Below are 288,358 nucleotides of genomic sequence, written 5' to 3'. Positions count from 1 at the left end.
AAGAGAAAGGATCTGAGCCCTGCCTAGAGGGATCTGGGGTGAACCGTGAATCAACCGAGAAAAATATTATTCTATGAACATTGTGAGTGACGATCTGAGCCCAGAAGAGGGGCATCCAAAGTAACAATCATTGTATAAAAGGGATCTGAGCCCAGCTGAGGTGGACCCAGGGTGAATAGTGAATCACCTGAATTGACAACTTGTAGGGAGAGAAGAACCTTTCATTTGTTTTGTTGCATCAGGCCCTCTGAATCATGAGACTTTGATAGGCAAAGAGACTTGGGCACAGAAGGCCATTATGCTAGTGATTTAATTGTAGCCTCATCCCAAAGAAGCCAGAGATTGTGCTACGCTCAAGTAAACCACCTTGTCCCGTGCTGAAAACCTGGGGAAGGCGGCCAATAGCCTGAACATCCTGACTTATAATTGTTGTGAACACTTCTTTCTTTTTCATAACCACTACCCCTGTACTATTTGTATTTAGAGGTAAGGATTGGCAATAGTTTTTTTTTTAGTATAGGCCATTTTATTTTGACAAGACACCATTAGGACTGCTTTATTATTATTTTATGGTCATAGCTTGCTCCCATATGTAGATTTAGGATTATATAGGAGTTTATCATACCCTTGTTGAAGTTCAATAAACACCCTTGAACTGTGGTCACTTCTGTCTGTCTTACTGTTGATGCCATGCCTGCCTTACACATGCTGCTTATGGTCATGACTCACTGTTGATTTTGCTTGGAATGCCTACATTACTTGCTGCATCTGTAACTGTGTCCATTTGGGTTTGTCAATGACTTTGTCTCACTAATCAATTGTGTCCTGTTAAGTGTGTTTTTTTTTATAAGGGGGGCATTGTCCCCATATTTGCTGCATGTATGACACATGTGGATCCTGACACCACTGCTTTTGCACTCACAGCAACAAGAATACATTTGTGCTTGTCATGAACACTCTCACACAATTGTGCAACCCTATTTCATTGGGTTTATGGGGATTGGTGGAAATTATACTTTTGGAGTTCATGAATGCCTTGCTGGTCATAATTGATAGTTGGAAAGTTGCTGAATTTATCTCTGGCAACACATATTTTGGGTGATATTTTCCTGGACATTAGTGGATGTTTTTGTGATGCAGGAGTTTAAACTCCATGATTAACATCGTGGTGGTATACTCCCACTTACGTGTCTTTCATTTGGCCACGCTTTGTGCATGTTGCTTTCTGTCTAATGGATGCACACAATTTTACCCTGCCAGGGGCACAGTCTCAGAATGTTTTTGTGGGCAAGGAAGATTGGCCCATAGTCATCATTGAAAAGAACCTGTGATGTGGATTGTGTGCACTCCACAGGGGCAGGGTTTTACATAAAGTAGGATTTCACCAGCTGGGTATGTGCAGCCTCTCCACATGCCCTTTGGCCAGCCATGTGCAAGGGTCATAGAGAACATAGATCGTCCTACCACTAGTGTTTATTATCTTTGCCTTTATTTCTAGGTGTGTAGGCTTCTTAATGATTTCATTAATATTTTTTTTTGATTGTCAAGCAAATATTATTCTGCCCTCTCTCGTCCACAATGGAAATGTGGATGCATTTGCCAATTTAGTCTTGCAAACAATACACAACATCAATATTCCTACAGAACACCTTTTTTTTTAGCATTTATTATTTTGCCAATCAGATCAATTTTAAATTATTTTCACTTTTTTCAAAATATTCAAACAGTCAAATGTAAAAGACAGGTGAGTTAAAAAAAAAACAAATATATATACACGTGTGGTGCTTTCAAAGCTTCAAGTGTACGTGGCTGTCATTTGCATTTATAAGACGATGTTGTGAAATACAAAGATCTAAAAGATACGTAGATAAAAACCACATGAAAACGGTACATAAGACCATCAATCCTGCATTACTGGAGGTTGACTCCTTATCCAAGTTCTGGAGTTCCTATCCAGAACTGTTCATTATATGTTCTTTGTCTTGACCTTATAAGTATCAATAGCCGGGCTAACAAATAATCAACTCTTGGGTCTACGTCAGGAAGTTTATCTCAGTATTTGTTTGGAGGACCATTGGGCACAAGTGTCCTTTGTCCTCTGACGTTTCGGCTTTGGAAATGATGAGCCTTCGTCTAGGCCAGTGATTGTGTCTCTAGAGTGGGAACATATAAATACAATGTATTACTGGAGGATATATTTTCAACTAAACTAAAAACTGTGTTTCCGGTGGAAGACAGAAGATATGTCTGGAGTGTGGAGGAGCTCTTTATTTCATAATCCCTCCTCCTGGGGCCTTCTGTTGCGCCGACTCCAAGAGTCTTAGTGGAAATCCAGAAGAGTTGTGCACTTAATCTTATTTGCAATACATGAGAGCTATAGCATGTCATTGTTATTTTTCAAAACTGGGGTTGGGATTCTTCAGACATTATTGTGCCTGAACCGATTCTACATAAAGTAGGGGATACCTTGGTTTGCGTGGTTCATCTGGATGTTTGCATTCGTCTTTTCCAAGCTGGGGTCAGGGCTGAGTCAAGTCCAGCGTTGCAGTCAGCTTGGTGCTGCAGGAGATCTAGAAAGTAAAAAAGTTGCGTTCAAGAGACTAATGGAACAATGTATTACATGAAGCTCTGATTTGAAAGTCTCGTAGCGCATCTCTGGTGATGCACGGAGGGGGCCTGAGGCATGTGTCCATACGTGACAAAAAGGCTGATTAGATCACAGCAGGAATTTCAGCTGTCTTTCTGGCCGTCGGAAGCAGTCCTGTATCGGAACTCAGAACGTTGCAATCCTTCCACCATGTCTGCAGACTGTAGCTGTGTTAGTGCTACTTTGCGCATGTGTCTAGGAACAATGCGGCAGAGCTGCAATTGATATGCATGCGTAGTGCAAGATGTGTCTCATTTCCATGGTGACCGATTCACAGCATATCTGTCGTTTAGTCCTGATCGACCCTATGTAAAGATGCAGTCGGTAGGGGCTTAGATTTGTATAGATATATTGTGTGCACAGAATATTTAATATAGCTCTTCTGTGTATTTAGGCATTGGAAGGGTGGTTAGGGTATGTGCCAGCTGTGTCCCAAAATGTACACACAATCTGTGCTGCTCTGTATTTTGTGTGAGGCACCTTAATGAGACGGTACTGGGCTGACCCCAACTGGTTGGTGAAAGTGCATATGGAGATCTGGGGTAGAGTGTGGCAGAGATTGAGGGAGGCAGGCGGCCTGGTTCTCTGGAACATCCCTATGGGCTACTCTGGGGTGAGGGTTTGGGGGGTAAGAGAATTACTTGTTTCTCTCATGGACTGTCTTTAAGGGACAGGTTCTCTATGGGAGTATCTGTACACCTATCATTTTAGGTGGTATCTGAAGGCTGTCTTGTAGGCCCATGTTTGGAGCTAATGCATGTGAGTGGGTGGAAGCACATGTACTATGATGGTAAGCATGTGTGTGTTCAAACGGCTAATCCTGTAGCTTGTCCTTCATTCAAGCCCCTCTCTATGGATGTGAGCCTGAACATCCACCAGGATTCTTAGTGGTTTAATGCATTTGTCTCATTCATGGTGTTTGTTATCTTATCGATAACCCACCACAGCATATCATCCGGTCCATGTTGTTGTTCATTGTAATTAGAGACTAATTAAGCATTCTGACTCTTACAGTGGATCCTTGACCGATGTTCCCCAATCCTTGTGCCCACTTTTCTCTTGGTTTGGCCTACATAGCATAACCTACATGGGCACTCTATAATGTAGAACACAGACATTTTACAATTCAAAAAATGGTTCAGTTGCCAATCTTTCCCATCCACCATGCAGGATTTCATCTTCTTGGTAGGTGTGCACACTGTGCAAGACTCACATGGATAATGGCCCCTGAGATCTCGTAGTTTCCACAGGCCTGGTCTGGTTGATCCTTTGCTCAAAATAGCATGGGTTAGGAACTCCTCAGGTTTTTTGGAGCATTTCAGTGCCATTCTAGGGACTAGTTCATTCAGGAGGCTTAATTGTACTAGGGGCCAGAATCTTTTGATCATTCCTTTAATCATAGTGGTGTCTGGTGAGAATGTTGTGACACATGTTATGTTAGTATTTTCTGTTCCTCGAGCTCTTTGATGGAGCAGGGATTCCTGTGGTGTGTATAGGGTTCTTTTACTAGTATTCTTGAGCAGTTTCTTGGGATAGCCCTGGGCTAGTAATCTGTCCTGTAGGCCAGCTGCATGTTGTCTGTACTGCCACTATTGGAACAATTTCTTCATACTCTTAAAAATTGTCTAAAGGGTAGATTGTAGTTCTTTGGTTGACTACTTCTATAATGCAGGAGAGTACTGCGGTCAGTTGTTTTTTTGTAGCGAGTGCAGGACAGCTTTTCTTCCTTAAATTGGATTGCTAGATTTAGGAAATCTATGGCTGTGTCACTTCTATTCATTGTGTATTTGATTTCCTGGGTTTGATTGTTAATCTAGGTGAAGAAATCCTCCCGGGCTCCTGTGTTGCCTTTCCAAATAAAGATAATATCATCAATGTACTTTTGCCATTTGCTGATCTTATCCATAAATGGGTTGGTGTTGTTGAGGACGTAGGTATGTTCATATTCAGCCATGTAAATGACTGCCAAGTTTGGAGTGAAAGCTGCCCCCATTGCCGTCCGGCAGATTTATAGAAACAAGGTATCATTGAAGGTGAAGAAATTCTTAAGTCAATGCTAGTTCCAGTAATTCTACAATCAGAACTCTGGGTCATATGGTGGGTTAGATGGTTTCGGATACACTCAAGGCTGAGTTTTGTGGAATGCTTGTATACAGGCTCTTAATAGCCATCATTACTAGAAGTTTGTCACTCTTCCTAAAAGGTGTATTTTCAAAGCAGGTTATTGATGACATATTATCTTGTAAATACATTGGTGTTTTTTGGCTTAGTGGTTTTAAAAAGAAATCCACTAACTGACATATGGGCTCTAGAATGGACCCACACCTCGACACTATGGGCCTTCATGGTGGGTTAGTTGCATCTTTCTGTATCTTTGGCATGGCGTAAAAAGCTGGAATTTTGCCCTCTGAGGTGTTTAAAAATGTCTCATCTTTTGCTGTAATCCAGTTGCGTTCCAAGGCGTAGCTCGTGATTTCTTGGATTTTTGTTTTGATCTGTGATGTGGGGTCGTTCTTTAATCTCTTGCAGTTATCCACATCATTGAAGAGGTTACCCACCATATCTTTGTATTGCTCGACATTCTGCATCACCATTCCCCCTCCTTTATCTGGCGTCTTAATTAGTATGTCCTTGTTTTCGGAAAGTTTTTTCAAGATACAGCGTATCTTCTTGGTGAGGTTGTGGTGAAGATTTTGAGGCTCATCCTGTAGTCTCTTGATTTCTTTCTTAATACATTTTTCAAATGTTGCAATAGACGGTGGGACTTCATTTTCACTCTGAGAAAAGTTGAACTTGGTGCTTAGACCTGTGTCCTCTTCTTGATCACAGTACTGGTTGTCCTTGAAATGGGCTTTTAAACGGATGGTTCTGAAGAAGTTGACTAATTCTTGGTCTAGTTTGAACCAATTATTTGGATCCATAGGGAAATAAGACAATGCCTTTGTAAAAATGGATGTTTCTTCTTTCGTAAGGGAAAAGCCAGAGAGATTGAATATTGGGATCTTGTTATTTTCAATCAGCATTGACTGCATTGTCTCCCTCGTTGTTGTCTCCAGGGGGGTAGCAGAGGTTTTGCATGGGCTGTGGTGGTGGGCCCCAGTAAACGCCCCCGGGGCCCCCACTTCCTAAAAAATGCACCTGAGGTGGCGGGGGGTATGGACCCTGATATTGGTGAGGCCGAACGTTATTATATTGATCTTCTGGAGTGGAAACCAAACTCGAAGTATCTGTAAACGATGTTCTCCTTGTTCTATTGGTGCCTGTTGTCCTTTCTTTATCCTTATTCTCCTTGTAGAAGTTTTCTAACTTGGCATTTTATACATCCTTTGCAAGTTTTTTGTGTTTCTTTTCTAAAGTTGTTGACATATATTGATCCAAAACTAAGTTTATTTTGTTCAATTTACCATGAGCATTTTCTAGGTTTCACTCATTCAGAAATGTCGCCTCCTCACTGTCAAGTTGTTCCTTGATTTGTATGTGTATCCGCTGTGCAGTGGTGATGGTTAGGACCATTAAGTCCCTACTGCATTTGGTCGCCATTTCGCTAAATCCAGTCATATATTCTTTATCTTCTAAAAACAGGGCTGATTCATTGTGCACTGTTAATCCAAAGGGTGTAAGGTTTGCTTTCAAATACTCTTGTAAGAAATGCCCATGGACCTCGGTCCTAAAGCATTTCTTCTTTACTGCATAGTCATGCCTGTGGGTGTGGGCGGTGGCCCACCTGCATGTCCACTGGGACACCATACCATATGGCAACATTGTGGAGGACAGATGTTGCCGCAATAATCCTGCACACAACTGGTGGTGCATATAACAACACACTACCAGAGTGGTCAAAGGAGCGGAAACATGACTTAAGCACTCAGAATGTGCGCTCCACTATGCCCCTAGTTTCTACATGGGCAGTGTTGTACCTTCCCTCAGATGGTGTGGTGGGATTCCATATGGGCATCATCATGAATGTGCTCAACATGCAGGCACTGTCCCCTGTAAATGTAATACACAAAAGAATCACAGACAACCTCCTTCTCCCATATTTCACCAATTTGTAGGCCCAAAACAGTGACAGAAAGTTGACATGTATCAACAGGCATAGATAAGACTCAAACCCTTCTAAATCTTGCACAAAAATTTCCAAATGTATTTATTTCACCAGGCAGTTTTCTTATTGAAAGATTTAATGTTAAAAAACTTGAATTACAACATAATTTTCACATATACCAAAAACAGTTGTACATCATTTTTCATGGGTTAGTTTACAAAAGAGAAAATAGCATCTCTATTATGCCATCAAATTATAAATTCTACAACAACAGTATTCTTTCAGCAGTTTGCCTTAGTTGTTGAACTCTTTGTAACAGAGCAATTTGAAAAACTTAGAGACAGTAAGGCACGTTGACAATGTGATAATTCATTCAATGGGACTTTCCTATATCAATAGTCTCTTCCTATTTTTCACATGTTTTTGATGCTTCTATATTAGGCACCTTTGCCATTGTTCTATCTTGTACTCCTCTCTCTTCACTGTTTTTCCTCATCTAGTAAAGTACTGAGTGTCCATTACTTCCACAAGACTTTTGTTTGGCTGGATGTTTGTCAAGGTTAAATGTCGATGCACTGCGTTTCGGCATATAGAAATGGGAAAAACCCCATCCTTGATAGGTTTTCCTAACAGTTTAAGAGGCCTTCGTCAGGACAGGTGATGGTTACTTTAGTGGAGTTTTAATCTTCTAACCCCTCATTTGAAACATTCTTGTTTAGTTGACACATACAGGGACAGTTTTCTTATTTCAGAGCCGCTTTGTCAGGCCAATGTCTTGATCATTGTAGAGTGCCAAAATCTGTCTGGGCACTTCAGGTAGACAGCGCTTCTTCTTGCCTGTCATTGTCCGTCTCAGTATGAGGTCTGGTCACGGCTCCGGGAGGCTATGGGTGTATACTGTTCATCACAGAAAGTGACACCAAATGCTGGATGTAAATCCCTGTAAATGTATACATGGTTGTCATTATCATGTATTGTCAGTGTCTATTGGTAAGTGTGCAATGTGCATGCATGTGCGTGTCCATTCATATTCACCAATGTGCCATGCGTTCCTAAACTTGCCATCTACCAGGTACCGATGTAGTTGTGACATCAGGAATATATAACATTTGTGTGTGCTTCCTGGATAGTTTGCATACACTTCAGTTATGATGCCCTTGGCATCGCACACAACCTGAACATTGTTTGAGTGCCAATGTTTGTGGTTGCAGTATATGTGCTCTGTCAATCTGGGGGGATGTAGCGCAACATGGGTGAAATCTATTTCACCAAGCCCTCGTGGGAAGCGTGCCACAGCATAGAAGTCCTGTATTACTATCTGCCTTTCTGCCAGTGTTCTTGGCATATGGATGTGGTGGCCCACAGAAGGGTGTGCTGTTATGCACACCAGCACCTGGTGTAGGCAGAGTGACTGTGTTGCCTGGGAGATGCCTCCTACTATGGCAGTGGTCTGCTGGAAGGATCCAGTTGCCATGAAATGTAAGGCAGTGAGTACTCTTTGTAGGAGGCTAAGGGCCTGGGAGCACATGGTGGGTGATGTTAGCCAATCTTCCATCTCCCTGACCAGGTCTAGGATAATATGGGGGGAACATGTACCTGCCATAGAACTTGCCACCTGGCATCCCGAAGAGGGTGGTACATGGGTTCAAGATCCGGGCCCTGGCCATTCTCCTCCTCCTGCGTTGTCCCCGCAGGATCACTCCAGCAAATGCTGGATTCATTGTCACTGAATCTCTTTCCTTTGGTGTGTATTGTGTGCTTTATAGATGCGCGTTGATGTTTACGCCTGCTATCAGGTGGCGGGGGTGTACCGGGATTTGTGTGAACTTTTTCGCGACCCGACATTTAGAGTACGAATGCATGAATACATATTTATTTGCGCTGGTATGGGCGTGCAATTGTTTGACCATGGCCCGTCCCTCAACACACCCACATTTTCACATGTTAATCCTCATTCTGCCTGTTCCGCTCCCCTGTTTTTCTCACTGCGTAGGCTCAGCCCATACTCTGCTTGGAGTCTTGCGCAAGGCATTCCTCCACTCGCAGTGATGTGTGGGGCCAGCGCAAAATCCACGCAAGTCCAGGAAAAGTATTGCATATTCCATTCCATGAATCGACATTGGAGGATGTGCGGGCAGTTGAGCACGCAAGTACCCTATTTTCCATGCAACTAATTCCATGAATCAGGCCCATTGGGTGTAACCGACAATATCTCAGGCCCACTGGTATTGCGTATGGAGCATTTAATATTTACTCTAGAGGAAGTAAGGTATTATGCCCTTGCTAACACAGAGGTAAATCCCTCGGTCTGGATAGGGTGCCTGTGGATATATTCACGTATGAGTTGAGCTGTTTGATATCCTACCTGCTATTTTTATTTAATCTGTTCTGTAGAGTCCATAGGGTTCCCCCCACCTGATGAAAGGCAGAGACTGCTTTTGACGAGACTGTGAATTTTGGAATCTAAGCAACGCCTGCAGTGCGGCATTTGGAGGCCACGGCAACCCCGGAAGTATGCCTATTTCAACGCAGCGGCAGAACCCTTGTGGCGTTAAGTCCGCTTGGTGTAAAGGGCGCAACTTCACTGTTAGGCTGTTGGGCTGTATATGTATATTTATTACCATGGAGTGAGGCAGTGCCCATAGGTGATTTTATCGCCTGAACTTGATTGGACCATTACAAGAAGACTAAAGTTACTCGCCGGTCAGTGGGGGGGGGGGGGGAGACGGACTAAGACAGCTCCCCAAGCCATCAGGCATTCCCAGGACGGCAAGTTTATTATACATTGACGTGTTTTCTTCTTAGGGTCCATAACTCCATTTGTTTTTATTAATATTTCTATAAGGACCCTACAAGGGGCCTGGGAGGTTCACCTCTCCCCGGTTGGATACCATTGTTATTATTGATAGTGTAATTTGTTGGGGTCTTATTTAGAAGTGATGATCTTGTACTTTTTTTTAATTATTACTATTTTAAATCTTGCATTCGCCTGTCTTTTATATGTGAATCCAGGGTTTTTGTTTTTCCTATATGCGTACTATTCATTCAGCAGAGTTTTAAAGAGTTTATATACTTAATGGTATAACTACGCTATCCAGGAAGGCAACCATATTTATTCCCTGCTATACATTCTTGTTTCATGGGATCATTTGGCAGCTTGACGTAGGCTACCTTTTGTTGGTATTTTCTCCTTACCCTTTTTCCCTTCTATTGATTTTGCTTTGTTTTTTGGAGGCCTCAATTGCTCAAATATGCCGGCTCTAAGAAGTGGCTTTGGCTCCTCTGAGGAGCATGCAACTAAGGGGCTGGACATACAGCTTGCCACATCATCTGGGTTGTGGGTTGGGAGAAGGAGGATCCTGTGGAAGGGGAGTGGTGCTCCTCTCTGTCACCCAAGGTCCAAAACCTGGTAGAGTGTGGGATTTTGTTACAAAAGGACCTTCTAAGAAGAATGAGGCTGAGCCTATGCTCCCTAATGATATAGTTACAACTATATCGGAGTCTAATGATGGGCTCAATCATCTGGAAAAATGGTGTTCTTTGACTAAAGAGGCTCATTTAGGAAATACTAGTCTTTCTACTATCAGGTACGAACTAGCAGATGCAGAGTGTTTACAGGAATGTGTACCTGGCATCAACAGGGTGGTACGCTTTCATGTATCCACACCACTAGAGGAGGCTAATTTAAAAATGAAGGAGAAATATCTACCATTGTTTGACTCCTTTAGTGGTGTGGATGCTGATGGCATTAATGGAGTGCAGGAAAGGCCTTAATTGCCCAGCATTCCTCAACTGTGTTTGTATTTGGAACTACCAACAGTGATGTAAGGCCAATCTCTGAGATGTTTGACTTACCTAATGTTGGAGGTTCGGTGAGCCATGTGAAAGATGGCTCCACCCTGTGTCAGCAAAGACTTAAGGGCAGAGGCAATAACCAGGGTAGGGAGGACAGGGATGATTCATTTTTTACAAATAGCTGATGCAACAGGGGTTCTACTAAAAGAAATTATTGATTTGGAGATGCGAACAAGATTTTCGGAATCTAATCGGAAGGGTTTAAGGAGCCTTTTGGAGGGGGCTGCCTTTTCAGAAATCCCTAGGATCATAAAAACAAAATTGGTATAGATCTCTCAGGTGCACGGTGTACAGAAACTATAGAGCAACCACGTATTGAGAAAAACTTTGACCAAGAGAAAGTTTACTCACCCATTAACTTAAAAGAGGGTGGTACAAAAACAGAGATTTGGGATGGACCAGAAGCTTGTATTAACAGTGTGGACATGGCCCCATAGAGCGAGCCTGAGGTGCAGGTAATCCCACCCCTAACTCCCAGCAGAACGGAGAAACAACCTATAGTTAATTGGGAGTTAGTGATTTTACTTTTCCCCTCCTGTCTAACTTACATATTACTTTGAATCTGGCTCTAAGAACCCTGGGTGAGACACAGGAAACTTTAGGAGGTGTTTTGGCGGGGCAACAATCTGCCTTTAATGAACTAACTCTACGACTTGCTTTTCTGGAGGGTTTAGTGTTGGGCAAAACTAAGAATGATCTAAATTTGAAAGAGGCTGACAGGTTGAGGGTTGAACAAATCATCAGGTTGTGCACTATGGATGCCAAACGCACCACATTACTAGAACATGTTTTTCAGGGGAACGGCCATCTTCCTCTTAGAGGGGGGAAAGAGATGGAGAAACCCTATGTCCCTGTCATAATGTTGGGGAGAATTTCCATGAGGGGGGGAAGTCAAATGCTCTGGATAGTCCGGCACCTTTGTTGGATGTGATGGTACAAATGGAGGAGGTCAGTCACGAGCAAGTAATTGAATAACCGAAGAGAGGGTTAATCACGAGTATTAGTAGTGAAGAAACAGGGGAAGTACATCAGACCCTGTTGGTAAAGGGGACTAAGTACAAAGAAAAATCTAAACATATTAGAAAAACAGTGGAATTACCACACAAGGACATTTCCGATTCACAGGACTTGCAAAACCAGGGGTAGGGATCACTTAATCTATCTAATTACAATATTAATGAAGTTCCCCAGTCTCCCATCCGTGGGAGGAAAAAAGGGAAAAGAGGGGCAAGGATGCTTAGGAAAACTAAAAACATGCCAGGGACCAAAATTAAGGGGAGGAACTCTAATCTTAGAGCAATTAGAAACATATTACTTCAAAAAGAACAACCTAAATTGCTCAGCACATGTAATAACCCTCCTAGAGGCGATATGGCCCATTCTGGGGAGTTGTCTAAGGGGGGGGGGTCTGCGGTAGGGATGGAAGCAGACAATTAAATAGAGATGCAAAATATATATGATAGTGATAAAAACCAATTTAGGGTAGACCCTGTGCATGATCGCCCTCAGACAAAACAAACGAAGATGACGGCCTTTGGAAAAATAGTCAGCACACAGCATTCTAGGGTTTCTACTGGCTTGCAGCATTTGGGGGCTTCCTCTATGGTTGACTCACAGTTTTTAGCTTGAGTGAAGCACCCCTGGTAGGTTTACAGACTATTGGGGCACAGTCCACTGTTAATAAAGAAAGTGGGCTGGTCACTAATAATATGACTAGTGGAGTAGCGTTCTCAGGCTTAACGACCCCAATGGGTGGCAACATATTCGTGGTACCTATAGCTAAGCCTGAGGAATTAATAGTCCTTGATAGGAAAAAGGAATTGTTGGTTCCCGAAAAGCCTGTTTCTATGATTGATACATTTTAAATCAGTGGCTGGATAAATAATAATAAGACAGATCAAGTGTCCAATCTTAATAGAACAAATCTGTTAAATATTTTTAAGAAGATACCTCTACTCCGATCTATAACCACTCTTGATATTGATGTAATTTCTCTGCCAGTTCACAACAATCTCTGAATGGTATGTAATTTCCATTCGGAGATGGCGGCATATTTGGTAAGAGCTCAAGAAAAAAATCTCTAGTCGTTGGGATTTAATCTGCTGACACTGTCTAGTGCTACGGAGGCTGACATCTTCCTTGCAAATAAGGAACCCACGACTATTCCAGTAGGGCAAACGGTATATTCTGACTCGAACAGTCTACTAATTCTATACCAGTTCTGTCTTTGATTTCTAATTTGTTAAACAATGGACAGGGCTGGTCTTGGCTACAGCCAGCCCTCAAGACGCTGGAGACACTAAGACAGGGTACAGGATGTGCATGACATGACTAACATTGATGTTATTTCATGGAATACTTGTGGGAGTGCAAAATTGAATACATTTCTACGGAAGTATGCCATTAACACACTCCCCCGCATATATTCATTCCAGGAAACCATGATTGTCAATCACTTTAGTATAGAGGGTTTCCACACATTCTCACATCGTGCCTTAAAAGGTTTGGCTGGACAACTGAGTGGAGGCTTGACTATAGCCGTAAACTGTAATTTGGGGTTTAATTGCAAAGTGGTCTGTAACAGGGACTGGCTCCAGGGCATTACATTGGATATACAGAATGTGCCAGAGCCAATTTTGCTGTTAAACCTTTATTGGAATCCTATCAAAGTGCCATTTGAGAATGTGGAGGAGAACCTCACTGAGATCCTGGGGGAATGGTGTGAGAAGGGTCTTGGGAAATGTATTGTGCTGGGAGGTGATTTTAACTCTTTATGTGCTTGATGGCACCCAGTGGAATGATAGGGGGACTATTCCTAAGATTCTCTAACCCAATCTTAGCCGGGGCATGCAGTGGGATATTTTTCTTACGGGATGGGATCTGGGGATGTTGGACCACCCTTGTAATTCGGAATTACCCAAGCATACGTGGAAGAGGGGCGCCTACAGCTCCACAATTGATTTCTTCTTCGTGGCTAATGGATGGAAACAAGTGTATGGGAACCTAGGTCATGTAGATACTGACCTAGGGGATCACACCCCACTGGCCTTCATTCTGACTTTGGCCCACCTGCGTATTCAAGTCAGGACAGGTCATATGGGTCTTTCAGTGGTGAAACAAGGGAGATCGGGTTTATTGTAATACTAATACCGTTAGGAGATTTAATACTCTTCTTACTTAACAGAAGCTGTCCAATCTGATTTGGGGGATAGTTCCCATTTACGAAGGGGGAATCCGTACAACAACATAATACTGACCTGTGCCTATAAGATTAGCAAAGTGGGATGTAACTCGTTCAATAAATCTGAGAGTTTTAGATGGGATACTAGAATTTATAACTCTAAAATCAATACATGTAGGGACTTGGGGGCTCTTAAAAAAACAGTCCTTATTGATAGGGAACTTTTTGTTTCTAAAGAGAAAGATCATTCTGAGACATAAAAAATTGGTTAAATCACTTAGGATGTATCATTATCTGAATTCCCACCAGAACATGATGGAAAGTCTCTGTTAGGGTATGGATGGCAAATTCTGGTCCACTATCAATAGGACTTTAGACCTTTCTAAAGGCAGATTAGACTGTTGAATCCAAGCTGATGCTTGGATCACTTATTATACAAACAAACTTGCACTGCCCTCTAAATTTGTAACTAGGCCATGCACTGATTTGGGATCTCCTGTTGTTTGAGGTTGTACATGGGATCATAAGGACACTATATGGGCTATACACAAACTTAAGCCATACAAAGCCTCCGGCCCAGATAGCATTCCGCATTTTGTTATTAAAGCCTCCCCGGAGCTGTGGGCTAACCTCCTAAAACCAGTATTTAATTACATATTCGAGACCCACACTGTCCCAGCTTCCTGGGTTCAATCCGTTATTGTGCCCATATATAAAAAAAGGTGATATCTTAATTCCTAGTAACTATAGACCTATAGCACTCATTGATGTGACTAGTATGGTTTTTGCCATCCTGCTCTTAAGAGATCTTAATAATATGGTCAGGCATAATTTGCTTCTTAGCTAATTTCAAGTTGGTTTCAGGGAAGAGCTGGGAACTTGAATGTGACGGTATTGGCACATTTAAGAGATTCGGTACACCAGTCCAATATAGGAGATGTGTTTATTGCATCATTGGACCTCCCAAATGCATTTGATGGAGTAATAAGATCGAGATTGTGGTCCACGATGCTAGCTATGAAGATCCGGCATAAGATTGTCCAGCTCCTCGCCCGACTCCAAACAGGAGTTTGTATAAGGAAATTGCTACATATGTAGAGGTCAAGCAAGGCTGCTCACTGGCACCAATTCTCTTCAACCTGTTCATGTGCGATGTGGAGTGAGTGTGCCAGGGACATTCCATCGTACCGGCCAGGTGGGGAGGATGGCGGTCGAGTGGATGGCTTTTGCAGACGACTTTATTCTTTTGGATCGTACCCCTTGTGGCTTTAGGAGGAGAATGTATCTTTTTTACCTCTACGCTGTTGCTAACAATCTCTTGCCCAACGCATCTAAATCTCAGATGTTGGTCTTTTCTAAAAGAAGAAAGATTCAGACTTATAAGTGGATCATGGGTGATGAATCAGTGGATCAGGCCAAGGCCCTCACCTATTTGGGGTACAATCTTACAAATAGAGTTAGTGTGAAATTATGGAAACAGCATCTTGAGGAGAAAGCCTGCAAAATAAATCCCAAATGAAATTTTTGAGAGCAAAGGTTTGCAGATTCTCTCTGATTCTCATAAGGCGTTACTATCTTGCCAAATGTGAGCCCACTTTACTCTACTGCCTGGACCTATGCACCCATCATATGAGTCTTACTCTTAACAACATCCAAGGAAAGTTGTGGAAAAGTTACTAGGTTTATCTATGGCAGTGCCCAATGCAGTTATCCGCCATGAGCTCTGCCTTATATCACTTAAAGCTAAGTATCTTTGGAAACAACTTTCCTTGTTTAGAAAAATAAGCGACCCTCCGAAAAACACTCTGTATGAAACACTAGGAGAGGTTGTGAGCTCTGATTCAGTTTTATCAATGGGAAAGTTTTGCGCCAAAATCTTACTTTACCTTGCCTTAACTATAGAAGACCTTATTCAACATTTGGGTATAGTGAAGAGGTTTCTCTTCAGAGCTGATTGGGTGGAAACTGTGGACTGTGTTAATTCTTACTCCAACTATATCGAATATGACAATGTTGGCCATGCTTGGGAAGGTTTGCCTCTTTATCTTCAGAGGTTTCCTTGTGATAGGGGAAGAACAAGTTATATGCATTTTAGGCTCAATCAGGTACAGACTCTCGAGAGGACAAAGCCCTGTGGTAATAAAGATGTGCCGTGGACCAGTCTTTTTGATTTTCTGTGTCATTTTGTGGCGATAACAACTACCAAGAGACACTGAAGCATTTAGTGCTTATTTGTCAATACTTTGAGCCTACGCGTGTCTTGTTTTTCTAAGATAGGTTTGATAAAGATTCGGAGCTGTCAGTGAACCTTTTTTGGAGTAGATGTGTGTGGGGGCTAAATATTTAATTAATTGTTGCATTAAATGCGTTTCTGCAAGGTGTAACTTAAGAACTGGAAAAAAATAATTTGGTCATTTAATGCGATTAATGGAAGTTCGGAGTTTTACTTCAATGAACTCTGGTTAGCGTGATATAAGATTTGTTTATCGTTTCTTATATTCTGTGATGAACTTAATGTGACAGGCTAATGTTGATGTAATTGTTTTTATTTCTAAAATCTGAATGGATTATTGTTCGTATTGTGGATCTTAAGGGTTATATATATTTATATGATGTTCTTTTGTTCTACATGTTTTGTAAGGTTTTTTGTAATCTAAACATGCAACAATAAAAAAAAAAATAGGCAGAGATTGTCCTGATATTCAAGAAAAGAGATAGGGCTGACCCAGGCGTTCTTGATGCCACAGGGTAGTCATTTGGCAAAGTGTTTTGGGGTACTTGGAGCAAAGGGAAGATGAGACAAATAGTATTAGTATTGCCCAGGCGGACTTCAGGAGGAATATGGTCAATACGGAACAGACATTCAGACTTAACACTCTGATTGAAAAATATGTTCTTTTGAGGCTATAAATCTTGTATATTTTGTTTATTGTAAAAATGGTATTTAATTGCATCCTACGGATTGAAATCTGGAAATCCCTAATTATACCTGAGTCCTTGTTGAACGCTATACAGTTGCTTTACACTGGAAATCATGCCATGGTTAGAGCATGTATGGATGGAACATGTACTAAGCATTTTTTGTTTGAGAAGGGGGTTAGGCAAGGTTGTGTCCTGGAACCTACCACCTCTTCTCAATCTTTTGTAATGATGTAGTGGACTTTTTGCTAACTCAAGATTTTAGTGCCCCTAAATTAGTGAGTGATAAGGTCTGCATCCTGATGTATGCAGGTGATGCTGTATTGATCTCCTGCCCCTCTAGTGGTTTAAAGAAACATTTTGAATGGTTTCTGACCTTCTGTATTAGGAAGGGGCTAATGGTAAATACTGTCAAAACAAAGTTGATGTGTTGTGGGAGGAAGCTGTGAGAATCCACTAAACTGACCATGTAATGAAAGGAATTGAGATAGTGGACGTCAAGATATTTGACTATCTTGGATTTGTATAGCTTGCAGTGGCAAATGGGATCAAAAGGTTGACAAATCTCACCACTCCCTAGTTCACAAAGTTACTGCGATTGACAATTTTACTAGGGATATCTGAAGAGGGTGGGGCTGCCAGCTATGGTGCAGAGTTGTGGGACCACAGCAAATCTGGTAGCCTGTTCATAGCTAAAAATACATTTCTGAAAAGGCTCCTTTTGCTTTTGAAGAGTACCCCCTAAACACACTGATCCATCTGGAACTAGATTTCAGATGTTTTCATGACATTGGGCCTCATTCCGAGCATGGTGGTAGTCATGGCGCTATTTGCGCCATAACTACCCCTCATACCGGTACCGACTCCGACTTGGTTCAATGGGGACTAACCGGTGTAGTCCGACCTTTGCGGGACCGGTAAATCCCCATTGAAAAAGCCATTCCCCATTCCCATTTGAGCTCCCATAGGGCTCAATGGAAATGGGGAAGGCACTAATAATGGTACCGCAAATTGCGGTACCGTTATTAGCTTCAAGGTCCCTTAACGGGTCCCGTCCATAACGCCTGGTCAGACCAGGCGTCAAAGGAGGGACCCGCTAAGGGACCTCATAGTAGGGCGGTAAGGGATTATTGACACCGGTCTCCTTACCCCGTTATTGTTGTGGGCTTAAATCTGGAAGACGGACAAGTTAGTTTGCTATTTTGAGGCTCTTAGAGATCTAATGAACTGTGAAGGAGCGTCTTCACTGCCTTGGCTCACTTACATTGGATCTTCACTATATTCTTTGAATTTCTTTGATATATGGTGTGAACCATGGAATGTTCAGGGAAATACCCAATATCTTATCAAAAGAGGGCACTGGGACCAAGTCCCATCTTCACATTTGACTGATTGTCTAAAGGTAGTATTGGACTGGCGTTCCCTTCTGCATAAACCCCTCTGGGATCACAAGAACTATTTAGCTGACATAAAGCAACCGCTTGCATGCTCTCTCTATATGAAGCTGAAAAGTAGTATGCTCCTGCAAGCGCCCTTAACAGACGTTTGGTACAAAAAGGGAACAATTTGGTGCCCATTTTGCCCCGATATAATTGAATCTGTTCGGAACTCTGTGTTTATTTGTCTAGGTTGCTCACTAATAAGGGAGGGAATCTCAGGACATGCCTGAAAAATCATGGCTTCCATTTTTTACATACTGCAGATGCTCTGTGCAGGGACTCCTCTAGCCCCAATGTAATATACGCTGTTTCAAACTATCTAATGAGATCCTGCTATGCAGAATATATAATTTTAAAAAAATATATATATACAGTATGGTTATCCCTATTGGATGTTTTTATTATGTATGTTTGTTGATGAATTTGTATCTGATGTTTGTATTCTTTTATTATTGTATTTTCTATGTGTGTAATTGGTTTAATGGTGGGATAAAGCTTGATTGAGTGACAATTGTATTATTGGTAAGAATGTGAACACATCTCCAGAGTGGAGAGATTAGCTTCCACTGGGGTTTGTGCTGGGAACAGTAATTTCAGAGGAAGCTGCAGGACAAAAGGGAATACTTGAAAGGGGATAATTACTATATGACACATTTGATGTGGGACAGATTGCAGAAGAGGTGAAGTCTAAGAGACCCCAGAGCCAGACAGCTACAGGAAGAATACTTTGCCCATCTTATTCTCACTTTACATCACTTCCTTCTTAACACACCTGAGATCCTGCAAATCAAGGAATCTGGGCATGACACTGCAAAGGAGGTACAAACTGTAACAGGGACACTGTTTGGCATATAACAGAAGGCTTTAAAAAAGAAGAATTTGCTGATAGGATACAACTATACATGGGATGAATCCCCAGATTAGATGAACTTTCTTCAGTTATAATCTTCACAAAGCAGGCTCTTGACAGAGCTCTTTTTGAAAGTAGGGCTGCTCACAGTTATATGCATAGGGTTACTACATACTTTCTAGAAGAGCTTGCAGGTCTCTCTCTAACCATTTTTGGGTGACAACAAAATTCAGTGCTGGAAACATTTCTCAAATAATATAGAAGAATGCTGCTCGCAGGGAACCTCTTTCCAGGACGGGAAGTTTTGTTTCTGGACTTGGAAATACAGGACAAGTCTCATTTTCTTTAACCGGGCTGTTAAAAGCACAGAAAGTATGCTGCATGCCCAATTGTGCTGAATTTGGCAATGTTGGTTGTAGAATCCAACATGATTTGAGGCACATTGAGCCGATAAAACAAACATTGAACAACGATGGAGCTTCCGAAGCAAATACCCCATAACCTGTGATTTGAACCACACATCACTGAAACAATCTTCCTGGAGAATCCAGAAAAACTGTCAAGTAGAAGACAATTGCCATATATCCTGTACGTTCGATGTTGAATCATCACATCAAACCATCAAGACCGAATTGCCTGCCTTTGTGCTTTCGAGCCACTCATCAAAGTGAATGGTGCAACCTCTATCTTAAAGTCTCATGTGCAACTGGACACCATTAAGCTCTTCAATCTGCTTGTGAACAGTTCTATACGTCCCGGTGCTTGAACACTGTTGGCTCGTATGCTTTGAGCCATGGCTTACCCCACTGAAAAAGCACAAATAAATTTGGCTCAGCACTCTCGAATGCTACAAAAGAAAAGGGTAGGGGTTTCAATGCATCAGAAGCCCCTACAAATACTTTTCTTATCTATGAGCCCCTGACCTATATTAGGTCTTGAGACAGTAAGAACATAGTTCCCTAGTTTAAAATACATTTCTAACGAACAATTGTTGCACATCTTTTTTTTCCTGCATTTTTATAGGTTTTTACTCCGTCCTAGCATTTATACCCAAAATCATCAGCATATATACGTTTGTCTGCATTGATTTGTCTGTTTGCTTTAACAGGGTGGGAATGTTTCGTGTTTTTGACCAACTTTCTCAGTTCAAGTAAAATGTCTTTATTTTATGAACACCCTCTGTGGGCTCTCATTGTACTTCAGTATCATTGTGTTATTGTTGTTTGGATGTTTCTGTACTGATTTATAGATCCCCAGAGATAATATCTTGACGGTCCATGCTATCTTAAATAATATTCATTTCATTCGATGACTGGATCACTACTTTAGTAGATCTGTGAGGAGCCTAATGTATAGAAGTATCTGCTCCTTTTTACTATTCTCCCTTTGTGACAGGAATAGCAGTGGGAGGAATTCAGTACCAACTGCACCTACGGTGTTACCCACATTGATCATTTACAAATGATTGTATGGTAAATCTGGCCGAATCTGGGCAGTACCATTGGATTGTTTGTAAACAATCAGTTTGGGTAATCATTACCAAACATGGGAAGCAGGGGTTACAGGGGTGTCCCCGCTCCCCATGTTTGGTGGCGGTCACCTTTCAGGGTAGTGTGGGTGTCCCTCACTTCCGGGTGGTTTGGAGACGGGGGACAGAAAGAAAAAAAGTAAAAAGAAAGGTGGACCCTGCAGCGTTGGATCCGACCTGTGTATGAGTGACAGATCCGACGCCGCAGGGTTAGAAGATGAGCGGATGGTGAAAATGTAACTAGAGGGTAATTGGGGGGGTGTATGGGAGTGGGTGTTTTTTTATTTTTGCCAGATTTGGCCACAACAAAATTGGCTTTGCGGTCAAATTGAACACAGTCAATTCGGCTGCAAACAATTATGCCATGGCCAAACCGTATACATCTGCACGTACAGCTTAGTTAACCGAAATAAAAATAAAATGTACAGGCACTGTTATGAACGCTTGTCTAACCATTTTTTTAAAAGGGCATTCTTGCAAGTCTTGAAAAATAAACAAGAAGAGGGTTATTCATAGAAATATTGTCGGGAGGCCTGTATCATGTACTGGTGTGCTAGTCGGTGAGCTGGCTAGTAAGGTTAGAGAGTTTCAAGGGATAATGTTCATCAACTTCCCTATATTATAGTAGTGGTTGTCCATGAAAAAAAAAATCACATTGTTGAATGGATGACACAGTTGGAAGTCTCTTATTTTATATCTTTCATTTCATTTGACGCCGATAAGCTAGGACTGTTTATCTTTGAGTACGTTCACATTAAGGAGGCTGCATTCTGGTTGCAGCATGCTGCAGAGTACTATCATGGCAGCTTCCTTAGGAGTGAGTTTTCAGCAGAGTCTAAACAGGCCTTTTTTACGATTTCTGTGAGAATAGAAATAAGTAATATTTATGTTCTAATGTGTTTGGGCAAAATCAGGCATGGAGTCTGATTTCAAATATTGTCCCAAGTTCCACGTACTGGGGATTCATTGAGCATTTTGTGATTCGACATTGGAAGACTGTAATACGGGACAAATATTCCAAAATTTGAGATACCAACACAGAGCCTCTCAAGCATTGTCTTTGTGAATAATCAATAGATGGGTAGCAGACCACAACATCCAGACAGCTGGCTGAGTCCACTGAAGAATGTGTGATCTCCCAGTAAAGTAGATACATTTTGGGAGAGGTTCCACCTGCAGAAAGATGTACAGATAAAAAGGGGAAAGGCAGAGGAGTCAACCCTAAATCTCACAAAGAGTCCCAATATCATGAATAACTGATAAATCCAAGGAAGGTTCAGCAGACCCTAAGAGAGATTCAGAAAGAGATGGTTGTCCCAACACTGGGCTGGCACCTTCCTTACAAAGATAAAGCATTCTGGGTTTGTCAGGAAATATCACACAAAAAGGGGATATAGCCTGCAAAGTTTCACACAAAGGAGAGGTAAGTGGTTTGCAAGCCCTGTTTGAAGAAATTTAGTAGAATTCAGGAAGAATTCTCTATGTAGGGCCAGTGGAATACCTACTGGAGATGCTGAGAGTGTGATGCTTATATGACCACTTCTAACAAGTGGATCCTGCTCTATGTGTTGCCTACTCCTGAAGTGGAGGCAGTAGCTTGAAAACCTCAGGCCCAAAATCACAGCCGATTTCAGGGGTCAGACCCTAAGACTGAGAGTCATGTGCTCCACCAAACCAAGAGGTTTAGGAAGCAGGGAAAAGCTGCATCAATATTTCACCAGCCCAGTACCCTCTGCATCTTCTTTTCCTGTGGGTAGGACACAGTGTCCTTTAGACTGCTTACTACTGATGGAGGGGACACATTGCAAAACCAGATGTTCCTAGTTCCTGTGAGGAAAGACCCTGTGAGCTGGCTGAGCTACAGGACGATATAGGCACACACTACACAGATTCCTTTAGTTCATACTTCACATGTGGTGCCCTCAATTGACTGTGTCCTCCTTGCATATATGGAACCCACAACTATTCCAGTTGGGCAAACAGTATATTCTGACTCGAACAGTCTACTAATTCTATACCAATTCTGTCTTTGATTTCTAATTTGTTAAACAATGGACAAGACTGGTCTTGGCTACAGCCAGCCCTCAAGACGCTGGAGACACTAAGACAGGGTACAGGATGTGCATGACATGACTAACATTGACGTTATTTCATGGAATACTTGTGGGAGTGCAAATTTGAAAACATTTCTATGGAAGTATGCCATTAACACACTCCCCCGCATATATTTATTCCAGGAAACCATGATTGTCAATCACTTTTGCATAGAGGGTTTCCACACATTCTCACATCCTGCCTTAAAAGGTTTGGCTGGACAACTGAGTGGGGGCTTGACTATAGCCGTAAACTGTAAATTGGGGTTTAATTGCAAAGTGGTCTGTAGCAGGGACTGGCTCCAGGTCATCACATTGGATATAGAGAATGTGCCAGAGCCAATTTTGCTGTTAAACCTTTATTGGAATCCTATCAAAGTGCCGTTTGAGAATTTGGAGGAGAGCCTCAGTGAGATCCTGGGGGAATGGTGTGAGAAGGGTCTTGGGAAACGTATTGTGCTGGGAGGTGCTTTTAAATCTTTATGTGCTGAGGGCACCCAATGGAATGATAGGGGGGCTATTCCTAAGATTCTCTAACCCAATCTTAGCCGGGGGATGCAGTGGGGTATTTTTCTTAAGGGATGAGATCTGGGGATGTTGGACCACCCTTGTAATTCGGAATTACCCAAGCATACATGGACGAGGGGCTCCTACAGCTCCACGATTGATTTCTTCTTCGTGGTTAATGGATGGAAACAAGTGTATGGGAACATAGCTCATATAGACACTGACCTTGGGGATCACACCCCACTGGCCTTCATTCTGACTTTGGCCCACCTGCGTATTCAAGTCAGGCCAGGTCATATGGGTCTTTCAGTGGTGAAACAAGGGAGATTGGTTTATTGCAATACTAATACCATTAGGAGATTAAATACTCTTCTTACAGATTACTTAACAAATGCTGTCCAATCTGATTTGGGGGATAGTTCCCATTTACGAAGGGGAAATCCATACAACAACATTATAATGACCTGTGCCTATAAGATTAGCAAAGTGGGATGTAACTCGTTCAATAAATCTGAGAGTTTTAGATGGGATACTAGAATTTATAACTCTAAAATCAATAAATGTAGGGACTTGGGGGCTCTTAAAAAACAGTCCTTATTGATAAGAACATTTTTGATTCTAAAGAGAAAGATCATGCTCAGACATAAAAATTTGGTTAAATCACTTAGGATGGATCATTATCTGAATTCCCACCAGAACATGATGGAAAGTCTCTGTTAGGGTATGGATGACAAATTCTGGTGCACTGTCAATAGGACTTTAGACCTTTCTAAGGGCAGATTAGACTGTCCAATCCAAGCTGATGATTGGAATACTTATTATACAAACACATTTGCACTGCCCTCTAAATTTGTAACAGGGCCAGGCACTGATTTGGGATCTCCTGTTGTTGGAGGTTGTACATGGCATCATAAGGACACTATATGGGCTATACACAAACTTAAGCCATACAAAGCCTCCATTCCAGATAGCATTAAGGCCTGCCCGGAGCTGTGGGCTAACCTCCTGAAACCAGTATTTAATTACATCTTCAAGACCCACACTGTCCAGGCTTCCTGGGTTCCTTCCATTATTGTGCCCATATATAAAAGGGTGATATCTTAATTCCTAGTAACTATAGACCTATAGCGCTCATTGATGTGGCTAGTATGGTTTTTGCCATCCTGCTCTTAAGAGATCTTAATAATGTGGTCAGGCATAATTTGCTTCTTAGCTAATTTCAAGTTGGTTTCAGGGAAGAGCTGGGAACCAACTTTAATGTGACGGTTTTGGCACATTTAAGAGATTCGGTACACCAGTTAATATAGGAGATGTGTTTATAGCATCATTGGACCTCTCAAATGCATTTGATGGAGTAATAAGATTGAGATTGTGGTCTAAGATGCTACCTATAAAGATCTGGCGTAGGATTGTCCAGCTCCTCGCCCGACTCCATACTAATACAGCCATTAGGGTCCGTTTGACCAAGGAGGGAAGTTTGTCTCAGGAAATTGCTACATATGTAGAGGTCAAGCAAGGCTGCTCACTGGCACCAATTCTCTTCAACCTGTTCGTGTGCGATGTGGAGGGAGTGTGGCAGGGACATTCCATCACACCGGCCAGGTTGGGGAGGGTGGCGGTCGAGTGGATGGCTTTTGCAGACGACTTTATTCTTTTGGATCGTACCCCTTGTGGCCTTAGGAGGAAAATATATCTTTTCTACCTCTACGCTGTTGCTAACAATCTCTTGCCCAATGCATCTAAATCTCAGATATTGGTCTTTTCTAAAAGAAGAAAGATTCAGACTTATAAGTGAATTATGGGTGATGAATCAGTGGATCAGGTCCATGCCCTTACCTATTTGGGGTTCAATCTTACACATAGGGTTAGTGTTAAATTATGGAAACAGAGTCTTGAGGAGAAAGCCTGCAAAATAAATCCCAAATGAAATTTTTGAGAGCACAGGTTTGCAGATTCTCTCTGATTCCCATAAGGCGATACTATCTTGCCAAATGTGAGCCCACTTTACTCTACGGCCTGGACCTATGCACCCATCATATGAGTCTTACTCTTAACATCATCGAAGGAAAGTTGTGGAAAGAGTTACTGGGTTTATCTATGGCAGTGCCCAATGCAGTTATCCGCCATGAGCTCTGCCTTGTATCACTTAAAGCTAGGTATCTTTGGAAACATCTTTCCTTGTTTAGGAAAATAAGCGACCCTACGAAAAACACTCTGCAAGAACACTAGGAGAGGTTGTGAGCTCTGATTCAGTTTTATCCATGGAAATGTTTTGCGCCAAAATGAAGTTAATCTTACTTTACCTTGCCTTAACTATAGAAGACCTTATTCAACATCCGGGTATAGTGAAGAGGTTTCTCTTCAGAGCTGATTGGGTGGAAACTGTGGACTGTGTTAATTCTCACTCCAACTATATAGAATATGACAATGTTGGCTATGCTTGGGAAGGTTTGCCTCTTTATCTTCAGAGGTTTCCTTGTGATAGGGGAAGAACAAGTTATAAACGTTTTAGGCTCAATCAGGTACAGACTCTCGAGAGGACAAGGCACTGGGGTAATAAAGATGTGCCGTGGACCAGTCTTTTTGATTTTCGGTGTCATTTTGTGGAGATAACAACTACCAAGAGACACTGAAGCATTTAGTGCTTATTTGTCAATACTTTGCGCCTACGCGTGTCTTGTTTTTCAAAGATAGGTTTGATAAAGATTCAGAGCTGTCAGTGAACCTTTTTTGGAGTAGATGTGTGTAGGGGCTAAATATTTAATTAATTGTGGCATTAAATGCGTTTCTGCAAGGTGTAACCAAAGAACTGGAAAAAATTAATTTGGTCATTTCATGCGATTAATGGAAGTTTGGAGCTTTACTTCAATGAACTCTGGTTAGCGTGATATAAGATTTGTTCATCGTTTCTTATATTCTGTGATGAACTTAATGTGACAGGCTAATGTTGATTTAATTGTTTTTAATTCTAAAATCTGAATGGATTATTGTTCGTATTGTGGATCTTAAGGGTTATATATATTTATATGATGTTCTTTTGTTCTACATGTTTTGTAAGGTTTTTTTGTAAACTAAACATGCAGCAATAAAAAAAAGGCAGAGATTGTCCTGATATTCAAGAAAAGAGATAGGGCTGACCCAGGCGTTCTTGATGCCACAAGGTAGTCGTTTGGCAAAGAGTTTTGGGGTGCTTGGAGCAATGGGAAGATGAGACAAATAGTATTAGAATTGCGCAGACAGACTTTAGGAGGAATATGGTGAATACGGAACAGACATTCAGACTTAACACTCTGATTGAAAAATATGTTTCTTTGAGGCTATACATCTTGTATATTTTGTTTATTGTAAAAATGGTATTTAATTGCATCCTACGGATTGAAATCTGGAAATCCCTAATGATACCTGAGTCCTTGTTGAACGCTATGCTGTTGCTTTACACTGGAAATCCTGCCATGGTTAGAGCATGTATGGATGGAACATGTACTAAGCATTTTTTGGTTGAGAAGGGGGTTAGGCAAGGTTGTGTCCTGGACCCTACCACCCCTTCTCAATCTTTTTTAATGATGTAGTGGACCTTTTGCTAACTCAAGATTTTAGTGCCCCTAAGTTAGTGAGTGATAAGGTCTGCATCCTGATGTATGCAGGTGATGCTGTATTGATCTCCTGCCCCTCTAGTGGTTTAAAGAAACATTTTAAATGGTTTCTGAACTTCTGTATTAGGAAGGGGCTAATGGTAAATACTGTCAAAACAAAGTTGATGTGTTGTGGGAGGAAGCTGTGAGAATCCACTAAACTAACCATGTAATGAAAGGAATTGAGATAGTGGACGTCAAGATATTTGACTATCTTGGATTCGTATAGCTTGCAGTGGGAAATGGGAACAAAATGTTGAGAAATCTCACCTCTCCCTAGTTCACAAAGTTACTGCGATTGACAATTTTACTAGGGAATTTGGGAACAAAGTTGTGTATCCAGCTCTTGAGTGTATATATCTAAAGTGGGCGGGGCTGCCAGTTATGGTGCAGAGTTGTGGGGCCACAGCAAATCTGGTAGCCTGTTCATAGCTAAAAATACATTGATCCATCTGGAACTAGATTTCAGATGTTTTCATGACATTGGGCCTCATTCCGAGTATGGTGGTAGTCATGGCGCTATTTGCACCATAACTACCTCCCATACCGGTACCGACTCCGACTTGGTTCAATGGGGACTTACCGGTGTAGTCCGACCTTTGCGGGACCGGTAAGTCCCCATTGAAAAAGCCATTCCCCATTCCCATTTGAGCCCCCATATGGCTCAATTGGAATGGGGAAGGTGCTAATAATGGTACCGCAAATTGCGGTACCTTTATTAGCTTCAAGGTCCCTTAACGGGTCCCGTCCACCAGGTGTTAAAGGAGGGACCCCCTAAGGGTCCTCATAGTAGGGCAGTGAGGGATTATTGGCACCGGTCTCCTTCACCCGTTATTGTTGTGGGCTTAAATCTGGAAGACGGACAAGTTAGTTTGCTATTGTGAGGCTCTTAGGGATCTAATAAACTGTGAAGGAGCGTCTTCACTGTCTTGGCTCATTTACATTGGATCTTCATTATATTCTTTTAATTTCTGTGATATATGGTGTCAACCATGGAATGTTCAGGGAAATACCCAATATCTTATCAAAAGAGCGCACTGGGACCAAGTCCCCTCTTCACATTTGACTGATTGTCTAAAGTTAGTATTGGGCTGGCGTTTCTTGCTGCATAAACCCCTTTGGGATCACAAGAACTATTTAGCTGACATAAAGCAACCGCTTGCATGATCTCTCTATATGAAGCTGAAATGTAGTATGCTCCTGCAAGCTCCCTTAACAGACGTTTGGTACAGAAAGGGAACAATTTGGTGCCCATTTTGCCCCGATGTAATTGAATCTGTTCGGAATTCCGTGTTTATTTGACTAGGTTACTCACTAATAAGGGAGGGAATCTCAGGACCTGCTTGAAAAATCATGGCTTCCATTTTTTACATACTGCAGATGCGCTGTGCAGGGACTCCTCTAGCCCCAACGTAGTATACGCTGTTTCAAACTATCTAATGAGATCCTGCTATGCTGAATATATCATTTAAAAAATATATACAGTATGGTTATCCCTATTGGATGTTTTTAATATGTATGTTTGTTGATGAATTTGTATCTGATTATTGTATTCTTTTAATATTGTAATTTCTATGTGTGTAATTGCTTTAATGGTGGAATAAAGCTTGATTGATTGACAATTGTATTATTGGTAAGAATGTAAACACATCTCCAGAGTGGAGAGATTAGCTTCCACTGGGGTTTGTGCTGGGAACAGTAATTTCAGAGGAAGCTGCAGGACAAAAGGGAATACTTGAAAGGGGATAATTACTATAATACACATTTGATGTGGGACAGACTGCAGAAGAGGTGAAGTCTAAGAGACCCCAGAGCCAGAAAGCTACAGGAAGAATACTTTGCCCATCTTATTCTCACTTTACATCACTTCCTTCTTAACACACCTGAGATCCTGCAAATCAAGTAATCTGGGCATGACACTGCAAAGGAGGTACAAACTGTAACAGGGACACTGTTTGGCATATAACAGAAGGCTTTAAAAAAGAAAAAATTCGCTGTTAGGATATAACTATACATGGGATGAATCCCCTGATTAGATGAACTTTCTTCAGTTATAGTCTTCACAAAGCAGGCTCCTGACAGAGCTCTTTTTGGAAGTAGGGCTGCTCAAAGTTATATGCATAGGGTTAATACATACTTTCCAGGAGAGCTTGCAGGTCTCTCTCTAACCATTTTTGGGTGACAACAAAATTCAGTGCTGAAAACATTTCTCAAATAATATAGAAGAATGCTGCTCCCAGGGAACCTCTTTCCAGGACGGGAAGTTTTTTTTCTGGACTTTGAAATACAGGACAAGTCTCATTTTCTTTAAGCTGGCTGTACAAAGCACAGAAAGTATGCTGCATGCCCAATTGTGCTGAATTTGGCAATGTTGGTTATAGAATCCAACAGGATTTGAGGCACATTGAGCCGATAAAACAAACATTGAACAATGATGGAGCTTCTGAAGCAAATACCCCATCACCTGTGATTTGAACCACACATCACTGAAACAATCTTCCTGGAGAATCCAGAAAAACTGTCAAGTAGAAGACACTTGCCACAGATCCTGTACGTTCGATGTTGAATCATCACACCAAACCATCAAGACCGAATTGCCTGCCTTTGTGCTTTCGAGCCACTCATCAAAGTGAATGGTGCAACCTCTATCTTAAGGTCTCATGTGCAACTGGACACCATCGATCTCTTCAATCTGCTTGTGAACAGTGCTATACGTCCCGGTGCTTGAACACTGTTGCCTCGTATGCTTTGAGCCATGGCTTGCCCCACTGAAAAAGCACAAAGAAATTTGGCTCAGTACTCTTGAATGCTACAAAAGAAAAGGTAGGGGTTTTAATGGATCAGAAGCCCCTACAAATACTATACGCACTGACCTATATTAGATCTTGAGACAGTAAGAACATAGTTCCCTAGTTTAAAATACATTTCTAACGAACAATTGTTGCAAATCTTTTTTTTCCTGCATTTTTATAGGTTTTTACTCTGTCGTACCATTTATACCCAAAATCATCAGCATATATACGTTTGTCTGCATTGATTTGTCTGTTTGCTTTAACAGGGTGGGAATGTTTCGTGTTTTTGACCAACTTTCTCAGTTTAAGTAAAATGTCTTTATTCTATGAACACCCTCTGTGGGCTCTCATTGTACTTCAGTATCATTGTGTTATTGTTGTTTGGATGTTTCTGTACTGATTTATAGATCCCCAGAGATAATATCTTGACGGTCCATGCTATCTTAAATAATATTCATTTCATTCCATGACTGGATCACTACTTTAGTAGATCTGTGAGGAGCCTAATGTATAGAAGTATCTGCTCCTTTTTACTATTCTCCCTTTGTGATAGGAATAACAGTGGGAGGAATTCAGTACCAGACTGCACCTACGGTGTTACCCTCATTGATCATTTACAAATGATCGTATGGTAAATCTGGCCGAATCTGGGCAGTACCATTGGATTGTTTGTAAACAATCAGTTTGGGTAATCACTACCAAACATGGGAAGCAGGGGCTACAGGGGTGTCCCCGCTCCCCATGTTTGGTGGCGGTCACCTTTTCAGGGTAGTGTGGGTGTCTCTCACTTCCGGGTGGTTTGGAGACGGGGGACAGAAAGAAAAAAAGAAAAAAGAAAGGTGGACCCTGCAGCGTTGGATCCGACCTGTGTATGAGTGACAGATCCGACGCCGCAGGGTTAGAAGATGAGCGGATGGTGAAAATGTAACTAGGGGGTAATTGGGGGGGTGTATGGGAGTGGGTGTTTTTTTATTTTTGCCAGATTTGGCCACAACAAAATTGGCTTTGCGGTCGAATTGAACACGGTCAATTCGGCTGCAAACAATTATGCCATGGCCAAACCGTATACATCTGCACGTACAGCTTAGTTAACCGAAATAAAAATAAAATGTACAGGCACTGTTATGAACGCTTGTCTAACCATTTTTTTAAAAGGGCATTCTTGCAAGTCTTGAAAAATGAACAAGAAGATGGTTTTTCATAGAAATATTGTCAGGAGGCCTGTATCATGTACTCGTGTGCTAGTCGGTGAGTTGGCTAGTAAGGTGAGAGAGTTTAAAGGGATAATGTTCATCAACTTCCCTATATTATAGTAGTGGTTGTCCATGAAAAAAAAATCAGATTGTTGAATGGATGACACAGTTGGAAGTCCCTTATTTTATATCTTTCATTTCATTTGACCCCGATAAGCTAGGAATGTTTATCTTTGAGTATGTTCACATTAAGGAGGATGCATTCTGGTTGCCGCATGCTGCAGAGCACTATCATGGCAGCTTCCTTAGGAGTGAGTTTTCAGCAGAGACTAAACAGGCCTTTTTTACGATTTCTGTGAGAATAGAAATAAGTAATATTTATGTTCTAATGTGTTTGGGCAAAATCAGGCATGGAGTCTGATTTCAAATATTGTCCCAAGTTCAGTGGTTGAAGTGGGCGGGAACGGTCGGGAGCGGTGCTCCTCTGCTTCTTTTAATTACGTTTTACCGTTCCTATACTTTTATGTTAAAAGGAAACCGTTCCGGAATGGTTTCTTTTTAAAATAAAAGTATAGAAACAAGTTGAAACTTGCACTTTCAGTGCACTGCACTGAACGTTCCCCTAAACAGCAGGCGCATGTGTTTTCGGGTTTGTATTGTGTGTGGGAGGGGGCATAGGGATGGGGTTTGGGGGGATTGGTTCAGGACAGTAGGGAACATAGTTCCACTACTTCTTTCCATACACTTCGACCACTGCCCAAGTTCCATGTACTGGGGATTCATTGAGCATTTTGTGATTCGACATTGGAAGACTGGAATACTGGACAAATATTCCAATATTTGAGATACCAACACAGAGCCTCTCAGGGATTCTCTTTGAGAAGAATCAATAGATGGGTAGCAGACAACATCCAGACAGCTGGCTGAGTCCACTGAAGAATGTGTGATCTCCCAGTAAAGTAGATACATTTTGGGAGAGGTTTCACCTGCAGAAAGATGTACAGATAAAAAGGGGAAAGGCAGAGGAGTCAACCCTAAATCTCACAAAGAGTCCCAATATCATGAATAACTGATAAATCCAAGGAAGGTTCAGCAGACCCTAAGAGAGATTCAGAAAGAGATGGTTGTCCCCAACACTGGGCTGGCACCTTCCTTAAAAAGATAAAGCATTCTGGGTTTGTCAGGAAATATCACACAAAAAGGGGATATAGCCTGCAAAGTTTCACACAAAGGAGAGTTAAGTGGTTCGCAAGCCCTGTTTGAAGAAATTTAGTAGAATTCAGGAAGAATTCTCTATGTAGGGCCAGTGGAATACCTACTGGAGATGCTGAGAGTATGATGCTTATATGACCACTTCTAACAAGTGCATCCTGCTCTATGTGTTGCCTACTCCTGAAGTGGAGGCAGTGGCTTGAAAACCTCATGCCCAAAATCACAGCCGATTTCAGGGGTCAGACCCTAAGACTGAGAGTCATGTGCTCCACCAAACCAAGAGGTTTAGGAAGCAGGGAAAACCTGCATCAATATTTCACCAGCCCAGTACCCTCTGAATCTTCTATTCCTGTGAGTAGGGCACAGTGTCCTTTAGATTGCTTACTACTGATGGAGGGGACACAATGCAAAACCAGATGTTCCTAGTTCCTGTGAGGAAGGACCCTGTGAGCTGGCTGAGCTACAGGACGATATAGGCACACACTACAGAGATTCCTTTAGTTCATACTTCAAATGTGGTGCACTTAATTGACTGTGTCCTCCTTTTGGGAACATTGAAAAACATCTTGAGCCTGCAGTTAGCTTGCAAGGAACAGTTTCACCTGAATTCCCTACTCGTCAGTTAGTGGAATCAGTGGCTTCGCAGTTTCCTACTCTTACAGGTAAGGAGCTTGATCTTGCCCTAGCACCCCAAACTTTGGCACTGGGGGTACTGTCTGTTGCAATTGAGCTGTAGTCAACAGGAGGTACAGATTACTCTGACTTGCCTCAGGACTTTGGAGAACAACCTGTCCTGATGGATATGTGAACACAGAATATCCAAAGGCAGGTGGGCATCTCTGACCTGGATGAGGTGAGACCAGCAGAGATGAAACTATGCTTGCTGGGCAAATAACTCTTCCCTCAGAACTCCTAGAGGCTTCTATCTTAAAGGGTCCATATGGTAACTAAGCTAGGCCCATCCCAGGGGTCTCTGTGGACAAATCCTGTGCAGTATCCAGCTGGGCCATGTTGCACATGGGTAGAGGAGCTGCCCCATTAATTTCTCTGAAGCAACAGAGTATTACTCTTAAACTGGTCCCCACAATGTTCAACCTATGGGTGACAGAGAATACACTGAATGAGCCCTGTAATGCATGGACCAGCCTCAGAGAAGACTCTTATGGGTGCAGTTGGTCTGCCCACCCCTGATCAGGCCAACTGTCACTGCTTGGCTTCTCTTCTTAGAATCAAGACTGTTATACAGGATGAGTCTTGCTAAAGACACACATCAAGAAGGAATGTCCCGGCTTCAAGTGTTGCCTAGCTGGCTGAGTTGCAAGCTATCCCAGCAGGGCTTCTTTGGCCATATGGAAGTACCAATCCCATGGGAGAACCCTCTAATCTGGAGGAGGTGATCAAAGACGAAGGGCACTTAAGACTGTTGACTAGGGACCCTTTATCCCAGAACACCTGGAGGTTTGCCTCAACCCACCCCTATGGTCACCAATTTATAGACACCCAAGGAATATCCCCAGAACAAACATGGATGCTTCGTGTGGGGGTGTACAAGAGTGTCCATCTCAGACTCAGGGAGACTAGCTGTGGATCCATATAAGCCACTACAACCCTGGTTGGCGACACCATGACGTGTTGAGAGTCAGCCCAGTGATCCAATAATGTAGATCTGGAGGGAGACCTTTGAGATTGAAGTGGTTAGACTCAAGGTGTAGGTCTTAGGCCTTAGGGCTATGGAAACCCAGAAGCTGATATCTCCAAGAGGCGTGTAGTGCCTTACATGGTTCATACATGTAACACTATAGGAAATGGACATGACTCAGTAGGTAAACAGGCCAGGAATTCCTTGCCCCTAACATAGTAGATGGTCTCACAAACCCATTGGGAAGACTCAGAACATGGGCACTGATCTCTCAGAGGAGAGGATGATCAGCGACTGATGAGGGATCTCTGGTGGAGACCCTCCTCCCTCTTTAAGGAACTCATGGTGGCAAAAGTAAAGACAGTCACAAGGGATTACAGTTCAAGGGTGTTTATTAAACTGTATAATGGGTGAGATAAACACCTATTCTAAACTTAAATCTAAGATGGGAGCGAGCAACGACCATCCTATATTAATAAGGCAGTCCTAGTTGCGTCTTATCAAATAAAAAGGGCCTATACTAAAACAAACTATTGCCAATCCTTACAGCTAAGTTAGAAAATAGTGTGGGATAATGCTCACCAGAAAAAAAGTGTTCACAAAATGATAAGTCAGGATGGTATGGCTGGCTTGGCTCTCCCTCCGTGGGCTTGGATCCTTCTTAACAAACAAACAAAAATTCCTTCGTACAACGTGGGCCTCTCTCTGTCAGGTTCACTACGGCCTTTTATACTGAATATCAATAATACCACGATGCATGATTTACTTCTCTTAGATTTTCCCTTGGCAGCCCTCTGTTGGGTTCACATAGCCATCCTTAACACTGTTCATGAATTTCTAGCACAGTGCATGTTTTGCTTCATCTCATCAGAAAGTGTTGTTTCCCTTCTCCTAGCTTTCTCTTGGCAATGCATCAGAGACTTTCGATTGTACGAGGGATTTGACATGACCCTTGTAGGACCACTCTAACACCTCACATTGCCCTTTCCTAGGTCGTTCTGGCACTTGCAGTTTCAACACACAAATAAACTGACCACTCTGCAGCTGGCCCTTCTCAGGGCTTTCCCAAAAGTTCATACACACACAAGATCTTTGTTCACAGGTTTCATGTGTGTATATAATGTTGCCAATTGCAACATTAGCTCAACCTAGTTCGGTTTGCTATCAGCTTTCTCCAACTCACCGGCTGTGCTGAACCCGTTGGCTTGTCTTGCTTCTGGAGTCAAGGAAGGTACCATGGTAGCCAGCGTGCCTCCCCGCCTTTGCTATCAAAGCGGGAGGCCCCCATGCACCATTGACATCTTTTACTCCCCACGTCAGCTGTAAATCCCGGTGTTATTTTTCCTTTTTCTGAGGCTTTGCGGGTCTGGGTTGAAAAGGGGAATGGCACTTCCCTCTTTGTTGTTCTATCACCTTTCGCTGCCTTTCGTCTCTGTTTGAACTGCCGTTGTGGAATAGCTTCTTCCTTGTGAGGTTTGCCTTGCTCATAGTGTGCTCTCGTGCTATGCCTTTTATTCCTATGGGGAAGGTAAAGGCGGGTCAGGTGTGTGTGTGTGGTTATTGTCAATTGCCCGACTCTGCCTGACCATTCTGTTGGGACATTTCAGGTAAAGGGCTCTGGTGTTAGTCTGTTGTCTGTCACAGTGTAAGAAAGTGTTTGTGTCAGAAAAGGGATGGGTAGTGCTTCTGAATATCCTACAGGATACGATGGGGAGAATGTGTTATACGGAAAGGGGTACTGTGTTTTACCATTCAGTGTCCCACTTCCACTCCCGAAGACCCCCCATCCAGTTGATCCTCCACCACTGGTCCACCCTCAGGAACTGGACCCAATAGCGATGGCCGTGTCCTGGTCTCCTAGATGACAGCTCTCTGGGGACTAGCAGGTGAGCCACCATCAGGCTTCTCACACCTCCCACAAAGAGCTAATGTTCTTTACCCTGGTGGTGGAACTAAACACATGGATTGTTTTGATAGCCCGGAAAAAAATCCTGTAGTTGCTACTTAAGGAAATCTATGACAAAGAAAGAAACACAAGTTGAAAAATTAACATGTGTGCTGCAGCATGCACACAGCATCTGAAAAATCACACATGCAAGTAGTTGTGCAATGTTTGAAGCCCATTTATAATGAGTGTATGTCTCCAAAGAATTCATAATGCAAAGAAAAAGAAGCATTTCCAGTTCTCAGAAATCATCCAACAAACTTTTATTAAAATGGAGAACTGTCTAATGTGAGAAGAAATGCTCAGCATGTCAGAGGAGAAAAACAAAAAACGAATGTGGTCCTTGCATTGTGTATATTTCCTTTTACAGATGTAAGAATCGGTATTATGAAAATACAGAGATATTGAAGATGTGTTTGGACAGAATGTTGATAAGCAAATACAATGTTATAACATTGTTCTGTTTTAAAGTGACAATTTCAACATGGAGAATAAAAGGACTTTTAAATGCAATTATTTTTAATGAAACAGCAGATTTGGGGCCTAGATCCTAAAATGGGCTTTAATCACCCAACCAGCATCAAGGACATGAGGCTCGCTTTCCCATGAAAGAGGAATGAGCACTTGCTTTTGAAGCTGAACCAAAACTCAGTACAACTTTGCATGGAATCAATTCTCAGGAATCCAGACCAAAAAAAACACCCCATGTACAACTTCCATCTGTTTCAAAGCTAGGGATAATATTCTTGAAAACACACTGAATTCATCCAGAACAGTGGTCCCTTCTCGGCTAATTTGACACTTCAAACAGCCAGGCGTCTCCTGAAAGAAAGTCTTCACACGGTCAAAGACTGAAAGTCTTCCTTAAATGATATGAATGGTGTGGCGAACCAGAAGTAGGAGGTGGACTCAGGAATGTCATATTCAGGCTCTGTTATTTAACTAAAAGTAAAATTCCTCTCTGTCCATACTGCTACTGTGAGACTTCACTGCCTATGAACTAAAACTAAGGTTGCCGTCTACTGTCAAAATAGGCAAAGATAGTCCTCAGTCCTAAACCTATCCAATATCTGTCCCAGCCACTTTAACAAAACAAAACACAAATAGGCCAGAACTATGGCCTCTCAATTCGGGCTTTATCCATCCAATGTTGTTGGGATCACTCCCAGGGCAGTGTTCACGGTTTACCATAAAAATGTTCTTGACCATTCACCAAAACAAATGCCTTAGTTCTTTCTTTAGGCTCCTCATAAAAAGACGCACCTTTTTGTATAAACCAAATGTCTTTTGTCCTTAGAGGGGAAAGAGGATTCAATTCCTCCCTGTCCACTTATTTGACCCTTTTCTTTCCTCCCCTATGTTGGAGACTTAATGTCTCTTGTCCCTCAAAGGGAGGGAAGATTCCCTCCCTCCATTTACACTGATTTGGTCCTGTTATTTCCTCCCCTATGGCGGAGTCTTGACCAGGCTCATTGACCCCCCTTCTCTTTGTAAATTGTACAAGGTTCCTTGTTTCCTCAGGGCTCTCCAGATCCCTCTGGCAGTTTGTCTGTGTTTGTTTTGTGCAATTGTTGGCCCCTGCCAATATTTATAACTTGGGCTTCTCAGGCACCTGTAACCTTCCTCATTAGGTCTTTTCTTCACAATGAGTGCCTCTCACCTCCCTTCTCCATCTTCCCTGGGCAACCCTGGTACCTTCCTGATTGATGGGTATGCTGCAGCTCGATGGTGTTGCCACATAGATGTTATTGTTTGTGTATCTCTTTGTTGTTTTTGCAGTTTCTGCTTCTGGGATTCTTCCTATCTCAGCAGCTTTGTTGGCCCTTGTACTCTGAAGGGAGGATTCATTTCTCCATTTCTTTCTGGTCTCGGAATTTGTTTCAAGGCCCCCGGCTCACCACAGATTCAACTTGGTTACGCCACCAGGTGAGACACTTCTTCCATCCCTGTCTCCTTCACAGTAGTAGCACAATGCTTAGTGGTGGCTATTCAGCATCTCTCTCAATCTGCTCTGCTCTTCCACACCACTGCTGTCTCTGGAATTTGTTGTGGCTCTTCCCCTCTAGGACGTATGCTCGACAGTGGTTCACCTCTGTGTAGGACTCTATCTATTTTCGAGCTTCCACTTCTCTTTATTCCCATCTCCGTATTTCAGCCCTGAACTAACAGTATGGGACTCAAGATGTGTTGTTACTGCACAGATTAACTTGTGCTGCCATACATTTGCAAATAAGAAAAAAATGCAACATTGAAATTACACTGGATTCACTTTATCACTTATAACACATTTCGTTATTGGTATGATGGCCCCAGAAAGTCCCAAACAGACCCAGAGAAACTGGAGAAGTAGAAAAAGTGCAAAACTCAGCTTTATTATCATCCAAATAAAGAAGGGACAGCATAAAATCATTCAAATCTTGTGTCTCTTGAAATACCAATTAAAAACAACAGCTTGAATACTACAGATGTGTCCTCAGTGATGTCATAACATAATCTCAGTTTACAAAAACCTACAGGTACTGGGGATAGTTTAGTGAGCATGGCTATGTATGGCTTCTATAGGGGCTAAATAGTTTGATTGGGTTACACATGTCTGATGGCTCCACCTGGAACCACTCATATTGATAATGTTTAAACTACATCATCTTCACGATAAGGAGTTTGATGGCATACTACTTGATGGGTGGTATGTCTCTAAGGATTTGCATAGGTTGGCACATTTCTTACCAACCATGGGCTTTTGGCAGGTCATCAGGATATGAGGCAGCCATAGAGTAAGAGGAGAGAGGCCCATGGAACATTCTACCTCCAATTAAAAGTTACCATCCCACATTCTCAGGCCTTCAGACTGGGCAGTCCCTTTGTGCTAGGCCTTGTGTGGTCTCTTGTGTCTACGTGCTTGTGTTGGGTTTACTGCAGGTGTATTATCTATCTTAGCTTCTAATGAATAATCACTGTTCTCCAATTATGTGTCTTGTTCTACGAGACTGTGTATGAAATGGAATAACCAAATATTTAGTGAGATTTTATCAATGTGTGTGTCGTATTCTCTATTACCACTGTGACACTCTTGAGTTACTCTTCATGGAGTCTTTTGGAATACTCTTGTGCTGCACCTGGCTAACAAAGACTGGTTGTATTCTTATAAAACCTTCATTATTCTGGGTGAATCCTGCTTGTGTCTTCGTTCTGCCGTGCCTATCCTCGCTATTGAATTCCAACCTTGGCACTAATTGCCAACTATCGCCTGAGCTATGCACAGATTTGTATTACTGTGGATTCTTCATTTTGAGCTTTCCTACTATGATAGGATATGATATAGAATGTGTAATGTGCCTATACACAACTGTTACAGGCGCGATGAGGCAAGGAAGGGGCAACAGAGGAAGGACAGACACAACAATCTTACTTGGCCAAGTGACCGTTGAGATTGCGCAAGTGCAGGGGTGGGGGGAAGTTCCAGGGGAAAAGGAAGGGGGCAGTGCTGTACCTGGGATCAACATAATAAAAAGAAGTGTGGCCAGAAGGTGGCAGGTGCAAGGGTAAGTGCAGACAACAGGTGTCCAAAAGTGCAGGTAGGGGGACTGTAGGGTTACAGATACAGCCTCAAGTACAAGGGTTTCTGGGAGGCAGTGCATGTGTGCAACTTGGCAGGCTGGGACCTGGGCCTGAAATCGTAAGGTAGGCAGGTGACCAGTGCAGTATCAGACAGGAAATTAACAGGTGAGAGGAAGAGAGAAGGCAGAAGCAAAGAGGAAGGTCTTGAGGTGCTTCCGGAACCAGAAATGGTTCTCCTGAATTTTCAGAGAGGCAGGGGGGGTGTTCCAGAGGGAGACCGCAGCCGAAGAAAGAGATCTACCACCAAGTTGTTGCTTGGAGAAGCGACTGACCCTGAGGGCGTTGGCGGTGTGGGAGGGAAGAGCTCGAGTAGGAAGATATTTACAAAGAGAGTTGGAGGTATTGAGGACCCAGGCCCCAGAAGGAATTGTGGACATTTCAGAGGGTTTTGAACTTAATCCTTGCAGACACAGAGAGCCAATGCAGAGATTTCAGTGCTGGAGAGATACGATCCATGGGGTTGAGGCAATGACAAGATTTGCAGTCCTGTTCTGGATGAGTTGCAGAGGGCAGAGAGTAGAAGAAGGCAGATTTAGAAAGAGACTGTTGCAGTAGTCCAGTTTAGAGAGAACCAGAGCTCTAGCGACAGTGAATTCTAGGAGAAGGAGAGGAAGGGAAGAATACCTCTGAGGAGGTGTAGTTAGTTGTTTGACTTCTTAGAGATGTCAGAGATGCAAGAAGAAAGGAGAGTGTGGAGTCAACGATAACAGCAAGGTTATTATCCTCACAGGTGGGAGCAGGTAGAGGGCCAAAGGAGGCCGGCCAGAAAAATTGACAAGAAAGGAGGTTGCAGGTGTGACGATGAGAAGAATCTTCATCTTGCTGGCATTAAGGCAGAGATTGTTGGTTGCACACCCCTCCTGGATACCCGGCACACACTCAGAAATAATAGAAAGAGAAGAGATGGCAGAGGGGACCTGGAAACGAGCTAAGTGTCATCTACATAGCACTGAAAGTTGGAGCAAAGAGTGGCAATGCGGTCAGTGAGAGGTGCCAGGTACTGGTTGAATAGCCAGGGAGAGAGGTTAGCACCCTGAGGAACACCACAGGTAGAGGGTGAGATATAGGAAAGGAAGGACCCAAGTTGGACCTGGGAATGTCGATCAGCGAAGAACAAGATCAGCCAGGCCAGGGCCTTATTGGTGATACCCAGGTTATCATGGAGAAGATTGACCTGGATGGCATGGTTAACCGTGTCAAAGGCAGAAGAGAGATTGAGTATGATGAGGACAGAGGGGAGATTAGAATCAAGAATAGAGAGCAGATCTTCATGGATGTTCAGAAGAGCAGTTTCCGTGCTCCTGGCTGCTTTGAAGCCAGACTGATGGTCATGTAGACAACCAACAGATTCAGTGTGAAGATTAGGCTGAGGGATGGCCAGCTTTTCCAGGAGCTTGTGCAGAAAAGGAGTGATGGAGATCGGGTGCTAGTTATCCGAGCAGGAGGGGTCGGCTGAGGGTTTCTTGAGAAGAGGGTGCACAAGAGAGTGCTTCAGGGGGGAAGGGACCTACCTTAGAGACCCCCAGCTCATTTTGATGGACTTTAGTAATTTTAATTTCTAACCTGGAGAGAGTAAGACCCTTTCCCCACTCTCTCATGTATTTTTCTGAGATTTGGACTCTGTGTTTCTTTTGACTTTGAAATCTGACAAACTCCATAGGCATCATCTTTATATTGTGACACACAGCACCTTAAGTGCAGTGACACAGGGAAGTCTCTTAAATTTCCCAAAGGTTTAAATACCTCCTCTTGGTGAAACTACTGCTTCCACGAGCAGTGACATGAAATTGACTTTACTTACATGCTGTAACTTTCTAGACCCAGCACACACTATCTCACCATAGGGTGCTGGAGGGGTTACTTAGTATCCCCTGTGTCTAGTTTATCATGTAACATTGTTTTGTTACCCGTATCTACAATTAAAGGCTGGTGGCAGTGGTTCACTTTTTCCAACCATTTTGTGTTTTTACTGCGGGCTGCAATTGCAGCTACAGTAAGTCACCCATGAGTGCCCATTTTGTCAAAATGGCCCTGGTCTTCTTTTTTCACCATTTCTTGTTTGAGAGTTCCTTCTTAAGATTTACTCTACGCACCAAACCAGGTTTGGCCCCTTTGTTTGTTTTGTCTTTGGAGGGATTAACTGGTGAATCTCGCCTCTGGTTCCAGCATGTCTGGCAGGGGCAGGAAGTGAGGGATGTGCCCGAAACTCCCTGTGCTTAATTCCCTTGGTTACAGGAATGCACCCAAAGGTGATCGGATGGTTGGCTGTCCTCGGAGGACAGCCACCCTGCTGTGTGATTCACAGCTAGGCTGCGAATGAATGGGAGAGACCTGCATAAAAGGCAATGATTTTTTCTTGGAAGGCAAATTTGACCATGGATCAAGGACTCCAAAGAAGAACTTGGAAGAGATACTTGCTGCAACTCCTGGATCATTGGTCTGCCTGTGAAGCCCTTCTCCATTGCTGAAGCTCTGAATTCGCCTCGACTAGAGAAGCCCCGCAACTGACGACTTCTCCCCTTTGGTTGGTGGGATCAATGAACCCCAAAGTGAACTTGTCTGGACATTCTCCTGGAGCTGGCTTACTTCCATTGCTGATGCAGGGACCAAAGTGCCAGGGAGAGGAACACCAGATCGAGTGCATTGCTTTTAAGTCAGACCCGAGCTCCAGGAAGATCCTCCAGACTTGCATGAAGCAGGACTGATCAAGCCTGAGCAACCTCAACAGAGTGCTGGATCCCAGTTGTGAGGAAAGTCCATTAAGGTATCCGAGAACCACAGTGGTGCTGTTTGCGAGAGACGCAAGGAGCTAAAACTGCAAAGTGCCGCTAATCTGAAGTTTGCCCATTGCTGCCGCCGACCTTCCATTCATAGTGCAGGAGTCCCCAGACATCCTCCCTCTTGTCTACATGACTGAGACCAAGGAGCACAGGATCTGCAGACCTAAGAGGAACAGAAGCCGGCTGGAAGCAGTTCTTCTTCTAACCAAAGTGACTGTAAAACTAAGAGGACTTACCTCTTGTCGTGTAGCCTTGCTTGTTCTCAGTTGAGATTTGTCTTGGTTGCCATGGCAGAGTTGCTTGCAGCTTTGCCCCTCACAAGCCTCCCAGCGTGTGGCCCTACAGTGATTTCATTTTCTACAAACATTTCTAAACCATTGTACAAGACTTTTGTTCAACTAACATTGGCTGTTCTGGCTCACTGAAAGACTCTTCTTACCTCTGACTTTGTTATTTACCTTTCCCCCAGGAAAGGGTCAATTGAATTTGCATTGAAATGTTTTAAAAGTATTTACCTGCTTAAGAATATTTCTTAACCATTGTTTCCTCCCTCTAAAACCTTTCCTTTTGATCTCCCACTCAGTATTGTTCTTAATGTGCCAGTGATAAATCAATGTCCACAGTATCCTAGTTATTTAAGTAACCTGATGATGTAGGGAGTGTCTGTGTGCCATCACCAATGGGTATCAACTGATTTAGTGAAATTGAGAGTGTTTATTTATTGAAGAATATTTAGTGTCATATGATTGCTCCCTTCTAAAGAAGGCTTATTCAACTGACTGCCAAATAAATGAATAATTGTATAATCAAGAAACCTTGAGTGTAAGTGGTTATTTGAATACTTGTCACTGGGAATCTCTGTGTAACAACCTTACTGCTCACATTGACGCCTCTTGAGATAAGCCTGGCCACACTACCAACCTGTGTAGTACAGACTTATACCAAAGGTTGGTTTACCTATTGCCAGGGGGAGAGGGCTGGTGCAGTCACCCACAGGGTACTGCATACAATCTTCTATAACACCTCATCACGGGAGAACAGAGGAAAGGAATAGAAAAGGGGAGGAGAGGTGGCCACAGTGGGGCTTGAGGTAGAGGAATGAGTAGAGGAGGAGGAGAGGAGGAGAGGGTAGACAGGATGTCCTGGGTTTTAGAGATTAAATGAGAAGCCCAGGCCATGCAGTGGGCCTGCGAGGGGACTGGAGAGGTAGAGACTGCAGCAGGATTGGCCAGCTCCTTCCAGATTTTAAAGAGTTCAGTCGAGTTGTTAGATGCTGCAGAGATGCTGGCATGGATGTGGGCTTTCTTCTTAGTGCAGACAGAGAGCCAGTATCGACTTTGGAGCAGGCAGCAGGCCAGTTTCTCTGAGGATGCTCAAGAAGCTAGCCATTTGGGTTTAGCCACCCTGCACTTGTGTTTAAGAGTGCTGAGGTTGGAGTCATACCAGAAGTTGCACTTGGCTTTGGGCTTCAAGCGGATCTACATGACAGGGGCAAGACCATCAAGAGTATCAGAGATAGAAGCATGGAAAGGGCTGTGTCAGGATGTGAGTCAGCCCAAGGAAGATTTGAGGCATTTGTTTATTGCCTCCTGAAGCTTTGACGAATTTGTTTATTTAAAAGCATGCTGTGGCTTCCATTTTTAAGAAGATGTCTGACTAACTACACTTTGTCTTTATGTTAGTGAGATATATTTGCGTATTGTTCATGTTGTATTTAGCTTATACATTGGTTATGTTAGAGTTCTTCATGCCTGTGGATACTACGTTAATATTCCTCATGTATAAATGCACATATTACCTGTAGTACGTGGTCTTTGTGTGCAGTGCATATGTGCTTTGTGTCTAATGCATGCACTTGTTACTGCTACAATGTTAGTTGAACTGCTTTTGCCATCTTCAGCTTAAATTGTCTCTATGTCCTGTTGTACCGGCCCTGGATAAGGTTGGTACAGTTGCCTCAGTGAGTAAAGTTTCTCACCAGTGCAGTATTGGCCTTGGGAAGAGGCAGAAGCAATAGATGACATATTCAACTGCCTCCCAACATCATAATATTTTTATTACGTAAATAAGATGAATATGGATGGTTTTGCACAGGAACGGAGCAAGTTAGCAATAAATATATCCTAGCATCCATGCCAGCGAGCCTGTTACTTTGAGATGGAAAAATAAATTTTATGTAAAAGTATCAGAGCAAGAAAGACAGAAATATGTAGCACACTCATGCCATATTGTGACAAGATGAAGCAAGGATCATTTAAATCATCAGAGTAACAACAACATGATCATCTGATTAGGGACATGATTACACATGTGGAATATGCTGCTTCAGAAAGTTACTGTTGTTTACTATCAAAATCTCCAAGATAACATCACATTAAATTGGAGGGACAGGCTACTTCCATCAGACTGCCCCTTAATTAATTTGCCCAATTACCATGGATGGGGTTGGTTCAGTGTGATGTCACTTTTGGAACACTGTCCAATGATAATTCATTGACCAATTAGATTAGATAAATGATACACATCTTTAAGGGGGGTGCTTTGTGCTCTATAAGAGTTCAAGCCCATATATTCTGGCTGGGGCACTCACTGACTCACTCAATCACTGATGGAGAGGAAGGAGAGAAAAAAAGACCTTCCCGTTTGGCTCCATTTTATGGATTACTAGCAAATCACTTTGAGAGAGGCCTGCTTGGAGTTAAAGACCCAACCCTTCTTCAGTGGAAGATACATCAGACACGTCTGAATACAAAAAGAGGGAGACCAGGATGTGCTGGGACACTGGCCCAATCTTGCTGACTAATGCTCACTTGTTCCTAGCAGGGTCGAATTGACCAGTCCTTGAAAGGGTGCCCACCGGTCTGTGAGTCAGTCAAAAGAAATTCAGATGTAATTTTAATTTAAAGGGGAAATACTCTTCAGGGTAGTAATACTAGATTAAACCTTGGCCCCTGTCATTTGTAATTACTATGGGGTGGTGGTATATAAATTGACTGTCCATCATGGGAAATAACTCTATATTTCAGAACAGTATGAGCTTCTAGAATTATATATTTGATTAAATGGAATTTATGTTGTGTGTACTGGGAGATACCTAGACTCCTTTTCTGTGCAATGTAAAAACACAGAACAAACAACAGCTCATTCTGTTCATACCTAAAGAAAACAAAGTAATTGTCGTAATGTCCTGGTTACATCACCAAACAGAGTAGTTACTGATGCTGATCAATTATTTAAGGAAAAGTGTTAAAGGTGATTAACTGCCATGTATTTTCCTGTCTGTAAGTTGCCCACTGAAAATGACAAATGAAATCTTTCACAGGTTCATCAAGTGGGGGAATGTTTATTGGCAATGAATAAAACATAGAGAGATTTCCATCAACAGGGATATTTTTCATTACATTTTGTTTTCTATAAAATTATAATTCAATCTGGATGCCTCATTCACTGGTCAGTGCAATGGGCGTTGCATGCTCAAGGTAATTCATGTGTACACATGGTGATGCATGTGTTTTAAAAGTTCACTTTCTTATTAATGGCATTTTGACCATTGATGTTGGAAATTCATAGATGCATCATTTCTGTATGCTTAAATTGATTGAATTTATTTTAATTTCATTAATAAATAGATCTTCGGTCCAACTGTGTGTGTTCCCTATCGAAAAAAGGGGAGGGGAGCTGTTGGGAATCAATATGAATTAATTAGGGTTCCAACATTCATAAAAAGAACTGTGTGTGCCAGGTTTGGGTGGGTAGGAAACTCCAATGAATCGGATGTCCTAAAATCCCTTAATCAGTACAGTGGTAGACCAGGAAGATGGGTACTTAAGTGTTGAACCTCTATTCTAAATATATGCCTAGATGGGTAAAGAGAAGAATTGCATCACTTCACTTCACCTTCTTCAATATGGATGGCCATGTGAACCCCTAATTGGAATGACCCAAGAAATGTAAACATGGACTTGGAAAGAGTGGTTACCCCACCCCTGAGTGAATCTGATGGGCAGGTTCTGAGAGAGAACTAACCCCCAAGTGCCAAAGGATGAAACGTTCACACCTATTATAGGGGAAAACAGATCGGGCCCTATAGATTTCCAGTCTGCTGTATCCCATGGACTCAAAGTAACCCAACAAGCGGGTGCTCACCTTGAACAAACTTCAGCTTGAGAGTTGGCAGTGCTTTATCACAGGATGGTTGGACCATATTCACCTGGTTTGTATGGAATTGTTGTTTATATCTGTTTCCAAATGTATACTGTCAAATATCATATAATAATTATGAGGCCTAAAATGAATAAAATGAGAAAGGTCTTCCTGGCAAAAGCAATAAAAAATAAGATGTACGAACATTGGCACGCATTAGGGATTCATGCCTCTTGCTTGCCGTCACATTTAAAAGGGGCACCTGTCAGATTAAGGAGTGCGGTCAAATATTGGAAAATGACCGTTTCAAAGCCAGACTTAATAATACCAATGTACAGTGACATACATTCTTTCCATTGTGAAAACTCCAGAAAGGGTTTCAGAAGTGTATTTCCACCATTAACCAGTTTGAAAAACTATTGTGGAGTACACACGACGTCTTGGTAAAAGAAAGCCCTGTCATGTGTAAAATCCTAAATCCAAATTATCAAGCACATGATAATATTGATTTTGTATGCAGCTTTAAGCAAAGAAAAACATAATTTTTAATCTGAACATACTGAATTTCCAGTGCTGCCGTTGCAGCACTATAGCTAAATTGAGCATTTAGATACATAGGAAACCCAAAAAATGAATTGCTAATAACTTTTGACTTGCATGATGGTTTGTCTGAAAATGTGCAAACGGTTTGTCATGCAAACCCTCCGTTCCCCACCCTCCAGACTGGACTCTTTAGGAAAGATCTGTAAAACAATAAAAGAAAGTTATAAAGAAAGTAGAAACATGCTGTTTCACCCTAGTCTCCATTGATTTAGCCATAGAGAAAAAGTTGAGGTTTTGCTCCAGTGCACTGCCGGACATAATTGGATGAGGTACAAAACACCTTGGGCGTGAAGTGTTGAATCAATTGTGTGTGTGTCTTGGGTCATTCCATCCAGTAGTTGTTAAAATATTGGTCTGAGAAGGAGGGGCCCCCTTCTCTCAAAATTATAGCTACATCTCCCATAGTGCATTTCAGCAGAGTAATTTTCCAGAAATTTAAAAAGCTGGCATTTTTTTTTACTCGATGCAAGAGATCATTTCTGAATAATTACCGAATATTTGAAAACAAAATGTTACAAAATACCTTTTGGAGGAGGAAAAAGGATGAAGTGGCATAAGGCTAGAGGTGGGGAGAGGGGGGGGAAAGAGGACGGCATGTGAAATGTGGGAGTTAGTGGGGGAGCTGGGGATCAAGTTCAGAGCGCGAATGTTTTCGTATATTAGTGGGAATTTTTGCATATTCTGGGTTATAATTTTAATCTTTCTTGCTTATTCAGGGTTATGGTAAGAAGCAGGGAATATCCACAAATATGTTTATATAATCACAGTTTTTGGAAAAATGTGATGAATACAAAAGGTTGAATTTTACATCTACAGTAAGGTGTTCGGTTGCCAATTATTTATTTATTTATTTATTTATTCTGCGCCATAGCCCACAGGCATCAGGGCGCCAAACAGAACAACATAAAGGTTTACGGTCCAGGGTTAATTCATTCCAACAAATAGATTTTCAGTTTTTTTCTGAACGCAGTATAGTTTACTTCTGCACGCATAGATACTGGCAGTTTATTCCAGTTGCTGGCTGCATTACTAGGGAAGGATCTTTCTGATCCTCTGGCTCTTTTTGCATGAGGTATAGTCAGAAGATGTGTGGCACTGGATCGCAAAAGTCTCTTGGGAGAATATTTCCTCAATGTTTGTTTCAGATATTGTGGGGCATCTCCATACAGACACTTATGCGTATGAGGCAGTGTCTTGAATAAGATTCTTTTCCCGACTGGTAACCAGTGAAGCTCCCTGCGGTGATGTGAAACATGGACTATCTTAGTTTTGTTGTAGATTATTCTTAATGCATCATTTTGAGTTATCTGTAACTTTTGGATGTCCCCCTTGCTTGATCCAGCCATAAGGGCATTGCAGTAGTCTAGTTGGGGCATAATAATGGCCGTGACTAAAGTTTCACAGTTATCTGCTTTAGTACTCTGAGATGATACTGTGCATTTTTTGGCACGTTGTTATCATGTGCATCCATGTTAAGTGAAGCCACACAAACTGTCCATAAGATTTTACCTTCTCAACTACCTTGATGTCACAGGTGTCAATCCTAAAGCTAGTACATGATTGATCCAGTTTTTTTCTGTTTTATAACTATTTAAACATATCCAGTTTTCAGTCATCCATTACTGGACAGTGTAGTGGATGTGTTTTAGCGTGGAAGTGTCCTTAGAGTGGGGCAAGATATCAAGGAGTGCAACATGGCCCTGGCCAGTGACCCCAAAAGACTTGTATATAGGCCATGAGCGCAGGCCGTGGCCACCTAGTGGGTCCAAAAGAAACATGTTGGTGGAACATGTACAGTGTACACAGCCGAAGGGCGTGGCCACTGGCCATGGCTAGTGCCCAGGTTGTGTATTATAATATACAGTGGGCACAGCAAAATGCTGTACTCACTGGCCACAGCCAAAAGACCTGGCTAGAGGGCCCAAAAGACATGTCTAGTGGCCACGGCCGTTGGCCATGGCCACCTAGTGGATCCAAAAGAAACATATCCAGGCAACATGTTCAGTGGACACGGTCAAAGGCCATGGCCACTGGCTATAGCCAGAGGCCATGACCTGTGTCCCAGTAGTGTTTACAAACATACAGTGGGCACGGTCGAAGGCTGTTCTCACTGACCGGGACCGAAGGACAAGGACACCTCCTGGGTCCAAAAGAAACATATTGTGGGAACATATACAGTGGCCATGGGCGAAGGCCATGATCACTGGCCATGAGTGAAGGCCTGACTAGTGGTGACAAAAAACACGTATAGTGGCCACTGCCAAAGGTCATGGCCACATAGTTGGTCCAAAAGAAATATATTGGGGAAACATGTACATTGGACATCCTAGTGGCCTGAAATAAATGATACTAAAACAAACCCCTTGACATTTGCTGAATAAAAAACGTATTTAAGGTGCAATTAAGTTACACAGATATATTGCAACAAAACCCTTGAAATTCAGTGGATGTGGAAAGTCATGACCTGCTTAACTTGGCGCATTACCGGTGCAAAGCCCATGAACACATATATATCATAAGAGAAGGGATTCCCAACAACATACAAAATAGGGAACATGGCATTAAATAGATGGATGACAGCCAAATTTACTAGGTAGCTCTGAATGTTTTGTATGAGTCAACATGTTACCGGGACTAAATAATCACACTATTGTATTTAGTGCATTGGTGCAAAAGGCTCCAGTAATTCTGAGGAAGCCCATGTGGGTGAAACGTGTCAGGTAATCTTTCATATCCTTGGTGTTAGTCTTAGCAGTGCACGGTGGTGGCACGATTTATGGTTGCTTAGCTTACCATAACCAGCAAATTTCAGAGGTTTTTTGGTTTTACTTGTAACCATAACATCCCTTTATCAAGTTTTTTCATTGAATTTCACAAGTCTTTATTAGTGCAACTTAACCATAATGTCCTTTAACAAAGTTTTTCATTGAATTTCGTAGGTTTTTATGAGTGCAACTTAACCATAATGTCCCTTCGACAAAGTTTTTTCAATGAATTTAATGGGTTTTTATCAGTGCATGCTATTTTCCTACAACTTACTAATATCATACTTACCCCAATTTAGCAACACTTCTGTCCATTTACAATGTTTCACCTTAAAATTCTGCCATTTCCCTACTTCTAGCATCATTTTCAACACTTCTATACACTTTTGCAACTTTTTCAACTGATTTTGCATCCGTAGATGTCCACGAAAATCTGACGTCAACGAGGACATTCAGGACAGTGCCACGTGACCATGCACTCGCACGCACCATGATGACGTGTCTATGAAGGCGTCCGCACTTCGCCATGGGTTCCATGCTTCGAAGACTGTTTGGAACTGCATTTTTCGTGCGATCTAGAAACTTTCAAGCTCAAAATGTACCCTTGCACAGCTCCTACACCTATACTTACTCATTATCCATTAACAATCTAGTGCAAAGCACATACATGGAAGAATATTAGAAAAACTGCTATTTCTCTTAAAGATTACATCAGCTATTGCCCTCCCTCCTCCCAAGATGGCCACTATGGAAAGAGAAGACGGGGCTCCGTACAGAGCCCCTCTTTGCTTTCCATGGCGGCCTGCAGAACCCTTAGACCATATTACCACGAGCATTTTTTTTTTCCTTTTCAAACCTATCCTACTTTCGAATAACTTTATCACACAGCCAGTCCCAGGTAGACATAGCCACTTTAACACCGTTTTTCATCCATCGCGGTCATGGCCAGTAGCTAGATTGTCGGCGTCATGACCTTATGCCATGACTCAGACTATCTGGCTACTTCCCACGGCTACAGGCTATACCTAAGTCACCAAAGGTTTATGACTATTTTTTGTACCTACATTATGACACTGGTCAAAAAATGAAACACGGGCACATTTGCAAAACCATGCTTTAATGTCCTTGCCAATGCTCTTTACAGAAGTTTGCTCGAAATCCGCCCATGTTTTATTTTTTCGAAAGTGTCAAAATGTATGTACATACAATAGTCATATAATTTAGCCCTCACTTGACAAAATCCATTCAGTCTTTACACAAACAATGAAAGTTGGGTCTATAATCTTTCTCAAAACTTTTGTCCACATTTGTCAAATGGCAACAAAGTTATAAACTGTCTAAAAATCTTGAGACCACCCCTCTATTTTCGCACCCTCTTGTGAAAATCCCACCAAACCTTAGAAAACCATTTATATCTAGATCCAAAATCGTTTTGCCAGATGTTAGGCAGATTCATCAAATGACAGCACATTTATATGCCTTTACAATATTTTGGGACCCCCCCTCTAATTTTGCCCCCTCTTGACAGAATCCCACAAAACCTTGCAAAACCATTCAGGATTAGGTCTAGAATACAATTGCAAAATGACCTGCAGTTTCATTGAGTGGTGCTAAAGTTTTAAGCCATCCAAAAAGTGCTTTTCCACAACCCTGTAATGCAGAAATAGGTACAGATGTCCTAGGACATCTGAAGTGTCCGCAGACTGTCGGGAGTGAAACAACCCATTTTTTTGGCTTCGTATGGCCATATCCCATCCTCATCCCCCCCCACCTCCCCAGAGATTGTTTGTTGAGTTTGACAAGTGCAATGTTGCTTTTATTTTTATTTTTCGCCGCACTGTCCTTGGACCCCCAAAAAGTCTGCGCATCCAACATGGCGGGTGTTTCGCTGATATCGACGCATTTCACGTTTTTCTCACCACCCAATCAGCAGCTGTGTCCCGATGTCCACAGACTACGCAAAAGTCTGCCCATTTTTCTGGGCCAATCAGAGGCCAGTCTGCGGACTGAATAGGGAAGTGAGTCTGGGGACCAGACATAGATATCATATAATTTGGTTGCCTTATGTTTTGGTCGTTTTAAAATAAACTATTGGACGGATTTACACCAAATTAACAAAAGCGTGCTTTCGGGACCAAGCCGCCGCTCCTGATGCAAATTTGGTGAAAATCCGTCCAGCGGTTCAGGCTGTAGGTGTGAGCAAAGTTTTTTTCCCATTATGTCTATGGAAAAAAAAATGTTAGGACCCCCCTATAACTTTGTCCCCCCCTTGACCAAACCTCACCAATCTTTGCAAAGAAATTCAGAATGGGTCATATACTTTTTTTGCAAGGTTTGGTGAGGATTCACCCAGAGAGATTGAAGTTATAAGCCGCCCAAAAAGTGCTGTTCGTATGGGTTTAGCAACTTAACCATAACTACTGGCCCGCTACCGCAGGCACTACTAAAAAACCAATGAAATTCAATGGAAAAACATTGCTACAGGGACGTTATGGTTACAGGCAAAACTGAAAACCGATGAGGGGGGGTTCGGTTTTACCTGTAACCATAACGTCCCTTTAGCAGCGTTTTTCCATTGAATTTCATAGTTTTTTTTAGTAGTGCAACTTAACCATAATGTCCCTTTAACAATGTTATTGTTGGTTTATTTCAAAGGTTTTTAGTAGGGCAGTGGAACCAGAAAGTTCATTCAGTATACATTTTGCAGTGAAGGTGGTAGGTTTATAGAAGTGCAACTTAAACATAACATCCCTTTAACAATGTTTTTTGTTGGCTTATTTCATAGATTTTAGTAGGCCAGTGGATCCAGAAAGTACCTACAGTATAGATTTTTTAGTGAAGGTGATAGGTTTTTAGTAGCGCAACTTAACCATAACGTCCCATTAACAATGTTTTTTTGTGGTTCATTTCATAGGTGTTTAGTAGGACAGTGTATCCAGAAAGTTCCTATAGCATCGTTTTTTCAGTGAATGGGATATGTTTTTAATAGTGCAACGTAACCATAACGTCCCATTAGCAGTATTTTTTGTTAGTGATTCTGATAGGTTTTATGTAGGGCACTGTAACTAGAACATTGCTTTACCATAGTGTTTTCTGTGAAGGTGAAATGATTGTGGTAGAGCAACTAAACATTAACGTGCCATTAACAACATTTGTGCATGAAATCCTTGGCTGGCCTCTTGACGAACTTGTTGAAAGGGCAAATTTGCATGTGTATGTATCCATTTGTGCTACCCCTTCCCTTTGCTAATAGGGTCTGTGTATCTTAGAGATTGAAGGTGTACATGTTAAATGTTGGGAAGTGTTTGAGTGGTTTTTCTTTTTCTGTTAACAATGCATGGGCAGTCTGTGGTGCACAGTACTCTATCAGATGGCTGCAGGGGAGTAATATGGTGGTTTCCTAGGGAGACTGCTCCTGGCTGGCGCATGTGTGATCACAATGCAAGTTTCCCTAGAACTCCAGTACTGGCCGCATCTTCCAATGCATGTTTCAGTAGTTGTGGGAGCACACGTCTGCCTGTTAAACATCTATTCACATGCATAGGGCATCCTCTGTGTGCTGGTAACACCGCCCCTTTCGCCAGGCCTATGAATTCATACGGTAGGCTACAGCATTTCAAGCAGTCATGGCGACAATACTGTTTCAAGTTTAGGGAATCAAGATCTAACATCAGTATCTATATGAACTCCTGCATAATTTAATACATCAGTTGTCAAAAGAAAAAGCTGTTTCTTCCTTGGTTACATCTATACAGCCTCTCTAAATTACTATAGGACTTTATTGAGGGAGGAATTCGGGGAGGTGAGAATAAGCACACAAGATAGGAGACACGTGATCTCACTTTAAGCAGATGACATGTTGCTGTATTGGAGTTACCCAGAAGAGAATGTGCAATATGTCCTAGAGGTGCTAGCACGGTACGCCTTAGTGTCGGGCATATCAGTGAATCCCCAGAAATCTAGTCTGTTCCCCCTGAGAGGAAACAAAGGGAAGTCCATACACAGTCTACCAGTGCTGCCTATCAAATGGGAACTAGTTACGTTCAGATACCTGGGAGTAGACATATATCACAATCCCAAAGAGGAACATAAGCACAACACTGAGAAAGGTATGGAGAGGATAGAGAAGAACATAACATTCTGTGGGAGGTTGCCATTAACCATGATGGGGCTGCCAGCACTATTGAATATGGTGGTGCTGCCAAGACTTTTGCATTATTTCAAAAAGGTTTTTTGGTCTCTTGCATGGAGTATGCCAGAGTTTCATTTGGCATAAGGGTAGAATAAGAGTGGCGTTGTGGAAGCCCCAGAACCCATATGAATGCGGAGGTGTCAAATTACCCAACTTTGAGGTGTACTTCATGGCCAGTCAGCTGCAATATGTGGGCATATGGCTGTCAGACGAACCAACTACTCAACTGAGGCTGATGAAGACAGCATATAGGCTGTTTTTCGTGAAAGAAGTGATCTGGTTATCTGATTCACACAATACTAGTGGGCACCTCCTGCTTCGACTGGGATGTAACATACGGCGTAGGGCAAGGCAGCTGATGGGTTCCTCTGCACCGTATTCCCCACAGGTGCCGCTGGCGGCACTGGCGGGGACAGATGAACAGACCAGAAAGAACGTACGGAAGAGTTGGGAACCCATAGGAGTGGCCACATTGGGAGATGTGCTTAAAGATGGGAAACCCCAGAGTTTTGAAGAACTAGTAGTAGATAACGGGGTACATAGAGGGCAGTATATCACACACATCAGATTCCTGAAAGGTTTGAGATTGAGATGGCCAGATCCTGACACACACATGCAGCTAGATAAGGTGATCAAATCCTTTTATGATGTGAGAGAAGGGGGACATGAAGTCTCACATATTTATGAGTTGTTAATGTCCGCAGTGGGAGGAGAAATAGACCAGATCAGGACGAAGTGGGAGGTGACCTGGGGGCACCACTATCAGACAGGGAATTCAGACAGGGAATGGGACAGTGTGAAAATATATCATAAAAGGGTATTGAGGAATGCAAGATTTCAGCAGATTAAACTGTAGGTTACTCATGGGGAAAACCTGACTCCATACAAAATAGCCAGGTTTAATCAAACAGAAGACCAGGCTTGTCCGAAATGTGGGGCAAGAAATGCTAATTTGGTGCTTATGTTTTGGGCATGTGTGGAAATCAGGAAATTCTGGAGGGATGTGGCACAGCTGCTGGCGGAAGCTGGTATCATTTTGGATGTAGACTCTCCAAAAGCATGTCTGCTTGGGTGCTTCTCGAGACCCAGGCGGGCTAAACATATAAATAAGCTGAAGGATTTAGCGTATATCCTGGCGAAGCGGAGAATAGCAATGGGTTGGAAAGCATTGGCAAGACCAGTAGCAAGAGCATGGTGGGGAGATCTGCTGAAATGGGACAATGCAGTAAAGGTGGCGTGGTGGGAAGCGTCCAGAAGAGAGAAGGAATTGGGAGTACGAGGAGTTGATATATGGAAACAACGGTTTATAGAGATTACATCGAAAAAAATGTATCGTCAAACCAAACCATCGAAAAAAAAGCATCTAATACCAAAGCATCGACAGGCCATCTCTTAAATGTAACAGTGACTTTCCATCTAAACTGGTCCATCGAAAATATAAATGGACTGGTTTCAATGGAAATGCACTTTTACATGTAAAAGATAGCATTTCAATGCTATTTTCTGTAACTTTTAAACGTTACATGGAACTGTCCGGTGCTGAAATTTCGGCACTGGTCAGCTCCTTGTAATGTTTAATTTTTTTTTGTATATTGGGGGTTCACCCATCTCCAGCAACCCCCATGACCACCCCCAAAACCCTAACGCTAACCCTGATATAAGCCTTAATCTAACCCTAGCCACGACCCTAACCCATAACCCTAAAGTAACCCTTCAACTAACCCTAGCCCCAACCCTAACCCCTAACCCTAATGTAACCCTTAATCTAACCCTAGCCCAACCCTAACCCCTAACCCTAATGTAACCCTTAATCTAACCCTAGCCAAACCCTAACCCGAAACCTACTTTAACCCTTAATCTAACCCTAGCCCCAACCCCAAACCTATCCCTAACCCTACTGTAACCCTTAATCTAACCCTAGCCCCAACCCTAACCCCTAACCCAAACCCAAACCCTAGCTCTAACAATGACCCTACCCCTAACCCTAATGTAACCCTTAATCTAACCCTAGCCACAACCCCAACCCTAACCCTAATCCTACTGTAACCCTTAATCTAACACTAGCCCCAACCCGAACCCCTAACGCTAACACAAACCGTAGCCCTCACCCTAACCCAAACCCTAGCCCTAACCCTAACACTAACCCAAACACTAACCCAAACACTAACCATTTCGATACTACCATCGAATTATAAGCAACTAAATGGTCATTCGATGGAATGGCATTTTGTTGCTTCTAAGTCGATGCTACGGTGTTTCAGGCTAGTGTGTTTGATGGATTGACCGGATACCGGAAACAAATTATAGCGGATTTAGCCGCCTCTGTACATGATACTCAAGACAGGGGGTGACCACCGTCAGTGCACCTGTTGCCACAAATGAAGTGGCTCTGACATAAAGGTGACCATGTCTGGAAGTGTTGGGTAGGCCCCAGGGGTGAGGGGGACCTATGTGGGGAGTTGTAGAGGGGAGTTGTTATTTACTGACATGTATCCATCTGAGATGATTAAAGTGTACATTGTGATGTTTGTGTGTTTAAAATAAATAAAACATTTTTTTTAAAAGTCCTATACAGTGCAGAGCATTTTCAGGGCTGGAACTACGCATCTGTTAAGCAGGAGCTAAACGCCACTCTTGGATATCGGGCATCGCCCAGTAGGAAGGTCTATCCCTGGGTAACCAAAACAAGTGGTACATCTCACTTCAAAGTGAGATGTTCACTATGGGCCCGATTCATGGAATTTTTTTCATGGTTCAAAGTGACTTTGCACTGCTGAAAAGTGACTTTGCACTGTCAACATGAACACTGATTCATGGAACTGTGCAAATTGTATTTCTGCCGTGCAAATTCATTGCAAAGGAGTTTTTGCAGTACGCCGGGACTCATGGGGGTGCAGGCAGTAACAGGTATGCTGGGCCTGTGGGAACTGAGGGGTGGGTACTGGGGAGAGATGGGAGTGCTATGGAGAACAATGTGTGTGCATTCCAAGGTATGCTTGCGATGTGTGAAGCATTAAGAGCAGTGCAGTGCATGACCCTTGGAAGCTGGCCGGTGAGTAGTGCAAAGAGGAGGGTCTGTGAGTGATTGGAAGCACAGATTCTGTGACTGCCCAGGGTAGGTTATTATAGGGCGAGTACGGTGGGAGGTCAGAGGGGATGAGTGATTGGGAAAGGGGAAACTTACTCGGAGTGTAAAGTGGGAGAGTATGGTCTAGAAGTGTGTTCAAATCCACGCTTTTGCCTCTGGGGGTGCCGGAACCACTAAACCTACCATCGCAATCGTTACATTTTAAACGTGTAATTGGTCCTAGGGGAAATGCTTCACATTATACATATGTCTATTTAACATTTTAAAAGTTTAATTGGCCCAAAGGGAACTACTTTACATAATACATATGTCTATTTGCAAATCTGACGTCTAGTGACCCAGCACTTTCTTCAGTGAGTGTGCGATAGTACTACATCAGCTGCCGCCCACTAGCTCTTCTATCTCACTCAATCAATTCACCTGGAAGACTCACCTGACATCCTCCTGTATATCGTTCAGTGGCTTCTGATGTAACCCTTACTCATACTTTTCATTCACAAAAAGAACACCTCTAAAGATTGATTGACCATGCAGGCTTAGGTGCAAAGATCATAACAGAGCTGTAAATAGGATTCCATCCATGTCGCAATACTATGAAATGTGCCCATACCACACCATGCTTCTCTACCCTGTCACGGATCTCACAGGTATGCTACATATTCGGCAATGTCCTTAAAAGAGAAATTCAATTACTGATATTGCACATCATTCAGAAGAAGGCCCCCTGCACATTGCTGTAATTGTTCTCACCCATACAGAGAAGTTGTACTTGGGGAATGGGCATGTGCCTTTGGGAAACCAGGGTCGCAGTCTTGCAATTTAATAAAGATAATTCAAACCAGACAGAGTGAGGGCTACATTTACCAGTCACTTCCTAAACAAGGCAGGTATCTTTTTATGATGGATGTGTTATTGTGGAAATGCCATTGGCCGGAAAGATATTTTTTGTAATGTTCTGATCTGTCATAGTACTATAACTGATTCTAGGTGTTAATAGTCTACTAGAAATCAATCCATACAATGTAACAGAACAGCATTGAAAGCGCAACATGCTCACTGTGCCAATGTGTTGGAACCATTGAACATCTTTGGTGCAAAACGAATATCCTGTTACATAAACTCTACTCTAGACTATGCAAACAAACCAACCCGCACCATTGTTACTGTCTTGCTTATGAGTGCCTACAATGTCTTATCTTGGAAAAGGCAAAGCCAATCCCCTCCATCGAGGGGATCTTGAGCAATGCACAGCACTTGGGAGGATAGCTCAGCGGCAACGTGCTCGCCTTGGAAGCGACACGGAGCAACAAAGGTTTGATCCCCGGGTCCGCGCTTAGAAACCTCTGGGTATTAAGCGCGTTATAAATAACCTATCATATCATATTACTGGTTCAGCAAGACTAAAAACAACAGAGCTCCTTCAGGTCTGTGTTGTCTGCATCGCACAAGGCAATAGTGATACTGCACCTCTGAGATCTACCAGACAGAGAGTAAAGGAAGAACAACCTCACTTCTCTAGTGGTTCTTGGACCATCAAAAGCATATAAATTCTTTGACATGAGACATCCGCCTCCCACAATTACACATCTGTGGATCAAACATTTTCTGGCAAATAATACTAATTCAGAAGCCCCATTTGCAATCAGTCTGAACACCCTACACAACTACCAGCCCATTGGATGCAATCCAGGATTTACCCCTTCAAGCTATTCAGTTGAAAAATGGAATGCATACTCCGCCATATGTGCACTTTATCTCCTGGCCTTGACCTCTTTCCTCAATAAGGATTCTTTCCTGTGCCCCACCACTGCACCAAACTCAAACAAAACTCTGTGATTGCTTTCTCTGTAACTTGATTAACAACCCCACATGAACACATATTGGTATGTTTTCTACTTTCTAGGGTATCCAAAAGTGCAGAATGCAGGCACTAACCGCCATTAGTACACAGGGGAGTTGTGCCAGCCAACCTAGAGGCAAGTTATGCAGGCTTGCACCTATGGTAGAAGCCCATGTTCCTTTGAAGCCTCCTGTGCCACCCCCAGTGTACCACAATTTGTATTGCTGGACTCTGAGTCGGATTCCCACTCGATGGCTCTATCCCCCTCTCATGGTGAGCACCTCTCTCCTTAGCAGCCTTGCCCTTTTCACCTATTTGCCATCTCCAATCCGCTCCGGGTCCTCATATCCCACTACTCCCTTGTGTGATGACTGCAAGTAACAAACACAAGGGCGTACTCCGCTTTCAACTTTGTGTGGTGACCATCTTTGTTTTTTTGTTTCAAGGGAAATTAGGCTTTGGCTCTCATTGTATGCCAACACACAACATAGCTTGAGCAAGCAGGCCATTACTGGATAAACCCACCCTGTTCCTGGATGCTTAATGCGGTTTATAGTCATAATACCGAACGTATAAATCTCGAAAAAAAAATCTCGAAAAAAAAGGCCGAAAAAAAAAATATCGAATTTTTTTTATGACGTTTTTTTTTCAAAATGGGGGGGTTCCCCCCAACCACCCTTTTTTCTATTTTTTTTTATTTTAACCCTTTTTTTTACTTACCTGACCCAAAAATAAATATATATATAAAAAAAAAAAATCGATATTTTTTTTTTCGGCCTTTTTTTTCGAGATTTTTGTTATTCGAGATTTTTTTTCGGCCTTTTGACCGACCACCGCTTAATGCTATATTAGAGCACGTTCTCTTCCCTTTAGGCAATCATAAATTGTAGAATGCATGCTCAAACCACCACCAATACAAGCCATGTGCACAGGATACATTCTAAGCTTTTATTTAGTGCGTGTCCACATTAGATACTGTCAGAGGAATCCAAAGGTGAGGTTGCTCTTTTATGCCACAGCACAACTTTTAAGAGCATTAGATAGATCCCTTACCATCTAGTTCTATTGTGTGGTAGGTACTTTCACCCTCGTTAGAGCCCCTTGCTTTTTGCTTTGGTCCACAACTTCAATGGCTGTCAGCTATTACACAACAGAGAGTCCTCTGGTTCCAGCGTTAAAAGTTCCATAGAAACCTGCATTCCTTTTTTCTACTTTGTTAATTTCACTCTTTGCGCTTTTTGGCCGATTTAACATGTTTGGAATGGATGCTCTAACTGCCTGCAGTGCGTCAATGCACGTTTCCGTTTGTGATGTGCACAATCTAGGCACTGGGAAAGGAGACATGGGCAAGATTTATCTCAGGAAGCCCGAGTGGAGGTTTTTACTTTTTCACCTGCGCAAGCTCTAACAGTGTTTTAGCCCTTACCATCAAGCTCTACTATGTGCTAGGTGACCGTCACCCTCATAAGAAACCCTTTCCTTCACCTCGGGGCAACTGACTTGGGTGGCAAGCACTTACTACACAACAGAACCCTCTGGGGTGGGCTCTAATGCTTGATCATGTGCATTTCTAAAGCCTGCCTTGCCCTTTCCTGCACTTTAGAAAAAGTTCAACATAATTAGTAACCCGGCGAGAGGCAATCTGAATGCAACAAGCATTCTGATTGGCTCTCGCCAGGTCCCTACCTGGCCGGGAATCCCTCCGTCGGGATTCCACGGCCTTTGTCCCCAGCGGGGCGGGGGGTGGCAACCCCTCAGCCAGTGAGGAGGCTCGAAGTGGGGCCATCCCTGCTCTGAGCCTCCCCGCGGCTGAGAGGCTGCCTTCGCCCCCCGCCGGGGACTCGGGTCTTTTTTTTAGATTTTTTTAAATTCCCTTCCCTCCCTCCCACCCGCCTCCTCCCAACTTACCTTCTTGGCCCTGCGTCCCCGGTGGGGGACGAGGGGAGCCTCCAGCCGTGTGGAGACTCGGAGCGTGGCCATCCCGTAATGCCCCCGACACTCGGGTTCTATTGCTTAAATAATTTTAGAATATAATGTTGTCTTCAGATAAATGTTTTGCAGGAGTTGGGCAATTAATCTGATTAACGCACACCTTCCATACTTGATTTGTTTGTTGCCGAAATGCTGTGACTGCAGAACATACAGTGTTATGTTCAGCTAGACTGCATCACTGATTCAAATGATCATTTAGAATAATTTTCCAGACATTTCTTTCAGAAAGAAGAGGCCATTATTGTATTTATGCAATTGTAAAGCATGACGATTGGCCATAATTTCACTACGTCTGTGTTCCCACTTTGCTTTGGGTAAACATATTGGCTTATATTTAATATACTATTTTGACTCCAGTTAAACGCCGCGGCATAGAGGAGAAAACATCTCTCTTTCCTGCACGCAACGTGAACTAATACGGAGCCGCACGCTACTCTACGTTTTAAAGACGTTAACACGCGCACATGGAAATCATTCAAACACCAGAGGACAGAATAAGGAATCCGTGAGCACATGAGCATCTGTCTTTTTGACGGTTTGGCTGATTAAGAAATCGGCTGTTAGATTTTAACTAAGCTGAAACATGTGCGAGGGGGGAGTTTTCTGGGGGCTGGAATTTGTATATGACATTGCCAAAGATTGCATTTCGGCAAAACAGTTGGCCTTAATCTTCCTGGGAACCAATTTATGAGGGCTGCCGCCTTGCAAAATAATCTGTGCATAAATCGTTAAGTAGACCCGGGGACCTTGTGATTGGGTAAAAATACAGATCAATGCGCCACGGCCGTATATGATATGGGATACATTACTCCCTCGCCTGCGTTATAAGGGTAAGGCAAGTCACAAGGAGTTTCGTGATCAAATCAAAGAACAGGGTCAGAATCATCTTTCGCTTTCAATGCAAGAGATTCCGAATTTTTGATACATTAATGATGAATCTGTTAAGCAAAAGAAAAAAAGAAACTACTGTGCCAGTTTTACTGCGTTGCAAAAACATTTTAAGCAGTTTAATACAATGTATTAAAAAAAAAAAAACAATATTGGAATAGCCCATAGGGCGATAGGAAGAATTACCCCAGATTCAACTCTGCATCCTAGTGAGGGACAATTTGATTTATGTTGTGATATGATATGGCATTTATAACGCACCTAAACACAAGTGTTTCAGGGCGCATCAAACGTAATGTAACTTCTGAAGCGCAGCATTCACCCAAAGGCATCTTGGTGCAACTCATGGAGCAAGAGAAAGAGGACAACCTAAAAACGGTGAGTATTCATTGCTTGGCGAAAGCGAAGATGGTTGGAAATAGCATTGCAGCGAACAGGGAAGTGAATTCCACGGGATGGCTGCTGTGACAGAAAAAGAGCATCCACCAACATGTTTTTAATCTAGGGATAGGTACATGCAGAGCACTTGCAGGGCGTAGGGCTCGTCCAGGAACATATGAACGAGATTTCGCCTGGAAGTACTCGGCCCCTTGTCCATAGAAGGCGCGATGAACAAGGCGTAATGCCTTAAACTGAATACATTGGGCTACTGAAAGCCAAGGAAGCTTCTGTAGCATGGGTGCGATGTGGGCACAATGAGGAGTGGAAGTGGTCACACGGGCAGCTGAGGTTTGAAGGACTTGTAGCCGTCACAGACGGTAGCCCGACTCTGACAGAAACAGAGAGTTGCAATAATCAATCGATGAAACAACCAATGCTAAGAATACCTGGACACAAAACTGCAGATGAATAAGTAGAAGGACCTTCAATATGTTCAACATGTTTTATCAAGAAAGTCAATATCTCCTTACATAACACTCAAAGAGTCTGTCAGGAAAGTTAGCCCTTTCTTATGCTATATTACAAGTATGTATAAAGTGCATGTTCGCCCGAAGGCATCTTGGCGCTAAACCAGAACAGACATTCTGAGAGATTGATATCAAAATTGAATACAGAAACGTTTCTTAGTGAAGGTGGCAAGTTGTTCCTCAACTTAGCAGCAGCGCTTGAAAAGTCACATCCACCAACCTGGACAGCTGAAATCATGGAACTACAATCAATTGAGCATCTTGGCAGGGAAGAGAGCACTTTGGGACAAAGGAAGTAAATTGCACAGGTAAATATTCCAGCCCTTGTCTGTACAAGGCCCGGCGGACAATGCACTAAGATTTGAACTCAACCATTTTAGCAACTGGGAGCCAGGTGAGACTATAGTACCGGGGAGATGTGAGCAACATTAGGAGACCCAGTAGCCACCCGTGCTGCTAAATCGTGAAGTAGTTGCAGCCGGCGTATGAGAAAAAGAGGCTGGTCCAGGAAGAGAGCATTGCAGTAGTCAATATGATTTAGCACCAAAGATGCAACCACCCACATCTGCAGTCGAGTTGGAAGGTAAACAAGGAATCTTCGGAGAACCCTCAGTTGGTAAAGCCCAGTCTTACAGAAATGGCTTACCTGTGCTTCCATGGATAGAGGCATAGGAATCTGAATGCCCAGGTTTTTGACTACTGCAACTGGCACAGGAGGAGCCCGCAGTGCAGGTGGCAAAAAGAAGAAGTCAACAGGGAAGAAACAGATGGAATAAAAATGGGGCCAACCACCTGGAACCAGGGACGTAATTTCACCAAAATGCCAGCCATTGCGGAAATTACATGACACGACCCTTGACTCATGATGACATCACAGGAAGTGATGACATTTGACCCCACCCCGAAGTGACATCATGGGAAGCGATGGAACACAACCTTTGACCCCTTGACAAAACAGGAAGTGGAATCACATAGCATTGTTTCTAAGTAAACTACAAAAAATATGGTTACTTCATCACTGTAAAGTGATATACATTTCATAAAAGAATGGATCACCATATTTATCGTTAATATCAATGCGTAAAGGCCCACATTACCAATTTACTGTGAATTCAAGCAGACGTTCAAGCCCAAACAATAATGATGTGTTGTTATATAGCAATTACGCTTAAGCGCTTCATATAGGACAAATATGCATACAATATCACCCAACCTGTGTTGGTACTCATTTATCAACCTCAACAGTATGAAAGGCTGAGTTGACCATGCCGGGATTTGAACCTCCAACCTGCATAACAAACACATATTGCAGTAGCAAGCCCTCAACCAGCAGAGCTATCTTACTGGCTATAGCTATTAGAAAACCATCCACTCCAGAAACAAATAGCCACATGCTGCTGGCCACAGCCCAGAAGCCGCAATGAAAAACATGATTTTTTTTTTTTAGGGGTAGCAAGGGAGACCTCAGGGGTCGCAGCTGAGACTGTTGCCGATCCCGAAATGATGACCCTGCCCAGACATCCTTGTTTTCTCCTCTGAGCTTAAGCCAATTGTCACACATCCAACAACCCACTGCCCCAAGCATTCTCACAAACACAACAACACCTCAGCGCTTTGCCACTTGCATTTGGGAGGATGTTTTTTTATTAGTGCAAGGTATATTTTATTTCCAGTAACAGCCTTTTAAAATACTTTTTCAGTTTTTTGATAAGTGACAACATGCAGATCGATTCTTGCTGCCTTGGCTGAACTCCAGAAGCGCAACAAAATAAATATACTATCATAAACACTTACTTATGAATTATTAACTTCAACGTATCACAGAAAGGTGTTTTAGACGAAAGGAATCTGAAAAGCTAATCAAAGCTTTAATAAAGGGCTATTGTGGAAGCTGGGGGCCTGTGTTGTCACAGTAAAGCACCAGGCATTGTAACATAACAATACAACTGTTGTAAGGTACTACAATTAAAGTAGTGATGTCACTACTATAAAGTAACAAGGACATTATTTACAGGGTTTTTTACAGATAGCATGCCCTGCTATGTTATATAAAGATATAACATGCCAGAAAGCATGTCAGTGCCATACTAAGCACAAGGTTGTAGAACGCTCAGGTGACTTAAATATTCCTAAAATGTCCTGGATGTATTTATGATTTGGAGTGCAACCATTTAAGAGTTAACCTTTTGAGTGACCTTAATATAAGTATGTCTGTTCTAAGATTGGCTTGTTTTGTCCTTTAGGTGTATATCTACATCTCCACTTGTTTCCAGAGTGCATTAATCTCTTGCCTTAATTGTACGTTATAAACCACCTCATTCCATCCCTTCCTTTGAAGAACAACTTCTTGATGTACTTAATAGTATCTCTAAAACAAATTCACCAGTTGTTGTCATGGGTAACTTTAACCTTTGGGCTGAAGACCCATTGGATGCATCCGCCATCTCCCTTTTATCAGCTGATCTCTTTTATAAACCAGGTCCTTCCTGGAGAATGAAATATTTATGTCTGGGAAATGAATGTCTGGTACAAGTGGAAGCCACATCCAGGAATTACTCAAGAGGGTGAAATTCAGAGTCAGGTAGTAAGAGAGTCAGAAATGTTACTACCAGCTTTATAAATAAACATACTTGTGCCATGGCAACCTTAATTCTTAGGAGTCATAAGTGGCCCAGCTCTCAAATGCAAAGGAACTAACATTTGATGTTACCATATGCTCTATTAAAGGTGAGGAACTGGAGATGTCAATTCATGTTTTGTAAATAGGAAAACAGACGTCTATTTGAATTTTACATTTGGAATCACAATATTGCTTGTACATTTTGATGAAAATGTCCTGGAGATTTTAATTAAACAAAAAATGGGCAGGGTGAAAAGCTCTATCAACTGAATGTAAAACTATATTTTTTCAGATCATGCTAATTATGTACATTAGGAGAATGTGGATATTTTTGTGCATATACGGTGCCCGCAAATTATTCAAATATCGTAGCATCCATTCCGACATGCCTATTCTAAGATTCAAAACTATTTTTTGTTTAAAAGTATCAGTGTGTAAAAGCCAAAATGTGTAACACATACATCGCACATTGTGCCGAGATCAGACAAACATCATTTGATTTGCCTGAACGAGAATAATCTGGTGAACTGATTAGTAACATGATTAGATGTGCAGAATATGTTTTAGAATGTTACAATTGTGTAATGTAGAAACGCCAAGATGACATCACATGAAATGAGAAGGAAACTGAGTTTGGAAGTTACTCCCATCAGACTACCTTTTTCATTAATATGCCTAATGAGCATGGAGGAGATGCTTTAGTGTGATTTCACTTGTGGAACACTGTCCAATCACATACAGTGACCAATTAGATTAGGGAAAGTATACACACCTCTGAAGGCTGTGGTTCCTGATAGAAAGTTGAAGGGAACATATTGCTTTCCTTTGGACCCATTTTTTCATTACTAGCGCCCTCATTAGGCCCCTGGTGTTAAGGGGTTAATGGCGCTGTAAAAGGCTGTGGCGCTGTTAACCCCTTAACGCCTTACTACGAGGTCCCTTTGCGGCTCCCGACCTGAACGGCTGGTCTGGACCAGCCATTAAAGTAGGGACCCACAAAGGGACCTTGATAGCATTTATGGTACCGCAGTTGTGGTACCGTAATTGCCGCCTTCCCCATTCCCATTGAGCCCTATGGGGCAAAAATGGGAATGGGGAAGGGCCATGAAGAAAGGGGGAATTACCGCCCCGCCAACCTTGGAATGGGGTGGTAATTTCCCCTTTCTCCATGGCGGACTCCGGCATGGACCATGGTGCTAATAGCACCATGGTTTGAAAGAAGGGAACCAGACTGCAGAGGGGGGCTGATCCCATCTTGCAGACTGAAGCCCATCTGTTCTTAGAAGAGAAAAGTTCAGCCAGTCCAGTCCAGTAAGTATAATGTTAAGGGGAAATAATCCCGAGGAGAGTGATGCTCTTAAGTGGAATAGATTAAATCCCAGACCATTTTATTTTGTTTATTTCTTTCTTTTACAAAGTGGACATACATCCTGGAGGCATTGAGGTGCTGTTGCAGTTTACAAGTCTAGCAGAAAAACATTTGTAATACAGTTGTGATATTATTTGTAAGTAGTGAAAGTACTGACAGGTGAGGAAGATGTACTGGCCAAACCTGCTGAGGAATGAATAAATATTTCAGAAGTGTATGTTATTCTGGAATTATAGATTCGATAGAATAGGTCCTACGGAGTGTATACTGGAAGATCCCCTCCCTCCTCTGCATAATGATTACACACAGAAAAAGTATTCTGGGAGTCAAAAAGATTTCTCACTGTGCGCACACATATGCAAACAAGCTAACTGTATGTATGTATGTTCTTATTACATCAACAGGCAGAGTGCTGTTACTGGTGCTGATCCATTTGAGCCAAATGGGAAAGGCTTAATAACTGTTACCCATTTTCCATCTTTAACATTCCCATTGGAAATTACAAATATACAGTGTTACAGGGTCATGCAATAGAAACACCACTGAAGGAAATCAAGCCAATATATATTTTCATTCTGTGAGTGATTTAAACGCAGGATTGATTATTTGCAATGAATAAGAAGTAGAGACATTGATATACAGATGGATGTTCTGATTTAAATTGGTTTCCTATGAAAAGATAATTTCATCCGGAGCTCTCCTAGACTGTCCAATGCATGGTGGATGTGCACTCAGGATAAATCAAATAGGCATATGTTGAAGTGTGAGTTACAAAAGTCTATATTCCTGTTCATGTAGCGTAGGAGATTGAGGCGACTAGTGTATTGATCACCATTGGAATTTAATAGATGCATATTTCGCTGATATTTAAATCATTTTTTTTTAAATGTCTGTGTTATTAATAAACAGATCTTCTGTGCAATTCTGTGTCTTCCTTGAGTCGAAAGGGGAGGGAAGCTGTAGGGAATCAATATTTTGAAATTAGGTGTCCCAAGCACTTTATTTAATACATAAAATTGTACTTGCTTGATTTGGGGTGGGTCTTAGATATTAAGTGTAGAGTATTTACACCTATGGGTGTTTCCTATCATTTATGTTGATGCACTAAGATGGCTTCTAAAGTTATTGATGTTTCTACCTATATTTGTTCCTGAATGATATACACATAGGCATTGTACAATATTTAAAACAGTATGAAATATTGATAGTTCCATTTATAAAACATTTCCTTTCATAAAATATCATCCCACCTACATTGGCAAGATGTGTTTTGGGATTATGAAAGCTGAGAGTGTTGGCACTGTTAAGGTCAGTGCCCCTACTTCCAGAAGTTCTATGGCTTCCAAGACGGTTTGGTCTGGCACCATGTTAGAAGATATTCACAAATCAGGTTGTTAGGCAAGATTATATGTAGTAACCCTGTGGGAAACTACTGCAGCCTTGTCCATTTGGCAATAGGTAAGCCAACCTTTAGTTTAAGTCTCTACTACACAAGTTGCTAGAGTGACTGAGCAGCCAGGCTTATCTCAAGAGGGGTCAATGTGAGCTGTAGGATTGCAACATAGAGTTTCACAGTGACAAGTATCCAAATAACACTTACAATCAAGCGTTATTGATTAAATAATTATTTATTAATTTAACAGTCAGTTTTAAAATAACCCTTCTTTAGAAGGGAGCAATTGGTAACAGATTTTCATACACCCTGAAGTGACTTCAATAGCTAGGACACTGTGTACATTTATATATCATTGTTTACACTTAAATGGTAATACTGACGTTGTAGCAAAAAGGAAAAGGTTAACGAAGGAAACAAGGGTTAACAAGTTTCTCAAACAGGTAAGCACTTTTGAACCCCTCAATGCAATGTAGATTAAACCTTTCACAGCTATACAATTAAGGTATGTATGATTTTTTCGAGGGATAGTTAAAACACAAAGTCAGAGGTTAGAAGAATCCTCAGGGAGCCAGGACAGCCAATGTCAATTTTGCAAAGTCTAGGGGAGCTGAGGCCCTTTTTGAAGGTTGGTAAAAGTCTTGCACAATGTTAAAAGAGAGTTTGTTGCGAACGCATATCACTGTTGGGCCACAAGCTGGGAGGGTTGTGATCGGCAAAACTGCAAGCAACTCTGCAGAGGGGCAGACAATGCAAGTCTCACCTGAGAGCAAGCAAGCTACACAAGATGTATGTACCCCTTAGTTCACAGTAACTTAGGTCTGAAGAAATGGTTGCAGCTAGCTTCTTTTCCTGTTGTAGTTTCTGTAGATCCTGTTATTCCTGGCTCTCAGTCCTGGGGACAAGAGGAGGACATCTGGAGACTCCTGCACTACGATTCGAAGGTTAGCAGCAGCAATGGGCAAGGTTCAGATCAGCAGCACTTTGCGGTTTAAGCTTCTCATGAATAGCACCACCCCAGTTCTTGGACACCCTGTGGACTTTCCTTGCTTCTGGGGTCCAGCACTCTGTTGAGGTGGCTCAGGGTTGGTTAGCCCTGTTTCGAGGGAGCCCGGAGGATCTTCCTGGAGCTTGGGTCTGGTTTAAAAATGATACACTCGATTCTGGTGTTCCTGTCCCATGGCACTCGGTTCCTGCAGCAGCAATGAAAATACAGCCAGCAGAGAGAGGGGTTTCGGTCGAGTTCGTCCTGGGGTTCATTGGTCCCACCAACCCAAGGGGAGAAGTCATCCCTTGCAGGGCTCCGCTAGTCGAGGCGAATTTGTAGCTTCAGCACTGCAGCAGGGCTTCACTGGGAACACCAATGGTCCAGGAGTTTCAGCAAGCTTCTATTCCAAGTTCTTCTTCGGATTCCTTCATCCAGTGGTCGACTCTGCCTTCCTTGCAAAATACCTCACCCTTTATGCAGGTCTCTCCCATTCATTTGCAGCCTAGCTGTCACTCACACAGCAGGGTGGCTGTCTTCCAAGGACAGCCAGCCAGCCAATCACCTTTAGGTGCATTCCTGTAACGAAGGAAGCTAAGCACAGGGAGTTTCAGGCACCTCCCTTGCTTCCTGCCCTGTCAGACATGCTGGAATCAGTGAATCCCACCAAAGACAAAAAGAAACAAAGGGACCAAACCTGAGTAAATCTCAAGAAGAACCTTTAGAACAAGAAATGATGAAAAAAGAAGACTGGGGCCCTATTGACAAAATGGGTACCCATGAGTGCTATACTGCAGCTGCGAGCGCAGCACGCAGTAAAAACACACAATGGTAGGAAAATGTAAACCACTACCACCAGCCATTAATTGTAGAAAGGTAAAAATAACATTTTTGCATGAGAAAGTAGACAAAGGGGATTCTAAGTAACTCCTCCAGCACTCTATGGAATTTGTCACCCGCTATTATTCTAGTTTGACATCGCTAATCCAGGTTCCCTCCCGGAAACCTATAAAATATGGTCAGTTTGTGTAAGCTTGCATATAGATCTTCGATAGATTAGTCCGATAATTGGATAGCCATATCTAGTGGCTCCTCCTAGGTCCACCTCTACTGCACTCATCTGCAAGGTTGCATGGTTGCTACAAAACCATTGGCTCATGAAACAAATTATCCCCCTGAGAAAAATGAATTTGGATTGGGCAGAACGTGTCATCCAAGCCCTGGGACCTTAGACAGTTATCATACTGAATGCAACTCTTCTAGGTAATGAGAAAGAACATGGAGGTGCAAAGCATTCCCTAATATTGCAATTCTCTGTTCACCCAAGCCTGTGAGAGTGCAGTCTGTTAATGAAACCTGGGCAACACTTGTATCTTCATCTCTCTGGTTCTCTTGCAACGGTCTTCTGTGTCTGGGTCACGTGTGTCGAGATGATGAAATGAAGCCCTCTCATCTGTAATTATGAAGATTTTAGCCTGAATTTCTGCTGGTGGCTCACTATCTCTGTACCCGGAAATTTCCTGCTCCCCCTTCGTCCTTGGCTGGGTGTCCTGTTTCTGCTCGCCTCAAGCAGCAGCGATCATGTGAGCTTTCCTGAGCAGTCTGAATCGGTCTCTCCTTTCTTGTTTGTTTCAGAGACCTAACCTTCTATGGTATACCTCATTGTTTCTCCATGTTAGTAGCAGTTAAGCATGGGCAAGCTAGATATATGAATTCTGTGCATCTTGCAGTTTCGACTTTGATATGATATGATAGGTTATTTATAACGCGCTTAATACCCAGAGGTTTCTAAGCGCGGACCCAGGGATCAAACCTGTTTTGTTCTGTGTCGTCTTGCTTCCAAAGCGAGTATGTTGCCCCTGAGGAATCCTCCCGGCAAAAAGATATGAATATAGAGGTACGTATGTGTTTGTCACCTGCCTAAGTGGGTCATAGGTACTTGCTTTGTGCCTATATACAATAAACTAGTGTAGGTTTGTGTAGCTTCATGAATTAATTAATATGTACTCCATGTATAAAACGTAGCTATGTCGAGATGTCAGTGATGACATCATTGACTTCTGATTTCCTAGTCATTCGACCTGATCGATTGATGTCAATTCCATGTTGTCCAACTCATCAATTGGGTATGGTCTGAATAGTTGTCTAAGAGAGTACCGTTTTTCACATCTGCGATACATTGATGATTGTGATGATGGGCCTAAGAGTGATGCACATCTGTTGTTTCTCTGTCTTCATGTCTAGAGTTGTGCAGAGGGCATGAGGGTCAGTTTTTCCCCCAAATCTACAATCCCCCCCGCTGGTCAAAGAATCAACCACACTACTTACACAACATTCTCTGTTCATCTGCAGTTTTGGGAGCCACACCTTGATTATTCCTCTGAAATGTCCATAGTACTTCGCATGGTCATCCAGCCTTCAGGTGATATAAATGCAATCTCTGTCAGGGGTGCACCAAACCCACTTCCCCCAATAGTTGCGTGTGTTCTAATGTAAAGATACTTGAACATTGTTCCTGTCGGGAACAGAGGGCACTGTGACAGTTGTGTTTTTAATGCATTGTGTGCTTTTGTCTCCTTATCTTCTTCTGTCTCCATGTCAATCAACATTTTCATCCCTAAACTTTTCTTAGTTGTTTTTCTACACTGCGCTATTATGATCCTGATGACACAAAGTGTTAGCAACACTATTACTAATGCTGCTGTCAGTACCTTCAGTCTGTTCTCCATTCATGTTGGCATCCATGAGAATATGTATGACAGCCAACCTTCTTCCTTTCCAAAATTCTTCACTTGTGCCTCCATCTTCATATGAACTTCAGAAAGCCTGCTGATGGCATCCATCAACGTCTCATTATCTTTGTCATTGGCAGGTTTCAATGTACAGCAGGAAGAACCAATCTTGGCACACAAGCCTCCTTCCCTGGCTGTGAGAAGATCTAGAATATATCTGTTCTGAAGGTCCACCAGGTTTACTGCTCTCTCAGCTCTCCCTTGACGGTGTGAACCCTTTGACAGTCAAGTTTATTGTCTTCATCAGCTCTCAATGGGTAATCTGGAACCAATTGGCATTTGTGTTTGTCTGAACTGCTGGAACAATGTATGCAAAGACCATCTCAGTTCTGCTGAACAGCCTTTGTTCTGGTGGTATCACATCCAATGCCTTTTCCATGTTTTATGAAGCACAGTTAACTCTCTTTATTCTTGTCAGCTCTGCAGACCTCTTCTTTTTTTGCTGTTATCTATCTTAGGGAACCCTTCCATTTGTATGTCCTTCTGAGGCACTACTAGTGCTTTGTTTTTGACCCATGTGAGCAATCTGGTGCTTGCTTCCCATTCCTTAAGGCACTTGTCATTACCCAGCTGTACTATTTCCACTACAGCCATTAGGAGAGCATGTGCTTTGCTCCCAACAACTACTCCCCTTTCTGTCCTTCTGAGGTGTATACTTGTCCATACACCAGCATCTACGGTATTTCCTAACATCCTGGCATTCCACCTATCTCTAGGTTCCCTGTTTTGGGACAATGTAACTAATTTTGTATCACTGTCTGCACTTTTCCTTTGCATGGTCCTTCTGTAATATATTCTATACTTGTATCTGTGTTCCAGTAATCGTCTAACATTTCTTGAGTCTTTATATAGTTATCTTTGTACAGGAATGTTTTCTTGGGCATCCACCTTATTGCTGCTTGTTTCCCTTTGAATCAATCTCTTGTGATGCAAAGTGATACATGCATGAGGGATTGTGCTCTTGCTGTTGGAATTTCAGTTGGCACAAGCGTTCTGGGAGCGCACATGGCATAGGGTATGAGAGAGCAGACATAACAGCTCTCCTTGGTTGTTTGTTTCCCCACCTTCGCCATGTGGCTATACCACATGTTATTCAATATATGGACCAAATTAGTTTGATATGAATTTAGCCGATTGAAATCTGCCTCTGTGCTGCGCCTAACTCTTTTTACTGTATTAGCAGTGTTTGTTGCCTGCCTAGATATTGCTTCAATAACAACATGGACTGGGAACTTGTCAGCATGGATCCAAGCTTGTACATGTGCAAAAAACAATAATAGCTATCTGTGAGTTGATGCTAAAAAGCCTCATAAATGCATTGTTATCTAATTAATTTGTGTTAATTTAGGCTCTACGTCTGTAATTTTGAGTGAGTGCTGCATAGAACAATCTCTCACACACTAAACGTATTCTTGGGTTTCCCAGTAAAGAAAAATTGGTCTGAATCCACAGTAGGGTTGCGATATGCTCAGAGGTCTCATTCACGAAACGAGGTCCATTGTCAGACCGCAGGACCTCACACAGCCTCCATCGTGGAAACAACTCTCTAACGAGGAATTTTGCAGCCCTTAGGGCATTGGGGTGTGAACAGGGACCAGCTTTGATCCGTCAGGAAAATGAGCACTCATGTATCATGTAGCGGTAGCCCTGGCACACGTGAATCATATCAACGTGGTCTATATGGAGTTGTTGGAAGGGACCAGTAGGGCATGGCATGGCTCTTCTCACTACACATAATGTATGCCCTGCAGCACATTCTTTACAAGTCACACACTTTTCTATAAATGTGGCTTCATGCTCCGCCATATTAGGACATAACCATTCTTCCTCCATATGTGCAGCAAGTACCTCTTTCCCCATGTGAGTAGTGTAATGCAATTGCGTGAGCCCAATCTGCAATAATGCTATTGGGAGGACTAGTTTTCCTGTGATTTCTTGTTACCACAAGGTGTAGGAGGGGGAAATTGACCACCCTCCTTCTCATCCACAACTGTTTCTCCTCTGCAGGATCCCTCCCCTGAAATACCATTTTTTGCATAGCTGGCAATGTGCTGTAGCCTTCTTTTAAAATCAAGTTGCACACATGAATACATGCGTTTGATGGGGTATCAAAGTCTGTTATTTCTGAAATATATGCTGTGTGCTTTGTGTCTGCTTCTGCTGCTTCGTTGATCTGGGAGACTGTGTCCTCCCCCCTTGTGTGGGCTTTAAATTTCACAACCGCTATGGCTGCTGGGAGTTGAAGAACCTCTAGGAGTCTGAGCAATATGGGCGCGTGCTGTACTGGTGTACCGTCAGCACGTCGGAAGCCCCTCTTCAGCCATCATGACAGTCCAGAGTTTACTGTAGATGTCACGTACGTCAAGTCAGAATACACTGTAATCCCCTGACCCTTGCGTGCTTCTAATACTATGATGAGTGCTACTAATTCTGCTGCCTGCGCTGAAAAATGTGAATTCAATTTCGCGCTTACTATCGTATCTGCTGTGCGATCTGCTTTTAATGTCACCACTGCAGTTCCTGTATGTCTATCCCTGTTGTCTTGTCCATTGTCAATGACCCTTCAATTGAAAGCATTTCTCCCCCTCAAGAGGATTCTCCCCCTCCTTGGGAATGTCATCATATTGTTCCATGTATGGAGTACAGTTGTGTACATAGTCTCCGTCCTCCTCTGATTCTGCTACAAATGTTGCTGTGTCTATTGTCCTGCACCTTACTGTCTTGATTGCTGGATTTGAGATAATTACCTCATATCCACAGTCCCGTTGTGTAGTCACAGTACTCTTGGGCCTTTTGAGAATAACAAAGTGGGCGTGTTAAATGTTAAGTGTGGTACTACACCCAAAAGTAATACTCGCTAACTTTTCTGCCATGAATTCAGTAGCAGTCACAGCTTGCTCACAAGGGTAATGTCATCACAGGGTCTAAACCTCCACTATAGTAAGCCTAGGGCTTGTGTCCTTTGGTAGTGTTCTGTGTGAGTACTACAGTCCTCACCACTCTGTTGGTGGGTGAGAACAGGAAAAATGTGTCACGGTAGTCTGGAATCCCTAACACTGGAGCTCTGCATATTGCTTTCTTCTTCAGCTTTTCAAATACATCAGTCATTTTGTGTATCCACAAGAACTTGCCATTCCTTTTATTTCGCTTCCTTGAGTCTGCTTAACAAAGGTCTTGTGTTGTGCGATAATCAAACACGCACGCTCTGCAATAATTACAGAGGCCTAGAAATGGCTGCATCTCCCTCACTGTCTTTGTCCTCTGCGTCCTGCGGATTGCCTCCGCCTTTTCTAGAGTCACCCTTCGCCCGTCCTGTGATATCAATAGTCCTATTTATAGCCCTTCCTTTTGGCAATATTGTACTTTTGCCTTGTCCAACTTGTATCCCTTTTCTGCTAATACTGTAAGTAAATACACTGAGTCAATTCTACACTGCTTTTCTGTCTTGCTGCAAATCAAAATGTTGTCTACGTATTGTATGATAATGCTCTCTAGCTGTATGTTGCCTAGATCAATTGAAGCACCCTATTGAAAAGAAACTGTGATTTACAATACCCTTGTGGTAATCTGGGTGTTTCCACTTCCTTTTTCCATATAGAAATGTCTTGTGATTCTTCATGAAGTGGTATATAAAAAAGGCATTCTACAAGTCTGTCACGTGAAGCGCATTGCTTCCATTGGGACGCTGAACAGAATTGCCACTGGATTTGGAACTAATGCACTTTCTGCCTCTGCTATCTGCTTCAGGGGGTGCAAGTCCTGGATAAAATGCCAAGACCCCTGTTGCCTTTTTCACGGGTTACACAGCTGTGTTTCACTGCGAATCTGAAGGTACCAATATTCATTGCTTCACCAATTCAGCAAGAGTCTCATAAATGCCCTCATCTGCTTCCCTTGATATGGGATGCTGTCTTGCCCTTGGTAGAATGGCTCCTGGTTGAGCTTTATCTTTACTGCCCCAATCCCTTTTAACAATCCCACATCTTAGGGATTAATGATCCATAAGACACTGGGTAGCCACCATAGGTCTTCTTCGAGAAATGGTGGAGGTTGCTTTCGCAACACTGTGATTCTCTGTAATACTTCCCTATAATGTATTCACAATCAATTTGTAATACTCATGTCAAATATCACATCATTGTCTGACCTATCATCTTGGAATAAATCCTTATCTGTCATGTCAGTCGGTCTGTATCCTTCTCCTACTGCAATCACCGTCCTCCACGATATTCCTGCGTCATCTGTCCCATGCAATGTTATCATCTCATTTTTCTCACTATGGCTGCCTCAAATTCTATTGGGATAACCTTTCCTTCCTTCTCATCTAAGGGAATCTCTGGTCTAAATAAGAACTCATTTGGTATTCATAGCAGCCTCTCCTGTATCCCTGGAAGCCATGTGATTAACAATTCCCCCCCTAGGAGAGGAAGGATGGCTCAGGGGCAACACGTTTGTCTTGGAAACAAGATAATGCACTGCAACACAGGTTTGACATCCCAATCCCACACTTAGAAACCACTTGTTGGTATTACACGTGTTATAAATGAATCATTCTTCATGTAATGAATTCCTGGTAACGAGCACACTATCACCTTGTCAGTGAATGAAATGTCCATGTTTAATCTGCTCATCATGTCACTTCCCATTATATTTACTGGTGTCTGTTGGGAATATAATAGTGGCATGGTCATTTCATGCTCTCCTACCGAAAATGATAAATCGTTATTAAAAAGGAACCAAATCCCACACCCCAGAAAATCCCTCTGCATTCATGGCAATGCTGACATTGGATATCTCCCCTCGCTGATACAGGATCTTGTCGCCCCCGGATACACGGCAAAGGAAATGTCTTGTCACCTATGGTCACAACTATACGTGGTTCCTCAGCCACATTAGGTGTAACAGATAGAATCGAACACATCGGGTCTGTTTATGGACTGTCCTATTTGGATATAGTGACGTCCCCATCCCCGTAAATGGATTGCTACCTATGACAGTTGCCTCTCACAGCCTTTGCACAGGAGTCTGCATCTGCATTGTGGAGTCTACATGTTCTGTTGGATTGGTGCTTGTTGCACTGGTCGTGATTGTTGCACGGACCTCTGAGTCTGTAATGCATGCGTCATGGGCTGATATTGTTGTGTTTGCATGTCCTCGGTATGCATCTGTTGTGCGTAAGCCTGTGCTTGCATGTCTTGTGTGTGCATCTGTTGTGGCGCACATGTCTGCATGGACATGTGGCCTTCAGTGCATTGTCTATTCTGCTCAGTCTAGTACATGAGTTGTTGATTCCTGTCCACTCATCCTGCAAAACCTCCACCTGCCAGATGTGGCCTGTTCTGCATGTGCTGTGTAACTACTCTTGTCCTGCTTGTTAACACCACCCCTTCCATAGTATATATATTTTTTTTAAATTCAATTTTTATTGATTTTTGGAAAACAACAGCATAGGTACGCAAATTACAAGATTTGGGCAATTGCCCTCAACAAATCAAACTATAAGCCATTATTCCCTGCATTTGTTCCCCCCACACAGTCCTTCCCACCCACCCCACACAGTCTCTCGAGCGCTGCTGTCTACTTATAGAAATGATGCAGCATAGGGCAGCGTGAATCCGGGTTTTCTCCGCCAGTGGTCAACCGGCTTTCCAGGTTCCAAGGCCATTTGTTCCATGTCGGGGCTTGTTTTTGGGCCAGGCCAAGGACGCTTGAGGGTCTCAGGACGTGGCCTATGCATTGCCAAACACCTCTTGAAATTGCAGCCAGTCTGTCTCTATTTGGGTACTTGAACCATGTAAAGCCGCAGTGAGTCTTTCCATTAGGAATATGTCTTTGGCAATCATCACCCATTCTTTCTTCGAGGGGAGGGCGGGCCTCTTCCACGTTCTAGCGCGGGCCGCTCTGGCTGCCAACAGTAGGGAGTGCGAGAAGTCCGGTAATTTTTCCCAGTGGTCATCCTTATGCTGCAGGCCAAACAGTATCAATATCGGGTCCAGCGGGAGCACACCTTCTCCCGCCTCTTTCAGCCAGCTAAGGACTTCGGCCCAGTAAGTTTGGACCTTCCCGCATGTCCACCACATGTGCCAATAGTTTGCCCTTTCCCCACACCCGTGCCAGCAAAGGGGGATTATGTCTGGGAACATCCTAGAAAGTGTGATCGGGTCATACTGCCATCTGTGCAGGAGTTTGACAGCATGGGTTTTGTATTGGCAGGAGATCGAGGTCTTAAATGATCTACTACAGAGTCGCCCCAAGAGACCGTCTCCGATCCTACAACCCAAGTCTCTTTCCCATTTCCCCCTGAGGCTTTTGGTGGTTCCCTCCCAGGGGGTTAAAAGGGCAGAGTAAAGGAGTGAGATGAGGCCTCTCATTTCTACATGGGTATCTAAGATTTTTTCAACTGGGGTGAGTTTTCTTTGTAATTTGGGCTTTAGTTTTGGTTTCATTAGGATTCCCTTGAGTCTCAGGTAGAGGAGTGGGGAGAGCCTACCTATTCCCAAGGATTCTTCAAGCTCCTGGATGCTTATAAAGGACTCCTCCCTGACCAACTGACCAACTCTGCATAGGCCCGCGTCAAACCAGGGCTGATAGTGTTCATGGCCTGGGATTTCCGCTAAAACTGGTGTGGACCAGTTGTGACTCATGGGGGAGGGCCAAGTGGTCACCTTCTCACCGTGTCCCTTACCCTCCAACGCCTTCTACATTGTTACTAGTATTGGGTGATCCCTGATTCTCCTTGGCAGCTTTTTCATTGGGACCCATAACCACTCACCCACTGCGACCGGGCTCAGGAGGGAGTTTTCGAGAAAGACCCATTGTTTGTTGGGGTCCTCTCTGAGGTGGGGGGCCAGGGTTCTGAGCTGCGGTGCTCTGTGGTAAGTTCGTAAGTCTGGGAGGCCGACCCCCCCTCTATCCTTGGGGAGGGTGAGTGTTTCGTAACCTATTCTGGGTCTCTGGCCTTGCCATATGAATCTCGTTATACGTTTTTTGGCTTCTTTAAGAAGTGCGTCTGGGGCTTCCAAAGGGAGCATCTGGAAAACGTACAGGACCCTGGGGAGAAGGTTAATCTTTACAGCGTTTATCCTTCCCTTCCACGAGATTTGCCCCTTATCCCATGTCTCCATATCTTTAAATAAGTTGTCAAACAGCGGGGGGTAATTTGCCTGGCTTAGATCTTCGTGGGGCCGGACGATGTTGATCCCCAGGTATTTAATCCCTTCGGTGCGAATTTGGAACCCCAGGGGGGACAGCTCCGTGAGGTCGCTGCCTGCATCTGGGGCAAAGGGGAAGATCATTGACTTCCCTATGTTCATCCTGAAGCCTGAGAATTGGCCGAACAGTTCAATTACCCGAACGGCCGCCGGGACCGAGCTAGTAGGTTCCCTCAGGTGGAGCAGTATGTCATCTGCATAGAGGCCGAGCTTGAAGGTCCGACCTCCAACAGCAATACCGCAGACCATCGGGGCACATCTGATGTACTCCCCGAGTATTTCCATGGTCATGGCAAACAGAATTGGGGAGAGGGGGCAGCCCTGCCTCGTCCCCCTTTGAAGGCTGCATTTTCGTGAAAGGCGACCATTCACCGTGACTCTAGCCGGGGGGTCTGTGTATAAGGCCTTAATGGCTCACCTGATTCCCTCGCTCACGCCCAGTTTGACAAGGACTCCATGTAGAAACTCCCATTCCACCCTGTCGAACGCCTTTTCGGCGTTGATGGCCACCAAGACAGGGTTGTCTCCCTTCGGGGCCGCTTCCCTCATCAGATGCAGGGTCTTTCGGAGGGTGTCCGCCCCCTGTCTCCCCTGTATGAAGCCCACCTGGTCAGAGTGGATGAGATCCTGGTGAACAGTTTAGCATCCACATTCAGGAGGGAGATTGGTCTATATGACCGGCAGTCTGTTGGATCTTTGCCCTCCTTCGGGATCACTGTCATCAGTGTTTTGCCAAAAGACGGAGGCGCCCTCCCGGTCCATGATATTTGTGAATAGGCCCGCCAGAAACCCCGTTAGTAGGCCTCCAAAGGCCTTATAGAAGCCTGTGGCAAATCTGTCCTCCCCGGGGGCCCTGCTCGTTATTGGGGCGTCTAAAGCTGATGCCTCTGGGGGGTCCATCACAGGTAATGTTACTCCTCCGAGGTATGCTCCCAGTGCCTCCGCCTCCACTTCTCCTTCCCTCCCGTAGAGAGTCTCATAGAACCCTGCGAATTCCTCCACTATTCCCTCGGGATCCGTTTTTGTCCCCTCATCCCTGCATGAGATCCTTGACACCCATCTATCTCTCTGTTGGCCCCGGAGTTTGGCCGCAAGCATGGCGTCGGCCTTATCCTCTTTCTCATAATACCTTTGGCGCAGGTGTTGGAGGCCCGCTACAATTTTCCCCATCTCCAATGCTCTCAGCTCTTGCCTTTTCTCTCTTGCATCCCCCAAGTCCCTTTCCCTCTCCTCATCCCTCTTCCCTTCAGATCCCACCAATGCTATTATCTCCGCCCATAGCCTATGAGCCAGGAGAGTCCTGGTCCTTTTTTTGGAAGCCCCCTCTCTAATCAGAACACCCCTCCAGGTCACCTTTGCTGCCTCCCAGACTGTCTCTATGTTGACTTCACCCGTCCTTGGGCCCCCCCTCGCTCCACCTCCCCCTCGGTGGGCTCTTTCCAGCTGGACTTCCTTGCCCCCTCGAGTGTGAAGAGTTGGTTAATGAGGCCCTGAACCTTTCTCCCCACGTCTGCGGCAGTCTCACCTCTCTGTTGAGTCACACCCATAATGCGCAGGTTGTTTCGGCGTTCTCTTTTCTCTAGGTCGTCCATTTTCAGGGCTATATCCTCCTCTCTGATTTCTAGGTCTCTTAGCATCTCTTCGTATTTCATGTCTAACAGGTCCATTTGGAGGTGATTGTTTTCCATTCCCTCCATTTTTTCCTCGAGCGTCTCAACTCTCCCCCTGAGATCAACTATAGAGGCTTGTATGTCAATTCGAATTGATTTTATCTTCTGGAGGATGTCCTTGAGGTCGTCCTTCGTTAGCACTGTGGGGGGGGGTCGGCACTCGAAGGCATGGTGACTCTGTGTGGATCACCGAGGGGTGCGTCGGACCGGTGGAAGCTTTGGAGGGAGCGGATTGCGCAAGTGGGCTGAGTTGGTTCCAGGGCTCCGGTCTCTGGGTGCCCTTTGGAGTATGGGTGGGGGTGGAGGGTGCCTCTCACCCTGCCTTAATGCCTTGAGGTTTCCTCTGGTCGTCTTGGGCCCTCCCCGCTTCCACGGAGGCAAGCTTGCAAGTGATGGCTCCGGTCCTCACGAGGGGGGCTAGGATTGTGATTGAGGCCCGTTTCCCCATATGCGTCACGGCTGAAATGTTCCGGGGGGACCCCTGTACTCCAAGGGGGAGGGCTGTGCCAGCTTTTATGGGGTGAGTTGCGCTGGTCCGTGCCCAGAGGGCGCCGGGGGGGCCGAACCCAGTCCGCCGAGTATCAGTTCTCCCCCCTGCGCTCCTCACCTTCTCCGGGCCGTCGAGGGCCTCGACACGTCCATTGTGGGCTCGGACCCCTTCACTGGGGGCTCCTTTTCAAGTAGGCCTCCGTGCACGGGGGATGGGTCGGGAGGCTCCCGGAGTCCTGATTTGCTGCTAGTTGTCCGCACCGGAGCGGTTCTTGGTGGCGTGGTGCTCCCACCAGGGCGCCCCACTCGTCCCTGGCCTCGTGTGATGTCCACACGCCACCGAGGCAGAGCTCTGGGGCCCGCTCGGCGTCTGCGCACGGCGGGGGGCATGCTCCGGTGTCCCCCCCTCAGTGTTATGGGCGCGGACTGCGGCTGCGGAGGCGACGATCGGCTGCTCCGGGTTCCGCGGTAGGTCGGCCGAGGTCCGGGGCCCCGCGAGAGGTGACGCCCTCAGTGGCTCTGCTGCACGGCCTCCAAAAAGGTGTCCTCTCTGTTGCTCGGCAAGCGGGGCCTCAGATCGGGGCCAGGCTATATCCACTTTCGGAGGGGCGCTCGATTCGTTGGGCTGCTGCTGCGGGGGCACATGTTCCCGTCGGGGTTACTCCAAACTCCCGGCCGGGGATTGGCTCAGAGTGCTAGGCCCTGCGGTGGTGGAGGAGCGCTGGTCTCACACATCCAGCATGCTCCACGCCCCCTGGCGGTCTCCATAGTATATTTTTATAATTTATTCTGAACTCATTTTACTTCCTCCTGTTTCCTCTCTTCCTGCTTTTATCTCACATACTCTTGCATTAATCTACAATAGTACACTATGGTTTGCTTGATTTCTGATTAAGGTTTAGCCTCCATCCCACTAGTTTATCAATGTATTTTGTATTTGTATTTGGGAATTTGTATTGCGCATAACCCCGAAGGGAACTGGGCAAACAAATTGCATCTAGGCGCAGATGATATATCAGCGAGGAAAATTAACGGAATAAGCTGCCATGTCTTAAACAAACAGATACGTTTTCTGTTTTTTTCTGAACTCCAGCAAGGATTTAGACTTGCAGAGTTTATATGGTAGAGGGTTCCAGACCTTGGGCACTGCATGGGAGAAGCGTCTATTGCCCCACGTAACAAAATTTTAGTGAGGGACCACCAACAATTTTTTCTTGGATGACCGTAGACAACGTTCTGGTTGATAAACTGACATTTTTGACCCCAAATATCTCGAGCAGTACCTTGAATACATTTAAAAATCAAACAGGGTTTTAAACAACACCCTTTGTTGCACAGGCAGCCAATGAAGTTCTCTCCGAGAATGTGAAATATGAGAATGTTGAGACAGAGAGAAAATCAGCCTAACGGCTGAGTTTTGTGCAACCTGTAAGCGCTGCATTTGTTTCTTCAGAATGACCATGAGTAATGAATTACAAAGGTCGAGCCTTGAATTTACCAAGGCACCGACCACCATGGGACGATCTTTAGATGAATTCAAAGTTAACAGTGGTTTCAATAGTCTGAGTTGATAATATACAGATTTAACTGTGTTATTTATCTGCTGCGTGCAACCAAGGTCTGCCTGCCAAGTAAAATCAAGGTTTTTTACTTTTGAGACAAACAATGTCTTTGTCTCAAAGAGCTCAGGACAAGGAACCTGTAGCAGGGTTGTAGCATGTTTTTTTTAATTTTTTGAGCTGAACAAAATAATTTTAGTTTTATTTGTGTTGTCCTGGTGCTTCTTAGCAGCCATCCAGCGCTTAATTTTACTGGCACAAGCCAACACTCTCTGTATAGCTTCTGTAGGTCCAGTTAGACGTACGTAGATCTGTGTGTCATCAGCACAAGAATGATAAAATAATCCAACTCAGCAAAAATCTTCAACATGGGGCGAATATAAATGTTAAAAAGTAAAGGTGACCAAGATAATCCCTGAGGGACTCTATGGCCCTCATTACAAGTCAGGCGTTGGACCATGGTGCTATTAGCACCATGGTCCATGCCGGATTCCGCCATGGTGGATGGCGAAATTACCGCCCCATTCCAAGGTGAGTGGGGCGGTAATTCCCCATTCACCATTTGCCCTTCTCCATTCCCATTTTTGCCCCATAGGGCATAATGGGGATGGGGATGGCGCTAATTACGGCACCGTAAATTACAGTGCCGTAATTAGCACCAAGGTCGCTTAGCGCCTTGGACTTTAACGCCTGAAAAAAGCCGGCGTTAAAGTGTGAATCAGGCGTTAAGGGTTAACGGCACCGACGGTGCCGTTAAACCCTTAACGCCTGACTTGTAATGAGGGCCAAAATCTGACTGCTAGAAAGTCAGAGATGAAGGCCCCCCAACTTGACCTGTTGAAAGCGATCATTCAAAAAAGAGATAAACCACCTCATGGAGGCATTTGAAATCTGGGCCATGTCAGAAAGTCTAGAGATGAGAATCTCAAAATCAACAGTATCAAAAGCCACGGAGAGATCCAGCATGACTAGCATGCTGATATCACCTTCATCGGCTGTCTTCAAGATATAATCCCAGACTGATAATAGGGACGTCTTGGTCCCATGACCTGGTCTGAAACCTGATTGACATACATCCAGAATACCAAGCTGCTTTTACACTTGGTCTGGTAGCCCCTGACATAATATATCATGAATAACCCCACTGTTTTGTCCCACCGGTATCTCGTCTCAAGACGAAATCTCTCTTGAATCTGTTGAATGTATTGAAGTGGGTCTTTGTCCTCACAAATTTTGCAAGTGATAATAGCGCTTATGTCCGAAGTGTCTGGATATTGCACCCTTGGAGCTTGCCATATGGCCGCTCAACAGTTATTGAATGGTTCACCATTGTGTGCTGTGTTTAGTGATGTCACTCCAGGATACCCTTCTCTTTTCCATACGTCATCAGTTACCTCCCCAAGAATGGCTGAGAGTAGGATTTATATGTCTCCCGCTGGCATCTTAAATTGTCTTTGTCCATTTGCTGCCACACAATATGCAATATTCTTGAGTAAAGGGAATTGTGTTAGTCTCCCTCCTCCATCTTAATTCCCTACATCTTCAGTGGCTGTTAACACTCTTGCCATCCCTGTGCTCTTCTGTCCGCGCCAGGCCCTAAGTCTTTGCGCATATGGAGTGATATTGTCTGTGTCCCGTGGCTCCCCCGTGGGAATTGACAGTCACCCTTCGATGTCTCCCTCATCTCTGCCTATACCTTCCTCATTTCCCCATACTGTGTCTCAGTCCAGGCTAATTTCCCTGTAGCGGCAAGAGTGTTTTCCCTCCTCATCGTCCTCACTCCCCTGTGAGTCTTCGTCACACCCCATGGTTCTGATGCTACTGTCACTATCCCCCTGTCTGTCATTGCTGAAACGAAGTACCCTTAAAATGAGGTCATCCAGCTGCTTTCGCTTCATTCGATCTATAAATTTGCGCTCCCCTCTCACAGAGGTTTTAGCACTCCCATGTGCCCGTAGGGCAGCCATACTGTTTCTCCTGCTCCTATATAGTTCCCCTATCATTCTCTGTATACCTTCCCCATCCTCATCATGTAAATGTGCCAAATCGTTCTTAATCCCTAGTGCCTTACTAGAGTGGCTTTCTCTGCTCTCGTCTCTGTCTCTTTCACTTCTGAGCTCTACCTCTTGCTTGCATCACAGTTCTTTAATGATCCGCTCAAATTCTAACCTCCTTTTTTCCTTCTTTAGCTGAGCTTGTCTTTCCCATTCTTCTTCTGCCTTTATCTTTGCTATATCTTCTAGCACTCTCTGTTTCCTTCACTCCTTCTCTTCACTCTCTTTTGCTTCTGCTTGCTCTCTTTCCCTTTTGTACTCTCTCTTTTTCTTCCTTTTCTTCTTTCTCCCTCTAATGCACTTCCTCCATTATCTCTGCCCATTCTTTAATGTCCTCCTCCTTGTCTTTACTGGACACTGCTTCCTTATCCCTGTTCCCTGTTTCACTTATTGGCTTTACATCTGGTTTGGGCAATACCTGTCCACCTATCCATTCGGTTGATGCTGCTAACTCTTGGCCTGTAGCAAGTCCTGTATTCCTTGTGTCATGCTCCTGTAGTTTCACTTGTATCCCGCTGCGCTCCTTGTGTTCGCTGCTATTGTCCTGTTCCACCTGACTCGCTTTTGTTGTGCTATCAAGTGCATCTCTGCTACTATCCGCTGGTAGCTCGAAAGTAGGATTTGTGTATCCTGCCCTGCTTTCAATTCTTTCATGGAGGAAATTCCCCTTCTCTCTGTTGCTGTGTCTGCGTTTACAGTTTGAGGAGGAGGAGGACTTGGAGGAGGAGGAGGATGAGCCGAAGGCTGTTTGCTCTCTGCATCCCGTTGGTCCAGCATCCAATATCACAAGTCAAATAACCTTCCTCATCCTGAAACATTTTCCACAATTCTAGTGTGTCCAATCAGTTGCTTAATGTACTCCTCTTGTATGCTCCCTGTAAATAAGTGACCATTTGTTGCTTCACACATTTGGAAAAATGTCTGTATTTGGACCATGGCTTCTCGAACTTTCCCTGAGTGTCGCAAGTCCATTCTGTTTCATGCTTGCATATTTTGTCTTGATACTGCGGAAGGGACTTGCATAAGTGTTGGAGAGGTGTACCCCCCGTTGTGTTGCTTTAAACAATACTTTGTCAAATAGTTACTTGACCTCAAATTGAGGTTTTACACACCTCTGATTTTAATCAATACAGTATGACATATTTTTTCTCAGCCACTCCGGCTCAACACCATAAACATAGACATGCTGCGTGCACCGCCTCTTTGTGGCTCTCTTCCCTGAAGCACTGACTTACTATTCCACTTGTGTGCTCCTCACACTCCGGCCCAAAGACACAAAACTGATTTTCAACCACAATCGACAAACTGCCTACCAAATTTTACCACTTTGCACAATCTTCAAGTCCTATAAAAGAACCTCATCAGTGATGTCACCACTGCCACACAGGAAGAATTGTTGCCACACAACATAACATATACACGGCTGCCTTCCTGCATCTTCTATTAGGGTAAACCAACCAATCTTGTGGTCCATCTTCTGTAGCGTCGCCTTCCGTAATATAAGTTAGCCTTTTCCACTAACCAATATACCCAGGTAAACCACCATACACTTTTTTTATCTCAAAAAATGTTCTTCTTCCCCAAGCTAAGCTGACTGTCTAAGCATATCGCCCATATTGACTGCCCAACAAACAGGTATCCTTGCACCACCCCAGAAACCTTCACCTGAACCACGGAACAAGTCTGTTCTTACCTCATTTTCCATATAGCTGAGTCTATACTTACATTCCGTGATCCGCTGAGGTCTCTCGGGCACTGGCTTTCCCACAACCTGCCATTCTGCCGTCCGATCTGATAGGTGTCCCACGGGAAGCAGGCAGTAATTTTCCAAACGCAGCTCCTGACAACCTCTTTTACGTTAATGCGTTACTCTGGGTGTTGAAATCCATGGGTCACACAGCTCCTCGGGCATGCAGCGGGATGAGGCTGTTTCCTGCCAAAAGAAATTAGCGACCTCCTCTGCTACCACTTTGCATAGTGTGGCTGGTTTCCTCTAGCAGTCACCCTGATTATTCGCAGAGAAAACTTGGGCCCCTCAGAAACTCCCAGCCACAAGAACGGAGGACTCAGCAATGGGGTAAGGTTAAGGTTGTTTATTAGCATATAAATATATACGGGATCACACCAGAAAAGCAAGGTTCATCTAGAGCGCTCAGCTTCTATGCATGTGTTACCCAGTTATATTCCGGTTTAACATCACAAATCCAGGTTCCCTCCCAGAAACCTATCAAAAACTTACATTGATCAATTTGGGTATGGTTACATATATAACTTCCATAGGTTAGGCCTCTAATTGGCTAGCCACATCTAGTGACTCCTCCTAGTACCACCTCTACTGCACCGTCTGCAGTGTTGCAGGGTCACCGCAAAATCATTGGATCGTGCAACAAATTATATCCCCCTGAGAAAGGTGAATTTGCTTTGGGCAGAACGTGTACTCCAGCCCTGGGACCCTAGACAGTTCTCAGACTGAAAGTACCCTTTCAATGTAATGAGAAAGCACATAAAGGTTTGAAATGTCCCCTAATGTCACTATTCTCTGATCACCAAAGCCTGTGAGAGTGCAGAATCTTAACGTAACGTGGGCAGCACTTGTCTCTTTTTCTCTCTGGTTCTCTGGGAATGGCTTCTATGTCTGTTGCACGTGTCGCGAGACCACAAAATGAAGCCCTTGCTTCAGCAAATTTGAGCATTTCAGCCTGAATTTCTGCAGGTGGCTAAATATCTTGGTAGCTGGAATTATTTGCTTCCCGTTCATCCTTGGCTAGGTGTCCAGTTTCTGCTCACCTCGAGCTGTGGCGATCGTGTCAGCTTGTCTGTGCAGTAGGAATCTGAATCTCTTTTCTTTTTCGTTTCAGAGGCCACCAACTTCCATAGTATTCCTCATGGCTTCTCCATGTTAGTAGCAGTTAAGCATGTGCAAGCTAGATATATGAATTCTGTGCATCTTGCGGTTTTTGCCTTTTTCAAAAAGATCTGAATGTATAGAGATATATATGTGTACGCCCCCTGACTAAGTGGGTCATACGCATGTGCTTCGTGCCTACATGCAATAACTAGTGCAGGCTTGCGTAGGTTCATGAATGGATGAATATGTACTTCATTTATAAAACGTGGCTATGTTGTGATTTCATTGATGACGCCATTGGCTTCTCATTTCCCAGTCAGTTGACCTGATTGATTGATGTCAATTTCATGTTGTCCAAATCATCAATGGTCTGAATGGTTGTCTAAGAGAATACAATTTTTCACACCTGTGATATCAATCGATGACTGTGGTGATGCGCCTAAGAGCGTGGCACATCTCTCGTTTCTCTGTCTTCATATCAGGGGTTTGCGGGGGGGCATGAGGGTCCATTTGGCCCCTTGTCTAGACTTCCAAAGTGGTCATGTCACATCTTTGAAGTGTGCATAATTGGAGCCTCCATGACATGCTACAGAATTTCAATTAGTACTAGAAGGTTAAGACCGACAGTTCTGATTTTATGAAATACACAAAGGCAAGTATCAAGCAGAACTGAGGCATGAAAATGTTTTCTCCTAGATATACCCAGACACGCATGGGTTGGCTTAAGGTAGCCCTCCAATCACACATAGAGGCACCTAAACAACATGTTTGGCAGCCAAACAGTCAGGTTGGTGCCAAAACTGCCAAGACTACAGGTCCACCCACACAGGATGTTTATTGGACTGACTAAGATCACAGGCAAGGTTGCACAAATGCCATTTTAGGCCAGCTCATGCTTTTCCTGAACACATGAAAGCCACAGAAACATAATTCCCAAGAAAAGGATATATTAAAATATATTGGTACCCCAAAGGCTACCAAATAGGTACACTGGACTACCAATTTGTTAAATCATCTTGCACACCTGGGGAAACCTAATCTGAATAACAGCTTTAACCAGCCTACTCCCTAACACCAAGGTAGGTTTTCAAATCAGGCCCAACTGGGTTCCTTCCTCTCTGGCATCTTTTTCTCTACCTGTGGTGTCCCCCAGGGATCTAACCTCTCCCCCTGGCTGTTCAACCCGTACCTGGCACTTCTTGCTCACCGCATCGCCGCTCTCTGTCCCAACTTTCAGTGCTATGCAGATGATACCCAGCTCATTTTCAGGCTACCCTTGGCCTCCTCTTCCCCTTCCCTTATCTCTGACTGTCTTTCTGCTATCCAGGAATGGTGTGCCACCAACGACCTCTGCCTTAATGCCAGTAAGACTGAGATTCTACTTATCGGCACACACACTCCCTCCTTCCCTGCAGCTCTCTGGCTGGCCTCCCTTGGCCCTCTTCCTGCTCCTACCTGCAAGGCAAAAAACCTCAGGGTCATCTTCGACTCCACACTCTCTTTCTCTCCTCACATATCTGATGTCTCCAAGAAGTCACACTACCAGCTACACCTCCTCAGAGGTATCCTTCCTTTCCTCTCCTTCCCCCAGAAGCTCACTGTCTCCAGAGCCCTGGTTCTCTCGAAGCTGGACTACTGTAACAGCCTCTATCTAAATCTTCCTGCCTCTACTCTCCGCCCTTTGCAACTCATCCAGAACAGGACTGCGAGACTTGTCCTCGGCCTCAAGCCCAGGGACCGTATCTCTCCAGGACTGAAATCGCTACACTGGCTCCCAGTGGCTGCGAGGATTAAGTTCAAAACCCTTTGCATTGTCCAAAAGGCCTTCTGGGGCCTTGGGCCAAAATACCTCCAACTCTCTCTTCCTAAATATCTTCCTTCTCGAGCTCTTCGCTCATCCACCTCCAACTACCTCAGGGTCAGCCGCTTCTCCAAGCAACGAGCTGGGGGTAGATCTCTCTCTGCAGCACGGGCATCCCTCTGAAACAGCCTTCCTGCCTCCCTGAAACTTGAGGAGAACCATCTCCGCTTCCGCAACCACCTCAAAACCTTCCTCTTTGCCTCCGCTTTCTCTCCCTCTCTCCCCTGCTAAAATCACTGAACCTGCACTGAATCTGCAACTGGGCCACTCACCGATCTCGGTCCTTAGCCCAGCCACTCTTCCCTGCACTGCCTGCACTACGGGACTGTCTCTGTATCCTACAGCCCCTTCTCCCGGCACTTATCTTGCACTTGCCACCAGCTGGCCCTATTATTTATCTTGTTTTCTACTAACCATGTACTGCACTCTCCTTGCACTTGCCACCAGCTGGCCCTATTATTTACCTTGTATTCTACTAACCATGTACTGCACTTTCCCCTCTCCCCTTCCCCTTGCACTTTTCCGAGTCCCCCTACCCTTGCACTTGCACGATCTGAATGACACCTGGCCTAGTAGGATCATTGTCTGTTCTCCCCTTGCCCCCCCCTGCCTCGTCGCGCCTTGAAACACTTGTGTATGGGTGCGTTACAAATGCCATATCATATCATATCATATCACCCTGAAGCCGAAATGACAGGGATGGCTAAAACACACACCCTTTTCGTAGGAGACATGTGGGATACAATAGGACCATAAACCCAAAAAGACTTGTGATAGCAGAGGGTCTTCAGAATAAGTCCCTCTAAACAAAAATGAAACAAGAGACCCTAACAAACCAAAGGACAAATACACAAGTATTGGAGTCCCATAAAATAGGGCAGCAGAACCTACAAAAACGGAATTGCACCCTAAGTATCATTATGTCAGGGAGCTTAGAGAAAGAGGAGAAACAGGTCAAAAGGGCGCAGCAGGAGGATCCAGCAGGGGGCGCTATCATTTTTTGCCGACTTTGGCACTACTAAATTCAGCCTCATCAACACTACTCAAAGGCAATACTCGGGTGTGTCAGGAGTCCAAATCTAGTTTTGCAATTATAGTCAAACTAAGATGGCATAGGCATCCAGGATTATGTGACTAGAACCCCAGCTGGTTATTTCCAAGTCATCCTCCTTTCATGGCCTCCTCGAATACTGCCCAAACCCACTGTTTAGACATCCCCTCCCACAAAGAGGGCTGCATGCAACAAAGTGCAATGCCATGATAATTCCGGTGCAATTATGAATTTACCTATCTATTGATCAAATTAGGCTAATTAAATAAAGGATTGGTTGTTCCAAATATAGTAATGACATATGTACAACTAGGATACATAGGGGTTTCCATGCATTTACAATCAAAACAATTACAGTTGGATACTTACTGAAGTCACATGGGGACTTGTCAGCTTGTAATATTGCACCAGGTGATATCCTATTATGTTTGCATGGTCAGTCTGGCATAATAAGCACACAGATACTGGCATGCATCTTATTATCGGCAATGGAGTGCATCTCCTCTGCACTAAGCTTCCCAGATGTAAATGACAAGACATCTGTGGTAACGAGATCGCAAAAATAATCAAACCTCCAAAACTAGATCAAAGGAACAACAGATGTCAAACAGATATTCAACAATGAACCATCGTGTAACCTCGGCAATACACCAGTGAATAGATGGCATGGGAGTAGGTAAGAGTAGCAATCACGAAACCTATATTGCTGTTTGCAACCGACATGGGCTCAATTGCAATTTATCGGATTGTACACGTCCCACTACTGTTCTGTTTAGTAAACACACCATCCACGTTTTGTAGCTTTAAAGCTGATTTTTCGCCATTGACCAACACTATTTATCATCATGCTGTATTGTTTAGCCTTGCATTTTAATGAAAGACTGTAAATTAAACATACGATTGACGTATACCAAATATCGCGTAAGGTTGCTTCCTGTAATTGTACTGAGAGGTCAAGTTTGAATGAAGAGACTTCTGCTACCCCTATAATGATGAAATGGTGTCACTGCTAATGGTATTTTCAAAATTAGACGGAGAATGTAGTCTCTTCTGAGGAGTGCTATCACATCTTCTGCAGATGCCCAAAACGACTGTCAAAGTAGATTAAATGGCGGCACTACGACAAAACATGTCACAGCCACGAAATGGAATGAGTACCAAGACTCCACTAGAAACCATTCACTTCTGCAATGGCTAACTTTGTAAAAACATGATGTTAGACCTGAAAAGATGCAGTGTTGTTGCTGGGTCTGGAAAAAATCTGGGGCTCTCAGGGCTAGTAGCTGTAGCTGTAACCCTTGATCTCCTATTCTGGGCAACAACCAAAAGACCCAGGGCTTTAAACAGTTACCACCTAGCACCACCTTCGCAAGGACGTACCGCAATCTCAGGAAATGACTGGTTTCCACAGTGAAGTGCTAATTACTGAATGCAGCCACGTGAAAGCGTTGCTGTGGTTACTTAGGACTGAGACCTAACCATTAGTCAAAGTGCTCCAGATGCGAGTTTGATCAGCATTGCATGTTACATCATCCATTTTTAATTGTCCATTTGCATGAAAGAAGAGAATGTGTGAGAGCCATTAGCTCGAGAGGGTCCATTTTATATTTCAAAGGACCCAAGGTATCTTACTTAACAAAAACACACCAGAAGGAGCCCACCACAGTGTCTAATGCGAAAAGATTTGCTAGCAGCGGGAAATTGAAGCAGGGACTTTCATTAGAATGAGCAGAGTGCTTCTTCCCAAAGGAGACGAGGAAGGGTTGAGCTGTTCCAGCCAGTGTTACTTTAGACTGAAACACCACTCTGAGTCCACAACATGACCTGGCACCGGAGCCACATGATCTGACACTGGAGCTCTGCAATAGTGTCTGTGGATTGATTGCAGTCCATTTCCTTATAATTAGGCAAAGTGAGGGGACTGTAAAGTGTATAGCAACAGTTAGGCAGGAGCCTGCAGGGATGGCAAATAAAATATGCTACTGAGTGGTGAAGTCAAAAGAAAGGTTTACTAAAATCATACTATGTTTTGTCTGTCTGGCGAGAAAGAGAGCGCTAAATAGCTTGCAATACCATTGCATCTCTGTTTTATGGATTCTACTGTGACATGCCTGCTACCTGAAACATAATGTTTACAATGAGTCTATTTCATCATGTGCCTCATCTGTTGATACCCCCATAACGTTTTCACTCAGTACATAGCTTACTATGGCAGAACCAGGGCAGTGGACAGGTTTTTGCTTCGACTTTTGATACATTGATTTTTGAGCTCCTCCTGTGACATTGTTTAGCCTAGAAAAGCTGGTGTTACTTCTCACTGAGCCACATCTAAAACCATTATTATTGTATTTATTGAGTGTGGACCTGGCTTTCAGAACTAATGGATCACTTTCGTGAGGTGCACAGCAATACAGATGCATAATGCAGCGCTTTACAGGGGCATACAACAGTACACATGCAAAACGGAGTGCTGTTCAGAGGAAACAACAGAAAATATATACTGCAGGGGTAGGATACAGAGGGGCACAGGGGATGAGTACAGCTGTACCAGTGGCAGGGAAGGAATGGCGGCGGAATCTAGCAAGTCAGATGGCACGAGGGGCTATGTGATGGCCTAGGTGTTGAGGAGAGAATCCTTGAAGAGGTGGGTCTTGAGTTCTTTTCTGAATTATGGGAACATAGGGGCAAGCCTGATGCCAACAGCGAGGAGGTTCCATAGTCCTGGGGCATAGACAGAGAAGGCTTGGTTTCTGATCCTTTGCTTTTTGCAATGGTGGATTTCAAGTCTGCACGTGTCCTGGCTTCTCGTGTTGCGCTTTCCGCCGGAGATGCTGAGTTTCTGCACAAGGTAGATGGGTGACTTCAGGACAAATTCCTAATAGATCATGCAGCACGACTTGAAGGTGATTTGTGCATGCAGTGGGAGTCAGTGAAGATGGCTGGGGTGTTGTGGTCCTATCTGCGTAGACCCGTGATGAGGCGTCATATGTCAGGGACACAAGGGAGGACAACTGGAGGTCTTTGAGGAGTGCATTGCCCCATCCAGGTGGGCTAGCACCAGTGATTGGACGGTGGATCGAAAGCTGTCAGGAGGGAGGAAGGGCTTGACTTTTCCCAGGAGGGAGAGCTGATACCAAGCTGTCTGAGTTTTCTTAGCTATGTGTGTCTTGAAGGAGATGTGTTTGTCGATGTGGAACCTAAGGGACATGGCACAGGAGCTGAGCTTGAGTGTCAAGCCCTCAGAGTTCATGGTTGATAGCCAGGTCTGTATGTCTAGGTGTTCGATGTTGTTGGTGAGGAGTAGGAATTAGTTCTTGGAGGCGTTGAGCTTCAAGTATGAACTAGACATCCAAGACTGGTTCAGCGAGAGGCAGGTTTTGAGGCCATGAATGTCCTTGACAGAGTCTATCCTGCGGTATAGTTGTGTGTCATCCGCGTATTAGTGGATGTGGATGTTGTGTGTGTCTAGGAGGATTGACAATCACTGGGAAGAGGATGGAACTCTGTGGGAATCTAGAGTTGATGGGTTTCATTGGCGATTTAGAGGAGTTCTTCTGAACAAACTGCTGGCAGTTGGTGAGGTAGCACTTTTACCAGTGTAGGACAAGCATAGTGATCCCCATGGGCTAATGTATGGTCTCCAAAAGCATCTGGTGGTCTACAGTGACAAAAGCAGCCAAGAGGTCAAGTAGAACCAGGAGGCTTGGGTAGACATTGACAAGAATGTTGAGGGTGTGATCGACCACCTGTATGGTTGCCGTCTCTGTGCTGCATCTGGGTCTGACCCAGATTGGTAAGTTTGGAGGAGATTGTTGGTGTTGAGGTATTGCTGCAGTTGTGTGGCTACCACTTTCTCGATGATCTTACCTAGGAAGGGATAATGGGTGTTGGGGCAATAGTTCCCTATGTTGTCAGGATCCAGAGTATGTTTCTTTATTAGTGGGAGGATAGGCTCTGTTTTTTGGGTTGATGCTAAGGTGCCTTGAGTTAGGGAGCCGTTGATGATCTCCAAGTAGGGAAGGAGAGGTTCTGCAGGTAGGGTCTTGAAGATGGATGCTGGGAGCATGTTGTCTGTATACGATGTGGCTTTGAGGGTGGCCAGTGTTTCTACCAGGTCCTCTGTTGAGTGTCTTGTAGGTTATCCAGGGTGTGGAGATTTCATGAGGGGCGACGGGAGGTGATCCTGTGGATGCAGAGCAGGTGTCTATGTGCAGATGAATTTTGCTGACTTTGTCGATTAAAAAGGTGTTGATTGCTGTGGATTTTTTGAAGGAGTTTCTTATGGCAGGGTCGGGTAGCGTGTTGACTCAGTGATTGACTGCTTTGAAGAGGGCCCTGCTTTTGTTGTGGCCTTTGCTATGGTGCCAGGATTTGTCTTGTTTCTTGATGACTCTTTTGTTGAGGTTGTGTTTTTGCTTGTACCAGGGTTCTGATCATTTCAGTTTGCATGCGCGTTGTTTCAGAAGTGCATGTCGGTTGATGGAGGCTGAGAGGGTTGTGTTGAGTGCTTCCAGTAGAGAGTCACAGTTCAGTTGGGGGTATTTGGTGCTTTTAAGGTGGAGGTTAGCAAAGTCTTCCATGAGGGCTACCACCAGGAAGTTCTGGAAGGACCTGAAGGCCTGTCTGATGGGTTTCTGCTGGGAGTGCTTCGCTGGGATGGTGTGCAGGATGTTGAAAGACACAACAAGGTGGTCAGACCAGTGAAGCAGGAGAGGAGAGCTGTAGTGGAGGGAAGGCAGTCCGGTGAGGATTAGGTTGAGGATGTTACCTTTCTCTTGTGTTGGGTCTTTTGTGTGCTGTGTGAGGCTGAGGGTGTCGAGAAGGTCAAGGAGAGCTTTCTTCATCGGTTTGGTGGCCTTGTTTCCTGGGAGTTTGTAGTCACCTAGGAAGATGTTGTTGGCATATGTGAGGGACATGGTGGTGACCAGGTCGACAAAGTGTCAGATGAAGGTAGTGTTGGGTTTGGGAGGACTGTAGAAGAGATGGAAGGTGACTGTGTCCATCAGTGAGGGCAGGAAGTGGCAGTAGAGGACTTCAAAGGAGCACATTTTCTCAACGTCAAGTCTGGTGCGGGCCACAAGGACATGTGGAGTTTGGGCTGTCCTGGAGAGCAAAGAAACAATCTGAGACGATTTTGTGAATGTTGCATATTATGCTGGCGTTGAAAGTCCAGATTCCCTGCAGATTTCAAACGCACATCATTAGGGAGATTTGTGGATCAGAAAATGTCATCAACTTTTTGTGCTTTGCATATACATGGAGCAGCCTTCCAGCAAAACTATTTTTGCAAGAACGCAGCTCTGACTTGTTCCCGCCCAATTCCTCCCCTGTGTAAAACCCATTCCCAACTTGGGTTTTATATTCCATTCGGAACCAGTCTATAGCAGAAAAACAACACAAATCCAGCACCAGAGAGATAGTGGAGTGAGATGTTGCACTGGCTTAGCTGGATTGGTGTTGTTTTATTTCAATACACTGATTGTATTGGTGTCATTTTATTTCAGTAGACTGTTTGGGAATTGGGATATAAAACCCATTCTCAACTTGGCAAATGGTTTTATATCCCAATTCCCAATACCTCTAGTGAAATAAAATGCAATTAATACAAAACCTGAAATTAGCACAGTGCCCTATAGCACTGGGATGCCATCAGCAGGGCTCAGGTTCGAATCCTTAGCTGAGGAGAAGTTAATAAAATAAAATAAATAAATTACAGATTGAACCAGAATGTTTGTCGTACCTTTTAGTTCCTGCATTGACCCACAATGCATTGCTGCATTGCTTACTTCCAAGGGGCGCCTGCAGAACGTCCTCATGAGTCATGAGATTGGTCCTGACATCATGAGAACGGTCGGCCAGTACTGCCTGGAAGAGCATTGCAAAATGTTATTTTTGGGGGACTGCCAACTGGGGCAAAAATTCAGCATTGCAGGGGGGGCACAGTATTCGATAGGGTATGAGAGTGCCCCCCCTGGTACTTCCCTAGTGATGCCAATGATAGTCTTTGATTGAGATTGCAAGTAGTATACTTGCAAAGTTTAATTAACCATGGACTTTGCAATTGGATAGATAATTTACATGATGCAAAACTAGCTGAGATCAAGGCCGTGCATCACCAAATAGGCTTTTTCAAGTCTGATACAAAACGTCTCATTGTTCATTAACAATAGGTTTGCTTGAAAATTAGTCTTCAGCATGTTTAAATTGTTACAGTTCTTTGATGTGAACTGAAAAAAGAAGAAGAGAGAAGAGGAAAAATAGTACATATTAAACACGTTTGTAAAATAATTGATTGAATGGGTATCCGCTACCACTGTTGCCCATAAATATGTCTGTAGACAAAAGATATGTTTTTATATATGTTTTATTCTGTTCAAATAGCGTATTATTAGTCAATTTTAGCTGAGTATTCATAAAGTAAGTATTGAGCTTACCTTGAAAGGTACGTTTTGGTCATTTAGCTTGGTTTGTCCTAGAAGCCTGTTGTCTGTAATATTTTCAGGATATTTCAAAATCAAAAATATATCTGTGTTAATAATAGTAAGTGAGTGAATACACTTTAATGCATCCCCTAATAAAAAGATAATAAGATGAAAACACATTAGCTTACAAGAATAAGTAGAATGTGGGTACATCCCGTGGTGTTTAGCTACTTACGGCATTCCGCGTGGTGAGTGCTGTGCCATTTTTGATCTTTGTTGATATAATAAATCTCACGTCATCACGCACTGCGTATGGCGTCATATGTTTTTATTTTCCCATTTATGGGAAATATTCACTGGGATGAATATATCCTTTCAGGAAAATAGAGTTAATGTTATTTCGTATTGTTGATCATTTTCCTTTTTGAATTAGCTTCTTGTTTAATTTAACTTTGTAAATATACAACTTGCAGTCTCAATCAAAGCATTTTTGGAATGCAGATCAATTTAGGAAAGACAGGGGACACCTTTTCTGCAAATAAATTATATTTTTTGTTGTAGGTGCTTAAACAAAAGGGAATGTCTTACATTTGATCTGTGCTATAACATGGGATTGTGTGTTATAACCTTTCTGTCAGCAGCATCACGTTTCTTTACAGACTAGAGATATTTCTTATTAAACCTTTCCAGTCAAGCACAATCAGAACAATGTATAACCCATCTGGTTCTCTTTCATATCAAAAACAAGTTGCAAAAGAAAATTAATATTTATTGATAGGCAGGAGGGGATCATATTCTGCAGCTGTAACCAAATGTGTTATCTAATTCCAGTGGTTGCACTGAGAACGTAGACCTTCGTTATGCATGAGGAAATTTGTGTTCCTTTAGTTTCACACTGTATGTGACTAAAAAAACCTGTTATTTTGTACATATATTTGAGGCAAGTCTGACTTTGCCCTGACACGTTCTTTAAAAACACATTTGAGCTGAAGGGCAGAAGATATCTTGGCTTTATATTCTTTGCTCTCATGTGTGCTTCCTTGCCCTCATTGCTTGATGTATGAACCAGGAGAAGATCTACGAAGATGGACTGGCCTTTTGTGGCAGTGGCTCACTTCTGGAATTATGGTAGGCTGAGCATAGAACTCTTCAAACACACAGTAAACACATTTAGTTCAATTAAAAGCAGGCCCAGAGATTGAATCTTACATAGCTTTGATTTCCAATTAACCGATCTTTGTGATGATATAGGATTTAGCCTGGGAATAATGTACATGTCGGTGTGGTGGCTGCTCTTGAAATACAAAAGGCACTGGCTGCTTTTCTGTCAGCTTTGTTCAGTCCAAGACAAACACTGCATCCTTATTCCAGTTTTCCTGTGATCCTTTTTAAAAAAAAAAAATGTTTGTACATGCATTTATATAAATCAAGCTCTGGGGAAATTCTTAAGCTTATTAGTAGATATTATTTAGACTTGAATCTAATTATATGACATGCTGGCGACCCTGTTTTGCTGTTTTTAAAGTTTTCAAATATTGCTATTTCTATGACATTTGAGGTACATGAATATATTTAGTGGCTGTAGCTGAAGCCACAACATGCCATCTTTTTGAGACTATGGACAAGTCCGTTTTTTAGTGTCAACATGTCTTGAGTATGTAGAAGTGGCAGGGAAAAGGTTCAGAATCCAGAGGAGGTTCAGGTCACTGTCTTTAGGGCAGAAGCGAAAAAAGAGTTATAGATTGTATCTGCGGATAAACCAAAAGTGCAGAGGTGAAAGTTGTGGGTTGATGAAAATCTCCACCAGTACTTACGTCCATCGCTGATTATTCTCAGAATGATGATGATGATGATGCCGGACAAAATAAATGTGATGACCTATATTAGTCAAGGCCCATGCAACAGATGATTTTGGGAAATAGTGATACAGAGGAGGAGAATGTTACACTTAGAGCAATAGGAGGGAAAGACAAATCTACTCTTCCACCCTTGCAAAATCTTTCAAAGGAAGCCAATCATATCTTAAAGACCCCAACATCAGCATGTGACAACCACAGCATTCACTTCATCAACTCCATCAGCACTTTAATGGCCAGATGAGCATTGGAGGGTGAACATTGTTCCTCCAGCAGGAAACACCAATGTGTGGAAGATATTCATACTAGAGCACAAAAAATACCAGCATCTCACCAACTACAAGCTGTGCAATAAAGCTCTGTGCCAGAGGGAAACGTCTGGGAACAAGTTGGGTACCACATTTGGTTCTGGTATGCGATGCATATCATGTGCGGGACTGAGATGAACACAGACGAATTCTACTGCAGCCCTCTAACCACCAGTAGCCAGCCAGACACAGTAATAGACAGAGAGCCACATTCCAACACACTGGACACTCAGTAGTAGCCCTAAAGTTTTTTTCTCAGTTTTCCCTGTTTATCAAAAGTTGAAAAACTAGCACTCTTCAAATATTATAGGCCATGCTAATCATGAAAGCAGGACAACTAGAAGCAAATAACACATGTTTCTACAGCAGCCATTTGATGTGGGGCACTACTATGTTCTATGAACAGCATTAACAGTTTTCTTATGCCTTTCAAAGTTGCAAACCTCTGAACAGATGCTTTTTGACACACACTAGAAGACCCAGGGCATCAATGACAAACTTATGCCAAAATTACAAAACTAAGAACGTCAGATTTTCAAACTCTAGCCTTTTTGAATCAGTCTGATGTGTAATTTCTACTGGCATGCCCCGGTGGAGGCGACAGACTGCGAATTAGGCCTGACATTGTTGGCTACACAAATGAAAATAAGGACGGGCATTTTCTATACCCACATGCTGCTTAAGACATATGCCAAGGAATCTCTGTTTTCGGTCTTCGGCGTCATGCTGGGGGAGAATGACCCGGGAGGTCGTTCGAAAGAATGGACAAATGATGTCATGATGTTCTTTGACGAGATTGGCTTTGAGCTTGCAAAATAAACCTCAGTTATGGTAATGGCAAGGAAAATAACAAATCTGGCAATGTTCTGGGATCGTGATACGAATATCACGAAACTGGGTAAAATGAAAAAATATGGGTTATATGTCAAACAGAGCTTCCTGGTCGATACACCATGTACTTACCTCACAAACCAGTATGACATACAAGTTAGAAGATTTATGATGATACTCAGATTGGAGCTACTCCCAATGTATTCAAGAACAGGGGCATGGAATGGCATCCCATATACAAAAAGGCTTTGTCGATTTTGTAGCATACAAGTTCAGACCTCAAGACGTGTATTAACAAACTGTAACATGCTGGGAGATATACATAAAAAGGGCGATCGTATCCTGAGATATGAACTGGCTAATTATATTTCAGATCAAACATGGGCACTAATACTATCAGGGAATACAACAGTTTTGAATTTCACAATATGTGGCAAAAAATAAAAGCACTATTGGAAACTGCTAAAGGAAAATAATGTTTTTTAAAGGTTTGGATGAATTATATACAAGGAGCACCCTATATCTTGGTCAGGATTATAATTATATTAATATGCAACAGAGTTGTATGAAAAGTATTTTATATTGATCATAGAGATAGAATTGAAGAAAATTGTTTTTTATTAATGTTTTATTCAATTAATGTATTTTATATATTTATTTTGTAATGTGTTAAAAGGTTTATTTAACTGATAAAATAACACACAAACAGAAAAAAAAAATATGGCATGGTCATCAAAGTCTTACACTTTGCTTGTCTACTTTATTCTGCCTGGGTAATAACACCATTTAATTCAATGGTTGCTTGGCGCCTTTTTGACATGGCTCTACAATGTGAAACACACATTTTCCAAACAATGCGGATGAACCATTAACTGATGAAGAAATATTAGACTCAATAGACCTAGTGACTGATCTCCAGTAATAGATTGAATATATATACAGTTTTATAAACAATAGAGTGTATATCTAATCTCAAAGTTCAGACAAATAATTAAGTAAATAGCAAAGTGAAAAAACTCAAGATTGATGGCAGACAACTGATATTGGTGTAATCATAAAAAAGGCAAAGGCTGCAAACAATGCAAAGGTGAATACCACTTTTAAAAATTGGCTACAAAAATATTTAGCACAATATTGCAACCAGGATGAGCAAATATATAAGGACAATGGTTATCACGAATCCAGACAGATGTATATCCAATAGATATATATTTAACACTGTTTGGCACATACATTAACTACAGAAATAGAAAAAAGCAGACCAGGAAAACCCCCAGTAGCCCATATGACATATAATGCTAAGAAAGCATCCAGTAGAGGACCTTGGCCATTACAGAACATTGGCCCTAACAACTGATGTGTACATTTAGAAATACAGAGTTACGGAATAATGCAATTTGAAATATAATTGGACTGAAGTACAGTATAGGGACTGAGATAATCATGAATGGAAACTCAGTAAAAAGATAGGAGGTTAGGAGAGGAAAGAGACAGACATGTGCATTTTCCCCATGCTGGTTTGCCCTGATTATGGATACACTGGTGTAATCACTTACAGTGGAGACTATAGGATTGAGCCCCTTTTATGTGCAAAAGCGTCCATGTAAACTTTAAATTATATGCAGATTATTGCTGAAGTCTAAGAAATGCTATTTATATAAAGGGAAAAAGTGTGCAGTATAGTTTAATGGCACCTCACAGATTCCATAATTGAACTCCTTTTTTGACATGCTACACCAGTGCTGCTGAAAGGAGAATTCCCTCCACGTGGCTGCCATGAATCCCTGATGGTTTCTAGCGCAGTTGCCAAGCCGTACATCAGGCACATGCAACTGTTGATGCTTTCATGTCCCTGCGCCACATTCTTTATTTATCAGAATATGATGTTAGTAAGGAAAGCATCCCTCCTTCATGGAAGAACACTTTCACACGTGTGCTCTTCCCTCAGAATCGGGCCCATAGTTGTTCTTTATTGATAGCATATATGCCTGAAGGGGAGGCTTGTTTACCTGTTGTGTTAGTATGCATTAGCCAGAGGTGTAGTATTTCAGTTCGTTTTGGAGGTGCAGTGTTCTGATGTTTGGTGTCCGAAGCAAGGGATGCTCAATTGCTATATGTTGGTGGCTTAGCTGATATTGGTAATGTGTGATGGAATCTAGAATGTTAACATGTTAGTACAAGAAGCAGTCAGAGAGCTCCATGGGTAGACAAACCTAAAACCACATACAGCAGATTAGCATAACATAGAAAAGCAAGGCATCAAAAAAGCATGAGACATCACAAAGCATAATAAATCACTGAAACTCATGGAAAACGCCTTCAATCTGGTGTCTTCCCTGTACTTTTAACATTGGCCATTTGCAGATAGGTTGCCCTTTACTTGTACAAACCGCCACTGTCGGGCCATCTCTCGCTGTCTCTCTCTGTCTCTCTCTCACTCTCTCAAATATGAATTGCAAGGGGCTTGTTGTGTTAAACCATCATCCTAGCAACTAAAGGTATGTTTACAACATGTCAAGGGTTTTGTTATGTTATATCTCAACCCAAATGAGATGGTGGACAGGCCACTGGCCCACACTGTGGATCACGGACAGTGGTCACTTTGCAACAATTAGTGTATATGATCTTGTCCCACTGGCCATGGCCTGAATCCATGGCCAGTCTCCATGGTGGACATAGCCCATTGACTCTGGTCTTCAGCCAGTGACCACTGAGCTACTGGCCTGTGACCATGCCCTGTGAAACTGTTCGTCCACCCCTTACCGACTCTTTCGCTCCGACAAGACGTTTTCGTGAGACACTTGCACTGGTGTCTGTTCCAACGAGAATAATTCTCGTAAGGACACAAACTGTTTTGGTTCTCACAAAAAATGGAAAATGCCATTAAAACAAAGAACCTTTTGGCAGGTCCCCTCCCACTTCCTATATGCACACCTCTTCCTTTTTGGCTCTCCTCACTACCACCCTGGTTACAGATTCCCCTATGACCCTTTCCTAATATCTTCTTTTAAAGTTTCATTCTGTGACATGCCTCCAAATTCCACAATAATCTCATGAAGATCCAGCAGAAACAATGGATTTTCTCATGAGAAGTCAAACATGATAACAGTAAAATAGCCCTCTCTACCTGCCCACAACTCCGCTTTTACCACTCCAAATATAATTTTTAGCATGTTTATTTTTTCCGGGATAGCACAGATGGCAGGTGTTCGTTTCTGAAAAACCTCAGTTGCTCAAAGCACCGTGGGAGGTATATCAAATAATTTTGGTGGCAGGGCACCCTGAACCTTCTTAAATTTTCAAAAAACGATTTGACAGATGTATACCAAACCAGCAAAGGCTTGACTGTGCATGCACTGCTCCCCCTGGATGAATAATGATGAGGCACACACAGGCACACTCCCTCACATTTGGTACTTGAGTGTTTTTTGTCTGGTCTCACGTTCTCAGGGCAGCCAAACCCCACAGTTCCTCCAAGTGATGTCTCTTATGTTCCCAGGGGTATAAAAGGGATGCATCTGTCTCCTTCCTTCTACAGATAGTTTCTCCACAACATAAGGAGGCTTTTAAATGTTCAAAGTTCCAAAAAGTAAGCAATGGAATCGGGGTTTCCCACTTCATTTAAAGGAAAATCCTAGCCAGGGGTGTTGCTATGTCTGAAAAAAATTTGGGGCTACACTAAAGTCGGGACACGCCTTTAAGTTGTAGCTTCTGAGCTTTTATCCGGGCTACAACCAAAAGCCTGGGGCTACAGCCCTCTCAGCCCCCACCCCTAGCAACGCCTCTGATCCTAGCAGTGGATTGGTGACATCCGAGTATTCTGCTAGAGTCAATGGGGACACCTTCCTGCAGATATGCCATTCCTTTTTTCTGCAATTCTCTGAGGCCTCATCCTCCAGTGGAATCATTGGGTCATGAGTCATCATGTTAATTCAAGTAAAATTGTTTTTATTCAGCAAACTCTGTTTAACAAAAAAATAATACAAACTTGAAAAACTCTTTATAAGAAGTATAATTTTTAACACAAAGCATAACTCTAGTAGTCTCACCTCCCGCCCCCCTGTAAGACCTAAACTCCAAGACTTTGCAAATGTAGTGGGACCCTGCAAACAAAACCACCTCACTGGCAGTGCTACAGGCCTACTCCACAGTGTCATGAAGATGTGTAATGCCAGCTTCAATAACTAGCTGTTTCATCAATGATTGCAGAGAATGCAGTAGAGACTGCACAAGTCAAAATGAATAGTTGTTTTACTTGAATACCTGCAAGCAGAAAGACAATCACTCAGATTACTTTCTTTCCGCCACGGTAAAACTGCAGGTATGGTCAAGGAACCATTAGCAAATCTGAAGTATTCGGAGGCCATAATATTAGCGCCTTTTTCTAAGAGCTTCCAGGAGTTTGGAAAAGCTGCTGTTTCTAACGTGGAATTAAACCGGGCACATAGTATACGATGTCAAACAATGAAATCAGATGTAAAGAGGTCCATTTGGCCTCTGTCCAAACCAGGAGATCTACCCAGGGCCTTAAATGACCTCTGATTGGGAAAGTAGTGTTAATAACCTGTTCACATAGAGAGTAAGAACGTGCACGGACGTCATTTAGGGGACGGTAGGGCTTGCATCTATGACCCCTGAGGTCTCCCTTGCTACCCCTGTCGTCTCGCTTGCTACTCCTAAAAATGTTTTTTTTTAGAGTCTTTTTTTTTTTAATACAAGCTCCTGGGCTGTGGCCAGAGCCATGTGGCTCTTTGCTTCTGGAGTGGCTGGCTTTCTTGTTCAGGCCTCTTAAAATAAAATGAAAAGGGGTTCCACAATTCTAACACTTTCAGCAGTGACCCTAAATAAGAAATAATAGGAATACCAAATAATGTGTCTTTCTGGAATTCTATACAATCATTGCTAGATTCATTAAAGGTTTATATTATTTATTCCAGGCACACTTCATGGGATGAGTCACTGAATTAGTCTGGTCTTAAACACCTTCATTCAGTCTTTCATCCTTCTGAGGTTGATAAATGAGTAGCAACACAAGGTGGGTGATATTGCATGTATATTTTTTCTATATAAAGCACTTAAGCGTAAGTTCGATATAATAACACATCATTATCATTTGGCCATGGACGTCTGCTTGCATTCACAGTAATTTGGTAATATGGCCTATACACACTGATTTTAACGTTACATATGGCGATCCATTCTTGTATGAAATGTATATCACATTATAAGCATATTTTCGTAGTGCCCTTAGGAATAATGCTATGTGATGCCACTTCCTGTTTTGTCAAGGGGTAAAAGATTGCATTCCATAACTTCCCGCAATATCACTTTGGGGTGGGGTCAAATGAGACCACTTCCTGTAATGTCATCAGAGGTCAAGGGTCATGTGATGTCACTTCCGCTACCCCTGGCATTTTGGTGAAAAGACGTTCCTCAGAATGTGCTTTCTTCAGGTGTCAAAAGAGATGTTACTCCCACCTCTTGGAATGCAGCCTTTATTTCCCCATATTATCAGACCCAAATGCTCAACTGTCCTTGCCATAAATTGCCTGGGACAGATTGCTCAGGATTTTTCTGCATACTGGATCTTCTTGGTGCAAACAAGCTCCCTGTACTGCCTTCTTATCTGATGTACAACAGGTTAACTAACCTCTTTCCCCTCCTTTCTCATCTTCCTGACTACACAAAGCAGTTCTCCCTTCTCATTAGATCATTCTGTCTCAAACCATGTGGGCTTCTGCCTCAAACCATTTGGGGCTCTGAAGTCCCGAACGCTTACTGGGATGAATGGTAAAGTTTAATACGTTGTTACTAACCATAAGAACTTCAGAACTGCATTAATTTTAGCAGAGGCACTTTCACTGTGGACCACAATGCACTACAAATGTCCCAAAATGCCAGAGAACATAACAGGGAGGAAACTTAACAGGTCGACTTGTGCCCACCTCACTCTGTGCCCACCAGAGACAACCAACAGCCCATCCTTGCTCATCTCTTCCAGATCTTTGTCTGAATACAAAAGCTAAATGTGTAACATGATGTGGCTCATGATTAATTTCTACCCTCGACAAAACAGAAAAGTCCATTAAGTGATCTCAGGCCTCAACAGAAAAATAGCAGGAATCTAGTGGGCTCAAAAGTAATTTGCTGATGGAGTGACCTTGCATGATCATCCAGTGAGAGCTCTCAAAAATGCTTCAAAAGCCCATTCTCTCATTAACAGTCTATCTTGTTAGTAAACTATGAAGGGCAAGATATTGCTGGGACAGCCCTTAAAGTATCAAGTTTCAATATCCTTTTCACCAGCCTCACCAAACATAACCCCATAAAAGTCTCCAAAAATAACATTTAACCCTGCTGATTGCTGATAACAAAGCATCATGGATATTCATTACAGTTGTAAGATGGGTTCCGACTGAGTCGTCAGTGTGGTAGGCTGAAGAGCCCCAAATGCCAGCCTAATGGATACCCAAACAAGAAGTGCCCATTGGACTAATTCTATGTGCAGGTATAGCAGGCACATGAAAATAGATATACAATGCCTTGTAGCAGGGGTCAGTCGCTCATGTTTATTGTAGTGTTGTAATGTGTCCCTGGCTAAGGTAAGAGTGCTGTGGTATGAGTCTTTACCAATATTCCTTGTAAGAGGACCTATAGGGAGGGCAAACAAGACTACAGGTACTATGCCCATGGAGAGCCAGGGCAAACAGAATCATGTCCAGGGGATGTTAGTACTGCAACTCTCATGGTGAAACCAACCCTGGAAGCTGGGGTGTGAGGAGGCATCTATGACCCATAAATCCAGGTTCCATGAAGGGGGCTCACCGTCCGACAGCACACCGGGAGCTTAGACAACACTACAGGGGCCAGGGAGCACAGGGACAGGAAGGCTGGGTTAGGATGAATGGAAGGAGGGAGGAGGAGGTGTGAATGGGTGGCTGCAGCAGGCCGCCTTAATGGTAGAGTGAGGACAGCTGAAATACCAGGTGAGGCTATAATATGATATGACATTGTATTTTATTTGTATCGTGTTCACACACAGGTTGTTCAGAGCGCGATAAGGCAAGGGAGAGGAACAAAGGAGGACAAAACAATGATTTGACTAGGCCCAGTGCCATTGAGAATGTGCAAGTGCAGGGGAAAGGGAAGTGGAAACGTGCAAAGGAGAGGGGAGAAGTGGAAATTACAGAGCAAGAGATGAACCAACAACAACTGGCAGTGCAGGTAACAAGGTGCAAGTGCAAGGTTTAAAGTGCAGACAAGGGGTGTCTGATATGTGCAGCTAAGGGGACTGTAGGGTTACAGATACAGATCAAAATGCAAGGGTTGACAGGAGGCAGTGCGGGTGTGTGGCTGGGTGGGCAGGGACTTGGTCCTTAAATCAGAGGGTAACCAGGTGCACGGTGCCGAAGCAGACAGATCAGCAGGGGAAAGGAAGAGCGAAGTCAGATGCAAAGAGGAAGGTCTTGAGGGGATTCCGGAACCGGAGGTAGTTCTCCTCAAGTTTCAGAGTGGCAGGGAGGCTGTTCCAGAGGGAGGTCCCAGCCTAGGAGAATCATCTACCCCCACTCATTGCTTGGAGAGGCGACTGACTCTGAGGGAGTTGGAGGTGGAGGAGCGAAGAGCTCGAGTGTGAAGGTATTTACAAAGGGAGAGTTGAAGGCATTTTGGACCCAGGCCCCAGGAAGCCTTGTGGACAATGCAAAGGGTCTTGAATTGAATCCTTGCAGCCACTGGGAGCCAATTAATTGATTTCAGGGTGGGAGAGATATGATCCCAGGGGATGAGGCCAAGGACACTTCTCGCAGTCCTGTTCTGGATGAGTTGCAGAGGGCGGAGAGTGGAAGCAGGCCGATTAATAAAGAGACTGTTTTAGTAGTCCAACCTAGAGAGAACCACATCTCTAGAGAAAGCAAGCTTCTGGGGGAAGGAGAGGAACAGAAGATTCCCTATGAGGAGGTGCATTTGGTAGTTTCTTAGAGATGTCAGAGATGTGAGGAGAAAAGGAGAGTGAGTAGTCGAAGATGACCCTGAGGTTCTTAGCCTCACAAGTGTGAGCAGGAAGAGGGCCAAGGGAGGCCATCCAGAGGGTGACAGGAAAAGAGGGTGCAGGTGTGCCAATGAGGATAATCTCCACCTTACTGGCATTAAGGCAGAGATCATTGGTGGCACATCACTCCTGGATAGCAGACAGACAGTCAGAGATGAGAGAAGGAGAAGAGGTGATGGAGGGGAGCCGGAAAATGATCTTTGTGTCCCCCGCATAGCACTGAAAGTTGAAGCAGAGAGTTGCAATGTGGTGGGCAGGGGTTGCCAGGTATTGGTTGAACAGCCAGGGAGAGAGGTTAGAACACTGGTGAAAACCACAGGTAGAGAGTGAGATATAGGAAAGGAATGACCCAAGTGGAACCTGAGAGGGTCGATCAGAGAGGAAAGAGGTCAGCCAGACTGGCCTGATCGGTGATACCTGGGTTATCACAGAGATTGTTCAGCAGGATGGCATGGTTGACCATGTCAAAGGCAGAGTAGAGCTCGAGTAGGATGAGGACAGACGGGATGTTAGAGTCAAGGTTGGAGAGCAGGTCTTCACGGAGGTGCAGAAGAGCAGTTTCCACACATGTGGCAGCTCTAAAGCCAGACTGATGGTCATGGAGACAACCAAGAGAATCGGTGTGGAAATTAAGCTGGGAGATGGCCAGCTTTTTCAGAAGTTTGCCCAGGAAAGGAGTGATGGAGATCGGGTGATAATTAGCCGGGCATGAGGGGTTGGCTGTGGGTCTCATGGGAAGAAGGTGCACAGGAGGAGAAGGCTCCAGAGGTGAAGGGGAGGTTGCAGAAATTGGCCAGAGCAGGAGCAAGGGTGTCAATTTGGTCCTTGATGGTTTTGGATGAACAAGGAAGAACCCTTTTTTAAGAGACTTTCATAGATTGGACTTGTCTAGAGACCTCATCAGGGGAGAACAGAGGAAAGGAAGGTTAAGAGGCAGGGCCGGCTGCAGGAAGGCCAGAGATAGTAGATAGAGAAGGGAGAAGAGGAGGAGAGGACGAGAGGGTGGACAGGATGTCTTGGGTTTTTGAGATGAAATGAGAGGCTAATGAGGTGTGATGGATTTTTTTGGTTTCTTTTGTGCAACAGGGATAGAAAAGAAGGACAATAACGTGGAGCCATGAGAGGAGAAGTGTTCTGATCTCGGTGATTCGCCTTGATGGTCGTGCAGCTATAAACTACCTCCGTCCCCAAGTACCGCTCGAGCAGGTAAAGAATACTGCCCTAGCAATCTTTGAGGCCACAGGTGATGAGTGGCGTCGTCAATCAGATACCCGGAACACCGGAAGGACCCCCGAGAGCTGTAAGGCAAAGGTTAGGATCAGGTATACTATGAACAATAATGGCAGTGCAAGCAAACAAGGAATATTGACAAAGCTTACCCTGGGGATGATAGGACAGGTAGTAAACCTGAAGAGACAACGAGGGAAGACCAACAGCAGGCTGGGATGTACAGCACTTCCTCCAACTCACACCGGTAGCCAGAGCGTGACCAGATAGTAAGTCCATCCAAGGTCCAGGTGGTGAACCCCAAATGACTCAGGAGACAAAACGTGATCGCCAGGAATTGCGTGGGTAGAAGTTCGCCAAAACAGAAGGGTAATCCAGAGCAATTCCAGGGCCAGAAAAAAGGGGTCAAGAGTTCCAAGGGTCCAGTAGATGCGTCGAAACAAAAGGGCAATCCAAGACAAGTCCAAGTAACGGTCCGTGGTCGAGTTCCAAAGTGTATCAGAAAGAACGAGGGTAATGCCGAACAGGTCTCTGGTGGAAACAGCTGTGAAGCACTGAGTGACTCCTCTCAGCTCTTTTTGAAGGAAAGGTAGATCACGTGACAGGGCACGTGACCGCACAGGAGCGTCACGTGATGGACGTAGCCATCAGTGATTGGTGTTCGTCAGATGTGGACGCCAGCGTCGGCTACAGGCGATCCCGTGACCAGTCACGTGATCGTCTGAGCGAGCCGCGATCAGAATCCCCCGTGCGCGGGAGCTGGAGTCGACGACGCCGGAGCCGTCGGGCATGTATGAGACGCCATGGCAAGCGCCAGCACGGAAATGGGCGGAAAGAGGTGGTTCTGCCCCCTCAGACATCCCGCCTGCCGTGTCTTCCCCGTTGGTGTGGGTGGTGGGTATGGGAATGAATGGTGCCTGGTGAGTGACGGGAGGAGGGCAGGACCGGGGACATGACAAGAAGACAGAGGGGGCTGCCGGTGGAGAGGAGGTGTTTTTGTGGGTTTATTAGCACAGAGAGCAAAAAATAGAAGGCCCAGAAGAGCAGGGGAGCAGGTGCTGGCAAAGCACTGGGAGATAGCGAGTAGGGGGTAATACCGGCCATGCACAACACCGGCGGCTTATCAGAAAGCACAGGACAATTCACTGAGGCCAGCTTGCTGAAGGAACGCCAACTTAGGGATACATTGCTACTAGCAGGGGACTCGAACTTTGCCATCATAGGAAACATGTTGCCTGTAAAGTGGACACTACCTGTAAGCGACTTCAATTCAACACTACAGCTAAGTCAATGCCTAGTCTGGGATGCTGATGGAAGCCCTTATTGATGTATTTTTATGTCCAGTTCGTTTACTCTGGATGACAACCCTTATATAACACCCCTCTCTTAGAATCCCCCTTACCCCACTGAGCCAAGAAGTAGGTTTGTTTCACAAATTAAACGGTTTATTTGAAAATTAAACAATATATATCTATCACACTTTTATAATAAATTAATATTTGATAGCACACTTGTGAGGATGATAGTGATCAACAATGGATAATGTTACAGTGGTACACTCTTTTTGATGGATTAGAAGTGATATAGAGAGGATAAAGTAGCTGAGAATGCTTTTATGGCTTCAAGGACAATGCAATGATGAATGAAAATGCAATACAGAAAATAAACTTGATATGACTTCATCAAAAGACAATGTAATCACTTTTCTTTGACAATTCACCCCCACCCCCTTTTTGCAAGGTAAAGAGATTGAAGGAAAGCACACAGTTCTCAGGAATGCAATCAAATATAATTAATTCAAATTCAATTCAAATATAATTCAGTTCCCCCCTAGCAAGCTTAGAGGAAAACAGGTAGGAGTTTTAAACACAGGCAATATACTTTGATGTGGTATGCAAAGAAGTGAAAAATATGCTAAAATGATTTTAATTCCCTCTAGAGGTTCAGGGTGGGTGACAGCTACTTTGTATTAGTTCAGGATCACTTTAGCAATGCTCTATGAATGATTGTCAGGTTGCAAACGAATTTCAGCAAAGGAAAGCAAGGACAAATATTTTTACACGTGGCTGAAATTAAGCAAAATGTCAAATCGCGGCAAATTTAGTCATGTGCGTCGAGCGCAATTACGGAGGGAGTATGAGGAGTAGCAAGTCGGTTTAGAGCTTGTTGGAAAGCTTAGAATCTCAGCCTCAAAATAAAATGGTTCCAGAGATATGGCCGATTTTTCGGATTTGAAATGTTAAAGCTCAGAATGACAGATGACAGTTTTCAGGTTTAAAGATGACAGAATGACACGATTCTAGGAGGCAGTTCTAAATAGGTTAAAATAGTTTGGATTAGATTATTTTAAACTAAGAGATTGGGTTTTGCACAGTTCTGGCGGTACTCACACTATATTTTGGACAGGAATGCGACTTCGCCACGGATCGGGTCAGGATTGGACTGCAGTTCTCTCGCCACAGACGGTCTCTGCCTGGTTCTGCTCACTGGATAATTCTACCTTCTGGGTCAGCTCTGCTAGCGGCACTGCACAGCGGTCTGGATCTCTGGTTCTGACAAAAATTCTCGGCACTGCACCGTGGTCTGGTCTCTGGTGCAGACAAAAGTTCTTGGCAAAAATTCAAACAGCTCGCCCGGCTGTTGAATAGTTTGCAAATGATTTGAAGGCCTGCTGAAAAGGATTCAGCTTGTGGATTCAGGCCTCTATGCTACAAATTCTGGAGTTAATTTCTGGTCTCTGGATATTGATGGATTTGAAGTCTGGATCTCTGGATGTGAAGTCTGAAGTCAAAATGCTCCGCAGAAAGTGAAAAAGAAAAGTCCTATCTGGCTTCCAGTGGCTCTTTTTATGTGTTTAGAAAGTGGGTGGGTCGGCTAATTCTGCATGCCCAACCCTCTCAACTTTTCATTGGCCAGTTCCTCCTCTCTTCCTTGATTGGGGGAACTGGGTTGTGAGTCAGAGTGATGAGGTAGGTTTATGGTCAGAGGATCCTCCCTTTGTCAAATTGCACACAAATCTATTTCTGATCCAAATACATATTTATCTATGTACCACTTTTCTAATATTATACATCCAGTTAACATATTTTCTGTAGCACCAAACCATCCGATCCCTGTCTTTGTAAGATGTCGTGTCCACTTATGACAGAATTCTGCCCTTTTCATCCAGATCTTGACCTCTAAACCTTTCCAGATTTGACACAAATGTGCACCAGGGATATGGGTTTCAGATGATAAAGTGTCAGATTTTTAACATGCATACATTTGGAGTAACAACCTTTTTTTTCCACTACTATCCCCAAGTATTAACCACAGGGTGGCCAAGAGGCTAACACCTCTTAAAATGTGCACAGAAAAATCACAAGAATGATGATGTTATTTATATAATTTTTACAAGTCCGCACTATGAATTATTCATCTTTTTAAAATTATGCTCTGGCCCCAAAGGGGTGTGGTTTTCCAAAGCACATGGTGGAATTTCTGGTTTATCCACTTCCCCCAAGCTCAGCTTGCTCACAGATGCAGTGCCCCTCCCACTTCTCCTTCCAAGAGGAAGCCATTTTACGACCCCCCCTAATATAACATTTGCCTGAGCCAGGGACAGTGCTTTGTTTAGTTTCCTGTAGTCCCCAGGTGCCACTCCCCTAATTCAATCAGAGAGGTGTCATCTCCTTTTGGCAGGGGCAGCAGGATGCAGCCAGGCCTGGGAACACAGCTGCTGATCAACTTCAACTCCTGTCGGGGGTAGTTGTCAGGCAGAATCCAGTCTCATTAAGCCAGGTTTCAGCTAAATGTCACTTTTGTTCCCAGTTTTTCTTCATTCAAATCAAGCTTACAATTTTTACACATGAAGCTAGAATGCTGATTCTAAGTTCAATACTATGACATTTAACAGTTCCAAACTATGTGACACTCAAAAGTAGGTCACTCATTTAATTTAAACATTTCGATTTTAGTGGTTTTAAATCCAATTTCAGTTAAGCTGCTGACATCCACAGCTCAGCCAGTTTTGTTATAAACATTGTTTTGGGCTCTTCATCTTTCCAGATTTTGTATGCACACAGAACTTCATTCTACCAGATGTCTGCTGGTGTTCAGTAAGATTTTTGAATATCCTGCAATATTTGAAATAGGCATTTTTAGCTTGCATTCAGGGAAACAAAGGTGATTTTAAAGTGCTTTTTTAGCCAAACGGCACTGCTGTTTTTCCTTTGGCACACATTTCATTCATGGCAATCCTGGCCCATCATGCTTGCACTGGTGGGTGGCAGGTTAGGCAACCATTTTGGTGTGCGCACAAACTGCATGGTTTTCCCGGATTCTGGCGCTACTGTGGGCTTTTCCGCCATCTTGGATTTTCTAAGCCCACTGCACCAAATGTTGCAGCTTAATAGTCAAAACGTGGGTCAGGACACCCAACATACCCCAGATGTAAGGTGGAGGAATCTGACTATTGTTAGTTTTCGGGTATAAAACGTGGAATGCTATCAACCAGGGAAAACAATCCAAATTGAAGTTTGTTAGCTTTGTGAGCTTAGGATCTTCCTGGGGAATGGTAGACCAAAGGGACTATTTCTTACTAGCAGCAGGGGCTGGATAACATAGCAGATAGCTGCCCATGAGGGATCACCAGCCTAGGCCCCTGTAAGGATCCAAGTGTGCTGGGAACAGAGAAGAGGAGTGGACTGTCTTGGAAAGAACATTATAATGTAATCAAAATCTTTGTTGAGGCCAGAAAATGTTTGGCGAATGATGTGTTCTGTTAAATAAAATACGCTCAAGCAGAACTTCCTCGTCCTTGGTGTCATTCACATAAATACCCCAAGTTGACAAGGGGTCACAAAGGTTCAGAAACGCTATGAACACGGGCCCTCAAGACTCCAGCCCTACTCTGAGTCCAGTCCAGTCAACCTCCAGGGGAGAAAGTTATTCATAATAGTCCAATTGACCTGCACAGATAATCACACTATATGTCTTGAGGAGTCCTACAGGCTGACACTAAGGGATGAAGAGCACAATACTCTTAGGGAATGAACTCACTTACAAGTGGGTAGGGAGGAGAGAATGGAAGGAGACAGAGGCTGCACTCTGAAATTCAAATAATCTTATGATAAATTAATATATTCTAGTAGAGGATAAAATAAATGTTTTCCCATGTGCAATATTGCAAAGAGGGTACGCCCAAGTACCCACAAGAATTACAAACATGAAAACGTCTGAAGGTCAACCGCCCAGAACGCAACTGCACATTTTATGCAATGAGGTCCAAGAAAGAGCTCACACTCTTAACGTGTGTCAAACACAATTCATAATATATTTTTAGAAACAAGTCATCATTGCCTAAAACAATCCTTTTTAAATATAAGAAAGTAACATACATTAAAATTACCAAAACAATTTTTAATAGGTTTGAAAAATAAACAAAGCACCTCAGACAACACATTCATGACGAAGAACCTATCCCCTATTTTACACCTAAGTGCAAGGATTGCATTCTTGGCTCAATGCATTTCGGTACAGAGTCCCACCTTCAGGGTATAATCCTTGCTAAATTCCTAAAAGAATCCAGATAGACGACATAATGTAGAGAGTTACAGTAGCATGATAATAATTAAGTTTACAAACTAAATTATTGTCAATACCTAGCATTAAGGAGATTACATACCTCGGTTAAAACCCGGATCCTAAATTCTCAAACAATGCCCCTAGCAACTGTCACCCTGCAAAGTGCCAAACACACTACCTGGGACTCTTTTCAATGGACTGCCAGCTGCAACCCGTAATTTGACCATGTCTATTATGGTTCATAGGTTCTTGTTAGCATACTGTACATAACATCATATAGAGTTAGTTCACATGACAAGATTCAAGAGAATTGCTGTACGCAAAGTACTGCCAACAGTACCATTGAGTGAATCACACGGCCTGAAAGCCAGAACGCTTGTGCCAATTGTCCTTAGATGTAACAGTTAAGATCAAGGTCAAGCTTCATATTCTGCGGTGTCAAATATGGCAGGGTTTCATTCCAATGTGCTTCCCATTGTTGAAGGCAGTGTAGCCAGTTACCACCCCTCTTTGCTCCTTTAACTTGTGCGAGGACCACACAACTTGCACAACTGTGTGTCTCTTCTCTAGGGGGGCGTGAGCCATGGTAAACTTAGGATCCCTCTGTGGTGGGTATTTAAGGGGATTGCCTAAAACGAGAGAGGAAGTATAAAAACCCATGGAAAACCCAGCCTCTTCGCTTGGCAAGTGCAGTGCAGATGAACCATATCAAAACCCATAGAGAACTAACCCTTCCAGAATACATACTCTAGCAGACACCTTGTGCACAACACTGCTCAGTACAAACAGTACTGAGAAAGACAACATCTTCACAGACTCCTCTCAAATACAGCCAAATAGCAGTCATGGTATTGAGAAAGCCAGGGGCAGGTATAAATACATAAGTAGATGTAGAGGAACTATTGAGCAGTAACATGTATGGTTAGCCCTAAGCCTAATCAGAAAATCTCAATCCAAGCAAGCAATAATGGATGCACGATTTGCAAGAAAAACAGTTTTTAATACATGCAAATTATGGCCGGGAGGGTCAGCTAGCTCTGTGGTAGCAAAAATTGAACATGCTCGGATCCGCCCACATTGAGTTCCAGTATTTAAGGACAAAAAACAAAAAATTAGAATACATTACAAATATTAAGCACATGATAATTCCACGCTCCCTATTGTCTCTCACCTATATCGAAATCTTAACACAATATATATTGGTAGCTCCCCATTTGTTAGTACATAACCCATGACCATCCCAAGTACAGACCCCTACAAATTACTTATTGTGCAGTCAACAGAAAATATGTGATCCTGATTGGATAACGTTAATTATTTACTAAACGGCATACCCTAATTGGTTAAGATATATTCATGAACCTTCTGATGTACAGTCCCACCAAAATGATCCAATAATGTAGTGGGTGTGAACAGTGAAATCAACAAATTAGACAAAGCAACATCGTCTCACATAAGCTCTGTCAACTTGGCAATACCAGGCGGTTCTCAGGCCTTGCAGCAGTTTACTTTGAAACACTTTTTGAGACTCCCATTTTGAAACATGTTGCTATCCATAGTACATGTTCTTGTGACTATCTGTTTTTAAGAAGGTGGCTTCTTAAAAACATAATAGGGGCTCCACTCCTTGGAAATTAATTCCTCATATTCTTTTGTGCTCCCATGCCATTTGAGTACAAACCCGGTTGTCCCAACACTCCGTAGAGGGCAGTATAACCACAATCTAGTTATGATGTTTGACAATGCCTTCACCTGAGGCTTTGTTCACACAAAGATATGTCGTTCGCAACTATTACATTTTATCTATCCTCAGGATCTTGAACCGCTATGCTACATTTCACTAAAAGCTACCTGAGAACAGTTAAGCCCTGCAACAATAACTAATACATGTGCTGCCCCTCACCCTTCCTCCAAGGACCTCGGCATGCTGAACACTTACTAGGGAAAGCAGGAATACAGTTTAGTTAAATGAAACGGCAGAGGCTCAGAAGTGAGGCCTAGTGCCCTGAATGACAGAAATCTACTCTAAGAGGGTCCAGTTCAAAATGGCAGGACTCTGGCTAATGTGACCAGTAGCAATATCATTGCTGCCCATCCTTCCACCACATGCTGGGCATTGCAGTAGTTTCTAAAATGTGGTGAAACTTAAGCAAATTAAATCCCATTTGAAAGTGACCTGAAACGTTGAGATAAATTACCAAAGCACTGACACTAGAAATGCTGAAATCTCCATGATAGTAGAATCTCTGAATATTGTACTTCCCTTACACATTTGGGGTGTGGCATCTGCATCCCAACAGTACCAAGGTGCTAAACAGCACGATTCACTGCGTCAACAGAGTATGCCCAGGCTCCACTGCTATTCTCAAGTGGGCCTGAGCGTCCTCGCAGAGCTCGACAGTGATCTGTGAGGATTACGCCTGTTTTAAGCTGTTGCGGGCGCAATCCAATCTCGTCAGCATTTTTGTAAAATAACAACAGATTTGTTATTCTACGGAAATGCTGCCGAGAACACAGATTAACACGTTCTTCAGACATGCACACATTCCGAAGCCCCGAAGAGGGAGATTTCAGCACCGAAATCGGGAGAATGCATTTTCTCCATAGGAATGCATTGGGGATATTGTTATTTTAGGGGGAGACAGTGAAAAATAGCACTGTTTTTAATGAAAAAATCAGGAGTCTCCCGCCTAAATCGGGAGGGTTGCCATGTATGGTTCCTATACACCAAGTGAGCAGCTTCAACATTGCAGGATGTTGAAGCTGCTTACTGTGGTGTATAGGAAAGTGTTCATATACACACTTATGGCGTATATGAACACTTTGGTTTAAAGCGAGCAGCTTCAACGTTGCAGCATGCAACGTTGAAGCTGCTTGCTTTGGTTTAAATCAAAGGGGGTCATTACGAGTTTGGAGGTTGCCATGGCGCTATCAGCACCATGGCTGCCTCCAAACCCGGGTTCGGGTCCGGTCTCACTGAATGGGGACTTACAGGAACATTCCGACCTATGCGGACCCAGTAAATCCCCATTCAGTAACCACCTACATGAGAATAGGGCCCCTAGTATGTCTCCTTGTGGCATATCTACAAAATGACACAACTACTGCTCATATGGCACCTTCTAGTGGCTAAATGCAGAATGATAACAGTGGTGTGTACCAGCATACGGTAGAGGATAGGTCAAATTGGTTGAGTCATGTGACATCTGTGCATGGCAAATATGTCGATGCATGTACTGGAGTAATGTTACCAATAGAAAAGTGGAACACATGTACAGGATGCTGGGAATGTGGGTGAATGTTATATAATGCCCATGTTCAAATTATGAAAAACATACCTCTGCAAACTGTTAGCCTCCACATAGTGCCTAGTTTCCACTGTCAGTTCTGTACAGCAGGATATAGTATGCTGATGCACATATCCAAATTACACCAATCAGCATGCACTTTACTGTGGGTACTCATTAATTCATCAAATAACCTCCAAGTGGATTCTGTACCTATATTGTCACATGAATCATCAACTCTGACATTACCTGCTCATTCACAGGGGATGGAGTGGGCAAGCCAACCTACCCAAAATGTTACCAAGGAGAGTGAAGCTCCACAGGACAGATTGTCACCACCAGTTAACACTGCTGAGGATGGACCCGCCACAAGCCATACAGTGTAAATGCATGCCACTGTGACCTTGACACTGGCACCAAGGTCTCAATCATGATATGATATGATATGATATGGTATGGTATTTATAATGCACCTATACATAAATGTTTCAAGGCACGATGAGGCAAGGGAGGGGGAACAGAGGGAATACAGCGACAACGTTCCTACTAGGCCTGGTGTCATTCAGATTGTGCAAGTGCATGGGAAGGGGGAGGGGAAATCGCAGGGGGAGGGGGAGGGGACAGTGCAGTACATGAGATAAAAGAATAAATAACAATACGTAAAAGTACGGCCAGCTGGTGGCAAGTGCATGGGTAAGTGCAGACATCAGCTGTCAAGTGCTGGAAGTGGGACTGTAGGGATACAGAAAACAGTCCCCAAGTGCGGGGTTGCCAGGAAGGTGGTGCAGGTGTGTGACTGGCGGGGGAGGCAGCCTAGGCCTGATATCAGAGAGTGGCCAGGTAACCAGTGCAGTTTCAGTTTCAACCAGGAAAGTCAGTAGGGGAGAGGAGGAGAAAAAGCAGAAGCAAAGAGAAAGGTTTTGAGGTGCTTCCGGAACCGGAGATGATTCTCCTCAAGTTTCAGGGGGTCAGGGAGGCTGTTCCAGAGGGAGGCCCTGAAGAAAGAGATCTACCACCAACTAATTGCTTGGAGAAGCAACTTACCCTAAGGGAGTTGGAGGCAGATGCAGAGGCCATGTGGACAATGTAGAGGGTTCTGAACTTAATCCTCAAAGCCACTGGGAGCCTGTGCAGAGATTTCAGTCCTGGAGAGATACGATCCCTGGGCTTGAGGCCAAGGACAAGTCTTGCAGTCCTGTTCTGGATGAGTTGCAGAGGGCAGAGAGCATAAGCAGGCAGATTTAGAAAGAGACTCTTGCAATAGTCCATCTTAGAGAGAACCAGAGCTCTGGAGACAGTGACCTTCTGGCGGAAGGAGAGGAAAGGACGAATACCTCTGAGGAGGAGCAGCTGGTAGTGTAACTTCTTAGAGACGTCAGAGATGTGAGGAGAGAAGGAGAGTGTGGAGTCGAAGAAGACTCCAAGGCTTTTAGCCTCACAGGTGGGAGCAGGAAGAGGGCCAAGAGAGGCTGGCCAGAGTGACAGGAAAGGAGGGAGCAGGTGTGCCGATGAGGAGAATATCAGACTTAGTGGCATTAAGTCAGAGATCATTGGCGGCACACCATTCCTGGATGGCGGACAGACAGTCAGAGATGAGAGAAGGAGAAGAGGTGGCTGAAGGTAGCATGAAAATGAGCTGAATGTCATTCGCATAGCACTGGAAGTTGGGGCAGAACGCAGCAATCCGGTGGGCAAGAATTGCCAGGTATTGGTTGAACAGCTAGAGGAGAGAGGTTAGATCCCTAGGGAACACCACAGGTAGAGAAAGAGATAGAGGAGGGGAAGGACCCAAGTTGAACCTGGGAGGGTCGATAAGAGAGGAAAGAAGTCAACCACACCAGGGCCTGAACGGTGATACCCAGGTTATCATGGAGACGGTTGATCATGATGGCATGGTTGACCGTGTCAAAGGCAGAAGAGAGATCAAGTAACATGAGGACACAGGGGGTGTTGGAATCAAGGTTTGAAAGCAGATCTTCACAGATGTTCAGGAGAGCAATTTCCGTGCTTCAGGCCGCTCTGAAGCAAGACTGATGATCATGAAGACAACCAACAGATTTGGTGTGAAGATTGAGCTGGGAGATGGGCAGCTTTTCCAGGAGTTTACCCAGGAAAGGAGTGATGGAGATTGGGCGATTTGTAACCGGGCAGGGTGGGCCGGCAGAGGGTTTCTTAAGAAAAGGGTGCACAAGGGAGTACTTCAGGGGGGAAGGGAAGACTCCAGTGCGAAGGAGTGGTTGCAGACATTGGCCAGAGCAGGTGCCAGGGAGTCAATGTGGTCCTTGATGGTTTTGGAGGAACAGGGATGAACCTGTTTTGACAAGACTTTCATAGATCAGACTTGTCTAGAAAACTCATCTGGGGAGAACAGGAGAAAGGCAGAGAAGGAAGAAGGAGAGGTGGCCGAAGAAAGGACAAAGAAAGAGCAGGGAGTAGAGGGAGGAGGGAGAGAGGAGGAGAGATAGGACAGGATGTCCTGAGTTTTAGAGATGAAATGAGAAGACAGTGCCATGCAGAAATCCTTGGAAGGGACAGGAGAGGTAGAGGCTGCAGCAGGATTGGCCAGTTTCTTGCAGATTTTAAAGAGTTCAGCCGAGTTGTTAGATGCCGCAGGACGCGGGCTTGGATGTGAGCTCTCTTCTTGGTGAGGACAGAGATCCGGTCGATGTACCAAAAGCACGCCATTTCCTATCAGCCACCCTGCAGTTGCATTTGAGGGTGACGAAGTCTGAGTTGTACCAGGAGTTGCACATGGCTTTGGGCTTCAGGCGGATTCTCATGACTGGGCCAAGAACATCGAGAATGTCAGATATATCAGAGTGGAGCATGGATTGGGCTGTGTCAGGGTGTGAGCCAGGCAAAGGGGGGGTCAGGGGTGAGAAAGTGGTGGCAAAAGCCTCAACTGGCATGCACTTCATGGGTCAGATGACCGAGAAGGTAGGTGGCATTGATGGAGTTGGCTTGGCCTGAGTGGTAGAGAGGGCGAGCTGGGAGGAAAGGAGAAAGTGATCACTGCAGTAGAGAGGAGTGGTGAGAGGGATAGAAAGGAGAAGGTCTGAGGAGATCAGAACATCCGGAGTGTGCCTTGCAGAGTGAGTCGGGCCAGAGGGGAGAATAGAGAGTGAGAGAGAGTCGCAAAGATCGCAAAAGAGTCCAGAGGAAGGACAGGAAGCATCCAGGTGGATGTTGAAGTCTCCAAGAAAGAGGAGTTGAGTGGTCGAGACCAGGAGTGAAGAGGAGCGGTCCTCCCACTCAGGGAGGAAGGAGGAGCTCTGACCAGGTGGCCAATAGATAGGAGCCACAGTAAGGGAATGTCTAGAAGAGAGAGAGAGAGAGAGAGAGCCTGCAGACGAGGCATTCAAAAGAGGAGTAGGCCTGTGTAAAATGACAGAGTCAGGAATCCACTCGGGGAAGATCAGGGCTACAACTCCCTGGAATGGTTGCACCTGGGCGCAGAGAGGATCTTCTAGCCATTCGGGAGGAGAGTGTCAAAACTTATGACAGAGCTGGCCATGAGCCATGTCTCGGACAGAGGACATCAAGGTCAAGTTCCTCCAGAAGGCAGCAGATGTCGGAGGAGTGTTTGACAGCTGAGCGAGAGTTTAGAGTGGCAATATGGAGAAGGTTGCCATCCTTGAAAGACTTTTGGGAAGGGGTACAAATCAGAGGTACGCCTTGCAGAGATGTCAAAGAAGCCCGAGGGGGGGACAGAAAAGGAAGGAGGAGAGGGCACGGTAGCCAAGGAGGAGGCAGCAGGAGGAGGAAAGGAAGCCATGGAGGGGAGAGAGGGGACAGAGGGGACAGCAGGATATTAAAGGAAATTGATGAGGCGCGGGGAGTGTCTATTGAAGAGAAGGATGGCCTGAGGGCCTTGGACTAAGACGGCACCATTCACATAACCATTAATGATGACCTTAGAGGAGTGGAAGGAGGGCAGAAGGGCCTCCCATTGGGTTCCACCATTAATGGGAGAGGAAGAGACGGGAGAGAGCACAGAAACCATATGTAGGGTCCATAGGTCTGGTGAAGGACCGACAAAGAGGATATCAGTGAAAGTTTGCCTCAAGGAGGGACTGCTATAAGTGTCAGCAATAGGGAGGCCTGGGTTGGAGACCAGGATTTCCTTTTTAAAATTCTTCCTACCAGATTTAGTGAGGAGAGCAGGATAGTCGATAGAGAAGCAGTTAGAGAAGATAGGAGAGACTGAGAGCACCATAGAGTAGGTAGGGAGAGGAGAGAAGAGGAAGGGAGAGGGAAGAGGAGAACATCAGGGAAGGACACAGGGCAGGGTGCAAGCAGACTGGACAGAGAGAGGCGAAGCAAGTTGACAATTGGACAAGACAACAGACACTCAGATTTTAAAGACTATCACAATGCAATTTTTAAAACAGGAGAAAAACACCAACGTTTGAGAGTCCTGAATAGAGGGGAAACAAAGCCTAGGTTTCACAATGCAATTTTAAATACGTTCACAATGCAATTTTTAAAACAGGAGAAAACACACCTAAGTTTGAGAGTCCTGAATAGAGAGGAAAATGCCTAGGTTTCACAATGCAATTTTAAATACTTTCACAATGCAATTTTTTAAAACAGGAGAAAAACACACCTAAGTTTGAGAATCCTGAATCTAGGGGAGAGGCAGAGGTTTCACAATGCAATTTTAATTACTTTTGCAATGCAATTTTTAAAACAGGAGAAAAACACACTTAAGTTTGAGAATCCTGAATAGCGGGGAAAAGGCCTAGGTTTCGCAATGCAATTTTAAATACTTTCACAATGCAATTTCAAAAAAAGGTGAAAAACACACCTAAGATTGAGAATCCTGAATAGAGGGGGAAAAGGGCCTAGGTTTCACAATGGAATTTGAAATACTTTCACAAGTCAATTTTTAAAACAGGAAAAAAACACAACTAAGTTTGAGAATCCTGAATAGAGGGGAAAAGGCCTAGGTTTCACAGTGCAATTTTAAATACTTTCACACACCTAAATTAGAGAGTCTGCTACGTGGACAGGAGTATACAGGGTAGCGTGTGTGTTTAAACCTGGTTGATGGCTGGCAGCTGGCTTCCACAGCGGACACTTGCAGACACAACCAGGTGTCGCCTCTATGGGAGCTGCCCCTTGACTAGGGGACCTTAGCCATGGGGGCTGCTGGGCAGGGTGTAGAGGAAAACACACTGGAGGGTGACATGCCTGTACTCCTGCTCTCTATATGGCAGAGGAGAGGCACATAGGACCCCAACCAAAATTCTCTATAAGATAGCTATGGTCGAGCAATCAAGGCCTAGCTTCTCAGGAGGTGGTGCAGGTTGGTTCTTAGGTAGAGTGTAGTCCACAAGCACCCACAAAGGAATGTCCACTCACTGTATTAGTTAAAACAGAGTCTTTATATAAATAAGGTTCAATGTTATATACACTATCACGATAATACACTTTGTGCTCTGACAATTTTAAATGGTAAATATATACAGTTCTAGGTGGTACCACTATTACTCTGATTCCATAAAAATGCATCAACTGTACTCAGTTCAAAATAGCAAACAAATCAACCTAGCAAAACAATATCAACCGTAGATTTAGGAGGAAGACAAGTTGGTTAGAATACCGGCCCCTACCACTAGGCACAGTTCCATATAAGGATCCCCCCACCTGGGCAACCTGTAAATGAAGATGCACTACAAGCCCTGTACATGTATTGTTTCTTAAAGTCTTATCTTCTTCTATAGTTCTGCAACCTAAATGTACCCTGTGTTGTAGAGTTCATCATCGGGGAATAGACAGGCCCTTCTTGAGTGCGCTCCCTTTCAGGCAGGAGCCATTGGTCGTCGGACTTCCGAGATGAAGAAAGGGTGAACGTTGTTGTGGAGGCAGCAGCTTCGGTCCTTGCAGTGCTTGTTGACAAGTGTTCAAAAACATCCTGCAACAGGGGAGGCACGCGGTGCACCTCAACGATGATGGTTAATTCACTCAGAAGGGCATTCAGACAGTCAGTCAGTCAATCAGGCACACAGTGCATTCAGGCCCTTCATCTCCATCCATACACTCACAACACAGAATGTGGATTCGGACAAGTACTCTGCCTTTCAGCACTACACACTGCATTCATACCAGTTTTAGGTAGGGCTTTCTCAGTCATTGTGTCAAATACCAGATACTAGACACCCATAACACAGAATGCGTATTCGTCACACACTCCATTCACCCAGGTCCCACCCCACGGGTGTACCTACAACATATGGTCGTTGGGAAGGATCCAGCCAGTCTGGTGGGCACTTCTCCACACTACCATACATGGAACTTCCACCCAACTGCCAGTCAGGGGGAAGGGAGAGAGTCAGGGCTTCCCGGGACTTCGGGAAAATCAAGGTAACAGGCGATGGACAGCAAGAGGCCACAGAGGCCATCTTGTCTCCATCAGGAATCCACTGATTCCAATGACAGGGCCTGTGCATCCCAAAATGGAGGATGTGCAGGGCACATGTCAATGGGCCACACATAGGTGCCCAAAAACATACACTATGAGTACAGGGTTGTACTCCCACCTATGGGTGCCTTAAGGGTATCCCAAGAGTCTGTTCACCAAACCAAATACAGGAAGAACCGCACCACCAGGAGTCCTGCGCAGAAAACAAGTCACAACATATGATAAAAAGCAATAAAGAACAAGGATTCAGAGGCCCTGTCGATCTGAGGCATATCAAGCATCACCCGGGCCGCCCTGGGAAGGTCAATAATGAAAGAAGGGGTGGCCAATCAGGGTGGTGGGGGTTCTGGAATGCGGGAGGGAGGGGAACAAGCACAAGGAAACACAGAGGGGAGAAGGGAACAAGGGATAAAGGGACTCAAAGGAAACAGCGACAAATAATCAAAAGGCTCAAGGTGGGCCTCACCGGCAGAATGAGGTTGCCTGCAGTCACCCGCTCAGCCAATGTGCAATGGCAAGCACAGTGTGCTGCGGGACCACTACATCAGACAGGAAATCACTGCGGCCAATCAGTGTGGTGGGAGGGCTGGAATGCTGAAGGGAGGTTGGGAAAAGCACAAGGAAACAAGGAGGGGAAAAGGGAACAAGGGGGCAAGGGACACAAAGGAAACCGCATCAAATAATAGAAAAGGCCCAAGGAGGGTCTCACCAGCAGAATGAGGTTGCCTGCAGTCACCTGCTCAGCCAAAGTGGAATGATGAGCGCGGTGTGCTGCAGGACACTACAGCAAACAGGACATCACTGCTGCCAATCAGGGTGGTGGGCTGTCTGGAAGGCGGGAGGGAGGGAGGGGAACAAGCAAAAGGAAAGATGGAGGTTAAAAGGAACAAGTGGGCAAGGGACATAAAGGAAACAGCGACAAATAATCAAAAGGCTCAAGGAGGGTCTCACCGGCAGAATGAGGTTGCCTGCAGTCACCAGCTCAGCCAAGGTGGAATGGCGAGCACGGTGTGCTGCGAGACCACTACATCAAACGGGAAATCACTGCGGCCAATCAGGGTGGTGGGCGGGCTGGAAGGCTGGAGGTAGGGAGGGGAAAAACACAAGGAAACACAGAGGGGAGAAGTGAACAAGGGGGAAACGGACACAAAGGAAACAGCGACAAATAATCAAAAGGCCCAAGGAGGGTCTCACTAGCAGAATGAGGTTGCCTGCAGTCACCTGCTCAGCCAATGTGGAATGACGAGCGCGGTGTGCTGCAAGACTGCTACAGCAAACAGGAAATCACTTCTGCCAATCAGGGTGGTGGGCGGGAGGGAGGGGAACAAGCACAAGGAAAGATGGGGGGAGATGGGAACAAGTGGGCAAGGGACACAAAGGTAACAGCGACAAATAATCAAAAGGCCCAGGAGGGTCTCACCGGCAGAAAGAGGTTGCCTGCAGTCACCCGCTCAGCCAAGGTGGAATGGCGAGCGTGGTGTGCTGCGGGACCACTACATCAAACAGGAAATCACTGCGGCCAATCAGAGTGGTGGGTTGGCTGGAAGGCTGGAGGGAGGGAGGGGAAAAGCACAAGGAAACATAGAGGGGAGAAGGGAAGAAGGGGGCAAGGGACACAAAGGAAACAGTGACAAATAATCGAAAGGCCCAAGGAGGGTCTCACTGGCAGAATGAGGTTGCCTGCAGTCACCCGCTCAGCCAAGGTAGAATGGCAAGCACGGTGTGCTGCGGGACCAATACATCAAACAGGAAATCACTGTGGCCATTCAGGGTGGTGGGTGGGCTGGAAGGCTGGAGGGAGGGAGGGGAAAAGCACAAGGAAACACAGAGGGGAGAAGGGAACAAGGGGGAAAGGGACACAAAGGAAACAGCGACAAATAATCAAAAGGCCCAAGGAGGGTCTCACTAGCAGAATGAGGTTGCCTGCAGTCACCTGCTCAGCCAATGTGGAATGACGAGCGTGGTGTGCTGCAAGACTGCTACAGCAAACAGGAAATCACTTCTGCCAATCAGGGTGGTGGGCGGGAGGGAGGGGAACAAGCACAAGGAAAGATGGGGGGGAGATGGGAACAAGTGGGCAAGGGACACAAAGGAAACAGCGCCAAATAATCAAAAGGCCCAGGAGGGTCTCACCGGCAGAAAGAGGTTGCCTGCAGTCACCCGCTCAGCCAAGGTGGAATGGCGAGCGTGGTGTGCTGCAGGACCACTACATCAAACAGGAAATCACTGCGGCCAATCAGTGTGGTGGATGGGCTGGAAGGCTGGAGGGAGGGAGGGGAAAAGCACAAGGAAACACAGAGGGGAGAAGGGAACAAGGGGGCAAGGGACACAAAGGAAACAGTGACAAATAATCAAAAGGCACAAGGAGGGTCTCACTGGCAGAATGGGGTTGCCTGCAGTCACCCGCTCAGCCAAGGTAGAATGGCAAGCACGGTGTGCTGCGGGACCACTACATCAGACAGGAAATCACTGCGGCCAATCAGGGTGGTGGGCAGGCTGGAATGCTGGAGGGAGGGAGGGGAAAAGCACAAGGAAACGCGGAGGGGAGAAGGGAACAAGGGGGCAAGGGACACAAAGGAAACAGTAGTAAATAATCAAAAGGCCAAAGGAGGTTCTCACCACAGAATGAGGTTGCCTGCAGTCACCCGCTCACCCAAGGTGGAATGCCGAGCACGGTGTGCTGCGGGACTGCTGCAGCAAACAGGAAATCACTGCTGCCAATCAGGGTGGTGGGCGTGAGGGAGGGAGGAAGTGAAGGGAAAAAGCACGAGGAAAGACAGGGGAGATGGGAACAAGTGGGCAAAGGACACAAAGGAAACAGCAACAAATAATCAAAATGCCCAAGGAGGGTCTCACCGTCAGAATGAGGTTTCCTGCAGTCACCCGCTCAGCCAAGGTGGAATGGCAAGCGCGGTGTGCTGCGGGACCACTACATCAAACAGGAAATCACTGCGGCCAATCAGGGTGGTGGGCGAGCTGGAAGGTTGGAGGGAGGGAGGGGAAAAGCACAAGGAAACATGGAGGGGAGAAGGGAACAAGGGGGCAAGTGACACAAAGGAAACAGCAACAAATAATCAAAAGGCCCAAGGAGGTTCTCACCAGCAGAATGAGGTTTCCTGCAGTCATCCGCTCAGCCAAGGTGGAATGGCGAGCATGTGTGCTGCGGGACTGCTACAGTAAACAAGAAATCACTGCTGCCAATCAGGGCGGTGGGCGGGAGGGAGGGAGGGGAAAAAGCATGAGGAAAGACAGGGGAGATGGGAACAAGTGGGCAAGGGACACAAAGGAAACAGTAACAAATAATCAAAATGCACAAGGAGGGTCTCACCGGCAGAATGAGGTTGCCTGCAGTCACCCGCTCAGCCAAGGTGGAATGGCAAGCGCAGTGTGCTGCGGGACCACTACATCAAACAGAAAATCACTGCGGCCAATTAGGGTGGTGGGTGGGCTGGAAGGCTGGAGGGAGGGAGGGGAACAAGCACAAGTAAAGACGGAGGGGAGAAGGGAACAAGTGGGCAGGGGACACAAAGGAAGCAGCAACAAATAATCAAAAGGCTCAAAGAGGGTCTCACCGGCAGAATGAGGTTGCCTGCAGGCACCCACTCAGCCAAGGTGGAATGGCGAGCGCGGTGTACTGCGGGACCGCTACAGCAAACAGGAAATCACTGCGGCCAATCAGGGTGGTGGGCGGGCTGGAATGCTGGAGGGAGGGGAAAAGCACAAGAAAACACAGAGGGGAGAAGGGAACAAGGGGGCAAGGGACACAAAGAAAACAGTGACAAATAATCAAAAGGCCAAGGAGGGTATCACCAGCAGAATGAGGTTGCCTGCAGTCACCTGCTCATCCAAGGTGGAATGGTAAGCACTGTGTGCTGCGGGACCACTACATCAAACGGGAAATAACTGCGGCCAATCAGGTTGGTGAGTGGGCTGGACGGCTGGAGGTAGGGAGGGAAAAAGCACAAGGAAACACAGAGGGGAGAGGGGAACAAGGGGGCAAGGGACACAAAGGAAACAGCGACAAATGATCAAAAGGCCCAAGGAGGGTCTCACTAGCAGAACGAGGTTGCCTGCAGTCACCTGCTCAGCCAATGTGGAATGACGAGCGCGGTGTGGTGCGAGACCGCTACAGCAAACAGGAAATCACTGCGGCTAATCAGGGTGGAGGGCGGGCTGGAAAGCGGGAGGGAAGGAGGGGAACAAGCACAAGTAAAGACGGAGGGGAGAAGGGAACCAGTGGGAAAGGGACACAAAGGAAACAGTGATAAATAATCAAAAGCCCCAAGGAGGTTCTCACCGGCAGAATGAGGTTGCCTGCAGTCACCTGACCAGCCAAGGTGGAATGGCGAGCGCTGTGTGCTGCGGGACCACTACATAAAACAGGAAATCACTGCGGCCAATAAGGGTGGTGGGCGGGCTGGAAGGTTGGAGGGAGGGAGGGAGGGGAAAAGCACAAGGAAACACGGAGGGGAGAAGGGAACAAGGGGGCAAGGGACACAAAGAAAACAGTGACAAATAATCAAAAGGCCCAAGAGGGTCTCACCAGCAGAATGAGGTTGCCTGCAGTCACCTGATCAGCCAAGGTGGAATGGCGAGCGCGGTGTGCTGCGGGACCACTACATCAAACAGGAAATCACTGTGGCCAATCAGGGTGGTGGGCGGGCTGGAAGGTTGGAGGGAGGGAGGGAGGGGGCAAGGCACACAAAGGAAACAGTCCTCAATTTATGTTCAATAGATGCTGTTGCATACAGATATTTTGTTGCATGCCATTGAGAGTTTGGAGGGTAGGGGTGGTGGGAGAGTGGTGTGTGGCTTTCTTCACAGTGATAAACTTACCTCTATCTGAAGAAGTTGTGCACAAGCTTCTCTCTGCTCTTGGAATTTAGATGAGTTGTGTAGCCTCCTGGGAGTGGAGGAGTTGTGCCTGTTCCCCCTTTGACAACAGGAATCATCACCACAGGGTACTAATACTGGGGTAGGTTTCCTGTAGTCTAGGCAGAAGTGGCAGGTATCATTTGCTTCTTGTTGGGGACACTGGGTATTGCGGGCAGGAGCTGTGGAGACGAGAGGGACAGACAAAAGGAGAAAGTTGTAACACCCTTCATATACCACAATCCCACTGGAATCCCTTTTGGCAGGATCTTACCTAAACACTCAGACCTGAAGCTTGAACCACCTCCGGTGCCCCTGGATATCCTCTCTTATGGGCGCAGTGGCTACAAGTATGGCAGATGTCAGTGCATTATCCTAACTTGAAGGTTCTTCTGTTAAGCCACAGGGAACTCATGAATCGACACAGAGTAGAAAGTCCTGCAAATGCAGGTAATGGTACTCAGATGAGAAAGAGTATGCTGTCTCTTTGATCTTGCAATATAGATCTGCAATATTAAGAAAAAATCATAATTACCTAAGCAAGATATGTGTCGTCTCTGGAGGCAACATGGTTACAATTTGCAAGTTTCTGTGATTCTGATATCATAATCATTTATAGTATACGGGATTGGAGAGCAAAATCAAGCATGTCGGCCATCTTGGGATGGGCCGAATGTCCGTAATGGGGGCCATCTTGGATGTACCATGCATAAGCATTGTTGCGAAGAGAAGGTGCGTGATGGGGAACTCAGTGAGAGCCAGGCAATGTACTTGTCGCGGCCAAATACTGGTGTGCCCACCTGGGTTGCCACCTATGACCTGGAAATAACAGAGCATGCCTCGGACGAGGACTTGGTAAATTCCTAATAGTGCGTCCCCTTCTAGGTGCCCCTCTTTGATAAGGAAGGCTGTATTCCTCAGGCTTACCAGGATGGTTCTTTTGAAATAGTTTGAGTAGTCTGAGTGCATGTATGTCCTTGTCAGGGATACAGGATCTATCCTTTTGACAACACCCCTTCCAGTCTTCCAGGTATTCTACCCATTGCCGGTAATATCTGGAATCCAATAACCAGGAAATCTCATACTCTTCTTCAGGCTCAACTGCAGTAGGTTGAGTGCTTAATCTATCAGGAAAGGAGCTAAAATGCATGACAGGTTTCAGTAGGGAGACATGGAAAATAGGATCGATCTTGCAGGAGTTGGGAAGATGAAGTCACATAACTACTGGTTTAATGGCTTTCTCTATGGGGAATGGGCCAATGAATCAGGGTTTGAATTTATGGGGACATGCAAAAATGTGGATGTGTTTTGTTGATAACCAGATTAAGTTCTGTTTTATATGTTGGACCAGGAATTTTCTTGCTATTGGCATATTTAATGGCAACCTCTTGAGCTTGTGTTAGATCACGCAAGGCCTTTTGATGTTCCTCTTGCAGTTGAACAGTTTTGTACTGCAGGGATAGGATGGGAAGGAATAGTGATCAAGAAAAGAGAAACGTGATGTTAACCATATGCTACATGGAATGGTGTGTCCTATTGGCAGGAGGAGTATGTGTTATTTTATTCACATTTTGACAGTGTTAAGAGTGATATCCAAACCCCATCATGTTCTGTAGCATGGCATCATAGGTAATGCCCTAATGTCTGGTTTACTCTTTCAGTCTGCCCATCCCCCTGTGGGTAATAGGCAAAGGTAATCCTCAGGGAGAGACCCAGGGTTTTTACTACTGTCCCTCCAGAAGCTGGAGACAAATTGAGACCCACAATCAGAAACTATGCTCTGATTAAGACCATGGTGATTGAAAATGTGTGCAATGAATATTTTGGCTAACTGAGCGGCTGTGGGTATATGGGCAAGGCAATGAAGTGACCTATTTTGGAAAAGGAATTGTCTACTGACCAAATGACCATACATCCTTGTGTTAATTGTAGATCAGATATAAAATCCATGGAGCAGGTATGCCATGGATACTCAGGTAGGGGCAAAGGGTGAAGGAGATGTGAGTATCCTGAGGGTATTCCCGCATGTAGACCATGATAATCCTCTATTTGGGAGGCCTGGGAGGGCATTGCTCTTGGATCGCAACCCTGGGGGTGGGCGAGTGAGGGAGGATCATCTGGGTAGGGGAATCCAGGGTTCTAGGCATGGGAGCACCCCACGTGAAACGTGGTATCCCGATGGGGTAGTAGATGGGGGAGAAGTGATCCTGGAAGCCTTCATGGGGTATGCAGGACTCATTGTCCCTGATCCAAGGGGAGGCAAACATATCACACCAGAACTAAGACTGGCAAGGGGGAGGGTCAAAGGAGACACAAGCATAGCTTGAACACCTATTTGTCTTCCCCTGGGTACGATCATAAGGAGTACTGTCAAGATCTGTACTGTCATGGCAGGATGTCAGGAGTAAGTAGTAAACTAACGCAACGGGAATCAACCCTGCATATAAAAACAGGACGAGGGGACACCCTCACGCCCCCACCTCTATCAGCCACCTTATAATAATCCAACATGTAAATCTCAGTTCCAATCCCATTCCATCTCCCCTCCCCATTTCCAAAAAGTACTGGTATGAGGAAAATGTGACTGGGAGCAAGGCAGATTACCCATAGACCTAAATGTGAGAATAAGATTGAGGCCTACCACATTACACCACTAGGGTGTCCCACTAATAGAGACAGGCAAGGTCAGGCACTTTACTTTGATAATTCACACCTGACTCCACTTGACTCTCATTTAGGGTATAAAAGGTATGGTTCTGCCTGGGAAGTTGAGCGAGCTGGGTTTGCTGACTGGAACGTGGATGCTGCAGCATGAGAACTCTGGAAAGAGCAATGGAGAGCAGGAGCATTACTTTAACTGCTCTAGGGCAGTCAGCAAGCTTATACTTGGAACATTTGTGAGCTCTTATTTAACATCCCAGTGTTTTAAGAACATTGGCAAATCTGTGGTATCTTCATGGTCAGCCATGCATTTTTTCATGACAATTAGTATCGTTTCTCTCGGGGACTAAAAACTGGTAGACATTGAGCTGAAAATGACTCACTAGTGAACCGATAATATGAGATTTACTTAAATACATTTAGAAAAGTAGAAGTGGTTAAATAGTCATGCTCCATGACAAATCAGCAAGCTCGTGTAGGTCACATTCATGAGTTGAATAAATGCAATCAGAGAAGTACACAGGCCAATAACAGTTGTCAGTCAAAAGGAGTATGTGAAAGGCAATATTTGATAGCACACTGGGTGATACTGTACAAATGTGCACATCTATCACTGGCTCAAATCAAATCTGCACCAGGGTGTCGTAGAATATGAAATGATAAAAGTCACAACCCACTGAGTGCAGAAAGATCAATTGTCATACCAGGGTGATGAGAAAACTCTAGTTTCTCAGAACAATGCAATTTTAGATGTTCTTGGTAAATCATGATTTTTTTCTGGCTGTGAATCGTTTTATATTTTCTTCTTCATGAAAGAAAGCACGGATATTTACCTCATATCGCCACAGGATCACTACAGGAAAAATGTCAGTAATTATAGTTGGTTGGTTTATATTAAGAGAAATCCCATTTGTGATGCACATGAGCACTGAATTGTTACCCCAGTAATAATTTTATTTCAGGATAGAAAAGTGCAACTTATGCAGCATCACTTTTTGGCAGATTACATTTTATCTAGCCATTAACTCTAAGTAGACAATCACTCTCATTGACAATGAGACTACATATTTTTTCCCCAAAACATTTTGAACGTACTGTGGGAAAAGACATATATATTTTTTGATAGAAATGTGTAATGCTATTTATTTTCTATTTTTTAACCTAGAAATGATTTCATATACATCTTAAGCCTTTAAGAAATATGAAACTGTCTTTTCAAAGGAGCAGAAAACACGCCAAAACAGAAACACTCCACAACAACATCTTAACTCATGCCATTTGCTTAAAACGTGTGCCTAAGTTCAAGTACAATCATAAAGTTGTACAAACTGAACGGAGATCTGATTAAAAGTTGGTCCTAAAAATGGATAAACAGCCCAGCTTGGTGAACAATAAATCCCTTCTTCAATGTTCATGGTCTAAGCTGCGTTTCATTGCAATCGTATTAAGTTCCTTACAATGCAAAGGTTTCAAAATCAAAACAGCTCTCTAGAGTGCTAATACATTGTGTAATCGCCAGCACAGGACCAATGGGAAGTCTGTGGAAAGAAAATATGCAAATTGTGTCCCAAAAAATCCCCACAGAGCATTCCTCCCTATCACAACTTCATCATATGTTTCAATTATGTATACTTAATATGGCGAATTTTAGAATACCACAAGGTGCAAACGCCTAATAATGTTGCAAATAACATTTGTATTCTTACTTTTAATATTCTGCTCTGGGGGTCAATCATTTTACAAGGAAAGATTTCAAATGTGATTCATTGACATTAATTTTATGTTATGTTAAAGGATATTTACACTGTGCACTATCACCACAGGATGATAGTGCAGTGGTGTTCTGGTGGATCTGAAAAGCAAAGGGCAGGGGTAAGTTAGTAGGACCTAGCATGAAAAGGCATCTAGGAACTATGATGTGCTATTGACAGCTTCAGTTCGGTTTACACTGTTCGTTGTGTATGATTTTTCGGTTGGTAGCTTCCATATGCTGCTGTGCAAGGCTATTTGTGGTTTGTCTCGTTGTTGCGGTGTAGTGAAGTGTGTGTGTTATGTATAGAATTTTAGAGCTGTGAACAGAGGGATGAGATTATTGGTGGGTTTGGTTAGTGGTTTGGTTAGTGGTGGTGCTCCATTGTACCTCCTTCACAGTGGCAACCTATGATATGCGTCCCTGCAAGTTTCGTGTATTGTGCTGATCTAGAGGGACGGAGGATCTCCCTCCTTTATTCTGTGTAGAGTTGTGGGTTGCCTACGGGGCTATTTAGAAAAAGTGCCCTGCACCCTCCACCCAGTATCCTGGATAATTTCTTTTTGTCCCCATTTTGCCCTTTGGTCTATACAGGTGTGCACATACCACCTCTTTCCTCAGCTTATTTTGGGGGTTCAACGCGGGGTGCCCTTTTCCCTGTGCTCTCGATCTACCTGATCCCTGTGGTTTACTGCTCAGTACCCACTCTTTCTCCTTCAACTCTTATCCTCTCTCTCTGTGGTTCAGTCTAGGATGTTCCATCTCCATGTTTAGACTCTGTTAATGCCCTCCATGGGCACCCAGCTCTACCTCCCACTCGCAAGTCTCTTCGACACCCTGCACTTGTCGCTGTACGCTTTAGTCCTCTGTCTTGCGAGATATGTGTTCATTCTGAGGGATGTCGGTGTTGCTCATTCATTTTTGTCCAGTTTTGAGTTGGAATGCCAAGTTTTTAGCAGTTTTCTGAATTTTAGATGGTCCTTCATGTTTTGAATTTCTCTCGGGAGTTCCACGTTTTTGCCGCTAGGCAGGAGAATGCTCACCCGCCAAGTTTTTTCCTGGTGCACTGCTTTGGTTGCAGGCAGATGTCGTTACAGGTTCTGAGTGTTCTGGCCGGCTGGTAAATGGGGATTTTCTTTTGTAGGAATTCTACTCTTTGCCCGTGGATTGCTCTGTGTGTTCTGCACATTGTTTTGAATGTGGTTAATTTTTTGACTGGCACCCAGTGTAGCTTCTTAAGCCAGGAGTGTTGTGGTCTCTTGGTGATAGCTTAAGGAGGAGTCTTGCCGCTGCATTCTATATGTGTTGCAGTTTCGTTAGTAGATAATCTGGCAATCCAAGGTATACACTGTTGGCGTAGTCTATCCTAGATATAATGTTATGTTATTTATTTATTTATTCATTTGTTTATTTATTTTATTTATTTGTGTATTTGAAAAGCACGCAAAGCCTAAAGGTAACTAGGTGCTGAAACTTAAGAAGATGGTTGCAGGTTTTTTTTAAGGCTTCCGTAGAAAATGCATATGCATAGTAAGAACACATATAGGATTACAGGTTTTTTAAAGGCTTACATAGTGGATGCATTTACTTAGTAAGAACACACATCCATTACACAAGGGATTTACATACAGAGAACAGCTACCGTTAAGATGGATAAGTAGTATATAGTAAGTATATAGTATAGTATAGTAAGTATACTTGGTATTTGTCCTGGTGGCAGTGGGGTCATCAATATGGACTCTGGGAACAGAAGGGCATGGTGTCTGTAAAGGGAGTTTAGACCTAAATAGTAGGGTTTTTAAGTTTTTTCCTGAATGACCAAAAGGATGTGTCATTTGTAAGTCGAGGGGGGAGTGCGTTCCACAGTTTTGGCACAAGCACCGGAAAACCTGAACCTCCTGCGTTCTGTCTTCTATATCTCGTGGTGATAAGCAGTTAGTGTAACAAGACTGAGTAGTTCTATCAGACTGAGATTTACTGATCAGGTTGCTAAGATAGGCAGGCACCTTGTTCGAGATACATTTGTGTGTGAGCATGAGAATTTAAAATTTGATCCTGTCTTGGACTGGGAGCCAGTAAATATTTCTCCTAGTGGACGAGATGTGTTCCCTGATAGGATATTCAGGGCTGTTTTGTGCAGTTTGTAGTTTTTTTATATTTCTAATGCTGGTTCCAGCAAATAGCGAGTTACAATAATCAATCCTCGAGAGTATCAATACTCTGGTCAGGGAGATAGAATTGTCACATAAAAGGAATGGTATGCTGGCTCTTATCAGTTTAGCTTTGCAGGTTGCATAGGATACTATGGTGTTGACCTGTCTATTTAACATGAGGGATGAGTCAATGTAGACACTAAGAGTTTTTATTTAATTGGTGACAATGATGATATTGCCATCGTTATTGAATGATTTACACTATTTTGGGAGATTGCTTAGTTGAGTTTTGTTTACAATTAGGATAAACTTGGTCTTGTCGCCATTAAGACACAATTCATTGAGAGCCATCCAGGCCTGGATTGCAAGGTACATTTTGTTAACATTTTCAGAATCTGTGTCAAAACATCCATTAATTGGAATGAGTATTTGTGTATCATCCACATAATTTGTATACATGATACCCATTTTGTCAAGCTTGTCAAAGAGAAGCTTTGTGAATGTGTTGGATAGTGTCGGTGACACACAAGATCTTTGTGGTATGCCGGAGGTCACAAAAACAGGGGGGGCTGCTGAGGTATCAGAAAAACACCCTCATGGTCAATTGGAAAGAAAGGATTTGATCCATTTGATGGCTTCAGGAGAAAAGTGGTCACCGTTTAAATTATGATGATTTATACTACGCACCGCTAGCACCCAGTCGCAGGAAATGATGGCTAGTGTTTTGTGCATAAAGGAGAGGAATGGTAGGATTTTTTACATTGTGTGTAGATGGAAGAAGCATTTTTAGATTATTTCCTTTAATTGCTGTTCTAATGTTAGCTTGTTGTACATTAGGATGCCAATGTTTTTTACTCTTTCTGATGGTGTGGCTGCTGTTCCTAGTTCTGTTGGCCATGGGATGAATTGGTTGCATTCCTGGTTTTTGGATATGATCATGATTTCTGTCTTGCCTGGGTTGAGTTTGAGGCTGTTTGTGTTCATCCAACTGTAGAGATCATTCAGACAGTCTACTAGTGTTGTGTTCTCCTCTTGTACATCTTCGTTTTTGTAGATGCTTTGGGTGTCATCTGCCCAGTTTTAGCAGTTGAGACAGTGTCTTTTGATGAAGTTTATTAATAGGGTCAAGTAGATGTTGAAGAGGAGTGGGGCTAGGTGGGATCCTTGCAGTACTCCACGGGTGGTTTATTGCAGTGCTGATTTGAATGGTTTCATCCATACTGTTTCTTTAAGTATTTTATTTGTGCAATACCAACACCACACCCAACGGCACATCAAGGCACACCTGCCTGTCAATTATAACCCCCAAAAACGCGAGACATGTGACCTAGACTTAAAGTCAGCACCACACCAGTAAAACCTCAGATCACGTACCACAAAAAGGCTTACCCATCCTATCCCAACACACCTAAAGCCACCTACATCAGATGATAGTTCAAAATGCCTATAGAATGCTAATGAACATACCAAGAATTCTGCCAAAATCAATGAGGCCCTACACCTGAAAGACACCCTTATTAACGCCAGATCAATCACTGCCCATGCCCTGGACATTGCAGACGTCATCAAAACCAATGACCTAGATTTTATAGCAGTCACAGAAACCTGGCTCCACACAGCCTCAGGCCCTTACCTATCCTTAGCCATCCCAGAGGGTTACTCTATCGATAGGAAGGATAGAACAATAGCCAAAGGAGGTGGAGTAGCTTTACTAGCCAAAAATGCCCTAGAGATAAGAACCTCAGTTGATCATCCTTTCACCTGGTGAAGTCATCACATTAAAAATCTCTCTCACACATACCAGTACCCTCACACTCCATATCGTCTGCAGGCCCCCAGGTCCTACCTCTACTTTTGAAGATGACAGTACCTCGCTTCTGGCCCACAATATGAAACCTCACTCTAAAGCTATCATCCTAGGTGATTTCAACTTAGGGTTGAACGACCCTCTGGACACTCATGCAGGCCTCCTGGCCAATTCTATGAAAGCCCAAGGGTTTACACACAGAATATGCTCCACTACCCACGAAAAAGGGCACACCCTAGACTGGATTGCTGACACCAATTGTGTCACTGACATCCTCTCGATCACCCCTGCGCCTTGGTCAGACCACAACATTATAATTTTCTCCACTACCTTAAATACTAAAACCTCAAAACATACCCCACCTGCGTTTATAGCACCACCCAGAAGTGTGAAAAATATTAACCATGAAAACATGCTACCACTTCTAATACCTATACTGGATATGACCTGTCATCACTGGCCAGTCAATATAATAAAGTCATGCTTGTGGTCATTGAAAATGTAGCCTATGAAACCTAAAAAAAGCCAAACCCATAGCACATATTAACTCATGGTTTACTCCGACCTCCAAACCATGTGTGCAACTAAAAGGTCTGCTGAAAGTAACTGGTTAAACATACCAACACCTAAGAACAAAGCCCTCTTCCAGACATTATCCAATAATTATAAGAAAGTAATCATTAAAGTCAAAAGCGAAGTCTACAACCAAAGAATACAGAATGCACAATCAAATTCCAGAGAATTATTCGCTATTCTCCGCCAAATGGAATCTCCAACACCCACACCAGACTATTCTATCGAAGATGCACAATGGTGCTCTAATGTAGAAAGCACCTTAGCAGACAATGTTTCTCTACTACAAAATAAAATTGAACTAAAAATAAAAACTTAACCTTGACCATACCACATCAACCACACCTCCCGTGACAGAACCACAAAATGTGAGTACATTTACCTTCATGGTTGTGTCCACCCTAGATACCATCAATATCATTAAAGGTCTAAAACCTTCGAGATGCAAGGGTGACACGTGTCCTGCAACCCTGGTAAAAGAATGCGCCAACAAACTAGCACCCTTCATAACCAGCCTCATCAATAGTTCATTTGCCACCAATACAGTACCCAATGACATAAAAGAGGCCTGGGTACTACCATTATTTAAAAAACTTACCCTGGACCCCAACATTCCCACAAACCTCCGACCCATCACCACAGTACCTTTTTTATTAAAATGTCTTGACCGTGCAGCTTTTCTGCAGATCCAAAAATTCCTGGAACTTAATAATCTATTAGGCCTGAGACAATCAGGTTTTGACCTGGTCAGGGAACAGAAACGGCTCTCCAGGGAACAGAAATGGCTCTCCTAGACTTAAAAACACAAATGGACCAATACAAGGATAAAGAAGACTTGTGTACCCCCCGCCCTCCCTATTAGACCTTTCTGCAGCCTTTGATTTGGTCAATCACAAGATCCTGTGCCAACATCTAGAAACAGCTGCCAACTTTTCCCCTGAAGCCACCAAATGGATTGAATCCTTTCTCTCTAACCGGACCATGAGGGTCTTCTCTGAACATCAACAGCCCCGCCACGCCTGGTGACATGCAGCGTACCACAAGGCTCCTGTGTGTCACCTACCCTGTATAATGCCTTTACAATGCTCCTATTTGAAAAACTCGACAACATGGGCATCACGTATACAAAAAATGTGGATGTTGCTCAAATATTTATACTGATCACCTTAAATAGACAGGCAAATGCCATACTCTCATCTGCAGCCTATACACCTAAACTAATTACAGCTAGTAGGCCCTTCCTCTCAACAGACAATTTCATCACTCTTGCCAGAGCTCTGATCCTCTCCAGGATAGATTATTGTTACTCATTTTTGCTGGATCCAGCATCAGAAACATCAACAAACTTAAAATAGTACAAAACAATGCCATCAGAGCTGCACTGAATATTCCCAAGAATGAACACATTTTGTCAACTAGACGAAACATCCATTGGCATCCAGTCCAAGACATGATCAAATTAAAAATCCTTACTCTCAAACACAAATGTCTCACCAACAATGCACCAGCGTACCTCAGCAACCAGATCAGCAAAACCCAATCCAATAGATCTACACAGTCTTCATACGCCAATCTTATTGTTACCCCAAGATACAGAAGACTGAAAGCAGGCGGCTTGAGCTAAACTGTGGAACACCCTCCGCATTCAATTAAGAAAGGGTACATCCCTATGGTCCTTCAGAAAAAGTCTAAAAACTCTACTATTCACGCTACATTCCCAACAATAGATACTAGGCCCATCAGTACCATAGGCTATGCCTGTTAGTAGCCTTTTCATGTAAGCACTAACATCATGTATAGTTAGCTTTTTTACTGTAACTACTTTGTATATTTGCCACTAAGTAAGTAATGAATATTGAGTAAGTAATGAATATATGTTTTATCCAATCTAACTGTATTAATGAAGTACCAAAAATTGTAAGAAATCTCTTAAGCTCCAACGCCTAGATGCCCATGGGCTATGTGCGCTTTACAAATGTACAAATAAAATAATACAGAAAATAATGGTTCTTTTTTTGCACATTATTTTAAGGTTTTTGTCTAAAAAGGTTTTAAAATACGTTGTCGTATTTTTTGTAGTTATTTGATTTTTCAAATTGTGCTCTGGTGTTCATTCTGCATACAATGGTAATGGTGTTGCCATAAAACCTACCTTTCCAGGCCCACATAAGGCAAAGACAGATCCTTGCATCGCGTTAAAAGAGTACCATTGCAGTAGAAGTCAAAATCCAGAAATCACATGGGAGGAAAGACGTTGATTCTATTCATCTACATCTGGGGCATATTTGTTGTGGGATTAAAGGAGTGCAAATATATAAAATTAATAATGTTCATTCATTTATATTCATCAATTGAAATGGCACTACAGAGAAATAATGACGGCCTGCTTTCTCATTACTATAGCGAGCTGCATCAAATCAAACCCAAATGAGAATCCGAGTGCAGGCTCTGCTTTCATCTCACATCCTTAGGCTATGGGGCAAGAGGTTATGGGTAATTTAAAGCATTCTTAAAGTGCACCTTTCAGGTTCTTAGAGCATTTTTGATGGGCTTCTTCAGAACTGGAAAGATGTATCTGAATTATTCTTCAATTACAGCCTCTCGGACTCCAAAGGAATGTTAATAGGTTGGCGGGGATACTTGATGTGCATTTGAGACTGTGACATTTTTATCCTGAGCTATGGGTATTCGCAATGGGAAGATTGGAATAAATAGTGTTGACATACCGTTATGTTAATTTAATTTACCGTTCAGAACACTGCTGTTTTTTTTTCCATAGCCTTCATTACACGTGAATGATGCTGCTATAAAAAAATCAGCACACTCCACATGACTACACATGTTGCTTGATCAGTTCTCTGTGTTGCTGTTACAGTAGAGCGATCATGATTGCGTGATGATGTACACGTCAGCAGGTCAAAGGCATATAGGGTGGTAACATGTAATGTAATAACCCATCACGAGTTCTAATGTAGGTCGATGTGCCACATTGCTGTACAAAGGAGTAGCCACAGATGGTCGTGTAAGTGCAGTCAGTTACGAAGGAAGTGGTAAACATAGGTCACATCTGGAGCAATGGGAGAAATTATAGATGTATGTCTCATTACTGGGTTACTGCAGCCATATTTGCTCCTGCAAGTGACAATATGGCGTCTCCATTATGGCATCCACCTAGCGAGCCACACTGCATTACCTTTCACTATAGCAACGATGGGTAAAGACGCATGGCCTCATCACGAGTTGGGTGAAAACCCCAGCAGTATTACTGACAGGGCTATTATCCATACCGCCAAACCCCCCGGCGCGATTAGCGCCAGATCACGGGTTTGGCGGAACAGTAAATCCCCATTTCCCATTGGGCCCATTCAGGAATTTCCCATTCCCCATTGGGTCCAATGGGGAATGTTCTGCCCTATTACCACCAGCGGTATTACCACTGGTGGTAATAGCACCAAAAATCGGCAAAATCACAGCGGATTTGTCCCCAACTCAGAGTTGGGGGTAAATCCGTCAAGCCTGTGATTTGATGGACCCTTAAATGCAGCGGTAATAGCATTACTGCCGCATTTAAGGCTTACCGCCAAACTCGTGATGAGGCATCCAGTGTTTAGCTGAGCCACTAGTTTCCCATTCCTGCTGCAGTACCCAGTTTCTCTTCCAGCTCAGCCCTCAGGAATTTCAATGTGCCTGTTAAGTGGGGAATATTTTGATAGATTTACACTCAGGACCTTTTATGTAAAATGTAGCAACCATCAAGATGCACTTTTCAATGGTGAAGTTGACGTAACCGGATAAATTGCCCCCAAGTTGTAAGGAATCGCTCTGTGACTGTGTTAAGTGTTAGGGAAGACCTGCACCAACCTCAAGAAGGTTTTATATCTCTTACATGCCCTTCACTACTCTAGAGAAGTTGAAGTTGAGCAGATATGACACATTCCATAATGGATGTGCTGTGTCACAAAACAGTATAGCACCTTATTCCCTTGAGTAAATGGAATGTTCACATTAATCTTCATTAACAGTTAGTATGGGAACAGCATACAACAAAGAAGGTTAGTGAGTTCAGTCCAAAACCTTTAAAAAATATGCATAGTAGTCTTTGTTTTAATATGATTTACCAGGGCTAACCACCAATGCAGAGCTTAGTGTTAATGTTAGAAAAGAGCAGGCATAAAATCCAAGCCAGAAAGTCAAAGGATCAATGGCTCCTCTGGGTTAGCTTTGCAGTTCCTCAAAGTGCCTGTATTCTTGTGTGTTCAATCTTATGAAAAAAATCCTTTGATGAGATTCTCTGGTAGATGACATATAGGATCTCATGTTGGCTGCTCTTTGTTGTAATAACTGTGTGTTAATCAGTGTCAAACATATCATTAGTCTCCTGTGAAATGTGACGACCGTTCTACAATCCACATGTGAGGCAATTCACAATAAAATCCACATGTTTGATAGAACTTTAAATCGGGTGGAGAATTCTTAGAGGTAAAGACAAAACTATTATCTAAAGTGCATTCCATGTTTCCTTTTATAGATGTTTTAGTGGGTTTAAATGAGCACCCCCTCATCACCAATTATAGTGCCTCATTAAAAGTTGGCTGATATCCTGGTGGAAAATCTGCCAGGATACCGCCAAACACATCTACCATTTCTGCTACCTGATATACTGGTATTATCGGGATATTACAGGTAGCGGAAAGGGCGGTAAATCTCCATTCAATGTAGTCCCATAGGACTTCATGGGGGGATTTGCCCGTATTTGCACCACCGGCAATACCGGTTCCGAATATACCAGCTGTTTAATGCCCTTTGGGGCATGAGTTGTCCCCAGGTCTTGGCAGGAGATAAGTCTGGTTATCCCCAATGACATACTTGTACTCTGTCGGTCTGGTAAAATGCCTGTATATGTAAATACTGGCACTTTATTACTTAACTGGCAGTATTATAATGAGGCACATAGTCCTCTGGCCCCTTGGAAGAGTAGTCTTGATAGCAGTAAGTGGAACGTGTATCTGAGCAAAAGCTGAAGAAATAGAACACCCCAAATCTGCTGATAAGCCAGTTACGAAGAGCTTGTTGCCTTGCCCATGGTATCAGAGATGAAAGCTCCCACAAATGAAATAAGACACAATTCAATAACCTCATATTCTAAATGCTCATGGAGATGCAGCACATCTCCATAGCCATCTTCCATAACCAGGCCCACCACTTATTCAAATGAGAATCAGCAAAGTTCAACCTGTTTTCACTTCTGAAACTTGCAATCAAGTTTACTTCTTATGTTGCAACTAGATTCAGGTATGTAGACGGTAATAAATATTTATCTATAAACCCTTAGATGTGATCTTGGCAGTCCCAGTGTGTGATGTAGCAGTCTGGAGATACTTAGATTGTTTAATGACAGTGTTGCAGGCCTCATAGATGCTGCAGAAGCTGGCAGATGTACCTTCCAGGGTGCTCACTGTCTGGGAAATATATTTGAAGTATCTTTGGGTAGTCATAGATATCTGTCTCTGCTGGCTCTCATTACTCCTAGTTGCTCAGTGTCCTGACATTTTCTGAATATAATATATGCAGTGATCACAGTCAAGCATATCAGATCGGGGGAGTCTCCATTTTTCATGACTGAGCTCGATCCACCAAATCAAGGGAGCTGTTCCTGCTTTGGAATCTTACTGAAGAATAACAGGTTCAAAAATACTGGCAGAACCTTGCCTTCAGAAAGGATTATTTGAATATGTTCAGGTGTGGCACAGATTGTTTACAATTTGTCAATAAATTGGCTTAGTTGTTCTTCGAAACTCCAGATTCAACAATGATAATTATTTATTTATATTGTTGTTTCATAGAACATTTACATACAATTATTATTATCCAATCAAAGTGCGTACTCATTTATTGATCTCAGAGGGATGAAAGGCTGAGTTGGCTTTGCTGGGATTTATCATGACCAACACAGATTCACTACGGAGGCTGGCGTTCTCATGATACTCGAGCATTGACGAGTCCATGAATGCTAAGTGCACCCGTATGAGAAACATTCAGAGTTTCCCAAACAGCGAAAACCATCGAGACTCCTCATTCGCCTGGCCCGCTAAATCTTTTTTCACACCTGATCATGACCAGGATTGACGATTGGTGACACACCTTAATCTGTGTGTGCTACATTTGGCTTCAAAGCTATTATTCACCAACCATTGCAATACATATGGTGGATGTGACTATTGTAGAGTGTGAAATCCAAATTACTTAAATAACGGTGTACAACAATTGTTAAGCATTGCCATCACTTGAAGATTTTCATGTCACCCAAACCCTGACGAATTTCCACACAGTTAAAAATGATGACGATATGGAAAGAAACATGTTGGGTTTTTCTTGTTCTACTTTTAGTAAAGATTACCTATTATATATAGTTACTGACTGGATTTTCTAGATATATGAATTATTGTATTTAACTGTGTTCTTGCTTTTCTGCAGTAGTATGCTTAGTTTCTGTTAATATGAGAATTTACATTCGACACTCCAGTTTTGACTTACTTTTCAATTTCCGTTTAGTTTAATTCGACTTAGGTGATTGTTTGGTATGGATATGCCATGTGAGTTACGAGTGCATGAGAGTTTTTCTTGAGGTGTGTGCCTGTTTGTGTATGTTTATGACACTGATTGTATAAATAATGTATTGTTTATGATAGATGTATGTTGGACATTTATTTTTGTATTTGACAAATTAGATTTGATATATGAAATTTTAGAAGTTCATTAATGGATTTGTTATGACAAAAATAGATTTATTGTAGAAATTACCCACAGGATGAGAATTGATTTTTTTCATGTTCTACTTAGTCAGTATCTAGTTTGTGATTAGATTCTTGAATATGTGTTAGATAGTTTTGTTACTTTGCATTTGACTTCACAGAAGCATACCAACCCCAGCCTCTTTCTACCCATATATATATTGGTGCTAACCAGGTACAAAGGGAGGTTGACTTGCCTGGTGTCCCTGTTCTCTTGTTTTTTGTGTTTGCCTGGATTCGAACCTGAGAACTGCAGATAACACACAGATCTAAGCAGCAAGTGTTCTACCAACTGAGCTATATTACTGGCAAGCTATGGATACAGACCCTAGGATTAAACAGACATCTTAGGTACCTAAACTCAAAGCCCAATCATAGGGTTACATCCATTTAATCACTTGGACACCACCTAATCATTGAGGGTTCCTACATGCTAACATCTACTGGCATCTTACTTGTCTTTCACCACACGTGTGGCTTCAAGGGTCCTTCTTGATATAATTCAAGCATCTGAACACATCCAGTTATGACAAGAGTAGCCTTCATTTTAAGAAGTAGGCAAAGCCCAAGAAGATGATCATGTATGGGAACATTCACATCCCACTCACTCTCACTGTTAAACGATAATTATATGTGTTTCCTTATTATGAATATTGGCCTAAGCCCATTCGCGTTGCACGGAAAACCGCGTTGCAAAGTTCCTATTTTGGGTTAATTTTGCCACCATTTAAAGACTCACCCACCATTTTTATTTCAAATCATGTTCCATGTTCTAAAATGGTGACTTTGTTTTCGTCTTGCAGTCGAGCTGAACAACCTTTGAGTTCTGTTAATGTTTAGGCTGTCCAAGAGCCGACTGTTCAAAGAGACCTTGCGCTTCATATGAACTGTCATTTAAGTGTCTTCTGCGCTCACAAGCCTCATCCTTGTATAAACATTGAAACAATGAAGAGTAAACGTCGATCGTGTCTTAGTTGAACTACATTGTAGTGACTCTTGAAACAAGGCTTACCGCAGATCCGAGAACCTACAGCACCATTGTATTTTCATGAAAATGTAAATCTGTGTAATCCTTTGCATAATATTGTAACATCTGTCATGTGAACTAGGCACAAACTCAAGCCCGTGAAACATTAACGTGAAGAAAGGCTGGACAATATTGTAGAAATTGTATAAATATGCTTGTGTTTAGATGTCCAGAACTCTCTCTCCTCACTGTGTCGGCTGGTACACACTGCGAGGTGTTGGGAGCCAGATAGCTATCTGTTTTGCTTTGTAAACTGTACAGTAATAAAATATACTTGTATCTTTTCAGCCCGTGATTGGTGAATTTCTTTCATGTTACTCAGCCTCGATATTTCTTTGTTCTTTGAGAACAATACAGAACCTTCTTTTTGTTGGACTCAAAATGGATTTTAGGAATGGATGCCAATTATGTACAACCACATGTGCAAGCTGTGGTCCTCTCAGGCGAGTCCTTAGTGGAAGACACATTAGGAGAAAGTCAGCAAACCAGTCATGAAACATGGAAAAAGAAAGGGGCTCATCAGAAGAGGCCAACTTTTAGACTTTAGACTTTAGACCCAATTGAGGAGGATGTGCAATATCAGTATTATTATTATTATTATTATTACTATTATTATTATTATTATTATTATTATTCTTTATTTGTTAAGTTTCAAAGAAAATTTACAAAAGCAATCAAAACACTATGGTGCTGATTCATGGAATTATTTGCGCCGAAAAACATAGATTTGTGCGCCATTCTGGCCGCAAATCCCCATTTGTTAAACAGGGATTTGCGGGCAGAATGGTACACAAATCCCTGTTTTTCGGCACAAATAATTCCATGAATCAGCCACTATATATTAAACATTATTCCATTAAAACATACACAATATAACAAACACAATACAAACATCGTATATATTTAAACAAGAGTTTAAATTCATCAGGAGCAGATTATTTTAAATTGACAGCATTTAATTCTGACTGTTGGTTCTTATTACAAGTATCTAGGCGTTTTTTAATAATTAACCATAACTGGTACATGGCAATGTGAACTTTTTGGCTATCCGTATTAAGGCAATAGGCCCAGAAGAGGTCACTCTTAATATGTTCATAATAGTATACAAATGGTCCCAACAAATTTATATATTCTGGGCCCAATGTCTCACATTCAGTTAAGATGTCTTTAGCTGTCTCAGGGCATAAAGTATTCTGACACATACAACAATATCTGTCTTTTTTAGGAAGACCCAACTGTGGCCCTATTAGGGTAAGTATTTGTAACTGGTTTATCCTCAGCCTTAACCGAAATGCCCGCATTCCCATATTGGACATTGTCTAAGATAGGCTTGGGGCTGAAGATAACTATGAACAACCCCTACCATACAGGGATTACTCTGGAGAGACGCTACATATCTGTAATTAGCCACCCACTCCCATGTTCTAACTTTCTTTGGAAAAAAAAACTGTTCAATGTTAGATAGACTGCACCCCTAGTATAATCAGGATACATCCTAGCTCACTGAACAGGTCATTCACCAAAATGCCCAAACTGTCTTTACCCTGCATTGGGGCAGCCAGCAAACTAAGAAGGTGACATCTGAGGTTTGTATGGGTTTTAATATATAACATACCTTGTCTTCTCAACAATTCCCCTTTCAGGGAGGTCAGGCCAAATTCTAGTCTTATATACTGTATTGTTGCTGAGGGCTTGAGTCTCAGCATTTGTTTCCAAAAGCTACCCTCCAAAATGTCTAGCCAAGATAGATTGGCATGGCCAGTGCTTCTAGCCCATAGATGACTGTTGGACAAAAGATCTGTTTATACGGAGATCTAATTCCCTCCAAAGAATACCCTGCTGTATCCCTGGCAAATTTCCAGATTGATCGGGTCATCCTACGGACTGTAACCTTTTTTCTTTCCACAATTCACCTATAAGTCTTGGTACTGTCAATGTCCAACCCCAAGTATGTGTACGCATCCACATATTCAATTATTCCAAGGTCACACTTAAGTAATGGTCTTTTCCCCTTCTTTGCAGATACTGCTAAGATTTTAGTCTTCTCCATATTTATGGTGAAATTATTTAGGGCTGCATATTTACAAAGTGCCATAAACATCGTCTTTACCCCGAATAAGGTGTAATTTAAGAGGACAAGGTTGTCCGCATATAATAAATGAGGCAGGGGTCTACCCCCTACCTTTGGACAACACCCCACCTCTGTATATAACCACTCCGGAACTTTGGACATGTAAAGATTATACACGGTTGGTGCCAGAGTGCAACCCTGTTTGACCCCTTTCAAGGTTTCTACCAACTCCGTAATCAAACCATCATCAGTGAGTCTGACTGCCGCCTTGGTAGACAAGTGCAGGCCCTGTAATACACTAATAAGCCAGGCATGGCAGCCAGCCATAATAAGTTTCTCCCAAAGTCTGGGCCGATCAACCGTATCAAATGCGGCTTTGAAATCCATGAAGATAATATATAATGTCTCAGTACCAGAGTCCAGGGTGCCACGTATTAAAGAATCTAACACCCTAAGATTGTGGCTTGTACCAGAGCCAGCCCGAAACCCTGTTTGGGAAACATGTAGGATCTTAGATTCCTCAACCCACAGTTGCAATGCCTCAAGTATGAGGGTCGAAAAAATCTTCCCTGTCACTTTTAAGAGTGATAGTAATCTATAGTTCTCCGGACCATCCTGTCATCTTTTTTATAGACAGGTAAGAGAACAGCATTATGCCATGTGTCAGGAATATGCTGATTTTGACAGACCTTTTCAAATAAAACCCTCAGGACAAATGCCCACTGATCCGGGTTCCTCTTTAACACAACATTAGCCAGCCCATTAGGGCCGATGCTCTCAAATTTTTCAACTTGAGGATTGCTTTTTTAACTGACTCAATCGTGAAGGAAAGTGGCCAGCCCTCCTCCACCATAGCCAGCATTGTATTTTGTATAGGGTCCCCACCTCTGTTCTTTAGTTAGGTCTTCCAGGTTTGAGCTTGTATGGGATTAACTGTATATTCTCTAACATCCACTTTGGCTTTTGACAATAATGCCCATATTGAATGGGTACAATTTCCCCTTAATGTTTTAATCAAGTGCAGCCAGTCGGCACTACGAATAGAATGATTCCATCATCTAAGCCACACCTGGTATGATCTATGGATCTCTTTACAAAGGATTGCCGTCTCCTGGCATTTACCACCTTTTACCTGCACCATACAGATTTGTCGATGTATAGTTCTTTTTTTATCCCAAATGTTTTTATCATAGCAGTGAGTATGTTTATTACAAACCTTTATTCATACGTTCTATATTACATATCATAGCACTTGGGACTTTACTGAGCATAACATCCAATTTAATTGAGTTATTTTCGGTCCACCTGACAGTATTACCAGCATGGTTTACCTTCAGATTTGTGGCACCACTCTTTTCCCCCTCTTGTATAAGATTTTCCATTCCTAGTGTAACTGGATCGTGATCACTATATTCCGTACTATTTACTGAAAAGGATTTCACTCGTTGAAGGCATGCATTATTACCAAAGAGGTAAACCAGGTTTGCCACACAGTTGTTAACTCTCCAGGTGTATGCGCCTGGTATTTCCCCCACCGTTCTGCCATTCAACATCCATATGTCACACAGACCCAGAAAGGAAACCTATTTCCTACCTTTATTATTCACTATACTTTGGTGCATATTACTTTTTGGCTGGAAATTTTTATAAGTAGGTCTAAGAGTGGTGGCAACACACCACACTTTCAGTTCCCCACCCACAACTATCAGATGGTTCTCATCATCCTCAACATTAATGAGTAGATCCTCTAGACTGTTATGGATCTCCTCCAGCCCATTTGTGCCTGGTGGGGCACAAACATTAATTATCAACAGCTCCCAATCAGGCACACCTTCTTGATCTACTTCCACAGCCATTACATTTCCACCCACTGTATCCAAGGATACTTGCTTAGAACGGAACCTAGGCCGCCAATTGGTCTGCCACATTCCCCCTTGGTGGCTAGTTCCTGATGTATATGAAAACCATCAACCACCAAGGGACAATCTAGCCATGTCTCCTGTAGCATAACAATGTCTGATGTTATAAGCCAATGAAGTGAGCCAGAGTTATTCAACACATGACTGTGCCCCCGTGTATATCAGTATGCAAGAGGAGGGTCTTCCATATTGCACTGAATATTAAAGAAGGGGTCCTTATCTAACAGATAATTGAGAGGCAAGTGCAAAAGTGGAAAAGATTGTCTGTCTTGGATTTATGTACCGAGGCATTATGATTATTCCCATGATACTGACAGGTTGGAAATTATCATGGCTGGTTCTCAGTTACTGTTCTATTTGAGGATGTGGAAGGAAGAAGTAGATTTGACCTCTTATACGCTCTACACAACAGAGTGCATTTTCCACTCAACAAACATCCTTTAGCTTCACATTTTTCAAACAGTAGAAACCTTTCTCAGGATCTAATACGTGTTCCTTCTCTGTTTGACACAACCACACATAGAAAGCTAAACATTGATCAACTTGAGAGGAGTATGGCCACAAGAAATATAAATGCATTGGCAGGAAGAATCCTGCTTTGCCACTCATGTCTGAGTAGTTCAAGATTGCTATCATTGTTGATGGCTCCACATCCTGTCATTTTTACCAACTGCCAACCTATATGAATGAATGGAGTTATTGCTGCAATAAATGCTGGCTATGACAGGTTGGTACCAGTTGGTTGCGCGTGTCTTAAAAGTTAATTATGAGTATGTTAATCATATTATCATTCAGCACAGTGCTTGTTTTAATGAAATATGTTTTGAAGAAAAATGGTCAGCCAACACGTGTTTCGATACAGAGTCTTTCTCAAGGCTGATAATAAAACAATACCAAGATAAAAACAGTTGGACCAATATATGTTAACAGTAACTTTAGTATGCATGAGCATTATGAATACATACCGTGGTCATGGATGGGGACAAGAGAAGTGGCAGACAGAGACATGTGTAAAACATATATTAGAAACTATGAACCAGCATGAAATTGCCCAATTGCTAAGCTTGTCTCAGAGTTATTCATTAACCCCACTTTAATAGTTGTCATAAGTATCCATTTGTAATCAATTAGTAGGATGAGTCAGTTGAAGCACCCACAATCATCAAAACGTAGATAGCCAAATGGTTTGTGAGCCAATTTAGTTAGCCTTGCACCCATGCATTGTGCTACAGGGTACCCTTGTGATAAGTAATATACGTTGCAGTGAGGGATCCATCCGTGTTATAATATGCTGAAGTGAGCATATCTTTATTTTTGGGGAAATTAACTAATCTGGTGCTCTATTATTAGCATTTGATAAGATAACATGAATTGAGCTCACCAACAGCAATGTGTTGTGCTGTCCTGTGGGTTCGAATAAGCAAGACAAGGTTGTCAGAAAGATGATAACTACACTTGGTCTAAATAACCCTGAATTGGTAATCATAAAAGGCACTTATCCTTGATACTCTGGGCAGTGCTCGAGTGAGACTGATAGTTGGTTTGGATTACTATGCTATATCCTTCTTTGATAGCCGTTGAAGGTTATTAAAACAACCTGATTAAGAGTTCTAACTGGCCCTGAATTAACTAATTCACAAATGATTGCTTTAAACTTACCTCTAGCTGTTGAGGTGGTCTTAGAATGTGGCGATGCTTGTAAGCATGTTATGTTCTGGGCTCAATATAAAATCCTGCAAGAAGTAGGAAAGGTAATAAATGCTGCAATGATTAGAAGAGTATTGGAAATCAAGAATGCCCAAAGAATAAGCAAATAACTTTTGAAATAAGAGAAAGACTTATCAGACAATCATGCAATGATTATTGCAGCACTCAAAATAACACAGGCTATGTAATTTCTTATTTAGGGCTGTGGTATTTATCATAAAAGTAGCAAAAAGACAAAAACCCAAGCAAAACTGTGCAGCATTTTCATATATCTCTTGAGTTTGAATGAACTACTAAAATATCATGGCAGAGCTATATCCCACCGAGGTTGCATTTTGGTGGGCAACACTGAGTTGCTTTAACTTTGACAGTTCAACTAAGGTCCAAACATCAATCTCCTAGAGTAAGCCTTCTCCCACCCCAGCCTTGTCATCTCCCTAAATGATACTTTTTGCCTTTTTATATTTATTTCTCCATCCAATCTGTTATTTTGCCCTCACATTTCATCCTTTTGCCAGACTAATTTTTCATCTATTGTTTATTATTTTGTCTCCTCTCTTTTTTTCTCTCCCATAATTGTGTATAATCCTTTCCATTGGCGACACCTATTGTATGTTTGTCTTAGTCACCTTATCATTCCTTCTAGGCTTTCTACAAAATGGCACCTCCCCCACTGCATTTGTTTCAAATGCTCACCCCTTTTTTCCTCACAGTCTGAGAGGCTCTCCATATTTTAACAAGTGGCTTAATATGTTCTCTGTCTCTTTGCCCAGGAGGTGGATCTGGCTGCATTTTTGCAGAAAACATCCTTCCCCATCCTGCATTCTCTACCGCCATCTTTTATGATAGCTGCATTCTGGAGCTCTTAGTGCTCACACCAGCAACAGGAGACAGAGGGCCAAGGCTTTTACCTGATCGCCACCCACACCCCACTCTCATGTAATGAGACGTATGTACCATTCCACATGCAGTTTAGAGTTTGCCCTTTCATTTTACTGTAGCTAAATACTAAAGTAAGGCATTTTCTGTTCACTGTTAACTGTCCACTATAATATCTCTATATTTGATGGGTGTATGCAGTGCGTGAATATATGCAGATAGCTAGACTGTGGAGATGGGTGGAGCCTCTATGTTGGCTCACAGAGATCTTTACCTGGATAGAGTATCAATAGATGTTTGTATGTATGAGTTTGGCATTGCGCAACTGTTTTTATTCTGTGACAAAATAAAGCCACTCTGTTAAATGTGCATCTGCAACATTGGGGTCTTATACCTCTCTTTATACCTTGTGCTGCACAACTACTAAGTGAGTTCATGGCAGAGCTATATCCCACAGAGGTTGCATATTGGTGGAACAGTAAGATGGTCACTGGCAACACAGATTTGCTTTAACTCTGAAAAGCCATCAAAGGACTATTAATTAATCTTGTAGAGCAAGCCTTATCCCACCCCTGCCTTAGCTGTCTTTGCACACAAATAACATCACCAACCTGCCACCTCCCTAGATCAGACCTTTTGCCTTTATTCATATTCATTGCCCTCTCTACTCTGTTATTTAGCTTCACATTGTATCCTGTAGCCAGGCAAATGTTTTCATCAATCTCTTCTTATTTTGTTTTTTCTGTCTCATGTGTGTGTGTTATCCTTTAGTCAATGACACCTAGTATATTATTATATTATATAACGTATCATTCCTTTTGTGCATGCACCAAAATGGCACTTACCAACTGCATTCCTTTCCACTGCTCAATGTTTAGCCGTTTTCTCCTCACAGCCTTAGACGACTCTCCTCCTTTTAACATGTGGTCTAGCATTTTCTCTGTCTCTTTCACCATAAGGACAAACTGGCTGCCTTTTTGCAGAAATCATCCTTCCCCATTCTGCATTCTCTGCCTCCATGCATTATGACAGCTGCATTCCTGAGCTCTAAGTGCTTGCACCAGCAACAGGAGACGAGGGACTATGCTCTTATCTGATCACCGCCCCAAACCCCACACTCATGGAAGGAGGCTTTTGTACCATTCCACATACAGTCTAGATTTTGCCATTTCATTTCATGGCAGCTAAATACTGAGGTAAAGCCTTTTCTGTTCTGTTCTCTTTTTTTATGGGTGTATGCAGTGTTTGAATCTATGCAGATGTCTAGACTGTGGGCCTGGGCAGAGCCTGCACATTGGCCCACTGAGATCTTTCTGCGCAAAAAGTGCAAATGTGTTTGTGGAAAGAGCTACATTCCTGTATGTCTGTATGTGACACAGCAATATGGTCCAGGGCCTGGGAGCAAGGGTTGTGAATGTGGAGCTCCCATTCTCATTGTATTGAAAGTGGGGTGGTGAAGGAGATAGGTGTTGTAAATCTACATGTTCTCCTATGGAAAAGACTCTTAACTCATTCTTTCATAAAGTATGGACCCTAATCATGTAATGCATTCAAAGTGAAGCATAGTGCTTTAAAGTCAATTATATGAGACACTGGAAGCCAATGCAGTGACATCAATGCAGGGATTATGTGATCTCTGCATGATCATTTTAGTAAGAGCCCAACTGCAGCTTTTTCCACTCTTTGCAGCCTGGCTAGTAGATAAACAGTTAGAGTGGTCGAGTCTGGACAGCATTATATCAGAGATTACAGTGCGCGTTTGGGGTAAGATTAGGAAAGTGGAGGCTTTTCTTTAGTGTTTTTAGTAGGATGAAACCTCTTCTAGATACTACATTAATCTGTGGTTCTAGTGAGCGTTGGCAGTTCATCATCACTCTTATATTCCTAACTTCAGTAGTGGGCATGCAAATAACTGTTAGCCCCCAGTAGCGGGGATAATTTTGGGGGCATTTCTAGAGGTAATGCATGACAGCATCGAGGAGACACCTATATAGGTAAAGTACAATTAATATCCATAATAAACTTCGCAACACGTTCTAATCCACCTTAAAATGAAACTCCTTTCTCAATCTCTACCACTGTGTACAATCAACTAGGGCATATCTATCCTGAACATGAATTGAACTGATGCAACTGAAACCTAAGATAAACAGTTCAGTTATCAAAATAACTCAAAGTTGATTTGTGATGTTATGGGATTCCTTTTCCCACATGATTGCTCCCCAGCTGACCCAAACTAAATAAATAAATCAACATTTAGCATGTTTTAGACAGACTGGTCACCATATAATCAATGGCATTAAATCGTTTTAGAACGCCACAGTGAACAAACTTTGATTAAGACAGAACTAAGATGATCAGCTCGACGTGACAGAAAGAAAGTTCCATGAAAAAAGCTTTTAACTGACATTAAGGTGCACATTTCATGCAACAAAACCTTTGAAATTTGTCAGATGTTGGAAGTTACAACACTCCACCGCTTGGAGTAAACCTTTCATGCAATATACCTGAATCACACACATTTTTGGTAATTCATCAAAAATGACCCTGAAACAAAGCTTTTGAAAAGTTGAGCATCATGGCATATATAAGATTTGTCTAATACATTATTATACAAGTATTAATATATATAAGCCATGTCAGATAGTATATATCCCTGTCTGTCTGCAATCCAGCAGTGGTGCACTGCCAACAGCCTCTGCCTTAATGCCAGTAAGATAGAGATCCTCTGGCACACCTGCACCTTCTCTTCCTGTCACTCTCTGGCCTGCCTCCCTTGGCCCTCTGCCTGCTCCCACTTACGAGGCTAAGAACCTTTGGGTCTTCTTTGACTCCACACTCTCTTTTTCTCCTCCCATCTCTGACGTCTCAAAAAAGTCTAACTAAGTCAAACTACCAGCTACATCTCCTCAGAGGTATTCTTCCTTTCCTCTCATTCCCCCAGATGTTCACTGTCCCCAGAGCTCTGGTTATCTCTAGGCTGGACTATTACAACAGCCTCATTCTAAATCTGCCTTCAACCACTCCCAAAATCTCTTCATTGGCTCCCAGTGGCTGCAAGGATAAAATTCAAGACCCTTTGCATTGTCCACAAGGCTTTATGGGGCCTGGGTCCACAATACCTCCAACTCTTCCTCTGTAAATACAATCCATCTCGAGTGCTTAGCTGTTTCAACTCCAACTCCCTCCCGGTCAGTCGCTTCTCCAAGCAAGGAGTTGGGGTAGATCCCTTTCCTTGGCTGGGGCCTCCCTCTCGAACTGCCTCTCTGAAACTTGAGGAGAACCATCTTCAGTTCAGGAAGCACCTCAAGACCTTCCTCTTTGCTTCAGCCTTTGCCCTTCCTCTCCCCAGCTAATCTGTCTGCTTTGGCACCAAGCACCCGGTTACCCTCTGATTTCGGGCCCAGATCCCTGCCCTGCCAGCCACACACCTGCACTGCCTCCTGGCAATGCCTGCACTTGGGTCTGTATCTGCAATGCTAAAATCCCCTTCCAGCATTTATCAGACACCTCTTGTCTACACGTTATTCTCACACATACCACCTGCTGGCCGCACTACCTGTTGTTCGATCATATGTTCAGCACCTGCCTCTCTGAAACTTGAGGAGAACCATCTTCAGTTCAGGATGGACCTCACAGCCTTCCTCTTTGCTTCTGCCTTTGCTCTTCCTCTCCACAGCTAATCTGTCTGCTTTGGCACCGGGCACCTGGTTATCCTCTGATTTTAGGCCCAGATCCCTGCCCTGCCAGCCACACACCAGCACTGCCTCCTGGCAACACCGGCACTTGGGTCTGTATCTGCAATGCTACAGTCCCCTTCTAGCACTTATCAGACACCTGTTACCTACACCTTATTCTCGCACATACCACCTGCTGGCCGCGCTACCTGTTGTTATGTCATGTTTTCACTACCTTCCACTCCCCTCTGCCCCTTGCACTTTCCCCCTTCCCTCTCCCCTGCACTTGCACATTCTCAATGTCACTGGGGTGGGAAGATCGTTGTTTTGTCCTCCCTTGTTTCCCCTCCCTTGCCTCCACATGCTCTGAATCACCTGTGTACGAGCATGATATAAATAAAATATCATATCATATATAAACTCTTTAAATTTGCCAGGTGTTTGAAGCTATGACACCTTAACTCTGAGGCCCCTACAGCACAGCCGAGTAGCACACAGATGACACCAGAAATGGCATCACTAATGAGATCACATATAACTTCATGTATGACAATTGCTGCACTTGGAGTGTAGCCACTGTATCATACTTAGCTGCATTCTTGAGTACACCACTGTGTCATATTTAGCTGCATTTTTTAGCACATCATATTTAGCTGCGCTTTATGTATAGCCACAGTGTCATAATTAGCAGCATTTGTGTGTATATCCATTGTATCATATTTAACTGCATTTTTTAGCACATCATATTTAGCTGCACTTTAAGTATAGCCACTGTGTCATACTTAGCTGCATTTTCTAGTACATCCACTGTGTTATATTTAGCCGCCTTTAAGTATAACCACTCTATTACATTTAGCTGCATTTTAGAGTATAGCTTCTGTGTTATATTTAGCTGCATTCGTTCTGAGCATAGCCTCTGTGTTATATGTATCTGCATTATTTTGAGTATAGCAACCATGTTATATTTAGCTTCATTCTTTTTGAGTATAGCATCTGTGTTATTTGTGTCTGCATTCCATTGAGTATAGCCACTGTTATATTTGGCGGCATTTTTTGAGTGTAGATACTGTGATATAGTTAGCTGCTTTGAATTGAGTAGCACATGTTCCCTTCTAAATTCAGCTGCATCTATGAAACCAATAAACTGGCCAGGGCACACGGTATGTATCATACTCTATGCTCAAGGAAGATAGCCAAAGGCACAGCCACTGACTCGCACACATCTGATATCATACACTACTCTAAGACACATTGCACAACATCTCTGCCATAAGAATGCAGCTATACCCCACAACAAAATCTCAGTCTGGCTGCACACATAATGAGTCTCCAGATTACTTTGCAGCGCCCATCCACATGCCAGCGCAATATTGATTTCTTGCAGGGACTTGACCACCCATATCTACCTTTGTATTTGGTAAAATGCACATGCACATTCGAAACTCCTCTGACAAAATTCCAATACTGGGACTTTGGTCCCCCGAGGGTGTTTACCTACAGCGCTTTGAGATCACACCAATGGGAAAAGGCGCTAACAAAATGACAATTACATTACATTACATTAGATAATGAATTACATCACTGGTATATCAGCTATTACCTAAAAGTAAGAAATGTATTGATTAAAAAGTGTATTTCTGCATCTAAAATAGAGAATATGAGTACAAGTGAAAATATTGCATGAAAATACTGTCAATGAACAACACTGGTATTCTTATACAAATGCACCAGACGTTATTGAATGAGTATTTACCAGAAAGAAATACTCCAGTGCCTTTCCCCCTCATTCAATCAGTACCCTTTGGAAGGTAGACTTTCTCAGTAGTATAACTATGACTTTGCTGCAATACAACAAAAAATAAGTAACATAAACGAGAAGGAACAGTTTCCCAAATCGCTATTTTTTGTCATTCCAGGGTCAGCAAACTTTTAGTATAACCAAGCAAAAGGTAGGACCTAACCATGTCAAAAGGTAAAGGTTATGGAAGCTGGTTTGTAAAAATCATCCATGAGGAAATTCTGGTACATTTTTAAATCAGGACAAAAATATATGATTTTCTGCATCGCCTAGAGTTTGAATCTTTCTAATGCTGTAAGCTGCAACCTGCCGTTTTCCAGAGGTTTTGGGCCGATGACTCACTGAATCCTTCACCATCTACTATGCTGACTAGGGCTAATGGCATTCACAATCAAAAACATCTGCAGATCCAAAGATTGCAGATCCTGTTCTCGAGTACTTGAAACTGTAGATTTCTCTTTCAAAACGTTTTTTCACTAACTTTTAATGGTTTTGTTATGCTATACATTTTCCAGGATCCATTTGTTATGGCCTTTGGGCGTGGCCACTTGGCCAAAAGGTTATGTCCCATAGCCCTGTCGCCAATAAATAGCCACATCCTACCAACCTTGGACACTACATCTCGTGCAGATGTGTATCGAAATGTTCATTATGGCAGTGATATGAAGCCTCAGCTCTAACAATACATCAGGTATACCTTTCTGGACAGCAGGGACAACATGCTTTCTGAAAAACTACTGGATAAATTTACACAATTCAAACAAAGGATTTTCTTGAAGCTCTATATGCTCAATTTGTTTTGTGGTGAAAACCCAGTGCTTTGGGCTGTTTCCTTGAGCAGAAATGACACATATTCCCATGGAAAAACCAATGCAACAAGTCCAAAACACATATATGTTGACTCTTTGTATCTTTTGAACCGTAACACAGATTTGTACAACATTTTCGAGTTTTGGAAGGTCAAGACAAATCATTTGTCTTTGAAAACTTCATGCCAGTCGGATGTTATTAGACATGGGAGCTCAATTTGGTACTCGTCGTAATTTTGCAGTGGGGACCTGGTACGTTTGCACACTGGCATAGCCAAGTCCCTTCCACCAAGTTTCCCTCATTTGCATGGCAAAGTGCAAAAGGGTAGGAAAAAAGGTGGTGTGCAAGCATGAAAGCCGCCTTTTGCCCTCCGCTGTGCAAATGAAGTTAATGCCACCTGTCATGTGCGCATTACAGGCAGCATTTACAATGAATCCCTATGGAGTCTGTCTGGCTTTGCTGGTGCAAAAAGCCAGCAGACTCCTTAGGGACCACTATCATTTGCATTGCTATGAAAATGCATGCCGGCACAAATGGTGGAGTATTTGATGGAGGAGAGGAAGGGAGACGCGAAAGTGCAAATTGATTATGCCCCTCCTCTTTGCCATACAAATTGAGGAAAATTGGGAAAATGGGGTTGCACCATTCATTTAAAATGTAAAAGTCCTATGCAGGACTTTTCCACTTTCAAATAATAGTATTGTGCACCTGGCTCAAAATATGCCCTATAGAAATGTCACATTTCCAATCGATGATACGTTTCATCTTTACTGTAGAGTGACTAGTTGTATCTATGTCCCCTCATGATGTCATTTTTGATCTCTTTGTTGAGCCGAGCATGCATATTGTAAGGGTGCAGAAGAAGTCCTCTGAAACAGAGGTGGTATATTTTGGGATAAATACTTTTATTGGAGAATACAGCAAAAGAAAACCTATCTTTACCTATTCCTACAAGGGGCATCTCTGTCTCAACTAAAGATCTAAGCTAACTGTCATGATGTCTGTTAAAGTAAAAGTGTTCACCACCCTGTGTCAACAAAACCTTATTTCTGTCCCTTACACTATAAACTAAGGAATACAGTAATATGTTTCTGGTCCCAGGAGAATGTCTCCCATCTCCAGGATTATGGTGAAAGTTCCACACAATATTTCCTTGGTGTGGCTGGAGAATGTCTCCGCTCCCCTTGCTTTCAGTCACAAAAAATACACAGTGGGAATGACTCCCTGCTCCAGGTCACAAAGTTCCAAGCAATATTTATGTCATTGATGGGCCAGGAGAATGGCTCTCTTCTCCTGGTGTTCAGTCTTAAAAACAGCCAGGGGGAATGACTCCATTCCCCAGATTTGTAGGACCTCCATCTGGGTCCAAGTTGCCAGCCGAATAACTCGATTCTCCTGGTAATTACAAAGCAGCCTCAACAACCCGGTGGAATGACTCCTTTCCAATGGTCGGCTTCCTCTTTGGTTTGGCCCAGTTGGTTCACTTCCAAGCCAAGTACTGCCACAAGGACGCTGAGTCGTATAACCCTCTTGGTTTTTGCCCTCAACCCTAGTTTCCCTTCTTCTTCTTTTTTGGTTTGGCCATCTTGGTTCACTTCCCTGGCAAGTACTGCCACAAACGAAGATGACTTGTATTATTCTCTTGGTTTGGGTCTTTTACCCCTGTTTCTGTCCCCTTCTCTTTATGTCCCCTTAGCTGCCTCACTTGTCAAGTACTGACACAAGAAGAATGGTCCTGCTCATTATGCACATACAGGGCTTCGGCCTCCTCTATTGTGCAGCCCCTACTAGTCCCCACACTTCTCCCATTCATTTGTCTGTTTCTGGGATGCATGGCTGGTTACCCCTGGGGTCTCTCCCCTGCTCTGTATGCTATGCAGGCATCTCTGCATCTCAATGCCTTCATCTCCTGCCCAACCCTTGGAGCAACGGCATGGACGCTGCCTCTTGTGTTTGTTTCACCATCCGCCAGCCTGCAGCTACCGCCTAGATGCCCTCATGCGGCTTGAAACACTTGTATATAGGTGCATTATAAATGCCATATCATATCATATCATGCAAATCAGTCCCATTGTCCTCTTGACTCTGGGAGCCGACTGCTCTTGGCTCCGTCCTGCCTTTCTCCACATCTCCTTTGTGTTTTCCGGGCTTCACAGTCTCGCATCCGGGTTGGCTGTCTCTCTGACAGGCAGTCCTTCTTTAAGTTTTATGGCGTACAAGGACCCACGCCTCTGTGGAAGTCTATGCAGCTGCAGTTCCTTCTTGGTATTGCGCTTCATTGTTCATGTGTCCCACCTCATCCTGGTATTTGGATTAGCTATGTTTCTGATGCGCTTCTTTGTCTCAGTATTTGTCAGGACTTTGAGGTAGTCGACTTTACAATGGTACATAGGTCTACTGTCTACAAAGAGGTTAGCAGAAGAAGGTGAGGCTAGAGTGTGTGGGGTTTGGAAGTTCGTATCTGGGCTATACCCCTGATGATTTTCCTTCTCTTTTGGAAGGAGTCTCTCCTCCTGAGATCCCCCTCCCATATAGTACCCCCATAGGGACTATCAGTAGTGGCCTCACCTCCATGACCTTGTGGCAAAGGGCTCCCCCTCAGGGAGAATTGACGACATGTAGTGAATCATCACAATATGAACTCATGGGCTTCGAAAATGGGGGACTTCTAAGTAAGAATGTTGCCACCTCCCACAATTGCTGAATTTCATAGAGTTTGTTGAGCTAACTCGGACTGACTTAACTCTCTCTTTAGTAAAGTTGTTTCTCTAAATGTGCAGGGTTGCGTTATGCTTTACATTATCCAGATTACAATTGCCATGGCCGTTGTCCATGGCTTGCTGCCATGGGCACCAAACTGCAGAAATTGAGATAAAAGGCTATGGCCCATATTCCCCTCACTAGTAAATACCCAGATCCCACCTGCCATGGCCACTATATCTTGGTCAGGTTCAGTGGTCATGGTCATGCAATGAATGCCAACCAGCAACAATTAGGAGAAAACCTTGCTCCCATATTCCCCTCACTAGTTAATAACCAGGACGCACCGTCCATGGCCTTTAGCTAATAAAAGTGTCAACATTTCAAAAATTAGACTAAAAAGACTGCAAACAATGGCATGTCCAGTACCAGTCACCACCCATTTATTCCCATGTATTCATTCCCAGAACATTTTTCACTGAAACCTCATAGAAACAAAATCACGGTCACTGTGATGCTGTCTTGTCTTGCCATGAGAATCGTTCCCAAGCATTTTCCAACTGCCTCCAAAATGTGTAATTGCTTGAATATGTAAATGTCTTTTCCAGCCCCACTTCAACCTTACATATGCGCCAATCCTTCTTTTTAGGTCCCCCACTGTGCAAATCACTCCTGCTCCTCTATTATTATCTTCTTTCCCCACTCACATTAATGTGAAAATGCTCTGACATAAAATTGACACTCCAGTGCCCCCTAAAGTGTGAAACTAACAATTTCATCCTCTTTCATCCCCTATCCCCTATCCTGATGGCAGTCAACCACTGTCCCTTGTGGGCGGTCAGAAGTAGGAGACAGACTAGAAGTTCCACTTTTCAAGATGTTCTCACTCAAATAATAGGAAAATGCCTAACGTTCTCTAAGCTATTGGTTTCTATAACTAACTATGGAGCTTTTCGTCAGTTTGTGAAGTCCAAAAGTAAAGTCTGTCCTCTTTCCAAAATAAAGCTAAGCTGACCCTACCACTAGGACAAAAACAACTAAAGTCCAGGAGAATGACTCCTTTGTCCTAGCTGGCATTCACATTATTGTGTATCTAACGGAAGTCCAGGAGAATGACCTGTTCACCTGTATCAGCTTTCTCCGTACAGCTACAGTCTGATGTGCACAGAACTCAGGTATCCGGAATCGCTCATATGGTCTGGTGTCTGTGTCAGTTCCAGGCCTCCCGGGCCACAGGTACTGCATGGTCACTCCACCAGATGAGACAGGTGTCTTTCCATTTCTTCTCCTGTTCCGACCTGGGCCTCTAGATCGGATAGAATGCCAACCCATAGGCATTTGGTTAGCGTTTTGCTCACTCTCCTTGCTTCTATTCGCTCCATGGTCCAGCATGGCTCTGCTCATCCTGGACATCAATACTGTAGAGGTTCACCTCTGCATAGCAGTCCTACTGAATCCTAAGGAGTATCTCCTTTCTTTACAATTCATCCTCTTTTTATTCCTGTCACAGAAACCGTTTGAACAGTGTCCTTCTTTATTGACCTTGGCATTCAGGTATTGTCTGCAGCAAAGACAGGCAAAGAGTGTACTTGTAAAATACTGTGGTTGCAGGAAATATACAAGTCTTTTCCATATTCATATATGCAGACAAGGTAGTTTGGACGGGGAGTTCCATTCTGGAAAGATAGCCACTCCCAGTGAGGTCCCACTCACCCAGACCCCTAGAGAAGGTCTTGTGTAGCAGGTTCACCACCCTAGCCTCAAAGGGGATAGCTCCTCTCTGGTGAGAAGTGTTGAGGGTTGAATTTTCTGGATTTGTCACAATAGATGATCTGCATATGTACATGACATTGACATATATGATTCATATCTGATTTATATTTGTATAATGTCAAGTGATAACAAATGCTACAGCATATACCAATTGAAGTTTTGCCAACTTTTGCATACATTGAGATTAATTAAATTACACGCTACAATTTCCAAATTCTGTTATGGGAAAGCAGTGCATTTTCTACAGGCAGAGGCACATCTTATCTCTTACCACACCACAAATATAATCTAAATACCAAAGAGAAATTAAAAATGTACATTAGCACCCTACAGGAGAGCCAGCTAATCGGGAGGCTAGGAACATGTACTGAAACTACAGATCTACCTCATGTTCCCAGCTGCCTGATGCCCATTCCCCCACCCACCATCGCCTCCCCACAGTCGGTACCCTTTTTTCAATCCCCTTCTTCTTCCATTCTTCTCCTACCTGCCCTTACTGCTAGCGCCAATAATCCTGACCCTAACTCATTAGTCGAGACATTCAACAGCTCTATGGCTAAAGCGCTGGACACCATTTCCCCTATTAAACTACGTAAAAGTAAACAAGTTTACCCCCCACCTCAAAGAACTACGAACCCAAAAACGTAAACTCAAAGCTATCTGGAGACATTCACCTTCAGAAGAGAATAAAACCTTACTTACCAACTTCGTGAACAAATACAAAAAAGAAATAATCCAAACCAAAAAAAATGCATTCAACAAAAGAACAGCAAAGCTGATTCCAACTCTAAGGAACTCTACTCCATCCTCAGGGAAATGGAAAACCCTATTGTTCCCAAGGACAATGTCCCCAAGGACAAACAGTGGTGCATGAGCATCCAAAATGCACTAGCAAATAAGATAACAATGCTACAATCCAAAATTGCTACGAAGAAAGCTTCCTTGAACTCCGTAGGAACGCATACCACCCCTCTGATAGTAACACCAAGTACAGATGGACTAGGCAGTTGTATACCATTCAGGTTTACCAACATTTCCATAGTGGAAACTGAAAAGGTCATCTTATCCCTGAAACCATCTAATTGCCAGGGTGACAACTGCCCTGCTCAAATAATTAAGGACGCCACGAGAGACTTAGCACCCTTCATCTCTAAGTTAATCATTGCCTCCTTTAGAACTAGCACTGTGCCCACTAACCTTAAAGAATCATGGGTATTGCCTCTCCTCAAAAAGCAAACCCTCGACCCACCCATCCTGACTAATTATAGGCCTATCACCATGGTCCCGTTCCTTCTTAAAATCATTGACAGAGTAGCTTACCTCCAGATCCAAAAATATCTGGAGACGAAACAACTACTAGGATCACGCCAATCCGGATTCAAACCTCTTCACGGTACTGAAACAGCCTTGATTGACCTTAAGACATTGATCGACAAGTTGAAGGACAAAGGTAAAACAGCTATGCTCCTCCTCCTTGACTTATCGGCAGTCTTCGACCTAGTTCACCATGCAGTATTATGCAAGCATCTAGCATCTGCCGCCCATTTCTCAAGTGAAGCTATAGCCTGGGTACAGTCCTTCCTAGCCAACCGCACAATGAGAGTCTTCTCCCGTTTAGCCTCAGCGGACCCGATACAAATCACCTGTGGTGTCCCACAAGGTTCATGGGTCTCTCCTACTATGTACAATATCTTTACTAAGCCACTCTTTGACAAACTTGACAGACGAGGGGTAACCTATACCAACTACGCGGACGATACGCAGATCCTCATACCACTTTCTGGCAACTTTGTTGCAGACTCAGCCCTGGTAAACAAGATCTACCTCATCATTCAGGCATGGATGGCCTCTCACGGCCTCTGCCTGAATGATGACAAAACAGAGATACTGATCTTGGGTTCCGACTCTAGCCTCAAAAAACTTAGCCTTAGCTACTCGGCCTTTAATATAGATGGTAACACAATCAAGGTGGTAACCAAGGTTAAAACACTTGGCTTCTACCTTGACTCTACACTATCCCTTAAAAAACAATTCAACTCCCTGACCACATCGACAGCCTACACCTGCAAATAAATCAGAGGCTCTAGACCTTACCTCTCCAAAACTAACTGCATCACCCTAGCCAACGCCTTAATAATGTCTAAACTAGATTATTGTAATGCCATATACGCAGGTGCTAATAAAACTATCATAAATAAAATACAAATAATGCAGAACAATGCTCTTAGAGCGGCCTTAGACATACCACGTAGAGAGCATATCTCTAACATTAGAAAAGATCACCACTGGTTAAAAATTAGTGATAGAATCCTCCTCAAGACACTATCTATCACCTACAAAGGACTTAACAACTTAGCGCCACCATATATAGCGGCTAGACTGACTAGAAAAACTACCAGCCACCACACCAGAGCCTCCAGCCACCTTTTGCTCGGCACCCCTAGATTCACACTTACTAAATCAGGTGGCGCGAGCTTCCCCGTTAGAGCTGCCCAGGCCTGGAATGCACTTCCATCTGCACTAAGAGATGATCAACCATACTCTAGATTTAGATGTAAAGTGAAAAGCTGGCTCCAGACTAATGACACCCATTAAACTGATCCCCGGCCTCAACCGTGGACTTATGCATGTAAATATTCTGAAACTTGTACTTTTCTGAAACTTGTAACATAGACTATCCCCCTGCGTGATTTGCTGTACATTTGCACTGTAAATACTGTTATAATATGTATGCATTTACTGTATGTAACAAAGCTTAAGCATTCTTCTACTGCTGCACCCGGCTACCCCTGGGTGTTGGTGCGCGTTATCAAATAATAAACTAAACTAAACTCTCCGCACTTACCTCATTGCGGTGCTGGTTAGTGCCACCTCTGCAGGTGCTGCTGCATCCGCTCTGCTCCGTGAGGATGCAATGCACATAAAAAAGGGACTCCGTACGGAGCCCTGCCTTCCCAATTCGTGGCGGCCATCTTCGTACAGTATTTTCTTTCTGTGAGTGGGACGCCACAAGGTGACCCATACACAACAAGGAAATACTTTTAATAAGCCCCTTTCAGACATTGGAACGGTTGCTAAACAAGTTAAGGGCTGTATTTGGTATTAATGTCCTGGGGACCTCGTTAAATGCTCGTGCTTCGCTTAGGCCTTTAGTGGGGCTTACACTTGTTCCAGCTATTGTAACAGGTGATTAAAGATACATTATTTATGCAAGCCTCCAAATACACTTGTTACACCATTTCTCATTACAAAATGCATGCACATTTTTTGCAGATATAAAAAAATGCCATGCATCTTAAAAGACTATAGACATTAAAATGTGGTTAACAAATGTAGTTCTCGGATTCACGTGGAAGAAATATGCATGGCCAAAACAAAATCCTCCCATTATATTCAAGAGACCTAATGAGCGATGCTTTGGAAACATAGCAAATGTGGCAAACAAAAGAATGTCTCATTAGTGTATAGGAAAATAAGTTTAGAAATTGTGTGTTTTCAACTACACATTCCTACAGCAAGAATTTGAAGACATGATGTCACACAGTTGCAAATTAATTATCATTCTTTCATAAAAATACTTCAGAATACATTATCTAAGTTTCTATCAAAACATTGAGTTAAATCTTCAACTTTCGAACTTGCATACATATGCTATGGTGTTGCTCAAACATTAGGAACTGCCCCTCTTTTAGTCAACACGTCAGCAACTGAACTACTCCAAAATATTAAAGACAAAGATGAAATGTTGGAAGTATTACCACCATTTTTGAAAATATGCATGGCATAAACGAATACTAGTTTCGAGCCGTGTTGAAAGTTTCTGCGTGGGAAGCTTTACAGGACTTCCTACACACTGTAAATCAAAACAAAGAAGGACTAGATTTAAAACTAGATCTAGTGAATGTTTCATGTTACTTTGACCAGCGTTTCACTGCCATGGTATATTTCTTCTGCAACAAAGACTACCCTCACCTTTGGAAAGGTAGAACTCCCATTCACATGATTCTGTTGATATAAGATACTCCCAAATTTGGCCATAGCAGTGATTAAACATTTTTAGAATGTATTGAAATGTATATTACATGTCCCATCCCAATTGAGAACATAAATAATGCTCTATGAGGCAAGGTCTGTATTTTTCCAACAACATATGTGTGGAAAATACTGTTGAGGCCAATACGGAAACAATGAGAACTATTACAACAAATGCTGATTTGGATTAACATGAAATGTTGGTAAATCAGTTCATGTCTGCCGTTAATCAAAGGGCAAATGGTCAATCTGCCAAACACGCATATAATATTAGAAGAGATGCAGTCTCCAAAAACAGTCATAATTACAAACCCATTATTGCATTCATGTTGAAATCTAAAGGAAATGTTCAATTTGTCGTAGACAGTTCACAATGTATGGCTTAATCTCTTTTAGCCTGACACTGAGAATGGCAACGTACACTGTTTCTTGACAACAAAACAACCTCTGTATTTGTCACATGTGATGCCTCAGTGACATCATGTATGATGTGTTTGTGGTGTTATACGTGCTGTAAAGTGTGTTGGTACAAGAAGTGCAAGGTGAGGAAACAAGATAGGTTTGTGTTGTTTAAGATAACTACATACAATCTATGGTTTTTAGATATGTGTCCATATACATATACATGTTCAGTGAATACACTTTGTTAAAGGGGAGATAAGGTTGCAACACACAGTCTAAAAACATATAAATTCACCAGTTGTGGTAAGAGAAACAACCATAACTTGTTTCCCTAACATGCATCGCTAGAATAAAGATTTTGTACTTTCTAGCTTCCTGAAATAAGCATATGCATGCTTCCTGGATACCTTCAGAAGTTTGAGGTTCTATAGAATAGAGATTCCTTCTGCGATTCACCCCATTCAAAGCATTTTTGGGGCACTCACTCACAGAATTAAACAAACAAAAAGATGTGTTGGTCCGGCATACCAATTTGTCAGACGTTTGTTGAGGTCTAATCATGTATGAAATGGTGAAATAGTAAAGGTGCATGGGCACAACCCTTTCTCATCCCCTTCTCAACAGGAAATTATCTTGTTGTCCAGCTATCAACACATCACCTAACTACAGCTGTATTGAAGGAGCATAATTATTGTATTTATTTTTATAGGGAAGACTAAATAATGGTTATATGTGATTTCATTGCTGGGAAAAACATTGAGGGGGACTCAATATTTTTTTAACCCAATACACACACCCTTGCAGACATATTTTATGACTGGTGCAGTTATATAAAGAAACTCCAGTCCTAGAATATTTGGTTAATGTGTTGGATAGTAGGTTAAATAAAATATTGAGTTCCCATTGATGGTTTTTTTCAGCGATGAAATCACTGGATACCCAAATAATGAGATTTGCTAATTTATGCAAAGGGGATTGTTTATGGATGTTATCACAATTTGTTTTAAATCTTTAAAGAGGATGCAATGTAGAACTGTTTAATTGCAACAAACATTTCGATACAGAGAAAGAGAAAGAAGGCCTAGTGTAACGTGCTTATTTCTCATCTAAAACAAGCTGGTAAACCGGGGGGAGTATCAATGCTTCCAACCAAATATCCAACCAGGCACTCTCCTATACATTTAACTGAAAGAGTCAATTAGTGTTGTTGGTCGATAATTAGTTGAGGAATATATAAGCAGGTAATTAAATGTATTGGTAATATTGAACACAAACAACTTGTTCCAATTTAAAAAGAATCTCAATTGGGAGTCTATAAAACCTTGAGGATTTTTCAATTTGTTTGAATCTAGGGCAATCCAGTTTCTTGAGAGGAATAAACCAAGGACTCGCCATCTTTAGGTGTAAGAAGTACTTTTGCAAGTTGTCAATCAGAATAATATTTGTTTCCATGTAATAATAACTAACATGGAAAAAAACACACTTGTCTATCCATATACGCATAGGGATCAAATAAGTGTGTTTCTATTGTGAGGAACATCAATTAAAATGTCTGTTAGGTGAGCAATGTGCTTTTTGCAATTTGTTGTCAATTGCAATAGTATGTGTTTCTCTGTAAAAGTAACTAAAATGGAAAAACATTTCTCATCTGGTATAAAACATCTGGGTGCAAGTCAGAACAACCTTAGATTACTATACACCAAAGGCACATAGCATTATTCGTCTTACCTATAAGAAATAAGGCCCTGAAATTATGTTCTTCATCTTCATTATTTTTAGCTATTGGTAAATGTTTATATTTAAGAGAAATGTATAAAGAAATTGGTAAAATGTCTTCACAAAATGTTGACTTCAGGGATTTTAACGCATCAGATTTCACTTTCTAAATGTTTAATCAAAATCATGATTTGTTCTGGCTTTCAGTATTCTTAATGGACACATTTACTTTATTAACATTAGGGGTGAGACACTCACCTAGAGGCCCATATATTTTCTTTGTATCAGATTCTGGAGCAACAGAGAACAAAGAACATGCATTAAGGTATGGGCCTCATATAGTAATTGTAATACAGACAATGTTCTACCTGTGCCCACCTCACACCTTTTTGATTGTCTGTTATTGTCAGTCTATTATTATCATTATTATTATTATTGTTAGTATTATCTTTATTGTTATTTCTTGAACGCAGACTTATCTTCGGGAAGCAATGACGTACTTTACCATCATAGGGGAAGAACAAGGATAGGCAGCAGAGATGCAAGGTAGTGGGGAACTAGCAATAAGGAAGGGAGGGTGATTGTTAACAATGGATCTACAGGTAACCAGGGGAGAAAACAGTGGGAACAGATCATCCAGTCTCAGATATGTTGGGGATTTGGTGGTATATGCGTTTAGGTGTTGCGAAAGAGCCATTCCTTGAAGAGCAGGGTCTTGAGCTACTTTTTCATCTGTAAAAGTGAGGTACAAGTCATATGTTAATGGGTAGGAGGTTCGAGAGTCTTGAGGCATAGACGGTGAAGGCATGTCTTCTGTATTTTTCATTCCTGCAATGGCAGAGCTCAAGCCTACACATATCCGTCCTTCTGCTGGATCGTAGGCCTTTGTAGATGCTGGGTTTCTCAGTGAAGTAACTTGTGGACTTTTTGGTACAGCCTTGTAGATGATGCAGAAGGATTTAAAGATGATACAGGGTTGCTCAGAGAACCAGAGCAGTTTGATGAGTGTTTGGGTGAAACAATTGAATTTGTGGAGTCCTTTGATTATCCGTGCAGCAGCATGCAGGACAAAACTCCGGGGAGCCAGGGTCGTGGCTGGAAGGTCTACCAAAGGGCATTGCCATCATCCATGTCAGAGACAACCAAGGCTCTGAAGTTGGTTTCTGGGATGGGGGCTTAATTTTCTGCGGGAGAGAATGTTGGTAGCATGCCGTTTGTGTATCCACTGTTTGAAGGATAGGTGTCTGTCGATGTCAAACTAAAGGAACCTTGTGCAAGTGGCCAGCTGGGGTGTGATGCCCTTGAGGTGTATAGCAGAGACCCAGGTTGAGATGTCTGGGTGCTCGGTGCTGTTAGTCAGCAGTAGAAATACAGTCTTGGAGGGGGTTGAGCTTAAGATAAGCACTGCATATCCATTACTGGATCAATCAAAGGCAGACTTTGAGAGTGTGGATTGGCTGGGCATTCCCTCCTCGTGGGCCTCTCACAATTTGCTGCAAGCATACCCTAGTCTTTAAGTCAACCATTTTCTCTTCAATATTTTCCTTCTCGTTCACTCTATTCTCATAATACTGGGCCATATGTAGAGTTTTGGATTGAGACTTAGTCTGCCATGCACTTTCAGAATGCAATGATTTGAGACTGAATGTCAGGCAATAGCCCACGTACAAATGTATCAAAAAACAATCTTTTCCCTGGTTCAGTACTCAAATCCTGGCCACTGATATCTGAAAACACTTGCTCAAACCTGTTAAAGTACTCTGTGGCTCCCTCTGTCTTCCTTGCATGCAGGCGGTCAATTTATCCCAAATGATCCTTTTCTCGGGCACCAAGCACTTAAGTTTGTTCACAATTTGGCTAGGTAATGTGAGTATGCTCTGAGGAAGTTTCTCTCTTGCCTTCCTTGTCCTGTCTGCCAGCTCAAGTGCAGCCCATGTATCGACAGCTGCAGGTACATTGTCTACACATCTAACCTGTTTCTATAAATCTTCCGGCAAGATGACAGGGAATAACAAATCAATGTCCCCAAAATTGAAAACTGAGGAGTTCAAAATTGACTCTATTTACTTATAGAATCCAATGGGGTTATTTCTGATGTCAGGGATGGGCTGTTTAAGTGTTAACTTCCTGCTTTGAAATGGGAACATGTACAAATTGCGAAATATAATGTGTAGGGGTAATTGTTGGAGCCCCACGGTCAGTTCCCACTTTGTCTTTCGGGGGCACGATAGTAGGGGGTACTTCTCTCATGGGTAGCTGTGCAGTGGGATTCTCACACTGTTTATTAAGGAGCAAAGCTAGGTCAAGGGTTTGTGACGTTAGTGGGGTGTCATCAGAAAACATGTGTTTGTATATTGTCATAATATCTGCGGGACAGCACAATTCTTTCTTAAGTCATTCGTCTTGCAAATATTCAGCCATAATTTGTAACAGCTTTCTTTGAATGGGTGGGGAATATTGGCTAAAAGTGTCATAAATATTCATACGGGAGACAGGGGCATCTGAAATCCATCTGAGTGCGTTTCTCGTGCTGATGCGCATTTCTTTGCTATTTGTTTTGAGTGTGGGTGGACATCTTTTCTTGGCATAGGATGTGTGTCATGTATCTTTATCTAATTTCAATTGTCTGCAAGCAAATTTCTCCCTACTTTTGAGGCACTGGGTGGCTTAGTTGCGCCAGTCCCGAACTGCAACAAAAGCAGCAGGCCTAGCCTTCTTTCCCAATGTACTGACTTCAAGTGTTGTATCCTAGATAGGCCATTGAAGGTCTGCTAAATGTCTGGTCTGGCGGTGCCAAATACTGTTGAAAACTATAGCTCATAACCCATACTTGACATACATTTCTTACGCAGGGGACCCTTTTGCCGGTGCCGGCTGACTATGTTCTAAACCGTTTCCCTGTCTTCTATTGCAACAAAGCGTTGCCCAACAGGTCTTCATTTTACTAAAACTAGACATTATATTTTAGTTTAAAAAAACAAACTTTACCTGGCAAAATATTTTTCTAAATATTTTTTGCATCGAAACAGTTTGAAACAAACTCACCTGATTCAAAACGAAATATCAATCCCCCATCAAAGAAATGGAACCCCCGTTGTGGCTGGTGGTCTCCCAAATAAAGCGAAAACACAGTCGCTGCATACGGTTCGGGACTCTTGCCGTGATGACCTCAGGGCGAAGCGGTGGACACAGATCATGAGTAGCAGTCTGTTTTAAACACTGTCTCCTAATTGATTGCAGGGGCCCCCGGTACTCACTGGTCCCAGTTGTCCAGCCACTTTGTCCTCGCAAAGCGATGGGTCATCATCGGGGGAGCCGCACATTCCGGGTGCCTCTTGTAAATCGCAAATGAGTTACTGCAAATAAATAAAGAACACCAGTCATGATCCAAATATTTAACAAGAGTTTATTTCTGATTTAAGTGGTCTCAGGTTCAACTATGTCTTCGGACAGTCATTGAGAAATTGGGCAATTTACATTGGAGCCAGTTAGCCTTAAATACATTTCAGGTCTGCCTCGGTTGTTGCATTACAAATAGTTTATGACCTGCGTAACGTATTCATTTTCCACAAAAAAAATGGGTCCTCACTCTATGTCATGTCTGTACAATTGACTGTTCTCAGAACAACACGGTTCACCCTGTTCCCAGTGCAAGGAGACATTCTTCACATATCTTATCTATGTTTGTCTTTGACCAAAAGGTCGCTCTGCATTTTGGCTTGATAGTTCACTTAACTCTTCCTTCCAGGAATGTAAACAGCACATTGTGTTTTCTCTAATCACTGGTTGTGCAATTAGTTTGGGAAGTCAGGAGCCAGGAAGACACATAAACTCCGATATATCTTCAGGGTTGCAGCCCTTCAGGCTGTGAGCATTTTATACATGGAAATGAAAACCCATTAGCATGGGCAAAAAAACAGTAATGGAGTCTGGAAAGTGAACTTAAATGTGATTGCTTAGACTTAAAAAAATGGATGCCTTTTCACACTCTGAGAGATCAAGTGTACATCTGAAGTGTTGACATGAGATGTTAGTTGTAGAGGTTTTGGATGTGATTAGTGGATGGTTGTGTGACTCTTTCAAAGCAGCCAATGAGGGAGTTTTGAGAACATGGAAGTGGAAAGGGTAGGAGGGCTGCCCGTGGGTTACATGGTCCGCGGACACCGCAGTGCTCCGCTGACGGCACGTGCCACATCCGGGTCTCTTGTGTATGGCTGTCAAGGAAAGGGAGTACATCAAATAGCAATGAGAAAGGCCTTTATGTCACACTCTGTTGCTTCAATTAATTTACATTAAATATTCTGATTATTTAACAAAAATATAATTTTTATTCACAATTCAAAAATCGTTAAAACAGTTCTCATGTCCACATTTGCCCCACCACATTTAGACATTAAGAAATATTCTTGTAACCCACATTAGCATTTAATTTCATTTATCAGGCCCAATACAATCCAATGATTACAATATTGAGACCTATCATCAACATAGGTCCAACATCTATATGTTCTATTTACAACCACAACCCTGGTTAGTTCCAGAGTTAATTGTATCGTGAGTTGTGTTTTACATATATATATGACCTGCCCCTTATTTGCAGTGTCATTTTACATTCATCAAAAGTCAACATTGGCCCTCATTACACGTTAGCTGGTCCAGATATAACGGTGCTGGTAAAACCGTACCAGCACCATTTTCCGGACCGGCTAACTACAAGTTCTGTGGCCGTCTGATGTTACACCCGCCAGGTGTGACCTGGCGGACGTACCGCCATCGGCCGCAGATGGATGCCGAAACACCAGCACCATTACCACATGGTGCTGGTGTTTACACTTCCCCATTTCCATGGAGTCCTATTGGACTCCACGGGAATGGGGATTTACAGAATGTCGGCTCCAGAATTATCTGATCACCATGGCTGTAATGCCCGTTGATTCCAGCAAGTCCATAGCCGGTAAGTCCCCGCGGGTCTGACGCCAGACTGCTGGTTTTACCGGCACGGCTATCGCCGGACTCGTAATGAAGGCCATTGTGTGTTTTGCCCATCTCCAGAAACATTAATGATGTTCTAATCGCTTTCGGCCTTCATCAGGATGTGACCAAATTTTCAAAATACCATAGTGTGTATTCTGTGTCTGTGGAAAAGAAAAATGTATGGGCATATTAAAAGCAGGGTGGAAGCCAGTGTGACATGTTGATTCAAAAAGAATGGCTGAATGGATCTTAGAGATATTTAAGAGGTCACTATGAGTACTGTTCAGCATCCTACCTTGGTGGTATCCAGGACCAAATTGGGGGTTGAATAGTCCACTTAATAAATTGGGGACTTAAGTAGTTAACACACCTGTAAATCAATATAGGAAAATATGTCAGAATGTAAAAGCACTCATTACAGGTAGTGTCTCGGATAACACATTTTTATAACATCATAGTAACCTGCACGACCCACCTGCTATGCGCAGGTTCTTATCTCCAGTAAGCCCACTTAATCTCCAGACACTACCTCTAGAGGAGTGCCATTCAACACTGACACACTGTCCTATATTGATTTACATGCGTGATTGAACCACATCATTTCCCAACTGATTAAGTGAGCTTACTGGGGATAAGGACCATCACATAGCAGGTGAGTCATGCAGGATACTATAATGTTCTAAAATTGCTATCTAGATACACTACCAGTAGTGGAATGCCTTTACATACTGACATAGGCATGGGTGACCTAATTAATTCCCCAACTAATGAATTGGGCTATTCAGCCCTCACTTCGGTCCTGGCTACTACCAACGTAGGATGCTCAGCAGTACACATAGTGACCTCTTGAATATCTATAAGATACATTCAGCCGTCCATTTTGAATTAACATATCACACTGGCTCCCACACTGTTTTAATCTGCACATACATTTTTGCGTTACCATAGTCACTGAATACAAACAATTGTATTTTGAATATTTGGTCACATCCTGATCAAGACCGCAAATGATTAGAACATCATTAAAGTTTCTGGAGACGGCCAAAACACACTGCATTGACTTTTGATGAATGTAAAACGACACTGCAAATAAGGGGCATGTCATATATATGTAAAACACAATTTAGGATTGTTTGAGCTCTGGAACTAACCAGGGTTTTGGTTGGAAATACAACTTACAGATGTTGGACCTATTTGGATGATAGGTCCCAAGATTGTAATCATTAGATTGATTTGTGTCTGATAAATAAAATGAATTGTTCATCTAGGTTACATAAATATGTCTTAATGTCTAAATGTGGTAGGGCAAATGCGGATGTGAGAATTGTTTTAGCGATTTTTGTAATGTGAATAAAAATTATATTGTTGGTAAAATAATCAAAATATTTAATGTAAATTAATTGAAGCAACAGAGTGTGTCATAAAGGCCTTGATATTTGCTTTTTGATATTTGTGATTGTTCGCTTGGAAGTTCAAGGCCTACCAGGACACCGTTATATAGACATGCCATGTTAAGGGGACTGTCGGGATTTGCCAATCAGGTTTGCCTGGTGTGGTGTACCTGAAGAGATGGTAGCAGGGGTTTTGTTTGCAGCAGTTTTGAGAGCACTGACAATGGCTATGGCTATGTGTTTGAGAAGTCAGACTGTGTGGATTCTGGGGGAATCTTCAATTCAGTCATTTAAGGTGTATGCTGAAAATCATGGCATCCTTAGCAATATTGGATTGGCAGAAGTGGAAGTTATGTGGCATGCATTTTGTGGCTTAAACTGGGCAAGCTTGTTTTCATTCTGTGAGAGTATGGCTCACTTTAAATGGCCAGACATTGTGATTGTGCATTGTGGAGGGGAGAGTTTGGGGTTTGTGACTCCAGTGTATGTGCAGGTTGCCCTGAAGGATTTTGTTAAAAGCCTAATGGAACTGTTTCCTGCTGGCAAGATATTTTTTTAGCAAATAAATAGAGGGAAACATGGAGATGTCCAACAAACATGTTCAGTCCACAAATTGAAGAAACAAGGCAGCTTGTCAATAAAGCTATATCTGCTTTTTTATATGCTGCAGCAATGCCATCTTTTTAGAATGCCAATATGAGTTCTGATGGTGTGAATTTAGTTGTCAAGATGGAGTACATTTCCCACATATAATCACAAAAAATGGACCAAGAGCAGAAGGATGGCAGAAAAAGTATAACTGAACCCAATTTACACAAAATATATTTTTAATCTCATACAATAGACATATTTTGTGGTTTCAACACTGCAATGGGACAATTTCTAGAAAAACAGTCAGATAATCATCAATGCTAACTTTTCCACATTCACTCTACTCCATCATATCAACTCTTTCTCACACATTCATAATGCTCCTTCACTGTACAAGTTGTTGTGCCATGCACGACCTTCAGACAGATTATTTCACAACAATGTATTAACACCCCATATTTATATTTGATAGGGCCAACATCATTTTCAGAGAGATGGAGTCCATCTAACTCATGTGGAAAACATTCAAAATGCTTTGAAGCAGTTTTTGTGAAAATGAGAAGAAATTATTAAATTCAGTAAAATGTGTTCTTAGTTCAGTTTGTAAGACCAAAAATCCCCAAACATATATAAAAGCCAAAAAAAACAAAAAAGTTATTTTAATAGCCATCCTTTTTGAATGCAAAACAATTAAAATGATTTCAATTGTATCACCCCTGGAATTTTTTAGAAGTCCGCAGACTACCGCGATGTCTGCGGACTATGCAGGCTGCACAGTGTCCAGGGACTTTTTTCTCATCTCTATTTTTTAACAGTGAAAGCTGCCTCTTAAAGGAACATTTTGTTGTTTTTTTGGTTATTAATTTTTTGTTTGTTTTCAGGAGAGGCAAGTTTAGGGAGCGAAGGGAGGCAAGGGGCACCAACCACAGGGACAAAGGAGCATGTTGAGAGAGGAAGATTTTGGGCAGACCTTAATCAGATAGGTGGCAGTGTTTCTCATGCTCCATAACCACAGCCTCAAAAGCACTCCAAAACTGCACCCGTCTACAGATCGGTGCTTCACAGTACATACATAGTACTGTAACCCTCAAAAGGTGAGGGTCAACAGCTTTCTGTATGGCCTGTGAAGCAGTCGCTGGGATCCTCTGCCCCAAAGGAGTATCCTTTGTTGTAACCAAAGCAGATGACGATGATGGGGTGGAGGAAGTGAAGCTGCTCTTACCTGAGAAAGGTAACGCCTTTCTTAGAGCATTCGGGTGAGTCGATTTGGTGTGATACCTCATGGAAGTTGTCACGTAGTAATACAAGCCAGGTTTCCCATGAATGAGTACAACTTTGCACTCAGTGCATCGGACCTTGCTTGCACAAGCCTTTGGGACATTTCCAACGGTCTTGAAAAATGGCCACACCCAGGACTCACTCCAAGTACTGGTGACAGGGACGTTGCCCACCTCATCCTCCTCTTCCTCTTGATCCTCCTCTTCTGTATCACAATGCCTGTTCCTCTCTCCAAGCCCTCCAGATGATGATGATGGTGATGATGATGATGATGATGATGCTGGTGATGGTGGTGGTGGCTGGGAAGAAGCAATAGGCATAACAGATGTCATGGTCTCCAACAACCACTGCAAAATAAATTCTGCAGAGCAGTAAAGCAGGTATTCTTTCCTGGATAGCTAAGCACAGCGAGGGTGGATAACAAGGGCTTCGGATCCTGCAATGAGAGATGAAGGCCTTTAGCCCCTGGGTTGCTAAAGCAGTAACCCGGGGTGCTAAAAAACAAAAGGATTTTTCTTCCTACACCGGGACGCACAGGGTCCCACTGTAGGAAGAAAAACCCTTTTCTAAGATGGCCAACATGGAAAGGGAAGGTGAGGCTCTGTACAGAGCCCCTCTTTCCTTTCCATGGCAGCCTGCAGGAGGCGTAGAAAGAACCCTCTGACTATATTGGCACAATCACATTTTATTTTCCCTTTCAAACCTATCCAATTTCGAAAAACTTCAGCACATAGCCAGTGCCTGGTGGACATGGCCACTTTATCCCCATTGGTCATCCCTCGTGGTCATGGCCAGTAGCCAGATTTTCCAGGTCATGACCTTATGCCATAACCTGGACAATCTGGCCACTGCCCATGGCCACAGGCTATACCTCAGTCACCAAAAGTATATCACTATTTTTTGTACCTACATTATGACACTTTTCAAAAAATAAAACACAGACACATTTGCAAAACCATGCTTTCAGCAAAACCATGCTTTCAGGTCCTTTCCAATGCTCCTTACATGAGTTTGCTTGAAATCCGCCCATGTTTTCTTTTTTCATAAGTGTCAAAATGTACTTACATACAATCGTCATATAACATTGTCCCCGCTACGCAAATTCCATGCAGACTTTGGACAAACATGCAAGGTTGGGTCTCTAATCATTCTAAAATATGTGTCCGCATTCGTCAAATGGCAACAAAGTTATGAGCCATCTAAAAATGTTGAGACCCCCCTCTAATTTAGCCCCCTCTTGACAAAATTCCACCAAATTTGCAAGAAACATGTATGTCTAGATCTAAAATCTTTTTGCAAACTTTTGTGCTGATTCGTTAAATGGCACCACATTTATAAGCCTTAACAATATTTCAGACCCCCCCTTGTAATTTTGCCCCCTCTTGACAAAATCGTACCAAACTGCGCAGAAACATTTATATGTAGATCTAAAATTGTTTTGCAAACTTTTGTGCAGATTCATCAAATGGCTCCACATTTATAAGCCTTTACAATATTTTGGGACCCCCTCTAATTTTGTTTCCTCTTGACAAAACAGGACCATACTTTTGAAAAACAATCAGAATCAGGTCCAGAATGAAATTCAAAAATGTTGTGCATTTTCATTCAGTGGCGCAAAAGTTATAAGCCATCCAAAAACTGCTCTACCACAACCCTGTAATGCACAAATAAGTATAGATGCCCCTTAACATCTAATATGCTTGTCACCATTATAGGACTGCCCTGGACTGTTTGCGAACATCAGAGAAGAAAAACTGCATTTTTCTGGCTTTTTATGGCCATATCCCATCCCATCCTCATCACCCTGCACCTCTCCAGAGATTGTTTAATTAGTCTGACAAGTGCAATGTTGTGTTTTTTTTAATATGCTTTACTGGGATGTTCGCGGGAAACAGCCACTTTCCGCAAATCCAACATGGTGGGTGTTTCCAAAAATATGACGCACGTCACGCTTTTCACCATCCAATCAATGGGTATATCTGATGTCCGCGGACCTCACGTTGGCCCCTGGACCAATCAGAGGCCCGTCCGGTGACCAAACAGGGTAGTGAGTCCGCGGACCGAACCCAGATATCAATAATTCTTTTTACCTACTTTTTGGTCATTTAAAAAGAAATACTGGATGAATTTATACCAAATTCACAAAAGCATGCCTTATGGAACATCCCGCCCTCCTGCTGCAAATTTGGTGAAAATATGTGCAGAGGTTTGGGCGGTAGGCATGAGCAACATTTTTTTTTTCCATTGCGCCTATGGAAAATAAATAGAAATGTTGGGCCCCCTCATAATTTTACCCCCCCCGTTGATGAAACCTCACCGAACTTCGCAGGATCAATCTGACGGGCCATATACTACTTTTGCAAAGTTTCATGAGGATGCGTTCGGGGGGGGGGCAAAGTTATAAGCCAATCAAAAAATGCTCTCCTTATGGGTTGAGCAACTTAGCCATAACTACAGGGCCGCTACTGCAGGCCCTGTAATATTGTGGCTTAAAGTCATTGGGCCTCATTACGAATCAGGCGTTAAGGGGTTAACAGCGCCGTAAACGGCGCCCACCCTTAATGCCTGATTCCGAGGTCCCTTTGCGCCATGGTGAGTTTAACGCCTGCTTTTTGCAGGCGTTAAAATCCATGGCGCTAAGGGACCATGGTGCTATTTACGCCACCGTGACTTACGGTGGCGTAATTAGCACCTTCCCCACTCCCATTATGCCCTATGGAATGGGGCGGTAAATCTGCCATCCACCATGGTGTAAACATAGTTTACACCATGGTGGTAAGGGTACGACCCAGGCGGTAACTTACCGCCTGGGTCGTAATGAGGCCCATTACCCTTTAGTGTTTCTAATGCATACTTATATGCCAACATAAACCTCTCTGCATGTCTTTCATCTTGTTTACTTCGGTGTGCACGTGTGGTTAAGCCTAATATTTGCTTCTATGTCACTTGTCATTGCCATCATTCAACATGACCTACAATCTAAATGCGGGTATCTGTGTGTCTTGTGGTTTCTGTCTATTTCAAGTCAAATGGAGATGGCAGGAGTGTCAGTTTGTCATACCTTTGGTATGGTTTCAGACTTGTGTTGTATAGGTTTTCTTATATTATATTTTCTCTTGTGCGTGTGACGTTGAACGCTCCTCCCAACATTGTGGAACATGACGCAAGCACTGTCATGCCAACGCCATAGCAAGCGACTACTTCAGCAGGTGAGATAAGGTTGATGCCGGCGGTTGGTGATGAGGACAGAATGCAATCAATCACCCCGCTGACAGAAGGCATCACTGTTAGAAAAGGCATCTAAGGACAGCCTCGGGTCGATCTTGTAAACTCCACTGAGGACCAACAAGTGAAAGCAACGCCATGAAATGAGCAGAATTCCCTGAGGCGGTTTAACACCAGGGCATCCTCAAAGCCATAGAACAAAGTGACAAAATTAAGGAAGGTACAACTTAACAATCTTTGCTCTGCAGCCAAGATAGCCAAAAGCGTTGCAGATATGGACAGACTCAATATGGTACAAGTGATAAAAAGTGTGAGAGAAAATACTGGCAATTTAACGAGTGTCAATAGAAAGACTCAAAGCCGTTTTACCAAATCAGTCCAAAGTTGTAGCAGAGCATTAGACAGAAATAGTGGCAAAAAAGTGTGCATCAAATTGTAGGTGAACAGTATCAGTCAGTGCACCCAGAGGCAAACTTCACTCCTATAGATGTGAAAGAAGGAATATGGTTTTCTCATTAAAAGGATCATGATCTCGGAGGCTGGCAGTACGAGGGCTGTAAAGGTGCTATGGCAACTGGTGAATTATTTCGTTGAGGGGCGTAAATGTTTCACAGCAATATGAAGGAGCAATCGAATGGAATGAGAGAGCCTGAGCTAACCCGGGGGAATCGGGTGTCCTCCAGAACGGTTGCATGAACAAATGCAATAGATACAAGTCACCAACAGCTCACAGAAGCATTTTCCAGCACATTGTCATGATGCCGTTGCCCACAATACATCGTTGGCCAGTATAAAACATTTTCATTTTGGTTGCAGAATTACATATTCATTCATACTGACTAATATGTGCAAGTGTTACAAAAGAAGCATAAACTCATTTTGGCCTTTCCAGTAACAAATGCATGCCATCATACATCAGCAATGGCTCCACCAATGCGGGCCAGTCTAGCCATGTAATATCCCTTATCATGTTTGCTTTACTCTTAATGCTCAGTGAAAGATGCCATGTCACAGTAAGATTATCGAATGGTTGCACCAATGTAGGCAAATCTAGTCAAGTAATAGCATTGATAATTTGTGATTTACCCTTTATGCCCAGTAAAACATGTTATGCCACCGTGACATGCTAGCATTACCCTTGATGCCCAGTAAAGATTTCCACTCCACAAAAAGAAACCATTAAAATCTGGCTAGCGTTGCCCAATTGGCATTGTCCCCCACCCCACGCCCACATACACACATAAGTACTCTCATCATGTTGGTTTTACCATTATACCCAGGAAAAAAATGTCATACAACAGTAACTAACATGTCCTGTATGTGCTCCCGAGTCAAAGTCCCTCTCTCCCGCTAAGCAAATATGCATTCATACAGAATGTGTTCATAGACATTCACTGTCTTATTCACACGTGCAACCATACTGCACTCAAACACATTCACATATGCATCCATTCAGCACTCTCTCATTCACATGTTCACTCAAACTACACACACTCGCACATATACGCGCACACTTACAGACACAAAACATTGCAGGCATGCATACATACTTTTTTCTTCTTACCCACAGCCACTGTCCAGACTCCGTCTCCATGCAACAGGAACCATGAAGCATGGAGAACTTCCAGGTTTCCAAGGGCAGGTGCAATCGAACCAGAGCACCTCCTTCATATCACCCCTGGAGCCCTGAATGTGCGTGTAGGTGCAAGAGTGCACCCTATGCACATTTAAGTCTCCAGAACCCATACATGCCAACATTTTGCAGCAGCTGGAGGGAGATGCTCTATGAGCATTCGGGAGGGCTGAATTTCCCCATTAGAATGCATTGGGTTAGAATCATTTTAGGAGGGAGGCAGTAAAAAAAAACATTTTTGCTAGTAAAATCGGGAGTCTCCTGCCTAAATCGGGAGGGCTGGCATGTATGAGTACCTCACCTTGCATCCCCAAAGTACTATGCAAGGCTGGGAAAGCAAAACACCTGGACCTTGCTTGGTCATTGGACATGCACACGGGAAACTGTACATTTTCAAAGTGAAACCAAGTTTCCCTTTGACAGTGAAAGTCACTGGCTGGCTTGGCTCATCCATAATGAGTGCTGGATGGACACTGCATTGCCCATCATGGATGAGCAACCCCTGTTAAGTAACTAACCGAATTCTAAAAGGTGAACCAAGCAGCATTGGACTGTTAGCAGGAACATCTAATGAGCATCATTGAGGGCACTGCAAGCTGCCGTCGGCACGTGAGGCCAAAAATGCTTACACAATTGTTGTTTTGAAAACTCTTAAGTTAACATTCAAATGCAGTGCACACCCATGAGTTTCTGGGCACTGCATTGGCTATAGAAGCAGCAGTCCTGATGAGAACTGCGAAGAGTGCAGTTTCGCTAGTTTCTATTGGTCAGTATTTCCCTTATCAGTGATTTGCTATCTACATGTTACAGACCCTCATTACAACCCCGGCGCTAAACCATGGCGCTATTAGCACCCTGGTTGGTGCCGGTGTTGTAACGAGTCTGCCATGGTGGAATGGGGAAATACCGCCCTATTCCAAGGTTGGCGGGGCGGTATTTCCCCATTTCACCATGGCCCTTCCCCATTCCCATTTTCGCCCCATAGGGCTCAATGGAACTGGGGAAGGCGCTAAGTACGGTACCGCAAATTGCGGTACCGTAATTAGCACCGAGGTCCCTTTGCGGCATTCTATTTTAACGGCTGGTAAAACCATCCGTTAAGGTCGGGTCCCGCAAAGGGACCTCGCAATCAGGCGTTAAGGGTTTAACGGCGCCGACACCTTTTACGGCGCCGTTACACTCTTAACGCCAGGGTCGTAATGACCCCCACGGTCTTGCTAAGAGTAAATAAATTGGGGCGGGAACTGTTTTGGGTAACATTTATTAGTGCTTTCTGCTTTCACAGTACATCGAATACACGTGTGATATCCTGGGCGACATGCTCTTTTATTTCACAAAGTGACCTCGTTATAATGCTCCACCAAGCAGTGTGGCCTCAACGTAATATCTAATCCCCAAACAACATGCTTTGGTCTCTCATACATTTTCTAGCCAAATGTGGAGTTCTCAATCTTTAGTTTACTTAACTAAGTACAGTGCCTATTTTTACTTTTACTGGTAAGAATGCTTGGAGTAATTATGCAAAGAATGTTCTGTTCACCTGCCTCTTTACATTGTAGCCTCAACCAATCTCACCTCCACAGTGCACACTGCCACTGTGATCTGGTACTTCATGTGGTCCTTTCGTAGTGTTACTTTTCTGCAAATTGCTAAATTGTAAAGCATGCAGCAGACAATTATAAGCTGACACACTTTCCCAGGCTCGTACACAAGAGTCCCTCCTCTACCATCTAGGCCACAAAATGATGCCTTCTATAATCCAACACCACTCTAAATGCCGGCGGAGTCTGCAGAGTTTGTTGGAGTGACTACTGACCAGTGGCTCTTCTATTTCTTTTGCTGAAAGCTGACCTATTCCCTCAAATACCCAGACTCGCCATGGAGCTGCCACGGAGTCTGCACAGTCTCTTGGAGTGACTACTGACTAGTGGCTCTTCTCTTTCTTTTGCTGAAGGCGGACCTATTCCCTCAAATACCAGACTCGCCGTGGAGCGGCCACAGAGTCTGCAGAGTCTCTTGGAGTCTCTGGAGCTCTGAGGAGCCATGAGACCAGAAAATATACTCCATGCAACTAAACTCAATGTGAGTCGGTCCAGGGGTAAATCATATGACTCTCATGTTGGCCCCCACCCTCTTACCCGGCTGCAAATGCGCAAGGGAGTCACCTGCCTGTAGGAGAAAAGCCCTCCTCCTGTGCAACAAAAGAACACTAAGCAACAAGTGAGTAATCATTCGATATCTACTTTGACTACCCTTGCTTCTAATAATGTGTCTAGTCCACAGTCACATAATGATGAATATGAACATGTACATGAGTGCCTTCAGCGACATTCACAAAGACTCAACAACTGTGAACAGATTGATAATGAACTTGTTGAATCAGCTGTTAAATCAGACATAATAAATGACACACATCAGTCTGTTCTGACTTTTCAGAAGCCAAGCCTAAACACAAGTTCATGTTGCACTCTGTTATATAAGGAAGTGGAAATGATAACAGAATTTGGGGAAAAGCAGAAACCTACCAGCTGTGTGGTGGCGTACGATGCCCCTGTGGCTGGAGGGGGTCGGGCGGTGTGGGGGCCGAGGAGGGCTCCAGTGGCACGTGCTTAGTGACCTCGGCGTGTCTGCCTGCGGTCGTCCCGGCTGCCATGGCCTCAGCCCGCCTGTGTCTGCCTGTGGGCGCGCCGGCTCTTGTAGCCCACCCGCATCTGCCTGCGGCCGCCTCTGCTTCTGTGAGTCCCCCGTGTCTCCTTGCTGCCGTTCCTACTCTGCTGGCCCCCTCGGTCCCGGTTGTTGCGGTCGTGGGCAGGGGAGGAGCTGAGAGCGTGGATGCCGGCGAGAGTGTTTCGTGGGTCTGTACTTCGCAGAAGTGCATGACTGAGGGGGTGGAGCCTAAGGGGGAGGGCCGAGATGTGAAGAGGACTACAGGCGTTACAGACAGCCTACATAATGATAAACAGAGAATGTATACTGACACAGCAATAAGGAATGAAACATGCCTGGATGAACCCCGTTCTGACATATTTTCCTCTGCTAATTTAGACCCAGATCCTACATTTGGAATGTTTCCTGAGGTGGCAACTAATGCTTGCCCCCTTATTGCCCAAATGCAAAACGAGGATCAGTTAGAAAGGAGAAAATCCCTGGAAATAGTAAACAAATTGTTAATGGATTTGACAAATATAAATCAAGAGCGCAAGGATAAAAATCAAACACATTCCTTGCTGAATCCAAATGATGTAAGCAATAGTACAAATACATGTATGAATATGTGTGAGGGTGATGAAACCCACTCAAGCCTACAACCTGATGACAAAATCACTGGACAAAATATGAGTAATGAGGATGAGTGTGACAGCTATCGAACGGCACTGACATATGCCAAACCTACATGGCTAAGGGGAGCCCTGAAACGGAGAAGAGTAATGGATAGTGAGTCCCCCAAGATATATTACTCACAAAAAAGGTTGAGACAGACTCAAACTGACAAGGATCCGTCGGAAACGGCAGTTCCAATAGATCCAAAAAACATCAGCAAATCTGACAATCAATCAGCAATGACTAGCGCTGAAACCGCTAAGGCTTCATCCGAGACCTCATCAGACAATACCAGTACGGAGTCCTCAATAATGGCTCGAGAGTATCCGAGATCAGAAGAACTTATTATAAATCTAAGCACAGAACACAAGATACCAAAAGGGATAAACCTGACCAATTGGAGGATATGATAAAAAAATACACTCAAGAATTACAACCTGCCTTGACATCATCAATGTCAATGACCATCTCACCATTCCTGAAAATGTATGAGCATCTAAATGATACAATAAAGGACCAAACTACTCTGATCGCTCTGATGAACTCTAAAATGATCAACATAGAATATGAAAATACATACGCCAAACAGTGTGTTAAAGAACTTAAAAACAAAATTGATGGCTTGCTAGCTACATTAACTACACAAAAACATAACAATAGTGAAGATAAAAAATTGTTGGCTGAAATTGCGAAAGGAGCGCTATCCATGTTGAAACAGGAAATAACCAATGAATGTAATAAGCACTCACAAAAAAGACATGTGTAAACAGTGATATAAGTACTGATGCTTCACTTTTCCAAAAAGACGCAATAAATGAGCAAATCTATGTGGACCCAATCATTGTAGTTAAAATGATTAAACAAACAAGTGATTTGGAACCTAAGGTTATTGATCTAACAACAAAAGAATCTTCAAGTTCGGTAATGAGGGAACCTGTGATTGCCACAGTGAATGCCTCATCAACCAATGAAATGCATCAACAAGCTGAAAGCATGATACAGGATCCCAGTATCACACTTTCCTTTACTGAAGTGCTTGCTTTATCGAGAAGAAAATGGAGCCAGTACTGATATTCTATCACGCAAATGAAATTAATGGAGCCATACAGCAAATCTAATGGATCCAAGACAGACGGATTTATGAAAGGAGTTGGATGTGCCTTGAACCTTCTGATCGTAAATATTCTAAAAATGGAAACTATACGATCTGGCAGAAAAATATATCTTGCGTTCATAGATTTTGCGCATGCTTTTGATAGAATTGCTCGCAAAATCGTGTGGACCAAGTTATCCTCCTGGAACTGTCCCATAAACCTCTTATTAGCAATAAGAGAGCTGCATACTGAAACTAACATACAGATCAGACTTCACAGAGCTGGTAAACTATCCAATGCCATACTTACCCATTGCTGAGTGAAGCAGGGATGTCCTCTGGAATCCATAATCTTTAATCTATTTCCTTCTGATATATATGTCACTCTTGATCAGGTCCAATCATTTCCACCAAAAATAAATGGTCACCAAGTAAGTCGTCTCTCTATGCAGACGATTTAATCTTATTAGATCTCACTCCTATAGGCCATCAAAGAAAACTAAATGCTCTAGAACTATATGTTCAAACTATAGGCCTTATTATCAACACGACTAAAACTGAAATCCTAGTGTTGGAAAATCTTAGAGGGAAAAAGAAGGACGATTGAGCAAATTGTGTTGGTCTCTAGAGAAGACTTCTCTTCGAATTACAGCATCTACAAGATATCTAGGAATGATCATTAATTCAAGTGTTAATGACGCACCCTGGGTTACCAGTGTAAAATCTAAATGTCAACAATTGGCAAACCAAGCATGTATTATCCACAGAAAGTATGGCAAATATTCACTTCTTCCGACCTTCGCATTTTATAAATAAAAAGCAGTGCCAGCACTCATATATGGAGCAGAATGCACTCTAGGTGTTTCCTATGAACTGTGGAATACTCTTGAAAACACCTTCTGGACTAAAGTTTTACCTCTACCACAAGGGACTCCTATGGCATGTATCAGATATGAACTTGGCCTAATATCAATTCACCCCAGAATCTGTTGTAACACGCTAAATCTCTATTCCAAAATGACTAGCATAAATACCCCCATACAATTTGAGATCTTACGAAATATGGAAAATTCCAATGAACAAAATGTGTTGACATCATGGGTAGAGTGCTGGAAGATGATCTTGAAGGATCTTGACACCGACATTGAAACTCTCCAAATTAACCCAAATCTGGTAAAAAAGCAATTATGGAGATGTGACTGGATCGCAACAGAAGATAAAAGGAGAACTCGTAAATTGATGAAAAATGTACCTAATGAAAAACGAGCATTTAATGAAATTCCAAACTATTTAAAACTATACCCAGACTCACGTCGGCTAGATCTGTATTTTACATTTAAATCAAATCTACTTAAGACACAAGAGTGAAAAGTTTATGGCAGAAAAATAAAATCATGGCAAAGATTTGTAGATTTTGTGAACTACATGAGGAGACCTTAAAACATCTTACTTTGTTAAGCACAGCCCTTAGAAAGGAAAGAACTATCTGTTTACGAGATTTGATTATGAAAAGACCCTTTTTAAACACTGATGACTGGTGGCTAATATTGTTTGATGAGACAGAAAGAAAATTAACCCTTGCTCTGACTTTTTTTATAGACATTCTGAATGTGAGACTAAATAACTGAAAATGAATTTGTTAAGATAAAGGGGCTTGAAACTAATGAGTAGTAATGTGACAAATTGCTGTATGGAAATCTAATTCTATGCTGATCAAACTGTTCGGATGTAAATATATTTTAAAGATTTGTAATAAACTGTATAAAATAAATAAATAAATAAAAATGCAATGTCTTGTTGGGATGTGTGCCACATTGTAGGTATTCTATGCCTCAATGCAAGGGCTTTGGAGTGGTGTCAGTAGCCACATTCTGAGAGGTGTATGTGCTGTCACCTACATGGAGTGAAAGCAATGAAAATATGACCCACTGTAGCATATCCCCCATACAAATGTTGAGTGGGGGGGTGGCATACCTACCCAAGATCCAGATTCTGTCATCATCCATCTCCATCATTACTTCTGAAATACTGTGTCTGCATAAAATGTAGGCATCATGGGCTGAGCCTGTAACGTTGACAAAAAGGTGAGTAGTAATTATTAGGTCCACATTGCAAAGAATTTGTATGCTGAGAGAGCAATATATTTTTCAGTTTCTGGTAATTTGCTCTGTGCCCGTAAGGGAATGATTCAGATGTGTGTACCGTCAAATGTCCAAGAACATTAGTGAAAACATAAATGTGGTAAAATGCAGCCTTCACTAGTCCTGAATCCAATCTGCTGCTGTCCCTTGGAAAAGCAGATGAATGTTGCCGTGTTTCAGCAATGCAGTCAATGTTTTTCAACACATGGGCCTGATTCACAAAGCGTTTTTCAATGGGATTGCTCATTATAAAACACTTCTGTGAATCTGGTACCTTGGCTCTTAATGCTAATGTTCTGTGAAAGTGCAAATACCTTCTGCTCTCAATATTACCACTGTTACAGCCTGCTCCTTAGACATATTACAAATAGTGATCCTCATTCCGTACATTCTAGCTTGGTTCTTTTTAAGAACAATGGTTAATACCCCTACTAATGTGAGAGAGGGTTTAGATTCTATTAAAGACCAGGAGGTGAGTATTTTGCAAAACATTCTGTACTACTGACACCATATCAGCAAAGAAAACGTTTTAAAACAAAACAACTTTCAACAAGTTAAACTGGAAAACACACTATTTCAGTAGAACCAAAGGGTGGAATCCCAGTCCAAGAAGGGGCTCAGGTCAAGCCCTGCCAATAACCAATAAACAAAGACCCACACCCATATAAGTCCCTTCCTCTAACAGCAACTCCTCTTCTGAAGCTGCAACACAATGCCATCCTTAAGGGAAAATGTAACACAAACACTCCAATGGATGACCAGCTCCGGGATCCACTTATGCCACACCGTCCGAAGGCCCTCGAGAAACTTTGTTGCATGAATCGCCTTATCCAGAAGCTGTATTTAAAACAAAACAGAATAGGGTGGGTGGGTGTAATAATACTTGTCCTCTTCTGTTTAATGGAATCTAAACCCCCTATCACATTATTGAGGGGGATTAACCATTCTATATCAAGACAGGAGGCTTCATATTATGCAAGTTTAAAGCCCTTACATCACATTAAGTGCCACATGATCAATATGCTTATGATAAAAAGTCTTGAATGCGGACTCTCTGGACCAGTCAGCTGCTTTCAAAATGTCTTCAAGACATCCCACCAGGAAGGCTGCCTTGGAAGCCATAGCCCCCCTTACTGAGTGCGCCCCAAAGGAAGAAATGTCAATCCCAGCTTCCTTCATTACCAATCTAATGCATCTGGCCGAGGTGATGAGGGAAACAGGTTTATAGGGTTTCCTGTAGGAAATAAGCAGCTGTGAAGTACCCTGGTGTCTAAACCCCTCTGTCTTCAATTCAAAACATTTTAAACATTGCACAACACACAGTTTAATGTTTTCTGGAAATGCTGGATATGAAATCGAAGAAATCCTACATTTAGACCTTCTAGACACAAAGAAAGTTACCCCTTGTGGGGAGAACATCTTTTCTTATCAACGTCCAGAGCTCTGATATCTGACAATCTTTTAATTGAAATTAGACACAAAAGCATGGCCAATTTAGAGAAAAGCTGCTGCAAAGAAAGATCATGATTATGAGGCCAGGAGTGAAACAAATCCAGGACCCTAGTGACATCCCAAAGAACGGAAAATCTAGCTTCAGAAGGGACTTTAATGCAAATAGACTTCAGGGCCTTCCTCACCAAGAAGTGCCTGCCCACTGGCTCTCCTTTAACTAACACGTGACCAGTGGAAATGGCTGATCTGAATCCATTAAAGGTCCTATAAGCCTTGCCCTCCTTGAACAGTTCAACCAAAAAATTAACTACCTCTATAGGAGAAGCAGAAATGGGATTGAGGTGCCAAGCCGAACACCAGCCCACCCAGCAGCTCCATGCTGAGGAATAGCCTGACTTGGTGGAGGCTGCGAGGAATCCCTGATGACCCGGATAAAGTCCTGCGAAAGTCCCTTGTAGAACCAGGAAGAGCTGAAATCTTCCTAGCCATACGGGAGAGATGCCCCGAAGGACCAGGCCATGAGGGAGACCCGTCAGGTCCATTAGGAGCCATGGGTGGAGAGGGAGAATAATAGAGATATCCACCATCAGCTCCAGGAGAGCAGGAAACCACACCTGCGAGGGCCAAAGAGGGTTACTATTATCAGTGTCGCAGACTCTCTGCGCACTTGCACCAGGACTCTGGCAATCATAGTGAATGGAGGAAAGGCATAGGACAGGGGCCATGACCAATCTTGGACAAAGGCGTTGGTCGCTAAAGCCAAGGGGTCTCCAACTGTAAACGAGAGGAACATGACAGTTGAGACGAGAGGCAAAAAGGTCTACTTGAATTGGACACCAGAGAGACAGGATCTTGGAAAATACTGTCCTGTCCAGCATCCAATCACTCCTGTCTTAAAGATACCTGGAATTCCAGTCTGCCACAGCACTGTTGGTCCCTGGAGATACTCTGCCTCTAAGAGAATGTTCCTGTGTAAACAAAAGTGCCAAAACTCCCTTGCTAGATCCGCTACGGCCTTAAAGCAGGTTCCTCCCAGGTGGTTTATGTAGCATACCTCTTACACATTGTCCATCCGAAGAAGGACACACCAATTCCCTTGATCTTTGAGGAGACTCTTGACTGCAAAGGAGCCGCCAGTTACTCCCTGCAGTGGAAACCTGACCTATCCTGGCCCCCCAACTTGCCCTGCTGGAATTGGGCTCTAGAACAATGTCAGTAGATGGACCAAAGATCGCCTTGCCATTCCAGGCGGTCATATGCTTGAGCCACCACAGGAGCTCCAATCTGCCATCGGGGGACAACACCACCATTTGAGAATATGACAGATTCTTGTGAAGAAGTTTCCCCTTGTGGTGCTGTAACACCCTGTAATGTAAGGGAGCTGGAAAGATGGCCTGAATGGAGGCATAAAGCATCCCCACCACTTTTGATAACTGCCTGGTTGAGACCATCCCCTTCTTTAGGAGTAGGCAAATCTCCTTTCAAATCTTTGAGCGTCTGCTGTCTCGTACAAGTAGGATGCATTGCCTGGAATCTATATTGACACCCAGATACTGGACGCTAGAGTAAACTGGAAGATGGACTTCTTCACATTTACTACAAAGCCTAGGGCTTGCAACAGTGAAATTGTCAAATGTAAGTGGTTTAAGAGAACCTGCAGATCCTGTGCCAAAAGGATCACTTTGTCTAGATAAATGATCATTTGAATCCCCTTCGCTCTGAGAAAAGCCATCACCAGCTTCATTAGCTTGGTGAAGCACCACGGGGCTGACGAGATGCCGAATGGGAGAGAAGCAAACTGCCAAAGGCAACCCCCCCATTGCAACTGGAGAAACTCCTGATGAAGGGGAAAAAAATGAACTACCAGGTATGCATCCTTGAGGTCTATTTTGACCATCCAATCCGCTGGGAGAAGGGTGTCCCTGAGAAGGTGAATGCACTCCATCTTAAAATGCTTGTAGACTACAAAAGAGTTGAGGGCTTGTAGATTTATGACAGGGCAAAATCCCTCCTCGGGTTTTGGAACCAGGAACATTGTGCTGAGGAACTGGGAGTCTCTGAAGGTGGCTGAGACAACTGCACCCTTGAAGATGAGACCACAAACCTCTGCATCCACTAACTTCTGTTTGAACTTGTTGAACAAGAGGGCAGGGGGAGGAGAGAGTTCACAGGGAGGGGAGTAAAACTCTATTTGAAACCCCCAAACTGTTTGCAATACCCATGGATCTGAGGTTAGCTCCTCCCACCGATGGAAGAACCTTGCCAACCTGTCCCCCAAACCTCTGTGGGAAAAAAACATTTAAAATATGTAGTAATACCTGGAGCGGTTCTCGCTCTACCCGCACCTCTGCTAGCTAGACCTCTCCATTGAAACCCCCTCTGCGGGTAGAAGGCAGCTTGGGTTCCTCTAGCAGAGGAGGAATGATGCACTCCTCGGGAAGCATACTGTTGTGGGCAGGTAGAACCCCGGATAGAACGGCCAGAGGAGCAGGCTCTACCTCACCCGTTATGAAAAATCTTGGAGGCAAAAACCTTCCTGATGTTGTTCTGGGCCTTATCTAGGGCAGTGAAGGTGTGCACATTGCTAGAAAGGTCTTTAAAAACCTGTCTCCATACAGGTTTTCTTGGGCCTTGGGGTAAGTCTCCCCTTTTGCCATATCTTGCAGCTGGAGACAATGCGCATAAGAAGGGAATTGTGCCTTTCCCTGGAAATGGCACACTGTCCTTTGTACCCAACCTCTGAGAGCTTGGACATCAACTGGGGTATTGGTTAGCGCAGCGTCTTCGGCTAACTTGAAAATTTGAGTCAAGGAGCCCAACATTTCTAGCAACTTGTCCTGACAACTATGAAGAGCCTTGTCAACCCCTTTCTTGGGGTTCTTTCCTCTTTGAGATACAAAGGACACCACCGATTGATAAGTATTGGGATTAAGGGCCACCTTATCTGGAATAACGGGCCTAAGGCATTCGGAACGTAACTTGTTCCTTTCCTCCTTGGGAAGCGGTCTTCTGACCCAATGATGTATAAAAGAAGAAACAGCACCAGAAGGTTGCCAGTCCGCAGAACTTGGGTGTTGGATGAGAGAGGGGTCAAAAAACAGTACCCCACTATCAGCCAACAACAGACCCTTAGCTGCCTGAGATAAATCCACAGGGGATCCCTTCTTCTAACGCCTTTTTGGCGGGGAGACAGAATCCTCCAAACTATCCAGAGAGGATATGGGAATTGAGGTTGTGTGAACCGGAGGAATTGGCTCAGGGATCCCCAGCCCCCCAAATTGCGCTTCATTACCCTACTAGGGGAATTATTTTGAGTAAGGAAACTGGACACCAGACTGAGTTGTCCTTTCAAATGCTTACAGTTTGCTGTACACTTCCTAGGGAATGCACTGCCAAAGAGGGACCAGGATCAGAACTGGGGTGAAAATCAGACATTTTATTAATCAGCCTATCAAAAGCTGAGGCTAGGGTTGAGTTCAGGTTAAACAGGGCAGAGTCCATTGAATCTTGAATAGCCCTAGTAATTGAAGAGGTGGCCACTAGGGATCTTTCGCCTGAACCCCTAACTCCTGAATCCTCCACAGACACCTCACTTTTCTTCGAAGGCCTAACTTTGGTACTAGCAATTGCAGAAGGGGGTCCCTCCAAACCCTTGGATGCAACCATAATTGCAGCAAGTGAAAGAGGACCACCAGTACACACAATTGTAGTGGAATGTGGAGGCAACGCAATGTGTTTCCCCAGGGAAGACCAGGGAGCACCTGGAAAGCCAAGCAGGCTGAGGGAAATAAATAAATAAATATATAATGAACAGCGTCAAAACGCTGAAGTGGGAATGTGCTTGCAGAATATTTCCACTAACAATGAAATGTGGAATGGATCAGGCATAGCCTCAAACCCAAGCAGAACAGCAAAGCACTTAACAAAAAAACTCTTGAACACCCCAGGCTGAGCCTGGAAACCAAGCAGGCCACTTTCAAACGATGCACATCTGATAAACTGGGAAGGAGGGGCTACCTACCCCGCACGCACGCTTGTGGTGCAGGTGAGCTTTGAGGGAGCAGGGTCATTAATCTCTTAAAATTACATGTCTTTACCGAGCAGGCGAGCGTTAACGTTTATATGCACATGCTCGACGAGCTTATCTCTTGCCGAGCAGGCAAGCGTACAACTGTTTAGTGGGCATGTGAGGGAAACTCAGGGCTGAATGCTGGGCGGGCCGAAGGCAGAGCTGCTTCCTCACACGCTTGCCATCGTCGAGCGTGAAGTCCTCAAGGGCCCCCGCTGTTGGGCCTTGGTAAAATGGAACGCTGAGAGTAGTGTTCAAGTGTAAACGACCGCTGAAGGGAAAGCAAATAAATTCAGCGGTTCCTACGCACCCAGGTAAACTATTCCTGAGAGTGAGAAAATACAGTTATTGAAACAAAGTATCACTGCAGAAACACATTTGAATTCTCAGAATAGACACTGACTAGCAATATGTACAAGCATGCAACACATGTACTTAGCTTATGGCGTCAGCAGCAAAGAAAGAGGAGTTGCTGTTAGGGGAAGGGACTTACCCAGGGTTGGGTCACTGCTTATTGTTACTGGCAGGGCTTGGCCCGAGCCCCATCTTGGACTGGGATTCCTCCCTTTGGTTCTATTGAAATATTGTGTTTTCCAATTTAACTTCTTGAAACTTGTTTTGTTTTAAAACGTTTTCTGTCCTGCTATGGTGTCAGTAGTAAAGATTGTTTTGCATAATATGAAGGCTCCTGTTTTTACATAGAATCAACTTATATTGTAATGCTTACTACATTAGCATCCTCGGCGGGAGCCAATCAGGTTGCTCCAAACCCGGGTTTGGAGGAACCTGATTGTCTCCTGCACCCGCAAAGGGTGCTAATGTAGTAAGCATAACAATATAAGTTGCAAGCCAGGGTTCGAACAATACGAGTGCTCTCCGCACCCACCTTCGACACAGCACTGCTCTTTACCCCCCTCCCCTGCCTCCCGCCCCCACATGCAGTCCCTGAACACCGCTCCACCACCTTTTCCTTATCAGGAAATGTATGTTTATTTAAAAAAAAGCAATCACATTATCAGCCATGTCGGTAGCTACACAGATGCTAATAGCGATATGCCCCTCGGTGGTGAGCCAAGCCTGTAAGTAATGGCCCATCACCCTTATTAAGGGACTCTCTCTGTGCTCGGGCCCTTATCTTGTGCGGTGGGCCGTTACATAGAGGGTTGGCCCGCCCACCTCGGGGAATATCACCTCAATATTTCTCTGATATGCAGCAAAACATCTTTATATTCCTGAGCCGTTTCTTGAGATTGTGACCCACTCAGCCCCACTCTGGCCTAACTTTATTCTGTTGACTGAGGGCAATACGAGTTTTATTCTGTGTTGCTCGTACTTGTTCGATCCAAATTGACTGCTCTATATCATCAACCAGATGTGTTGGTGGCTTGACAGGGGTCAGCAAAGTTATCCTGCATAACAATGTTTGTCAGGCGCAGTGTCCGCCCAGCACGCTGGCTCAGAAAATGTCACACAAATGAGACACAGAACTTTCAGCAAAGATGGAAGCAATAATGAAGCAAGCACACAAACTCCTCGGTGATTGCCTTAAGTGCATTTTGTATCTAATATTCCCTTCATTAGATGTCGAAGCTGGGTGAAAGAAGACAAGAGCGACAGCACTGTGCCAGATGGCAATTAATACGCAGGTGTATATTGCCAGCGCGCACGAACAATCCAAGCCACAGACACAGCGCAGAGGCACGGCTACATGTTTCTAAGCTATTGAATCCTGCAGCCGGCAGATAACTTGAAAATGGATTTGAGCAGCTCCGTTGGAAAAAATATTGAGCGCTCAAAAGATAGCAACCAAGCCCCGTTCGGGGAGAGCTCCCTTATCGTTCCTGTCAGCTTGTTTACTGAATAATTTAATTTTTCGCAAGCAGCCTGTTTCGCCTACTGGTTGCAATTTTTACTTTTTACCCAAAAGACTTTTGACAAGCTGTTTTCCACGTCCAGCTGCTACTTTCTGTCCTGTTTAGTTTTACTCTACAGGCTGGATTTAGTTTGTTAAAGTTTGTTCAATTGAATTCAGTTTATTTAAGTAGAACAAATGACATTTGCAAAAGAAAAACGAAGATCCCATGATGCAAGAACTTCACTTTAAACAAAATTGAGCACTATAAACTCCAGCATCTTCTTGGTTGGCTTTTGTCTCGAACTTCAGAAAGCTGCACAATGAATAATCCCCCTAGCCAACCCGAGATTGGGTTTAGTTTATATTAACGACATGGAGGCAAGTATTATGCATTAACTTCTTTACTAACAATAACCAGCAGCAAAGAAAATACACTTTTCAACTTCCCGAGCAAGTATTTTCTTATGTTTAAAACACAATGGCCCTCATTACAACCCAGGCGTTAAGGGGTTAACGGCGCCGTAAAAGGTGGCGGCGCCATTAAACCCTTAACGCCTGATTACGAGGTCCCTTTGCGGGTCGGAGACTTTAACGCCTGCTTTTTGCAGGCGTTAAAAACCAACCCGCAAAGGGACCTTGGTGCTAAGTACGGTGCCGCAATTTGCTGCACCGTACTTAGCGCCTTCCCCATTTCCATTGAGGCCTATGGGGCAAAAATGGGAATGGGAAAGGGCCATGGCGGAATGGGGAATTACCGGCCCGCCAACCTCGGAATGGGGCAGTAATTCCCCATTCGCCATGGCGGAGTCGGTAAGTTACCGGCATGGACCATGGTGCTAATAGCACCATGGTCCAACGCCAGGGTCGTAATGAGGGCCAATGACCTTTTGTTCCAATGGCTGACCCCAAACCCCAGAAGGAAAAGGGTCATGCCCAGACATTCTCCAACATGCTATAACTGGCGGATCTAGGTTGTTTTTTTCGCGGGTGAACTGCCTACAGTGTTATTGCTCTGCCCCTGTTTTGACCGTTCTGTTTTTCCCCAGTCACTGGCAATGGTATGGAAGTGGGGGACACCCCTGCACACCCTAAACCTCCAAATACTGAACATGGACACCCCTGCAGCCCCTGCTCCTCATGTTCAGTATTTTTGTATTCTAACCTAATGGTAACACCCAATTCGATCAAAAAGATCATAAGTCTGTTTTTTTTCAATCAAATTGGGTCTTACCTAACTTGCCATCTATATAATTCCCTTCTTTCTTTATATCATCCTCTTCTGCAGTTGCAAAACATCATCCATCATCCAAAGGAAAAAACAAACAAGAACTGTAACCCATCCAATAATTTAATCCAGGCATCTCCCAACTGCAATGCTGTCTTTAGGACTTTTAGAATGCATCTGCATCAACACCTCCTCGCCGCGTAACTGCAAGAAAAGAAAAACAAACCGAGGGCGGGTGAAATGGATAAAACTCTCATACGTGTCTTTAAGAGTATCTAAACCCCCTCTCATGACAGTGAAGGGGAGTATTAATTCTATGTAAAGACCGCAGGCTTCTTATCATGCAAGTTTAAAGCTCTTGCAAGACATTTACTGCTACATGTTCAATGTGTTTATGATAAGGTTTTGAACTTTAATTCCTTAGACCAATTCCCAGATATGTTCAACTGCACCTCCCAGATATGGCGATTTTGTGGCCATTGCTCCCTTACTGAATGTGCCTCAAATACTGAAATATCAATGTGCCTCCTTTATAACCCACCGGATCCATCCAGATAGAGTCGCTGGATACACTGCACCCTGAGGTTTACCATAAGAAATAAGCAACTCAGAGGTAACTGGAGGTCTAATAGTAGCTGTTCTTTGTTCAAAGCATTTCAAACATTGTACCGCACACAATGTATGATCCTCCTCAAAGGAAGGTAAGAAACTGTCAGTATATACACTTAGTTCTTCTGGTAATAAAAATGTAGCTCCAACTGGAGAATACACTTTGTTATCACAGTCCAAAGCCTGTAATTCAGATACTCTTAAAAGAAATCAAATACAATGCCTTACTGAGTTTGGCAAACAGTTGTTGAAATGTTACATTTTCATTATCCGGCCAAGACTTAAATACATTGAAAACCAGTAGCCTTTTGTAGTACTTTGATGCGTATGGATCGAAGAGCATTCCTTAGAAGAAAATGTTTATCTACAGCTTCCCCTTTTACTAAGATATGTTCTGCAGCTATCACTGATAAAAAAACATTGATAGTCCTGTAAGCTTTCCCTTCTATGAACAAGGCTACCAACATATTTACTACATATACTGGGGAGGCATCAATGGGAGAAATGGGATTGTGGGTTCATCCAAACACCAGCATACCCCATGAGGAATAGTATCCTGACTTCATTCAGCTTGCCCAAGAACACATGAGGTATCATAAAGCATCCTGCGAAAGCTCATGGTAACACAATAAAAAGCTGAAATCTTCCAAATGTTGAAGGACAGATGAATATGTCATCTATAGCAAATGCCTCTCCCCAGCACAATACCACCCAGGTGAGACATGTTATTCACTGAGGCAACTAGACGGCCCATTTCCCAAGCAGGTGCAGCAAATGATGAACACAATGTGAGCTAAAGATGGCAAGAATGACCAGACAGACGATAGAACCATACACATGCACTACACTACACATCCATACACTACACATGAAGCACACGTACACTCAACACGAAGAAAACACACTAGGTCAAATATGCATTTATACATGAAGAATATTAACATATGCAACCATAAAGATATGAAGAACATAATTTTAGCAATAAATAGCAATACATAGGCTGAATGCAATACCAACGACAGGCGGGTATAGCTTACTAACATAGAAATGCAGCAGTAATGAGCAGCCATCATTTCTCAAATGGAAGCTGCATCATGCTTCTAAAGTGAGAGAAGGCGCCTCAAGGTTTCACAAGAATACAAAATGCTAAATAACAAAATGAAGATCTGTGTAGAGCTAGGCAGTAGCTCGAAGCCATTGCCAAGGTTACAAATAATTTAGGGAAGGTCTGCATGCTGCAGAGAAGGCACCAGATAAGGATTCCCAGGACGCAACAAGTATACTCCAGAATTAATTGCAGTCTGTAAAAGTATAACCATCCATTGTGTGCCAGATGTAGGGTAATTATAAGTTAAAAGGTTCTATGAAGAGTAAGCTGAAGCAACTCCCTAGTGGTAGAGAAAACTATAACATTTGAATTAATAGTAGGTAAAATACTCATAAATGCATGGTGAAATAATTCAAAATGTGCTCCTCTCACACGTGACCCATAATTCAAGAGCACTGTCTAGTCATTAGTACAGACACAGATAAGACACCTACTTTGCCCACCATGCATATTTCGAGACACTGGGCGCCGTACAAGGTTATCGGCAAAGCTGATCACTTTGACTCATGGCCTATGAGATGAGGGATGGTATTCTTCTTCAATTAAACAAGCAGCTTCTGGGCCTCTCTTCCCCTACTACTAATTTGGCTCAGGTTTTAATGACCTGTCAGTTGCACAAGGGTGGTCAGCAATATGCCAACCAATGAAAACCCCCTCAATGCAAGGCTGCCCAGTACGTATAAAGCTAACCAATTATTTCCTGTAAATGTGATGTCTTATTTTTGTTATCACTTTAGAAGTGGTCCCAGGAGGAGCCAGTAGATACATGTTACCCAATTAGAATGTTAACCCCTATAGCAATATATATGTAGTTTATCCCCTACCAATCTCCTCACCCTGTAAGCTTTGTATTCTGATATCACCATTATCATGTGGTTTTGGTTTAAAATACAATGGCCCTCATCAGGAGGTTGGAGGTAACCATGCCGCTTTTAGCGGCATGGTTGCCTCTTTACCACATTTCGGGTCCGGGTGCAGTTCCCGGATGCACACGGACCACCGGCCCAGATCTGCTAACCAGCAGCCACTCAGCACCCTACTCAGGGCTGGTCTCTTCTTGTTCCAATGGGAGCCCCCACCCAAACTTCAATGCCTTGAGAAAGACTTCGGTTGAAACGTGCTTGGCTGTTTTTTCTTTTTTATGGTTCACCAACCTGGTACATTGTGCCCCAGGTGTTATGCTGCACTTGAAATAATAAATATGCTTGCACAAACAAAACGCTGGACTGAATTGTGAAATAACTAGTGACAACACTGAGGTACTAACCCTCTCGCCAGTGCCACCAACCAACTAGGTTTTGTCAACCCACCCAATTCTCCTCAAAACTTCCTGGGAACCATGGAGTCTGGTTCCCTGACAAAACCATGTGCTAGGCTGCAGGCATGACCTTTTACATAGACAACGTGTTGCGCAGGGGACCTGGCTGTCCCGACACCAAGCTCCTCACCCCTTGCAAACAATTGTATTTGAAGTGTACCCATTTGTGTAGTGACTGCTTGCGCTAGCCGTGGGTTGTAGGATAGTCTAGAGTCTGTGAAAAGTGCATTTGTGTGTATATTGGAGTATATTGTGCAGGACATGAAATAGTGGTTTTGACCGATGGGTGTATTCTGGAGTGTGGCCAGCATTTGTGCTGTCGCCCAGGTATTTTGTTGTGATGTAGAAGGTGCAGTGTTGGGTGAAGACGTAGAGGCGTTCAGCGTAAAGAGAAACATCATTGGGGGAGAGTGTGAAGGAGAGGTGAACAGAGAGTAAGTTGGAATTGAAATAGAAGTATGGTAAGTATATTGTGATGTGTCATCATGAGAGCCACGCTCCTTATTAATTTATCTAAATCATTAACCGATATAAGGACAAGATAGTGATGTACCATGCTCAATAGGTTTGGGACACTGCGGGCAAGATATTGTTTATGCCTTGTCTGCAGGAAGGCACTCTTTCGAAATCAGTTCTGCAACACATGATGTCATATTTATATGCCACATAATAGGGGAACAGTTACAGAAGCAGTTAGCCATTATGGAACTTTGGAAATTGTTTGGGTAAGAGACAGAACCACCTGTGAAAGATTGTATGTGCAATCAGCATGAAGGGGAGGGCACAGAGCTGTCGGCTCCTCCTGCTCCTCACCAGAAAAATCATTTGCCCTTGGAGGAGCAGGAATTATACCCATTGTGAGAATTAAAAACAGCAGCAAGATACAGTAACCCCACATGTATAGCAGTGAAGATGTTATAAACAAGGAAAAAATAAGTAACCATAAACCAGTGTCCACATGCAATGAACATGATGAACATTGTGAGTTACAGGCAACACTGACAGAATCTGAGGAGGTGGTCCAAAGAAAGAGAGACAAGCAATAGGTAGGAGACAGTAATTGCTCCACACAAATGTGTGGGAAGACAATTAATGCTTAAATTAGATGGAAAATATATGGAGAATTTTAAAGAAAGAAAAAGGGAAGTGGGGAAGAGAATAGGGAACAGGAAAAAAGAGAAAGAGCCTGGGAAACAATGAGTGAAGAAGAAAAAGAAACATGCAGCAGAGAAAACAAGAGAAAATGAAAAGAGCAAAAGGAAAGGGAGTGACTGATTGATTCTGAAAGGGAAAATGAAAGGAAAAAAGAGGAAGAAAGGAACAAAGAGGGAAAATCCAAAATAGAAAGAAGCTAGGAAAGGAGAATAAAAGAAATAGATGAGATTACCAGGGGATGTATGACCCCACAGAGAGAGAGAGAGAAAGAGGCAAGAAACAAGAACTGAGAGAAAGAGCAAGGAGTTGGGAAAGACAAGGTAGTGGATGAGATACTCAAAGAGCATACTCTTCCAGATGAAGATAAGGGAAAAGTCATGAGAAAAGTATTGGCAATTTGTACAGAAGCAGAAGGTATGGAGCAAGTAGCATAGAAAAGACAAGAGGAGGGTCTCCACAAGGTGAGGGAATGGACATAGTGGATGAGGTAATGAAAGGGACATATATAATGAGTCCCCACAGAGGAATAGATTTTGAAGACAGGGAGGACAATGAAGGAGATGAAATTGATGATGCAAGTTTTATAGATGAGGAGGAAGAGGAAGAGGCCTCATGAGCACACTCTACAAGTGTTAGGATAAGGAAAGAGACCACGTGGTTAGATTTGGACAAAATGGAAAGGAGAAAACCAGAACCTGTACAATATCCCAGACGTCCAAGAAAGTGATCAAGCAGCTTGGAAGAGAGAACCCCATATGTGAATAGGTTGAGAACTTTACCGGGCCAAAGAAAGTTAGCATGACAAATGTGGTTATAAAGAAAAAGTGTGCAACTCCACTCAGACTTGGCGGGATTGGCACAGTTCCCATTGTTGTGGAAAGGGAGGATGGCCACAATATATTCCATGGCCAAAGATGAACAAGATCAATTTATTCTGTAAACTGCCAATGCTGACATAAGGAGCGGGTAAGTGGATTTATGAATTAGAAAGAATGGCAGTGGGATGGACGTTAGCGGTGGGTGACATGCAAATCTTTCTTGCTGTCATAATTGAGAAGGGGGCAGATGACATTCATTTTTAAATGATTGGGCTATCCCTGAGTGATGGTCCAGAACACCACTCTTGAAAGAGCATGTTTTATCAATTGTTGGTACCGATCTATGGAGAGCAATTACGGTTCAGTATCCCGATTTGTCAGACATGAGCGCAATTATGATACATAAGTTACGTGACGATGAAGACCCGGTTGCTTATATTCAAGAGATTCAGGAAAAATGGCGTCCAGAAATGAGAGAGTATGTTACAAAACTACATTTATTTTTTATCACATATTGTGCCAGTGGTTGCCTGAGACAGTGCAGAGACAATTAAAAAAGATAGTGAGAATGGAAGCAAAACCATGGTCAGAGATTGAGTTGACTATAATTCATGACTGTCAGTTAAAACAAGAGAAAGATAGAAAGAAAATTGAGGAAAAAAAGCTGGAGAAAGCAAGCTCAAGATCACATGAAATATCAGACATAAGCATCACAAATGCAACCTACACAGTAAGGAAGACCAATGCAAGCACAGTAAGCCCCTATGCAGACAAAGCAGTTACTGATGAAAACAAAAGCACCTGTACAACAAAATACAGTAGCACCATGGATCACTAACATATTGCCACAGACATCAACCCCCAGGATAAGGTGAGTTACAGCAGTAGGATGGAGCTGTGATGAATCCTATGGGGTTCTCAAAAGAACCCTACCTAAAGTCCCCTCTATGGTGGCCAGGGAAAGGCAGACGCATCCTGATCCTGACTCTCAGGGCGGTGTTAGCTGGAAGGATCACCTGGGAGAAGAAATGCCCCAGGGAAATAGGAGGACTTCGGGGGATAAGTTGTGGTACTTGTCTATCTCCAGGAAGGGAGTATCATTAATGCCAGTACATGTAATGGCATGTTGTCAAAGAGAACAGGTATTCCCTCAAGTTAATTATAAAAATGTGAGTGAAGACAATTACAACCAGTCCGGTATTAAGGGCAAGAAAAGCTCTTATAAAAATGATAACACTCCTAGAAATAGGAAATCCTATGAGCTTCAGCAAAAGCTTGCAGAGAGGTATATTCAAACTACCAATCTGAAATTGGAAAAATCTTAATCATCTGAAAAGCCCAATATATCTTTTGACCTTTGTGATACTCCTTTGAGGAATATGCTTAAGTACTTGGCAGGGTCATTATTATTATGAAAACTGACTTTTGTGTTTCAAGTCCCAGAGTTCCCAGAGTACTGGGATGAATAAGAGGCCTGCATAGGCCTATTGCATAGTGCAGCCCAGTAAGATTAATGACCCACAACTGAGGATGGCTGAGAGGCATGAAAGCCCCCTTCAGTTGCAGGCCATAAGACAAAGGCGGAATAAGGCAAGGTGGCCAAAGCAGCAGCAGGAGAACAACAGTAGCAGTAGTAGTCGTGGGTGGAGGAGTTTTGAATTTTCCAGAAAGCAGCAGAAGCAAATGTGGAAGATCTGGGACCAGAGTGGCAAGAGAAGTTGATGCCGGTCCAGAGAGGGTCATATCGGCTCAACATTTCAGCTGCAGAGGTTGTGCAACGAAAAGCGCACCTTTTTGTAACTTTCTCCAAAATGAAGCATTCATTGGTGGCATGCGAGCACCGGGATGCTGGGGAGTCTTCAGCTGCAGAGGCCATGCAGCAGAAAGCGCACCTGTTTATAATTTTCCCCAAAGTGAAGGATTCAGCGGTGGAAGGGCGAGCACCTGGACGCTGGGTAGACTTCAGCTGCAGAGGGTGCGCCGCAGAAAGCGCACCTTTTGGTAACTTTCCCTAACATGAAACATTCAGCAGTGGCAGGTGCACACCGGGATGCTGGGTAGATTTCAGCTGCAGAGGAAGCAGTGGAAAATGCATCTGTTGGTAACTTTCCCTGAAGTGCAGCGTTCAGCAGTGGCAGGTGAGCACCTGATTGCTGGGGGAGCTGCGAGGGCTCTGAAATGCAGGACACTGAGCAGTAGAGGTATCCAGGCCACAACGGAGGAGTGAAGCAGACGAGCTGGGAGCAGTGGGGTACACAGACGTGCCCACCACTGGTGAGATCATTGTTGTAATGTCACCCTGGAGTGCTCCAGGGTTACCCACTGCCAAAATGTAGACTCTCTATTGAATAGCGAACTATTGTTAAAACATACTGATTTTGACATATTCCAAGCTGATGTAAACCAAAGCAGTTGGCATACAGAGACTCCCAAGATCCCACCTGAAGTGGGTGATTGCTATATAGTCGGTGATAATAACAGCCAACTAAACAAAAAGGCAATATCTCAAAAAACTGAACTAAAACAACCAGGGTTGCCTAAGCCAATAAGCCAAGAGGAGTTAACTGAACATAACAGTGTAGTTGAAGAATGTTGCCCAGGTGTAGAGAATGCCTTAAACCCACATTTCCAAAGCCAAAGAGGTGTGAAGAAGAGGAAGAGTGATTATCAGCAAAAGTGGAGCAAGGTTGGCAGGAGGTCTGCCCTTCTGATAAAAGAGGTTCAAGAGGAAGTAAGCATTTCCTGTCTTGTGTATGGCATACACTTAGGGGTAATACATAGCACCTGTGTGGCTCTTGTGTCTCCTGAATAAATTCTCCACATCAATTGTGTGAAGCAGAAGACTATTTTGAAACCTTTGAAGTTGTTCTGGCCTCGCAATGGAATGTATCAGGTCTCACAACATTGTGCCAATTGGTCCTGTTCTGGGAGGAGAGTATACCCACACAGAGAACTGCAGTAATTTATCTTGGCTGGCAGGAGAGTACACCAGACCAAAGCATTGATAATCATTGGTTCTCTTCTGGCAGGATTACACCCAAACAGAGTGTTGTAGAAATGGTTAAATGTGTCATGAGAGTAAACCAGGTAAAAACTTATAAAGAACTATGGTGGGGTAATGCTTATGATGAAGTGGTTCCAAAATATTTGTTTTGAAGCTAATGAAGCTCTGAAATATTCATTGTTGAAGACAAGAAGCTGTCTACAGGCCTTGAGTACAAGTGGAAAGAGCAATGCTTTGTTAAACAACTGTGAACCATCTTTGGAATCCAAGTTGGAACCTTGTGTTGTCAAGTTGGATTAGAAAGAGAACAGATTTTGAACTTTTTATTATGGCACAAGATTTCTATATCCTTTTTCATAATTTAAAGGATGTGCTTGAATCTGGGGAAGGGGAGTTCATCTAGGTTATCAGAAGAAGCTGCTATTGTGGTGTGAACCATACTGTTATAGGTGTTGTTGTTACGTGTTGTTGTTAAATTGCCATAACTGTCCTTATTGATTTATTGTGTATATGAGTGTGAGAGCCAGAAACCTTTTGTAAGAGTGTTTTCCTTTAGCTTATTTCAGGCAAGGAAATCCTATCCATGATAGGGATAGTGAGGCCTTTATCCAACCGTATGAGTTCATAAAATGATATCTTTTGAAAAATCTTCACAAGGTTGTCCACTGCACATTTCTGACCCCTCACAGAACCGGCACAGGACTGGTCCAGCCCACAGAAATACTTGATCTGTTCCATCATATCAGTTACACCAGACCTTCAAGATGAACCCAGAGGTGGGGAACCATAGGTGACAAAATATGTTCCTTCCTTATAGATACAGGAGTGACTCGATCTTGTGTTAGAGAGGGGAAATACCCAATGTCAGGCATTACCACGTATGCACAAGGTGTTTTTGGGGCATCAAGTATGGTTCCTTTCACTGATGATTTACCTTTTACTATAAGAGAATACAATCTTTTTCTATGCCATTATTGTATTCATGCAAGACACCAGTCAACATACTGGGGGGAGAGTTGATGAGTAAACAGTATATGATAATATAATTTACTGACCAGAGGATAAGATGTTCTACTACAGGAATTCATTATATGAATGCACAAGAATCATAACAGCATTCTATGGCCAGAACACACAAAGGGGCATGCCATTAAAACCAGAAGTATTCCTTTACATAGTATACATATTATAAGCATGGCTTCCAAGAATATGTTATGTTAATTTAATGGTATTTATATAGCGCTCCTTTACCAAAGAAATTGGTCCACAGGCATTCTGGCGGATCTGTAAACGAGAAGGTGGGATGGGTTAGGAAGGTGAAGAGGGATTAGGATAGTGAGAGGAGTGGTATACTGTTGGGAGCTTCAACTTGGTAGACAGTGGGTGCTAAGCTTTGGTGCGAGCATTGGATCGGTGTCAGTTTGCATGTGCTGTTGGTGCGGCTTATGTGTTGTTGCGGTTTGGTGAAGTGCGTGCAGCTTGTTGTGCAAGAGATGGTTGTGTGAGGTTTTTGAGTGAGATACATATGCAGAGAGTTTGAGTTTATACTTGTTAGTGGGTTATATGATATTTTAACATGCTAACATTCACAGTTCTGTCTAAGTGTAGCACTCGCTAACCTCCACAATATTATTTGAATACGGCACATGCTAATGTTCTCAATTGTAAGTATGGCAGATGCTAGCACTCAAGTTCCATCCAAGTGTTGTAGATGCCAACACTCACAATCCCATCTAGATGTGGTGCAGACTAATGTTCACAATTCTATCCAAGTGTGGGACATGCTAACATTCTCAATTCCTTTTAAGTGTTGCACTTGGTAATCTTCATAATTCCATCTAAGTTTGGCACATGCTAACATTGATAATTCCATAAAAGTGTGTCATTGGCTAGCCTTCGTAATTCCATCTAAGTGTAGAGCCTACTACCATTCACAATATCATCTAGATATGGCTCAGGATAATGTTCTCAATTCTAAGTGTGTCATATGCTAACATTCAAGTTCCATCTAGGTGTGGCAGATGTTAACAACCACAATCCCATCTAGATACGGCACTGGCTAATGTACTCAATTCTAAGTGTAACACTCAAGTTCCATCTAGTTGTGGCAGATGCTAACATTCACAATACCATCCAGATGCGGCGCAGGCTAATGTCCTCAATTCTAAGTGTGGGACATGCTAACATTCAAGTTCTATCTAGGTGTGGCAGATGCTAACAATCCCAATCCTATCTAGATATGGCGCGGGCTAAGTTTGAGAGGTGTATGCAGAGGGGTGAAAATGTTTGTGGATTGGTTAATTGGCATTGCTGTCCTTGCAACTATGTCTAGCTGTGATGTTTGCTATCATTCTCTATTCCATCTTATTATGGCACTTGTTCATCTTCAATATCCTTTCTGCATGTGAGGCAGGCTAGTAAACATGATTCCATCTAAATGTAGCACTTATTAACATTCACAGTTTCATCTAGGTGTGGCGCATGCCAACAGTCACATTTCTATCATTTCTATCAGAGTTCTATCAAGCGTGGTACATGTTAAATTTCCTAATTTCATCTAAGTGAGGCATATGCCGATATTCACAAACCTATCTCGATGCAATGCAGGCCAGCGGCCACAATTTCCTCCATGTTTGACACTTGTTAACATTGACTGGTGTGTTAGCATGCAAAGCAAGGCAACATTTCCAATACTATAATGGAGAAAATTCAGGCTGGTGCTCACAGATCTTTCTAAGTATGCATCGTATAAGTCTATGGCAGGCTATTCTATGGAAAGGTAAGGTAGAGTTGCGGGGCTTTCTGGTGTAGAGTAATTACTCTATACCCCACCCATGCCACACTTACAGTTTTTGTTAGTGTCTGTTAACTGCTGGCTTCGCTGGCTTCCCTTGCGGACACCTGCTGACACTTTCTGGAGCCGCCTCTCTTGGAGCCGCCCTTTGCCTTGGGGCCCTTACCCAGAGGGACTTCCACGCAGAGGGCTGTCCAAGGGAGGTCAGTTATGACTTGTGCACTGACCAATCACGGGTGGAGGGAGGGTCAGGAGGCAGGAGGAGGGAAGGGAAAGCAAAGGCCGTAAAGGGAAATGAGAATACTGCACTGCATGCGGGGAGTGGAGCATGCCAATGTGCATATTTCTGGACCTAAATCAAGACCCAGAGGGTAAGGGATGCATCAACTCACCTGGTGAGAACCAGAATGGAAAGGGCCCTGCACGAGTAGTGCCAGAGTCCAGGTCTGGATGGAAGCAGACCAGCAACCAATCACGGGTGGAGGGAGGGCCGGGAGGCGGGGGGAGGGGAAGGGAAAGCAAAGGTCAGAAAGGGGAACGATAATACCGCTCTGCACGCTGGGAGAGGGGCATGCCAATGCGCACATTTTTGGGCCTAATTCAAGACCCAGAGGGCAGGAATGCATCAACTCACCTGGTGAGTGCCAGAATGGAAAGGGCCCTGCACTAGCAGTGCTGGAGGCCAGGTCTGGATGTAAGACGACCAGCAGCCAATCACGGTTAGAGGGAGGGCCGGGAGGCGGGAGGAGGAAGGGGAAGGGAAAGCAAATGCCGGAAAGGGAAACAAGGATACCGCACTGCACGCAGGGAGAGGGGCACGCCAATGCGCATATTTTTGGGCCTAGATCAAGGAACACATTAACTCACCTGGTGAGTGCCTGAATGGAAAGGGCATCGCACTAGCAGTGCCGGAGGCCAGTTCTGGATGGAAGCAGACCAGCAGCCAATCACGAGTGGAGGAAGGGCCGCGAAGCGGGAGGAGGGATGGGAAGTGAAAGCAAAGGCCGGAAAGGGGAACGAGGATACCGGGCTGCATGCGGGAAGAGGGGCATGTAATATTCTGTCCAATGCTAAATATTTTACAGTGATTGATTTAAAGAACACCGTCTTTTCAATCCCCCTTCATGAGGAGTCCCAAGATTTGACATTGTTAACCTATCACTTGACAAAACTACAACAGCAGAGACTCAATAAAGCTGATGAAGGTCTTCACAGAGAAGGGGTACAAGGTTGACAAAGAATAAATGCAATATGCAATATTGTCAGGAATAAGTCCTATATATAGGTCAGCTAATTTCACAGGAAAGAAGAAAAGTGACATCTGAAAGAGCAGAAGCAATTATGAAGACACCCAAGCCAGACACAGTGAAAGGGTTACAATGATTCTTAGGACTTTGTAATTATTGCAGGACATGGGTCTTTGACTAAAGCACATATGTAAGGCCATTCATAAAGGACTCAAAGAGGCAAAGAAAGAGAACAGTGACATCATCTGGACAGGAAAAATTATAGATTCTTTTAATTAATTAAAAATCAGCACAGTTAGGAATTCTTGATTATAATAAAAAAATCTTTCAATGTTCCCATTCAAATGATGTGGTGATGACAGCTGTCCTCGCTCAAAGAACTACCGAGGGACACAAGCCACTAGCATTTTACAGTGTGTTATTAGATCCAGTGATAGTCATTATCCATGTGAACAAGCATTGGTGGCAACAGCTTTCCAGTTGAGAGATTGGCTAGCATCACAATGGGCTGTGCAGTAACATTATATGTCCAGCATGCCAAGTTTGCTGTTCTTGAAAATCCAAAAAGCATATTTTTCGATTCGGCTATAAGGTGATTATATCAAAGCCATTGTTCACAATTGTTAGATGCAGTATAGTGAATTCAGCCAGATTCATAGCAGAGCCAGTAAAAGAAGGAGACAATGGGCCTCATTCCGAAGTGGGTGCAAATGAAATCCCTTTGCACCCTATTCTGAGGTCCCTTAGCGGGTCCCGCAAAGGGCGTCTGGTTTTACCAAGCGCCCTTAGTGGGAGCCGCTAAGGGCCCAGAGAGTTAATAACGGTACCGCAAATTGCGGTACCGTTATTAGCTACTTCCCCATTCCCATTGAGCCCTATGGGGGCTCAAATGGGAATGGGGAATGGATTTTTCAATGGGGATTTACCAGTCCCTCCAGGGTCGGAATGGATCGGTAAGTCCCCACTGAACCAGGCCAGACCCGGACCTGGTATGGGAGGTAGTCATGGCACAAATTGCGCCATGACTACCTCCATACTCGGAATGAGGCCCAATGTGCATGATTGCACCAATTACACAGAAAATTATGATGAGATACGACACATTAAGAAAAATGCCCTGGTAGTAATGAAGTCCTCTTTATTGACAATCCTCATTGATAGATCAGAGCACCGGTCGAATGACACAATGGTACCACAGTAGTGAAAGTTAAATTGGGTGATAGCTTTGAGACAGTGATAAGTGCGAGATTGCCAATGCATTTTGCGGCACAAGCAGCAGAATTGGCACTTGTCACACATGAAGATGAAGCAGAATTGGTGTATTCCGATTCTGTACACGTGATGTCAACAGTACGCACAGGACTGTCATGTTGGAAGAGTCATGGCTTTGTACACGCAGATGGCATGCCAGTTCAACATGCACTGGTATTGGACAGACTCGTAAATGCACACCAACTCCGATCTGCCATCAGCGTGGTAATGTGTGCAGCACACTAAAAGTACAGATTTGATTTCTCATGGCAACATGACAGCTGATTTAGAAGCAAAAAGAGCAGCAACTTTTTTTGAAATATATGAATTTGACACTGTCCCAAATATTTACACACGTGCAAAAAACATGCTAATGAAGGAAGGCTTTAATACAGTACGCAGAGCCCAAATAACTAAATTGCAGGTAAGAGCACCACCAGAAGAACAAGAATTATGGAAATTAAGGGGGTGCTCATTATCCCCCACAGATTCAATGTGGCGGCAAAAAAGCATCAGGAACCAGTTATTTCCTTAGTATTGATCTAAGTAGCATTAGACCAATTACATCACTCAGCACACACAACACAAGAGTGTCTTGCAGTGTTGATTTCTGAAGAGTGGTTAGCTCGGAACTTTGCAGACATGTTGCTGAGTTTGTTGTGAACTGCCTAATGTGCCAGCAGTATACTGCTGGGTACAAATTGCGGACAGTGAGCCAAGCAATACCTCTTCCTAATGGACCTTTCCAGCATTTGCATATAGACTATGTAGATGTGCTCCTAATTTATGACTGCTACAGATATATGCTAGTTGTCATATGCCCATTTTCCCGATGGATTGAAGCAGATCAATGCACACATCCTGATGCCACGTGTGCTGTGTCCTTGCTTGTGAGGTATTCCTAGGGTGTGGAGTATTCAAAGTGCTCTTTTCTGACAATGGACCACATTTTATAAATTAAGTGTTTCAACACATCACAATTCTGTTGGGTATTAAGTATAAACACTTCCCCTTATTACCAACAGAGCGCATTGGCAAATTAAAAGTGACCCTGAAAAAAGGATGGCTCCATTGCATACCTTTAGCCCTATTTGCATTACGTAATCAGCCCAGTTCAGACCATCACCAAACTCCACATGAGCTGATGACACGACGCTGTATGTGTGTTCCTTTTGCTCCTCCCATTCAATTCCTTCTGAAGTACATAGTGTTTCAAATATATTGGGAACTAAAATGCATGATTATTTGACTGCTATGACGGAAATTGTTAAATGTATGTCTCGGCAGCTACGAACATGGCTGGGGAGGTCAAAGAAGATTGACGAAGACAACAAACACATTGATACTACAACAGTTTGAAACTTTTAGATTCATATCCACAGGAAAAGGTACTCTGCAGAAACTTCACTCATCGCTGGCACAAGCTGCAGTTTGAGGACCCGTTTGTCATGGAAGATGTGACAGAAATGGCTGTGGAGGTGAAAGGATGATGGGCATGGCTGCACTTTGGTTACATCAAACCCTTCAAAGGAGAGACCCCCCCTTGCCAAAACATCCTGAAGATGAAGATGAGATGAGACAAGTGCAGACGAGATCAATGTCAAGGATAAATCAACTGTTGCAAGAACAATAAACTTTGGATCCCTTTGTGGATATAAAAACAACTTAGCTAAACAAAGAAGAGGTGCATAACACCGGCATAAAGCAAAAGAAAACCAGCAAATGTTTCTGATGACAATTATATTTTATATTGTTTTGTCTTATCCTATGTGTTCATATCCCTGTCTAAAGCCTGAGCTCTAAGTATTGCTGTCTTGCTTTTTAATATCAAAGCACATCTTCTTTTTGAACAGAGGTTTCTTACAATAGCACAGGGGCAACGCGCTGGTCTTGGAAGCATGACCACGCAGAGAAACAGAGGTTTGAATCCCAGATCCACGCTTAGAACCTGAAGTCAGGTACGGTATTAGGAGCATTATAAAAAAAACAATTAAATAGTAACACGGTTCTATTTTTGAATATTCATGGGGTTGTTAAATAAGATTAGATATTCGGTTTTAGCTCTTAGAAGGAATAATACTCCTAGTTATTTGAAGAAAATAGATACACTAGCAATAATGCTCATAGCAACCTTTTTCACATGTTACAGTCTCTAGTTTATTATATTTGTTGCTTTGAGAGAGCTGGTTCTATAAAATACAGCTAAACAAGAATATGCAAATATATATCTACTACAGTTGCCATGACAAATGAAGCAGCAATCCATGAGTTTCCTGTGGGAAGCAAAAAAATGAAAATATTGAAGAGAAGCATGCTAAATAATTTTGGGCACATGAACAAATATATAGCGGATTCTGCTCATGTTGTCAATAAATTATGGTATCAACACATAAGCAAATTGGGGAGGGAGACAAGAGAGCTGTTCTGTGTGCTGCCTTGTCCCCTATGCCATGGGAACTTCTAGGACATTTGTAGCCACAGAGGTACCCAAACATGATGCACATCGCCTAACACACATATTGTTATTATTATTATTATTATTATTATTATTATTATTATTATTATTATTATTATTATTATTATTATGTTATTTACTGAGCACGGACAGAGAGCTTTTCAGAGGTATACAACAGTGTAGATGCATAATGGAGCGCTTTTCAGAGGTAACAACAGAGCAGATATAAAGTTGGGGTAGGATACAGAGGGACACGGAAGAGGGGTACCTCTCTACCAGGTGGCAGGGAGTAGAGGGGCAGGTGGAGTCAAATGAGTCAAGTGGCGCGAGAGGCAATGTGATGGCCTAGGTATTGAGGAAGAGAGATTCCTTGAAGAGGTGGGTCTTTTGTTCTTTTCGGAATTGTATGAGCATCATTTTTCTTCAATGTCAAATATATTAACTCTCTACACGTGTTTCCCCATTATTGTGTAATGGTTCTTCAGGAGAGTAATTTAAGTCAAGTTTACTGTTTACTCTGAACATTTCTAGAATGATTCTTGGAAGAACCTATTTACTGGTTCTGATAATCTTAAATTCTCCTGTCTGATTCTAAAAAGACAGAGAAGGCTAAGTTTTAATGAAAAACTGAAAAAGATAGGGGCTTGGAAAGCAAATTTTTCAAACCACCATAAATTCTAAGCCAATGTTAGGCTAAAAGTTCTCACCTCATTTTCTGATTATTTCACTTCAAGGAAAACGTCATTTCCGATCTGGTCAGTCATCAGGATGCTGCTGAATGCTTTCGCCAGCATCCTGAACTTTTAGCCTAACAGGAGTCAGCACAAACATTAGAATTTAAGATTATCAGAACCAGTAAATAGGTTCTTCAATAATGGGGAAACACGTGTAGAGAGTTAATATATTTGACATTGAAGAAAAATGATGAGTTTAATTTGTTTAACAAACTAACAGATGTGGAACGAACATTTCGATTATGTTTTAAAGCATGTGGTGATAACATGAGGAAAACTGAAGATTAAAGCATACTGGAACAGAAACTTTGGACTTTGGTAAAATCATTTACTTAATTTGATCTTTATTGAACTATATGAAGCGTCCTCACCGAATCCTATTTAACTAACTTGTTTGTCGCATTAGAGTGAAAATCAAATTTCTCATGTCATTTCAGTTTGCTTACCAAATATTAGACTAACTGCTATCCCAAAGAAGTGTCATCTTGCTAGATCTGTAGTAAAATATGTGGGCTTCTTTGTGGTAAATGGACACATTCAACCTCAGACTGAAAAGGTTAGAGTTGTTAAAGAGAGCCAAGCTCCCAAAACTAAGAAGCAATTACAAGCCTTTCTGGGCCCAGTTGGTTACTGCTGAAGGTACACCCCAAATATCTGTTCCATCACCTTCATTCTTACTGATTAACTTAGAAATGCAGAACCCTAAAACCTTGAATGGCATTGGGACGACCAAGTATCTTATGACAGATTCGAACAGATCTTATTTAGTTAACCTGTCTTGAAGGTGGCAGACTTCAATAGACCCTTTATTCTACAGACTGATGCATCACATACTGGTCTTGGGGATGTATTATCTCAAAATCATGATATAGAACATCCTATTTTCTACATTAGTTAAAAAAATAAAATCTATTTCCCAGATAGAAGAATTATGCCACTCTGGATCTTGAATCCCTATCCATCATTTGGGCTATGCCCTACCTGAAGTACTATCTGTCGGGTCAAAAGTTTCAACTATTCACTGATCATGCTCTTCATAACTGGCTGAGTCTGGGGAAGGATACCAATGCACTTGGTTTTAGATTTACATCCCTATTGTTTTTCAGTTGAACATTGTAAAGAAAAAGAACAAGGTAATGTTGATTTCCTTTCACGATTTCCAGATACTCCCCCCCGGAAAACCTCAACAAACTGTCTAAAAGTCCACCCACTGTAATTGATGAATCTTTTAGAGAAGATGCTTTTGTACCATGGGGATTTTCATTATTTCTGGTGCTGATAATCTTCAGGCAAATTTACAGCTGGCTTCTGTCTCTCTCATATGATTCATCACCCAATCTGGAACCTTGAATCTCAAGTTGAAAAATAGGTGTATTCATAAGGTTTGTGCAACCAATCATTGCCCTCTAAACTTAGTTGTTGTGTTTGTTCAGTTTTTCTGTTCCCTAGCTGCCAAAGGAAATATGACATGGTCCAGATCACTTCCTGGTCCTTTGTGGGTGTTGCTAGGCTTTGATTAAAGGTGTACACAGTGAATGCTCAAACTAGAAGGATGTCTGGAGGGATTATGAAGCCAACTTCCCAAGGAGACTTTTTGCTGTTAGATTGTGCACCCTGAACACGGATTGTACTGTAAATTTGCCACATTGTAATTTTATATAGTGTAATTTATGTAACATGATGTATATGGTAACTATGCAACTCTGTACATTGTAATGCTGTAACATATTTCTGTACACAAGTAAAATTCCCAGATACCCTTGGGTTAGGCACGCTATATAAGTAAATAAACTAAACTAAACTAAACTAAACTAAACTAATACATTGTTGAGGCGTTTGTAGGAGTTAAATATATGTGCTGTTGATCTTTTGTGTAGTTCTAGGTTGCTGGTTTGTTTCTGTAGGCTATTTATGTTCCTCTTTGTCTTAGTGTTTGTTCAATATGTAATAGGATGTGCTGTTACTTTCCCCCATGATAATAAAATACATTGTTGCCTTTTCCTCTTGTGACTTTCCACTTATGTGTCCCATTGTAAAATGTAAAAAACAAAAGAAAAGAAAACGTTCATACACCTAATCTTATCCCCCCAAAAAACAACCAAAAAAGGTTTACACGTATCCACTTAGCCAATATATTTGTCATGTACTGTAGTTTGGAGATCATATAGTATTTTAATAGTATTGTATTACTATAATATTGTATTAGTGAAGCATTTTAGTTCTAGTAGAAGTTCATTAGTAGGATTTTTCACTTTCAGTAAGGGGTTTGTTACTTAGCTTACTTTGGGTTTTCAGGGTATGTACACAGAACACAGCATTGGCATTTGTGGCACTTGTCATTGTACACCTTCAATCTGGTAGTGGGTAAGGGGTAAAAGGCTATAGGAAAGGGGGAGGTAGAGGATTACCCCATGATATATTAAGAGAGAGGGAACACTGTGCTGGTTATTGGTGTTTGTTCTTGGAGTGGGACCACACGTATAACAGATACTCTGGATCAGTGGATGAGCCGAGACATGAGGGGATGCCTCAGGAGTGGGAGAGGAAGCAGGGCAATCAGAGGAGTTCCCAAAGATAAGTAGCACAGAGACAAGGGAAACTGGGCCTATTTTCAATACCCAATGGTGAAAAGTCTCATGAATATAACATGTCGCGCCTCATGGGAATTACCAAAATAATGTAGGGGACTCAGGGCATCTTGTGGACTTCACCACAAAGGTAACTGATGCATTGGAGGTGTAGGAGTGCAGGTTCACCACGTGGGAGGAGGGTCGATGATGTCAAGAATCCTGGAGGTGAAATTTGGGAGAGCATATCAGCCTATGACTACTTGAGGCCAAAAAAGAAGACGTATTCTTCACCAAGAAGAACAAGGGTGCTGCTGAGGATGAAAGGGAGCACATCATGTGGAGGCTCAGGGAAAGGATTAACATGTGGAGGGGTTTCAGTTAGAGTTAGACTTACATGAAATGGAGGAGTAGGAACAGGTAGAGGAGGGTGTCAAGGAGGAGTTGGAAAGGGAGATTCTTCCTACTCTGACATTGTGGAGGTGAATCCAATCACAGGGGGAGTCCACGTAAGTGGTAGTCTCAACTGCCCTACACACTACGGAATATGAGCCTTAGTACTGCTGCATGGTGGAGGTCTGTGGGAAGATGGTTAAATGGGTGTTAAAGGAAAGGAGCATGGAATATGTCATGGGGACAGCAACCTAGAGAAACTAGGCTCACTGGTGGTGCAAGATGTGGTACCAGGTGGACAAGTACTGTCTCTCTGCAGAGGCATATAATGACAATGCAGCACACTCTTTAGCACTGGTGATGAGGAACAGGGTCCTGAAATGTCCAATTCGTACATCAGGCTTGCACTGTGCACGAATCCCCGCATCTATCTACACTGGCCAATCAGTGTCAGTGGCAGACACAACTGTGACCAGCAGCAAGTCCATCTTGCCAGGCTCACTCCAAAAACAGCAATGAATGAAACAGATATGAGGGAGGGATTGGCCACACTAGGAGACTAGGAGCATGCGAGAAGCAATGATATTGAAGGTGCCTGGTCCCAACATGATATAAAAAAAAACAAAAGAAAGGATGCACCCCAGTAGGGAATGAGACCAGGAGAAAGACTGCAAGTTGAACAAAGTTGATATCAATAAAGAAGTGCATGTAGAGAACTCTGCTGCCCTGAGAGCGCTCTGCCAACATTCTCACGGACAGCATATTATAAGGACAAGAAACGTCATTGATGACATCACATTCCAAATGCAAAACTCTACAATATCATTGGGTTAAATTATCAGTATTATATGGAAATGTAGGCGCTGACCACACAGGATTGGCTGCGGCATGGGTGTCACTCTCGCAGCACATGGGTCAGCTGGGCTCATCTCCACAGGGTGAAGATCGAACTTCATTCACAAGATGCCAGCTTGGCAGAGGGAGATATGGATTTTGGGAAATCATGACATGGCGTAGAAAAAGATTTTCTGGATCACACAAAATAGAGTCTGTAGGTCTCACCAAATGCCTTTGTCTATCGCCTTTTTGGAATTATACTAAGGACAAATGATTACAATCGTGAGATAAATGTGGGGACGTCTCCCTCCACCTGGGTAGACACAAGATCCATTTCACGTAGGAATGTCAGGGGGTCTCAAAAGACCTTTCCATCCTTACAACATGTACAAGAGTTGGAGAATGTTATCATGAGATTGCCCCCAATGGGAGACCCTAGAAATGTAGTGATTGAATGCAACTTGTGAAAGAGCCAATGAACCTTACTGAGTTGTTGTTCTCTGCAAGAGAGCCAGAGAATCTTGGTGGGTGGTTTTGCCTTGTGAATGAGCCGGAGAACCAAACTAGGTGTTGGCTGAGCTTTGTGCGAGAGCCTAAGATTCTTAGTGGGTGGCTGCACCTGTTGGCTGAGTTTTTTGGGAGAGACTAAGATTCTTAGTGAGTGACTCCACCCTGTGTGATCTTAGTTGCTTGCAGCATGTGCAAGAGCCTGGGAACGATAGTGGGTGTCCGTGCCTGTGAAAGAGCACAACATCCTTAATGGATGGCTAATCCCTGTGTGAGAATCTGTGAACCCTGGTGGGCGGTGGCACCATGTGAAATACCCTGAGAACATTAGTTGGAGTCTGTGCCCTGTGAAATATCCAAATTTCTTAGAAGATGTTCTCACTTTGTAAAAGAGTCTTAGCACCTTAATGGGTGGCTGTGCCATGTGAAAGATCCTAAGATACTTAGAGGGTGGTGCGCGCCGTGAAAAAGCTCCACAACCTGAATGGGGGCTTCACCTTGTGGGAGAAGATGAAAGGTAGGGGGCAACCTTTATTAAGTACTTCAGCTAAAACATCTTTGGTGGCGTCATTCTCCACTTCATCCTCAGTGGTTGCTTGTTCCCAGCTGGACTTTAATGGAGCATATTCTTTGCCTTGATGCTCATCCATTTGGTCAGCATCATTAATTTTTGAGCCATCAGTGGATGGAGTGTAGGAGATTGATACCTGGGATTTTCAATGTCCTCACACAGGTCTAGCAATCTGTGTGTTCTTCTTCCCTGATATTCTCTGGATGAAACATGTACACCTCTAAACTCTGCACATAAAAAAGACAATAGCATTGCAAATGTGACCTGCTCTGTTGTTCTCGGTGGCTGTGCTTTGTGGTGGTGCAATAACATGCAATTATGGCCTCCCCAGTAAACACAGCAGCTGCTATTGCAGGAGTAAAAAGACAGCCAACAGCACATCCCCCACTGCCTCTGGCCCAGTAGGGATTGACATATGGTTACAAATGTACCAAAATATCTATCACCCTCCTCCTTAAATCCCTGCAGTATCAGGTGCGTATGTCCATAGGAATTTCTGGATCATCCTGCTCGTCAATCCAGGTGTAAACTGATGACACATGTCCTGTTCTCTCCCTTCAGAAGATCGACACTGATTTATGTGCCATTTACAACGTGAATCTTTTCTGCCCCACCCCACAAAATGAGGCAAGCTTGCCTCTCCCAACAGCTGCCTTCCGGGATTACTAGCTCCTTCAGCTCCTGCTCCGATATGCCAAAAAAGACCATGGGCCTCATTACGACCCAGGCGGTAAGGGGTTAACGGCGCCGTAAAAGGTGGTGGCGCCGTTAACCCCTTACCGCCTAATTACAAGGTCCCTTTACGGGTCCCTACCTTAACGGCTGGTTTTACCAGCCATTAAGGATTAGACCCGCAAATGGACCTTCGCGGTAATTACAGTACTGCAATTTGTGGTACCGTAACTACCGCCTTCCCCATTTCCATTGAACCTTATGGGGGGAAAAATGGGAATGGGGAAGGGCCAATGGTGAATGGGGAATTACCGCCCCACCAACCTTGGAATGGGGCGGTAATTCTGCCATTCACCATGGCGGAATCGCTAAAATACCGGCAACAACCATGGCGCTACTAGTGCCATGGTTACCGCACAGGTCTTAATGAGGCCCATGACTGCCATATCATCCACTCCCCCCAATCTTTGATGTTTCCATCCTACAAAAAAAGTAAGTGTGCCTCACCCACAACCTATCCTCATAGGTTGCCAGCTTCTAAGCTCATCCTACCAGATATCACCTATGGCATGTGCCTTGTCCACTCACTTCAGGAGACGTACACTGATTGGTGTTTTACCCACCTCCCCAAATCTCTGGGGATGGCATTTGTGAAAAATGTAAGCAAGACTAAAACAAAGCAAAGCTATCTTATTCCAGTTTATTATCTCTTCTCTAAATATCCAAACCTTGCCTCCAGCTACAACCTCCTGCTTCTCTGATTATTGCCTGAGACTGAATAGAAGCTCCAATATCATGTTTACTTTTGAGTCATGTGGTTTAAAAAGCTCTTTTGAGTTTTGACCTTGACAAATCATCACCCACTCAGCAGAAGCCTTTATTTTGGCTAATTACCAGCACAATTCTGCCCGCTATTCTCACCGTTGGGCACCTGCATTACAGGAAGTGATGTCACAAATGTAAAACACCCTAATTAAAAATAGAGTATTGTAATGGAAAATAGTAACTTAAGCACACAAAAAGCATTTTAGCCATCAGCTATATTGCACATTGGCGGGCTAAAGAAATAGCAGGAGTATACCCAGCATAGGGCAAAGACAATGGGCCTCATTACAAGTACTCCGGTCCAGAATTAACACTGCCGGTAAAACCATACCGGCACCGTTTCCATGTCCGCGCAATCATGACCCGCGGCCCCGGTAATAGCACCACCCTAAACCGCCACCGCGGAAATAGGGTTCCCGTTAAGTCCGTCTGCACGGAAACCCCTCCGTTACCGTCAACACGAAACACCGTGAGCATCACAACTAGCGCGGACACGAAAATACCGGCAAAAAAATGGCGTAAATACCGTGATCACGGTGGCGGAACCGCCGCCACCGCGAACATGGCGTTATACACTGCCTGCTTAACTGAATCAGGGCACAGGTGCACCAAATCAGCCCAGCTGGACCTAGCAGGCCACTGGGAGCCTACAAAAGGGCCACACCCAGCCCAACACAACACAGAACCATGCAGGCAGCAGGTCTAGTAGCACTGGGACTGGGCCTACTCAACCAACAGGCAGCACTGCACATGGTGGCAGTAATGGCGCAGAGGAGGAGGCGTAGGCGGAGGAGGCGCAGGCGGCAACCAGCCAACCCTGCAGCTATGGCAAACCCCATTGCCCAGCCAGCCCGACCCCGCCGCCAGCCACCAATACCACGCATCAGGGCCTCACCCTGGAACCTCACCCCAGGACAGATCCACACCCTATACCGGCTGGACCGCGCAACAATCCTGCACATCACCACCATGATTGTGGACAACATCAGCAGCCTAATTGACACCCCCACCGCCATCCCCCCCCTCTTGAAGGTTGTCTCAGTTCTGCATTTCCTTGGCACTGGCACCTATCAACACACGGTTGGTGAGCTGCACGGCATATCACAACCGTGTTTCTCAAAAATCCTGGTACAGGTACTGGATGCCCTGTTGCGCCATGTGTCGGAACACATAGCCCTACCCCGCACCCTCCCCGAGGTCATTGCCACCAAGTTGCCTTCCATGCCATAGCAGGCATGCTAAATTGCATAGGCGCAGTTGACTGCACCCACGTCGAGCTGACAGTACCACATGCAATTGAGGCGGTGTTCCGCAATAGGAAACAGTATCACTCTTTGAATGTCCAGATGGTTTGTGATGCCATGCAACTGATTACACACTACTGCGCACGTTTCCCAGGCTCATCACATGACTCAATGGTACTGCGGAATTCCACGTTGCCACGGTACATGGAACGCTATGCCGGACAAAGCACATGGCTATTTGGTGAGTACAGCTGACGATGCTACAACCCTGTCGGAGTGGTGTGTGTGTGTCCAGGCCAATGAGCATTGTGAGTGTGCCGCTGTGACCGCACATGCATCACCCCCCTTCCATCTACCAAATACACAGCGGATGCCAAACATCATGAAGGAAGACATGACAGGGCACCACAATGTGCCCGTGCACACGCTGCCACAGCCAATCCCGTCACTGTCCCATGAACCCTGTGCCACTGCAGACACCCACCCTCAATTGAAACACTGCCCCAAAAAGCATGAGAGGCGTGTAAATGAGACGACGTGTATTTACTACTTCCGTACAGTGGAGTCACTCTGCCATGTGTGGACAGCACTGCACCGTGACATGCACACAATCAAATGTCACCCGCAGGGCACAGTAAACATGCAAGTTAATGTGTAGGCCCATATGCAGTCAGCGACATACCTCGTGATGCCCAAGACATACCTCCATACACTGCATGGTACATATGCATGAATGAATGATGATACACGAATGCACAGCAGCAGATGAGGACATGATGCCACAAACACTGACATGTTCCCCCATCTACATCCCATGTAGGTGATGCGGGATATGCACTCACGCCATGGATGATGACACCTGTACGGAGACCAAGGAACAGGCATGAAGAGGCATACAATAGGGCACATATCCGCACACGTGGAATGATTGAGAGGACATTTGGACTGCTGAAGGCCCGTTTCCGCTGTCTGAGCAGATCTGGCGGATCACTGCTGTACAGCCCAGTGAAGACGGGCAAAATCACGCTCGTATGTGCCATGCTGCACAATATATGCCTGCGCAGGAACATCCCAATGCCACCAGACGCAGATGAGGAAGATGGGGATGGAGATGGGGATGGGGATGGGGATGGGGATGGGGATGGGGATGGAGATGGAGATGGGGATGGGATGGCACCGCGTCCCCCTGGGGGTCCACATGATGGCCAGAGAGCACGGGATGCCCTGATTCGCATTTACTTTTGAGTCACAGCACATTCACAGAAATGCACAAACATGGTGACGACAATGAATTAATAGTTGCACTGCAAAATAAATGATCAATGTCCACACATGTATGTCTTGATTTGAAATGGTGATGTATTGATGTGATAACAACAGGGAAGAAGGTGCATTGGTCAGGGAAGCTGTACACCCGGGGCCACCCACCACCCAAACGTGCCCACCCCCACCCAGAGCCCATTGTCCAAACCCCCAAAACTACCTACCCCACCACCCAAACGTGCCCACCCCTCTCACACCCTTGTAGTCCACATGTGTCCTGCACTGCCCCACACACATGCCATCACTTCCGTGTGCGCTTCTGTGCCTGTGCAACCTTGCCCGAAGGACCCGTTAGCCTACTCGAGCTCCTCCTTGGACTGGCAGTAGTGGAGCTGGATGGGGTGGTAGTGTTTGATGGGCCAGAATCTGGGATTGAGGGCATCCGTGCCAGATTTGCCTGTTGGCCAACCAACATGGCCTCTACAAGCCTGGAGGTGTGGTCGTTGCCCTCCCGCACATGGCGTGCAAGGGTCACTATGGTGCTCGCAAAGCGTCCAATGGACCTCGACAGGCGACGCACTGAGGCGCTGTAGCTCTCCCTCTGCAGCCTGGATTCCTCTAGCTGCCTCTCCACCAACTGGGTGAGGGTAGCCTGCTGGTCCTCCATCCGCTGCATGCGGGCATTCAGTTCGGCCGTGGATGGGGTGGGCGACCTCATGGGACTCCCCAGTGAAGTGGGGCTGAACCCCAGCTCATGGAAGGAGCCCAGGTCTTCCAATGTGGGCATCTCCCCCTGTGGCCCCGTTTCCGAGTGCTCTTGCGGGGCACTGTTATCACTGCAGGCTGCCCCCTCTGCAGTGCTGCTGCCTTCGGTGTTCTGTTGGGTGTCCATGATAGGTTCCTGTGGCACCTGTCTAGACTCAGCCAGTGTGGAGACGGTGGGGATGTCGGTGGTGGTGGTGTGCCGCACATCTGTAGTGGCTGGTAATGTGGCCAGAGGTGCAGAACTGCCGGCAGCATCCTCCTGTGTGGTGGCGGTGGCTAGTGTACTTGCCGATGCAGATTGGCTGGCCTGTTGTGCAGTATCACTGTCACTTGAAACGGTTGTGGGGACACAAAGGGCATGCAATTAGTGTTGTTGTGGTGGCAGATGGGTGCATCACATGCGTCATTAAGATTGTACATTGAATAGTGTTTGTCACATGCATCTGATTGCTGGTGTCTGCATTCAGTGATATTGGTTGCCATACGGATCATGATGGGTCCTTTGGCCCACACATGCACTGCCGGGGGGGGGGGGGGGTTGTTAATGGGTCCTTTGGCCCACACATGCACTGCCTGGGGGGGGGGGGGTTGTTAATGGGTCCTTTGGCCCACACATGCACTGCCTGGGGGGGTTGTTAATGGGTCCTTTGGCCCACACATGCACTGCCTGGGGGGGGGTTGTTAATGGGTCCTTTGGCCCACACACGCACTGCCTGGGGGGGGGGTTGTTAATGGGTCCTTTGGCCCACACACGCACTGCCTGGGGGGGGTTGTTAATGGGTCCTTTGGCCCACCCACGCACTGCCTGGGGGGGGGTTGTTAATGGGTCCTTTGGCCCAGTGCTCACAACTGCATATTTACATGTGGCATTCATGTTTGGGCACTTACCGGCATCTGCAGGTGGGCTCACTCCTGCCTCAGCCTGCCCGATCCCATGGATTCCCTCTAGGTGGAGGGCGCTGCTGCAACGCTCCTCCCATGCTTGCAGCCTCAGTGGGGAAGGGGGTCCTCCGCCTGTCCCACTGCTGCGTTGGCGGTGCGTGGAAATGAGGTTGCGTACCCTCAGCCTCAGGTCGTCCCAACGCTTGTGGCAGTCCTTCACGCTCCTCACTGCCACGCCCACGGCGTTGCACTTGCGTGCAGCTTCGGCCCACACCTCCTTCCTCCGCTGCTGTGTGGCACGCCGTTGGTCGGCGCTGAACAGCATCTCAGCATTGTCCACAATGTGCTCCACCAAGACGGTTAGCTCCGCCTCGCTGAAGCGCTGTTTGCGCTGCCTTTGAGCAGGAATCCTGGCAGACATGCTGGTGGTCCCTTTTGGCTTCTCAGAGTTAGGATTGTGCTTGTGCTGGCTCTGGATGGCAATGGATTGTGCTTTTATATGATGGCCGCCTCTCTGTTTCCTGTTTTGGCGATCATGGTATTTCCAGTTCCGTGTCCGTGGCGGCAGAGGCGGAAACGGGTTTTGCGCCACTTGTGGCTTCGTTATTTCCATTTCCGTGGGGTTTTCCGTGACGGCGGTAACAACGTTTCCGAGTCTGTGTGGTGCGCGCGACCGACAGCGTGTAATCGGACGGTTTTTCCGCAACCTTGCGGACACGGAAACGTTTTTACCGCCGTCACGGATTTTGCATGGTCCCGGACTGGCAGGTTGTAATGAGGCCCAATGCCTTCTTATCCTAGTACAACCCCATATTACCAGTATCAGCCCTCATTTGCTAGTTTTATCATAACATGCTATGTATATTCATTATATGGTAGTTAGAGATCCTGCCATAATATGGAACATGTGCACTCCTACATATGTGAAAACTACCATCAAATGCATGTTGTTTCCTCATTTGCCAAATATAGTAATAATATGTGAAGAGCACCCTTACATGCCCAGGTGCTGACTCCATGCAAGTTTTTCATGTCAATTTACTCACCCTGGAATGCTCCAGCTTTGGTGAGTTGTTTGACAACATAATTTCCTGTTTTATGGCCACCTTCAATTTTTGAATAAGCCTTGATGTTCTTCCAAAATAGAGTTGTGTCACTAAATTGTATATTGTGTTGATTAACTTCCCATGTTTCAGGCTTTTTCTTTTCATAAAACATACATCTGGCCTTCCTGTTCACTAAATGCTCATAAAATCAGTTTCAGACATAGGCCCTAAGTATGAGGTTGCTGGTACTTTCTGCTACTTCATTACTCTATACATAAACAACGTCCGTTTCAGGGGTGTCATTCAACCAGGCATTCCCAACATCAGCTACTAACTCTTTCTCATCATTTTCTTTAATATGTTAAGGACATCCATCCACATAAACTTTAGGCATTCCTTGACAGATGTTCTCATCATATAGATAGTATCAACATACACCTATATATTTTTGGTTTTAAACTAATCATCCTCCATACAATTTTCTTTAAAAAAAAAAAATCATGTAGATCGGCTAACTCCTTGTGCCATTGGATTCTTTTTGTTTTTACACTTTCTGATGTCTACAGGGTAACTCTGCATTGAAAGAATGCAGAAAGTAATCCTTAAGTCAGAGACATTCCTCTGATCACTCTGCAAATATTGCAGACGCTGGTGGAAAGTCTCAACTAGTACATGTTCCCCATGGATCAATGGACAGTAGTTTTTCAATGCCCATACCATTCCCAGAAGTGATTTATTGTATTCATTAAATGTGATCTCTATGATAAAGTTCTACTTGTGTTAGAGATCACTTTATTAACCTAGTCATGCTTCTCATACAAGACCACAGTAAAACAGATATCTGAAAATCATGTTTCCAGGAATAATTCCTCAATTTTGATGAGATAAGCCAAGCATGGGGCTAAGGATAAAGTTATATTTAGTTGATTCAGAGCCTCCGTTTGAAAGTCCCCTCACTGCCATTTGCCCTCCCTGCAAAATATGTACTAAGAGTGGAGTGATTTTTGCATTTTCCCTTATGAATCTATGACTATAAGTAGTCAATCCTACGAGGCTACGTAATTCATGCAAATTTGTGTGGGGGGGTTCCATTTCTGTAGAGCTTCAACCTTTGTCTTGCAAGTGTTAAGACCTTCACCTGTGATTTAATGGCCTAGAAAGTTTACTTTAGTTCTGCATCAACATGTTTTTTTTTAAATGATATCATTGCACATGACTTTCTAAGCTGTGTTGAAACATGATGGATTTCCTCTAGGTGTTTATCAAACAATTTGACTTTTGATTAATAGATCATTCACATTAGCCAAACTAGGTCAGGCATTGCCTTATGTAGGACAATTTTGAACTCATTTCTGTGGTTAATGTATCCAAAGAGAGTTCTACTCTTTGTATACTATAGTCTTCCAAATCATAGGGCAAGTTTATACTGGTGTTCGTTGAGTACAAAGACAGTGCAATATCCATTATTCAAATCAAGATCAGTATATACTGTTGAAACCTGGATCTTTGCAAGGCCCTGATCAATATAAGAAAGATCCTACCATGAGAAGTGTACCCTCGTGTTCAGTTCCCTTAGTTTTGCATAACGTCACCATTGACCATTGGGTTTTATTATTCCTAGTTCTGTAATATTAAACATACTGTGGATTGGTTCCATAATCACACATTAGTCCAAGTTCTTGATAATCTCTGAAACTGATTTCATGGACTCTAGAGGTAACCAGTATTGTTTTACCAATACTGGTGCATTATTAAGATAAACAGGTATGCTTGTGTAGTGAAAGGAAGTATTTCCATAATCATATGAATATAGAGAAAAGATTTTCTTAAAATTCACAAAAATGTGTCTCAATTTTTGTTTCTATTGTTCTGTCTCACAGGCATTAGCCATGCTGATCTGTTCTTCTAACAGCTGACGGAGGCCTGGACATTTTTCTCGGATGGTGATTTTGGAAGTGTTTTCTAACTGTGTGGCAATATCTTTATGCATCTGCCTGGGCCGTTGATTCCTTAGCGATGAGATAATTACTTGTAACTTTGAATACTATCTCATCTCCTAGCATCTCAAAGGTAATATCCTTTGTTCCATAGGAGCACAGGGAATACACCATAAAAATAACCCTTACCGAGTATTTATCAGTTCTGGTCTGTCATTAGTGTAGTAGCAACCATGTGGTATAGGACCAAATATAGGATTGGCTAAATCCATGGAAAAGTATTTAGAGGAATATGTATTTTTCCCCATCTCTAAATCCAACTGAAGAGTACTCTTCATCTCAGCTACATTGATGATAGCTGGATCAGATGCTTATTTGGGATTATTTCTCTTGTTTCTGGGTGTAGTTGGGTTCTGTTCTTCATAGATCCTAGTAGCCTGCATGATTATCCACTCAAGTGTTTTTGAGTCATCATGATCAGCAACTAAATAAGTCACTATGTATTTTGGGAGGGCATGGAAGAATGTGGTTTTGAATTCTCGACTTTCGTTATCAACACATTGAGAAATCTGGGCAAATGCATGCTTGAGTTCATGAGAAAACTCTTTTGGAGATTGATCCTAAGTACACATTAAATTGTAGGGGCTACCTTGCGGGCTTCTTGTGAATTTTGTTAAGTGGAAAGATATTTCAAAATGGACACTTTGTAAGGGGACTATTTGTAATTATTTTGATCTTCCAGTAGCAAAGAAGCTAGAAAGTTCACAAACGATGTCAATTTTACAAAGTCAAGTACATTTCTAGATATCCCCTAACAGAATATTCTGCATTTTTATGGTAAGGGGTCATACAGCTTTTTATAGCCTTAATCGGTTATACAGGGCCTTTCACTGACTGTGATTGTGGATTTCTTGTTCTATATCTCTTTATTTATATCCAGTTTCCCTCATCAGAATCAGAGGCACTTCTTGAATGGGGGTATTTAATAATATATACTATCCCATTTGGATGTTTCTCCCCCATGGCTGTAAGGAAGTTGCCTATGTGTTTGGTACTGGGGACCATCTCTCATTTGTCTTTCACATTGTTCTCCTGGGTTCTCTGCCTCACATCCTTTCTGAAGGGCTGGATAATATGGTATGTCATCATACTGTCACCCAAACTCTCCATTTCTCCATCTACCTAGGGGTTCTGGAGCATCATCAGCATCCATAGCAAAGATAGGCATTTTTAAAATGTTCTTTGTAGTTTGCATTTTGTGTCTTTCAATGTCAACCAAACGGGCTAAATTGTATATCTGATTTATCGTGTGCTGTAGTTCTTGCTCCCCTAACTCATTTTAATCTCTGGGCTCACTATCTCTCTGTTTGGGTGTACTCAAACTCCCTCTCAAATCCCCCCAGACATGCTAAGAGTGCCACTCGCCTCTCCTCTCACCTGGATATCTTTATATTCCTCTGCTGCTCACAGGGAAATTAGGACTTCCTGTGTATCTGGGTGAGTTAGGGAATAATGGAGAGTGTGTCTGGCACCTGTTTCTTCCATACAGCTAGGTGCACTATAACTACTCAAATGACTCTGGAAAGCATTTGACAATGGAGAGGTAGTCTCTGATTGGGGATATGTATGCCTCTTTCATGAAACTCATCTGTCTACAAGATTTTGACTGTGCGTCCAAAGTCACATGGACATCTTGAATGGTTTGCCTCAATATGGCGTTTTGATCTATTTCAATTGTAGTATGCTGTTTACTTCGTACTAGCTGTTCCCTAGATTCATTCAAACTAGCCTAACTAGTGTTAATTGCCCTAGTTTTGGAAGCTAGTGTTTCTTCCACAGTCTCTTGGTTGCTGATAAATCTGTGTCTCCTTTGTGGGCTCCTGACTGACAAACTGATTAATTATTTCTTCAGGTGTTCAACCTCTGGTTTTGCATTAAGACTCTTCTATGCTTTCGTTCAATGATGCAGTTTACTCTATCCTATGCAGTGATTCACACAAAATTACATTACCCTGATCATCGTGCATTAATGCATGAGTCATTGCAGCATAGGCTCGTGTACGGGTTGAATAGCAACATCTTTTTCAATTCTGCTGTGAATCTACCTGCTTCATTTAAAGCCTCAAATTTCTGTCACAGATATTAGTCAATTATTTTTTCACATTCATTATATCATCTAATAAGTCTTCAGTATGAATGGCATGATTCATTATTTTGGCATTTAATTCCTTATGCTTATGTAGTCATTGTCTATACATGTCATTAAGGTCTGCGAGTTTGGCTTCTAAGCGTTGTTTGGTTTCATGCACCAAGGCCAAATCTCCAAAGGCTTTGTGTGTATTTTTTGTTATGTGAAGAAACTCATGTGAGCTTTCTGATAATCAATTTTACCTCATGTCTAAGGTAAAATAAAAGATGAGCAGAATGTTTCAGAATATTCTGTATTTCCTCTGCTTTTGTTGAGGTCAGATACAATTTCTGGAGGGCCTCTTCTTGCACCCAAATATCTAGGCTTTTGCTTTCAATCATCTGTGTCATCTTTGACTTCCATGTTTCTAAATCTGTTGCCTGCTATTGACCATGCAGAAAAGATCTGGTTATGGCATATGCCAAGGATATTCAATCAGAAGAAACAATAACCTTTTCAAAACGTATTTCAGACTTCTCAATTTTAAATGCAAAATCACCAACGCTGTCTTTATATGCCATGGGACCATACATAAGGGACAATCTAATTCCATGCGTTCCATTTTACTCAATACATTAATGCATGTATATCAGCTATGTCAGCAACCTAGGACCCTTTATTATGAGCCCCCATCTATGTTAAGTATGTTTATATGTTCTGCCGTGTTGTTCACTCAGATGTGACACACTAAGCTCATCTCTCATTCATACAATCTCACCCCACAATTCAGGACAAAGACAGAGGCTTGTTAAAAAATATACATTTATTTAAACAAAGAGTTCATTTTCAGACAACAGGGTCTCCAGCTTTACCCTGCAGGCCACTACAATATGGTATATATCCAACCAAATTGAAAATAAAATTGGACCTTCCTTTATGCATTTCACTATTATAAATCCACAAAGGCATCCACTTTCAATCCAACTGACTTGCTCTAAATATTCTGTACTCTAATAGTCACTAGGCATTCTACCATTCTTCTCTGCATTGGCTTGTTTATGACAGAGAACTAAAACCATTTCACATAATGCAAGTATGATTACACATTTGATTTTCTCCAGCATCCTGACAGGGATCCTGGATAACGGTAATGTGGAAGATAAAAATAAAAAGAATTGTATAATCCACCAACCCCTGTATGCGGGTGTAGGCTAGTGAATGTATTATATGCAAGGACCATAAACCATGGGACTAAGATTTAAGCCATGTACATGTAGAGGATTACATTTTTGCATTGGCTCATGTAAGGTTTAAATTCACTGCCACTGTTCTCAGGAATCTATGTGCTCTGTTAAAACACACATGTATACTTTGTTCTATAAATATGTGGATGCAAACCTTATAGCGGGTGTATGTGCCTTTCATGAAACCTGGATTTGCTTCTTTTCATTTAGCAGTGTGTGATATAAGTGTGTGGAGTGTGTGTGTGTGTGTGTATATATGTATACTTAAATATAAATGTATTACTTTCAGTTTAGATGCATGCACAGTTTTCAAAGGTGCTGCATGTAATGCTTTCAGTCTCTTTAGATTTCTGTGATGGAGATGTAGTATTCTCCAGAACAGATATTTATTTGAAGACTCTTCCCTCCCAGATTACAAATGACTATGATAGTGGAATGCAGAGGATTGCACTTCACACATTTCTTAATAAATATAATTAGTTCTCTCAGCACACATTTTGTCGTACGCACATCTAACCTAAGACTGTGACTTTCCCTGGCTTCATTAAATGTATGATAGGTGTTACTACTTGACGTTGCACATGAACCACTGTGTCTGGTTTGGACCCCTAACTTTACCAAAACAGTTCTTCTTATGTTGGCACTGTACGGTACGCCCAAAAAACTATCAGAAAAAGCAATCCATCGAAGCAATAATGGAATGCACAATATGGAAGAAAAGAAAAGCAGCTTTAATACCTGCAGAAGGGCCAGTCAGCTCCTTAGACCTTAAAACTGAAAATGCCCTTGACCCGCCCACATTGAGTTACAGCATTTAAAAACAAAAAACACAAAATGTGAATACATTTAAAATGTGAAGTACATGTTAATCCCACATTCCATATTGGCTGCCACGTATACAAAAATCTAAACACAATATATATTAGCAGTCTACATTGGTTAGTACAATACCCGTCACTATCCTAAGTGCAGCCCCCTACAAATGATTTAATAGTGCAGTCATCAGAAAATACTCTATCTTGATTGGCTAAGCTTATACATGTAACATTTACTAAAATGGCATACCCTCATTGGTCAAAACAAAATTCATGTAACTTTTCATGTGCAGTCCCACAGAAACGACCCAATCATCTAGTGAGTGTGAACTGTGAAGTTAGCAAATTGGACAGTAATATCCTCTCCCAGAAGCTCAACCAATTTGGCAATCCATAGAGTTCTCAGGCCTTGTGGCAGTTTGCTCCGCAACACCTTTTGCAACTCCTGTTATGAAAAATGTTGCTGTCCCTGGCACCATCAAACAAAAATAGGAACCCCAGGTTCAAATGAAACCCGACCACACCTGGGAAACACTCATATATATGTAAACTAAGAGGTCGCAATACAACTGCTTCAATTTAGGTGTAAGGCAGATCAAAACAAAATCAAATATTACATACCCACACCAAAATTTGTAAACCTGTTTATCTCATGTTCAGAAGTGAAATAATTCAATTCACTTACATCTGCATCTTATAAGAATAAATGTATTTAGTCATAAAAACTGCCATATGGATAATAAAATCTATTAACGTATGTCAATATGGAGAAAATTATTAGAAAAACACATACATCATAAATATACAATTAATTCATATTACTCTTCACAGTGTAAAATCTAACAAACCCAAACATATTCACATCGCCAAAACACCCCATCCATACCTCACTCAATCAACAACAACATACTATGCGTACTATTAGTCTAAATATAATCAAAAGAATATATATGAAACAGACCTACAAAATTAATATCATGTAGCAAAAAAACAAATCTCCCACAGTGATATACTCATTAACAAAAATGAACATACTATAACCAGTAACAAAAAAACATAACACTGTTAAATGTAATGTTCTCAGTGACTGGAGAACCTAGTCACAGCTCATTATATCAGTTTATCACATGTTCATAACAAAAAGAGACCCGACATGTTTCTTTCCATCTTGATTATTAATTATTTTTATGGAAATTCATCAGAGGTTCTGAAGTATTCGGAAAAGAATGAAATCGAGTTGTTAAAATGCACCAATAGCTGTTGCCTTGTCCTTATACCTAAACGAAGAAGCAAAAAATTACTGATCTCATACAAATTGTCATTATTTGAGGTCAGTCTGCATACATATGGCTCTATAATTGAGTCACAGGCAGGCGGCTAAATTGCCCAAATACCTAAAACTCGGTTGCTAAATTAATTAATCCAACCATCTCAACAAAGAACTAGTTAAATTTTCCGTGTCACCACTACAATTATTTCCAAAAGTTATGATGAGACGGTCTAGCACAGAATATGACTCTATTCCTAAAAAGAGTGAATACAGCTAAAACATCCAGTATATTAACTTCACTATATCAATAATCTGTGGTAAAAAGACTGACGCTGATGTTAGCATAATTATAACAGAACATGAGTTTCTCAACAGCCAGCATGGTACAAGATACGTTTCCCATGTCATGGACGGTTTCACAATAAAGAACTGTTCGGAAGAAACACTCACACTCTATGTGAATGGATACTCGAGGTCCGGCCATTCTGTTGATGATAATTATATTAAACGAATGGGCTTCTCAGCAGCTGTCAGTGTTCGTAAGAAAATACACTCTATAACAAGGGATGCTGTACAAAAGAAGGCAACTTAAATTGGACACTATAATATTTAAAGAAATGCCCTTAACCAATGCTGCATTAGCCCTGTAGCTGTAAATAGAAATGTGAAGGAAAAACAACCCAGACACTTACTTGTTTAGGCGGTTTAGATCGTACCACTGTTCTTAAGCTTTTCCCTCCTGTTGTGCAAAAAACTTGTAAACGCAGTGATCAGTAGAAAACGTCTGCACACTGACACATCTAATAACTGTTGCAGGTTAAACAAACAGTAATCTGATAGTAGATGGTGATAGTAAAATAATTCAGCACTACGGCGGCTCTCAATTCCAACCACAAAATTTACCCTTTAAAATGAAAAGGTACACTCTATGTTAGTATTCAACAGCTGAAAACCGTTCTCCCGCATCCGTTATTATAATCACAAGCTGTACTTCAAAAACTAAACAGCAGAGCCTGTGGACACAATCCCATCATTCAAAGAGACCCTAAGAAATGTAATTACTCTGCTACCTTGTACGTGACTCACTAGGCAGCGCGCTCAGAGTTAAAACACAAACACTCACCGTAAATCAATCAGAATGCCTGCATACGTTCATAGTAACGTGCAAACATCCAAGGAAATGGTAGACGGACTGCGAGTGAACAGAAATCTTCCTTTCTTATATGGCTTGAAGGTCGCAAACCTAGTCTAATTAGAGCATCCGCCCGAATGTTAATCAGCTGATTCTAGGCTCACATCAGCTGTCATCAAGAAGCGCCTGTGCGTAGGTTCACTCACACACAGAAAGCAAGGTAGAAAGTCTCTCAGTAGATATATGAAGTGGCGAGGTCACATAACTAATCTGATTCAAGCGCCTGCCCGAAAATGTTTTTCAGCTAATACTTAACTTGTATCATCTCTCATCAAACCGCCTATAAATAAACTCACTCACACACGGTAGACAGGGTAAAGAGACTCAATAAATATACAAAGTCGCAAGGGAACCCAAAGAGCACAAGTATTATGAATACAACTAAAAAAGTATCATTCTCAATTTAAATGGAATTATTCAGGGATACCACTGGGTGAGTCATAGCACATGACCTTGGACAACAAATCCCGCCAATGTTAGTATGTATTAATCACTCACCCAAATGTGATGTATGTAAAGAACCAGGTCTAACTGTTCATTAAGACCAGTTTTATGGCTATGGGTTAAGAATATTAGCCGCATTTCTTCTCCCACTAAAGTGGACCTGTCAGGGTTGCAATCATTGAAGGTGCACACTTTCTTAAGCACCATCCACCTTAAACCTGGATCCCCTTTCAGTTTCCTTCTTTTGTCTTTTATCTTTATAGGATTGGAGGACAGGATCTTGTAAAAATTGTATTTCAATTAAATCAAGTATAAATAAACAAAATAAAAATAAAAAAAAACGAATATGTGTGCTGCTCCTCACCCTTCCACCAAGGACATTAGGATTCTGAACACTCACTGGTGGAAGCAGGAATACAGTTTAACTATATGGAAGGACAGAGCTTCAAATCTGTGGCCCAGTGCCCTAAATGGCAGAAAACTACAACTCTGATGGGGCCAAGTTAAAAATAGCAGGAATCTAGCGAATGTGGCAATAGGTCCTTATGCTAATGAAAACCCGTAACAATATTGTTTGCTACACATCATTCCAACTTGTACTTGGTAAACAAGCACTCTTTAGAATGTGGCAAAACTAAATCCAATTTGAAAATGGCCTGAAATACTGCGACAAATGACAGAAACGCTAACACCAAAAATGACCAAAATCTTCATTCTAATATAATTTGTGCACTTTATACTTCCCTACATGTCTGAGGCACTGCACCTGTGAGGGAGTGAGCTCACCTGGTTTAAGTGTAAGTAACATCATAGGCATTTCCTTGGCCGCTGTCTTTATGCAGCATCCCATAACCAGCTGACAGGTGCACTGCAGGACAAGCAGCAGAACAAGGACAGGAGTCAGCACTTTGAATATTTTACCCATCCATGATGGTACCCATGAAAACATAGATGTAAACCAATTTTGTTCGGTGATCCCCTTTCCTTCACCATAATAGTGCTCAAAGTGTGTAGCGAGTGAATATCTTGTGTTAGGATGCCATTATCTGCGTCATTGGAAGTTATATAAGCGCAACAGGAACTACATATCTTTGTGCTGACACCACCATCCATGGTGGTGAGTAAGTCAAGTACATATTTATGCTGGAGGGTGGTCAACCTAATGGCTTGCAGTTCCTCTCTAGTGGCATTTAGACTGTGTCCTGTTTCATTTGCAAGTTGAAGCATTTCCCACCATTTTACATCTGCGGCTGCATGTACCCAGGGAACAAGATGAGGTGAAAAGAATGTCTCATATTTACTAAACAGCCTAAACAGCTCAGGAATAGTCTGTCACTGGAGTCCTGGGAGAATTAGTTATTGCATTGATGGTGTTTGCAAAGGCAAAGGGTGACAGCCCCACTGATGCATGAGGTGCACTGGTTTGGACATGGGTGCTTGCTGATTGTGTTGAGATTCACATCTGGGACAACAAGCATGGGAGACTACAGGCTTGCCAAGAAACACACGCCCTTACAGAGTGGCATCAATTGGGTGTAAGCTAAACTCCCACCCATCCACTATACATTCGTGATGGCTGCTCTTCCCCTCCAATATCTGGAAAATCAATGGTCATATTGCACTTTGTGTCAGTACCCATATGCATGCTGCCATTGACTCTGAAGCACAAGGAGCATTGTGTACATTTCAGTACTTGGGTAGGTTTCTCATGCTGATCTATCCGGGTCAATTTCTTAACATACTTCTTCCAAACAGCAAAACAGTCTCATGTTTTTGCTATACTGCACTCTTTGATCGTCCAACTGTCCCTCATGCTTTGCACCCAATCAGTCCTTCGACCAACTGATCTCTATAATAAACAGCACCTTGCATCTGCAATAGAGCTCTCATTTTGCACTGAGGATGATCCTGTCCTATTTCTTCAGGACCCTTGATCTAAGGTCACACCATAAAGACAGCTTTACCTTTCCTCAGCACTACTGATTGATATTTCAGTATAACATTTGACAACATCTGGTGGTGATTCATGTTGGATGAAGTGTCTAGGTGTGCCTGCTGCATAGGGGATTTCATTTGCAAGTTGAAGCATTTCCCACCATTTTACATCTGCGGCTGCATGTACCCAGGGAACAAGATGAGGTGAAAAGAATGTCTCATATTTACTAAACAGCCTAAACAGCTCAGGAATAGTCTGTCACTGGAGTCCTGGGAGAATTAGTTATTGCATTGATGGTGTTTGCAAAGGCAAAGGGTGACAGCCCCACTGATGCATGAGGTGCACTGGTTTGGACATGGGTGCTTGCTGATTGTGTTGAGATTCACATCTGGGACAACAAGCATGGGAGACTACAGGCTTGCCAAGAAACACACGCCCTTACAGAGTGGCATCAATTGGGTGTAAGCTAAACTCCCACCCATCCACTATACATTCGTGATGGCTGCTCTTCCCCTCCGATATCTGGAAAATCAATGGTCATATTGCACTTTGTGTCAGTACCCATATGCATGCTGCCATTGACTCTGAAGCACAAGGAGCATTGTGTACATTTCAGTACTTGGGTAGGTTTCTCATGCTGATCTATCCGGGTCAATTTCTTAACATACTTCTTCCAAACAGCAAAACAGTCTCATGTTTTTGCTATACTGCACTCTTTGATCGTCCAACTGTCCCTCATGCTTTGCACCCAATCAGTCCTTCGACCAACTGATCTCTATAATAAACAGCACCTTGCATCTGCAATAGAGCTCTCATTTTGCACTGAGGATGATCCTGTCCTATTTCTTCAGGACCCTTGATCTAAGGTCACACCATAAAGACAGCTTTACCTTTCCTCAGCACTACTGATTGATATTTCAGTATAACATTTGACAACATCTGGTGGTGATTCATGTTGGATGAAGTGTCTAGGTGTGCCTGCTGCATAGGGGATTAAATAATGCACTTAGCAATAATTGCTTGACTTCCCTCTTGACACCACCTTCATATGGTTGTACCACATATTGTCAGGTTTGGGGTGATACACATCTTTAACACTGACTAAATATAATCCTGCTTTGAATACACTACTATTCACTGACCCACTCTTAGAAAAGAGCACACATCTTGCAAGGAAAACATGTTTTATTACATGCAAATACTTTCTAGGAGGGTCAGCCGGCTCCGTAGAACTGAAAATGTAGAACTCTCACACACGCCCATGTGTGTTACAGTTTTTAGAGACAAAACTCTCAAAAACTATATTGACAACATCTATCTAATACAGATTAATCCCAGAATTCATAATGGCTATCACCTACACAAAAATATAAACATCACCTACATTTTACTACCTCATTGGTCAATTATGTATCCATGATGACATGAGTACAAACCACTGCGATTGACTTAATTGTGCAATCAGCAAAAAATACGTTGTTCTTATTGGTCCATTACATTCAGGTAACTTATTGCAACAATAGACTTTCCTCAATGGTCAGAATAACTTCACATAATTCATGTGCTGCATGCCCATTGAAGAGACCCACTCATGAGCAAGTGTGAACAATGAAGTCAATACATTATGCTAATGAAGTGAACACAATACTACTATCTCATGACACCAGATAATTTGGAATCCCTGACCTACTCTTTGACCTTGCAGCTGCACTTTTGTGCAACACCTCTTGCAACACGCATCTTGAACATCTTGCTTTCCTAGTATACACCCTTCCCCATCGCTCTTGGGAACCAAGTGTCTTTAGAAAAACACAGCTGCTCTTGGGGATTCTTTCTCTGATTTATTTGCTCTTTTTAGCCTAACACCAGTATTCCGAATGTACCTACCACTTCTCATTGGAAGAAGTATAGCCACAACCTATTTCAACATTTGGCAAAATCTGGACACCGGGCCTTGTTCTCAGTAAGATTTATCCTGTGCAGCTGCTGCACTAAACAAATCACCAAGAATAAAAGTGATATAATGCACTCTGTTCACAGCTTGACTTTGCACTATTAATTACAATATGTGCAGTGCTATCCCCTTCCTCTGTCTAAACACTCATTGTGGTGGAAGGAGGCATCAAATCTAATTAAATGAACAGAACAGAATATCTAAGATCCGGCCTAATACTCTAAATGACAGAAGTTGCAACCTCTAACGGGGCATAACTCTAAATAGGAGAACTTTTGTTAAAGTGGTCAACAGCCCTTACATTACTAGAAATCAATATCTATCCTACTTAAAATTTTCAGTATGTGGTACTTCAGCCCCCATTTACCAACTACCAAATAAACATATGCTGAATTCTCCTAAATACAAACAAAGCACACTTAATTCACTAATGCTAGCTACAAAGCACTTAAAATAATAACTTTAAATCTTATCAGCAATATTGTTGCTGCTCCTACTTTCACTGTGTCATGCTCTCTAAGAAATGTTAAAGTTAACTGCAAATAGCACATGTACAGAAATGCTAAACCACACGGTCGGAAATGAAGACACTAAATGACCAGTTCTCTTTGCTAATAGAATTTATGCACTCTGAACCTTCTTCCAGAATAAATTCAACCACACGGAAAGAGAGAGAGAGAAAGAGAGAGAGAAAGAGCGAGAGAGAGAGAGAGAGAGAGAGAGAGAGAGAGAGGGAAAGAGAAGAAAAGAAAATCAATACAAGGCATAATCCTTTTAACTTTTGTAAGAGGATTCAATTCAACACTACAGCTAAGTCAACGCCTAGTCTATAATACTGAATGAAAACCCTTTTTGATATATCTTTATGTCCAGTTCATGCGTTCTGGATGACTACCCCTATATAACACCCCTCCCTTGGAATCCTCCTGACCCCACTGAGCCAAGAAGTAGTTCTGTTTTGCAAGTTAAAAGGTTTATTTGAGACTTTAAACAATATAGATATATATATCACACTTTATAATAAATTAATAATTGAATATCACACTTAATCTGATATGATAAAGATTAACAACGGAGAATCTGGCACTAGCACACTTCTTTATAATCACTAAGGAGTTGACATGAAATGGATAAGGTAGCACACTGGTAAATAGGAACAAAAGAAGAAGGTGGTACAGAATGCTTTATGTAAGCTCAGGTGGATGCAATATTCAATGAATGCAGTACAGAAAATAACTTGATAGGATTTCAGCAAAAGACAATGTAATCACTTTCTTGGACAATTCACCCCCCCTTTTTATGCAATGCAAGGAAATGGAGGGAAGCACACAGTTCTCAGAAATGCAATTCAAATGTAATTCAGTTCACCCAGCAACTACAGAAGTTTAAAACACAGGCAAAATGCTTTTATATGTGCTGGCAATGGAGTGAAAAATATGCTAAATTTGCTTTTAATTCCCTCTAGAAGTTCAGGGTGAGTGAAATCAAGTTAATATTAGTCCAGGCTCACTTTAGCAAGGATCTAGGGTGTAACTAGCAGGTTAAACGAATTTTTAGCAACTGAAAGCAAGAAGCTTCTGTTTTCACACGTGGAGAAATTTGCAAATCGCGGCAAAATTCGTGAGTGCGTTTTTCACGATTACGGCAAAACTATAGGGGGTAGGAATGCGGTTCTAGGTTCGTAGGAAAGCCACTATCCTCAGCTTTCAGGGGAAAGTTACTGCAAGTCTCTAGCACAAACGGTTGCGGAGATATGAGTGATTAAATAAAGGTCGTTTTTCAGATTTGAAATTTTAAAGTTCAAAAAGACAAGTGCAGCTTGCAACTAGAAAATGACAAGTGACAGCTTTACAAATGACAGGTGACAGTTAGGAGGCAGTTCTACTTAGATTAAAATAGCTTGGATTATATTATTTTAACTAAGAGATTGGGTTCTGCACAGTTTTGCTATGTACTCACACTATATTCTTGAGTGAAGTGGGCCACGCCACGGATCTGGTCAGGTTTTAGACTCGCCTCTGGTCTCTGCACTTCACAGTGATCTGGGTCTGCTCTCTCTCTGGATTCTGAAGATTGAGGGATTTAAAGTCTGGATCTTTCTGCACAGCTTTCTCTGGAGATTGATGGAGGTAAAGTATGGATTTTCCCGGCAGAGCTTCCAGCTGCAAATGGATTTGAAAAGTCCCTATCTGTCCTGTCTGTCTGCTTTTATGTGTTTTGAGAGTGGGTGTGTATGCAGCATCACTAGCCCCTACCCCTCTCCACTTGCCATTGGTCAAATTTCCATTTCTCACTTGATTGGGGAAGGAACTGTGAGTCAGAGCGATGTCATTTTACAGCCTGCAGAGAGTCCACTCCTCCTGTCAACTTGCACACAAATCTAGATTTGAAACAAATACATATTTGCACAGGTAAACATTGGTTTAAAATTACATGCACACATCACATATCACAGGAGATATACCCTGTCCAAACTTTGCTCTTCCTGGGGGCTTGCATTCAGAAATGGCACATATTTCACTTTTTAACTGATTTTGCAATTCCGGACATTACCCCAAATTTACACACATGTGCGCAAGGAGTATGGACATTAGTTGATGAAGTGTCAGATTTTTCACATGCACACATTTTGAGTTATATCCTCTTTTCCGCTAAAACCCCCCTGAACATGCCACCGGTTCGAAAAACCTCTTAAAATGTGGGCAGAAAAATCACAAGAATTATGGTATCATTTAAATAGTTTTCACAAGTCCGTACTATGAGTTATTCATCTTTTTCTAAAACCATATTCTGGCTATAGAGGTGTGTCTTTTCAGGTCACATGGTACAGAAACCAGTCTTTCCAGTTTCTGCCAAGCTCAGAGACCCTGCCACTCCCAGCTTCTGCCAAGAGGAAGCTGTTTACGACTCCCGCCAATAAAACATTTGCCTGAGTCAGGACAGGGCTTTGTTCAATTTCCTGCAGAGCCCAGGTAATTCAATCAGGGAAGTGTCATATCCCTTTTGGTGTGAGCAGCAAAAGGGCAGCTAGGCCTGGGAACACAGCTGTGACTCAAGTTTCACTCCTGATGGGGGTAGTTGCCAGGCAAATTGGAATCTCTTTAAGCTGTCATTTCTGTTCCCCAGTTTAAGCCAAGACAATTTTTTTTACATATGCAGCTAGAATGCTGATTCTAAGTTCAAAACTATGACATTTAAACAGTTGCAACCTATGTGACACTCAAAAGTAGGTCACTCATTTCTCTTAAACATTGAGATTTTTAATGTCTTTCAGTCCAAATTTACTTAAACTGATGAAATCCACAGCTCAGCCAGTCTTGTTATAAACCTTCAAGTCACTTCAGAATATAACTTTACATTGGATCCACCTCTCAGTAAGTCTTTCTTTGGCCTGTTTTGGGTTCATTTATTCAGTTTTGCAAAAAGTAAAATCTGGTGTTGTTTTAAAACGCCGGCTTTTGGATAGTGGTGAGTACTGGTACTGCACCCCTTTTTGGGATTTAAGAAAATGAATTCTCCACAGTTATGGGTTTGCTTTTGGCAATCAGCATTGCCATTCCCAATGGTTTCAGACTACTGTGTGGGTAGTCCAATGGTGGTTTTAGGCAGTGTCCTTCTGTGCCCATAACATCGGCAAAAATGAGTGGCAGCCTATTCTTCATGCATTTCCCTGTGCATTTTCTGGGAAGCTCTGGCCATCATGATGTTTTCACGTCAGTACTGCACAGTTTTGAGGTATGGCTCGGATGCATGGGTAAATACATCCCACAAGCCCCCCTCTTGCGATGGCCATTCTATTTCACGAATGGGACTCGCAAGACCTGGGATGTTTCCTCATCTTCTTCCAATAGATGGCACAGTTCAGCATCTTTTCCTCCATCCGGTACTGATCGATCGGTTCTCCTCGCCGGTCCTGATGGGAAGATTGGGCGGTACACTGGGCCCTTTGCGTCTCTGCTCCCGGTCTCCGGATCGTCGTTCTTGGCCCGTCTCTAGGTTTTCTTTCTCCTAGGACGACAAAGGAAGAGCGGCAATACCTATTCATAGACGTTTTTCCACCACTGTTGATATAGTGGGGCAGCATGTGCATTTCATCATAACGAAACATTACATTCTTATTTTGAAAAAAAAAAACAGTATAACTAAGATACAGTTTCATGCAAATCACAATATTTTAGAGACTAGATGTGGTATGTTTTATGGTTGGAACTGAATTAGTCTGAGACAGTACCCGCTAGGATTCCAGAGGATTCCTCCAGTTGTTGCAGAGTGTGCCTGGGATGGCAACATTTCAACTGGTTTATGTGGACCCACTTGTCTTCCCCCGCTGCCAAAGGACCTTTGGGGATGTGGATTTTGTAGGCCACAGGGGAGATCTTGTCGATGATCTCAAAGGGTCCCTTCCACGTAGGCAAAAATTTGCGCTGTTTTTCCTGGTTCCTTTGGAAGTTGTATAGATAGACCCGGTCTCCCACCTGATATTCCTTCCTGGAAGTTTTCAGGTCATAATGGGTCTTCATGCTATCAGCCGATCTTTCTAGATTCCGCTGAGCATAAGCAAAAGCATGTTGAAGGTGTTTCCTTAAATTCTCCACATACTCATGAGTAGTGGAGGCATTTATCAGTGTCTGCTCTTGGGTCCTGTATAGCAAATGCTGAGGAAGCACCATCTTGCGCCCAGTCATCAACTCAAATGGTGACATTTTGGTTGCAGATGAAGGGGTAGATCTGATAGCCATTAGGACCAGAGGTAATCGGATATCCCAACTTGGCCCAGAATCTGCCACAAACTTCTTTAATATGCTCACAATTGTCCGGTTATATCTCTCTACTGCCCCAGAAGAAGCTGGTCTATAAGCAATATGCAGCTTTCTCTTGACCCCCAGTATCTCCCACATCTTTGTCATTACTTCACTGGTGAAGTGGCTACCTCTGTCTGACTCAATCCTTTGAGGTAGACCAAAACGGGAAAAGATGTGGTTAATCATCAAGGCAGCTGCGGTTTCTGCCTTGCAATTTGGGGCTGGGAGACATTCCACCCACTTGGTAAACAAGCATGTCACAGTCAACATGTACTTATTCCCCCTAGCAGAGCGAATCACAGGGCCTACAAAGTCGATTTGTAAATCTGACCATGGCAGTGTCATCCCCCGCTTTTGGAGAGGCGCACGGTGCGTGAGGGATGATGGCTGAAATTGTGCACACAAAAGACACCCCTTCAAGTATTGGTCGAGGTCCTGCCCCATGTGTGGCCAGTATGCAACCTCTCTTAAGATTTCCAATGTTGTGTGAAACCCCCTATGACCGTCAGTGGCCGCATCATGGGCGTGACTTAACATCAGGCTTCGGAATGAGGTAGGAACCACCCACTGATCGTGGCCAGCTTTGGATTTCCTTACCAGCAAACCGTCTTGGATTCGGAACATTTTTGGACATTTCATCAACACTCTTAGGTCCTGTTTCCCAATGTAATCGGTATCCGTCAGGGGAAAGTTCTCAGGGTCCTCAAGGTGCTGGTAAAATTTACCAATAATTGGATCCCCCTTCTGAGCGGTAATCAAATCAGCATCAGGGGTCTCCTTACTCCATTGTGCAATTGAAAGGTCGTTGTGAGCATTTGTCTGGGACCTAGTGATAGCAGTGACCTGGATTTCCCCCAACAGGGACTCAATCTCAATTAGATCCCCTTGGATGGCCCCGGTTTTGGCCAGCTGATCAGCTAAGTCGTTTCCAGTTTTGTCTGGTCCCTCTACTTTGGAATGACCCTTGATCTTTTTCCAATAGATGGTCATCTCATTCGAGGTGACCAGATCATCAATGTTTTGGATCAACTTCCCATGTTTCAAGGGTTTGTTGTTAGCACATAACATGCCTCTGGTTTTCCAATTAACCAGGTGCTCCACGAACCCGTTCCGTACATAATCCGAATCTGTGATTATGACCAGTTCGTGGAGTTGATGCTGGACAGCAGTGAGGATGGCCTGATGCACAGCCATCAATTCTGCCACCTGACTACTTCGGGGACCAATTTTGTATCCAGCGGAGGGTTCTGGGGACTCATTCACCCATGCATTCCCTACGCCGGCCACCAGTTCTTTCTCCCCGTTGTTGTCAACATGGTAAGAGCATCCATCCACATAGACAGTGGGCATTCCCTCACACTTGTCTTCTTCAAAGACTTTGTGGGGGGAATTCAGGTATGCCTCCATGTTGTCCTTTATTTTTAGACTTTCGTCCTCGAGACAGTTTTCTCTGGCACAATCATGCAAGTCAGCCAGACCTTGCGCGAGGGGACTCTTCTTGTTTTGGCCATATCTGACCTCCACAGGAAAGCCTTGCATTGACAGAATCCAGGAAGTAATTCGGGAATTACTCACATTTCCGGCCCGGATTCTGTCGCTTTGGAGATATTGCAGAGGCTGGTGTGGAGTCTCCACTATGATGTGTTCCCCCTGGATAAACGGGCGGTAATTCTTCAATGCCCACACCGTTGCCAGGAGTGCCTTCTCACAATCGTTGAATTTTTCCTCCACAGAGGATAAAGTTTTGCTCGCATAGGAGATTACTTTATTGACCTTGTCATGCTTTTGGTATAATACTGCCGTCAAGCACGTATTAGAGAACCCCGTCTCCAGGAAGAACTCCTTGTTTCTGACAGGGTAAGCTAGGCAAGGCGCTTGTGAGAGGCTTCTTTTGAGTTGTCTTACTGCCTCGGATTGTTCTGGACCCCATTCCCACTTGACCCCCCCCCTTCAGGAAATGAATCAGGGGTCTGGTGATCTCTGCGTAGCCCTCAATGAACTTTCTGCTGTAATTAGTCAGTCCAAGGAGGCTCCTTAGTTCCCGCAGAGTTGTGGGGTCTTTCAGTTTCTGAAGTGCTTCCACTTTCTTTTCCTGGGGACAGAGACCCTGAGGAGTAATCTCATGCCCCAAGAAATTAACACGGGTTCTACACCACTGTGCTTTCTGAAAGGAAAGTTTTGCTCCGGCGGCCCTCAACTGTGTTAGAACATAACGGATCTCCGCTATGTGTTCCTCAACAGTTGAGCTTTTGATGAGGACATCATCTACATAAGCCAGGTTACCCCTCGCACCCAGGTCGGGCATGGCCTTATGTAGGAAAATATTGAACTCATTACCGGAGTTAAGGTATCCGAAGGGAGTCCGGGTCCAGGTGTACTGCTGGCCCCCAAAGGTAAAAGCCAGTTTGTATTGGTCCTCCCTACTGACAGGCACGGTCCAGTACCCATTGGTCAGGTCTATTGCAGTGAATACCTGTGACCCCTGGATCTGGGCCAGCCCTTGGTCAATGTAGGGCAGAGGCCATCGGGAAGTATGGACCCGTTTGTTGAGCTCCCTGAGGTCAGCACAGAGTCTCCACTGGCCGTTTGGCTTCAATATTCCCAGCACCGGATTATTGAAGGTGCTGTGGACTGGACGGATTATTCCCCGGGACTCAAGGTTCTTAATTATTTCAGTAAGGGACTCCATTGATGCGAGAGGCAAGCGATATTGCTTCACAAACACTGGAGTCATGCCAGGGTCCGTGGGGATTGTTGTTGTGTGGATGTCAGTGCGACCACAGTCATATGAGTCTACCGCAAAGAGATCTTGGAAATCCAAGAAAACTTGTTTCAACTTTTGCTTTTGTTCCAGAGTCACACAAGCATCAGCTAGGTTGACTCTCTCTTCCACCATCTGCCTGAAGCCTGGAAAGACTTCTGGCTTGGCTATCTCAGCGGCCTCCTCCAGCTGGGTGGAGAAGTCCCTGGTCAGAGTGCTGATTTGGACTGGAGGCTTCAGGTGGGAAAGGCAGCCCTCATGGACCTGGAAAATCACCTCATCCCTCCTGAAGTCACAAGTCACATCTTCCTTACCATAGGGGCAGGAAGTGTACACCAGGAAGTTCCCCCCATGCCGGGTAAAAATCCTGTCTGGTGTTGCGTTGTCATCACTGTCACTGTCAAAACAGTCCTTGGGGATTGGTCCTAACAGTTCATTTCCAAGGTCAATGGAGAAATGTCGGTCATCAACTGCCATTCCAATAATGGTGCCTGCGGCTAGAGTAATACTCTTTAAGTCACTGTTATCCACCTCTATTAGAATGGTGTCATGTTCTATGTTGACTAATGGAGTTGGGTTTACCCCCAACCCTTGCTGTTGGAGAGAAGCATTTAGATGTATGTAAGCATCAGGGTTTTTCAACTCTTGTCCCCTTTTGACTTTCACTTCCAGGGAGAATTGTCGGGTCCTTTCTGGGATGGTGACTTCCTCTTTAACCTGAATTTCAACTGCATAAGGTAGCAATTGAGCTGACCTAAATGCTTTTTCTGGATCATCAAAGCTCATGGGATTATCAGCTAATCGGGACCAAGCTTTGAAGTTTATTAGGTCCAAACTAATGGCAAAGCGATTGAGAATGTCACTGCCTAAGTAAAAGGCGGCAGGGACGTCTCGCACGACCCAACAATTGTGGACTATGCTCTTGTTGCCAATGGAGATTTTGAGCATACACCTGCTTGGCAGGAGATGTTTGGAATTAGGTGCTTCCAGGTCCATTCCCCATTTGTCTATCAGTTTGAAGGTGGGAATGGCTGGATCTTTTGGGAGTTGGCGGAACATGGCTTCGCTGATGAAGCTCTTACCGTTGTTCACACACACTCGAGCGAGAACAGAGTCCTTCCCATTATTTAACTGGACAGGGATGAACAACTGCTCTCCAATTTGCTGAATATCAGCCAGGCTCTGAGCTGATTTCACATCTTTCTGGACTATAGGAGTGGGAGTTTCTGATTGTGGATTAGTATAGAATCTCAGAGTGTTTCCTTCCAGCGTGGAGTACCACTTTAGACTGGAAGGAAGGTTGATTTTCAGAAATAGAGAGGACCCCCCATCACCAGTCTGTTGTCCTACTGCTATTACTGTCACGTCTGGAATTTGGCTATTCTGGAAGTGAAATTCTACTTGGTCAGATTTTTGTTCAACCATGTGGCAGGTGCCGTTTAAACTAACATGGTTGACACTCTGTTTTAATTTTATGGGTCGGCTAGTCTGGGTCCAGAGGACCTTGTTTACGCAATCTATTAGGGGTGACAACCTTCTCAGGAGGTCATTCCCTAGTAAACAAAGGGTGCCCTCTGGAGTCACAACTATGACTGGGTGTTTCAACTTGTGTCGCCCGATCTTAATGTCCAAGTCTGCAGTCCCCTCAAGGGGAATTTCCTTCCCGTCAAAGTTCTGCAGTTGTCCAGGAAGAGAGGTGAGAGGAATTTGGTAATTCTCTCCCCTTCCTGCATTCAGTTCATCAAAGGCCCTTCTGGACAGAAGGGTAGCTTGAGATCCCGTGTCCACCAGCGCTAAAATTGTACCCTGTCCCTGTACTTGTACCGGGGCATAATATCTTCCCTACTTCTCCATGTTTTGAACCTGGCGCTCTAACTGGGAAACCCGCTCAGGCTGATACGGGGCCCTGTTTTCTCCCCTGGGCTGATCCCGGGAAGGGTAGCTGTCCCTCCTTTGGTAATACCCCGGGTTGGGAAGATTTGGGTACCCCTCCACCCTTGGCCTCCCCTCTCCCGGATTCAGTGGTCTGGGCTCAGGGAATTGGGGAAAGAAGGATGGATGGTTTTGGGGCTGAAAGTCGGGTGGATATCTGGGGAAAAAGTTCTGCCCAGGGTTTGGTAAATTTCTGCCCTCCTGTGGGAAGTTTGCAGGGAAGTTCCCTGGGTTCGGTGCTCGGTTGGATCCCCCCCCTTGGGCTGGGGGAGTCCACACTTAACCCAGGATTGGACTGTTACCTTTGTAGCGAGGACTTACATAGTCAGGAGAGCGAGGGACCCCATTGGGGGGACTACCTCTTTCACTCCCTGCCTGTGACTGGCCCGAAGACCTTCTGGGCCTAGCATTATTAGGTGCAGGTAGGTTTTTAGGCCCCCCCATCTCCAAATCCAAAACGGGGGTGACCTTTACCTCTGCCACCTTGGCAGCAGCAGGGGTGCTGTTGGCTTTGGGGTTTTTCTGGGCATTACTTTTGCTATCTATCGGTTTCTGCACCTCATAGATCCGGGTAGCCTGTTCAATGACCCAGTCTAAAGATCTTTTCTCGTGAAAATCCCTCACGAGCTGGGTCATGATATATTTGGGCAAGGCATGGACAAACGTATTTATAAATTCTCTGCTATCTGTGCGCACCCTTCTGGTGGTCTGCGCAAAAGCACGCTTTAACTCCTGCACAAATTCTTGTGGGGCCTGATCCTCCCCACATTGCAAATTGTAGGCTGCCTTGCGAGCCTCCTGAGGATTTCTGTGAACAGAAAAATGTTTCAAGATGGCCGCCTTATAGGTGGACCATCTTAAATGATTTTGGTCCTCCAGCCCCGCAAAGAAACTGGAGTATTCCGGGGAGAAGGTCCACTTTACATATTGAATACAGCTTTGGCTGTCCTTCAAATGGAAAGTCTCCATCATTTGTTCAAACAACTCTAAGTGCTCCCAAACAGAATACTTAGCGTTCTTATGGTAAGGCGTGATGACGCTCCTGATCGCCTTAATCTGCTTTAAGGGGTCCTTAAGCAAGGCCCTTTTTGCCTTATTGGCCTTTTTGTTTCGGGTAACCCTTGTCCATTCGTCCTCGGACTCAGAGGCACTGCTCCCAGAGGTTCCCGTCTGTTCTTCCAGGTTTTCCCGGATTCTGCGAGCCTGGGAATGGCTGGCAGAATGTGGGGACCTGGTCTCCTGTGTCCTGCGCAGTTCAGAGGAGTCTTCAGATTACTCCTTGCTGCCAGGATTTGATGGGTACCCCCTCCACTGACCTAACTGGGCAGAGGTTTTCAGGATGCCCTTAATGGGCCTACTCTCCTGGGGTTCCCCACTGAACTGTACTGTACTTGGGTGCCCATACCCGGATGCCCACCTCTCCATTCATGAGTGGTACTGGCCTATGAGCCCCATACTCTTAGCTGGATAGTAATCTGCCATCCCTGTGGCCCTGTGCTCATGTGCGCCAGGGGACATGGGGGTGGTAGAGTCCAGGGACTGGGGGAGATGAAGGCCCCTGGTGTTAGGGCTCCTGCGGTTATGGTCAGGAATCTCTCTTTCCCAGCGGACCTCATCTCTATCCGCCCCTGCTCCCTGTTGCAATGCAAGAGCCTGCATTTGTGCTTTCAGTTCCTCTGTTAAGGCCTTACTCGACTCTATCAGTTTCTCCTGCATCGCTACCTGTTGCTGGAGCCTCTCATTGTGCTGGCAGAGAGCCTCATTTTCCCTCCGTGCTTCCTGGTTGGTCCTGGAGAACTGGGCCAGTCTTTGCTGCAGGAGGGTTACCTCCTGAGCTGTGTCCCTATTGGCCTGCTCCTTTCTTGCTAGAGCATCCTCCACCCTCCTGGTGTGCTCTAGAAAGTTCTGGTGTTCTTTTTGGAGGTCACCCAGTCCCTGGTGGGCCAGGTGATTTTCTTCCATTTTTCTTTTTAAGTGGCAGACTTCCTGGCCTAAGGTGTCCCTTTCCTGACTAAGAGTCTGCATCTGTGCCGCCAGGTCATCCCTCTGCCTTTGAAGGGCACCAGCTTTCCGGCGCTCTTCATCAAACTCTGCCTGGGTATCCAGGTCTTTCAGAATCAGTTTATTGCTTTCTGCCTTTTCCCTATCTAGGTGGCCTTGCAGGGTGACTACCTGCTCAGCACATGGCCTGTTAAAATCCAGTTGTTGCTCCAGCCAGCTTTCTCTGGCTTTGCAGTAGGGAGTCCAAACCTTCTTGGTGTTCCTTCTGCAAGGCCAGAAATCTGGTATCCTGTTCTGACTTTTCCTTTTGCAGCACATCCATATCCTCCTTTATTTTAGTGATGTACTGTCTGGTCTCATTTTCTGACTCCTGGCTTCTGTGCAGCCTTTGCTCAGAAGAGTCCAGATCAGATTGGGCCTTCTCTAACGCCATCTGTTGCCTTTTTGCCAAATCATGGCCTTCAGCACATTTATTCTGTATGGCTCCCATATATAAATATAAATATGCCGCTATCCTAACAATCTTGCCGTGTTCATCTTTGGCCTTAGGAGCCATATATAGTTCACTCAGGGCCACATGTAATGGACCCTGATCTCTCCATAAGTCTGACCCTGTTTCAGTGACCTGTCGCGTGATGGCCTGCAACCAGGCATCCTGGCCCTGCTCAGCCCATTCACCTCTCACAAATAGTTTATGTAAGAAGTGCTCTCTGGCTATTTTCATATCTACCAAGGTCGTCATTCTAGAGATTGGTCTCTGTCCTGACTTACAGAAGTTTGTATTTTATTTTTGCAGAACAGAACTTTTCTTGGAGTGTCCCTTTTGAGGAATGCTTCACAGCGTAATGCAGCGTGGTGATCCGACTGGATATGTGTATCTGGTCAGCTGGCACGCTGTATTAAGCTGCACAAGTGGTATTCTAACCCAAACGTCCGGCCTGAGCCCCCAATTTGTAAGAGGATTCAATTCAACACTACCGCTAAATCAACGCCTAGTCTATAATACTGAATGAAAACCCTTATTGATATATCTTTATGTCCAGTTCATGCGTTCTGGATGACTACCCCTATATAACACCCCTCCCTTGGAATCCCCCTGACCCCACTGAGCCAAGAAGTAGTTCTGTTTTGCAAGTTAAAAGGTTTATTTGAGACTTTAAACAATATAGATATATATATCACACTTTATAATAAATTAATAATTGAATATCACACTTAATCTGATATGATAAAGATTAACAACGGAGAATCTGGCACTAGCACACTTCTTTATAATCACTAAGGAGTTGACATGAAATGGATAAGGTAGCACACTGGTAAATAGGAACAAAAGAAGAAGGTAGTACAGAATGCTTGATGTAAGCTCAGGTGGATGCAATATTCAATGAATGCAGTACAGAAAATAACTTGATAGGATTTCAGCAAAAGACAATGTAATCACTTTCTTGGACAATTCACCCCCCCTTTTTATGCAATGCAAGGAAATGGAGGGAAGCACACAGTTCTCAGAAATGCAATTCAAATGTAATTCAGTTCACCCAGCAACTTAGACTACAGAAGTTTAAAACACAGGCAAAATGCTTTTATATGTGCTGGCAATGGAGTGAAAAATATGCTAAATTTGCTTTTAATTCCCTCTAGAAGTTCAGGGTGAGTAAAATCAAGTTAATATTAGTCCAGGCTCACTTTAGCAAGGATCTAGGGTGTAACTAGCAGGTTAAACGAATTTTTAGCAACTGAAAGCAAGAAGCTTCTGTTTTCACACGTGGAGAAATTTGCAAATCGCGGCAAAATTCGTGAGTGCGTTTTTCACGATTACGGCAAAACTATAGGGGGTAGGAATGCGGTTCTAGGTTCCTAGGAAAGCCACGATTCTCAGCTTTCAGGGGAAAGTTACTGCAAGTCTCTAGCACAAACGGTTGCGGAGATATGAGTGATTAAATAAAGGTCGTTTTTCAGATTTGAAATTTTAAAGTTCAAAAAGACAAGTGCAGCTTGCAACTAGAAAATGACAAGTGACAGCTTTACAAATGACAGGTGACAGTTAGGAGGCAGTTCTACTTAGATTAAAATAGCTTGGATTATATTATTTTAACTAAGAGATTGGGTTCTGCACAGTTTTGCTATGTACTCACACTATATTCTTGAGTGAAGTGGGCCACGCCACGGATCTGGTCAGGTTTTAGACTCGCCTCTGGTCTCTGCACTTCACAGTGATCTGGGTCTGCTCTCTCTCTGGATTCTGAAGATTGAGGGATTTAAAGTCTGGATCTTTCTGCACAGCTTTCTCTGGAGATTGATGGAGGTAAAGTATGGATTTTCCCGGCAGAGCTTCCAGCTGCAAATGGATTTGAAAAGTCCCTATCTGTCCTGTCTGTCTGCTTTTATGTGTTTTGAGAGTGGGTGTGTATGCAGCATCACTAGCCCCTACCCCTCTCCACTTGCCATTGGTCAAATTTCCATTTCTCACTTGATTGGGGAAGGAACTGTGAGTCAGAGCTTTGTCATTTTACAGCCTGCAGAGAGTCCACTCCTCCTGTCAACTTGCACACAAATCTAGATTTGAAACAAATACATATTTGCACAGGTAAACATTGGTTTAAAATTACATGCACACATCACATATCACAGGAGATATACCCTGTCCAAACTTTGCTCTTCCTGGGGGCTTGCATTCAGAAATGGCACATATTTCACTTTTTAACTGATTTTGCAATTCCGGACATTACCCCAAATTTACACACATGTGCGCAAGGAGTATGGACATTAGTTGATGAAGTGTCAGATTTTTCACATGCACACATTTTGAGTTATATCCTCTTTTCCGCTAAAACCCCCCTGAACATGCCACCGGTTCGAAAAACCTCTTAAAATGTGGGCAGAAAAATCACAAGAATTATGGTATCATTTAAATAGTTTTCACAAGTCCGTACTATGAGTTATTCATCTTTTTCTAAAACCATATTCTGGCTATAGAGGTGTGTCTTTTCAGGTCACATGGTACAGAAACCAGTCTTTCCAGTTTCTGCCAAGCTCAGAGACCCTGCCACTCCCAGCTTCTGCCAAGAGGAAGCTGTTTACGACTCCCGCCAATAAAACATTTGCCTGAGTCAGGACGGGGCTTTGTTCAATTTCCTGCAGAGCCCAGGTAATTCAATCAGGGAAGTGTCATATCCCTTTTGGTGTGAGCAGCAAAAGGGCAGCTAGGCCTGGGAACACAGCTGTGACTCACGTTTCACTCCTGATGGGGGTAGTTGCCAGGCAAATTGGAATCTCTTTAAGCTGTCATTTCTGTTCCCCAGTTTAAGCCAAGACAATTTTTTTTACATATGCAGCTAGAATGCTGATTCTAAGTTCAAAACTATGACATTTAAACAATTGCAACCTATGTGACACTCAAAAGTAGGTCACTCATTTCTCTTAAACATTGAGATTTTTAATGTCTTTCAGTCCAAATTTACTTAAACTGATGAAATCCACAGCTCAGCCAGTCTTGTTATAAACCTTCAAGTCACTTCAGAATATAACTTTACATTGGATCCACCTCTCAGTAAGTCTTTCTTTGGCCTGTTTTGGGTTCATTTATTCAGTTTTGCAAAAAGTAAAATCTGGTGTTGTTTTAAAACGCCGGCTTTTGGATAGTGGTGAGTACTGGTACTGCACCCCTTTTTGGGATTTAAGAAAATGAATTCTCCACAGTTATGGGTTTGCTTTTGGCAATCAGCATTGCCATTCCCAATGGTTTCAGACTACTGTGTGGGTAGTCCAATGGTGGTTTTAGGCAGTGTCCTTCTGTGCCCATAACATCGGCAAAAATGAGTGGCAGCCTATTCTTCATGCATTTCCCTGTGCATTTTCTGGGAAGCTCTGGCCATCATGATGTTTTCATGTCAGTACTGCACAGTTTTGAGGTATGGCTCGGATGCATGGGTAAATACATCCCACACTTTGTTTGTTGTTTGTGAAGGCTGTAAAAAGGAGCTAGCATCTTTCCATCTGAACGTGTGCATAGAGATAAAGAATTATCAATGTCACTCATTTTATTCTCCCCTGTTTTCCTGCTCCTGGTGAGGGGTTTTGGATCTGTTGTCCTTCACGGTGTCTGCTATGTTTATCTTGCGACCGGAAACTTTGACCGAGGTGGGCTTGGCGTGGGTGAAGTTATAGGGTCCTTCAAATCTTAGTTGCTTCCACTTCAGAATGAATATTTTTCTGCCAGGGAAGAGCTGTTGTGGCAAAGGAAGAGCTGTATCATGTTGTGCTGTTGACGGGCCCTTCGCTGGTGAAGCTAGCTCTCTCTGTTTTGACCCAATTAGGTAAGGAAAAAAGTCTGACAGATTTGTTAAACTCCCTATGATATCCCTGAAATTCATCACCTAGAACTGGTGCAGAATCTTGTCCATCAAAGGATTTGGGTGCCGTTGTGAATGGAATGTGCAGCCTCCTGCTAGTTACTATCTTGTGATGATTATGATGATGATCTGACCCTGGCTGGTTGCAAAAGAGTAAACAATGCTAATTTCAGTCAATAAACAAAGCCAACTCTTTTTCAATGTATTACATATAGGCCACTGGTAATACTGGCGACCAACTGGCATCCTTTGTTGATCATTTCTGCCAACCGATATCTGCCAATACCCGGATATTACAGGCAGCGGCGGAACAGTAATTCCCATTCCCGCTACAGGATTGGGCACACTGAAGCACTGTGCTTCAGTGAATTATCTGTCAGTAAGAGCCGGAACTACTGGAAGGTCATGCCGGCCAGCAGTTCACAAATAATTTGCCAATCTTTGCAATGCTGACTCGCCTTTTCTATATACATGACACATTAAAACAAAACTCAATAGCATATTTAGTCAGCTACTGAGGTTTTAACACAATATAGTTTAACATGAATTACTAACATGGCAGAATAAAGGAGTACATTGCATATGGGTTCAACTAATTTTGACTGGGAATACAACTGTGCAGTAATTACATTATCCTTATACATGCTATCTGCATTAGAAGGACAAATGAGGAAATTCAATTTTTGAAGCTTTTACTTCCATGGCCCACTGTGTTCCATGAGAAATAACTACTTCAGTTCTGGGCCTATCTTTCAAATGTAGCATAGTTCATTCTTCGAAATACATGGAGTCCAAAAGGGTATTTTCAATATATTACAATATATTTACAACATTCAACCATGATATGCCATTTTACAGGCATCCCTTTTAATCATGACAGAAAGCAAGCAAGATACATACATCTCCAATAATTTACAGAGCCTATGCCTAACACTTTTTCTGTTAAGAAGCCCTTTTTATTGTATTCATTCTAGGTCTCATTCCTATTAGCTATACCATATTCAACAGGGATCCTTTTAATAGTGAGCATAATTCAATGTATGCACAATTTTGATTGTGTCTAATGGTATCCAGCATCAGTGGTCATGGTCCTGTGTAATCATTTGCTTTTGAGAAGGCACATCATTTGTGATAAGGCTCTCAACAATCTATTCTAAGTGTGAACTTTTAGATCAGCTAAGAAAAAAAGACCATACATTTTTACTTGTTTTTTTAAGCAAAGGCATTGTCTTAGATGAAAACACATGGCATGCATATCTTTGTACCTTGATCTAAGTGCTTTTTAATGGGGACTATACATTTATGCTTCACAAAAGAGCTGACTTCTACACTAACAGCCCTGTTGGTTAACTTTCAGTTCACAACTAAACATTAAGCATAGTAGATATGTTCTGTTCTATGTAACAAAATCATACAATTTAAAACATTTTACATGCGATTTCTATCCGTTAATTTGTTATGTTCATAAACATACTTGATGTCTAAAGTGATTATTGAAAACTGTATTGGTATCATTTCAATATAGAATACTATAATTCAAGCTGCAAAATTCTCCATGTTCGGGTTTTACAGCAGCAAACACGCAGAGCCATTTCACAAGTTCCATTTCTCTTTCAACAAAGGTTACAAAAAGAGCATGTTTTTCTTCTAGAAAATAACAGACATTTATGGAGATATTTACTAGACATCATTGCACTCAATCACGTATAGATGTAAACTCCTAATTGTTTAGGCTCAGGGCTCCTTAACAAAGAAAACAAGACTTCCTATGTCCAGAACTATCAACAACTATATACAATGAACCTTTGAAGTAGCCAAATGTGGAGTCAACAAGGAAGTCAAATTTGTTTAACCTTTGGCATCAATTATCTGTTATGTGAACACTATCACAGATAACATTGAGAGCAAAATGTTAGCAATTACAGTGACTTACTAAGAAGTACCATGTGCAAGCAAATCTCTCCCATCCAGAAGATCACAACCCTACCAAGGCAAAGCTGTTGATCAACAAAAGTCTAACATTTTCCAGCCGGGATCCAAAGTGCTGCTGGCCACAGTGAAAAATCTCTAAATATGATATGATATATGATATTTTATTTGTATCACATTCATACACAAGTGATTCAGAATGCGACAAGGCAAGGGAGGTGCTCAAGGGAGAACAAAAACAATGATCCTATTAGGCCCACTGACATTGAGAACGTGCAGGTGCAGTGGGAAGGGAAGGAGGAAAGTGCAGGGGGGGAGGGAGAAGAGGAAAGTACTGAGCAAAGGATAAAAAAAACAAGTGCTATTGCAGCCAGAAAGTGGCAAGTGCTAGTTATAAGGTACAGAGAGGCAGTGTCTGGTTAGTGCAGAACAAGGAGGGACTGTAGGGTTACAGATACACACCAAAGTGCAGTGGTTGGCAGGAGGCAGTGCGGGTGCATGGCAGGGTGGGCAAGTACACAGGCCCGAAATCAGGGGGTAACCAGGTGAAATATGCCAGGCAGAGCAAATAAGCATGGGAGAGGAGGAGAGAGGGCAAAATCAAAGAGGACGGTCTTGAGGTGCTTCTGGAACCGGAGATGGTTCTCCTCAAGTTTCAGTGTGGCAGGGAGGCTGTTTCAGAGGGAAACACCAGCCAAAGACAGAGATCTACTCCAAGTTCATTTCTTTGAGAACCGACTAACCCTGAGGGAGTTGGAGGTGGAGGAGCAAAGAGTTTGAGAGGGAAGGTATTTACGGAGGGACAGTTGATGGTATTTTGGACCCAGGCCCTAGAAAGCCTTGTGGACAATGCAAAGGGTCTTAAATTTAATCCTTGCAGCCACCGGTAGCCAATGAAGAGATTTCAGGGCTGGAGAGATACGATCCCAGGGCTTGAGGCCAAGGACAAGTCTTGCAGTCCTGCTCTGGATGAGTTGCAAAGGGCAGAGAGTAGAAGCATGTAAATTTAGAAAGAAACGGTTGCAGTAGTCCAACCTAGAGAGAGCCAGGGCTCGAGAGACACTGAGCTTCTGGGGGAAGGTGAGGAAAGGCAGAATACCTCTGAGGAGGTACAGTTGGAAGTTTGACTTTTTAGAGACTTCTGAGATGTGGGCAGAAAAGGAAAGTGTGGAGTTGAAGATGACCTCGAGGTCCTTAGCCTCACAGGTGTGGGTAGGAGGAGGACCAAGTGAGGCAAAACATGGATATGGCTTTGGATTGTAGCATTCTGGAAAACAGGTTTTTTGCTATTTATACACTGTACCTAAGGTTCAAACAGCTTCATATAATCTCAATGGGGGTCAGTACAACCCCGGCAGTAGCCATGCTGATAAAAACGGCAGGCTGCCGCCGGAGATGTGCATTTTTTCTGGTGCCTGGCTTTGGTGAATAACTGGGGCATTACAGCCTCGACAGTCCCAGTAATTCCCCAATGCCAGGCGCTGCAAACAATTACTCCCCATTCCCATTCAAGATGCATAGGACTCAATGGAAATGGGGAGGACGGATGCTGCGGCACTCTGTGCAACAGTTCTGGTGCATATGTCAAAGTCTGCGAGCGGGTGCCTTTCCGCCCGCCAGGTCAAAGCTGAAAACCACCTGCATGCAGAACTTGGAGTATGCCGGTCCGGTGACAACAATGCCAGTAGCTTACCGGCATCGTTGTCACCGGACCAGCATACTCATAATGAGGCCAAAGACTTTTCATGCACCTTCTTCTTTACACATCAAAAACATGTGTATAATATGTTTGCTTTAACTCAAATGAGTCACCAAGCCAATGTGTACACATTATTGTCTTAGCATCTGTTGCTGGACAGAATTATTGGTCAAGTTCTTTTTGAATTTTGCAATAGACACAGCTAGTTCCAGAGAGTGTTTTCCTAGCCACTTGTCTGTGAAAATCGACAGCACAGAACATTATATATCTGTAAATTCAGTTAGTGCTGTTAGCCATTATCTGGTTTTGGTTCTGCAGATCAGTTTTGATCATTAGGATCTTATAAAACACCTTTAAACATTCTTCATTTAGCCAGCTAGAATCACATTCTCACAACTGGGGAAGCAGTGTCATCTTCTTCCTGTGTACAATGTAATTTTCTGCTTTTAGGATACCTTCTCATTGTGCAATAAATTATCCACAATCTGACCTGAAAAACGGAAGTTTGTTAGTGTAATTATTTGCCACCACAGAGTGAATCAATATACAGTCAGCCAAGTTAAAGTGTTAGCTCACAATCCTACACTAAATCGGACAACACTATTGAAAACAGCTTGGGAGTGTGTAATTTGTTCTTGAACTAACCACCCATGGTGCCCTCAGAAAACCAGGCCCATGCTTAAAGTGATTGCTCAAAGGAGCCTACTCTGTGGGCTTTGAGACGGAGAAGTGGGCAGAGCAAGATGGTGTGTCTCGGAGTGGCATGGATGTGATGAACTAGGCAGTAGGTGGCAAATAGAACTCAAAGAGGCACTGAAGGAGAATCTGACAGCAAGTGGAGCAGTGAAGGAGAACATTATTGAGTGGAGAAAAGGGAGAGGTGAAAGAAAGAACAGGAGATGGAAGAAGTAAGAAAAGCAGGTGATTAAGCAGAGGCAATGGAAAGGTATAAAGGACAAGAACATACAAAGAGACAAGAGGGGATGAGAAAAAGGAACGAAGACGTGAATAGTCAGTTTTTCCAAGGGACAGTAGGCTTGCCAGTAGCTGTATATGTCTATATGTCTCCCTTGTTGCCTTGTTATCAAACCTTGTAAGGTTTCAAAATCTTCTTAGGCTCATAGTTGTACTGAAGAGGGTGTGACGTGAAGTGAAGTTGAATCCCACTAATTTATTTTGAAAGTGGTGCTCACATTACATTCTCTAGATAGGAAGATGTTCATGAGATGTAGCTCAAAGGTTTCAGAGACATGTCTCTCCAACACCATCTTCACCTTTGGATGTTCACACACAGTGTCTATGGCTGTCCCTATGTGGATTGTCGGTGAAGTTGTTGGTTCCTGCCTTACATGCTAATTGAATCAATTTGTGTCTCACTGTGGAAATTATGCCAACCTGCTGCTGCATTGCCCACCATTTATCCCACATTGTCTGCCCCTTCAAATAGTAGTGTAGCTAGTGCTTGTTCAAACAGAGGCATTTCCAGAGGTTAGAATGAATTTTCATATGGTAACTCTTCTTGTACAAAACAGCAGTCCAAGTGTGCCAGTCTACTCTTCCCCAAATGGATTACCATCATTCTTAGAGTACCTGGAAAAAGAGAGGCAACACTTCTGCGCTCAAACGTTCTTGCCTTGATCTACATACAGCCTGAAAACTCTGAAATAATATATGAAACCATCTTTGTTATTGGCTGATCCATCCGGGCGTGTTCAGGTGAGCGTGGGTGAGAGCCCGACCCTCCTGGGCCTTGCGATCTGGGCCTTGTTTTACTGCTTGAGCCCCCCGGGCCCTGCCCGCAGCGTTGTCCGCCCCGTGTCCCTGCTTCCCCTCTCCTCCCTCCTCCCGCCCCCTTGCCGTCCCCCGTGGTGTGATTGGCTGCTCTAAGGCAGCCGGCGAACCTAGTCGCCGTCCTAGCTCCTGACCGCCTTTCCATCCGGGCGTGTTCAGGTGAGCGTGGGTGAGAGCCCGACCCTCCTGGGCCTTGCGATCTGGGCCTGTTTTACTGCTTGAGCCCCCCGGGCCCTGCCCGCAGCGTTGTCCGCCCCGTATCCCTGCTTCCCCTCTCCTCCCGCCCCCTTGCCGTCCCCCGTGGTGTGATTGGCTGCTCTATGGCAGCCGGCGAACCTAGTCGCCGTCCCAGCTCCTGACCGCCTTTCCATCCGGGCGTGTTCAGGTGAGCGTGGGTGAGAGCCCGACCCTCCTGGGCCTTGCGATCTGGGCCTTGTTTTACTGCTTGAGCCCCCCGGGCCCTGCCCGCAGCGTTGTCCGCCCCGTGTCCCTGCTTCCCCTCTCCTCCCTCCTCCCGCCCCCTTGCCGTCCCCCGTGGTGTGATTGGCTGCTCTAAGGCAGCCGGCGGACCTAGTCGCCGTCCCAGCTCCTGACCGACTTTCCATCCGGGCGTGTTCAGGTGAGCGTGGGTGAGAGCCCGACCCTCCTGGGCCTTGCGATCTGGGCCTGTTTTACTGCTTGAGCCCCCCGAGCCCTGCCCGCAGCGTTGTCCGCCCCGTGTCCCTGCTTCCCCTCTCCTCCCTCCTCCCGCCCCCTTGCCGTCCCCCGTGGTGTGATTGGCTGCTCTAAGGCAGCCGGCGAACCTAGTCGCCGTCCCAGCTCCTGACCGCCTTTCCATCCGGGCGTGTTCAGGTGAGCGTGGGTGAGAGCCCGACCCTCCTGGGCCTTGCGATCTGGGCCTGTTTTACTGCTTGAGCCCCCCGGGCCCTGCCCGCAGCGTTGTCCGCCCCGTGTCCCTGCTTCCCCTCTCCTCCCTCCTCCCGCCCCCTTGCCGTCCCCCGTGGTGTGATTGGCTGCTCTATGGCAGCCGGCGAACCTAGTCGCCGTCCCAGCTCCTGACCGCCTTTCCATCCGGGCGTGTTCAGGTGAGCGTGGGTGAGAGCCCGACCCTCCTGGGCCTTGCGATCTGGGCCTTGTTTTACTGCTTGAGCCCCCCGGGCCCTTCCCGCAGCGTTGTCCGCCCCGTGTCCCTGCTTCCCCTCTCCTCCCTCCTCCCGCCCCCTTGCCGTCCCCCGTGGTGTGATTGGCTGCTCTATGGCAGCCGGCGAACCTAGTCGCCGTCCCAGCTCCTGACCGCCTTTCTATCCGGGCGTGTTCAGGTGAGCGTGGGTAAGAGCCCGACCCTCCTGGGCCTTGCGATCTGGGCCTGTTTTACTGCTTGAGCCCCCCGGGCCCTGCCCGCAGCGTTGTCCGCCCCGTGTCCCTGCTTCCCCTCTCCTCCCTCCTCCCGCCCCCTTGCCGTCCCCCGTGGTGTGATTGGCTGCTCTAAGGCAGCCGGCGAACCTAGTCGCCGTCCCAGCTCCTGACCGCCTTTCCATCCGGGCGTGTTCAGGTGAGCGTGGGTGAGAGCCCGACCCTCCTGGGCCTTGCGATCTGGGCCTGTTTTACTGCTTGAGCCCCCCGGGCCCTGCCCGCAGCGTTGTCCGCCCCGTATCCCTGCTTCCCCTCTCCTCCCGCCCCCTTGCCGTCCCCCGTGGTGTGATTGGCTGCTCTATGGCAGCCGGCGAACCTAGTCGCCGTCCCAGCTCCTGACCGCCTTTCCATCCGGGCGTGTTCAGGTGAGCGTGGGTGAGAGCCCGACCCTCCTGGGCCTTGCGATCTGGGCCTTGTTTTACTGCTTGAGCCCCCCGGGCCCTGCCCGCAGCGTTGTCCGCCCCGTGTCCCTGCTTCCCCTCTCCTCCCTCCTCCCGCCCCCTTGCCGTCCCCCGTGGTGTGATTGGCTGCTCTAAGGCAGCCGGCGAACCTAGTCGCCGTCCCAGCTCCTGACCGCCTTTCCATCCGGGCGTGTTCAGGTGAGCGTGGGTGAGAGCCCGACCCTCCTGGGCCTTGCGATCTGGGCCTGTTTTACTGCTTGAGCCCCCCGAGCCCTGCCCGCAGCGTTGTCCGCCCCGTGTCCCTGCTTCCCCTCTCCTCCCTCCTCCCGCCCCCTTGCCGTCCCCCGTGGTGTGATTGGCTTGCTGGCCCCTTTGACTGACCCTTCCAGGGCAGCCCACTGCCCGGCAGCCCTTGCGGCTAAGGGCCCGAGGCAAAGGGCGGCTCCTACATTGGCGGCTCCAGGACGTGTCTGCAGGTGTCCGCAGGGGAAGCAAAGGAAGCCAGACACCAACAAAACTGTGAGTATGGCATGGGTGGGGTGTAGAGCAATCACTCTACTCCAGAAAGCCCCTGTCACTCTACCTTACCTTCCATAGCATAGACTGCCATAGACTTAAATCAAGACATACCTAGGAAAACTTGCGACCACTATAAATTGATTTGCAAATACTGCCTTACGATGCACATGATTTTACTTGCCAATTTTAGCTAGTGCCAGACGTGTAGGGAACTGAACCTTAGCTTGCACCGTACCTAGATAAAAATTGGTACTCTTAACATACACCACACTTAGAATTCTGAACCCTAGCTTGCGTCGCATATAGATAGAAATGGGATCGTTAGCATGTTAGAAGTGTCCTCAATAACCTCTGTGAAAGTTGAATTTAGAAATGTGCCCAATAGCCTCTCTGTGAAAAGTTGAATTTAGAAGTGTGCCCAATAGCCTCTGTGAAAGTTGAATTTAGAAGTGTCCCCACTAGCCTCTATGAAAAGTTGAATTTAGAAGTGTGCCCAATAGCCTCTGTGAAAGTTGAATTTAGAAGTGTCCCCACTAGCCTCTATGAAAAGCTGAATTTAGAAGTGTGCCCAATAGCCTCTTTGTTAAAGTTGAATTTAGAAGTGTGCCCAATAGCCTCTGTGGGAAGTTGAATTTAGAAGTGTGCCCAATAGCCTCTGTGAAAAGTTGAATTTAGAAGTGTGCCCAATAGCCTCTGTGAAAGTTGAATTTAGAAGTGTGCCCAATAGCCTCTGTGAAAGTTGAATTTAGAAGTGTCCCCACTAGCCTCTATGAAAAGTTGAATTTAGAAATGTGTCCAATAGCCTCTTTGTTAAAGTTGAACTTAGAAGTGTGCCCAATAGCCTCTCTGTGAAAGTTGAATTTAGAAGTGTGCCCAATAGCCTCTCTGTGAAAGTAGAATTAGAAGTGTCCCCAATAGCCTCTATGAAAAGTTGAATTTAGAAGTGTGCCCAATAGCCTCTCTGTGAAAGTAGAATTAGAAGTGTCCCCAATAGTCTCTCTGAGAAAGTAGAATTTAGAAGTGTGCCCAATAGCCTCTTTGTTAAAGTTGAATTTAGAAATGTGCCCAATAGCCTCTGTGGAAAGTTGAACTTGGAAGTGTGCCCAATAGCCTCTTTGTTAAAGTTGAATTTAGAAGTGTGCCCAATAGCCTCTGTGAAAAGTTGAATTCAGAAGTGTGCCCAATAGCCTCTGTGAAAGTTGAACTTAGAAGTGTCCTCAATAACCTCTCTGTTAAAGTTGAATTTAGAAGTGTCCCCAATAGCCTCTATGAAAAGTTGAATTTAGAAATGTGCCCAATAGCCTCTGTGAAAAGTAGAATTAGAAGAGTGCCCAATAGCCAAGTTGCCCAGTAGCCCCTGTGAAAGTTGAACTTAGAAATGTACCCAATAGCCTCTGTGAAAAGTTGAACCTAGAAGTGTTCCCAATAGCCTTTTGTGAAAACTGACTTTAGAAGTGTGCCCAATAGCCTCTGTGAAAAGTTGAATTTAGAAGTGTGCCCAATAGCCTCTCTGAGAAAGTTGAATTTAGATGTGTGTCCAATACCCCCTGTGAAAGTCGCATTTAGAAGTGTCCCCGATAGCCTCTATGAAAAGTTGAATTTAGAAGTGTGCCCAATAGCCTCTGTGAAAAGTTGAATTCAGAAGTGTGCCCAATAGCCTCTGTGAAAGTTGAACTTAGAAGTGTCCTCAATAACCTCTCTGTTAAAGTTGAATTTAGAAGTGTCCCCAATAGCCTCTATGAAAAGTTGAATTTAGAAATGTGCCCAATAGCCTCTGTGAAAAGTAGAATTAGAAGAGTGCCCAATAGCCAAGTTGCCCAGTAGCCCCTGTGAAAGTTGAACTTAGAAATGTACCCAATAGCCTCTGTGAAAAGTTGAACCTAGAAGTGTTCCCAATAGCCTTTTGTGAAAACTGACTTTAGAAGTGTGCCCAATAGCCTCTGTGAAAAGTTGAATTTAGAAGTGTGCCCAATAGCCTCTCTGAGAAAGTTGAATTTAGATGTGTGTCCAATACCCCCTGTGAAAGTCGCATTTAGAAGTGTCCCCGATAGCCTCTATGAAAAGTTGAATTTAGAAATGTGCCCAATAGCCTCTGTGGAAAGCTGAATTAGAAGTTTGCCCAATAGCCAAGTTGCCCAGTAGCCCCTGCGAAAGTTGAACTTAGAAATGTGCCCAATAGCCTCTGGGGAAAGTTGAACCTAGAAGAGTGCCCAATAGCGTCTGTGGAAAGTAGAATTAGAAGTGTGCCCAATTGCCAAGTTGCCCAGTAGCCCCTGTGAAAGTTGAACTTAGAAATGTGCCCAATAGCCTCTGTGAAAAGTTGAACCTAGAAGTGTCCCCAATAGCCTTTTGTGAAAACTAACTTTAGAAATGTGCCCAATAGCCTCTTTGTGAAAGTTGAATTTAGAAATGTTCCCAATAGCCTCGTTAGAAGATTCTAGAAAACACTCGAATGACCATATAACCCACCTTATGCTTACTCTATCCTTACACCACCACTCAACTAGAACACAGAGATACTATGACACCATTCGGTATAACTGTTCTCATACCAACATCCGTCACATACTCCACATCACTCTATGTAAACACTGCTGGTTACACACCCCCAGCCAGGCGTTCTCCTCCGGCCTAACGCAGCCACATCCGGTCTGGATAAATCCTGCCAGAACGAACACATACTCCTGACCCCTCAACCACCACACCTACCGCTAAGAAGCAGCTATTACACGAATACCACACAAGCTGCACACATACATGGTGCCCACACGCATCTTTGACTCTCTCTACTCCCTCTACTGATCTGAACTTCGGTTCCCAAGGGCGTTCAACCTACCAGCGCCTTCAGACCATACCAATGGTATATAAGGCGCTATATAAATGCAAAATAACAATAACAATAACAATAACAATGCTATTGATATATTATTTCCATCAACTAATTCAGACCTACTGTGAAATGAGCATGATCATACATGATTCTGTTTGACATTTTGGAACAGTCTGATGTATGAAAATCATAACCTTCATCATTTCATGGCCAGACATAATTTTATTTTTCTCTTTGGAAACCCATAAAATGTGCTACCTGGAGAGCATTCATCTATTACTTGCAGCCTAAAAAGCCTGTCACCATGCCATTGTTGACAAACACCTTGGAATGAGACTGGATCCTCTACCTACAATCCTCCAAGACCCAGCGCAGTTTCATCCAGACGCTTCCCCCAAGACTGTTTTTTCAGCTCCCTGCACATGTGAAGGCAGTTGATCAATGCACGACCGCATTACCCTTTCACCCAATGGTTTCCCCCAATAACAGTTCAAGCAAGACATCTTTGCATGACAAAGATATAACCAATACCACTCTGAAGTGTGCCTTATTAAATACCCGTTCTCTCATTAAACATGCATCTAATATCCACGACTACATTGTAGATCAGGACTTACAGAAACTTGGACAACAGAAACTACTAGTCTCTCAGTTTTGCTTGCTACACCAGATGGATGCAACACAGTCACTGTTTGAATCTCCCTACAGGCCATGGAGGCGGTGTGGCAATCATTGCCAAAACACAGTTGGGGCCGTTCCAAGTATCCAGCAGCTGCACAGACTGTGAAATCCTTCACGTCAAACTGACTCCCACTAATCGAAGTTCTATAAACATTGTAACTTTGTACTGGTATATTATCCTCCAACCAATATGCCCAATTTCAATCAAGATATTGTACATATTTTACACGATCTACAGGGTAACAATGATAAAGAGGCCACTGCTCTCGAAACTATTCTATACAATTCTTACTGCCATGTATACAAGGACACTCTGACCCATGACTAAGGTAACATCTTAGACTGGGTTGTGGCCAGAAATCTCTGTATCCAAATCGATAGTACTCAACCTTGTATTTGGTCTGACCATTGCTCAATCACATTTCCATTGCAATTCCACTACCCAATTTTGAACAAGAAAATTCCATCAAAATGGATTTTAAAACCGTAACTTTCAAAAGGTTGTGGCAGAAAACCTAAAAGAATGCCTGAACTTTACAATGAACACTACCACGATCGAGATACCCCTGCAACCTTAGTAGATTAATTTTACTCTTCTTTCAATTCCATGGTAGACATAATGTCCCCCTGTTAGAAGTAAGCTAGTTAGAGGGAACGTTGGCAATCAACATTGATACACTCAAGAGCTAAGCTTAATGAAAAGACTCAAAAATCAAGCAGAGACAAGATGGCTAAAATGTCACTCTCAGTCCACGAAAACCATTTGGAAAACATTAGACAAAGACTACAAAAATGCAATCAGGAACACAAAGAAAAACCTTTTTTAATAGACAAATAGAGGAATCAATAAATAACACCAAGAAACTCTTTGACATGGTTACATTCTTGGAGAAGGCTTTTACTTTGTCTGCTCCAGTGATACAGACAGAACAAGCCTGCCTTAACATACAACAGGCTTTCCAAGCTAAAATTGGAAAAGCTTGTGACAAGATTAAGCAGAAACTTAAATTAAAACCCTGCTGTGCCTGCCACTCCTTGTAACCTGGATCAAAAAGAGACATCCACCATATTCTGTTTTACTCCTATTACCATCACAGATATGCTAAAAACGCTAGCCTCTCTGCGTCCCTCTCATTGCCTGGAAAGTGTTGTCCCCCCGAATCTCATTTTACAATAAAATAATTATTTGCCCCGTTCTACATTACATTTTTTGAATTACTTCTCATTTTCCTGTAACCAGGTTCCTGGTTTAATTAAAAAGGTAACTGTTACACCGTTAATTAAAAAACCTGGTCCGGACCCCAAAGATCCAAACAATTTACGCCCTATTACAAATTGCAATTTTCTTTTGAAAATCTTTGATAAAAGTGCAACCTTGCAACTTCAATCTTTTGTTGAGTCCAATGATATTCTTTACGTCAAACAATCAGGTTTTTGTCCATCTTTTAGCATGGAAACAGCCCTCATAGACCTTCAATTGCATGTGCTTAAGATCTCAAAGGGAAAGTCGACTTACCTGTCCTTTTGGACTTATCAGCTGCATTTGATCTCTTAGATCATGATTGTCTGCAAAACACCCTCACAGACATTTGTCAACGCAGTGATAATACCATCCATTAGTACCCGGCGAGAGACAATCAGAATGCAACAAGCATTCTGATTGGCTCTCGCCGGGTCATTACCCGGCCGAGAATCCTTCGATTCTCGGCCGGGATTCCAGCCACCTTGTACTCGGCGGGGGGCGTGGCAGCCCCTCAGCCAATGAGGAGGCTCAAAGCAGGGCCATCCCCGCTCCGAGCCTCCCCATGGCTGGAGGCTTCCTTTGACCCCCGCCGGGGACTCAGGTAAGATTTTATTTTTTCCCCAGCCTTTCCTCCCTCCTCCCTCCCCACCCCACTTACCTTCTATCCCGCAGTCTCCGGCGGGGGACGATGGAAACCTCCAGCCATGTGGACACTCGCTCCAAGCCTCCACACGGCTGGAGGCTTCCATCGTCCCCCACCGGAGACAGTGCTACTTTTTTTTTTTTTTCTTTCTCCCCATCCCCTCCTGACCCCACATACCTTCTTTTTTCATCTGGTCTTGGAAGCGCGCGTCCGCTCCCGATGGCCGCCATGGAAAGGGAAAACAGACTACGTTTTCCCTTTCCATGGCGGCGGCCATTTTTTTCCTTTTTTTTTTTTTTCTGTTCCAAAACGTGTTTCAGAACAGAAAAAAAAGCAATTAGTACCCCGGTCTAATGGGCCAGGGTACTAATGGCAATAAGCCACTCGGTGGTGGGCCAGTACCGCCCGAGGTAATGCCCCCGGGGCACCGTTAAGGCCCTCGCTTCACTCGTGCCTATTACCTGGGGCGGTATTGGCCCGCCACCTCGTGGCTTATTGCCACAGTGTGTGTGGTCCTTCCTCTCGCAAAAGCCCTCTAAAGTTTGCTGGAATTATGCCACCTCGTCCTCGACTCCCATAGTGTTTAGAGTTCCCCAGGGAGCCTGCATTTCCCCTTTACTCTTCAACCTGTACATAAAACCACTGTATTATGTGTTGGTCGGTTTTAAAATGTGTTTCACAAATTATGCCAATGACACACAGTTGGTTCTAGAAATGACAGGAGACTATGACCTAGATTCCGCTTCTCTACAAACTATTCACAGCCACATTGAAACATGAATGAACCAACACTGGATGTGCCTCAACTGCAATAAAACCGGGCTGTTAACCTTCGGTATGACTAATACCTTTTCCAAACTTGATTCTAGTTATGCGTCTTTTTCCATCAACGACTGTCATATTGAAGTGTTCAAAAAAGTTAAAACAACTAGGCTTTCATCTCAACACTGCCCTAGATTCCGGCTCCCATGTTAATCAGACTGCTAAAAACGGCACCTACTACCTGTGTTTACTTCAGAACATATACCCATTTCTCTCAAAATCTAACTGCTCTTCAGTTGCACGTGCTACCATTATGTGCAGGGTAGATTACTGTAATGCCCTCCTAATAGGGGCCCATAAGAAAAACACTTCGGCATTGCAAGTAAAAGAAAAGGATGCCTATTAGAATTGTCAAGGGAAATCCAGAGAGATCATATCTCACATAGCCGGCAAGACCTCCATTGGCTACCTATTGCTGAACATCTAAAATTGAAATCTGCTATGCTTGTGCATGTCTTTATATGGCAACACCCCTCGCTACATTAAAAATCTTGTGACCATGTACAAACCCATATAAGAACACTGTGCTCCTCTACATTAGCTATGGTCAGGTCACCATTCTTTAAACTTGCAAATAGTCTGGGACGATCCTTTCCTGTCCATACATCAAAAATGTGGAATTCTCTTCCTGCGGATCTAAGACTACAAAAAGATTTAAACTGTTTCCACCAACAACTGAAACTTTCTTATTTGACTGAGCATCCTCCACATCTTATTTGCCAGCTGCACTCTTATTGTCCTGTCTACTTTGTTGTCATGTGTTTATATTATGGCGCCCGATCGATACCTGCAGGTTTCAGGCACCCTACAAATGAATGCTTTTTAAATAAAAAAATTGGTTCAGCCTGCAGTCAGCAAAACACCTGAGGTAAATTGAATCAAAATAGGATTACAAAACAGAACTATTAGTTGAGGTTGTGTATAGAATAAGTGATATCCACAGTATTTTGCCTTAGGTCCTGCAGGGAAATCTATGCAGAAGAAAAGGATGCAAAGTTTTGCATTTAAAAATGAACATGTGAGCTGCAGTCTACACGCAACATCTGAAAAGACATGTTTAAGGAAATGTGTGAATTCAGCAGCCCATCTACAACAAGACCATTTATCCAAAATAAATGACAACACACAAAACGGGAGAACAGTTCCATATGGGATGCAAATCACAACACTTAAGTGAAAGATCAAATTGAGGCCTGCTGGTGTTTGTTTTTATTTCCTTCCTGGATTAAGAATCAGCATTATAAACCCTACAGAGATTAAAAATGTAGACCTTTGAAAGGCATTTCATTGCAAAAAGTGTATATAATGTTGTTCTGTTAAAGGTGACAATTGCAATGGAAAAATGAAAGAAAGGCTTTCTGAATCAAACAGCAGATTTGGGCCTAGAAGATAGAATAGTAACCCCCCCACCCCACAAAATAACACTGAACATAGGCTGATGGCTTGCCCTAAGGAATAGAGAAATTAAACTCAAGGCCTTTGAAGTTGAATCATAAATTTTATGACCTTGCTTGGAGTTGTTTCTCATGATTCACACCTTGTAAGCAAACCAAATTCTCCCCTTTTACACCTTCTATCTGTCTCTGAGCCCAGGCAAAACATTCTTAAATATACAATAAATCGGCTCACCGCACTGGTCCTTCTTCCAAATAATCACATCTCACCATCAACAGGGTCTTCATGGGGGGATGCAACTCACTTCCAATGGTGAATTGATGTCTGACACAGGGAGAGGCAGATGCTGGAATTACTCAAGGGGGCATGACTGGATCATACATTTGCTCTTGCCAGCAGCCTAACGTCAAAGGACTTTTACCAATATGACCAGGCCTCTCTGGGTCATAAATGCCCCAGCCCTGATTTCCAAAATTAACTTACACCATTTGGCTGTACCAACCTGGAAGTGGAGATACCATTCCAGATTGTGATTCATATCATTACATGTAAAAGAAAATGCACTGTATAAATGGAATATGGAAAAAGGAATACATGGGGCCTCATTACGGTGCCACCGGGCTATTACAAGTCCAGCAGCCGGGAAGTCAGGTGCCGGTACATTTGTTAATCGCCATTCGCATAGAGTCCTATTGGACTCTATGGGAGTGGGGATACGGGAGCACCGGAACTCTTAGCTCCTGTGACAAATCTTCCTACCATGGCCACTGCACTTGGCAGCGTCTGACCTATCGGGCACAGTGGCTCCGGCAGGCAGACTTGCAGTTTGCCGGTCTGGAAACAAGGGTGCTGGTGAGCTTACAGGCACCCTTGTTTCCAGACCGGCAAACATGTAACGAGGCCCATTATTTCCAAAATGCTATTGAAAAATGTAGAATCTGGCAAATTTAGAGTCAACAATAAAAGAACCAGCCAGCAGACTCAGGACAAGACGACAGAAGATTAACTGTCTCAGATATTAGCACATTGATCATTCTCTCTCTACTGAGAGCTAACTGCTCGACAACTCTATTGAGAGCTTACTATTCATATGATGAAGTGAAATTTTGAGGGACAGACCATCTCCTCATGCTTAATGAGATTGATATATGGTAATCTTAATGTCATATTATGTGCCATATTATTGCATGTGTTTGCTGAGTGGCACATTGCTTTTAAGTAATTTGTCTATTAGACGTGACATATATTTGTGTCCAATAATAAATAATGTAATGCAGTACGCTACCTTCAATGAATTCTCTATGAACACATAGTACTTTGAACATATCTTTATAAATATATAACTATGAATTCTTACATGTATTCCATTGGATTCCATTTATGCTTTGTTAATTGTAAATGACATATGGAATAAAATTTGTCAATATAATTACTTTTCAAATGTTCACAGGGAAAAGCTCTATCAGATTAATATAAAACAATATTTTTTTACATCATGTTAATTATTTAGATAAGGTGAATGTGGATATTTTCGTACAGAATTGGTGCACGCCACTGAATCACATACGCTGGCGTCCGTGCTGAGGGGAATAATATTTATTTTTTGTGCCCACATATTAGTGAGAAAAAGACAAAGATTTGCAACACATACATTCCACATCCTTCCAAGATTTGCATGAGTGGGAGAAATGTGATGAACATATTAATAAAATGAGCACATGTGAGGAATATGATGATTTACAAAGTTACAACTCTTCAATGAAGAAATCGCCATCATTATATCACATTAAAAGGCAGGTAAATTGGGTTTAGAAATGAATCCCATCAGAATGCATTCTTCAATAATATTGGTAATGAGTAGGGGTGGGTGGTTTAGTGTGATATCACTTTTTAAACACTGTCCAATAACATACACTGGCCAATACGATTAAATAAATTATACCCACTTCTAAAGGGAGGTGTTTCTAATCAATATAAACCCATAGATTATGGACACTCATTTTGTCACTCACTGACTGTGATAGACTGATTGACGGACTGAAAGAATTCAATAAAGGAGAATTGGCAATAACAGAAAGGAGAATGGAATACATTACTTTCCTTTGGACCCATTTTGGATTGCTAGCAGTAATTTGCATGTACAGAGTACCTGGAGTTAAAATCCTAGGCCTTCTTGAGTAGGAAAGGTAGCGGAGAGGCCAAAACATGGAAATACAGGCTGTGTAGGGAAGCTGATCCCATCGTGCTGGCTGATGCTCACCTGTTACCAGAGGGGGAAATTGATCCACTTCTTAAGAGTGTGCACACTTGTCTGAGAGACAGGCAAACATAACTGTCTATGTAAGTATAATATAAATGGAAAATAATTCTGAGGGGAGCAATAAACAAGAGGGGAATATAGTAAACCCCAGCCCTTTTCATTTACGAACGTATTGAGAGGGGGTGAGTATATAAATTGACTGGACATCCTGAGAAATTAAATAAATATTTCAGAAGTGTATGTGCTTCTGGAATTATAGATTTGATAGAATATGTTCTATGGTATGTTTACTGGGAGATCCCCTGCCTCCTTCTCTGTGTAATGATCAAACACAGAAGAAGTATTATGGGAGCCAATTGAATATTTCAAAGTGTACAATCCTAGAAAAGTAAGGTAATTGAAGTCATTTCGAGGTACATCTCAAGCAGAGTTCTGTTACTGGCGCTGAACCATTTAAGACAGGGGGAAAGGTCAATTAACAGTTACCCATTATCCTGCTTTTAAGTTACCCAATGAACACAAACATTTTGGGCCTCGTTACGAGATGGGTGGTAGCCATGGAGCTATTAGCTCCATAGGGGCCTCCCATACCGTGCCCATGTCCGGTCTCTTTCAATGGGGACTTACCGGTGTAGTCAGACCTTGGCAGGACCGGTAAGTGCCCATTGAACAGACCATTCCCCATTCCCATTTGAGCCCACATAAGGCTCAATGGGAATGGGGAGGGTGCTAATAACGGGCTCGCGACTTGCAAGCTCGTTATTAGCGCCCTGGTCCCTTAGCGGGACCCATAGGGGACATGTGGTCAGACCACACGCTCCTTACGGTCCCCGCCAAGGGACCTTGGAATAGGGCAGTAAGGGATTACCGACACCAGTCTCCTTACCGGTGCCCGGTATCCCTTACCGCCCACCTTGTAATGACCCCCCTTAGACTTTGACATATTAATATAATAGACACATCACTGCAGGGAATTTAGCAACACATTCATCTTGAAATGGATTCACATGAGGGAATGTTAAGTAGCTTGTTTCAATGTAATGTTCTACAATGCTATTTGAAATGTTGCCATGTCCAGTGAGTGTGGGGATGTCCATTGAGCTTGGTATACGTGTAATTTGATTTACAACAAAAAAGAAGTAGAGGGAAGCAGATAAACAGGGATGCTCTGATTAGGTTTCCTATAAAATGACATTTTTGTCAGATCCCTCATGAGCTGTTAGACACATGATGGATGTGCATTCAGGATAAATCAAACGTACATATGGTGATGTGGGTGCTTCAAAAGTCCTCATTCATGTAAACGTATGAAAGAAATGTGATGTGACCAATGCTTTGATCATTCTTCATTGAATTTGGAATGTCATAGATGCATAATTCATGAATATTTAAATTGATATAATTTTTTAATTTTTTTAAATTAATAAATAGACCTCCTGTGCATCCCGCTGTGTTTCTTTTTACAAACGGGGAGGGAAGTTATAGTGAATCAACATTGTTATATTCGGGGTACTAGTTTCATAGAAATAACTTCATTACATAAATAAAGATTGTGCATGCCTTATTTGTGGTGGGTGGAAAATTTCCCTGAATTAAATGTTGCATGATGAAAACATTTGGCCTTGCTGAAAGAGCTGATAGAGATTAAGGCCCTGATTCATGGATTATTTGCGTCAAAATAAACAGGATTTGTGTGCCATTCTGCCCGCAAATCCCCATTTGTTAAACAGGGATTTGCGGAAAGAATGGCGCACAAATCCCTTTTTTTTTGGTGCAAATAATCCATGAATCAGGGTAAATGTCACATGCCGAAAATGTGGAACACAATAATAGGCACAATAATGTAAGGAGTTGTGGTTTCCTGAAAGTACACAAAGCCAGGTCTGGTAACAGTTCTCAGCAAGTTCATCCAAAAGTCTAGCATGTTAAGTCTGAGAGGCATACTACATTGCACATTATGCACTGACTATGATCAAACACATAACACTGAAGTTGGGAAGCAAACCTAGATGTTTTTTCGACAGTATGCTTGGATGACAGAAGTGCTTTGGGCTGCTATATTATGCAAGCCAATCCCATGGAATTGAATGCATGTATTATTTGCTAGAGTTTTGCAGGAGCCATGACAGCAAGGAGGAAGGCCTTTTTGGCACTGATGTCAGAGATGAGGCATTCATTATGGGCTCTTTCATTAATGTATCTTTAAAGCCACTATAAAAGAAATCACCTCCTCATTTGTAGATCTCAAAAGACCTCCAAGAGATGATCAGGCATGATTGATCAGAAACCTTGTACATTAGGAAATGGATTTAGAAGTCGCAGTGTTATATACCCTCCATAAGTCTCCAAAACAGATAGTTGCAGTCTGACAGTCCCTCACTCAGGCTGATATTCTGACCCGGACTGAAGGCAGCCAAGTATCACATTGTTTTGCCAAAAGCTTAGTTTTCTGTCAGTTATAGTAATCCATGTACTATTAAGAGGTATGCGATAGAAGTCCCATAACATATTTTGGCTACACGCCTTTGACAATGTAATACATTTTCTTTTGAGTGGGATTGGCCCTCAGTTCATAGAGCAGGTTTGCTTCTTGGGGCCTCATTACACGGAAGGCGGTAAGGGTTAACAGTCACCGGTAATGGTACCGGTGACCGTTAACCCTTACCGCCTTACTACGAGGTCCCTTTGCGGGTTGGTACTTTAACGCCTGCATTTTTGTACAAGTTGCTGAAATGGAACGGATTCACAATTAGGTATGGATACATGCATGAAGCGCTCATTAGGGATTTGTTCCTGTGCCACATTGTTGCAGAGAGTGTATGTATGTTTCCATATGTATGAAATCTGGAAGATTTCATTAATAGATATGTTTTTGTTTTCCAGTGCTTGTAGTAAGTACATTACACATTCTTGTGGATCTTCTTGTGAGTTTATAGTGAATTTCACCATTCCAGCACAGTAGACCAATTCTTGTCTTATTCCATGAACACTATACGTGTTGTCAGGATTGTTTGTTGCGTTTCTATGAAGGACTAACATTTGCAAACACAATTGGTCTGTACTGTGTAAGTAAATGTTGTCACCAATTGGTGGCAATTGAAATAGAATATTCATTGCTACATTAGCATAGCAACTTACACCAGTTATATTTGAAAATTTGAATGGACCAGATAGTCTGTGTCCAAGTAATTTTTTTGGGGTGTGTGTTGCTTCTTTGAAGAAGTACCAGAGTTACTTTGAGTAATAGGTTCTTCTTTGGTTGTGGTAAGTGATGAAGTATTAGCTTCTTTTATTCTCTTTGGAGGATTTGCAGTGAGATCCTGTTGCATTTCTGTTTGAATTAGTTTTCTTTTACGTTTTCCTTTCTGTGGAACAGGATATCTTTTTAGATGGGGGGTGTATAGTGAACGTAGTCTATTTTATTCTTAAATGCAAGGAATATATGTGTTTACTTTACTTGCATCAAAGTTGATTAGAAACAGACAGTCAAGTGTACGTAAGCGTAATAGTGCTACGTAGCTCATGCCTTCTTTAAAGACTGTGTTCCAAATATCTATCAATGCTTTGCCTAGGGTAAGACCTTGTGATTTGTGAATGGTGACTGCGTATGCTAGAGTTAGAGAAAATTGTTCTCTCCACACATACATGTCTTTGAAGAGAAGGAATCAAGCTGTTTAGTGCCCTATCATTTTTACTTCTGAAAGTTTGTCAAAGAGAATATTGCCAAACTGAATGTTGTTGTCACGTGGGTATGTTTGAAAGCCAACAACTGTACAAAGTGCTCCATTAACTAGTCCTTGTTCCACGTCAAGGTTACGTTTAAGCATTACTCTACGGTTTAAGGACAATTTTAATATGTTCTCCAAACCAGCTGTGTTGGATATAGAATTTTCTAAGGTATTTAATCTTGTTGTGGCTTGTTGACACATGGGTATTGTCATATCATCTACGTCCTGTTTGTCTGTGGAACAAATTTCAATTATTGGTTGCCTTTCTTTTTTCAACATTGTTTCAATGAATTTGGAACAGATTGCAAGAGTTGGCATTAAGGACATACAATTGATATTTTTGTGTGCTAATTGTTCCATGACATCAGTAGCACATGAATTATGGCCATAAAGTGCATGGATGTGCCGGGTTTTTAATATTGCTTGTGCTTCTTGAGAGAGTACACCAACTCTAATACTTTTAAAAATGTTGGCGTAGGTGAGGTCTGCAGATTGGTGCATGTTTTCTGTTAATTCTCTGTATTGGAAATGTTGCCAAAGGTTGACATTTCCTATGCTGCCAGCAGCTTTACGGCAGATTTTGTGTCCTAAGGTTTTAAAAATAGGTTCACCTTTCACTGGTGTCAATTGAAGCAGATCTCTGAAAACAATCATGTGTTTTCCTCCAAAGAGCTTTTCGTAGTTTGTTGTAAGTACTTCTTGCAATCTGAGGTGAATCAAAGCTAACATTAGGTTGGAGACCATGCTTACTTCATCTATTAGTAGCATTTTCATTTGTTGTATCACTCTGCGTAGTTCCATTGCAGCTTCTGTAGAAAGTTTGTAATATTCTAATTTGTTTTGGTGTTCTACTGGAAGGAATAGTAATCGGTGTAAAGTGACACCGCCTATGTTGTAGGCAGCTAAACCTGTGGGGGCAGTTACAACAGCTGACAGTTTGTTGTTGGTCAATTGTTGAAGGAACTTGCTGATGATTTTGATTAAGAATGTTTTGCCTGAACCAGCTTCACCACTGACGTATAGTAGTATAGGTTTGTAAGTTTGGTAGGTACATTCTTTATTTTCATGTTGTACACCATGTGCAATTTCTTTCGCTACTTCTTGAAAAATGGTACGCTGCTCTTTGTTCAGTTTTGATTGTAGTACAGTTAAGTCTTCTGTATCTTCTTCATAGTGACACATGGTGTTCTCTACTTCGGTCTTGCTAATTCCGCCTCATTTGCTATTAGTGGCTGTCCCAGTGGTTCTTGACTTCCTGATACAGAAGGTTGACTACTGTTAGGAGTGTCCTTATCAAGTTGGGCCTCTGAGTTTTTCTTTGTGTTGCTGTTCATTGTGCAACATTGTTTTGTACTGCATAAAGTTTATATCGGTGATAGTGCCTTCATTTGCTTTGAAAGCGTCTTCATAGGAGTCATAGTTTTCTAGTATCTCTTCTTCTTTTCTCCATGGTTTAAAACGTTGTAGCAGGGACGTGTAATATAGTTCTTTATGTTGAGGAGTTTTTAATGACAATTTGAGATGATTAATTAAGCTTTGTTTGGTAAGTTTCACTAAGCTGCCTTCACAATCTGTCACTCTATATCGACCTTTTTTTTCATCGGGTTTTATATTATTTTTGTATGTGAAGTTTTGGGCTAGATGGTATAGACACATGGTTTCCAAAGTGGTACTCCTGTTCGGGTAGTATGTGTCTAGTAAATTGTTTTTCAAAATGTCTTGGCTGTTGGGATAATTTTTGGCTATTGTTTCTATTTCGTTGTATGATTTGAAAACTCTTTTTCTAGATTTAGCAGGACCAAGACTTAGCCATACTATATTTTCAGATTTTCCATATAAAGCAGTACCGGTTAAACAATCTGCAGCTTCATAGGAGCCACATTCTCTTTGAGAGAGCATTTTTATGCCTAAGCTGTACAATTTCTGAGATAGTGTTTTGTCTGAAGATGGGTCATTCCAGAGGTCTTCAAGCTCTCTTTTTTCTGCTTTTGTTAAGTAGGCTGTAACATATCGTGCAACTGCAGTGGAATTGTCTGCAATGTACTGCACATCTATGTTTGCATTCCATAAGAGGGCAATGATTGCATTGTAATCATTGATATATTTTGATTCTTCCGTTCTTTTTATGTAATACGTGTTCTTAGGTGATTTATCTTTTTTTTTTTTTATTCTTTATTTTTGTTGCACACAGGTAATATAATCACTTAGCTGTTATAATGGTACCTTCATACATTGTACTGTTTCAATTACTATTCAGGGTCAGAGTGCTCCTGTTCTGTCTTGTCCAACAGGTATAGTTTGTATCTTTCCCAGATGTTCTTAGGCCGGGAACCAGGGAGTACAGTGTCTATGTACAATTCCTCCATGTCATTCGCCCAAACCATGTCCCTGTCCCAGTCCGCCTTGGTTGGGGGGTTTGCATTCTTCCATTTGAGCAAGATTGCCCTCTAGGCCAGTAGCAGACTCAAGTTTAGTAGCTTCCTCCATATCGGGTCCATTTTTTCAATTGCTCCCAACAGGCACACCCGCGGGGACCATTCCACTGGCTGATCTGCCATCTCGTCCAATGCTAGACATACCTCTCCCTAGTATCCCCTCAGTTGGACACACGCCCACAACATATGATAAATGTTTGCATTTTCCGTGTGGCACCTCGGGCAGTCCCCCCTCATGGCCGGGTATATGCTTTTGAGTTTCATAGGGGTGTAGTGTGTTCTTTGTATGATCTTGTAGTGTATTAGTCAAAATCTAGAGTTACAAGAGATCTGTTTAGTGAGTGCACAATGTCGGGACCATTCGTCGTCTCCTATCTGTTCTCCGAGGTCCTGTTCCCACTTGGCCTTAGCCGTGTGTGGCTCATTCGGACGTGTCTGAAGTATGGTCTTATACAGTACTGATGCCGTTATCTTTTGAGATCCCCCCGTGAACATATATCCCAGTCCTATGTTAAGTGGAGGTTCATTGGGGAAGGTCGGGCACATACTCTGTATGGCTGCCTGTATACGAGAATATTGTTGTCTAGTCCCGCGTGTATTCCCCACTACGTCCTTGATATCCTCCCATTGAATGAAGTGCCCATCCGGAAATAGTTGACCCCATTGCGATATACCCCTAGAGGACCAATGGCACGCCACCTCCCCTTCTATACTGAAGGGAGCCTGAGTTTCTCCCCACAGCAGCATACTCGGGTGGTATATCCTATCCATGTCGTGTAGCCCCACTATTCTGGCCCATGCCGTGATCACCACTTTTGTTGGATTCAGGAAGTTATGATGCTTGAAAGTGGGTCTCATAATATGGTGAAGCGCCAATATGGCCTCTTTTTCGGGCTGTGTCGGTATAGGGCCTGGCGGATTAAGAAATGTTGTGGCCCACTGGGCGGCGTGTTGTGCCTGTGCCGTTAAATAGTATAGTTCGAGATCTGGTGCCAACAGGCCTCCTATCGAGTAATCATCTGTAAGCGCCCTCCAGCTTACCCTAGGATGACCACCCCAGACAAACAACACACATGCACTGGACATTTTGGAGAAGAGGGCCTGCCCCGCCACACCGGTACTGAACTAAATAAATAGAACAACTTTGGAAGAATTATCATTTTCACCACGGCAATCCTGCCCATCATGGAGATGGGGAGAACACTCCAACGCTTTAATTTCATACACAGGGAGTCTGTCAGCAGTGTATAGTTCAATGCCCGGGATAACTGAGCTGTCCTGGCTATACATGCTCCTAGGTACTGAATATGTGTCGGGCACCACTGTAGGCCATGCAGGTTGCGGGGTTTACTTGTGTTCTTAGTAATAGGGAATACCTCAGATTTGTTGGGATTGAGTTGCAGGCCCGAGAATCTGCCAAATTGTTCTACTGCTGCCAGGACCCTCCCCAATGTTCTGTCTGGGTTTTTTAGATACAGCAGGATGTCGTCTGCATATAGATTTATAATGTGTAATTTATTCCCTGTCATTAGCCCATAAGTACTGTAGCAAGCCCTCAATAAATCCGCCAATGGTTCTATTATTAGGGCAAACAACAATGGTGACAGTGGGCAGCCCTGTCTAGTGCCCCCTCGCAACTCGATCTTTTCTGTTAGGGCGCCATTGACTCTAACCCTGGGCTGGGGGCCCGTATACAGTAATTGTACCCATTGCAGGAATTTCGGGCCAAACCCATAATTTCGTAAAACCCCGAACAGGAAAGGCCAGGACACTGTATCAAATGCTTTGCGCATGTCCAGTGACACGGCTATGGCTTGCTGGTCTGGGGATGTCATAGTCAGGATCTCATGGCATCGTCTGACGTTAGTGGCCGTGGACCTGCCAGGAATGAAACCTGCCTGATCCTCATGGACCAGATATGGCATCCAAGGTGTTAATCTAATGGCAAGTATCTTTGCTAGGATTTTTGCATCCGTATTAATTAATGACAGAGGTCTATATGACCCACAGTCATCCGGGGGTTTTCCTGGTTTGAGTAGTAGCATTATCACCGCCTCTCTCGTAGTCTCAGGTAGCTCCTCCCCGTTTATGGCCTCAGTCCACATCGCCAGTAGTCTGGGCACCAGTAGGTGTTTAAACTCCTTGTAGAACTCTGCACTAAGGCTGTCAGTGCCAGGGGCTTTCCCGTTAGGGAGTGCCTCAATCTCCTCAGAAACTTCTGCCTCAGATATCGGAGCCTCCAATAATCCTCTAGTACTTTCCGCCAATAATGTCGTCGGGATCCGGGAGAGGTATTGTTCAATCTCCGCATCCGTAGCGTCAGATTGAGGGGAGTAGAGCTCTGCATAGAATGTATGAAATGTATCGCGTATCTTGCCCTGATCTGTGGTGACCGAGCCGTCTGGTGTTTGTATACACGGGATATCGGTTGAACCCCTTTCCCCCCTCACTGCTCTGGCTAGCAACCTACCCGGGCGCTCACTTTCACCGTAGCGACGTGCAGCCGCTGGTCTGTCAAAGTAGCGGATCTCTTGGTCCGCCACGTCAGTGTATTCGTCTAGCTTGTTTTTTATGTCTAACATGAGTTGTGGTGTCGGGTTAAGTTCATATTGGGCTTGTGTTGACGCCAGCTGTGTTTCAAGTCATTGTAGTCTATTTCTGATGTCTTTGAGGATGCCGCTTTCCTTATATACGCCTTAAATGCTTGCCACAGTACTGCAATGGAGGACACCGAATTTTCATTGAGTTCAAAATATTCTTGTATGTGCAGCTCCATTGCATTTCTGTAGGCCAGGTCTCTTAGTGCGGCTGGTTTGAATCTCCATGGGGGCCTGCCCGCTGGCTCACCAGGTATTTGCAATGACATCAGAATGGGGGAGTGATCTGAATATGTCCTGGGGAGTATCTGAGTATCGGTGACCCATGACAGAGCCGTATTATCTAGCAACCAGATGTCTATTCTAGAGTGCATATCATGCACTGTCGAATAATATGTGTATCCTCTTACGGAGGAATTCAATGACCTCCACACATCCTTCAGTCTCAGATCTGCCATTTGGGCGATAATTGCCTGAGCAGCTTTGGACAATGCTCTCGCTTGTGTCGAGGTGCGGTCGATGTTCACGTCGAGAATGGTATTGAAGTCCCCCCCGCATATCAGATGGGCTGTGGGATAATGAGCCAGCTTCCCAAAGATTGTGGTATAAAATCCCGGGTCATCTATGTTTGGCCCATATATATTTAGGAGGACTACCTCTTTATCTCGTAGAGTACCATGTACTAACACAAATCTCCCCTCGGGGTCACATTCCACCTCCTTGCACGTGAATCGCAGAGTCTTGTGTAACAGGATTGCTGTGCCTCTGGTCCTCCTCGAGTAGGTTGTGTAATATTGGTGAGTGCCCCAGTACGGGACTAACTGTCCCCCATATTGTGGACCGATATGTGTTTCTTGCAGGAAAAGAATCTTGGGAGCATGTCTGTTGATGCATGCTATTATTTTCCGTTTCTTGACTCTAGAGCCCAGACCCCGAACATTCCAGCTCATTACCTTGATGTCATCATTGCTCGTTTCAGCCATTCCACATAAAGTAATTGTGACTATGGGCTTGCGAAAATCGTTTTACAATGCTTACATATTTGTCAGTGTAAATTAACTGTGTGCTTTTTACTTTCCTCCCAACCATAACAAAACCCGTTCCCAATGTTTCAAACTCTTCCCCTCCCCCCTCCCTCACAGTTCCCTTAACTTCAACTGTGTTCCTAGGATCCCAACCTTCCCCTCCCATTAACTCAATGTGCACCTGCTACAGGGGGTCCTGTGGCAATTTCCAGCGCCAATGCTTGTTGGACCTTGTGTAAATTGGTCCGGTTCCGTCGTTGCTCTCACCCTTATTGACGGCTGTGGGTAGCTTCATTTCGTGTTGCCTCACATATTGAAACATTTCCCCTCCCTCCTGGGCTGCCCCAGGAGGGGGGGGATGCCGCCGCTTCAGGATCTACATTTCATAGCATGAACTTATTTCTTTTCTTCCAGACGTGTATATTATTCAGTTCCTGTTGTAGTAGGTTTCCCGGAAGGAGCAGGGATGTGCATTTCAACAAAATTTGCAGCCTCCTCTGGGAAGGTGAAGAAGTGTGTCTTGTTCTGATATTGAATTTTAAGTCTCGCTGGATATAGCATGGCATACTGGACCTGGTGTTCACGTAACAGTTTTTTAACACCGTTGAAGAGCTTCCTCTCTTGTTGGACTGCCAGTGTGAAATCCGGGAAAATTCGTATGACGTTGGCCTCCCATTTCAGCTCCTGTTTTTCCCTTGCAGCTCTCATTATTAAGTCCCTGTCCGTGTAGTTCATTACTCAGGCTATGATTGGCCTGGGGTATGCTCCGGGCTTGGGCTTCGGAGCCAGTGACCTATGAGCCCGTTCAGTTATGAACATTGGTGACCAGCAAGATCCCCCAAGAGTGTACGAAGGAGAGCTTCTACCGCCTTTTCCATGGAACCCTTCATCGCCACCTCCGGCACTCCCACTATGCGGATATTGTTGCGTCTTGAACGTGCTTCCAATTCCTCGCATTTAGTATTCACTGTCCACAATTCTATAGCCATCGTGGAGACTGTGCATTTCAAGGCTTCAAGGGCATCTTCAGTACCCGATATTCTTGTCTCTGCTTCTGTGATGCGTGATGTCGTTTTGTCTAGTTTGGCTTTGATGGCCGACACATTCGCCGTTATCCCGTCCAGCTTATCATTGAGGGCCGCGAACCCCTGCTGCATGGCTTGGAAGACTGCCTGGGGGTCCATCAATGGTCCAGGCGCAGCCTGTTGATCTTGTGGGGTCGTTTCCTCCTCCCTCCCGGATCCCGTATCTTTCTGGAGAGGTGTTGTAAATTTTTCAATGGTCCCGTTGCCCTTCTTGTGGCCCAGACCTTTGGGCATTATTCTCTTCCAAGTCGGTTGGTCCGCGAGCTGGTTAGGTTATATGATTGTCCACAGTACTTTCCCGGGTGAGCAGGTGAAGGGCACCGCTTGGACCAACCGGTCTAGGCCTAAATGTCAACCGTCGCAGTTACGCAATCCTGCTGATATCGATATGCAAAATATCTTTGTGCTGCCTTCAATCTTGTTTAGCCTGGGTGTGTCGATCTGCCCCTGTGTTGTTTGCTGCTGTCGTGGTCAGAGACCGCGGCACAGGTACGCCTATCACAGATGGATTCAGAGGGGGTCTAGTGTCACTTCATATGGCCTGTTCCTCCCAGTATTCTGTAGCACCCACTTGCAGGCCCCCGTGAATGTTGTGCTGCACTTGGGGACCTCGCCGTCTCCTGGGGGGGGGTCCGCCGCCGTCAGAACCAAACTTCTCTGCCAGTGGCGCCCATGTGTCTACACGCAGCGGCCCACCGCGGTCTGATATGCCGCGATCATTGCTCTGGTATATCCGCGCCCCGCTCTGATTTATGGGTCCGGGGGGTGGGGGGGTTGCCCCCCAGCATCGCTGGATTTAGCAGGACTTAGCAGATGGCCACAGCATTTACGGTTGGTCTCCCCCCCTCTGTGCTCTCCACCCGGCCCCGCGGCCCCCACTTAGCTCTGAGTTGTCCGCCGTGGCCCAGGAGCGCCGCCGGTGCTGATGATCCGGTGCAGTGTTTAGTATCCCCGCAGTCGGGGTGTCCGAGATGGGAAATGGGAGGGGGGGGGGCAGGGAGCAAGGAGGCTCGCAGGCGCTCAACAAGGAGCGGAGCGCCCGCAGTGATGTTCCCTGAGTCAGGAGGCCGCCAGCAACCTGACCGCCTTTCGAGTTGTCGTTGCCGGACTCCTCCCCCTCGTCCCGGCCTGCGCGCGGGCCTGCCTTCCGCGGCCCGTGGGATCAAGAAGAAGCCATAAATCCTCTGGCTCACAACCTGCAGTTTCCAAACTTCGTCAGCCAGGTCCTTAAAGTTTATGGATCAGTGCATGCTATTTATGTGTAGAACCGGAGTGTCTAAGCGCTCATCTCAGCATCGCGGCCCTGGTCCTTGCCGGAGCTCACGCAGGAGCAGCCATCTCCTCTCGTGCGCAACAGCGCCCCCCAGGTGATTTATCTTTAACACTATGTCTAACTGAACACATGAAGTTGTTCACTTCACCTGTTTCTGGAACTGGTCTAGGGAAACCAAAGCAGCATTTGGTGTAGTATTTCCCTTTGTTTTTGTATTTGCGACGACAATATTTGCCACATGTGTGTCTTTGAAATTGTACTATTTGTGCATGAAGATCACTATTTGTTATTTCCGATGGAGTTTCACAAGTGACATATTTTTTGATAAACTGTAAAACAGTGGCATCACTGTCTTGACCAAATTTAGGAGCATCTTTAATCCATAAAGCATGTGGATATATAAAACTGTTTCTCCAAAAGAAGTATGGCACTTCTCTGAGGGGAGGAACAGTTTTATTACAAATAAAGTGTAGCATAGCAATGAAACGATGATGGAAATATCTTGAAACATTAACAAAATCTAGAGAGCAAAGTTCTCCAGGTGTTAGTAGATCTAGCTTTGTTTTTTTTTTTGATATGCGTAGGAAATCATGTAAATCTTTCCATGCATATTCTGCACAACTTAATGTAACAAAACAAGTGGGTGGGCCAGGTTTCTTATCATACAACGTACATCTCTGCAACGTTGGAACCAGTACTCTTTCATACCACAGATGTTTGCTAACAGATTTGTAATGCTTTATTGTAAAACCTCATCTTTTTCTTGCACTTTTTGTATTAATTGCATAGCTGACATATTTTGAAAGTGGGTTCCTGATTGCAACATGCGTGCAACTCCATAACATAGAGTTGCTAGTTCACTTTCAAAGAGTAGGTGGAATATGTATTCCACATTTTGTCTGAATCTGGGATCTTCAGAATACATTTGTAACAAGCGGTATTCTGATACTGTTATCTGAGTGGGTCTATCATCGTACCTTCCTCCTTTGCCAGTAGGAAAGAGTACAAGAAAAGCACATGCTTCTACACTTTTTTCCCATATGCTGATTGGTGATCCTGTGGTTTGTCGCATGTGGTACGTTACTAGTGCATCATCTATGGTTTCAGAGTGTAATGGATGAAATGTATAATGGTCTAAAATATTGGATACTGTAGCAGGATATAGAAGTTCAAATTGACCAGTTTCTGGTGACTCTTAAATTATTTCAGTTGTTTGCCTTAAGTTTTCTTCAATATTTATTTCTTTGTAGTATTCATTATTGTCCTTTAGATATTGCAAGGCTTGTCTATCTTCATGTAAGTCTACGAGTTGTTGCCAAATTATTTTGTCTTTTGTTGCTACACCATTTACTAAGACCATTAAAGATTGCTCTATTGGATGTTGCACTCCTAGAGTGTGCACATTTTCTTTCAGATCGAATGGTAAATAACCTACTTTGCCACGAATGCCTTTCACCAATTAAGAGGGAGGTAATTTTGCTGTTTTTGGTTGAAGGCGTATTATTGCTTGAAATGGGTGCACTGTTTGAATTATGATGCTGTCATATAAATTGAGTAATTGCAGGGGTTTTGGTAGTGGGAATCATTCGAAGTTATTTGTGATAGCACGTGAAGGAGTTTGGTTGTTGTCAAGTTTTGTAGTGCAGCAACTGCAAAGTATTAAGGGGTCAGTTATTTCGTATTTGTTTTCTGCTATAAGGTAGAGAGCTAATTCAAACCATTTGGAATCTTCATTGTCTTCTATTTTGTATGTTACATCTACAGTTTTTGTGTTACTTTTATAAAAAAGTTCTGTGGCAACACACACAAACATGGTTTGATACTTCAGCGGATGCATTTTTAAATTTTAGTATTTCTTTTTTGTATGTGTGTAGTAGAAGGTTGTCATGTGCAGAATTGTTGCTAGTCTGTTGTAAAGCTATTACATTTTGTAAGTGGCTTTCACTTCCAAAATATTTTCTCTGGATATGGTTGATTTCTTTGAGTAGGTGTTTGGATGTACAATGTAGAAGAGTGTTATTTAAATTGGCTAGTGCTAAAGCAGAACTTTTAGCATAGTACAGTTTATAGATTAGATTTCTTATAGTTGAATGATGTGTTGATATCATTTTGATATGATGGAAGGTGCTTTTGCAAATAGGTCCTGAAATGCAGGCTAATAAATGTCCTTGTAGTCCTGTGTATTTGCGCACTGGACAGGTATCCATATTTTGCAACACTTTCATTTTGATTTTGTCTTTGCCTTTCACATACTGATTGAGGAACTGGCGTAAAGATTTGAAAGATTTTTTGGGAATGTTACACATTGACGTGTGTGGCCATTTGTATACTGGATGTTCTGGTTCAGTCGAATGGAGAGGTAATTCTGAGTTTTCTGGGGATATTTTTGTGAGCAGTATTTCTTGTTCCATTATGGTGTTATTAGTTTTTTCATAACCTCGTTCACTGCTATGTATGGCAATTGTGTTTGTTTGGTTTTGTTTGTATGCTACTTCATTAAAATATGGTTCTGTTCTCGTGGTATGACTCCATTCACCTCCACAGATATTTAAGAAGTTTTTTGTTGACATTCCGTTTATTGAGACTTTTTTTGTCATTTAGAATTAAGTTTGTTAGTGCTTTCATTCTTTTTAACACTAAAATGAATAACTTTCTTTTGAGAAGGATTGCACTGTCTATCAAAGCTTCTAAGATTAATTTTCTACGGTAGGTTTGAAGGGTTGTGGATGATTTTTCTCCTGTTTTTATAAGATTCTGAAGGACTCTGTGGGCGAACATTTTTGCTAAAATACTTTTTTTGGTATGGTTACTTGCTAGTATATCAAGATTTATAGGAGCAGTTATAGCAGTAGTGGTAGCCGAATTCTTGTTAATCATTTTCTGTTTCGTTTTACATTTTGATATAGGAGGCAAAGTTTCTGTACTGGAAGCTTGTTTTGTTTCGCTAAATGACTGTATTAGTTGTTTTGTTTGAACTTTTTGTACAAACTCTGGTAGAGATGGATGCTTATTTTGGAGACTTTTATTTTGATTTGCTCTACTTCTCCGTTGCTTTCTATGGACTTTCTTTTTGGTAGGCATTCTTTGGGGTCTGTCAAAAAAAAGAAGGTATGGATTGGGCTGTTCTGCAATGTATTTGTGGCGTGTGCATGAGTGTCTGAGTATGATGGGAAAGATGTATGTGGTGGTGTGTGATGTGCATTGTGCAGTTGCAATTAGTTTGAAAGGCTTTTCTATTTGTGTGTTACTAAACTGTGGTTCAGATGAGAGTAGAAAGTGAGGAGAAGCATTATTAGCATCCATAAGAGTTGTACATGTACATACATACATGCCAACATTTTGTAGCAGCTGTGAGGGAGATTCTCTCCGAGCAATCGGGAGAGCTGAATTTCCCCATTAGAATGCATTGGGATTAGAATTATTTTACGAGGGAGGCAGTACAAAACAGCAACATTTATTCTAATGAAATCAGGAGTCTCCCGCCTAAATCGGGAGGGTTGGCATGTATGCATGTACTGTGAATACAATATCGGGAACATTTATTTTTCCCATAGGATTGCATTGGGACTAGCATTAATTTAGGTGGGAGATAGTAAAAAATAGTGTGATTTTTCAATGAAAAATCAGGAGTCTCGCACCTAAATCGGGAGGGTTGGCATATATGTATAGGTTATGCAGGTTTAGTGGCATTACTCTGTTTATATGGATTCATAAGAGTTGTACATGTACTGTGAATAAAATATGCATGCCTGTAGTTTGTATTCATGCATGTGGATATGAATGCAGCTGTAAGTAGAGACTTGTAGAGTAGTTTTTGTTGTAGGTGCTTTGCAATGATATGAGACTTGTACTCAGAGTGATCAACAGTACATTTGAAGTGCGGAACTCTGATGATGGAGTTAGATGTAGAGGTCTTGGATGTGATTGGTGGATGGTTGTGTGACAGCTTAGCTGTATCCAATGAGGGAATGGCACCTAGAGTGAAAATGGAGTTAGATGTAGAGGTCTTGGATGTGATTGGTGGATGGTTGTGTGACGGCTTAGCTGTATCCAATGAGGGAATGGCACCTAGAGTGATGTGGAAAGGGTAGAAGGGCTAGTAAGAGTTACGCGCCGCGCGGACACCGCAGCTGTTCGCGGATAGGGCGTGCCACATCTGGGGTTTTCCAGCGAATCCAGTATGGAAAGGGGACTGTAGGGATAAGCCAATCAGATGTTGACGTT

This window comes from Ambystoma mexicanum, chromosome 8 (assembly GCF_040938575.1).
Source record: "Ambystoma mexicanum isolate Mex_15411 chromosome 8, UKY_AmexF1_1, whole genome shotgun sequence".
Taxonomy (NCBI): domain Eukaryota; kingdom Metazoa; phylum Chordata; class Amphibia; order Caudata; family Ambystomatidae; genus Ambystoma; species Ambystoma mexicanum.
This window is presented reverse-complemented; position numbering follows the sequence as displayed.